The sequence below is a fragment of the Megalobrama amblycephala genome, linkage group LG14 (genome assembly GCF_018812025.1).
Source record: "Megalobrama amblycephala isolate DHTTF-2021 linkage group LG14, ASM1881202v1, whole genome shotgun sequence".
Classification (NCBI taxonomy): Eukaryota; Metazoa; Chordata; class Actinopteri; order Cypriniformes; family Xenocyprididae; genus Megalobrama; species Megalobrama amblycephala.
This window is the reverse complement of record NC_063057.1, coordinates 36,030,265-36,318,622: the sequence shown is the minus strand read 5'-3', so window position 1 is coordinate 36,318,622 and position 288,358 is coordinate 36,030,265. Positions and strand designations below refer to the sequence as shown.

General features: G+C 36.7%; 11 protein-coding genes, 1 long non-coding RNA gene and 1 other non-coding gene across 20 annotated transcripts; 3 read left to right on the top strand and 10 right to left on the bottom strand.

Moving 5' to 3' along the window:
- The first annotated feature begins 25,321 nt into the window (after nt 1-25,321).
- LOC125245033 lies at nt 25,322-31,469 on the top strand. The gene is made up of 4 exons (XR_007179423.1): nt 25,322-25,893; nt 26,055-26,120; nt 26,289-26,375; nt 30,849-31,469. It is a non-coding gene; the product is annotated as an uncharacterized LOC125245033 (long non-coding RNA).
- Nucleotides 31,470-37,490: 6,021 nt separating this feature from the next.
- trnam-cau lies at nt 37,491-37,562 on the bottom strand. The gene has a single exon. It is a non-coding gene; the product is annotated as a tRNA-Met (tRNA).
- Nucleotides 37,563-39,244: 1,682 nt separating this feature from the next.
- fbxw12 (F-box and WD repeat domain containing 12) lies at nt 39,245-57,330 on the top strand. Its single transcript, XM_048155403.1, has 10 exons — nt 39,245-39,397; nt 41,160-41,197; nt 44,482-44,651; nt 45,214-45,335; nt 46,958-47,164; nt 47,262-47,426; nt 56,200-56,410; nt 56,562-56,740; nt 56,822-56,952; nt 57,052-57,330. The coding sequence occupies exons 1-10, from the start codon at nt 39,302-39,304 to the stop codon at nt 57,149-57,151; spliced, it is 1,419 nt and encodes a 472-aa protein (XP_048011360.1). The 5' UTR covers nt 39,245-39,301; the 3' UTR covers nt 57,152-57,330.
- Nucleotides 57,331-57,344: 14 nt separating this feature from the next.
- Nucleotides 57,345-62,935, bottom strand: ptpdc1b (protein tyrosine phosphatase domain containing 1b). Its single transcript, XM_048155395.1, is given in 10 exon segments — nt 57,345-57,892; nt 57,967-58,077; nt 58,160-58,342; nt 59,412-60,454; nt 61,217-61,354; nt 61,533-61,651; nt 61,749-61,782; nt 61,785-61,828; nt 62,189-62,363; nt 62,711-62,935. Coding segments are annotated over 10 exon segments (1,965 nt in total). The 5' UTR covers nt 62,721-62,935; the 3' UTR covers nt 57,345-57,784.
- Nucleotides 62,936-67,193: 4,258 nt separating this feature from the next.
- On the bottom strand, nt 67,194-73,003 carry adtrp1 (androgen dependent TFPI regulating protein 1). Its single transcript, XM_048155451.1, has 6 exons — nt 72,795-73,003; nt 72,557-72,706; nt 71,398-71,499; nt 70,593-70,708; nt 70,322-70,482; nt 67,194-67,734 (listed from the first exon to the last, which is right to left on the bottom strand). The coding sequence occupies exons 1-6, from the start codon at nt 72,966-72,968 to the stop codon at nt 67,709-67,711; spliced, it is 729 nt and encodes a 242-aa protein (XP_048011408.1). The 5' UTR covers nt 72,969-73,003; the 3' UTR covers nt 67,194-67,708.
- A 9,890-nt stretch (nt 73,004-82,893) lies between these two features.
- Nucleotides 82,894-133,396, bottom strand: mybl2a (v-myb avian myeloblastosis viral oncogene homolog-like 2a). 2 transcript variants are annotated; one of them, XM_048155391.1, is made up of 8 exons: nt 133,150-133,396; nt 131,004-131,075; nt 118,895-119,000; nt 113,393-113,464; nt 113,184-113,276; nt 112,654-112,874; nt 112,305-112,452; nt 82,894-85,930 (listed from the first exon to the last, which is right to left on the bottom strand). In XM_048155391.1, exons 3-8 carry the CDS (start codon nt 118,994-118,996, stop codon nt 84,167-84,169), a joined length of 2,400 nt encoding a protein of 799 aa, XP_048011348.1. In that variant the 5' UTR covers nt 118,997-119,000; nt 131,004-131,075; nt 133,150-133,396; the 3' UTR covers nt 82,894-84,166. The 2 variants fall into 2 exon arrangements, with proteins under 2 accessions (XP_048011348.1, XP_048011347.1); XM_048155390.1 differs by lacking the exon at nt 131,004-131,075.
- Nucleotides 133,397-134,620: 1,224 nt separating this feature from the next.
- Nucleotides 134,621-148,370, bottom strand: sgk2a (serum/glucocorticoid regulated kinase 2a). Of its 2 annotated transcripts, none has more exons than XM_048155428.1 (13): nt 148,222-148,370; nt 147,580-147,809; nt 147,425-147,477; nt 147,211-147,268; nt 146,911-146,994; nt 146,332-146,463; nt 145,197-145,309; nt 145,075-145,111; nt 144,905-144,991; nt 136,047-136,142; nt 135,781-135,936; nt 135,601-135,690; nt 134,621-135,449 (listed from the first exon to the last, which is right to left on the bottom strand). In XM_048155428.1, exons 2-13 carry the CDS (start codon nt 147,595-147,597, stop codon nt 135,288-135,290), a joined length of 1,086 nt encoding a protein of 361 aa, XP_048011385.1. In that variant the 5' UTR covers nt 147,598-147,809; nt 148,222-148,370; the 3' UTR covers nt 134,621-135,287. The 2 variants fall into 2 exon arrangements, with proteins under 2 accessions (XP_048011385.1, XP_048011386.1); XM_048155429.1 differs by having other exon boundaries at nt 147,580-147,822; nt 148,222-148,362.
- Nucleotides 148,371-150,728: 2,358 nt separating this feature from the next.
- Nucleotides 150,729-199,348, bottom strand: l3mbtl1 (L3MBTL histone methyl-lysine binding protein 1). Of its 3 annotated transcripts, none has more exons than XM_048155388.1 (22): nt 199,264-199,348; nt 198,102-198,280; nt 197,670-197,836; nt 178,372-178,498; nt 170,631-170,787; nt 170,364-170,487; nt 170,217-170,265; nt 169,381-169,463; nt 169,038-169,142; nt 168,800-168,935; nt 168,248-168,339; nt 168,006-168,157; nt 167,808-167,884; nt 167,366-167,451; nt 165,041-165,151; nt 162,652-162,790; nt 162,453-162,552; nt 162,096-162,290; nt 161,930-161,979; nt 160,638-160,795; nt 154,603-154,665; nt 150,729-150,982 (listed from the first exon to the last, which is right to left on the bottom strand). In XM_048155388.1, exons 1-22 carry the CDS (start codon nt 199,311-199,313, stop codon nt 150,974-150,976), a joined length of 2,409 nt encoding a protein of 802 aa, XP_048011345.1. In that variant the 5' UTR covers nt 199,314-199,348; the 3' UTR covers nt 150,729-150,973. The 3 variants fall into 3 exon arrangements, with proteins under 3 accessions (XP_048011345.1, XP_048011344.1, XP_048011346.1); XM_048155387.1 differs by lacking the exon at nt 150,729-150,982 and adding an exon at nt 152,570-153,462 and having other exon boundaries at nt 199,264-199,347; XM_048155389.1 differs by lacking the exon at nt 150,729-150,982 and adding an exon at nt 153,332-153,505.
- Nucleotides 199,349-201,704: 2,356 nt separating this feature from the next.
- On the bottom strand, nt 201,705-206,821 carry si:ch211-10d23.5 (uncharacterized protein LOC556599 homolog). 3 transcript variants are annotated; one of them, XM_048155424.1, is made up of 6 exons: nt 206,183-206,821; nt 205,916-205,941; nt 205,447-205,599; nt 205,223-205,345; nt 204,726-204,752; nt 201,705-202,613 (listed from the first exon to the last, which is right to left on the bottom strand). In XM_048155424.1, the coding sequence occupies exons 2-6, from the start codon at nt 205,920-205,922 to the stop codon at nt 201,781-201,783; spliced, it is 1,143 nt and encodes a 380-aa protein (XP_048011381.1). In that variant the 5' UTR covers nt 205,923-205,941; nt 206,183-206,821; the 3' UTR covers nt 201,705-201,780. The 3 variants fall into 3 exon arrangements, with proteins under 3 accessions (XP_048011381.1, XP_048011383.1, XP_048011382.1); XM_048155426.1 differs by having other exon boundaries at nt 205,447-205,526; nt 206,183-206,820; XM_048155425.1 differs by lacking the exon at nt 206,183-206,821 and adding an exon at nt 206,042-206,148.
- Nucleotides 206,822-217,664: 10,843 nt separating this feature from the next.
- Nucleotides 217,665-235,149, bottom strand: srsf6a (serine and arginine rich splicing factor 6a). The gene is given in 7 exon segments (XM_048155421.1): nt 217,665-218,541; nt 218,627-218,704; nt 219,464-219,666; nt 229,755-229,870; nt 232,403-232,629; nt 234,973-235,025; nt 235,027-235,149. Coding segments are annotated over 7 exon segments (1,179 nt in total). The 5' UTR covers nt 235,081-235,149; the 3' UTR covers nt 217,665-218,093.
- Nucleotides 235,150-239,503: 4,354 nt separating this feature from the next.
- Nucleotides 239,504-252,145, bottom strand: arl6ip5b (ADP-ribosylation factor-like 6 interacting protein 5b). The gene is made up of 4 exons (XM_048155454.1): nt 251,879-252,145; nt 248,685-248,902; nt 245,075-245,322; nt 239,504-240,173 (listed from the first exon to the last, which is right to left on the bottom strand). The coding sequence occupies exons 1-3, from the start codon at nt 252,055-252,057 to the stop codon at nt 245,147-245,149; spliced, it is 573 nt and encodes a 190-aa protein (XP_048011411.1). The 5' UTR covers nt 252,058-252,145; the 3' UTR covers nt 239,504-240,173; nt 245,075-245,146.
- Nucleotides 252,146-255,381: 3,236 nt separating this feature from the next.
- On the bottom strand, nt 255,382-282,044 carry zgc:113278 (Translocating chain-associated membrane protein 1-like 1-like). Of its 2 annotated transcripts, XM_048155435.1 has the most exons (12): nt 281,761-282,044; nt 279,074-279,135; nt 274,078-274,082; nt 273,206-273,330; nt 271,025-271,141; nt 270,883-270,941; nt 268,757-268,841; nt 268,579-268,649; nt 264,607-264,711; nt 264,270-264,413; nt 263,511-263,668; nt 255,382-258,147 (listed from the first exon to the last, which is right to left on the bottom strand). In XM_048155435.1, exons 1-12 carry the CDS (start codon nt 281,878-281,880, stop codon nt 258,074-258,076), a joined length of 1,125 nt encoding a protein of 374 aa, XP_048011392.1. In that variant the 5' UTR covers nt 281,881-282,044; the 3' UTR covers nt 255,382-258,073. The 2 variants fall into 2 exon arrangements, with proteins under 2 accessions (XP_048011392.1, XP_048011391.1); XM_048155434.1 differs by lacking the exon at nt 274,078-274,082 and having other exon boundaries at nt 279,068-279,135; nt 281,761-282,042.
- A 2,004-nt stretch (nt 282,045-284,048) lies between these two features.
- aar2 (AAR2 splicing factor) lies at nt 284,049-287,929 on the top strand. Its single transcript, XM_048155423.1, is given in 4 exon segments — nt 284,049-284,084; nt 284,086-284,806; nt 286,106-286,335; nt 287,527-287,929. Coding segments are annotated over 4 exon segments (1,155 nt in total). The 3' UTR covers nt 287,695-287,929.
- Nucleotides 287,930-288,358: the final 429 nt, after the last annotated feature.

Here is a 288,358-nt window from a genome sequence, read left to right as displayed (position 1 = left end):
GAGGGTGTAGATGAAGAAGACTGGAGTTATTTTAAATCAGTTTTGTTAAACAAGATAACTTTGTGATTTGTATTTTGGAAAATGTATTATTTAATTTAATTTAATAAGCTAGACACCTTTTACAGACCTTCATGTAAAGGTAATGTTTCACCATTTAATTTTCATATGCAATAAACCTAGATTAATTTGCAAACTTGACATGACTTATTCCATTTAAATCAGAAGACTTAATTCCTTTAAATTTTAAGAGCTCACATTATATGGTTTTATTTAAAAAATACTGACAGCTAACATCTGGCCACATTGTAAAGATATAAAAAAAAATTCACAAATGATCATATTGTAAAGGTTTATAGAAATAACAATTTACAGATAGATAACATATGGTCATATTGTAAAGGTTTATAAAAATAATTTACAGATAGGTAACATCTGGTCACACTGTAAAAGTTTATAAAAATAACTGATAGGTAACACATGGGGACATTGTAAAGGTTTATAAAATTAACTACATACACTATTTACACCGATTAGTTAAAGCAAAACCACAGCACAGACAAACATACCTACACATCAACATTCATCCTCTACATCAGAAATTATGTTGCTTAGAAGGTTACACAGGGCAAATTCTCCACATTATTATCAATTTTAGGGGTGAGGTTAATTGGAACTGTTGTAAGAAAGGATTTTGAAGGTTTTCAGTCATATGACCTGCTCAACATGGTACAGTAGCTATGCGCCTGGTGTTGTTGGTGTCTTCTTCGGAGAGTTGCATGCCTCTTTTGCTGAATGCTGGAATGACAAGTTTCACCTTCCTTTGATATTCAACAGTGTTTTGATCTACCTGCATTGACAACATTGTAGGCAAACTGAACTTAGCTGGATGATGACATCACTGTTTACTCCAGTACTGATAAATTAACTTAATTAATAACTATTGATTTTTACATCGCAATGAATCAATACTGAATTTACTTAAGATGGATACTGACACCATTTTCTTTAAGAGCTGCTGTGCAGCCAAAATTATATGCCAGTTATCACTGTAAAGCTGTTTTGACACTATCTGCATTGTAAAAAGCGCTATATAAATAAAGGTGACTTGACTTGACATAGAGGAGATCAGTAATGGTGAAGCCTCTGTCTGCCGTTACTTCATCGCCTGCACGAAGGTATTCCAGGAACCCTGAATTTGCAGTTATGAATTGATCACAACACCAGGTTTAGAAACACTAAAACTTTCAGCAAGATCACCCTGGAATAAATTAAGACGCAGCTTCATCAGAATCATCAAGAGCTGATCCCAAGTGTGTAGCTGGAAGCTGTTGGTGTATGTATTGGTAAGATGCTCGGCAGCTGAACGAATGGTGGTTGTTTCTCAGCAGAGTAGTGTACACTGGCGCTGGCTCAACGCATTGCATTCTCATATCAGATGTAGGTGGCTTTAGTTTGAGTTGTGATTTTGAAGTGTAGTTGTGGTCAGTGACAGATGGATCCTCCTATTGTGTTTCTGCATCACAGTTCAGGGTATGTGGATGTGATCATCCTCACAGTTGTCCACTGCATCACTGACGCTCATCAATGCATCTGTGGAAAATGGAAATAATATAACCATAAACATATTTTTACATCTGTAATAATACATCATGAGAATTAATATATGATTGCACCCATACTTTAACAGAACAGTGTGAGAGAGATGCATTAAAAACGAGACAGTATATACACAATCTCTAACTCTAGTGTTAATAGTTAGGTCAATATCAATATGAGAGATGTAGCTAGCTGGCCTGCTATCATCTGCAATCTCTGTAATTTAACGTTACAGGAATTATGTAAGCTATTGTTAGACTATAATGTACCATAATCCTATCGTAAATATGTACCATTGTACTATTTTACATATGAAATATATAGGTGGCAATTGTAATAATGCAAGATTCGTTGTATTTTGTGAACTGCTCATTACTGATCTCAAATGTATTTATAGAATGGACTTCACGAATCTAACGTTAGGCTAACATGCACATGGCTAGTTAGCTTACCTGAATCTGACAACCTGTTCAGCACCTGGTGTGACTTCTTTACTGGAACATCGTAGCCGAGCCATTTCTCGGGGTAAAGTATTCGTCAGTCAGCTTCCCGTCCATGAAATGGTACGAACACACATAAGGGCACTTGGGTGGGCACTTCAAGTTTAGCGCCTTCAGTCAGTGCCTCAGGTGCTCCTCGTCTTAAGGTGGTGGGTGTACATTGTAAAATGCACCGCGACACTCAGACCGCTTCACATTGTATTCGTAACATCGTTGATGCTGTTTCAACTGTTCTCTCTTCTTAATCTAATTGTTATGACAGCCCCTAACTAGTGATGGCCGATTTCGAAACACTGCTTCATGAAGCTCCGAAGCTTCATGAATCTTTTTGTTTCGAATCAGTGATTCGGAGCGTGTATCAAACTGCCAAAGTCACGTGATTTTAGTAAACGAGGCTTCATTACGTCATCACTGTTTCGAAACAGTTCGAAATTTCAGTGGTTCACCGATAGAGGGCGATGATAAAGTGAGCCCATGAATCATGCAGATTTACTGAGAACTATTGAACAAGTGTCTAGGGCTTTACCCTATGGTTTTACCTGATCTCCGATCAGTTTTATACAGTTGTAGATGTTTTAATTATACATTAGAATAATTAAAATGAATAATGGTAGTTATTAATCTCTTATTGGCCTGTTTAGCTTGAGCCATGGAACAGATAAACAAGCCTTTAAAATTGATAAAAGAACACAAATTATACAGACACTCTATATTTAATCTTATTAGATGATTAGTTAATTCCATTTAATTGATTTTACTTTAAATAAAACTTTTGAAATACATTTGTTAAAGTGTATTTTTAATGCATGTTTGGCCTGAGTTTTGTTGCATTTGCACTGCTCTGACCACTAGGGGTCACCGTGGAGACGGGTGTCAGATTGTTCCGAAGCCTCGAATCATTACGGCACATTTGATTCAGCTGCTTCAGTGTTTCATGAAGCCTCGATCTGCCCATCACTACCCCTAACTGAGCATATAATACTCATCTACCGTTACACCTATAGGATTACCGCTAGCGACTACTAGTTACAAGTAAGATGACAAAATGAACGTAATGGCGCCACCCTTGTTGTCGCGGAAAATAAGGTGAATAAGCACAGCTGATTTGTGTACAGCGGTTACCAAGGAAACGGCTTTATTTCTGCTGTTTCAGTGCCACCTACTGTCAGAGAGTCGATTAGGCAAGGCAAGGCAATTTTATTTATTTCGTACACAATGGTAATTCAAAGTACTTTACATAAAAAGGAAACAAATACATAAAAATAAAAATGGAATGCATAAAAAATAAAAATAACAATAAAAACAGAATACTACTATCTGGATGGAAGAGTCACATTTACATTTTCATTCAGCCTGTTGCTGTTTTTCTGCAGACCAATGTGAAAATCACCATGTTCTTTTCTGTTCTTTTCTTATTACATAAATAGCCTACATGATTAACACACACCTTACATCAATTTGGGAATAGTAAGAGTAAAGAAAAAGACAACTGAAGGGTTAGGGTTAGAGTTAGGGTTATGCCTTTTCGTCTGAAGCCTTTTGGTCTGAGGCTGTTTAGTTCGATACCTAATTTAACGAGACCTGACACCTGATGTTGTTTTTCCTGAGACCTGAAGCCTTTTAGTCTGAGGCGCAATGCCATTTTGTCCGATGACTGAAGCCTTTTAGTCTGAGGCATGAGTCTTTTCGTTGTATGACTGAGGTGTGAGGAAGTCCTAATATGAACACCGTACTCCCGATATATTCAGTCATTAGTCACCTTTATTTATATAGCGCTTTTTACAATGCAGATTGTGTCAAAGCAGCTTTACATTGATAACTGGTACATAATTTTTGCTGCACAGCAGCTCTTCAAGAATAATGTCAATGCAGGCAGATCAAAGCACTGTTGAATAAATGTCAAGAATACTGTTGAATATCAAATGTCAAGTCAAATGTCAAGTGTCCCCAACTAAGCAAGCCAAAGGCGACAGCGGCAAGGAACCCAAACTCCAACAGGTGACATCAGGTGGCAAACAAGTGGCAAATAGGTGTTAAAATGGAGAAAAAAAAAACCTTGGGAGAAACCAGGCTTAGTTGGGGGGCCACTCTGGCGAACAGTGCTTTGTTACGAATCGGGTTGCTATCATAAGTCTGATAGGATCGCAACAATCAAAGTATTTATTTCAGTTCCATCCAGTTGAGGATTGTATTCATCACGCCGGTATGGATGGTTTGTTGAGGAACTGTGCTACTGGCTGTCGTGTCGATGAGGCCTTCACAATGGATGATCTAGTTGACTCGATCTCTGCTGATACTTCAGGGCTGCGTTGTGGTCGTGTCCAGTTGAGGATCGTATTCATCACGCTGGTATGGATGGTTTGTTGAGAAACTGTGCTACTGGCTGTCGTGTCGATGAGGCCTTCACAATGGATGATCTAGTTGACTCGATCTCTGCTGATACTTCAGGGCTGCGTTGTGGTCGTGTCCAATTGAGGATCGTATTCATCACGCCGATATGGTCGGTTTGTTGAGGAACTGTGGCACTGGCTGTCGTGTTGATGATATCTTCACAATGGATAATCTAGTCGACTCGATCTCTGCTGATACTTCAGGGCTGCGTTGTGGTCGTGTCAAGGCGCAGGTCCTTGGTCTCAGCTGGATACGGCCCGGATCCGGTTGACTACGGTAAACCTCGGGATAAACAGAAAGACTAGTATTAGCGTAGATGCCATTCTTTTTCTGATGTAACGAGTACATCTGGTGTTATAGGAAGTGTTCCCGGTTCCGGCTGACCTAATTTATGCAGCCTAATAATCCTTTAACGGATTTGAAAATATAAATTGATAATGTGTTATGTGTATGCCAGGTTAAAGAGATGTGTTTTTAGTCTAGATTTAAACTGACAGAGTGTGTCTGCATCCCGAACAATGCTAGGAAAATTATTCCAGAGTTTAAGTGCCAAATAGGAGAAGGATCTACCGCCTGCGGTTGATTTTGATATTCTAGGTATTATCAGCTGGCCTGAATTCTGAGATCGCAACAGACGTGAAGGACTATAATGCTTTAAGAGCTCGCTCAGGTAATGGGGAGCTAAACCATTCAGTGCTTTTTAAGTAATTAGCAAGATTTTAAAATCTATACAACGTTTAACAGGGAGCCAATGCAGTGTTGACAGAACTGGGCTAATATGGTCATACTTATTAGTTCTAGTAAGAACTCTAGCTGCTGCATTTTGTACGAGCTGTAGTTTATTTATCAGGTGAGCAGAACAACCGCCCAGTAAAGCGTTACAGTAATCTAGCCTTGAGGTCATGAACGCATGAACTAACTGTTCTGCATTTTTCATTGAGAGCATATGTTGTAGTTTAGATATATTTTTAAGATGGAAGAATGTGGTTTTACAGATGCTAGAAACATGGCCTTCAAATGAAAGATTGGTATCAAAGAGCACACCCAGGTTCCTAACTGATGACAAAGACTTAACAGAGCAGCCATCAAGTGTTAGACAGTATTCTAGGTTATTATGTGAAGAAGTTTTTGGTCCAAAAATTAGAATCTCTGTTTTTTCTGAATTTAGTAGTAGGAAATTACTGGTCATCCAATTTTTTATATAGGCTATGTATTTCGTTAATTTTGTGAATTGGTAAGTTTCATCAGGGTGCGAAGAAATATAGAGCTGAGTATCATCAGCGTAACAGTGAAAACTAACGCCATGCTTCCTAATGATATCTCCCAAGCTGATAACGGTCAGATAAATATGATTTGAACCATGACAATGCAATTCCACTAATGCCAACATAATTTTCGAGTCTATTTAAAAGAACATTGTGATCAATAGTGTCAAATGCAGCACTAAGATCCAGTAACACTAATAGAGAGATACAACCACGATCTGATGATAAGAGCAAATCATTAGTAAGTCTCAGCAGTCTCAGTATTATGGTATGGTCTAAATCCTGACTGGAAATCCTCACAGATACTATTTCTTTCTAAAAAGGAACATAGTTGTGATGATACTGCCTTTTCAAGTATTTTTGACAGAAAAGTGAGATTTGAGATCGGCCTGTAATTGACTAATTCTCTAGGATTGTAACAGACACGCCAGGCTCCAGCATCCACCAATCACAACGAGCACCTTCCCCTGAGTACTAATCACCGCCACCTGCACCTCATCAGCACGATCATCACCAGCACTACAAGAGACACTCACACACACAGCCACATTGTCTGGTCTCATTCGCATTACAGGAACTTACCTCTATGCTTACCTCAAGGACTCCAGTTGTTACCTACCTGTCTTCAGTGTCTCCGTGTTCCCTCCTGTGTTCCAAGTCTGTGTGTGAGTGTGATCCTCCAGCGTCATCTCCAGCCAGCTTCAGTGATCTTCCTGCAAACACAAAGGACAGTATTATCATCTACTTCCTCTACTATCACTTCTACCTTTGCAATTCACTTACCTGTCATCTGGTTTACCTCTGCTTGTGTCCAATAAACACCTTAAACTTTTACCTGCTGTCTTCGTCTGGCATATATTGCAACAGAAGACCGGACCATAACAGCGGGACGCAAGCATGAGCTCGACTGATCCATTCTAGGATTTAGTGGATGCCTTTCGTCGCACTTTCCAGTTACAACCAACGCCGGCACCAGTACAGTCACCCGCTCCAGCACCAGCCATCACTTTCGCATCCACCGCCACTAATTCTTCACCGCCAGTTTACGCCAGTCCCATGGCCAAACCGGCGCCCTACTCTGGTTCGGCGGAGGATTGCAACGGATTCCTCCTACAATGCTCACTGACCCTGGAGATGCAACCGCACTTGTTCCCAACGGAACATTCCAAGGTAGCGTTTCTGATTTCTCAACTTTCAGGAAAAGCTCTCCAGTGGGCCGATTCCATTTGGTCACAAACTCCAGTCACACAGAAATACAAAGAATTTCAAAGAAGTATTCGGAAAACCTTCCTGGGATTCATCCATCGGTGAGAGACTTTATCATTTAAAACAAGGAAAAATGTCTGTTAACGAATATGTTCTTCAATTCAGAACCCTTTCTGCCAGTAGTGGATGAAATGAACAATCGTTACTCACAACTTATCGTCAGGGATTGGATCCTCGTGTGCGGTTGCATCTCGCTGCATACGAGGACACCATGCAGTCATGTCTCGAAGAGCACCAGGGGTAGTTGCAGCTCACCGATGTCCTCTGCCGGCCAGAATCCGTCAGCACCCCAGAACCAGCCAACGAACCCATGCAAGTGGATTTTACACGGCTCTCACCCGCTGAACGGCAGAGGAGGATGACCCAACACTTGTGTTATGTTTATACTGCGGATCTCCTGGGCATGTACTCTCCTCATGCCCAACCCGTCCACCACATTCCTTGGTGAGTGTCTTCGTCTCTAGCCACCCTACCTGTAAACCACTCACCACTAATGTAACACTTACTGCTGCTGATGTTTCCATTCCAGCGTCCACCCTCCTTGATTCTGGTTAAGCGAGAAACTTTATCTCCGGCGCCCTCTGCTGTCAGCTTGGACTCAAAACCAAGACCACGCCGTCAACCTTCCAGATCCACTCAATAATCAGGAAACCTGTGAGTAGAAGACATGTCAGCCGTAAGACTGAATTACTGCAACTTCAAGTTAGCCCGTGGTTAGAGCAGCATGATCCCATCCTCTCATGGAAGACTGGAGAAGTCCTGAAGTGGGGCGACACCTGTTTTCCTCAATGTTTCTCTACGTTACCTGTTCCAAGGTCCTCAAGTTCCAAGTCTCTTCCTGTCTGTGCCACTTCCATTGAAAGCCCCTTAGAGAAACGCTCCATGGATATCCCACAATATTACGCCCCCTTCAGTGACGTCTTCTGCCCCAAGAGAGCCTCCAAGCTGCCACCACACCGGCCATGGGATTGTGCCATCGACCTGCTTCCGGGTGCGTCAGTGCCAAGGGGAAAGATCTATCCCCTTTCCATCCCGGAGGAGAAGGCCATGGTGGAGTACATCGAGGAGGCTTTGGTCAAGGATACATCAGACCTTCTACTTCCCCTGCTGCTTCCAGCTTCTTTTTTGTGGCAAAGAAGGATGGAGGCTTGCGACCATGTATTGATTATAGAGCTCTCAACTCCGTCACTGTCAAGTTCAGGTACCCCCTTCCTCTCGTCCCAGCGGCCCTGGAACATCTCCGTGGTGCCACTGTGTTCACCAAGTTGGAACTCCGCAGCGCGTACAACCTCATCCGGATACGCGAGGGGGACGAGTGGAAGACCGCCTTCGTCACGCCCACCGGCCACTATGAATATCTCGTGATGCCGTATGGCCTGGTCAACGCCCCCTCTGTATTCCAGGATTTCATCCATGAGGTGCTCCGGGAATTTCTCCACAAGTTTGTGCTGGTCTACATCGACGACATCTTGATCTACTCCCGGAGCATGGCCGACCATCACCGTCACGTTGCGGAGGTCCTGCAACGCCTGAGAGACTTCCAGCTCTACCTCAAAGCCGAGAAATGTTCCTTCCATCAAGCCTCAGTGCAGTTCCTTGGATATCACATCGATCACAGTGGCATCCGGATAGACGAGGGGAAGGTGGCAGCCATCAGAGACTGGCCAACACCCTGAACAGTGAAGGAACTCCAAAGATTCCTCGGCTTTGCCAATTTCTATCGACGTTTCATCCAGAACTACAGTGCCATTACCTGCCCTCTAACAAGCCTCCTCCGAAACAAACCGAAGTCGCTATCCTGGATGCCTGCTGCCACAGAAGTTTTCAACTCACTCAAGACTGCCTTCACCACCGCTCCACTCCTGGTTCACCCTGACCCCGAGAAGCCGTTTATCGTAGAGGTGGACGCTTCCACAACCGGAGTTTGAGTGGTCCTGTCACAGCAGCAGGGGAATCCTAGCCGACTCCATCCATGGATGTACCTGCATACTTGTCGTAGTAGACAGATTCTCCAAATCCTGTCGTCTCATCCCTCTGAAAGGACTTCCCACAGCTATGGAAACAGCTGAAATAATGTTCAACAATGTGTTTCGATACTACGGTATCCCCGAAAATGTTGTATCTGACAGAGGTCCACAGTTCATCTCCCGTGTGTGGAAAGCCTTCTTCTCGCTCCTAGGTGTGACCGTCAGCCTATCGTCGGGATACCATCCGCAGTCGAACGGCCAGACGGAATGGAAGATCCAGGAGATCGGTCGCTTCCTCCTTACCTTCTGTCACGGCCACCAGGACTCTTGGAACCAGTACTTGGGTTGGGCAGAGTACGCGCAAAACTCGCTGCGTCAACCAACCACTGGACTCACACCCTTCCAGTGCGTACTCGGCTACCAACCCCCACTGTTCCCCTGGACCGGGGAACCATCTGACGTACCATCGGTGGATTACTGGTTCTGAGAGAGCGAGAGGGTCTGGGACTCAGCCCACCATCAGCTACAACATGCTCTTCGGAGGCGCAGGATTACTGCAGACCATCGTCGCTCCGAAGCTCCCGTCTACCAGCCAGGACAGAAGGTTTGGCTGTCCACCAGAGATATCAGCATGCGCCTCCCATGCCATAAACTGAGTCCCAGGTTCATTGGCCCATTCACCATCCTCGAGCTGGAGGATGGAGCTGCCTACGAGGTGCGAGAGATCTTGGACTCCCGGTGCCGTGGTGGTCAGCTCGAATATCTCGTGGACTGGGAGGGCTATGGTCCTGAGGAACATTCCTGGGTTCCACGTAACAACATTCTCAATCCCAACCTGCTAGACACAATCCACGCTGCTCATCCCAACAAACCTGCCCCAGGAGCGGGCCGTGGAGGGGGGGGTACTGTAACAGACACGGCAGGCTCCAGCATCCATCAATCACAACGAGCACCTTCCCCTGAGTACTAATCACCGCCCACCTGCACCTCATCAGCACGATCATCACCAGCACTACAAGAGACACTCACACACAGCCACATTGTCCAGTCTCGTTCGCATTACAGGAACTTACCTCTATGCTTACCTCAAGGACTCCAGTCATTACCTACCTGTCTTCAGTGTCTCCGTGTTCCCTCCTGTGTTCCAAGTCTATGTGTGAGTGTCATCCTCCAGCATCATCTCCAGCCAGCTTCAGTGATCTTCCTGCAAACACAAAGGACAGTATTATCATCTACTCCCTCTACTATCACTTCTATCTTTGCAATTCACTTACCTGTCATCTGATTTACCTCTGCTTGTGTCCAATAAACACCTTAAACTTTTACCTGCTGTCTCTATCTGGCAAATATATTGTAACAAGGATCAAGTTGTGTTTTTTTTTTTTTTTAATAAGAGGTTTAATAATAGCCAGCTTAAAAGTTTTTGGTTCGTATTCTAGTGATAAAGATGAATTGATATTAACTCTCTGAGGTCTGAAAACGCGCCGGCGCGTTTTGCAGGTTTTTTTTCACATTGCAGCAAAACAGACTTAAAATACTCCGTCATTTTTTTTGTCATAGAGACATAAGTAATATATCAATTGAAACTATAGAATATCTTCTTTTATTTGTATACACTCAGAGTAAAAACAAAATGTTGTGCTTTTTGTAAAATAAAGAAAACTAACATGATGCGTGATTTCTCCTCTCCCTCTGAACGAAGTCCAATCTGATAGTTCTCAGAAAATGAACTGTAACTTAGTGAATACTAATCACAGAAAAATTACACTTATGTCTAAAAAAACGTTAAGATGTCAGGTTTTAAATCATGTAAGTCAAATCGAAAACAAACCTTCTGTGTTTATGTAATCTGTATGAAAAGAGAGCCATGTCAGAAGTCCGTGATTCAGCTCATTATCCGCTAATGCGGCCACGCCCACGGAGCGAGCGCTATTCAGAGGCATTTCAGCTCATTACTATGCAATTCTTTTGTCTTCTCAGGTGAGAATGGCCCATTATTCAGTGGTGATTCACGCCTCCACGCATAGTCAAGTCAAGTCAAATTTATTTATATAGCGCTTTTACAATTGGTAATTGTTTCAAAGCAGCTTTACATATTAGAAGCACAGAAAAAAAGGGAAGTTGGTTAAAAATAAGCTGTACAAACAAGCGTGGTAATATGTAACATATACAAGATGGTGCTACATTAAGCCAATGTCGGCTGACTCCCAGGGGTGGAAAAAACCCCCTAGGAGAAAAACCCAGCGTGTTAACACTGGGGAAAAAAGTCCTAGGAGGGAAAAAACCCCTTGGAAGATATATATAATATATGTAAATGGATATGGAGATCAAAATCTGAATTATACATTTTTATTATAGAGATTAAAAATAGATTATATATAAATATATGTAAGCGGATACGGGGATTAAAAATCTGAATTATAGATGCAGCCAGAACTGGATCTGTAGGCCCATTGTCTCCTGGGCTACGTTGTAGTCAGGTCCAGACACAGGTTCTCCATCTGATCTGGATACGGCCTGGATCCAGCACCCGGAAAACCTCAGGATAAGCAGAGAGACAGATATTAGCGTAGATGCCATTCTTATTCTGATGTACAGGTATATCTAGTGTTATAGGAAATGTTCTCGGTTCCGGCCGACCTAATTATTGCAGCGTAACAATCCTTTAACGGATTTGAAAAATGTTAATGTATTGATAATGTGTTATGTGTATGCAAGAGCAAAGAGATGTGTTTTTAGTCTAGATTTAAACTGACAGAGTGTGTCTGCTTCCCGAACAATGCTAGGAAGATTGTTCCAGAGTTTAGGTGCTAAATAGGAAAAGGATCTGCCGCCTTCAGTTGATTTTGATATTCTGGGTATTATCAACTGGCCTGAATTCTGAGATCGCAATAAACGTGAAGGACTATAATGCATTAAGAGCTCACTTAGGTACTGGGGAGCTAAACCATTTAGAGCTTTATAAGTAAGTAGCAAGATTTTAAAATCTATACGATGTTTAATAGGGAGCCAATGTAATGTTGACAGAACTGGGCTAATATGGTCATACTTTCTGGTTCTAGTAAGAACTCTAGCTGCCGCATTTTGGACCAACTGTAGTCTGTTTAAAAGCCGAGCAGAACAACCACCCAGTAGAGCGTTACAATAATCTAGTCTTGAGGTCATGAATGCATGAACCAACTGTTCCGCATTTGTCATTGAGAGCATATGTCGTAATTTAGATATATTTTTTAGATGGAAGAAGGCGGTTTTACAGATACTAGAAACATGACTTTCAAATGAAAGATTGGTATCGAAGAGCACACCCAAGTTCTTAACTGAGGACGAAGGTTTAATGGAGCACCCGTCAAGTGTTAGAGAGTATTCAAGGTTTTTTCGTGAGGAAGTTTTTGGTCCAAAGATTAGGATATCAGTTTTTTCTGAATTTAATAATAAGAAATTTCTTGTCATCCAGTTTTTAATGTCAGCTATGCATTCTGTTAGTTTTGTGAATTTGTAGGTTTCGTCAGGGCGCGAGGAAATATAGAGCTGAGTATCGTCAGCGTAGCAGTGAAAACTAACACCATGCTTCCTAATTATCTCTCCTAAGGGCAGCATGTACAGAGTGAAAAGCAACGGTCCTAGTACTGAGCCTTGTGGTACTCCATATTGAACCTGTGATCGATACGACATCTCTTCATTAACTACTACAGACTGATAACGGTCAGATAAGTACGATTTGAACCATGCCAAAGCAATTCCACTAATGCCAATATAGTTTTCAAGTCTTTTTAAAAGAATGTTGTGATCGATAGTGTCAAAAGCAGCACTGAGATCTAATAACACTAATAGAGAAATACAGCCACGATCGGATGATAGGAGTAGATCGTTTGTAACTCTAACGAGAGCAGTCTCAGTACTATGGTATGGTCTAAATCCTGACTGGAAATCCTCACAGATTCCATTTCTTTCTAAAAAGGAGCACAGTTGTGTTGAAACTGCCTTTTCTAGTATCTTTGACAGAAAAGGTAGATTCGAGATTGGCCTGTAATTTACTAAATCTCTCGGATCTAGTTGAGGTTTTTTAATAAGAGGTTTAATAATAGCCTGCTTAAAGGTTTTTGGCACGTATCCTAGTGTTAAGGATGAATTAATTATATCAAGAAGTGGACCTACGACCTCTGGAAGCATTTCTTTCAGTAGTTTAGTCGGCATTGGGTCTAACATACATGTCGTTGATTTTGATGATTTGATAAGTTTAGATAATTCTTCCTCTCCTATAGCGGCGAATGATTCTAGTTTTACCTCAGGGACACTACAGTGCACTGTCTGAAGCGAAACTGTAGACGGTTGCATGTTTTTAATTTTCTCTCTAATATTATCAATCTTGCAAGTAAAGAAGTTCATAAAGTCATTACTGCTGTGCTCTATGGAAACGTCAGCAGTTGAATCTCTGTTTCTAGTTAATTTAGCCACTGTGTCAAATAAATACCTAGGATTATGTTTGTTTTCTATTAAGAGATTTGAAAAATAAGTAGATCTAGCATTTCTTATAGCCGTTCTGTACTCAATCATTTTTTCTTTCCACGAAAGGCGAAAAACTTCTAGTTTTGTTTTCTTCCAACTACGTTCAGCTTTTCTAACAGCTCGTTTTAGAGCCCGAGTGTGCTCATCATACCACGGCGTTGGATTAGTTTCCTTAATCTTCTTTAGACGTAAAGGAGCGACTGCATCTAATGTGCTGGAAAAGAGAGAGCCAATAGTTTCTGTTGCAGCATCGAGTTCTTCTAAGTTGTCAGGTATACTAAGGCGATGAAACTGCTCGGGGAGATTATTTATAAAGCAATCTTTAGTGGTAGACGTGATGGTTCTACAATATTTATGGCTGGGTGGATGGTTTTGTAGCCTTGGCTAATTGTATTATACACGAGACTAAATAATGATCTGATATATCATCGCTCTGCTGTAGAATTTCAACAGCATCAATATCAATTCCATGCGACAGTATTAGATCTAGGGTATGATTACGACAATGAGTGGGTCCTGACACGTGTTGTCTAACTCCAATAGAGTTTAAAATGTCTGCAAATGCCAATCCAAATGCGTCTTTATTATTATCTACATGGATATTAAAATCACCAACAACAAGGACTTTATCCGCAGCCAGTACTAACTCTGATATAAAATCAGCAAATTCTTTGATAAAGTCATTATGGTGCCCTGGTGGCCTGTATACAGTAGCCAGCACAAATGTCAACTTACATAATGTTACATAAAGCACCATCACTTCAAAGGAATTATATTTGAAATTCTTTTGAATGATTCTGAATATATTACTATAAATTACAGCAACACCTCCCCCTTTGCCTTTCTGTCGAGGATTGTGTCGATAATCATAACCTTGAGGACTAGATTCATTTAAAGTAATGTAATCGTCTGGTTTTAGCCAGGTTTCTGTCAAACACAGCAAGTCTAGTTTATTGTCTGTGATAATTTCATTTACAATAAGTGCTTTTGAAGAAATAGATCTAATATTCAGTAACCCAAGCTTTATCATTTGTTTATCTGATTTATCTGTGATTTTCATTTTTTGAACATCAATTAAATTTTTACCCTTAAAAGGTTTCGGAAGTTTTTTGTATTTACTAGTTCGAGGTACAGACACAGTCTCTATGTGATAATATCTAGGTGAAAGAGTTTCTATGTGCTGTGAATTATTTGAGTTCTGTGACGCATACTGTGTTTCTTGGCAAAAAGTGTCTTACAAAAACTAAATGAATATATTGTTTTATATGAAGGAGTAGGCAGCATAATTTTTACATAATTTTGAAGCAAAAACTCTAGTCTACAACCTCCAATACCCTAAAGTATTGTAAACACAGATTTACTATACTTTTTTTGGCCTTATTTCAGTGACTTAAGTTTTTTGTTTTTTCAATAACCACGCATAAATGTTATTCCTTCAAAAACACAAACATGTACATACATGTTCCTCACATATTATTGTAGCCTAGTTTGTGCTGAATACAGTGTAATGACACTTTTTCCATTAATATGTTTATGAACAACTGAAAAAAGCACAAATGTCAGGGCATGTCAAAACTTCTCCAGGCCCCTTAACCCTCAGACTCCAGAGGGTTAAGAAGAGGATCTATGACCTCTGGAAGCATCTCTTTCAATAGTTTAGTCGATATAGGGTCTAACATACATCTTTACAACCATACAAACAAATTTAGACAATTCTTCCTCCCCTAAAGCAGTAAATGAATTGATTTTTTTCTTCAGGGACACTGCAATGCACTGTCGTGATACTGTAGTAGACGGTTGCATGGTTATAATTTTTTCTCTAATATTATCAATCTTGCAAATAAGTTCATAAAGTCATTACTGCTGTGCTCTTTGGAAACATCAGAAGTTGAAGCTTTATTTCTTGTTAACTTAGCCACTGTATCAAATAAATATCTAGGGTTTATTTTCTTCTAAATGTTTTGAAAAAATAGGCCAATCTAGCAGATTTTAAGGCCTTTCTGTACTCAATCATTCTTTTTGTCCACGAAATGCTTCTAGTTTTGTTTTCTTCCAGCTGCGCTCCATTTTTCTGGCTGCTACCTTTAGGGCCCGAGTGTGCTCATTGAACCATGGCGTTGGATTAATTTCCTTCATCTTTTTTAAATGCAAAGGAGGAACTGAGTCTAATGTGCTGGAAAAGACAGAAGCGATAGTTTCTGTTGCAACATCGAGGTCTTCTAAGCTGTCTGGTAATGCTAAGGCGATGAAACTGATCAGGAAGATTATTTATAAAGTGATCTTTAGTGGTAGAAGTGATGGTTCTACCATATTTATGGCAGGGAGGCCGTTTAGCTGCCTTGACTAAATGTAGTATACACTAGACTAAATAATGATCTGAGATGTCGTCACTCTGCTGCAGAATTTCAACAGCATCAATATCGATTCCATGTGACAATATTAGATCTAAAGTATGATTACGACAATGTCAAGTCAAATTTATTTATATAGCGCTTTTACAATTGGTAATTGTTTCAAAGCAGCTTTACATATTAGAAGCACAGAAAAAAGGGAAGTGGTTAAAAATGAGCTGTACAAACAAGCGTGGTAATATGTAACATATACAAGATGGTGCTACATTAAGCCAATGTCGGCTGACTCCCAGGGGTGGAAAAAACCCCCTAGGAGAAAAACCCAGCGTGCTAACACTGGGAAAAAAGTCCTAGGAGGGAAAAAACCCCTTGGAAGATATATATAATATATGTAAATGGATATGGAGATCAAAATCTGAATTATACATTTTTATTATAGAGATTAAAAATAGATTATATATAAATATATGTAAGCGGATACAGGGATTAAAAATCTGAATTATAGATGCAGCCAGAACTGGATCTGTAGGCCCATTGTCTCCTGGGCTACGTTGTAGTCAGGTCCAGACACAGGTTCTCCATCTGATCTGGATACGGCCTGGATCCAGCACCCGGAAAACCTCAGGATAAGCAGAGAGACAGATATTAGCGTAGATGCCATTCTTATTCTGATGTACAGGTATATCTAGTGTTATAGGAAATGTTCTCGGTTCCGGCCGACCTAATTATTGCAGCGTAACAATCCTTTAACGGATTTGAAAAATGTAAATGTATTGATAATGTGTTATGTGTATGCAAGAGCAAAGAGATGTGTTTTTAGTCTAGATTTAAACTGACAGAGTGTGTCTGCTTCCCGAACAATGCTAGGAAGATTGTTCCAGAGTTTAGGTGCTAAACAGGAAAAGGATCTGCCGCCTTCAGTTGATTTGATATTCTGGGTATTATCAACTGGCCTGAATTCTGAGATCGCAATAGACGTGAAGGACTATAATGCATTAAGAGCTCACTTAGGTACTGGGAGCTAAACCATTTAGAGCTTTATAAGTAAGTAGCAAGATTTTTAAATCTATACGATGTTTAATAGGGAGCCAATGTAATGTTGACAGAACTGGGCTAATATGGTCATACTTTCTGGTTCTAGTAAGAACTCTAGCTGCCGCATTTTGGACCAACTGTAGTCTGTTTAAAAGCCGAGCAGAACAACCACCCAGTAGAGCGTTACAATAATCTAGTCTTGAGGTCATGAATGCATGAACCAACTGTTCCGCATTTGTCATTGAGAGCATATGTCGTAATTTAGATATATTTTTTAGATGGAAGAAGGCGGTTTTACAGATACTAGAAACATGACTTTCAAATGAAAGATTGGTATCGAAGAGCACACCCAAGTTCTTAACTGAGGACGAAGGTTTTAATGGAGCACCCGTCAAGTGTTAGAGAGTATTCAAGGTTTTTTCGTGAGGAAGGTTTTGGTCCAAAGATTAGGATATCAGTTTTTTCTGAATTTAATAATAAGAAATTTCTTGTCATCCAGTTTTTAATGTCAGCTATGCATTCTGTTAGTTTTGTGAATTTGTAGGTTTCGTCAGGGCGCGAGGAAATATAGAGCTGAGTATCGTCAGCGTAGCAGTGAAAACTAACACCATGCTTCCTAATTATCTCTCCTAAGGGCAGCATGTACAGAGTGAAAAGCAACGGTCCTAGTACTGAGCCTTGTGGTACTCCATATTGAACCTGTGATCGATACGACATCTCTTCATTAACTACTACAGACTGATAACGGTCAGATAAGTACGATTTGAACCATGCCAAAGCAATTCCACTAATGCCAATATAGTTTTCAAGTCTTTTTAAAAGAATGTTGTGATCGATAGTGTCAAAAGCAGCACTGAGATCTAATAACACTAATAGAGAAATACAGCCACGATCGGATGATAGGAGTAGATCGTTTGTAACTCTAACGAGAGCAGTCTCAGTACTATGGTATGGTCTAAATCCTGACTGGAAATCCTCACAGATTCCATTTCTTTCTAAAAAGGAGCACAGTTGTGTTGAAACTGCCTTTTCTAGTATCTTTGACAGAAAAGGTAGATTCGAGATTGGCCTGTAATTTACTAAATCTCTCGGATCTAGTTGAGGTTTTTTAATAAGAGGTTTAATAATAGCCTGCTTAAAGGTTTTTGGCACGTATCCTAGTGTTAAAGATGAATTAATTATATCAAGAAGTGGACCTACGACCTCTGGAAGCATTTCTTTCAGTAGTTTAGTCGGCATTGGGTCTAACATACATGTCGTTGATTTTGATGATTTGATAAGTTTAGATAATTCTTCCTCTCCTATAGCGGCGAATGATTCTAGTTTTACCTCAGGGACACTACAGTGCACTGTCTGAAGCGAAACTGTAGACGGTTGCATGTTTTTAATTTTCTCTCTAATATTATCAATCTTGCAAGTAAAGAAGTTCATAAAGTCATTACTGCTGTGCTCTATGGAAACGTCAGCAGTTGAATCTCTGTTTCTAGTTAATTTAGCCACTGTGTCAAATAAATACCTAGGATTATGTTTGTTTTCTATTAAGAGATTTGAAAAATAAGTAGATCTAGCATTTCTTATAGCCGTTCTGTACTCAATCATTTTTTCTTTCCACGAAAGGCGAAAAACTTCTAGTTTTGTTTTCTTCCAACTACATTCAGCTTTTCTCACAGCTCGTTTTAGAGCCCGAGTGTGCTCATCATACCACGGCGTTGGATTAGTTTCCTTAATCTTCTTTAGACGTAAAGGAGCGACTGCATCTAATGTGCTGGAAAAGAGAGAGCCAATAGTTTCTGTTGCAGCATCGAGTTCTTCTAAGTTGTCAGGTATACTAAGGCGATGAAACTGCTCGGGGAGATTATTTATAAAGCAATCTTTAGTGCTAGACGTGATGGTTCTACAATATTTATGGCTGGGTGGTGGTTTTGTAGCCTTGGCTAATTGTATTATACACGAGACTAAATAATGATATCTTGATCATCGCTCTGCTGTAAAGTTTCAACAGCATCAATATCAATTCCATGCGACAGTATTAGTGGGACCTGACCTGACATGTGTTGTCTAACACCAATAGAGTTTAGAATGTCTGCAAATGCCAATCCCAATGAGTCTTTTTTATTATCTACATGGATATTAATTCTTTGATAAAGTCTGTATGGTGTCCTGGTGGCCTGTATACAGTAGCCAGCACAAATGTCAACTTACATAATGTCACGTAAAGTACCATCACTGCGAAGGAATTATATTTGAAAGACTTTTGAAAGACCTTTGAAATACCTTTTTAACCCATAAGAACCCGGACCAATTTCCCCTTATAGGAAAATCATGGGGCATATAAAACAGACTAAATGGACCACTTAAAACATGTTTCTGCAGTGTTTTTTTTAATACAACCACTCCTTGTCAAAGATCTGTAATGTTACATATATGTGATATTGGGCGTTTATGATAAATTTTTAATGTTACATATTTGTCACATTGGGCTTTTATTTCTCATTTGAAAAAAATAACATTTTGTCAGTTTTCTTGCTAAATAACATTTTTTTCTATTTATTTTCTTTTCCACAACATTTTCAAAATTATAACTTTTCTGGGAAGATAAATAAAAAAAAACTTTTTCAGAAGTAATACAGTTTTTGCATTTTATTTACTTTGCCACATATTTCAAAACCACATAACTGTGACCATTCAATTTTATAACAACTTTTTTGTAACTTATCAAAATTCTACCTTTTCAGGTATACGGTTTAACCAGAAATAAAGTTTTAGAATATTTTTTCACAACTCGAAAATGTGCAAACTGAATAAAAATAAATAACTACCTCACACTGGAGGTCAACATGTTGAACATGCATGTAGTGCAATAACATTGCAAAATTTTACCTTTTCAGGTATACGGTTTAACCAGAAATACATTTTTAGATTATTTTTTCACAACTCGAAAATGTGCAAACTGAATAAAAATAAATAACTACCTCACACTGGAGGTAAACATGTTGAACATGCATGTAGTGCAATAACATTGCAAAAATGTGTATATTGTGCAATAAAAAATAACAATGTTATTAATTTTACATTTATTTTGTTTACATATGTTAAAATATGCGTTTAATTGAGCAGCAGAATATATATAACACTAAAATGATTGAATCAGCTAAATTATTTGAGCAGCTCATTACCATTTTTCTTAATGTGACACATACGTCACATCAAAATTCCACCTACTGTTTTAAGGTTAACAGCCCGATGTGACACATATGTCACCACAACATTTTCATAACTTGTTTTATATCAATTTGTACAAGACATGTTTTAAAATCAGGTCAAGTGTAATCTAGGATATGTTATTAAAACATTAGAATTGTTGCATGGGTTGAAACATACCTTTAGTAACAAAAACAAGCATTTTTAAAAATTGCTGACACTGCAACATGTGCACACCAGGCAGGCCACCATTTTGGAAATGTTACCATGGCAACAAAAATGCACAGATTGTCACATGACTGAACCTGGATGTTCCTTAAATGTCACTTAGGGACTTCCTGGGTTGAAAGTAAGGGATAATGCTTTAAAAAGACCTTTCCAGATAATCACCAGTGTTTGTGACACCCACGTCACCACGGGTTCTTATGGGTTAATACTGTAAATATTACTATAAATTACAGCAACACCTCCCCCTTTTCCTTTCTGACAAGGATTGTGTCAATGATCATAACCTTGAGGGCTAGTCTCATTTAAAGTAATGTAATCGTCTGGTTTTAGCTCAAACACAGCACATCTAGATTATTGTCTGTGATAATATAATTTACAATAAGTGATTTTGAAGAAAGGGATCTAATATTTAACAACCCAAGTTTTATCATTTGTTTATCATTATTATCTCTATTTTTTATTTGTTGAACATCAATTAAATTTTTACTATTAAATGGGTTTGGAAGTTTTTTGTTTTTACTAATTCGGGGTACAGACACAGTCTCTATGTGATAATATCTAGGTGTAAGAGTTTCTATTTGTTGGGAATTATCTGACTTCTGTAACGTGAGGCAGCTAGCAGATGGTCGGTTTAGCCAGTCTGTCTGCTTCCTAACTTGGGCCCCAGTTTGTCATGTTTCAGTTCTAAGATTATGTGCCATATTACTAGAGAGAAGAACAGCACCATCCCGAGAGGGATGAATACCATCTCTTTTCAACAGGTCAGGTCTGCCCCAAAAACTTTTCCAATTGTCTATGAAACCTATATTATTTTGCGGACACCACTTAGACAGCCAGCCATTGAGTGATGATAATCTGCTAACTATCTCATCACTATGACGAACAGGAAGGGGACCAGAGCAAATTACTTCTCCTGACATTGTACGAGTTCACACACCTCTTTAATGTTAATTTTAGTGATCTCCGACTGGCGAAGACGAACATCATTAGTGCCAACATGAATAATAATTTTACAGTATTTATGATTAGCATTAGCCAGCACTTTTAAATATGCTTTGATGTCAGGTGCTCTGGCTCCCGGCAAACATGTGACTATGGTGGCTGGTGTCTCTATTTTCACGTTCCGTGTAATACCGTGTAATAGAATCACCAATAACTAGGGCACTTTCAACAGGATTCTCAGTGGGTGCGTCACTGAGTGGGAGAACCTGTTTGATGTTCTTATTGGAACTGAATGGTGTTTTCCACGGCTAGGCCGCCTCACCGTTACCCAAGTGCACTGCGCGGGCTCTACAGTCGGAACCGAACAATGTACAGAGTTCACTAAGCTAGTCGCATCAAAAACAGTATCTGAAGCCCTTGCATTCTATCCTTGATTAAAGTTTGGATGCGTGTCTCTAATTCTGAGATTCTCTCTGTCAGCCTGACTATTTCCCTACATTTATGACATGTAAATCCCTCGTCGCTGACAGAGAGAGCTATGCTGAACACGTGGCAAAAGGAACAGGACACCCCAGCTAGCAGGGAACGTTCTCAGAACTTTGGCTAACATTCTGTAAAGGTTTTTTAATGTTTTAAAGAAAACATTTGAATGTAATGTTCCAAAAATGTTTTAAGAATGTTTTTAAATTCAGAAAATGTTCCTATAATGTTAAGTGCAAACAAATCTAGAACATTTTCCCTGCAACATTTTGAGGATGTTTTGAGGATGTTGTTGAGGTAACATTATATAATGTTGTCAATAAAACATTCGCACAATGTTTCAATAAAACAAAGGAAGAACATTCTCTCAGCAACATTAGGAGAACGCTATAAGAACATCACTGTGGTTTGAGGTGATGAAATGTTCTGTGTAAAATGTTCTTCTAATGTGACGTATTAACCATGATAGAACATTTTACCTAAACATTTTGAGGATGTTGTTGAGGTAACATATTATATAATGTTGTAAATATAACATTCGCACAATGTTTCAATAAAACAAAGGAAGAACATTCTCTCAGCAACATTAGGAGAACGCTATAAGAACATCATTAATGTTTGAGGTGATGAAATGTTTTGTATAAAATGTTCTTCTAATGTGACGTATTAACAAATCTAGAACATTTCACCTGCAACATTTTGAGGATGTTTTGAGGATGTTATTGAGGTAACATTATATAATGTTGTCAATAAAACATTCGCACAATGTTTCAATAAAACAAAGGAAGAACATTCTCTCAGCAACATAAGGAAAACACTATAAGAACATGATTGAGGTTTGAGGTGATGACATGTTCTGTGTAAAATGTTCTTCTAATGTGACGTATTAACAAATCTAGAACATTTAACCTGCAACATTTTGAGGATGTTATTGAGGTAACATATTATATAATGTTGTAAATATAACATTCGCACAATGTTTCAATAAAACAAATGAAGAACATTCTCTCAGCAACATTAGGAGAATGCTATAAGAACTTCACTGAGGTTTGAGGTGATAAAATGTTCTGTATAAAATGTTCTTCTAATGTGACGTATTAACCACGATAGAACATTTTACCTGAACATTTTGAGGATGTTTTGAGGATGTTGTTGAGGTAACATTATATAATGTTGTAAATATAACATTCACACAATGTTTCAATAAAACAAAGGAAGAACATTCTCTCAGCAACATTAGGAAAACGCTATAAGAACATGATTAATGTTTGAGGTGATGAAATGTTCTGTGTAAAATGTTCTTCTAATGTGACGTATAAACAAATCTAGAACATTTTCCCTGCAACATTTTGAGGATGTTATTGAGGTAACATATTATATAATGTTGTAAATATAACATTCGCACAATGTTTCAATAAAACACATGAAGAACATTCTCTCAGCAACATTAGAAAAACACTATAAGAACATCACTGAGGTTTGAGGTGATGAAATGTTCTGTATAAAATGTTCTTCTAATGTGACGTATTAACCACGATAGAACATTTAACCTGAACATTTTGAGGATGTTTTGAGGATGTTATTGAGGTAACATTATATAATGTTGTAAATATAACATTCGCACAATGTTTAAATAAAACAAATGAAGAACATTTTCTCAGCAACATTAGGAAAACGCTATAAGAACATCACTGTGGTTTGAGGTGATGAAATGTTCTGGGTAAAATGTTCTTCTAATGTGACATATTAACCATGATAGAACATTTTACCTAAACATTTTGAGGATGTTGTTGAGGTAACATATTATATAATGTTGTCAATAAAACATTTGCACAATGTTTCAATAAAACAAAGGAAGAACATTCTCTCAGCAACATTAGGAAAACGCTATAAGAACATCATTAATGTTTGAGGTGATGAAATGTTCTGTGTAAAATGTTCTTCTAATGTGACGTATTAACCAAGATAGAACATTTCACCTGCAACATTTTGAGGATGTTTTGAGGATGTTATTGAGGTAATATATTATATAATGTTGTTAATAAAACATTCGCACAATGTTTCAATAAAACAAAGGAAGAACATTCTCTCAGCAACATTAGGAAAATGCTATAAGAACATCACTGAGGTTTGAGGTGATGAAATGTTCTGTATAAAATGTTCTTCTAATGTGACGTATTAACAAATCTAGAACATTTCACCTGCAACATTTTGAGGATGTTTTGAGGATGTTATTGAGGTAACAGATTATTCAAAGTTGTAAATATTCACTAATTTTTTATAAATATTCACTATTATTCATTCCTTAAATTGAACAATCCCAGAACTAACATTATATTGTATTATTAAACTTGAGTTCTCAATGTACTATTAAAATTAATTTCTGCACAATTTAATGTTTTCTTTTTTTCTACAATTGAAGAGTTCAGATGCAAAAGCCTGTGCAAGTGACATCTGAAATTTTCTTCTTAAATTAGCATTTTTGTCAAGCTTGTATGTTTAGGTTCAGTAAATTTCACTTTAATGGCAATTAATAGGTCCTTTTCATTGCCATTAAAGTGAAATAACTGAACATAAACATATAAGCTTGATAAAACATGCTTCATTTTAGAAGAAAATTTCAAGATGGCACTTAAGAGGCTTTTGCATCTGAAGTCTTCAATTATTATTGTACATAACTGATATAGCATTGTATTAGCAACAATTTCCTTCACTGTTTTGTTTCTTTACGCTTTATTAAAAGAAAAAAAAAAAAGAAAGAAAGAAACTTCCCCCCAATGTTCAAGACATGGTTAGCTTGGTTTATGTAAGAATGGAGAATATACAATATTGCCACAATGTTCCATAATAAAGGAGTAACATTATCAAAACAACATTTGTAAAATGTGGATATTATTCCAGATTGTGATGAAGTTTGGGCCAGATCATCATTACATCTGGCACTTCTGTTTTGGTTCTGGGTCTGGCTGGCATCATGTTTTTAACACCATTGTGTGAAACAGCATTGGGCTGAACTCAAAAGAAACAACATATAATAAGATACAAAATATAATAAGAAACAAAAGATGAAATGCATTATTTTAGCTGAACACTGGCTTGACTGCAAAAGTGAGATGAATTCTGGGGGAAGGGAAAGTCTCGTATTTGGCTGAATTGTTGCGCGAACGTGTTTACCATAGGGCAGGGATGGACAACTTTGATATTGACGAGGGCCAACATTTTTTCTCCTTGATACCTGGGGACCAGATTACTAATCCACACTCGCACCTTTTACACTATCTTACTCAATTTACTTTTTACTAAGGGAAATTTATGTGTAATTAATGTCATTTGTTTTAAAAAGATTGTATTAACTGTAGCCTAAATGGGGAAACTTTGTTTTCAGTTGGCAAGCAATATTAAAGGGATAGTTCACCCAAAAAAAATTAAATTCTGTCATCATTTACCTACCCTCGAGTTTCTGTTGAACAAAGAAGATATTTTGAGGAATGTTTGTAACCAAGGTTGCTTTGGGTCTAATACTATGGAAGTCAATGGTGCCCCAGAACTGTTCAGTTTCCCACATTCTTCAGAATATCTTCTTTTGTGTTGAACAGAACAAATACATTTATACAGGTTTGGAACAACTTGAGGGTGTGTAAATAATGACATTTTTATTTTTGGGTGAATTATCCCTTTAATATCTTTATTAACAATATTAACATCTCAATGGCATTTTCTGTAAATTTGCAACAAACAAATGTAGCTACAGTTTATATTTGATTACAAGGTTAGAGAACATTTTCAACTCAGCCTCGTTAAAAAGTGCTTATTTTAAAATATGGCAATCTACTGGGTGTTTACAGGAGACGAGAGGCGCTGATTGGGCCATGGTAGATCGACGCGTAAATCCACCAATCACAGCGTGCTTTTCTCGTGACGTAGGAACATTTGAAATTGACGAACAGCGCGAATGGTAGTTGAAGAAATTGGCGCAAAATGTCCCTGGTCTGATTGTCTTTTTGACGGAAAAAGCGAGTACGGACTCGTTCACAAACAGAGTCGCGGCAGATACAGAGTTGTGATGGAGGATGTTTTACCCGCTGGCCTGGGACAGTTTGTGGCCCAAACAACAGAACTGTCTTCTGGTCAACGGAACTCTACCCTCAACAATAAATACTGGAATGTAAGTTTTTAAATGTCTTTTTCAGTTTACATCTTTCGTTTATCCTTTACGTATACACTAAAATCCGTTAGATCTTTCTTAGAATGACATGACAATTACATTAATTGTGGGTGTATACTGCTTTAGAATAACAGCTAACTTTTAGATTTGTTTTCATCCAGAATCCAAACGGCCTACTTAAATATGGACACTGATGATGCAACAAAAAGTCTTAATTTACAACAAAGGTACTTTAATCCGTCGTTATGCGATATTGTGTTCTATATGAATACGGATACTGTGCATTTGCTACTTAAAAGTGTTAATCTGATTATTTCTTTTGAACTTAAATAATAATATTTAAGTAATTCATAAAGATATGTTGAAATGGGAAAGATATGTTTTAATTTTTTTAGGTAGCCTACTTTGGGGCTGACAGACAGCCATTGTGAAGGACACAATCTGGCAAAAATTTACCTGCAGAAGTGAATGGGAGGATATGGGTAAGTGGTTTTGTAAGTTTTGTTGTTAATCTTAATAAAATGTCTTTTAGAAACAGTTTGTAGTAATTATTTACTAATATTTTCAAGAACAAAATTATGTTGGTTTAAGAAATGCAACATATTGTTAACCTATTTGAACATTATTATTATTATTAATAATAATAATAATAATTATTATTATTATTATTAATAATAATAATAATAATATTATTATTATGTTTTCCTCCGAGACTAAATTTTTTAACCCTTAAGGATTAGTTCACTTTCAAATTAAAATTAGCCCAAGCTTAAAGGCCTTTGCACACTGAGTCCAAAATTTGCATGTGAAACTTAAAATAAAAAAATTAATTCGACCTCACGTTATGTCAATTGCGTTTGCACACTGCCTCCGAAACGTTCGTCCGTCAAAAAAATATTCGGATCAGGTTCGATTTTCTGCGTTTTTCGCATCCGTGGCATGCGTTTTAAGAGACGTTTTGACAATTCAGACCCACCGTACGCGAACGCAAAAATCCAGAATGCCATCTGACAAGTTGATCCACGTCTTCTACAGCACAAAACAGCAGCACTTAAAGGGCATATTGCAGGTTAGAGCATCAGTGATTCAATGTATAGAAAAATAATGTATTAAATAGATTTTCTTGAAAAAACACATATAAATACGCTACATAGGCTTCTGGAGTCGTTTTTTGTGAGAGAATTTTACTTCCGCATCTGAAAAATGCCAAATCGGAAGTGACGTAACTCAAGGGAGTGCGATCAATATAAACAATAGGAAAACAATGGATCGCAATGACAGTTCGGATGCTGAGGAAATTGTAAATTTTTATTCATACTCGTATCACAAACCACAGCCATACAATTAGCCTGCTATGTGTTTAAGAGAGCAGGGACAGACCAGGATTAGACAAAATAACGGTCAAAATAGACAAATTGAGCTGTTGTGTGAGGAGAAGCAGTGGAGAACAGGGCAGCGACCGATGTTAGCTTAGCTAACGATATGTGCTCAGATCACAATATTGTACAGATTATTATCATGATTCAGGCAATAGCAAAGCTATTGGTCATCTAGGAGTAACGTTATTGATTACTAATAACAGAATCTAATAAACCTTGATCAGGCCTATGTCACACGCGTTAATATCCGTCCACACTAAAGTTACGTGATATAGCCGTTTCTCATCACGACTGATTTGGTAGTTAGCAAATTAAATAATAAAATAATAATAATAATAATAATAATAATAAAGATTTACGGTGCACAATTCATGTGTTCATCAAGCTGCATCTCTGACGGATCCGTGATCATGTCTCCTGCCGGCGGCCGAACGTAGTTTATGTGTTTAATGTAATGTTATCCTTTATTCATTAATTCTGTGTTATGAGTTTATTCCGTGCCCATTCACTGATAGTGTGAGGATGTATATGACGCCATGATTATGTAGTTGTGTGAACTTGAATGTATATACGTTTACAGTATATACATGGCATGAATGAAATTGGAGTATTTACATTACCAGCACATAATTCAAAACTGTTTTGTGTGAGTGTGAGACTGTATGTATGTGTACATAATTTGTATTCATCAGTGTTGAAATTGATTCAAGTAAAAATGGTGAAGAAGCATTGCGTGTGTAAGTTTATTCATTTAATATCATTATTTACAGTAGTATTACAATGTTGAACTCCATCATATCGCCAGAATGATAATCCTTCGGTCTATAATGAACACGTTTTTTCGACGCAGATGCAGAAGTGAAGTCCCGTATCTTCACCTGCACAAAACACACCCCGGCACGGAAGATAGCAGCGTCCTTTTTCTTGTTATTAAACCTCTGGACTCGATGTCCTGACAGGCTGGAGTTTGTGCAACCTCCACAAACACAATAATTTACCATGACGCTGATAAATAGAATACAAAAACTACAGAAAACACACTAATTCACGACCGCTGTCACTGCATACCAGCCTACTCTGCACTGAATCAACACAGAGCTCGGCGATCGACTCCCTTGAGTGACGTAATATGACGCGACGCTGAAAAAAAAAGCGTTTTTTACAGAGACTGTCACTTTATCTACTAAATTCATGCCCTTATGTCCTGCAAAACATGTTTAAACCCTGCAGTACCCTTTTATATGGTATTTTTGTACAAGGTTATATATTCATCTCGAAAAAAATGTTAAATAAAATCTGTAAAATTTTAAAGCTCAAAGTTCAATGCCAAGCGAGATATTTTATTTAACAGAAGTCGCCTACATCGAACGGCCAGTTTGGACTACATCCCTCTACTTCCTTCTTTAATGACGTCACTAAAACAGTTTTTTTGACTAACCTCCGCCCACAGGAATACACAAGAGTTGTGTTTGTAGAGTGTGTTTGTCGCCATGTCATCGAAACGCTGTTATTTTCATCCCGCAGTCCAATCACCGGGTCTGATTCCGGCTCAAATTGATAGGGTAAAATTAAAGACATGTTTACAATAACACTGAGTGCATGCATCTCCACGTTATGGTAAGAGGCGTGACTTTTCCGGGCAAGGAGCGCTAAGCTGCTGTCGAATCACAACACAGGAACCGCTGGCACAATCAGAACTCGTTACGTATTTCTGAAGGAGGGACTTCATAGAACAAGGAAGTCATCAGCCTGTTTTTATGACAGTGGAAACAGCGGTATACAGATAAGTAAATTATGTGAAAAATACTGTGTTTTTTTACACGCGAAACATGAACATGTCATATTGCACACTATAAACACAATCAAAGCTTCAAAAAACCACGAAAAACGGGACCTTTAATGACAAACAACGTGCGGTTAATGAAGGCCTTCTGAAGTGTGAAGCGATGCATTTGTGTAAGAAAAATATCCATATTTAACAAGTTATGAAGTAAAATATCTAGTGGTCTGGCCAAAGCTAGATATTTTACTTCATATACACCTAGGATGGCTTGGGTGAATAAAGCTTGGTGTCATTTTCAAGCACCAAACACAGACCTTAAGACTGTTCTGAAGTTCAGTGCTATCATTTGTAACTGATCAGACTTAATAGTTGTCATATACAGTGTTAAGTTGGGCAACCCTTTGCAGAATCTGTGAAAATGTGAATAATTTTAACAGAATAAGAGCGATCATACAAATTGCATGTTATTTTTTATTTAGTACTGTCCTGAGTAAGATATTTTACATAAAAGATGTTTACATATAGTCCACAAGAAAATAAATAGCTGAATTTATGAAAATAACCCTGTTCAAAATTTTGGGAACCTTTGGTTCTTAATACTGTGTCGTTACCCGGATGTTTTTTTTTTTTTTTTTTGGTGATGATTGTTCATGAGTCCCTTGTTTAACAGTTTTAACAGTTAAAACTGCCCAATATTCCCAGACCCCTGACTCTTAATGCGTCGTGTTTCCTTCTGGAGCATCAGTGAATGTTTGAACCTTTTTTAATAGTTGAGTTTAAGTACCTTAGTTGTTCTCAGTGTGAAAAGATGAATCTCAAAATCATACAGTCACTGCTGGAAAGGGTTCAAATATGCAGAAGATGCTGAAAAACTGAAGAATCTGCAGGAGCTGGAGGATTTTTCTGAAGAACAGAGTTCAGTTTAACTGCTCAGGACAAACAAGAGACTCATGAACAACCATCACAAAACACACAAACAGTCGTGGATCATCAGGTAGTGACACAGTATTGAGAACTTGCAGTTGCAACTTTTTATCTCACAATTCTGAGAAAAGTCAGCCAAAAAAAAGCAATTGTGAGAAAAAAAAACATTGCACAATGACATTGACATTTTAACTCCCAATTGCGAGAAAATGTCAGCAGTTTATGTTTTTTCTTATTCCATAGTGGAAACAAGCGTCCATGCGCACAAACTGTAGCTCATATATAATGTGCAGATTGCAAACGGAAAACTCCAGGAGCACAGAAACTTGTCAACTGTCCTATAACTTAAAAATAACAAAACAGTGTAGAAACTGAAAGTTATGGCATATATTTTTCTTTCTGCTTTTAAAGTAACTAAAACCTACAACTTCACTATTAGCAAAGAGATGCTACACTGGTAGGATTAATTCACACACACAGTTGCTCTCGCTGATGCATTCAAATACAGTGCTACTTTATCTGTATCTAAATGAAAAGAAAAGCAGAAATCTGTAAGAGATGTAACGATCCATAGACAAAATAACTGATGAAAACTAGCTATGATGTAGCAATAGAATTGTTGGCAGCGTTCTGCTGCAGCTCTGCACAAGTTGACTCGAGTTCGAGTCTCGGTTCGAGGTTCATGCTTTTCAAGCCAACATCAAAGTTTGTAGTTGTGTTATTAACATAATGGATTAAGTAGATGTGTTTTAAATAGCAAACAGAGTAGATACTTAAAGTATTATATCTATTGAATATCAATATTGTTTGTGATCTTAAAATGTAATATGTATTTTGTGTTTACACTGTTGTATGCTCCTCTGTTATAGGCTCTGAGAAAAAACTCTACACACAGACGCTCTACACCAGGGCCGTGCACAGACCTTTTGAGGGGCATGTGCCGAAACTAAAAAAGGGCACCCCCCCCCCCAACCCCAATAAATAACACAAAATAATAGTATCAAAAGCTTTATATTTATTCACTATTGATGACAGTTATATAGATTATATATGTATGTGTGTCTATATAGCATATATATATATATATATATATATATATATATTTTTACACACACACACAGGGTTTCAGGGCTTCTTTAAAACTAATTACTACAGCAATCTTCTGTGAGCCATGTGCTTGAAGATGTTTATGACTTCAATGTGATCCACTGGGATGTCCCTCTCAACACACATTAATACACACACTACATTCTGCATGATAAAATATAAGCACAGTGCTGATTCTGTAATATTTTTTAGCTACTACAACATTACTGTAGTAAAACCATGTTTTACTATGTTTATATATGTGAAGACGAGCGGGGAGTAGTATACAATAGATTCAAAAAAATTTCTAGCGAGCAAATACATATTAACATCGTAAACATTAACCATACTGTGTGACCATATATAATATGATTAAATGTTAATGAATTAAGTGTATCAGCAGATAGCCATCATAAATCAAATAAGAAATTTCTTAGAAATAGCCTATATTTTACCTAGCTGACGAGGATCACTCTCTTTGTGTCAAACCCAAATGCAGTTACGCCGGGTTTTTGACCAGCGAATATGTGCAAATGTGCAATGTGCAAAAACATCATCACATTAGGCTACGTCATCATCAATAGGTTATGGGCTCTCAGTTTTTCCTGTTGTAAAATACGTTTGGCCAAAATCTCAATTTATAAAAGATGTAATACTACTGTATGCACAGGCTATTTAAGGCTATTTGTAAGCTTTTGACTATGACTAACTTAGATGTAGGCCCGGATTAACACAGTGTAGTGCCCTAGGGTGACCACATTTGAAGTGCTCTAAGGTGACACGAGTAGTGTCCATAGACTGTAAAAAAAAATATGGACGTAGCGTCTGTGACGTCACCCATAGAGTTCTGAACAGCAGTTTTGACGCGTAAATGAGGCCGCGGCCATCTTAGCTGCGCATCACCGCACGTCACTCCCGGATAACTGAAAATGGGCAAAGAGGCGGGGAGGTGGTTTGAGCTGATATGACTGGTTGCTGAAACCACGCCCGCCTAGCTCGACGTGACCATGTTAGCAAGCAAAGGAGCTATCTATCTATCTTAGATACGATCTAACATATTAATGAAGATAAGTTTTATCATCAGAACGTTCTAAAGGTTTACTGTCAATCTACGGTATTTTTTAAGATATAGATCCTCCAACACCAGTAGTGTTGGTTGTGCAAATAACAACATGGAAAATCAAATGGGACTTCATACCTTTATAATAGAGATCGCGAGATGAATCCAATCCGTGGCACTTGGGTAAAATATGAGTGTCCATTGCAAAACAAAAAAACATTTCACATTTCTTCTGAATGATCTGCTCTCTGTCATCGTTCTTCAAGAAAGGATGCAATCTGAGCAGCGTTTATGTTGTAAAACTGTATACGATCGTATCTAACAAACAAATGAGCCTGGTATATTTTTTTCAAAATAGTGCAGCAGTTTTAGTTATAATATCCAAGCAGTGCTGTCGGATTTTGATATCCTCCCGCCATTTGTCATTGTAGTAAATCTCACAACCAAAACTTTCAGCCAATGCCACGATCCAACAACGTGTGTTCTGTGTCTCTTCCCCATGCATGCACATCTACACAGACACACATCAGTCTCGAATATTATGCAGCAAGCCATATTTTATAATTGTATAAAATAATCGAGCACAAATACGGCTGAGATGCCAAATTCAGCAGCAGCTGAGGTAACATGACGGCTCACAGACAGCAGCGCAATCTACCTGTCACTCAAGTGACCACGCCCTTAATTATGCAGAACTTTAAGGCTTAATATAATTTAAACGGATAAGTTATAAAAAAATTCACCCCCCCTCAGAGTTGTCATGAAGGGCAAAAATAGCAGTATAGACCAAAACCACAATTTGAACCAACTTGTAAACATGTTTTTTTCTGCTATAAACTTGGCCAATTTAACATGGGACTCTATGAGATTCTGCTCTCTTTTGGAGCCTGTCCCTAGCGGCCAGTCGATGAATCGCAGTTTAAGTTACTTCCGTATTGGCTTCACGAGAGAAAGGGGGAGGTTGCCGCTTGGTAGTGTCTCACCGCCCGCGCCCATCAAATCTCGTCCCGCGCCGCACTCTGTTGCGTTGGGTCCCGCGGATCTCTACCGCGATGCGACCGCAAACTGGGTACTTTCACTTTCGCGATCAAAGGGGCAGGGCTCTTTATATTCTCTCTGTATTAACTGTTAATTTTTTATCCGTATCTTTTAAGCTAAATATACAAAACATGATTTAAAAAAAAAATCATTATCTTAATCACTTGGTGCCCCCCATTGGCTGGTGCCCCAGGGCACTCGCCCAATCCCGTCTATGGATAATCCGGCCCTGCTTAGATGGCAAATGCTAGCCCCCTCCCTCTCTCTCCGCCGCCGGTCTCAGGCCTCAAATGCATAAAATATGAAACTTTATAGACATACTAGTGTTTCTTTCGTAAAGACAACGTTGTAGCCTACTTATTCAAACAACAAGATATTTATTTACCGTTGCAAGACGTTCAGCTGCTCTGCTGTGGAACTTCAGTTCGCAGCACTCAGGGGGCGGAGTTAAGAGGTTTGACTGACAGTTTGAGCGGATCCAAAACGATTTTGTCACAAGCTCTTTTTAATACCTTTTATTAGGCTAAATATATTTGTAAATCAGTCAGACATGCTTAAAGGGTGACCAATATCATTGATTTATTGAAGAAAATGAATAAATTAAATAAAACACCTCCAAAAAAAGGGCACTTCGGAGTGTAAGGACAAAAAGGGCATGTGATCTGCACAGGTTGAGCCCTACCTGTGCACGTGCCTGCTCTACACACATAGACGGCTCAATGCTGCTAACTGGCAGAGCAGCTGGAAAACTAAAAGACAAGAAAAGAAGAACATTAATACGGACGACTGTATTATTTTTCTTCAAGGACCAGGTCAAGCAAAGACAGTGATGAGCACTCAGAGCAAACACAGCAGTCAGACGCAGGATTACACACTGGACTTTAGAGTTCTTCAACATGTGATGTTGGACATTTACTGTTTCTAAAGCCAATAATTTATGTGGATGCCATTTATAGACCTGTTAGATTTTGTTTTATTTTTGAGATTAATAAAATTGTATGTTTTAACAATGTTATAGCTAAGCTTTTTCTTTCTTTCTTTTTTCTTTTTTGAATATTTAGGAGAACATTCTGGGAACAAAAATAAAACTTCCTGTTAAATAACTATAAGAATGTTAGGGGATAATGTTCTAATGTTATGACTAAACATTTATAGAAGGTCATCGCAAAACGTTTTTAGAGTGTTTTGTAGAGAATGTTATCTTACCTTTTTAGAAGAACATTCTAAGAACAAAAATAAAATTTCCCACTACAAACTTTATAAAAACATTGGGAAATAATGTTCTAACAATGTTATGACTAAACAGTTTTAGAATGTTTTAGAGAATGTTATCCTACCTTTAAGGAGAACATTCAGGGAACTAAAATAAAACTACCCGCTAAAAACATTATAAGAATGTTAGGGAATAATGTTCTAAGAATGTTATCGCTAAACATTTGTAGAATGTTTTTTAGAGAATGTTATCCTAACATTTAGAAGAACATTCTGGGAACTAAAATAAAACTACCTGCTGAAAACATTATAAGAACGTTAGGGAATAATGTTCTAACAATGTTATCGCTAAACATTTGTAGAATGTTCTTTAGAGAATGTTATCCTAACATTTAGAAGAACATTCTGGGAACTAAAATAAAACTACCCGCTGAAAACATTATAAGAACGTTAGGGAATAATGTTCTAACAATGTTATCGCTAAACATTTGTAGAATGTTCTTTAGAGAATGTTATCCTAACATTTAGAAGAACATTCTGGGAACTAAAATAAAACTACCCGCTGAAAACATTATAAGAACGTTAGGGAATAATGTTCTAACAATGTTATCGCTAAACATTTGTAGAATGTTTTTTAGAGAATGTTATCCTAACATTTAGAAGAACATTCTGGGAACTAAAATAAAACTACCCGCTGAAAACATTATAAGAACGTTAGGGAATAATGTTCTAACAATGTTATTGCTAAACATTTTTAGAATGTTTTTTAAAGAATGTTATCCTAACTTATAGAAGTACATTATGGGAACTAAAATAAAACTACCCGCTAAAAACATTATAAGAACAATACATGATAATGTTCTCAGAACATTTTTAGAACAAAAAAATTCCAGCTGGGACAACGCTGGGAAAGGATGACATGACTCACCGTGTTTGTAGACTGATCCGAGTTACCACAGCTGTTTGATGAACACGTTGAAAAAGGAGCAATTTATTAGGAGCAAATCAAAAAGGAGCAAATCTATTAACAAGCTAGCAAGATGCAAACGCACTGTAACAGCGATTTAGATTCAAAGATTACAAGCTAGCGACGTCAGATTAATGTGGTAGGCAATATTATATACAAGGTAATAATAATATAAGCAACAATGAATAAAAGTAAGAGATTCAAAACAAAGCTATACGGAGTTACAGATGCAAACCACTCTGGGGTGCGTTTCCCGAAAGCATCGTTGGTGAACCATGGTCATAAGTCCCATTGAACTCTATTGGTAACGACGGAACTTGCGACCATAGTTCGCTTTGGGAAACGCACCCCTGAGCAGCGAGGCAGACAGGAGCAATCGAGCACAGAACATAGGCCTATGTAAACATAAATATGAAACTACGTTTTCTTTAATGGCTACAACACGTATACAGAGAAATTTCATGTCGTGAGCAAGAGTGTATCATGAGTTAGGAGTCGGATCAAGAATTATTTATTTTTAGACTATAATATTGGGGGCATCCAAGTTATTTGACGTATTTGATTTTTTAAAAGTAACGTAATAGTTACTTTCCCTGGTAATTAGTTACTTTTATAATGATGTAACTCAGTTACTTACAAAGTTACTATTTGTGAGAAGTAACTATAACCAAAGTCCCTTTAAGACAAGTCATTTCACTCGGCGGCCATCTTTGAAACGCCTCTCGGGCATCCTGGGCATGGCATCATGCAGCTCCAAAGCTGTTTGCCAAGCTTTCGATTAAATTTCATATTTGAAATCACCAATGAAATCTGACAACAACTGTCTCATAATTTTTTTTCTAAACGCTGGAATCATGACAAAAAAAAAACTATTTTTATGCTGGATCAAGCTAATGCGCGTGCGCAGACCTAAATGCGCGTCTCTTGTGCCTCATTTCGGAGGCGCGCGTCTGACTGTTTCTATAGAAACCGGTGCTTCTAACGGCCGCTGCAGTGACGTGATGACTTTACCAGTCAGCGATTGGCTCTTATTTAGAAGGCGGGACTTATTCCACCATATTGCTCGTTACACTTTCTCCCATTCAAAACAATACGAGTGACATGTCTTGTGTTATTCTATAGTCTTTGCTATACTATAACTAATTAATTTTTTTATATAGCAATAACATAAAGAACATTGCTAAGCGATTACATAAATAGCCTACATGAATACCATCAATAGATAGATTCTAGTTAACATGTACGCGCACACACACACCTTACATCAATTTGGGAATAATTACAGATAAATATAAAAAGGAGGGAGTCCATTTCATCCGATGCCTTTTCGTCTGATGCCTTTTATTCTGAGGTAGTTTAGTGTGATGCCTAATTGTACGAGACCTGACGTCATTTTTCCTGAGACCTGAAGCCTTTCAGTCTGAGGCGCGATGCCGGTTTTTCCAGTGAAGCCTTTTAGTCTGAGGCATGACGCCTTTTCGTTGTATCATGACTGAGGTGTGAGGATGTCCTAATATGTATGCTTGTCTATTTTAATGCCTTGAGCACGGCTCATATAAGAGGCATTTCACCTCACAAATAAAACAGGCTTTTTGACTTTTACTTATTTCGCCCCGTACAATGAGCCTATCTGTCCGTGATGAAATAAAACAGGCTTTTTGACTTTTACTTATTTCGCCCCGTACAATGTGCCCATCTGTCCGTGATGAAAAGCAGTGCGCGCTGGCTGTGGTGGATTAGCGCTTTACACACGATCATTCAACTCACTGTTTCAGTCCTCGTTTCATTCGGCAATACCTGCTCCAGCCGGTAGGTGGGACTGTTGTCAGTCAAATCAATTTTTAAAAAAAATTTCAATTCAATGTAACGTACTTTCGTAGCATGAGTGTGTTTACATACAAAATTGTCAAAGCATTATACACAGGTAAGACAAAAAAAATAACAACAATAAAACAGTCTTAAAATAAGGTTCTAGGCTAATGTATACGCACTCTTAATGCAAAAAAAAAAAAAATTAAAACTTAAATTTACAAATAATTTTCCTATCGATTTGCTCTTTGAGAGACTTTATCAACAACTAGGACCGGGGGATTTTCACTGTCGTCGTACATTATACACACACACACGTTTAAAGGTTAAAATAAATTCTAGCAGAGGATGGTTTCGATCCATCGACCTCTGGGTTATGGGCCCAGCACGCTTCCGCTGCGCCACTCTGCTACTGGAAGAATAGCTGAATCTACTGATACAATTACTCTGATGTAATACATATCTCAGCACAACAGTGTTTTACATTTAACATAGCCTTTAAAGCTGATGAAAAAACAATAAAGCAAAAAGAACGCTTTTAACGATTTGAATGAGTTGATTTAATTAGTGAAACATTTTAAGGAGCGAGGAAATAAAATGACTTTTGTCCACAACCCCATTTTTTTCTTAAGCATATGTGCAGCGCAAACTGTGCAGGCATAATAAAGAGAAAAAATAACTGGAGGTATAACGACTACTAATGTAATAATAATAATAATTATATAATTGTAACAAACAGCTATTAGCTATATAAATAAAATAATAAATATGCAATGGAAAAAAAAATGTAAACACGTAGACTGTATCAGGCTACGTTTATGTTCATGCTCACAATAATATCTGCAGTTGCAATCAAAATGATTAAACCCCCTGGACGACCTGCAATACTACTGCAACTATGGCATCAGAAAACCATCTAGAAATTTATTTGAGTGATTCTGAGAACGTAAAGTTGACTTACTGAGTTTAAATGGAAACAAAATCTAATTAGATCTGTACATTCACATCCAAAATTATTAAACCCCCAAAAGTCAAATTTTGTAGATAATATTTATAACCTCAAATAAACTTTGCCTATAGCCTATATTATTTGTCTTCTGACATTCTCCACTGGAAGATCAAATATTGTATTCTCCTTAATGAAACTGGTCCCACTTTATATTTTGTGGCCTTAACTACTTTGCACTTACATTTAAATTAATCATTTGATACAATGCACTTATTGTGTACATACATGTGTACTTATATTTTAAAAAAATACCTGCATGTAATTACACATTAGTTAATTTCTGTAATTATTATTATAATTACACAGTTGACCCATCCCTTACACCTTAACCCACCCTTAAACCTACCCATACCACCAAACCTATCCCTAACCTTACCTGTATCCCACCTCAATAGCAGCATAAGTGTTTTGCGATACAATATGAACACAATAAGTACATTGTACTTATTTTTTGATGCAAGTAGTTGAATCCACAATAAGTACATTGTACTTATTTTTTGATGCATACTAGTTGAATCCACCTAATATAAAGTGGGACCATGAAACTGCTTTTTCTTCAATGCCCTGGCATGTTTGCAATGGTATCATACATTTTAAATTTACAAACGATGCTGCTAACTGTGTCTCTAGGAACGTTTAGTGTGTTGGAAATGGTCTTGTAGTCATAGTCTTTTTGATGTAATAAAACACAGTTTTTGTGAGAGCTCTTTTGTCTTGGCTATATTTGCTATTCAACTTCAGCACATGCATATAGGCTAAATTTATGCATATGCCACAACTAAAGGTAATTAAGTGTCGATATAGAGTTCCCAAAGGCTTAATTCTTTTTTCTTTTTTTTTTTTTACCACAATTTTGTACCCTACCATAAGTGATTTGAAAACGGCATGTTGAATAGGGGTTGACTAATTCTGAATAGCTGTACTAGGCTATAAAAAAATCCAGATTTTTTTTCTTTAGAAAACCTTACATTTGTATATGTTACAGTCTCTGTGGAGTTGAAAAATATTGATTGCAATTGTATGTTTACAGTCAACGTAATGTGTGTCCTTGAGGTTATTCCGTAGAATACATCCTCATGACGTCATCACGAAACTGAAAGTAACAGGCAGTGGCAGTTCTGCTGTGATAATAACTGTAGAAATGGAGATTTGGCAAAGTTTACCGCTGGACTGTCTGATCAGTATTTTCTCTCTTCTTCAAGATGAAGATTTAATCAGAGCATCCACAGTTTGTAAGGTAAGCGATAACAACATTTGATGATAGGGCCTAATGTCAGCCCCCATTCTGAACCAGTCGCGTATCCTAGGCTAGGTCTAGAGTAATGGTGCGTTCAAGTCATGTCGGAAAGATCGTATTTACGAGCAGAACCGACATGAACGCCACCACAATGTCGTAAATACCAGTGGGAAGCTCGTAATTTTCTTTAAGCTCCGATCTATACGAGTTGGGGGCGTGTCAGTCAGAAACATAGCGAAATACCACAATACTTGCAGGTATTTAGCAGTGACATTGTCAGGCTTTTCTATGTACAACGAAGTAAGCTGATTCCAAGCAAAAATACGATAGCATCACAATATAAAAATGTAATATGTAACAATACATTTTACAATGGCTTCATAAATTAATTAAAAACATAAAAAAGCAACATACAACTAATGCACATTCTTTGCTCTACATTTTCTAGAAGCAGAAGTGTTGTTATTTTGTGTAATTAATTTAGAGAAGGCACACCGCCATCTTACTCCGACGAAAGTGACTTGAACGCACCTACTGTTGTACACACGACTTCCCACCTCGTACGAACTTCCCAGGAAGACTTGAACGCACCATAAGTGCAGACCTCCTGATACGGATGAAGTAGCTTATGAGAGGCTCGTTAACGGAGTCTGGACACTCCTTCCTTTTGTTTCCATTGGAAAGAAAATAATTGACGTAGTCAATCACGCTGAGATGTCATCCCTATAGCATACTTTACAGTTGAAGTAACCTGGGTTGATTGCTTGCGATTGGAACTGTACGTTCTTTTTTTTCATTTTCATACACAAGCACACATTAATTGCCGCATGAATACTGACACTGACAAATAGTTTACATTGAATTGAAAGCACACAATGAAATATTACACTATGATAATTAGTTAGAAGCAGGGACGTGCACAGGGGGGTTGCTCAGGTTGCCCGGGCAACTGCCCATATGCCCTTCTCGACTCACTTTGCCCTTCCGAGGTGGAAAAAAAATAAATAAAAAAATCGTACAATGGATGCAGAATTTCACGTAGGCCTAGATAAAAAAATAAAAATAAAAAAAAAAATCGCAAAGCCTCATTCACTTCCATATTCGGGCATCCGTCCTAAAGTGAAAGTAAGTAGGGGAAGGGCAAACTCTGTTTGCGTGGCTGCAGCGCTGCACGCGACCGGCACCTGAGCTGAGCCTGCATGAGCGGCACTAGAAGGAGATTGTCGCGGTTGTCGGATGAGACGACTTAACGTTGTCGGAAAGGTGAGTAAGGTTATAATCGTTAACGAAAACGAACGAAAAAACGAAAAAAATTAGAAAAATAATGCACACCTGAGGTGGTGATTCGGTCACGACTCGAAGCGGAGTCAATTATTCTGCTTATACCACGGTTATTCTCAGTCCTGCAACCCTGGTTAGAAGAATGCCAGGCCATAGCGTTCAGATTGCTTCAATGTCTCCTGATTAAAGAATACATGAATAAGAAAACTCACGCACGTTACATTTACAGTAGCCTACACTTTTTACTTATCTACATAGCCTACTATATACACTGTGGTCTAAAAGTCTCAGATCACACTGAAACCTGGAATCCTGAAAAAATTGAAGATTTTAGGGATGTGAATTTTTTTTTTTTTTTCTAGGAAACTAGTCAAATAAGCAAATGTGTGACATTGAGCATGTGATTTCGTATAATAGAAACATTTTCACTAGTGGACCTCACTGTATATTATTTTCATGCAAATTTAAACTGTTTGTGTAGGAATGGTACTATGCTGCAGAGACACCATGGTTGTGGAGGTAAGTCACTAAAGATTATATGTCGTTAAACATTGCTTAAACAGTAAAATTACAATAATTATCTGTACTGTTTGGGGGCCATTCATTCCTGGGATTCCAAGGGTCATTCCTGGGATTTGGTGCCTTTTGTGTCCACAGTAAAGATCATGATTTTACTACCTTAAAATGTTGAACAATATCCATTTTAAAGCTTTCTTAGTTATAAATAACACCATTTGAACTCTAAGGATATTGAAGTTGATTAAAAAAATAATTTGAGAAATTTTACAACATTTTGACCATATATCACTATTTTTCCTATGTCCTCAGGCTTGCGTATCCTATTTTCATGATAAATACAACACTTACTATACAAGATTTTTTGCAAAATTTTTACATTGTTGGGTATATCAGTAATGATTCTCTCTAATGTAACGAATGTAGCGGTTCGTACAGTTATTAATTAATTTATGGATGAAATATGAATATAATAATTCATAAGGTTATGAATAAATTATGATTCATATATCAACCCAACGGGGAATTAAACATATATTGTGAATCAATTACAACGAATTATAATCAATTACATATATGATTAGTTCTGGTTTAATAATTATCTAGAGAAACTGTTCGTTTGTCCAGCAAACTAAGTCCCTCACAGAATATTATAAACAGAGTTATTTTCTGGCCATGAAAATAACTAAAGCATAAAGCGATCGAAAAACGTTAAAGTGACTTGGTCTTCAGTTGAAAGAACAACAGAACAATCGAGCATGAATTATGTGTTTAATATATGCAGCTACGGCTACCGAGATTATACGTCAAAAATATATACAGAAGTATACACATATATATACACGAGTGAGAATGAAGAAAAGACATGGAAAGAAAGATGATCAAAGGATGGCAAATTACACAGTTAACATAAACCCTTTTGAGAGAGAGAGAGCCAGCACAGAAATCAGTTTAGACAAATTCAGATAAATGATAATACTTGCTTATTGGTTCAAGTCCGTGTGTAGCAGTTTCAATGCGCCTGGCTGGGTTGGTCCTTTCAGAGAGGGTTTCTCCGGCGGGGTTTTCAAAAGAGGTTTAAGCTTAAGTAACTTAGCCGAAGAGAGAGAGAGAGTCTAAAGAAGTGGTCCTCCCGAACTGCGCGCGTGGTTGGGAAGCGCGGTCACCTGAGGCGTCCGTGCACGAGGTGCTCGTGAGTCAGTCGGGAGACAAAGGAGAAGAAGAAGAGCAGCGCGAAGAGACAAGAGAGTGAGCGAAGGTGTGTGTCGTTGTCTTTATGGAAACCCAAGCTAACACACCTCCTGAATTGTAGCAGCCAATAGAGGCGCAGCACTATTTGGCGGGCAAAGTTGCTTTGTTTGGTCTCCTAGCTGAATTTGCATACTTAATGGCTATCAGATCGGATTTCGAGATGGGGTGTGTTCTTCACAGGATCATTAAACACATAGAAAAATGCATTTGTCCGTTTTGTGACATGTCTCAATGAATAGCTCAAGTCCGGAGCTTTGAAACGAGATCAAACTCGATAGGTCAGAAAGGCATAGAAACCAAGTTATGGTTTACAGACAAAATTATATCGTTAAAATGCACACTAGCACAAATACACTCATTTAAACACTAGGAAACATGCATAGGCTCTAAAATATATCATATATATATTCCAGCATAGTGGTAGTTCACATATACAGTTAAAAATGTATGATTGTGTGTTTCTGTGTGGGGTGTTGGAATGTGGATCTGGTCAGTCTCTGGGGGGGGGTGCTCCTTTTGAAGTCACCAAAGAGAGGAAGTTGGACTTTACTGTTTACCATCGCAGGTCCACAAAAGTGTCAAGTGGGCTCATCTTATGGCAGACTATTCGGAGCCGAGATGGTTTTACAACCCAGTCCAGCATGCTAAAAGCGTTCTGAACATTCCCAAGTTTATTGATTATCCTGATACGTGTGCATATGCTACACTAATGTATAGAGTTTTTAAATTATTACATTTAACAATTATAATAAAGGTTTTTGGCATGTCCCTCAAGTTATTTTTGACTACTATCCCTTCGAATGAAAGTTGGAAAGTTAAATGGCACCATATCATAAAGCAGTCATCACTTCTTTGGAGGCAAAACAACTTGGGCAAGTTTGTGAGATCTTCTATTATTTTAACTGTAAATTTGACAAATTTTATCTTTCAAATTTGATGTGGTCATTCAACCTCTACACATCTACTCTGTTAAGGGAAATATAAAAAAAATTTAGTAGATTTTTTTTTTATTTTTATTTTTTTTATTACAGTGTAAATGAAAAACCTTTACAGTGTAAACCTTCTGTTAGCTTTTTGTTGCACAGACATGGTGCAGTGGCTGATTTTAGGTCAGAATGTCCACTCTGCTAGTGTCCACCCTGTTAAATCTGAAGACCTAACAGAGTGGACACTGAGAGTGTACATAGTGATTGTCAAAGTAATTTATGTTTAAAGTTGAACAAGTAGTGTATTTAAAGTTCTTTGGTAATGTTTTACAATTTGTTTCCTATCAGCTAATATGGTGTTAAATCATGAATAAATAATAAATAAATCATAATCCAGCAACAAAAGTAATATTGTAACTGGTTGTATGTGAGAGATAGGAAATCATCCATCCATCCATTTTTATACCACTTGTCCACCCTATTAAGCTATTTATTTATTTATTTATTTTTACAATAATTTCATTAAAATAGCAAAACAACAACAACAGCAACAACGAAACAATTCAGTGAAAATTTATTGGAAAATATCAATAATGTACTTTAAAACGTTAAACAAAACTTAGTTTTTTGTTACATTTTGTATCTGAAAATGAAAAATGTCAAACGATGTATTTGTGAGAGAGAACACTTCAGACATAATATAGCCTAAATATTTTCTGGTAATTTAATAACTGATATTATTTTAAAAGAACTAAGGGACATAAGTTGTCTAAGAAAATGTACACAATAAATACCCATAAATTAGAAGTATTTAAAAAAAGTTAATTTGTCACCAACAGGGTGGGCATTTTTGATCTAGCATTTCATTAATTTTGTTTAATAAATGGTTACATTTATCTACCTGAGCTTGACCAAATTTTTCAAATGTTTTACATTACTGTATCATGATTACACAAAAAATATTTTAAAAACTGGGTTTGATTTTGATGATGTCCAAAAGGCACAGAATACCAGGAATGACCCATAAATAGCATTTATCTTAGGATGTTGGAGGGCTGATATCACTGTATATCTTTCTGATGAGACACTTAAGAACAAATCCTTGTGTAGGAGAATGTATCTGCAGAGATGGAGTTTCTGCAATGTTTCCCAGCTTCTCTCAGACACGGAGACACACTCATGGAAAGCTTATTACCTGCGTCGTTCTCACCTAGAGATGAAAATGGAAACCGGCAGGTCATGTGCAGACTACACGTGCAAAAGCCTACGAGGCCATAAAGGCAAGTGATCTCATCCAAGAGCTCAGCAAACATATAGCTATAATGCCAATACAAATCACATCAAGGGCTATTTTTAATTCTCTTTAGCTGATTTTATGTGACACGTTAGCTACATTGACATGCAACCAAATAATCTGTAAGTTTACCAGATTGGAAGGGGTGGTGTAGACCTGAAATAATAATAACTATAAATGTTGAATCCAAGTGTTGAATTCTTGATTGGATTCAAAAATACCTCATGCACATGCACAGTGCCATGATGTGTATGTTTATATGAGTTTTACGTCGTTTCTTTTCGTCATTCGTCTTATGAACTGTTCAGTGGAGGAGACTAAATATTTACTAAATGTTTGCTAAAACAACAATTACACTCACTGTACCACCGATGAGATTTTCTCTGGTTCTGAATGCAGCGACTAGGCAGTTTTTATTTTCCACAATACATGTACTGCACATGTAAATAAATATGTGAATGTGAATATGTAAATAAATCTGAAATCAGATTGGGCTTCATTTGGATTGACGAAAATCAGTGCATGTGAGTCATTCTCTGATTCCATAGGCAGGATTGTTGGTTTTGCATACCTGGCTGGAAACGATGGCTGCTCAGATGTTTGGAATTGCACTCCGGTTGTTTGCAGTGCATCGACAGATGGCACAGTCAAAGCGTGGGACATTCACAAGGTATTACATGCTTTCTTGTTCATATAAATGTGAGTAGATATTAAGCTGGATCTCAAAAAATGTCTGGGATAAATTTCACCTCCAAATCAAAAGAGAAAAAACAAAGCAGCTTTATGCAAACAGAGTTCAGTTCTGCTGTAAAGCAGATCTAAAAAGACAATAGTGTCATTGTTCAGTTCCATTCAATAACTGTGTAAAATTAATCAATTATGGAATGAGTTCAATTCATCTATAAAGCAGCTCTGTAGAAAACAGTGATGTCATCACATCTGCTCAGTTCTCATCCAATAATGTCAGTGCAGTCAAATTAAAGGGATAGTTCACCCAAAAATGAAAATTTGATGTTTATCTGCTTATGGTTTGAATGGCTTATGATGGTTTTTTTGCCCTCTGTCAGCCGTATAACGCAAGTCAATGGTCACACAATCTATGAAACCCTGCGGCTCGTGAGACAATAAACTTGCGAGAAACCGAACAGTATTTATATAATTTTTTACCTCTAAAACACCACAGACTGCATTCAGCATTCGCTTGGTGAGGTCTGATCGCGCTCTGACAGCGGCAGTGATGTCTAGCACTCGTTGAAGTATATGCGCGAGACATCACTGCCGCTGTCAGAGCGCGATCAGACCTCACCAAGCGATTGCTGAAGGCTCTTGGACATAGTGGTGTATTAGAGGTAAAAAATTATATAAATACTGTTCGGTTTCTCGCAAAAAAACGATTGTTTCGTGTCTTAGGACATCAATATGTCGTCACGAGCCGCAGGGTTTAATTTGGATTTGTTTGTGCATGTTTATTGACTCTTATAAATTGTGTGACCATTGACTTGCATTATTTGACTGACAGACATCAACGGTTGGAGTTAAAAATCATCATTTGTGTTCTACTGAAGAAACAAAGTCACCTACATCTTAGATGCCCTGGGGGTAAGCAGATAAACATCACATTTTCATTTTTGGGTGAACTATCCCTTTAATAATATTGCTGAATATTAAGAGTTCCCAACTAAACAAGAACCCAAACCCAAAATCCATCAGGTGAAAGAAAAGGAGAAAAAACCTTGGGAGAGTACCCTAATTCTGATTGGATTTTTTTTTTTTTTTATATATTTCACCATTGTACATGGCAGGGTGACTGTATGGTTTCTCATATTTATTGTAAAGAAACTGAAGCCTATTGTAATAACTATTTTTATGACATTTTGTGCTATGACATTTTTTAATACGGAAAGCGGTCTGGCGGAAGCTAGTTATTTTACTTTATAACATGTTAAATATGGATTTTGTTTTTCACAAATGCATCGCTTCACTTCAGAAGGCCTTTATTAACCCCCCGGAGCCATGTGGATTACTTTTATGATGGATGGATGCACTTTTTTGAGCTTCAAACAGGTGGTTTCTGTGTACTGCCTTTATAAAGCTTGGGAGCAACAGGGTGATTATTAATATAAATCTGATTGTATTTGTTTGAAAGAAAAAGTCATATACATCTAGGATGGCTTGAGGGTGAGTAAGTAATGGGGTAATTTTCATTTTAAAGTGAAACAATCCTTTAAGCAAATCCAAAATCAAGACTGACAGTTTTTGATTCACCTATAATGTAATACTTGTTTCATGCAGGGTGTTAATCTATGGTCAAGTCCTGCCCAAAGCCCCATGCAGGACATCACAGTTGATCCGGTGCAGTCTGTCGTTGTCACGTCTGACAGCACAGGAACAATCAAAACTTGGAAGGGTGCAACTGGAGAGGAGGTGGCCTCCTTTATGTCTGGATTCTCTGAGACCACACTACTTTCATTCAACAACAAAGACAGCTCTTTTCTCTTGGTAGGCTATAATTTATAGACTTCTTTGTTAAATGTGTAGCTACACAATGAATATGTAGTATGTACTGTAGACTTACATTAAAATCTTTCATTTTTAGGTGGGAACTATTTTAGGTTCTCTGCTCGTCCTGTCTTGCCCTGTACTGTGTGAAGTCTCAAGGCACATGGTGTGTGACTCCTTCAGGCTAAACCTCCTCCTCTCATCGCCAGATAGAAAATGGATACTTGCTGGCTCCAAAGAAAAATTTGACTCGAGCCCAAAGGTAAACCAAGCACCATAAATTAATTTCAGCCCATTTCATCATTGGAATAGGTATATATTTTTAATATAACATATAAACCTTTCAAGACTACCATCTAATCAATACTTCTGCAGAAACCACAAGTGTAATTTGAGCTTCATTTGTAAAAATTCCAAGTTTAATAGTCAAATTGTTAGTAAAAAAAATAGATTATAGCAATATCAGTCACCCTGTCCCATAAAGCCCTGTGATTGAGATAATACATTGCCTCCTCTCTAACCTCTTACATATTTGGATATATGTATGGAATCTTTTGTGATAATCTTCAAGTATAGGGATTTAATGTATATTTGAGTTTGTAAATTCTACTGTAATTTTTATGGGCCCTATAATACACCCGGCGCAATGCGACGCAAGGCGCAGCGCAAGTGTGTTTGCTAGTTTGCGTCCGGCGCCGTTCGCGTTTTCCCGTTCAGCGCCACGTCCTTAAATTAGTAAATGCATTTGCACCAGTTGGTGCGCCCATGGGCGTGCTGGTCTAAAAAAGAGGTCTGTTCAGGCGCATTGCCGGCGCATTGCTATTTTAAGGAGCTGAAAATAGACTGCGCCATAGACCAACTCAAACCTGGTCTAAAGTCTAAAGTCAATGGCGCAATATTTTTTTGTTAGAGCGCGTTGGCCCTTTCACACAGGACGCGGTAAGCGCTGCGCTCGCCGCTGGGTTCAGCGCAGCTCTTCAGATACAAAGCGATTTGCGCTGCGCTGGCCGGAGCACATTAGTTGGAGTTTTCCAAACTTGTATCGGGACGGGAGTTCTAATCATCTAATCATTTGATTGTTGTTCCACCTTTCGGTCAGCAGCAAAGTATATGTCCAGTGCTAAGAAGTGTCTGTCATGTCATCATGACACAGCTTTTCTCCCGATGTCTCTATACGACCAGCAAACTTGTATTGTATAGCTCTGGAAATTCCAACACAGTAAATAGCTGTTCATCCATTTTGCTTTCCTATTGTTTGGATGCCCCGTTGCTATTGGTCGCGCGGGTAATCGTCACAGAGCGCAGCGGCAAAAGTTGAACCATTTTGAACTTTGACCGCGGCAGCGCGCAAGCTGCGCTCCGCTGCGTCTGCGCTTTGGTCAACGCAGTCCTCGCGCGGCGCAAACCATTGAAACAAATGGGTTTCATAGCACAGCGCAGCGCTTACCGCGTCCTGTGTGAAAGGGCCTTCTGGGCGCGTCCACAGTGCGCGTTGACTTTGCTTATTACACACAGGGATGCGCATCACACAAACATGCCAAATATTAAAAACAAAAGGATTACAGTGTAAAAGAATATTATTGTGTAGGCTACATAAATATAAAAATGTAATGATGAATAGTCATTGCGTGTATTAGAATTAGGCTACCTATTTTCAATTCAGCCTATTACTACTTATAATGATGAACGAAATTAGCTAATTAATTGAACAATCGTGCTAATACACACACATATATATTAACTGACTCATCGCGCGGAGCTATTTGAAAGCCTGCATCCAACGCAGACGACTGAAAGATTGACTGGCCACTTAACAGGTAATTTCAGCAAAACATATGATGCCAGAAGACGAGGACACAATCACTGCTAATTCATCCTACGCCTTCTTTACCTCGGGAAGCTTTGGTGGATTCCTGCTTGCAGCTTGTCCCGTAGATGATCTGCTCGCGCGCTTTAACTTCGCGCACGAGCAGATCGGTTTCTTCGCTTGAAAAGCGTTCAGCTTTTCCGCCAACAAATTCCGCCATGTAAATAGCAATCCGCCATGGCGCGAGCGCATCTCGCTCTTAAAGGGAATGGGAGATGACACTCTGATTGGTTTATTGAACGTTACGCCCATTACTCATTAAGAGAATAGGGACGACCCATTTCAAAAATGCGCCCCGGCGCACGGACCGTTTTTCCGTCGTTAAAATAGCAAAAGTGGATTTGGACACGCCCTGAGTGCACCTGCGCCGTGCGCTTTACACTTTGCGTTTAGATCGTTAAAATAGGGCCCTATATGATTGTCATTCCCAGTGCTTCATGGAATAAACAATTCATGGCCCATTAAAAGGTGCCAAGTATTCAATTTTGTACCTTTGGTCTTTCTCAAATTTTTACAACTTATTTTGCATCAAATCAAATGTTTTACTGTAGTATATCATGTTGGAGTTCATCGTTTTGGTTCAAGGGTTAAAACTGACAGTTGCCGAAAGTCTGCATCACACTTGACAAAATATCCAATAGGATTTTTCCATTAAATTTTGGATTACTGAAGAAAATATGTCCTGTGAACAACAAAAGTTTGTGATTCTTATAAATTTTGTTCATCATAATAATCTTCACAAACGAACACATGAATTTTTAAGCCTAAATACAATTGGAAGAAGTAAAAACATAAGCTATAAACAAACTGCACTACGGTCACATGACTTCAACATCACCATCAAGCTTCTGACAACTCTTTCAGTCTTTATTCAGTCTTAAAAACATTTTCCCCTAAAGTTTGAGTTTGTATAGTTTTCAAGAGAGCGATTACTGATTATAAACACACAGAGGCTTTGAAAGTAGACTAGTGAGTATATGAGTTTACCAGTTCGGTGTGATGATGTTTAATGTCCCCGAGAACATCTGTAGTCCCATTACTGATGTATTTTATGTCATAGAATAAATTTTGAAAATATCTTGAGCTTGTGTTCACCACAAGGTGGCATTTAACAAAAAAAAAAAAAAAAAAAAGGACTTTAGGACAATGGAACCGGAAGTGATAAAATGACACTTGTTTTCATGTTTTGGCCTACAAAAATACATTATTCCTGCAGCACTATATTATCTATAACCATAACAACATTATAGACATCCCATTTGAAAAGTATGTGAACAGGGTTCCCACACGCCTTGAAAGTACTTGGATTTCAGACACATGAATTCAAGGCCTGGAAAGTACTTGAAAACAAATATTGGTCCTTGAAAGTGCTTGAATTAAATTTGAAATAAATTTTGTGTGAACTTATTATAAGAAGTCCCTCTTAGTCCTAACTATATTTGTTTTGGAATATTATTTTACAATCAGTTTATGAGTGTTTTCTATTGCAGTACTTCCCCTTGCTTGTTATTAGGCGGGGATTGGACATTTGAGCTGTGACACTTGCTGTGTCCAAAATGAACATTGGACATTACAACGTGGACGATTAAAAGGTCTCCATGATCTGCTTTTTAAGAAATAGTGTTGTTTTGTGCTATATTGCTTTCTGTTAGTTGCAGTCCTGGCGCCTCCGTCTCAGCAAACTGTGTAGTACAAAGCGACATACATTCACATCATGTGTTAACACAGCGGTAGAGTTATACTCACGGAACACTGCAGTTATTCACAATCACAAAAGTTTATTATTTGCATGCATTTTAAAGCCTTACCGGTTAAACTATTTATCTGCATGCTCGCCTAACACAAGCTTTTCTGAGGCGAAGCACGCACACTCTAAAATCCTGTCAAACACTGCATTTGCTGGACAAAGTTATCATTCTCATCTTACTCTGTTAATGCTGTCAAATACACACAAGGTTTACACCATTGTTTAAGTTTAAAGTTAAACAGTTGAGAGAAAATTGAATCCGTGTCAATATATTAAATGTGCGCAAGAGCCTTAAAGGGATAGACAACAAATGCTGTGACTTGTCCTTAAAGGGATAGTTCAACCAAAAATGAAAATTCTGTCACTCTAAAGTTGATCCAAACCTGTATTTTGTCTTGTGCTGAACACAAAAGAACATATTTTGAAGAACGTGGGTAACCAAACATTTGACATAGTATTTTCTTTCCTACTATGGAACTCACTGGGGACCAGCCGTTTGGTTACCCACTTTCTTAAAAAAAAAAAAAAAACTTGTATGTTCAACAAAAGAAATGTATTCGGGTTTTAAACAACTCATACGGTGAGTAAATAAAAACAGAATTTCCTTTTTTTTTTCAATTTAATACAGTAGCTTTAACAAGAAACTCATAAGAATTGTGATATATAAACTTCAGTTCAGATTTTTTTTTCTCAGAACTGCTTATTTATATCTCTTGATTCTGACTTTCTTTTCTCAGAATTGCAAGCTTATATATGATGTTTTATTAACAAAGTTTGAGAGGAGTAAATTCAGATAATTAACCTAATTAGCACAGGTGGAGAGCATTCAGTTAATCAACTCAACCAATAACAAGAGGTATAAATACAGCAGCCTTACCCTTATCTCTGTTCATCTGAGAGTTTATCAGCATCCCTGCTCAGAGGTGTAAAGTACTTGAGTAATTTTACTTGATTACTGTACTTAAGTATTATTTTTGGGTATTTTTACTTTACTTGAGTACATTTAAAAATCAATACTTTTACTTTTACTTGATTACATTTTTTGAGAAAAAAAGAGTACTTTTTACTCCTTACAATTTTATTTACAGTCAAAAAGTACTTATTTTTTGGAGATCACTTCATTTTCCTTTGCTATTTTCCTTCGCTATTACCAAACCAATTGAATTGCGCTGATGACCAGTTTAATTTAAAGGTTATTTATTCAATGAGATTCATTTCCACATTCCATGAAATTGGTCAGACATGTTCATTGGTCCTTTGGAAGTGACGTCATGTCACATCAATTACCACAATGCACAGCACCTTGACCTCAAAGAATATACACTAACAAGAAGCGACACTCAACAGAATGTTCCATTGCAACACCTGCGCCAGCAGCGGCCTTGCATTTCCACCATTTTGGGGTGAAGGCGACTTGGCAGTCCACTAGTTTCTATGGCAATATCAGCTGCTTTGTTAAAAAAAAAACTTTTTCACAAAACCTTTTTGCTCTCAGTCAGTTTGGGTTAAAACTCTTTAAAAGATCTAGTATTAGTATTAGACTTATAAACACTGAATTAATACCAACATATGAAATTAAATTATGACATGCATCAGAAAAACTGGGAATGTTGGACAATAAATATATGAATATAACAGCCTGATTTTGCAGTGTTGTCTAATGTCCATTGAAGCAAAAGTGTCCAAATGTGGGAATTATGCAATAACGGACACAGCAATGCATCATGTATTATAAGATCATTATGTTTTTAGCGTGATCCATTAAAACGTACAATATAGCTTATTTCAATTCAGACTTAGATATTATTACTATTACTCCACTAGGTCTGAAATATACTGATCGCTGTAAATATGATGATCCTAAATATATTAATTATTAATTTACTATTAATAAATGTGTAAAGTTTCATAAAATGGAAATACTCAATAAAGTAGGCTAACTACGTTACCTCAGATGGTTGAATGGTTGGATTCCACAACTGGTAAAATAAAATATATAAAAGACAATACAACATTTACTGTAGTATCATACAATTTACTGGTGACTTAATTTAAAAAACTGTTCTACTGCGCTTCTGATTTGGCAGTGAAATTCGCCGATTTTGGCTGCGTAAGATGTGAAGGATTCAATGCTTCAGTTAGTATTTTCACCCCATAATGGCAGCCGCGCTACCGGAGCGCCATCTAGTGACTGTTGCCTAAAAAGTATCAGAGTGTCGCCTCTTGGGTTCTATACTCTTTGGCCCTGTCCCAAATGGCACACTCCGGACTTGTGGACTTCCTCAGAGTCCACACTTTGGTGACGTCATGTAGTGCAGATCTATAGGGCCCTTGGCAGGAGTCCACGAGGGCGCATAGAGAGGTATTTTTGGGACAGACTCGACCGTCAGGCCGGAAATAACGGTCTGGTTGTTTTTTGACAGGAGCTGCAGGTTCGGGGAATATGCTGCCTATTGTTGTTGTTGTTGTTTTTACCATTGTGTTTGCGTGATGGCTTGCCATGCAGAGAAATCATATTTTTGCGCTCCGACGTCGTAGTAGAATACGAGATTATTTTTCGTGCATACAAATGCTGATGTTATGCATGGAGGAAAGGTTAAAGAAATAAAAGTTATTGACTTTGTAGCTAAACGTTATAACTTGTCAAATCAAGTAAATAATACACATAATAAACATGTGCGTGAGTTTCAGATGAATTTACAGGTTTAAATATAAATACTAGTGACTTTACATATGACTCAGTAAAGCCCTGACATTCGGTTCTATTTATTTAATGAATCATAATGCGATCATATTATTCAACGCGCTATTATTATGTTTGAGATATCAACCACTGGTCGATGACCATAATGTTTGTTTAAACTGTAGGTAAACAACTGGTAAAATGTACACCTAGGTCATAAAAACCGTAATGATACCTACACTTAAATATTTTTTTCTCAGCCATGTCATCAATTGCTCTTGAGCGAAATCTCCTCCCATCCGTTGTCTGATTGGCATTTCGCAAGGAATCCTGGTTAGTTAAAGTGTGCGGAGCCTGCATCTATGCGGGCTTCACGGAAGACCGATTCAAGGGTACAAAGGGGGCGCTGCTGAGCACACTTCAGAGCGTTAAAGGTGCCCTAGAACTTTTTTTTAAAAGATGTAATATAAGTCTAAGGTGTCCCCTGAATGTGTCTGTGAAGTTTCAGCTCAAAATACCCCATAGATTTTTTTTAATTCATTTTTTTAACTGCCTATTTTGGGGCATCATTATAAATGAGCCGATTCAGGGCTGCTGGCCCTTTAATTGCTCGTGTTCTCTGCCCACGGAGCTCGCGCTTGCCTTAAACAACATAAAAAAAGTTCACACAGCTAATATAACCCTCAAAATGGATCTTTACAAAGTGTTCGTCATGCAGCATGTCTAGTCGCGTAAGTACAGTGTTTATTTGAATGTTTACATTTGGTTATGAATGAGTTTGATAGTGCTCCGTGGCTAAAGCTAACATTACACACTGTTGGAGAGATTTATAAAGAATGAAGATGTTTATGAATTATACAGACGGCATGTGTTTAATAATGAAAATAACGACGGCTCTTGTCTCCGTGAATACAGTAAGAAACGATGATAACTTTAACCACATTTAACAGTACATTAGCAACATGCTAACGAAACATTTAGAAAGACAATTTACAAATATCACTAAAAATATCATGGATCATGTCAGTTATTATTGCTCCATCTGCCATTTTTCGCTGTTGTTATTGCTTGCTTACCTAGTCTGATGATTCGGCTGTGCTGCTCCAGACGTTAATGCCTACCCTTGTCTAATGCCTTTCATAATGTTGGGAACATGGGCTGGCATATGCAAATATTGGGGGCGTACATATTAATGATCCTGACTGTTACGTAACAGTTGGTGTTATGTTGAGATTTGCCTGTTCTTCGGAGGTCTTTTAAACAAATGAGATTTACATAAGAAGGAGGAAACAATGGAGTTTGAGACTCACTGTATGTCTTTTCCATGTACTGAACTCTTGTTATTCAACTATGCCAAGGTAAATTCAATTTTTGAATCAAGGGCACCTTTAAAATGCTGAATGGGACGGCCTACGGACTCGTAGACTCGGCGAGCACGCGCAATTTAAGTCCACGAGACCGAAAGTCCACATGAAGTGCGCCATTTGGGACAGGGCCTTTGTTGACCTGGAAATCATAACAGTCAGTGGAAGAAAATGGAGGAAGTCAAAAATCAGCCACAGAATCAAGAGCACCCGTGGCCAACAGTTCATCTGATGATGAAGATTTTTTCGCTTCTTTGAAACAGACAACACATGAAGCCAGCAAAGAGTTGGATGGATATCTGGCCTGTGTTTCAGGCACTGCAGGATTGATTTTAGCCCCAAAAGAGCTAGGCCTGACACTCACAATTTTGAAAATCAGCTTCTGCTTAAGTTAAATCTTTGAGTAGCATATTGCATACTGGCATTAGGTAGTAGTCTTATAGTTTGATAATTAAATACAATTAAACACAAACAGTTCTAAAGGAGGATAAAACTTTTTATGTGGTTCATTCACTTCATGTTTTTAGACATTAAAAGCTTAAACAAGAATCTCTAGTTTTCATTCTTGCTGTTACTTTTACTTTTTTAATACTCAAGTACAATTTTAATGTAGTACTTTTTTACTTTTACTCAAGTATGATTCTGGCCAGATACTTTTACTTTTAATTGAGTAAAAATTTCACTCAGTACTTGTACTTTCACTTGAGTAACATTTTTGAGTACTTTTTACACCTCTGTCCCTGCTCCACCCCATCTCCTCATTTTTAGTTCTATCTACTTTTACCACACCGGGGGGGGAGTACTCTGGGTTTGGGCTAAAATTTCGAGCTCGGAGCCCTCTCCCCGGACAGCACACCAAATACACATAACTTTACTCTATTTAATTATATGGATATGTGAACTCGTGTACTGCAATATATTGTATATATTCTGACTTTAAGCCACAATTACAATCCATATAATCCTTTTAATTCACTCAATTGCAAAATGTATTTTTATAATATTCACTCTATATTATAATGTTTTTACTCAAGTAATATTCATAAAAAATGAAAACCAAAACTAGAATGGAATAATTGTTAACATTAGGGATAAGAAAACTGCAAACAGTTTTAATATTTTTCCAAAATTAATGTACAAATAATTCTGTTCCTCTTCCGGGTTAAAATGGATGCAAATGCAATAGGATGATTAAAATGTTAAGTACAGTAAGAGGTCTTTCATGACGCTCCATATGTAATGTGAATTTGATAGGTGTTTGACATAAATTAAACGGTGCTTGAAAAAGTCCTTGAATCTGGTGTTCATGAAAGAGTGGGAACCCTGGTGAAAGTTTGTTGGGAAATGAATGACATCTGGTGTGTATTTGCGGAGGTATTCTACAGTGAGAGTGTGTGCTGCCCTGCTGAAGATGAGGACAGTCTGTGTCATAGTCTGCCAGTCACTGGCTGTTGTGCCGCTGTCTTCCTCCCGTCTCAACCGGCACGGCTCGCAGTGATCCAATCTGATGGCCTCTTCAGCCACAAAACAATCTCAGTCTTTGACCTGACCTTAAAGGAATCCAAGTACAAAAAGGAACCACAAGGTTGGCCTTAGAAATATATTGTTTTTCTTGCCGTAGGTTTAATGAATACTCTATTTTTGTTTAAAATCTTCATATACCTACAAATTACAATTGAAAGTATTATAATGCAATGATATTCACTGATACAGTATGTCATTAATTCCCACTTTAGCTCAGCAAGTCACATCTTTTCGGGTAGAACTGAGCCATCGTTCAGATGTCGTTCTTGAGGCAAGAGGGAGCAGCACTCTTCTGGTTGCAGACGGAAAACATCTGAAGGTCTACACATTTAAAGGAGAACTTGTAGCTAGTTTTGAAGACCATTTACAGCCAATCACTTCTCTTTGTGTGGTAAGCTGTTTGAACATTCATATCAAAACTTTCCCTGTGAGTGGTCTCACTTATAAAACATGAATTGTGCTGATCTTGCAGGACAGTTTTAGGGTGGTGACAGCATCTCGTGACCTGTCTCTCAGAGTCTTGACCTGGAGAAATGATCCAGAACACGGGCTTACCCTTGCGAGCCAGTATCATTTGCTCGGAGGCTCCCTCACAAGGTCCAGGTACAGCATTATCACCCACACTGGCAAGTGATGTTTACTTGCACCGTGTTTTGACAGCTATTTTGCAAATGGACTTTTTTCTTTTAAATGTATTTTCAGAGGATTCACCAGAGTTGCCTGTGATTATTCGAGTATTGTGGCCTCGGTGGATTCATTGGATGGGAAGGATGTTTTGAAGGCTTATACCTTTGATTTCTGACCTCGAAACCACCAAATGTATTCAGATCTTTTGCACTCACTGACCAGATTCATGTTTAGCATGATAGTGCAAAAGATACTCTTACATAAAGCATAACTTTTCTTTTTTGTAATAAGCTAATCTTCAGTTAGCCAACACGCATTCACCTCTACATGTAAAATAAAGACTGTTTTCATTCATTTCTAGTTTGCATACAATCTACTTATTTTATTACAAATAACTGTACAAACATGGTACAAAAATGAGAGGTTTCATTTGCAATGCTTTTCAAGTATTAAAACCATGGCACATAATAATATACAGTGTACGATTTTTTTTACAGCAAAACAATTAAGCATACAAGATGCATTTTTCAGCTTTTACAAATGGGAACAATATCATGTAGTCTATCTGTGGACTAAATTACAGTGTGCATGACATCATGTATTCTTCATATAAAACCAAGACCCGAGGAACAACCAAAGATTTTAATAATGATTCTCCCATGACACTGCTTTTCAGTCCTATACCAATCTTCACCGGTTACTGAGAAACTGCAAAAGCAGATGTGTAGAGTTTTTCTTTGACGATGGACAAAGATGTAAACAAATTCTCTTTTTAGTTAAGGTGTTTAGTTAGGTATTGTTACCTGTGTTACACCTCAAACTCATTCATGGCAGCTGACCTCAAATGATGCAGAACAAGCTTCAAGACCTTTTTCATGATTTCGTGGACACTCTTCCCATCATCTGTGTTTTTCATCTGAAAATTGCACCAAAGTGAATACAAGTATGCATGTAAGCATTTAGGCACATCTTTAGAATGACAGACAGTACCTTTGTGAAAGCTTTTGTTGCTCGCTCCAGAAAAGCGCTCTCGACTTCCTCAGGTATTGTGAATAAATGAGCAAAACAGTCCAGAATAATCATAACTGTTTCTCTTGAAGCCTGGTAATAAGAATGGATTCAGATCAAGGAGCAAAATTAGTTTCATTTAGAATTATGCATGGAGTGTCTCTTGTTATCTTACCCTATCTAGGCTGTTGAGGACAGTCTTGGGGTCTTCAATGGTCTCTTCTAGCGTGTGAACATCATGGGCTGAGATGATTGGTTCTTTGAGCTGCTCCAGCCAGGACCACAAGATTCCAGACAGAATAAATGGGTCTTTTTCCAAACAAAGTCGCTCCCAAGCACCCTGGCGATTAAGATCGCTCTGCAGAGAAGAATAAACATATGTACTAATCTTGCATTCAGAAAACTAAGGTCATATTTTCTATATGGTGTGAAATAGATTGTTGTTTAGCCAGATAAGACAACAACTAGGTCCTGCATGCAGAGCTGCCTTTTCTTCAGTAGGACAGTGAGGATGGATGGGAGGTAGGCAGACTAAGGGGCCGCTCACACAGAACATGTTCCTATTCCAAGGCACTACTTTACCATTGTTTTTCTATGTAAACGCGCTAAACAGACGTGTATGACTGTTGCGCTTGTGTTTTTTGCAGTCTCGCGCATGACACAGCATTCTAAAAACGCAGCGCTCATGTTAAAATCAGTTCAACTTTTAAATAAACACGTCTTGCATTCCACTGCCAAACGTTCTGTGTGAATGAGCAATTGAAAGGACTGGGATGCAGAGTTTTCAACACCTGGCTACATAAACCCCTGACCTGTTGGTTCAAGAACTAGGCTAGGCATTTTAATGAACTGAAAAAAAAGATGCAGATTTTTTTGCAGCATTCATTTCACAAATTCACACGTTCATTTATTAAAGAGGAGGTATACATATTTTGGCCTGCTTGACCTGAGCCTTAAGTGTCCCCCTAGGACTTACTTTTCTGGTTTTAGTGGTGGTTTATATACACCTGCTTAGGCGCTGATTGGTCAGATTTAATGAACATGTTTCTCATGAACTTTTGTCAAACTATTTAAAACAATGAACTAAGAAAAAACTAAGAGGCCATTCAGCCATGCAGCCTCTAAAATGGTGAAGACACAGTGGGCAAGATCATTTTTGCCTTTAGTAGAACAGAAAAAAACTGGTCTTGCCTGAGACCATAAGCCAAATCCTAGATTCAGATCAAGACCTAGATCACAAGAGCAACACTTCAAATCTGATGGGAGATTATAAATTCAATTGTGGAGCAGTTCCCTCTTAAACTGAGCACAGGTTTCCCAAAAACCAGCAACCGAAGACTCATGTCTGGTGTTGTGCTTGTTCTGAAGCTCCTAACCCACACCATAGACTTTTATGCTTCTTAGTTCATCAGTACATGCACCTATACCTGCCAAGCAGCCACTTTCTGAATTTGTTCCTTTTCTCCATCGTTCTCAAGGTCTACTGCGAGGGACTGAGCCACCAGGAGTCGCCGTGACTCCAGAGACAACTCAGACTGGACAGTGATGAAGGGCACCTCCGAATGGTCTTTTCCATTAACTTTTTTAGTCTCGTCAGAGTCAGAACTTTGCTTACAGTCTTTCTTCCAGAAAGACAGTATCCTGGCAATGCTTGTGGTGTTTTTCTCATCCGAAATGCCTAGAGATTGGCTTCGCTGCAGGACAGACTGTCTCCTGTTTTTGAGCAGTGGAGATCCTTCTGACTGGTCCATAAGTGTTTTCAGCTCCCATATATTGCTGGTTGAGCTGTAGATGGGATTGTTCTTACAAGCCCCCAGAGAAGGAGGGACACAGTTCTGGGAAACTCCCAGCTGATTGCTGCTGGTGGATGAGTGGATGCTGGCTAAAACACAGAGAGGGCTATCTGAGAGGTTTAAAGACGCTGCTAACCTCCGGAGGTCAGACTCGCTGTAGCTAAGGCTCTTACGGACATAGTAAAGAGGTTGTGAGTTGTCTCGATTGGCTCTGGGTAGACCTGGAAGACGTGGCCTGATGATAGTCATCCCATTTCCCATGATCTCTCTGTTTAACTGATATATTGAGTTTTCATTAAACGTTTTCTCTGCCAAAGGTGTGATGTCTGGAACTTCAACAATGTCCTCCTCAATAACCTGACGATTCTCTGCAATGTCCAGTAGAAGCCTGCAGATGAGGGTGACGAGCTTTGGCATGTATCTCAGCTGCCGTGCCTCGTGTCCGTGCAGTATATTTTTCTGCCGGATCAAATATTGTGAAAGAGTGACAGGTGGCACTCTCGGCTCAGCGTTAGCAAACAAGTTCCTTAGGGGAACTAGGAACTGAGCAAACTGCCTGACGCACTGGAGCTGTCCTCTAGTCTGGATCGAATTTGGTCGTTTGTCTCGAACTAACAGAATGGCTTGATCTGCTGTCATCTGTGTAGTGAACAACAAGAAACAGGCCAGCAACACACCTATGACAAAAATTTGTTAAAAGAGTTAGTATCCAGCTAGCGTACATATAACACTGCATTTTGATTGAGGCTAGGTTGTTGAAGTACCACATTTATTTTTATTTTTTTTACTTTCTAGGAACCACACCTAAATTAAACAAAATATTGTAACCAAAACATGACATGCAGTTAACGTATTTTATTACCAAAAATGATCAGTATTGGGAAAGGACTACAAGCCAGGACTCGAACTCAGGTTGCCTGAAGTGCTGTTGCGCTACATGTTGGAGTACTGTTCAATAAGCCCTGAGACCTTTTAAAAACATTTGGTTACACTTTATTTTAATGTAAGGTAATTGTCCATTTAAGTACTAAGTGATATTTATTAACTACATGTAGTGATATTTATTAGGGGTTGGGTTAGGTGTAGATATAGGGTTAGGTGTAGAGTGAGTTGCATGCAATTATGCATAATTTATAGTTATTACTATTGTAATTACATGTAACGTGTAACAAGAACACTATAAAATGAAATATTTTGTGCTCACCGAGTAGTGCTTACGCAGATGCTTTTATCTAAAGTGACTTACGCTAGCATTATTACTGAGACAATCCCTCTGGAGTAACCTGAGGTTTAGTGTCTTGCTTGAGGACACAATAATGATAGCTTATGGCTGCCATCAACCTTACAGTGCTTAAGCCTATAAGCCACATCACCCAAAAAAAGGTTTCCACCACTGCTCCACTTTCATTAAAACATATTGTAAACATACAGAACTATACCTGTTCTGCCAAGCCCCGCATGACAGTGAACAGCGATTTTGCCTTCTTGAATGGCAAAAGACATGACTTTCACCATATCCAAGACTGATGTGAGAGACGCCACACCATAGTCATTCCATCTAAAGTTGTAGAAATATACTAAAACAGAGCAACAAGAGTACCTTTATAACCTGAAGACATAAGAACAACCACAGCTACTATGTTATTACTTAATTACTTTAAGAGGATTCTTTATATCTTTAACCTCTTTATGTCACATTACACAGGAAAGCGCATTTTGACATCTAAAAGTTTGGCAGAATTAAATGTTACTCACTGCCAGCCTGCATGAATGTCTCCGGTCGGTAAGTAAAGCCACTCTCGGGATCTAGCGGGTTACCACAGCTGGCATGTTCGCCAGGGCATTGGAGGTTAATGACGGTCTTCAAACCACATCTAAACATGATGAAACGTTGAATTATAAGAGTGTACCAAACACATGCCCCAGAACCAGTTTTATAAAGGCACTTTTAGTTAAGATAATCAGTTTTACCTCAAAAACTGATCTATGATGTTGAATTTTTCAAAATTTCAGTGGAAGGACGGGCCATGGCGAGCAGATCATCAGTGATCCTAGAAAAAGAGGAAAACAGGAACCACGAATTAACAATAAATCTATTACTATGGGCTATTATCGCATCAAATTTTAAACTTGAATTTTTATTGAGGTAATATCTTAAAGCTGAAATCTTTGGTATGTAAAATGAAATACAAGTAAGAATTTAATTATAGGTTGACTTTCTGAAAAGGAATCCATTTTTTTGCAATTCTGTTTGGCATATAATAAGAAAAAAATCAACAATACTTTGACATGCTGAGAGATCTCAGCACAACATATAGAGAAGGTTCATAGACTGCAAAAGGCTTAACCTTTATATCTGAAGACCACTAAATTCCCTTGTTTAAGTGTACAGGTAAGTGCATGCAGTGTACCAAGACGAGTAGATTCCTCTGATGGCCTGCTTGTCCTCGGTCCAGTGTGAGGGGTCCTCGTACTTGCAGGCCTGCCCTCCACATCCCATGGAGCACTGCATATGGCAGGGAATAACATAACGCAGTGCCTCTCCTACCATTGTGTATTTTGCTCTGGGAACCCTGGAACCCGTCACTTTAAAAAGACAATCATAATTTAGAGTATAATCACTTTCAAACTTGTATTATTGAAAGACTGTCTGAAATAAATTTCTATAAGAGTCTACTCAGGTGAGCAAAACCATTCGCCAAATGATGAGATTTGCTCAGTTCTGTAATACAGTTGTCTAGAAGATGCAGAAATCCTTGTTGCTTTACTGATTACAGCAAGAAATCAAAATGCCTTTAAAAAGGCAAGATGAAGGCAAGTTCTTGTAAAGACGGACTCTAGAAGAACACAGTGTAACATTGTTCTGATGGTTATTATTTGTCTATAAAAATAGTATATTTACACTGTGGCTGTAACTTTTTGCCATTGCTTACCAAAGTCCATGATACTGCCTCCTCCATGGCAATATCTGTTTGGGCACAGGAAAAATGAATTAGCACTACAGATTTCAAAGAGGTCATTTCAGGACCTAGGCTAAATAAATAAATTAAATTAAAAATAAATAAACATTTTTTTTGAAAGAAGTCTCTTCTGCTCACCAAGGCTGCATTTATTATATCAAAAATACAGTAATATTGTGAAATGTTTTTACAATTTAAAATCACTGTTTTCTATTTGAATATTTGTAAAATGCTATTTATTCCTGTGATAGCAACAGCATCATTACTCTAGTCTTCAGTGTCACATCCTTCAGAAATCATTCTTATATGCTGATTTGCTGCTCAAGAAACATTATCATCAATGTTGAAAACAGCTGTTGCTTTAATTTTTTGTGGAAACCCTGATACTTTCCCCCCAGAGCATGCTTTAACATAAAGTTAAAAAAATAATTATTTGAAAATTAAATCTTTTGTATTATTGTCTTTACTATCACTTGTGACCAATTTAATTTCCTTGCTGAATAAAAGTATTAATTTCTTACTTAAAAAAATAACTGACCCCAAAATTTTGAACAGTCGAGTACCTCAGTTTGATTTTAGATTATGGCCTCCCCAAATCACAGGTAAAAAAAAAAAGTTCTCATTAATTTAACATGAAAACAATGAATTCACTGACATTCAAGAAACTAACACCTTTGTGACCATCATGTGAATTTTTTCTAAAGAATGAGTTGTGATTACTCACCCAAACACAGCTAGAAAAAATGAACTGTACTTTCTCTTTGATCCATTGAATCCACAGCTGATTTGATAACTTGATGTTAAGAGTAAAAAGCAAATGTCACTTTATCATTTGTTTTGTCTTCCTTTTATCTTCTTCACTGCAAAACGTATTGATCCATCCAGATACACTGTACATCCTGGTCATTTTCAAACTGCAAGTGTTTGAGTGAAGGTAAAGTTAATCCTGCTGTTCTCTTGCCATGCAAGCGGTCACATCAAGCCAAAGAGTGAATAAAGCAGCTATTTCAGACTCCCAAAGCTTTACCAACTAATCCACTTACTCCTGAAATAGCCCATTTCTCTGGCCACTGACCTTAGAGACACACACTGGCTCTGTCTGTATTCTAGCTGTTTGAACTCTTATTTTTGTGCATTTATTCCAGAAAGAAAATGAGGGGAAAACAATTTCCTTCTACAATCGCCCAGAATTTCAGCAAAGGTGTAAAATAATTTCTCATTTTTTCAAAATTGGCGTACATAAACACTGGATTTAGCAAGCCCCCCATCATCCTGCAGATATTGAGTTTCTTTTTGTTTACGGCTATTAATTCAACTATTAAAAAGGTCAATACAGATCGTACTGAACCCAGTAACTGAAAATGACAATAAGGTAAGGTTCTCAAAGATTTGCAAACTGATTGATTTACAGCAAATCTGATTAAAGGAGAGTCTCCTAAGCAGGAAGTTAAACAGCTGACGCACTGCTCCACTTTTAATTAATCAGCACCAAATACAACTGAGCCAAACTGATAATGGCTGTGATACAGGGAGACAATACATATTTAAAGGCAAAAGCCACTTTAAATGAATAAAATAATAGCTCTAGAGTTTTTATTGTTTATGAATAAAGGACATAGATGACAAATAATCATACATTGTGCACACCTGTAATGGTAACTCTGACTGGCCCTCTAAAGTGTCACTGATGACATCTTAACCCTAAAATGTCAACGTATCCCCTGAGATACAATAACATTTGGAGTCCCCTCCAAATATTGTAAATATGTGAAATATATCAACTTTTATCTGAAGGCGAGTAGATTTCCCACTACAGGTAGTCATGTTGTTTTTAAATGCTGCTCATGAGCTAAACAAATAATGTATGAACAAAGTCACCAGATCTAAATATTCACAACAAACACCCTTTCAACATGAAACCAAGAAATGAGACCTACACTTTCCCTGCCTCTCCCCACAGCCTCTCAAATGTTTGTATCCCCTGGGATACAAAAACCTTTTCAGGGTTAAATGTCAGTGTGTCATCACACATTTTCCACAAGTGCCATAACCATCCATATCAGTGAATGAATCATATTTGCTGTTGGTCTCACAGCTGCACTTACAGTGAGCTTGTAAACATCAGACAATTAAAAAAACATTTTCAGATTCCACGAAATAGGAAATTAGTGATTGATAGGGCTCAAAATGATGATGATGATGATAATGATGTTACTGAAACAGGGTTCCCTCTTTTTCAGTGATCATTTTCCAGGACATTTTCAATGTTACTATGGCAGGAATAAAAGACAGGGATCACACCCTAAAGTGATATATTGCTCTCCAATTCTTTAAAAGGCATACAATTTATTGCCATGACTTAACTATAAAATCAGTTTTAATATGAGCTCTTAATCATACATTATGACTACGGAAGCTTGTTTCCGCCACAGAATGAAAAAAAAAAAAAGTCGCAATTACCTTTTTTGTATCTCACTATTCTTTTTTTCTTGCAATTGCAAATTTATATCACAGTTATGCAATTTATAATTCTGACTTTATAACACAATTGTGAGTTGAAAAAAAGTTGCAATTACCTTTTTTATTCAGCAGCAGACACTTCCATAGTTTATTGCCATGACTTAATTATAAGATCAGTTTTTAATTTGAGCTCTTAATCATACATTTTGACAAACTGTTCTTGTTACCAGTGTCCATATCATAGCAAAAAATATTGGAACTATTTTAATGTCTCATTTAACTATTTGAAAATAAAAATATTAGTCAAAGACAAAGTTGATGAACAACAAAGAAACCCATAACGCGTAATAGAATATGTGGCAGGTCTATTAGTTATTTCTGTCCCGTCCAATGCTGGTTATCATCATGTCAATCAATATAATTTTGGATTCAATCCCGGATTTAAATAAGTTAGTCATTCCCAAAACTTTGCAGTGTGTATACTTAGCAGCATGAAAAATGTTCAAATTGCGAATGGGTTATATACAGATTTTCCTTTTTTAATCACTGCAGCTGTCAATCACTTCAGTGCAAACTCACAAAGTTCTGCACTGTTGTGAAAAGTCCTGTTATAATCAATGAAGTTGGCTACACTGCACAATGAATCCCTTATTGACCTTATATTGCATAAAAATTATTAGGCCGGGTTCACACCGCACGTGTCAGCGGCGCGTGAGCGTGAACTGCAGCTACAGAGACGCGCAAGTATTCACACTGGAAGCATTTGTATAGCGTCACAGCAGCAGCTCGAAGCTACATATAAAGTGAGCATTTCTTTACAAAGACGCTATAAATTTGTTTTTATAAGTTGGTCATTTATAAACTTGATAGTCTTAAAAGTTTGTTAACATGCAAGGTGTACAACACTCGCATATAAACACAAAATAAATTAAAAAAAAAAAGCCTTGTGTCATCCATTGCTGCACACAAATGAGGTAAGCTTTGTGTTTTACATCATCTGTTGCATGAACATGTTTACAACACAGCAAACTCGGGTTTGATTTGGGTATGCAAGAGCCTATATAGCTGTCTGTCTAATAATTAAAATAATGTTTATATATCTTATTTTCTGGCTAGTTTAGTTTAGTTTTTATAATATACCATACTTTAGCCCAAACTGAATAATTAAAAACAAGTTTAAATGAGTAAATCTTCTGTAAATATTTTTTAATATTTCTTAACAATTCTTGTTAAAACACACTAGATATGTTTATTCTGTGCATTTTGAGCACTTTTTGTGTGAAATCATATTTATTTTGTCCATCAAAGGTGTACTTTCACTTTAATTGAGTGTTAGCAGCTTAGCAAAAATAGACCCAGCGCCGAAACGATCGCGGCACTGCTGCTTCTGCTATGCTCCTGCTACGCGCTGCCACGCAGCCTCTGCGTGTGGTGTGAATGCTCTCATCTGTTAACATGGGCGCCGAAAAAATACGCGCTGCTTACGCTCTGCTGACGTGTGCAGTGTGAACCCGGCCTTAGTTAGCAAGTTACTGAATTAGGTAGCTGCTTACTAATTAACATTTTCTGCATACAGTTGAGCAGTTGATGGCATTAGCTAACTGCTGCAAGTGGCAACACAATAAACTTTTTGTTCTCGACTAAAGAAAAACCTAAGAACTTTTTAAAAAATAATTTTAAAAAGGACAACAACAAGATTTTCCAGGACATTTTTTCATTTTCTCTAATTTTCCATGCGTTTTCCAGGACTGGAAAGTTTGTCATCAATTTTTCAGGTCATTTGCAGAGCCATTTCTCTGGATGAGAATGAAATGTACCTTTACAGTGAGGAGACAGCTCTGGTGTACTTATTTCCAATAAAGTCCATCATCAAACTCTTGGTAAAGCCGGAAAATCACATTAAGGGCTTCACTGGTGAGATAACCTGAGTTCACGCAGGTTGAAGTGGGTCATTCAAGAAGCCCTCAAACTCAGCTCATGGCTCTCATCAAGTTCATTCAATGGATAAAAAGCATTTTAATGCTTTCATTAGATGATATTGCACAGTTTGACATTAACTGCCATAAACTACAAAGAAATTAAATGTAATATTATCAGGAAAATTGGTTACCAGCTCCGGCTTTTTAAAAATAACTATTATGAATCTGAAAGGGAAAAGTGCTCAGTTAACTATCCCTTAACCACTGAACAACACAGCATTCTGGGATATTACAGTGTCTTGAATTCTAAAATAAGGAAAATTATATTTAAAAAAAAAATACAGCATTTTATTTTGTAAGTGCAACTGATTTTCATTAGCATCAAAAATTAGGTCAAAAGAAAAAACTAAAACTGAAAACTATTAGTGTGTACATACCTTTTGTACAGTATGTTTACATTTATGTGTCCTAGTTTCTTTCTGTATGTATGCTAGGGAGAATTAAGCCTAAGCTGTTACATCGTTCCCTGTAAAAAATGTTTTGTTTGGCTGGTATTGAGATCCGCATGGTTCATGTGGATTCCAGTAGACATTTACTTCTTTTTCTTCTTCTGATTCCCTTATAGAGAAAAAAATAAAGTCAGTATGGATCATAATAAGAACATACAAGTCTTCCACACTCTCATGACAAAAAATATAGAGCTAGCTGAATATTCAGGTTAAAGGTATAGTTCACCCCAAAAATGAAAATTTCCTGATTATTTACTTACCCCGGGCCATCCAATATTTACACAACTTACTTTCTTTAGCTGAAGAGAAAATAAGATTTTTGAGGAAAACACTTTTCTCTATCTAATGCAGGTGAATGAGGATCACCAGAGTCTTTTTTTAATGGTTCAAAATCTATATTTAGGAAGCTTCAAAGGGCTCCACACGACTCCAGCAGACAAGTAAGGGTATTTTCTTGAATAATAATAATAATAATAATAATAATAATAATAAAATTATTATACTTTAACTACAAATGTTCTCCTTGGCCCAGATCTGGGATGTGTGTCCACGAGACAGTTGAGTTCACCACCTCAAACATGACCTTCCCAACATGCATACAGTATGTCATAAGGCAAGAACCACCCCATTGTTTATGTGGAGGAACAGAACTGTCCAAAAGTTGAATGGTCGTTGCTGTATATTAATATTTGTGTCAGTTTATTGTTTAAGCCTCTGGGCATGATCACTTGCATTTTTTTCCTGATAACAGCAGAAAGAACTTAAAATACTCCAGCATTTTTGGTTGTAAAATGTAGGGCTGCACGATATATCGCATGAGATTGTCACGCGCATTTCGTCAGTAAAGCCGGTTCCCTGATTACCACTAAATCGCCATCACCTGCTTTCAAATGTAGCGGCATTTAATAGACAGAACCGTAGATCACTGAAAAGCCACGCAATATCGCGTTCATATCGCAGATGAATCGCCTTCGATAATGAACGCGATATTGCGTGGCTTTTCAGTGATCTACGGTTCTGTCTATTAAATGCCGCTACATTTGAAAGCAGGTGATGGCGATTTAGCGGTAATCAGGGAACCGGCTTTACTGATGAAATGCGCGTGACAATCTCATGCGATATATCGTGCAGCCCTAGTAAAATGAGTGTATAAGTGAGATAAGAGTGAGACATCATTTGAAATTGTAAAGGGTCTACCTTTATCTGCATACTCACAATAACAAAATGTTGTGCTTTTGTAAAATAAAGAAAACAAAAAGGATGCTCTTTAAACGCGTCTCTTGTAAACTATCTGGCGCGCGTCACAAAAATGAACCGAAACTCAATTTATAATTGACACGCAGACATAAGAATATGTCTATAGAAAGCTTGAAGTGTCTACCTTTAAACAAAGTCATATCTAAAACAAATATTCTCTGATGAAATAATCTGTATGAAAACAATGAGAAGTAATTTCTTCCCCGTCTGACCTCATTAGTTTTTTGGTCACACCCATGTGCAGCGCAGGCCATTCATACGGTAGTCCCCCTTATTCATCAGCTGGAGTCATTTGGAACCCTTTAAAGCTCCTTTTGGACCGTCAAAAATGAACTACGGTGATCCCCGTTTACTTGCATTAAATGGATATAAATCCTGGAATGTTTTCCTCTAAAATCTTAATTTCTCTTCAGCTGAAGAAAGAAATTCATGTACATATTGGATAGCCTGGGGGAGAATAAATAATCCGGAAATTTTCATTTTTTGGGTGAATAATTCCTTTAAGCACAGCAGTAACTTTTAAAACGGTTCCAGTTACTGTTAAAGTCCTCCTGTAGTCAATATTTTCATCCCTTAAAACTCATCTTTGATAACCAAAATTACATATTTAAACGTTTTATCCTGTAAAAAAAAAAATCCTAATGCCTTAAAATATCTAGAATGTAACTCTACACCCTTGCCTCATATACACAGATCTATGAATATGATAATTAGCCCCGCCTCCACTCACTCGCACGAACTCAGACGAGAACCAGTCGGTGAACTTACTGAGGTAAACGCTGCACAATGTTATCGCTTTTTACAACGTCGGACACATAACAGTAATTAATATGATTAGCGTTTTGCTTGGCTACATTATTAAACAGCTAATAATGTGTTGCTAATGTTACATAAACCATGTTCACATTCACGAGTGAGGCAGCTGTCTTCTAACAATCAGTATCCTTAGAAACGCTTTAAACAACTCAGAACTTCAGTGGAGAAAGGCATATTGTTTATCATAACATTGTAATATGCATCATACACCCGTATATTGCAAAATCTTACTCGATTTTTCATATCAACAGAAAAATATACCAGCATGACCTTCTTTTGAGACGCCCTTGCGCGGTCAGTTAATGATATGCTAAAGCCCACTAGCAAGTTGACGCGATTGGTTAAAAGGTAGTTTGTGATGTCACAAACACCAGCAATTTCAAACCACGGGTTTGAGACTGCTTTGGTTTACTGCAGTTTTAAAAGAGAAAATAGTCTGCAATGGTGTTGACTTATGAATTTGCATGTGGTTCGTCTTAAAAGCATGTTAAAAACACCAGGTAGACATATGAACAACATTAAAAACTTGATTTTCACCACAGGGGGACTTTAAATCTCATAGCTTTTTAAAAGACAGCTCAATCTAATGGCCTTTGGTCAGTTTTTCCAGTGTGGTTTCTAACCTGTGGTGCTCCACATCATGAGGTTGAGCTTCTCTCCTAACAGGTAAAGAGGAGCCATGGTGAGGGACGCACCACCCAGGAAAAGACACAATCCCACGGGACTTAAATGAGCCATGATAGGGTACACCCAAATCCCTGAAGCTTGGTGCACCCACAACACCCTTATGAGTGACAAAAGCATAAAAAGACATGAATGGTGGTAATAAGAAACATAAAAATTACAATTACTTTGATTAGATCCATGTGAGCAAAGCAAGCAGAACGAGATTACCATGACAAATACAGGACAGCAAATAAAGCCAGAGCGGAAATCCCTTTTGTGCGACTGGGATATTTGTGATTCTGCAGGAACATCTGAACCAGCAGCAAAGGCATGATCACTGTGTGCTGGAGGAAAACACAAATCATCCGTGAACATGATGCAGCATGTGTCTGCTGAAAACCAATTCTGAAAAACTGCATATGCTATACTGCATTAAATGAGATGTAAACGAAAGGGTTAGTTCACCCAAAAATGAAAATTCTGTTATTAATCACTCATCAATTACTCATCAATTACTCACCTTCATGTCGTTCCAAAGCTGCAACACTTTCCTTCATCTTCTGAACACAAATTAAGATCTTTTTGAAATCTCAGAGCTTTCTGAGCGGTTTAGTCCAAATTTCTGAAGAGACTTGAAAACTTTATATGATGAACAGATTGAATTTAGGCTTTTATTCATATGTAATGTTCACATGATTGAGTCTCTTCAGAAAATTTGGACTAAACTGCTCAATTCATATGGATTATTTTACAATCTCTTTATGAACTTTTTGAGGCGCCAAGTTACATAGCCATCTATGGAGGGACAGAAAGCTCTCAGATTTCATCAAAAAGATATTCATTTTTGTTCCGAAGATGAACGAAAGTCTTACAGGTTTGGAACGACATGAGGGAGAGTAATTAATGACAGAATTTTCATTTTTGGGTGAACTAACCATTTAAGGGTGTATATTCAGTGTACACATATCCCTAATCAAGGGTCAATAAAGTCAATTAATATTGCGCAATATATAATGTTAAATAATGCTCTCACCATTGCATGATTCAGCCAGATAGGAATGATTTCATCTAAAAATTTGGGATACACCAGCTCTCGGTTGTAAGTGTAGAGAGTCCAGAAAGAAGCAAACACAAACTGCAAAGCAAGAAGATCAATAAATTCAAAGTTCACATTAGCAGTTGACCAATAAAGTTTTTTTTTTTTTTTTTTTTTTTTTAAATGGACGTTGATAATACCAATATCTAAGCAGCATTATCCAATATAAATGATCCAAATGAGATCAAATAATTGACATTTATTTTTACACCAATTAATATTCACTATAAAAAATAAAAAAAGACAATATACATTGAATCATATATTGTCCTGCTTGGCAGGCATGCACGCTTCACACTATACTAAACTATTTCAAACAACAATTTTCTACTTCTTCTATTACTAATGTTATTTTGAGAGCTCATATTGAGGCTTTTATTGAGACGGCATGAAATATTTGTACTATGCATGAAATACTGTTTTAAAAATACATTCCATTGGACTATTGGTGAAAAATCTGAAATGGCAACCAGTTGCACCATCTTATATACACTCTCCAATACATCCAAATAAATTTGAACCAACATAAAAAGTCTTTGTCAGGCATTCGCATACTATAAAAACACTTTCAAAATGACAAAAACTGAACCTAAAACAGGGAAATACTATACATTCTTTAAAAAAAAGTTTTAAAATTCATATAAACACCCAATAAATGTTTTTTTTTTTTTTTTAATCATTATTATTTTAATATTAACTATATGTATTTGGTCTTTCCAAAAATATAGGGACATCATTTGAACATCTAGTCATACTCAAATGTCACTGCATTATTTAACAATTGAATAAATTAACCAAAAATGAAAAATAATGAAATTAAATTTACTCAAAGAAATAGCCTGGATACGCTCTTCCACATAATTAAAATGAAAAAGAACTGAAACTTTCATTGAATTTTTAGTGAATAACGACTACAGCTACAGTATGACTAAGATCAAATACTTGACAACCCCAGTTCTTTTTTTTTTTTTAATTATCCTGAAAAGAGAGGCCAGGTATGCTTAAAAAAATAATCTTCTGTGGAATAAAGTCTATCATAAAGGTTTGATACAACATGACGGTGGGAGCATCTTAAAGGAACTTTGATGCTACTCACAGTCCCGACAGGAAACGCTAGAACAGTGAAGTAAAAGTCTCTGGCTTTAGTGAGCGTCAGAGGAGTCCCGCTCCGAGTCTGTTTCACCGGCACTACGATGTGTATTACATCCACTAACACACACAATCCAAAAAACACCGCCTGCATTACCTACCACAAACAAAAACAAAAAATACAGATGTGACATGAACACGCGGTCATAGCTGACAGCAGTGAGAACTGTGAGAACTGTTCCTACCAGATTAATAAACGTCAAATATTTCCAGCGCCCTCCGTATGACCGCACACCAGGGTGTTTGTCTGAGGTTTGCAGAGAGCAGTTGCTCCAGATAGTGAATAAATACCAGCTAAAAATAAGCAGGTGAACCAGTAGGGACACCTTTGGTCCTATTCTTGTGGCGGTGGTAGCCATGGTCTCCTTCTTCTTTGGATTTTAACGGTAGCGTGCATCCTGAAATTTGCACTACTGCCATCTTCTGGAGTTAAAGGATTAGTTCACTTTCAAATTAAAATTTCCTGATAATTTACTCACCCCCATGTCATCCAAGATGTTCATGTCTTTCTTTCCTCAGTCGAAAAGAAATTAAGGATTTTGATGAAAACATTCCAGGATTTTTGTCCATATAGTGGACTTCAATGGAGCCCAAACGGTTGAAAGTCATAATTACAGTTTCATTGCAGCATCAAAATGTTCTACACGATCCCAGACGAGGAATAAGGGTCTTATCCAGAGAAAGTATCACTCATTTTCTAAAAAAAAAAAAAAAGTTTTAACAATAAATGCTCATCTTGAACTAGCTCTCTTCTTCTTCTCTATTTGAATTTCGGCAGTGTAGACACTTCTAAGTGTGTTACTGCCCTCCACAGGTCAAAGTTTGAACTAATTGTTATATACTTGCAGTAGCATATTGTATATGGCAATTAAGTTCAATCTTTGACCTCTGGAGGGCAGTAATACACTTAGTGTCTACACTGCTGGAATTCAAATAGAGAAGAAGAAGAGAGCTAGTTTAAGATGAGCATTTATGGTTAAAACGTATAAAATTTAAAAAAAAAATTAGAAAATGAGCGATGGTTTCTCTAGATAAGACCCTTATTTATGTTCTGGGATCGCTGTAAACTGTAATTTAAGTCCACTATATGGACAAAAATCCTTGGAAGGTTTTCATCAAAAATCTTAATTTCTTTTGGACTGAAGAAAGAAAGACATGAACATCTTGGATGACATGGGGGTGAGTAAATTATCAGGAAATTTTAATTTGAAAGTGAACTAATCCTTTAATTAACTCATACACAAAGCAGCATGCCATATTCTCACCATTAATCCTGTTTTTATTAGGAAGCAGTTTGGGTATCTTCTGCCTTGTCTGCTCCTTCTGAATTCCAATCTGTTCATTACTACACATCCTGTTATTCCTATTTTTTTTTTTTTTTCATTTCTTTCATCATGTCCTTTCTCTGCTTTTCATATTTCCTGTAAATAAACAAGCAGATGTACTGTTTCTGATATTTGACAATAGTGACAAAAGTGAGTTGGATGCTTCCCTATAAAGTGTACCATTCAGTGATGTCCTAATCTCATGATTGTTTCCTCTTTCCTGGTTTATTCCTTACTTTCTACAATGCCAACTCAATTTATATTTTTGAAATATATTTTATATTTTAATTCCCTTTCTCACTGTTGTTACCACTCTTTAATTCCTTCTTATATACAATGCTCCTTTCTTCTGATCTTGTCTAAGTTTTCTTTTTTTAAAGCTTGTTTGGCTATTTTACCTGCCTCTTTCAGTAATGCCTATATGAGCAGGTTCCAAATTAATACAATCTCAGTACCTTGTTTCTTTATTCTTGAGTGTATTGTCATTATTCCATAAAATAACTCCTATTTCTGGTCATACCCGTTTTGAAACTACACAAGACAGAGGGTTGTGGGTTTCTCCCTCCTTTCACTTGCGCAAAATCTTGTGCACGCCACCAGTTTTCCTTGTGTACCGGCATTTCCGACACGTATGGAATGCACGTGTATGTTGTGGAATGTATGTTGCACGTATGGAAGCCTGCTGTGCACTCCCTTCAGGAAGTCAAGTCAAGTCAAGTCACCTTTATTTATATAGCGCTTTTAACAATGCAGTGTCAAAGCAGCTTTACAGTGAACACTGGTATATAATTTTGGCTGCACAGCAGCTCTTAAAGTAAATGGTGTCATTATCCATCTAAAGTGAATTCAGTATTGATTCATTCCTTTGTAAGAATCAATAGTTATTAATTTAGTTAATTTATCTATATCAGCACTGGAGTAAACAGTGATGTCATCATCCAGCTCAGTTCAGTTCACATACAATGGTGTCAATGCAGGCAGATCAAAACACTGTTGAATATCAAATGTCAAGTGTCCCCAACTAAGCATGCCAAAGGCGACAGCAGCAAGGTGACATCAGGTGGCAAACAGGTGTTAAAATGGAGAAAAAAAACCTTGGGAGAAACCAGGCTCAGTCGGGGGGCCAGTTCTCCTCTGGCCAACAGCGAACAGTGATCTATTATGATTCAGGCAGCTATCATAAGTCTGATGGGATGGCAACAGTCAAAGTATTTATTCCATCCAGTTGAGGATCGTATTCATCACGCCGGTATGGACAGTTTGTTGAGGAACTCTGCCACTGGCTTTCGAGTCGATAAGGCATTCACAGTGGATGATCTAGTTGACTTTATCTTTGTTGACTTCAGGGCTGCGTTGTGGTCGTGTCAAGGCGCAGGTCCTCAATCTCACCTGGATGCAGCCCGATTTTTGAACCGAGCTTCAGGAGTACCGGCACTTTTATTTTTCCACTTCAAGCATTAGTAATGCTTTCCACTTCAAGCTGGTAATGTGTTTAGTAGTTTATTGTTGCAATATATACCTTTCCATTTAAAAACTGTCATAATTATTTTCAATGTATTTTTAAATAATAAAAGTATTTTTATGACAATGTACACATATTTGTAGGTTGTCCTGTCACTTCTGTTCACAACTTGACTATTCATGTGAATATTTTTCTTTTTTAAATAAACTTTATTTGCATTAGTACAAGGTATACAACAAAACATGTAAGGACCATAATGTAAGGACCATAACTTACAAATAAGTTTTTTTTTTTTTCTTTTTCAGAACCAACATAAAGGACCAATGGTTTTTATTCCCATATTTTTCTGCTGTTGCTCTGTCTAATGTCACACCTCAGAAATATGAATGTAGGATTGATTCATACACCTTCGGTCAGCAAGTTCTTCCTAACAAGTTCTGACTACCTTCCATCTTTGATTCTAACAGACTGCAGCCATTGGTTCATTTGGTATTGCTGCTGTCCTTAATCGGAACCATAATCATATAATAGCTTTTTCGGCACTAGTTTAGTCTGTCCTCGAGGCAAATACAACTACTGTGTCCAGTTCAATTATGGCTAAACCAACCACAACACACTTTGCACCTTTTCTTCTCTCAATGTGACATACGTGAGAAAAACGACCGGATGAGAAATTTTTTTGAGAGTGCGCAAGTTTGTAGTCAGTTGTGGATTGAAACTTTATTAGCTAATTTACATTATCAGAGAACAGATGGTGAGTCACAGACTAATACAATATAGTAAAGAAACAAGAATGTGTATGTGTGGAGAACAGTCTGCTTAAAAGTATTTAAACATTTGGTATCAATATTTATTTGAGGATTAAAGGGTTAATTCACCCAAAAATGAAATTTCTGTTATTAAGTACTCACCCTTGTGTCATTCCAAAACTCTAAGACCTTCATTCATCTTTGGAACACAAATTAAGATATTTTTGATGAAATCTGAGAACACTCTAACCCCTCCATAGACAGTAAATTAATTACCACTTTCAAGGCCCAGAAAGGTAAAGAAATCGTTAAGGAGGAGCTGGCCAATAATAAGCCTGTATTCTCATTGCTTTATAACATTAAGGCTTAACCACTGTAGTCACATGGACTAGCAACGAGAATACCGGCTCATTATTGGCCAGCTCCTGCGCTACACACGCGTTGTGGTGCTCACGTGTACAGCGTCAGCCAATACTGAGCCGGCATTCTGATGTAGAACCTGGAAGTGCTGCACTGTGCCAACAGCGTAGGAGACTGACAGGGAAGAGAAAAAATTGTTGAATAAAGTTGTGTTTATTTTTGTTTTGTTTTTGCACACAAAAAGTATTTTCATTGCTACAGTGGTTCAACATTAAGGTTGAACCATTGTAGTCACATAAACTAGTTTAACAACTACCTTTCTGGGCCTTGAAAGGTGCCATGACATTGCTGCCTATGTGTTGTTCAGAAACCTCTTGGATTTCATCAAAAAGATCTTAATTTGTGTTCCGAAGATGAACGAAGGTCTTACAGGTTTGGAACAACATGAGGGCAATTAATGACATTATTAATGATGTTATTAATGACAGAAATTTTCATTTTTGGGTGAACCATTTAAAGGTTCAGTAGGAGATTTCTGAGAAACGCTGTTGAAAGTGGATTGGACCGAGCAGCACAACACACTTGTAGCCAGGGCTGGAAATGTCTGAGATTCACTGGGCAGACTCTATATGAGAAGGATTTTTTTTTTTTTTTTTTTTTTTTTTTTACTTTCAATGACTTTTCAGATATATTTAAATATAAAATATTATACAATTATATAATATGCTAACATTAAACAGGCCTATTTCATGTTTCCTCCAAACAATATTTTCTTAATTATCAAGCAAGCACATTGAAAGGTCAATGAACAATGTTTATGAATTGTGTGTGGCACAAACATGTTAATTTAATAGAATCTTTGCTTGGAGAAAATAACCTGTTTGATTTTGGCCAAATTAAAGATACATTGTCTAGGAATTTGCATATGTGGTGCAGACTGAATTGAACAGGTCACAAACATTTTAAATACATTTGTCTTCGGGTTAAAGAAAACTGAATGTTTTGGATGGCTACCTCTCAGTTTAGTATAGTTTGAAAATCAACAATTACACATTTAAAAGGGAAATCCAGTTTTAATGCAAAATGAAGCCGATGTGGCTTCATTCTAAAAAGTAAAATAATTTGGATAATAATGTAAATATAATAATATTCACTCATCCCTTTTCTTAAATAATGGTTAAAAGGGTTGAAAGGTGATGTTTATCATTTTATAAAACTTTTTGAGGATGTTACCATATATGGAGTTTTTTTTAAAAACAAAAACAAAAAAACATTGCTACTTGAACATGCAGCTTTATTCTAATATTCGCTGAAATAATTCCAACTGCTGATTTTTACTCAATAAGCTGCAAGATTCTGGAAATTAAGAATCACATTTTTTTAAATACTGATTTTGACATCATGTTAGTTGCTGCAGTCCATTTACAAAAAACATTAATTATTTTGAATGAATTATTATTTTATAAAAATCGGTTTGAATAAATGATTCAATTACTCAATTATAAAGATGTCACTTGTTTCATAGATGAATCAACATGTTTGAACAATTCTTTGTAATGAATGAATGAATGACAAATACATTTTTAACAATCATTTGTCGCCACCTACTGGTGTAACAATGTAATTGATGCAATCTTTATTTGAAGTATCAAGTTACTTTCAAAGGGTAATTCACTCTATTTTGTTCACTTCCATTTGGGATGGGGGACTGGTTGTCTTCCTTGGTTGTGAGTTTTGGGTTTGGGTTTGCTCCCTTGTGAGGTTTATTTATTTGTTTGTTGCTTTATTTTTGCAAAATGGTCCACACATGCAAAGTTGGTTGATAACACAACTGCAATAAAGTAACAGCCTATAGTTAACAATTACTTGTTTACAAAGTGCCATAGGAAGTCAAACTATCTACTTAAAATGTTCTTATACCGAACATGTTGATTCTTGGAATACAGCCAGGTTGTATGGGCATAATGGGCATATCTGTCATATTAGCAGAACACATTTTACACATGAGGAAAACTAAAGTTTAGTCAATAATTCAAGAAGATCCATGATTCTAACTTGTACTTGGCCTTATGAAAATGTAGTTCTTGTAATTGTTACAATAAGGATATAATTAAAGCTAGATCACTGATGGCTCCTCATTGCATGCTTAGGTCAATGCTAACCAGAGGTGTAAAAAGTACTCAAAAATGTTACTCAAGTGAAAGTACAAGTACTGAGTGAAAATTTTACTCAATTAAAAGTAAAAGTATCTGTCCAGAATCATACTCGAGTAAAAGTAAAAAAGTACTACATTAAAATTGTACTTGAGTATTAAAGGTCCCGTTTTTCGTGTTTTTTTGAAGCTTTGATTGTGTTTATAGTGTGCAATATAACATGTGTTCATGTTTCGCGTGTAAAAAAACACAGTATTTTTCACATAATTTACTTATCTGTATACCGCTGTTTCCACTGTCATAAAACCGGGCTGATGACTTCCTTGTTCTATGAAGTCCCTCCTTCAGAAATACGTAACGAGTTCTGATTGTGCCAGCGGTTCCTGTGTTGTGATTCGACAGCAGCTTAGCGGACCTTGCCCGGAAAGGTCACGCCTCTTACCATAACGTGGAGATGCACGCGCTCAGTGTTATTGTAAACATGTCTTTAATTTTACCCTATCAATTTGAGCCGGAATCAGACCCGGTGATTGGAATGCGGGATGAAAATAACAGCGTTTCGACGACATGGCGACAAACACACTCTACAAACGCAACTCTTGTGTATTCCTGTGGGCGGAGGTTAGTCAAAAAACTGTTTTAGTGACGTCATTAAAGAAGGAAGTAGAGGGATGTAGTCCAAACTGGCCGTTCGATGTAGGCGACTTCTGTTAAATAAAATATCTCGCTTGGCATTGAACTTTGAGCTTTAAAATTTTACAGATTTTATTTATACTCTAACAACAACATTACACACTAACTAAAGTTTGAAACATGGGATCACAAAGAACGGGACCTTTAAAAAAGTAAAAGTAACAGCAAGAATGAAAACTAGAGATTCTTGTTTAAGCTTTTAATGTCTAAAAACATGAAGTGAATGAACCACATACAAAGTTTTATCCTCCTTTAGAACTGTTTGTGTTTTATTGTATTTAATTATCAAACTATAAGACTACTACCTAATGCCAGTATGCAACATGCTACTCAAAGTTGCAAAACCTCAGATTTAACTTAAGCAGAAGCTGATTTTCAAAATTGTGAGTGTCAAGCCTAGCTCTTTTGGGGCTAAAAATCAATCCTGCAGTGCCTGAAACACTGGTGTCTGAAACACAGGCCAGATATCCATCCAACTCTTTGCTGGCTTCATGTGTTGTCTGTTTCAAAGAAGCGAAAAAATCTTCATCATCAGATGAACTATTGGCCATGGGTGCTCTTGATTCTGTGGCTGATTTTTGACTTCCTCCATTTTCTTCCACTGACTGTTATACAGTGGGTACGGAAAGTATTCAGAACCCCCTTAAATTTTTCACTCTTTGTTATATTGCATCCATTTGCTAAAATCATTTTTTCATTTTTTTCCTCATTAATGTACACACAGCACCCCATATTGACAGTAAAACACAGAATTGTTGACATTTTTGCAGATTTATTAAAAAAGAAAAACTGAAATATCACATGGTCCTAAGTATTCAGACCCTTTGCTCAGTATTTAGTAGAAGCACCCTTTTGGTTTAAGTCAGGGCTCTGGCTGGGCCATTCAAGAACAGTCACAGAGTTGTTGTGAAGCCACTCCTTCGTTATTTTAGCTGTGTGCTTAAGGTCATTGTCTTGTTGGAAGGCAAACCTTCGGCCCAGTCTGAGGTCCTGAGCACTCTGGAGAAGGTTTTCGTCCAGGATATCCCTGTACTTGGCCGCATTCATCTTTCCCTCGATTGCAACCAGTCGTCCCGTCCCTGTCCTGTCCCGTCCTGAAAAACACCCCCACAGCATGATGCTGCCACCACCATGCTTCACTGTTGGGACTGTATTGGACAGGTGATGAGCAGTGCCTGTTTTTCTCCACACATACCGCTTAGAATTAAGGCCAAAAAGTTCCTTTGACCTCATGATTCTCATTTGCTCTGACATGCACTGTGAGCTGTAAGGTCTTATATAGACAGGTGTGTGGCTTTCCTAATCAAGTCCAATCAGTATAATCAAACAGAGCTGGACTCAAATGAAGGTGTAGAACCATCTCAAGGATGATCAGAAGAAATGGACAGCACCTGAGTTAAATATATGAGTGTCACAGCAAAGAGTCTGAATAGTTAGGACCATGTGATATTTCAGTTTTTCTTTTTTAATAAATCTGCAAAAATGTCAACAATTCTGTGTTTTTCTGTCAATATGGGGTGCTGTGTACATTAATGAGGAAAAAAATAACAAATGATTTTAGCAAATGGCTGCAATACAACAAAGAGTGAAAAATTTAAGGGGGTCTGAATACTTTCCGTACCCACTGTAATTTCCAGGTCAACAAAGAGCTTAGAACCCAAGAGGCGACACTCTGATACTTTTTAGGCAACAGTCACTAGATGGCGCTCCGGTAGCGCGGCCACCATTATGGGGTGAAAATACTAACTGGACCATTGAATCCTTCACATCTTATGCACCCAAAATTGGTGAATTTCACTGCCAAATCAGAAGCACAGTAGAACAGTTTTTTAAATTAAGTCACCAGTAAATTGTATGGCTCCTACAGTAAATGTTGTATTGTCTTATATATGTTTTATTTTACCAGTTGTGGAATCCAACCATTCATCCATCTGAGGTAATGTTAGCCTACTTTATTGAGCATTTTCATTTTATGAAACTTTACACATTTATTAATAGTAAATTAATAATTAATTAATTTAAGATCATCATGTTTGCAGCAAACAATATATTTCAGACCTAGTGGAGTAATAATAATAATATCTAGATCTGAACTGAAATAAGCTATATTGTACGTTTTAATGGATCACGCTACAAACATAATGATCTTATGATCTGCTGTGTCCATTATTGCATAATTCCCACTTTTGGACACTTTTGCTTCAATGGACATTAGACAACACTGCAAAATCAAGCTGTTATATTCATATATTTATTGTCCAACATTCCCAATTTTTCTGATGCATGTCATGATTTAATTTCATATGTCGGTATTAATTCAGTGTTTATAAGTCTAATACTAATACTAGACCTTTTAAAGAGTTTTAACCCAAACTGACTGAGAGCAAAAAGTTTTTGTGAAAAAGTTTTTTTTTTTTTTTTTTTTAAACAAAGCAGCTGATATTGCCATAGAAACTAGTGGACTGCCAAGTCACCTTCACCCCAAAATGGCGGAAATACAAGGCCGCTGCTGGCGCAGATGTTGCAATGGAACATTCTGTTGAGTGTCGCTTCTTGTTAGTGTATATTCTTTGAGGTCAAGGTACTGTGCATTATGGTAATTGATGCAACATGACGTCACTTCCAAAGGACCAATGAACATGTCTGACCAATTTCATGGAATGTGAAAATGAATCTCATTGAATAAATAACCATTTTAAACTGGTCATCAGTGCAATTCTATTGGTTTGGTAATAGCAAAGGAAAATAGAATGAAGTGATCTCCAAAAAATAAGTACTTTTTGACTGTAAATAAAATTGTAAGGAGTAAAAAGTACTCTTTTTTTCTCAAAAAATGTAATCAAGTAAAAGTATTGATTTTTAAATGTACTCAAGTAAAGTAAAAATCCCCAAAAATAATACTTAAGTACAGTAATCAAGTAAAATTACTCAAGTACTTTACACCTCTGATGCTAACTTTTTTCTCTCTTTTTTAAATCTATTGCCTTAATAGATTATATATTATAAATTCTTGAACAAGTTAGTTAAAATGTACAACAATAAATACAATAGAACGTGATAAATTCTAGGAAAGGTGGTCATGAGAAGTTTAAAAAGCTTGCAAGATCATCATCATGTTTTCCCCTCTTTTCATCAGTCTTTTTTTACTGGCTGTTTATAAATCATGATGAATTTCTCCATAAAGTTTTACTACATTCTGAATAGAATTCAAATGAAACCCATTTGAATTCTATTGAGAACGTTCTATTTTATCATAGGAACGGCTCGCGCAAATCTTATCACACTTTTGGAGCACGCTGGTGAACGCGCCTGCGGTGATTCGCGTGTGGTGCACCACTCATGCTTATAAAAGCTCCGAACGCGCGATTTATACAATTAATTAACATCCTGATTCTATGTTTCGGTGTGGTGGTTAGATCAAGTACCGGCAACATGTGATAAGTGCCGGTATGCAAGACAAAGCGTGGGTATGCTACAGATTAAAGTGCCGGTGCGTTCGAGCACTGAGTAAGATCGCGTGGGTGTTTGAATTCAGATTGCGATTTTTTTTATGAATAATCATGCAATTTTATTGCTCTATGTTTTTGCGCTGAATCGGTTTCGTTTTCGTAGGCTATTGAGTGAATAAATACAGAAATCCCTTCATTTCTATAAAAAAATCGAACCAATTTGAACTGGAACGCCGCCCCCCCTTGAAATTCACTCCGGGGACGCCGTCCCCCCGCGTTACCCCCCATTTCCACCCCTGCTTGTAGCCAATCAGCAGTAGGGTCGTGTCCACTCATGATGGGAGAGGAGAGAGAGTGAGCAAGAGGGAGAATGGAAAGACTGTAGAAAGAGAGATGGCTGCTAGACATTACAAAAGAGAATATTACTGGAAAACGGAGGTTTCTGATAAGGCAAGAGCTTTAGGACCTGCGTTAATATTAGAAAAGCTTCCCAGCGTTGGAGAGACCCAAGCGGGAAGGCCTGAAAACAGATGCTGAGGTTGCGTTGTTTCTGTTCCATATGTGAGTAACAGTGGTTTTGCTGTTTCACAGAACCAAAGATATGCTGTTGCTGTAGTGATAGGTATAGTAACAGGACAGTTTTGAGTGTCATTGTTTGACCAACTCCAACCAACTCCTGCTTGTACAAACTCTAGTGTACTGTATGTTCATTTTTTTGTTTTTCCTTGACTTTTGTTCATTATCTTCGCTTTATTTTTCGCCAAGCATTATTTTGCTTTGCTTCACCTATGATAGACACATCTACTGCATTGCATGTTTGTGCATTTTGTGAGCGGAGCAATAAAGGGAAGGGTGTGTTTGTTTGGCTCGATTTCAAATATTAATAGTGTTTCTAAGAAATTGCTCACTGCAACTTTAACTAAATGTTCACACTTATTTCTGCACATTGAGTGTCTTATGACACTCACGTTACTGACAGAATCATAACTGTATAGCCAGACGAAGCTTGCAATGCACAAGCATCATATGTGGGTCTCACACATCATGCCCATTGGTCCCCCAAAAAGAAGGATGCAGAGGTGAAAGTGTTAGCAGATACATTTGAGTCTGATAGGCAGGTAAAAAAGCAGATTATCCTTCATTCAGAATTATGTGAAACTACAATTTGAGAAACCAGCGGCAACAATTTGACAACCAATGTAGTTTCAAGATTATTCAAGTTTCAGGTTTATTGTCCATGACATGCTCATGAAAAGTTACTAAAAAAAAAAAAAAAAAAAAAAAACACTGCAAAAAACATACATACATACATGCACATTATATCTGCATATCTTTCCCAGGTCCTTTAAGGCAAAAATCTCAGTATTTATTCCATTGCATTTTTGCTATCCTTCTTCAGATACTCTCGGTACAGCAGAAGTCGTTCTGTCGTGTGCTGCGGTAGCCTGCTTCTTCGGGCCCGTACAATACAGGATGCTAAAGGAAATAGTCTTTTAAATCCCCCTGAAGATGCTGGGACAGCCAAAAATTTGCGGCATATGCTTTGTAGGCAAGGGAAGCGGGTAGCTTCTTTCCAGAAGGTTTGAACGGAAACATCTTCCTCAGACAAGAGCTCTGATAAATACTGATTCAGCTCAGTGGACTGCCTATCAGCATGTTCTGGTTTATCACCTCTCATTTCTGTTGCAGTTTCACTCAATGCTGATTCTACAACTTTAGAGGCACGGTATTTGGAAGGTGTAAACAGTGTGCTACTCTTGAATTTCTCTTTTCCATTGTCAAAGGGTTGAAGCTTGATTCGTGGGTCCAGAACTGTGGCTAGTATCAAATCTCTTCGCAAAATAATAGGTTGGAAGTAGGAACGGAGACCAGAACGGAGGACTGAGCAGAAAAGGCTGAACTTTGTGGCCTTGGTCTCAAGTGTTTTATCAAGTCCAATGATAGTTGGAATGATGAGGGACAAGGTGATACCGTCTTCCTGAAGTACCTGGACCACCTCTTCAAAAGGCTCCATTAAGCCAACAAAGTCCACTACTTGATCACGTGTTACATGAACCACCGGTGGACAAACGTGGCAGCTTTCTGCCTCTGTGCGGGCTTGATTCAAAAGAGTCATCATCAAGTCCCATACTGATTCTTGCATTATTTCACGGATGATGGTAATTGTGGAGTTCCAGGTATACCTGCTTGTGTCGTAAGTACCAGATAGTGAGAGCTTGCATTTCTTTGCAAGAACCTCAAGCCAGTAGGTGCTGCGGCGAAAAAAAGACACCACACTTTGTACCTCAAATAGTATACCCTCAACAACTCTGGACTTCTTCAATGCCTCCTTAATTACGCAATGCAGTAGGGTAGTAATACAATCCAGATGTTTGCTGGATGAAATTTCAGCTATAGAGAAATCATCTATGGTGACCTGATCATCAAGAAAACTCAATAATTCATCTTCATCTGGATCATTCTTCTGTGCAGAATACATGATCTTGTAGTCACAGAAAATATCATGTGTAGCAATAGTGTTCTTGGCCTCATGGATGATACTGTAACCAATGTTATGGGGGAAAAGCCCATAGCTTAGAAGAACTGATTCAATTTCTGCTCCAATCTTTGTTGTAAACTGATTACACTGCAAATGGCGAAAAGCCACAGTCGGCCTGTGAACATTCCAGTCTTCATCAAGAAAGTGCATCTGAATGGCAAGAAGTGGCTCTACATGTTCACTAGCCCAAATATCAGCAGTGATGTGAATAACATTATGGCCTCCAACCAAAGATACACAGTTCCTGAGCTGTTGGATCAGCTGTGGCTTGATGGTTTTCTCCACAGCATTATATAGTTGTGAAGCTATCGTGTGCTGTGAGAGCTGTGGGTATTGAGGACCCATTGAAGTCATGAACTTACGAAACCCAGAACCTTCAGTAAAGTTGAGTGGTAGCATGTCCTCGGCAATCATTTGCAAAACATCATCTACAAATGCTTTATGTTGCGACTCAACAATGAAGGGACTTCTGGAGATAGAGGGTGAAGCTGAACATGGATAGAGGGGTGGACTGTTGGCCTTCAGGTTTTTTTCTAAAGCTGTCCTCTTCATCTCTTTCACCTTGGGCAATGGCTCCACTGTACTTTTTGACTGTGAATTAAAATTAAACATTAAAATGACAAGGGCAAACACATTCATTTCTAACTTATTCCAATTACAATAGCCACTTTTCCACAGTCGGGCCAAACTTTGCCTTGCCTTGGTAATGCAAGAGTTTACATTTTATTATTAATTTGTGTTTATGTCGCTCAAATAGAGCTTTTAGCCAACTACAGAGAAATTGGTAGCCAGGCAACCGACGAGCGAGCAATCCTGACTGGCGACATCACTGCATTCTACTAGCAAGGTTCGGCACAGTTAGCCAAATGTGCTGAGAAGTCCGGGCCGAGAATGGTTTCTAATCGTGCTGTGCTGAAACAAGCTCAAGTAGAAATACAACTGGAACTGTTCCTTACCGTTCTTAGAACCATTTGGCCCGAAGGTGGAAAAGTGGCCAAGCAGTTAAGTAGATTGATCCTACATTTGTCCTAAATATTATTATATGGCATGTGCATCATGGGTGACTTTTCCAGGGCAGTTTTCAGAGTCTGAGCTGATCTAAATCTCCTCAGGTTATCCACTATAAAGAGCAGATGGGTTAGTGATTAACATAAAATTAGATATGAGGTAACTTTGTTGCCATCTAAATCAATATCTAAACTAGGGGTGTGCACAAATAGTAGAATATTCGAATATTCAACCTGTAATTAATATTCGAAAAATAAAAATACTATTCGAATTTTACTATGTTGCTTTGCTGGCCATAAACGCAGTGAATCCATGATAAATCCTAAGCACTAAAACTCGCAGTTATAACTAAATGCACCGGGTGGCGCTGTGGAGCGTGTTTAACAAGTTTATTGAATTTGATCGTCACATAATGTTGTCATCTGCCTCGCAAAGTTTGGAATTACTTGGATGAAATTGATCTGACACAATGAATTACTTTTGATCAAATGAATTAATGAAACAGGGTTATCATAATATCACCACCATAATGAGAAAGCACATGAAATGAGGAAACACAGCTGTCCATCACTGCATTCGCGACAGGTAGGCTAAGCGCAGCTATACCCAAAGTGAGCCGAGAAGATAACTCATCTGATAGCAAAATGATTTTGAGACATATGCTTCCTTTAAATTTCTTCGAGGGAGACATATTTACGAACAGAAAACACAAACTGCTACTGTTAGAAACGTAGCTTAGCATGCCGTTATGTATTATCATTATCTTGTTTCTGCAACGTCTGTCAATGCGGCTCGTTTTCTTACCCGAGCATGTGGATAATATTATTGTTTTTCTCAACATGAACATGTGAAACAATATGAAAACGATAACCATATAGGCTACTGTCTCGAGTGTATTATGTACGTTTTGTACGATAACTGGCACTGTCTGCTTTATTAGCGTTTTTCTAGTTTGCTCAAATTGTTTAATGCTTTAACCTGTTAGCCAGCACCCCCGCTTTTGGAAAATTCGAAGAAATGACATACCCAAACTAAAACAGATACAGTTAGGTCTAAGTAAGGTCTCATTTGAAAGCAGACGCTTTGCAGTTTATGGTAAATAATTAATTAATTATTGTCACAATGAAGAAAATAGTTAAAAATAGCTTCAAAGTTTTGAAAAGTTATAAGAAATTTATTTTTATGAAATATATTTATGAAAATAAAAGTGAAGTTGGCCTTGTGGCAATCTAGAAATGCACTGCAGCTAAAGCCACGTCTGACCATGTTATATTTCAAATATGAAGATGATAAGTTTAAAATTCTGAGTTTTATTACATGTTTTTCAAGACCATGTCATGAGGCTTTATTTAGAAAGGACCCTAAAATGTTAACTGATGTTTATTGTCATCTATTCATCTATTGTGTTTGTTCAAGTGTATTGAACACATTCCACCTCTCCAGCCTGCTTTGCTCTAATTATTCTTTTCTTTTGTCTCTATTATAATTACTGTGTTCTATTCAATATGATTTAATCCCTCATTTCATTCACCAAACTTCTCACTTCACCTTCTTTCAAACTGTATCTAATGCCCTTCGAGCTTTACGATTCAAAATGATTTATTTACATTAGCTCAGAACAGGTCATCTCTGGGGCCTGTTTCGTAGTCGCTTATTCATCCGAGATCAAATGACAATCCAAGATGATACATCGTCACATGACCTATTTGGGTTCTCAAACACACCTGTTGTGTACGATTAGTATCGCTGGATTGAGTTATCTGAGATAATTGCTTATGTGTTGGCTTAAAAGGGGATATGTATCGATAGTAGAAACATTGATCAGCAATGCAGCGATTGGCTGGAGTCAAGACGGCAACGTAATGACATCATAGAATGAGAAAAGACACCTGACGAAAAACTTGACGAATTTCTAGACATTATAAGGAAACAGCCAAGCGAATAAATGACAGAAGAACGACATAAATGTTAGATAAATGAAATGTGCACTATTTTTTTTTTACATGATTACCCAATTATTTAGGCTATATTCACAATTTCTATATTTGTACATTCAATTTTTTATTTCAATTTAATAGCAACTAATTACCTTTGAAGCATTTGACAGCATTAATTAAAAGTTTCTTAAGGGTCAAGATCAAGTTATCTGCTTCTCACTTCTCAAGCCACTCCCATAATATATGTCGCGGTTCAAATGCACAAATCATGTTGCATAGACATCTGTAACATGTGTGTATCTAAAAAAATACGTAATTATTCCCTCACGAATGAATCTCTCACAGAGTAAAACTGTCGGTGTCTGTAAAAAACGGCATTAAGTGTTATTTGCAAATTTATTTTTAAATCATTATTATTGTCCCTGGTTTACATTAGGGTACTCTTGTGGAAAGTAGCAGAGGCTGGGACAGACTTTAAACATCACCTCCGCTTAAAAAGATGCAATCTAATCCTGTTTCATGAAATAAGCCTGCTCCCGAGAGGTTTGAGCTTACAGACCTGTTGCTATGACAGCAAGTCTAGGATGAGCTTCGAAGAACCAAACGATCCAAGATCATGCCAAATCGTCAACAATCAAATCCAGCTAACTGAGTTAGCGACGTACGAAGAACGGGCCCCTGGGCTCGTTAGCATGTTAGCTTAGCACACCAACAAAACACGACAATTTATAAGATTAAAACCACGTTTTTGCTCCAAACTTACTAGTCGGTTGTTTTAAAGGATTACTTCACTTTTAAATAAACTTTTGCTGATAATTTACTCACCCCTATGTCATCCAAGATGTCCATGTCTTTCTTTCTTCAGTCGAAAAGAAATTAAGGTTTTTGATGTAAACATTCTAGGATTTTTCCCCATATCATTCATTTCAATGGGCACCAAACAGTTGAAGGTCCAAATGGCAGTTTCAGTGCAGCTTCAAAGGGCTTTAAACGACACCAGACGATACCAGACGATGAATAAGGGTCTTATCTAGCGAAACGATTGGTCATTTAAAAAAAAAAAAAAAAAAGTTTAAGTTTTATAAGCACAAACGCTGGCCTTGCTCTTTTCTCGGATGCGCGTTCGTGACATCACGTAATACGCAATTACGTTGAAAAGGTCACGGTTGACGTAGGCGGAAGTATCGAGTCAGTGTTTACATTACAAATGTGCGGAAGGAGGATCGTATACACATATTCAAATGTCTTTGTGTCAGTTTATTATTTAAGCCTTTGAGCAGTACGTTCCCACATATGGGATGTTTATTTCTGTGCCCCTGGGCGTACGGTTCCACATATGGGATTTAGAATGTTCAGCGACGTCACATAACTGCTAGATTCAAACTGTGCTTTCGCGCTCTGGCTGCGAGACGGACGCGCGCTCTCTTGTCATCACAGCTATGCAGTGTTTTCAGCCACATAATGTTTCTTTTAAGGTTTCAGACATTTAAATATGCATAAGCACCATTAAACAATATATTTGGAGTTTATAAAATATACACTGATGTCAGACGTCAGTGGAAGCATAAATAAACAGTGAATTCAAATATAATTTGCCGACATTTATTCATATCAGACACACATAAAGGGTCTAAGTAACTATAAAGTTTACTCTCTTAATCTTCCAGTTCACCAGCCACTTACGTGCATATATTTCAGAAGAAACTGATGTATTCTTCACCTGCTGTAAATCAGACTGACAGAACTCTGTGAACTGCAGTGCAAACTAAGATGGCAGCACCCATCTCGCATTATAGATCAAGATAAAGATCATTTATAAAGGTTTTTAAACAACAAAACACACTCACTCACACATATTTGAGAATCGGAATATCATATAGTTGAAGACATGTAAGCAAGTTTGCGAATATTTTAAATAAAAAAGGAAAAACAAAATAATAGTGATCCATCTCTCATACAGTGTTATTGTGGCTACGTTCAGCGCTCGTGACACGCACGCATCGCCATGGAAACAATAAGGGCAAACGTTCTAAAATAAGGGTCGCCTGGCGGTCAGTTAGAATATTTTAAACTCACACTTGAAAGGTATGCGTATCCTGGGTGTTTTAATATTAGAAAGCCTAAAAGAAAATTTTTGTCAGGACAGAAATTTGTGACTTTTCATAGATTTCCTATACACAATCCTGAGCGAATGAAACTGTGGTTGCTACGCCTACATCAACCGTGACCTTTTCAACGTAATTGCGTATTGCGTGACGTCACGAATGCGCATCGGAGAAAAGAGCAAAGCCAGCATTTGTGCTTATAAAACGTATACTTTTTAATTTTTTTTTTAAATGACAGATCGTTTCGCTAGATAAGACCCTTATTCATCGTCTGGTATCGTCTGGTGTCGTTTAAAGTACAGGTTAACAGGTTAAACTAAAAGAAAAAGCTTAAGATATAACGTAAGCTTGTGTATATTGCCAAATCGTAAGCTTGTTCAGAAATGGTTACAAACTCTTGATGAATTAAAAAAATAAATAAAGTCCTTCTTGTTTAAGGTAATTTAAATAAACGAATATTCAAATATTTATTTTTTACGAGACCAAAATATTCAAATACAATATTTTGGAAAAATGCCCATCCCTAATCTTAACCAGGGGTGTCAAATCCAAACTCAGCAAGGGCCATGCCGAGGGTTGTGAATAAAATCAGGGGCCAGACAAAGTGGAAAAAGTGCTTGCTCCCTTCCTGATTTTTTTTTTAATTTTTTTGCATGTTTGTCACACTTTAATGTTTCAGATCATCAAACAAATTTAAATATGAATCAAAGATAACACAAGTAAACACAACATGCAGTTTTTAAATGAAGTTTTTTATTATGAAGGGATAACAAAATCCAAACCCACATGGCCCTGTGTGAAAAAGTGCTTGCTCCCCACTGTTAAAACATAACTGTGGTTTATCACACCTGAGTTCAGTTTCTCTAGCCACACCCAGGCCTGACTACTGCCACACCTGTTCGCAATCAAGAAATTACTTAAATAGGACCTGCCTGTCAAAGTGAAGTAGACCAAAAGATCCTCAAAAGCTACACATCATGTTGAGATCCAAAGAAATTCAGGAACAAATGAGAAAGAAAGTAATTGAGATCTATCAGTCTCGAAAAGGTTATAAAGTCATTTCTAAAGCTTTGGGACTCCAGCGAACCACAGTGAGAGCCATTATCCACAAATGGCAAAAACATGGAACAGTGGTGAACCTTCCCAGGAGTGGCCAGCTGACCAAAATTACCCCAAGAGCGACGACTCATCCAAGAGGTCACAAAAGACCCCACAACAACATCCAAAAAACTGCAGGCCTCACTTGCCTCAGTTAAGGTCAGTGTTCATGACTCCACCATAAGAAAGAGACTGTGCAAAAATGGCCTGCATGGCAGAGTTCCAAGACGAAAACCGCTGCTGAGCAAAAAGAACATAAAGGCTCATCTCAGTTTTGCCAGAAAACATCTTGATGATCCCCAAGACTTTTGGGAAAATACTCTGTGGACTGACCAGACAAAAGTTGAACTTTTTGGAAGGTGTGTGTCCCATTACGTCTGGTGTAAATGTAATGCAGAATTTCAGAAAAAGAACATCATACCAACAGTAAAATATGGTGGTGGTAGTGTGATGGTCTGGGGCTGTTTTGCTGCTTTAGGACCTGGAAGACTTGCTGTGATGAATGGAACCATGAATTCTGCTGTCTACCAAAAAATCCTGAAGGACATGCCCGGCCATCTGTTTGTGACCTCAAGCTGAAGCGAACTTGGGTTCTGCAGCAGGACAATGATCCAAAACACACCAGCAAGTCCACCTCTGAATGGCTGAAGAAAAACAAAATGAAGACTTTGGAGTGGCCTAGTCAAAGTCCTGACCTCAATCCTATTGATGTAGTGGCATGACCTTAAAAAGGCGGTTCATGCTCGAAAACCCTCCACTGTGGCTGAATTACAGCAATTCTGCAAAGATGAGTGGGCCAAAATTCCTCACAGCGCTTTAACAGACTCATTGCAAGTTATCGCAAACGCTTGATTGCAGTTGTTGCTGCTAAGGGTGGCCCAACCAGTTATTAGGTTTAGGGGGCAAGCACTTTTTCACACAGGGCCATGTGGGTTTGGATTTTGTTTTCCCTTCATAATAAAAACTGCATGTTGTGTTCAAGCATGTGAAATTGCGTCATAACTAGGGCAGGAATCTTTGGATATACAGTGATTCAATTAGATTAACGATTCATAGGTGTTCAATTCGATTCAAGAACGATTTTTGAAAATTCAGAACGATTCGAAACGATATTAAAATTTGGTGCGATTCGATTATGCATTTTAATATGCATTCATAGGGTTATTGAAATGCTTCCCTCAATGTGTCTTAGTCAGGGTAAGATTTACACAGTGGCCTTCAGGAGGTCAGAGAGTAAGGGCAACAAACAAACAAACAACAACAACAAAAAACTTTTGTCCATTGTTAATGTTAGTTCATGTTAGTTCTTAATGATGCTACATAACTTTATTTTAATAGCCTATACAAATTGGCATTTGTGGAAATTTACATTAGCCAAAACTTTAAAAAAGCTTTAAAAGTATTGTTAGGCCTAGTTCATATATAGTTAACTAGTGGAGGATAGTGTTAAAGGCTACACAACCTTATTAAAGTTCCAGGTACATTAAACATACTAATGCTTACATGGAGAGACTACCCTAGAATATCATGCATTTTCCCAAATTATCCTAAACTAACTTTTCTTCACGGAATAGTAAGAAAAGCCCTCTTTGTTCTCTTTATATGGATCATTTTCCTTATGATGATTCTGAAAGAAAATATGCTGGATTTCTACTGTTGCTATAGTAACGAACACAACTTTAACGCGCATCTGATTGATAAACTGCACACTCTTTTGTCAGTGTTGTTAAAGGGTTAGCTCACCCAAAAATGTCATTTATTACTCACCCTCGTGTCGTTCTACACCCGTAAGACAGAACACAAATTAAGATATTTTTGATTAAATCTGATGGCTTAGTGAGGCCTGCATTCAAAGCAATGACATTTTCTCTCTCAAGATCCATAAAGGTACTAACATATTTAAACAGTTCATGCGAGTTCAGTAGTTCTAACTTAATATTATAAAGCGATGAGAATATTTTTGTCTGCCAAAAAATACAAAATAATGACTTTTCAACAATATAGTGATGGGCCAATTTCAAAACACTGCTTCAGAGCTTTGCGAATCGAATCAGTGACTCGGATCTCGGATAATTTGTGTTCCAAAGATGAACAAAAGTCTTACGGGTGTCGAACAACATGAGGGTGAGTAATAAATGACATTATTTTAATTTTTGGGTGACCTAACCCTTTAATGTTGTAGTTACTTCAGCAGTTTCCTTCGTACATTCAGTTTAACAACATTAAGTTTATCATTTCATTTATCATTCATTGAACTGTGAGTATGCATTTAGACACTTACATTAAGTGCTTGCTCCATCCATGCAATAAATGCGTGCCTTGAAATTGCTCAGGTAATGTCAATGACCCATTTCCTTAAAACTTCAGTATTTTATCTTATCGAAAATAACGGCAACGTTTCCAAGCAGTAAAAACATTTTATTTCAACAGTAGTGACCACGCAATGACTTGGCAGCTTTATCAATGGCTTGAACTATTGCTGTCTTAATAGAGAGCTGTCATCTGCTCATGTGAATAGCAGTGGCCGTCCTGAGGAGAGCTCAAATGTGAGCTATGGACGGAGCACGAGCACAATCCAGAGAGAGCCGGTAAAGAGTGCAGCCGCGCGTGTCTATGAATGAGAGCTGTGAGGGAGGGCGCAAATTACAGAGCACGTCTCCATCAATTCGCACATGAAGTAATTTAATGTTTCTATATTTTAAAGTACTGAAGTCGCTATAGAATCACGATTAATCCGATTCTTAGCATTTCACATCGATTATCGGCCTAAATTAATGATTCACGATTCAAAAAATATGTGACGAGTGAATCATTACACCCCTAGTCATAATGTAATTTACGTCACGCAGTTAGATGCTCTTAAAAGTCCAGGCTGATTATATCAGAGATGGCAGAAAGAATTATTCATTCCAGTGTCTGTTTCGCTTTAAAACATTATTCTGTCATTGTATCTGAAGAGCGTGAGCCCTCCTGCATTGCGCTGTTTCTGTCTGAATGGAACGTCGAAACATCCCACCACTGTATGGCCAGATGATATGAAAACTGTTTTTCGGTTGGATAAAGCAAACCAGATTCTTGATATGAAAGTTTTGATGGATGAGGATTGCAATCAAAGTACAGACGGTGACGTAATGGAGTCGTACATTAAGCATGCGTGAGTCTGTTATATTGATGGACAAACAAATCATGCAGCACTGAAGCACTGATCGCATTGTATTTATGCACAGACACATTTCAGTACATTCACATTGTTTTCACACACATTCAGGATAATGTTTGGATTTGTCCTGTGTATGCTGCTGTTAGGGATGGAACCGTTCAGTTCTCCACCCACAGTTCGGCACGCGCTTGCACCGCGGTTCATCCCAAATCTGATGAAGCATCTATAATATGGTTTGTTGAAAACAATGTGCAAAACAGACAGACGGATTCGGCTAATGTATGTTTCAGTCGATGGATGTGCATTCTGGTTTCCCAATACGTTACAACAACGATGATCAAAAGAACATGGACAAAACAGTCACTGCAACAAATGTTCAAAGCGTGCCGAAAGCTCTATGACCAGCCATTTAAGCTGTCATCACCCGGGTGTTGATAGCGCGTGAGTGCAGGTGAGACCTGAACATTTCACGTTGCTATCTTTGTTTAAACTAAACTCATTTAAACCTTGCCAATTTAAACATTCATCCGTAAGACGCGAAAGAGAACTTGCGTGCGCAAATACTCTCGCGCAAATTCTCTTTCAAGTCTTGCACCTAAATGGACAAATTCACACAAAAATTATGTCAACATGCCCATCTTAGCAAGTATCCTAACAAACATAGTAGGTTATGTCTTAACCACGCATGTGTATCAGTATCAGTGTACTGAATCTTTGAACTGTCTTAAAGGGACAACAGTCTAATATTCCTGCTCTTTTTTAATGTTAATCAAAAGACAAAAGACGAAGAAATCACTCTTGACTGAATAGCTTTTGTAATGTTTCATCTTTATTTAATTATTCAAAGAAGTTTATATGCAGTTATTTTACATTTGATTACTTTGTTCAGTTTCTGTACCTGAAAACTATTGTTAAATTGTTGATTTTTTTGTTATGGGTGCTTTGGTGTACATAAATGTATGAATTATATTAAATATCATTTGGTTATTTGGTGTCCTTTTTTGGAAAGACATCTAAATTTACCTTGAAAAAAGCTGAAAAATACAGTTTTGTCAAAATCACACTTCAATCTGATGGTTTACTTTGCTGGATAGAGGCAATGATGGCAAAACGGACGTGTTAAACAAGATAAATGGTGTATGCTTAAATTCATGATAAGTGTGCGATTAATCGCATTTTGTACATTTTAAATTTAAATGCATAAATCTGGTGCATTTTGAGTGCAAAATTAAGTGACTACATCAATGAAGAAATTTGTTCTCTTGTAAACAATTTTGTGCGGTAGTAGTAATTTTTTAATTCTTAATTTATTGGTTGCATAGACATGAATGGTGATGGTAGGGCATATTAATCACATTAACAACATATAGTGAATGATAGTTCATAAATGGTCAAACATGTAAAGTATACATTTGAACCATCAAAAATATATAGTAAAAGAAATTACCTTTGTTGAATTAATTTATTTCTAGAATAATAAGTGGGGGCCATTAATACATATTTATTGTGTACAGTTATTATTATTATGTACATATTTACTAGGGGTGTAACGGTTCAGATTACTTACGGTTCGGTTTTTATTACAGTTTTAGGGTCACAGTTTCGGTACGGTTCGTATGTGATATTCAGGGGAAAAAAGGACTACTGTCAAATAAAAATAAAGAAAATAAGAACAAAATATAGCTGCAAGCAGCGATGACGGGGCCCAAGCCTGGTGGCTACAGAGCAACTGTGCACGGCGGGCAATGGGCATTTAAAACGGTTAAACATAAAAGGTCTATGTCAATTTCAGACCACATTTACTGCAGCAGCTGGTGCCCATCACAAACCACAACAGCCACATCCATTAGATTTAAATCCATGTTTAAATTTAGATGAATAACATGTCATAGAATGTCATAGGTCAGTTTCAAATAATTGCAGATTATCATCCTAATCTGCCATGTCTGTGTTTTTCTCAGACAACCTCTATAAAAATTCCAGAGCAAATTACATACTGTTATTTGCGCAAATTCAACAGTGCTCTTAGAAGTCTAATCCAATCTAATGCGAATGTCTGTGATTGCTGGTGTTGTATTATCCTAACACTTCTCTTCATGTGTTTTTTGACCTCCCTGAGCCAGAGATGTTCACGAGTCTTTAAGCTGGAGTCCGAGTCAAGTCTGAAGTCTTTAAGGTGGAGTCCGAGTCAAGTCTGAAGTCTTTATCACTGGAGTCTGAGTCAAGTCTGGAGTCTTTTGTCATGAGTCCGAGTCGAGTCTCGAGTCATTAACCCTCAGGGGTCTGAGGATTTTTGGGGCCCTGGAGAAGTTTTGACATGCCCTGACATTTGTGCTTTTTTCAGTTGTTCATAAACATATTAATGACAAAAGTGTCATTACACTGTATTCAGCACAAACTAGGCTACAATAATATGTGAGGAACATGTATGTACATGTTTGTGTTTTTGAAGGAATAACGTTTATGCGTGGTTATTGAAAAAACAAAAAACTTAAGTCACTGAAATAAGGCCAAAAAAATATATTAAAACTGTGTTCACAAGGATTCTGGGTATTGGAGGTTGTAGACTAGAGTTTTTGCTTCAGAATGAAGTAAAAATTATCCTTCCTACTCCTTCATATAAAACAATAGAGAGATTTAAATTTTCTAAGACACTTTTGGTCAAGAAACACAGTATGCATGGAGGCGTGAATCCTCATGTATAATGGGTGATTCTCACCTGAGAAGACAAAAGAATTGAATAATAATGACCTGAAATGACTTGCATATTAATGAGGCCTTTCAGTCAGGTAGGCTGTGAAAAAACCCTCTGTGATCATGCTGATAACAGGATTAAAGTCCACTCAGGACAAAAAAAAAAAAACATGATTTTTGTGATCTCATGCATGCACGTATTATTGCACATGATATGAAGAAAATTTTGTATAGGCCTATGTTAAATTACACTACCAGTCAAAAGATTGAACACATTGCCATTACAATGTTTTTAAAAGAAGTCTCAAGTCTCTAAACAAATAATGGTTTTCTATTTTAATATACTTTAAAATATAATGTATTTCTGTGATGCAACGCGTCTGAACATTCCTACCTCTAGGGCATTTCATATAGGCTACTATATTTGTTATATTATAGAGCCTAAATTTTGATGTGCAGTTGACAAACTATACATCATTAAAAAGATCTAAGACTCAAGTTTCACATTTTGACTCTTAAAATCTTATATTGACCATAATTTCTTAATATGCTTAAAAGCATACACATTTGGAGAAATATTGATGGATTCTCATATGTTTATATAAATTTTCTATACAGAGGAGTAATATTTATTATTTTATATTTATTGTCATCATTATGAGCGCTGGATGCTGTGTTTTTAATTCATACTTGAGCCGGAGGGCGCTCTGCCCCTTTTGTCCACAAATGCCTCAGTAAAAGAAGAGGCATATCATGTGACAATCAAGGAACTAACAGAGGCAAGAGATCGCTAAATATGGCTATTCAAAACACTTTTGAAGACAATAAATACACGATTGAGATGACGAATGCATGTATTGACTGAATTTGCGTCTGAATAGCACTCGCTCTGTGGGCGTGGCCGCATTAGCGGATAATGAGCTGAATCACAGACTTCTGACATGGCTCTCTTTTCATACAGATTACATAAACACAGAAGGTTTGTTTTCGATTTGACTTATATGTTTTAAAACCTGACATCTTAACGTTTTTTAGACATAAGTGTAATTTTTTTGTCATTAGTATTCACTAAGTTACAGTTCATTTTCTAAGAACTATCAGATTGGAGTTCGTTCAGAGGGAGACGAGAGATCACGCATCATGTTAGTTTTCTTTATTTTACAAAAAGCACAACATTTTGTTTTTACTCTGAGTGTACACAAATGAAAGAAGATATTCCACAGATTAAAATGGTGTATAACTCTTAATTGTATGTGCAACATTGACGGAGTATTTTGAGTCTCTTTCACACTGATAAGAAAAAAACCACGGTGGTATCGCCGGCGATACCCTCAGACCTCAGAGTGTTAAAAAAAAAAAAAAAAAATTCTCATAATCAAATCCTAGTTGTATTATATAGACAAAATAATAAGGTCATATGATGTAAGGGATAACGTACATCCAGTTTGTTATTTTATAATCCATTACAATGTACAAAACAGTCGTCCTGGCAACACGAGGAGTCATTTTCAATACAGTCGCTAAGCGGACACAAGATGGCGCCAGTGAGTCACGGTTTGTTATACAGCAGTTTGGTATACAGCTTCGTTATTGGTGACGACAGTCATTATCAGAAAATATCAAACTTCGGAATGTTTAAGAATGTCAATAGAAAACTCTACACATGCTGATTGTGATACGTTAAAATATGAGCTTTAAGTAATAAATGGATTAACATCTCTTTCTATCTCTCTCTCTTATGGACACATTAAGAATAGAAAAGCTGCAAATAATACGAAAAGATTGATTAAATGTAGTGCTAGGTTTAAAGTTTAGATTTTTTTTTTTTTTTCATATTTTAACAAGCTGGCAATTCGAATGAGCCATGCAGCTACACCACAGTATAATAGCTAGTTGTGTGAGTTTACCTTTAAATGACTAACCTTTGTGGATGCGATGTCTCATAAAAATTGATGATGTTGTTCTGGTGTCTTTAACTGTTTTCCCACATTCTGTGCATCTAGTCAATCTGACTTGATAATAAACCCAAACGAAAGAACATATGGCACAGTGGCTCCCGTCATGTTGCATGGGACTCTTATTATGACATTTCGGAGTTTACGCGCACAGACATACGTAATCAATTTCTATGACAAGAGTCAGATCTACCACGACACGTAACGGAAATATATGTGACGCAGATAATATGCAACCATTTAAACACAATACGAATTCTTTATTTATTATATCAGTAGTTCAGGGTAAAAGACTTGAGTCGATTTTAAAATATTCCGAATCTTTTGTGCCGAGTCAAATCTGAAGTTATTTCAGGTCGAGTCCAAGTCTGAGGTCTGTTAAAATGCGACTCGAGTGCGACTCGAGTCCGAGTCTCTAACTCGAGTGCCCATCTCTGCCCTGAGCTATTGTTTGTGCACCAATCCTATGCACCAAAAGCATGCTTTCATTTAATTTCAATATGTGTGGTATACAATGAAAAAATAAAATTATAAAATTAATTAATAGAGCTAAATCACAGAACCTGCAAAGACAATTTTAATATCAGTCTCAGGTAATAGTAAGGTCTAGATTTTTCTGCTCACTTGTGCAAGTTTATTGTAAACAGCCACTTTTATAAAATCATGTGAAATGTACTTAAATAGGGTTTTTTAATAAATTTGAATTATATCAATAAATAATTAATTTAAAGACATATGCATCATACATTATATTTTCATTAAACACAGCACATGACCTTCTCTAATGGCCATGTCTAGAAAACACACTCTCCTTCTGTTTAAAAAAAAAAAAAAAGATGTAAGAGATGTTAGTCTTGTATGAATCAATACATGAAATCACAGGTGTCAGGTAATAATAACTGTAACTCAAACAACTTTTAGAAATCTAGTCCTTTCCAAATACTGATATAGTGTCATGGCTCAATTTCAAATGCGTGTGGAGTTATCATTTGCAGTTCAAAATTTTTATAAGTTCATCAATAAATGGGTAATCAGTAAAAGGGTTAAGGCTGGAACACACCAAGCCGACGCAGACGAACTAGTGGTGATGAAAGCAGACTGCGGGGTTGGCTCACGTTGGCAGCGTCTGTGTCCAAAGTTGGCCTGACACACCAAACCGACACTCAACAGCCGACGGCCAAGTAGCACGTCCATTCTACGCCTGCGTGAGATGAAATGCCTTTCCGAACCAGCAGGTGTCAGTATCTGAACAGCCAATCAGAATGATCAGATGGCCCGATGGATCGACAAGCTCCGACGCCGATTCAACATTTCGAATAGGCCGAAAAAAAGGCGACGAGGACCAACTTCATCTGACGGTGCGGAACACACTGAGAAAACTTAGTCGGCCGACGAACAAAAACTGCCAGACGGCCGACCGTCGGCTTGGTGTGTTCCTGCCTTTAAAGACCACTAATCAAGATTGTAACACACACACACACACACACACACACACACACACACACACACACACACACACACACACACACACACACACACACACACACACACACACACACAGAGACTGAAGAAGTGAGGGGGAGAGGAGGGGAGGGAAGGGGAGAGGAGGAGGGAAGGGAGAGGAGGAGGGAGGGGGTAGGGGGTTAGGACAGAGAGAGAGAGAGAGAGAGTCTACATCTGTGTGTGTGTGTGTGTGTGTGTGTGTGAGACCTCCTCCCTGCCTACGGTTTTGCCCATATCTACTGGTTGACATCTCTGACGTTTGTATCGAGTTTCATGCAATTTGAAGCAAGCCAAGTGTCTCAAAAACATCCAAAACAAAAATTAAAGTTTGATGTGTTGCCATGGCAACAGTGTTTGAGATATCACGATTCTTTTCACAGGTCTATATCTGCTGTGTATTGACATTACACTGATGAAGTTTGAAACAAATCGGGTAAAAAAAAAAAAGAGGGTGATCTCAAAGCATTTTGACACTTCCTGCTGCCAATTGGTTGCGCTATAACTTTGACTCACAATAGTCACATCCATGTGATCAGCATCCCATAACGAACACACAGGTGAAGTTTCATAAAAAGCAATCAAGTGTATGCAGACGTTATATATTTCCTGTTTCCCTTTTCTCGCCATAAATTTGTTGCTTCGCCACGGCCAAAACCGTTCGAGATATCACAAATCCGCTCACAATTTAGAATCCTTAGTGTGTTGACTTCAAGCTGACCGAGTTTGGTGGTGATCGGATTAATCGCCTAGGAGGAGTCTATCAAATTCCTAGAGCATGTGTTTTCCAAACAACCCATAATAGCTGACTTCCTGTTGAGGTGACGTATAACTTAGAGCATGAAAGTTGTTGGGCCCGTTGAGGTCTATATGTGTACCGAGTTTCATACAAATACGTGCAAGTGTGTTTGATATATGGACCAAGTTTTTAGACACCGTTCAAGAGGGCGCTGTCGAGACCTGCTGCCACGCACGGGTACCAGCTTCTGCCCGGCCCTGATGGCTGACAATTTGGATGTGTGTGCAAAGTTTCAAGAGTTTTTGAGCATGTTAAGGGCCCCAAAAATGCCCAAATAGTCGAAAAAAAAATTATCCTGAAGAAAACAATAGGGCCTTCGCCTTGGGCCCTAATAATCAAACTGTAAGCAACAGCACATATAAATTAGGGATGCACCGATCCGATACTCAGATCGGGTATCGGACCCTGATACTGCCATTTTTGCCGGATTGAGTATCAGCCGGATGGGACCGATCCAAATCCGATATTGTGTGTGTACTATTCTGTTCTGAAGCCATTCCATAGTTTAATTTGAGGTACAGATGAATATTTAAGTCGTTAAATTGAAGTTCACGTAAATGCCTCCCTCCGCTGCAGCTGCCAGTCATTCTCCATTCAGCATTCAAACTGTGTGATGCGTTCGGTTACGACAGTCAACACAATGAAACTCTCTCCAAGATGAATCAATGTTTCTATTATTATACTTCATCTGTAGACAACGATACCGGTAATACAATACGCATCAATATATCTTCACTTTGTGCTTTGAACTTTTCAATGCAGAGCACTGTCGCTGCGCATTGTGAGTCCATGATGCTTCAAGCGCATCATTCTGCACATGGGATGCACATAAGCACTTTGTGTCGCTCTGTGGTGCGTTTTGCAAGTTCCGCCATTAATAATAGAGTTCAATGGGACTTATGATCAAAGTTGACTAACAATGGTTTCGGGAAACACACTCCTGTGTGGGAGCCATTCATATTGTAATACTTTTGAGCAATAAAAGATTGTTAATAGCATTTTTTGTTCTTTCCCATCTATCATATGTTGCTGCCTTATTAAAAAAACTAAAAGAAATGTCTTTTAATTTTATAGTAAAGCCTATATTTATATATAAATATATTTAGTTTATGTCATGAATGACTCAAACATTCATGAAAAACAAGCCATGAGTCATGGATGAAGGAGTCAGCTGGACTGTTTATTTTGAAGGTCTACCAAGTGAAGCTATTGGTTTATTTACAGTTGTTGCACTAATGCACAATTATTTAATAAATAATTCACTATATTTGTGTCTGTTTGTTATTTTGTTTTACGAAGTTAGGAAAGTAATGTTTAAGTCATGCCTGATACCTTGCACAAAAGAATGATCCCAGTTTCTTCCACACAGTGAGGCATACAGGTTATTAGGTAATTTAGCACTTTTATTTAGGGCTGTGTATCACCAACAATGTCACGATACGATACGCATCACGATACTAAAGCCACGATACGATACGTATCACGATATGGTTCAATTTAGAATTTAAATTTATTTTGAGCAGAGTTTAGTAACAGTAATATGTGTTTATTGAATAACCAGTGTTATAACAGTCGTGATAACTGAAAAACTATTTTGTTTTTGTCATTAAAAAAAACCAATGATTTAAATTAAATATAAAAAAATTGTCACAAAAAAGCTTCTTTTAAAAGCTTGCTTTTAAAGTCACTCCCTCAGTAACTGAATTGACAATTATAGTGACACTGAAGCATATCAACAAAGCTCAATGACTAATTTCACTTGCAACAGTAAGTTGACTGTTAGAAAACTAAGTTGGTTAATTATATTGGCTATAATATTATAATAATGTCTATACTGCCTGTTTTTTTTTTCCATCTGTAAAAATGATTTTTTTTGGATATCAACTCAAAATATGTTCTAGAACAACATTTTTTTTATTAACGTGGTCTACAAAATATGGGCTACATGAGTTTACAATACACACTTAACAATAAGGTTCATTTATTAAACATCAGATAATGTATTAACATGAACTAACCATGAGCAATACATACTGTATTAGTTCATCTTTGTTAATGTTAGTTATTAAAAAATACAGTTGTTGATTGTTTGTTCATGTTGGTTTACAGTGCATTAACTAATGTTAACAAGATTTAAATGATGCGATGTGACCGCAAAGGGCACTTTCACTTTCACGATCAAAGTGCACGCCACTTATAAGCATTGTAATGCAGTATTACAGTATACACATACCAATTAAATGCGCAGGTCTCCTCTCGTGCGTCCTCCCCATGGACGAGGCCAATATCACTTTCGTTTCACTTTCAGATATCTCTATTATATATGTCATCACTGCTTTTACCTTTCTAGATGTAATTACCGAAATCAAAACAGTCCATAAACTATATCCTCACGAAAACTTAAGTCAAGCCAGCTCGCGCGTCAACCTGAGAGATCGGCCTCCAAATTTCTCGGTTTCTAAATGGACGGTTTGGCTTGATTGACAAACGCTAACGTTCGGGCATGATTTATATACCATCGACCTGTCCTAAAACGTTAGCACGCTTTGATCGATGACTTGGAGATCGCGTGTTTCTCCGTTCGAGAGCGCATTTCCTGTTCACATTCGCGATAAAACAGCTGATTATTTACGAATGAAAGCTCACAGAAACGTGAATGTCTGCTTGCATTGCTTGCTAGCGTCAATTGACATCACGTGATTGGCTAGATTTAAATGCAAGACAGACTCGATACGGCAGCTGCTGTATCGATACGCGCATCGTCAGGAGTTCATGACGATGTATCGTTGTATCGATATTCTGAGCACAGCCCTACTTTTATTATTACTTGAATATCGGATCGGTATCGGCCCTGACCAGGGAGTCAACCATTTTAAGGGCTGTCTCAATCACAGAATCCTTCCAGGGCACTGAAACGTTCGCTCCCTAAAAAGTCCCATAATGCACCGTGAAAACAAGGGAGCATCGATGCTCACTATACTCCCTTAACGAAAGTTCTGAAGCGCGAAACTTGAATCACGTGAGCCAACTCACTACACATAACAATACGCAATTGATGTTTTTAAAAATTATATTTTATTTATTTATTTATTTTATTTATTATTTAAATGTATTATATTTCAGCATAAACACACATTCGCTAGACAGGTAATGAACAATCTAGCTAACATTTATAATTTATTCACGGCTGAAATGTTGCACGCATATGTAACAAGCAAATAATTTATCATAATGGACTTTAAATAACATTACAAGTAATGTCAGAAAATATCAGCTCTGTTGTTGTTCATAAATACCAGTAGTGATGTTGTACAATGAGGACATTGTCACGTCGCCGGAAATAGAGTCATAAGAGTCCCAATGTGTTGTGAACCAGCATCTTTTACTGTCCTTACCAGTGCCCGAATTCGTGTACACGATATACTGATTCACGAGCTTGGGAGCTAGGGAACTGATTGAGACACACCCTATAATTAGATTAACCACATATGCGTCTGCAGGACTTTTGTCTTCAGAGCCCATTCTTTGAAGCATGTGTGACAAGCTCTTCAAGCTCTTTCTTTCTCTTTGTTAGGAGTTAGATTTGGCAGGCAGTGCGCAGAAACTTTCTCTCTCATTCCTTTTTCATCTCTGTCACACAAGTGAAAAAGCGATCCTATATATATATATATTAGGGGTGTGACGAGATCTCGTGCGAGACTAATATGTGACGAGATTTCTCGTCGAGGTCGAAAAGTCTCGTGATGTTGTTGCCATGACAGTGTTAGGATGATTAGGAAAGAATATTCCACCGCTACGTTTACATTACGCCTCCACTGTCGTTTTCCTTTGTATTTAAATAAAAAACATTTAATTCAGTTGGATAACGGTCGCCGCCGCTCCATATTTACAGAGTTACGCGCGATCGTGAAAGTAAACGCGAGCGCGCATTCAAACGCGATTTCAATACCGCGCATTTTGAAAGCGGCTCCCTGATGAATGCAAATATCTCTCAATATGAAAGCTATTTTAGGCTGGGCAGTGTAGTTGTAACCATCTCTTAGCTCTGTATCAAAGAAAAATTTGGTCTTATTTGCACTTTGAATATTGAGAGAGTGTGATTATGGTTACTGTAATGTGTTACCATAAAAACGAATAACAGTTTCTCTTAATCTTATTAAGCACAAACAATAAGGTTTCATTTGTTAACATTAGTTAATGCACTGTGAACTATCATGAACTAACAATGAATGACAATTTTTATTAACTAACATAAACAAAGATTAATAAATACTGTAGCAAAGTTATTGCTCATTGTTAGTTGATGTTGGTTAATACATTAATGTTAATAAATGAAACCTTATTGTAAAGTGTTAACATTTTTATTTATACTGTTTTCATTTCTATGATCAGTTTGTGGAAAGGAGTTCAGTTAGGAGGTCAAAGGTTGTAGAAGCTCATAAATCATGTACAGTAAGGTCTGAAGAGACTGAAATCATACAGAAGAGAAGTCAGTCAGTTGAGTTTGTGGCAAAACCTTTTACAGTACTTGAGTATTGTTGTCTTTTACTGCATATGATAATTCATACTAAGAAAGTAGAACTGAAATGACATTCATTACGAGATGATTAGTTAAAACATTTCAAATACACCTGCAGAATATTTTTTCTAGTCATGTATTTCGTCATTGAGGATTTCTTAAAAATAGTGTGTAAAAATCTTGTCTCGTCTCGTGAACTCAATCTCGAGTCTCGTCTCGTCTCGTCTCGTGAGATACCCGTCTCGTCACACCCCTAATATATATATATAAAGAGATTGGTTCCAAAATTCTTTTTAAAAATTCAGTTTTCGCCAAAATCAGTATTGTATCTGGTCGGCATTGAAAAGTCATTTATTAATTTTGCACAAAATGCGCTATACGTCATGTTATTCTGTCAATGTTTTCTCCCTTTCTTTCCAAACCGCGAAAAACGCCAGTCTCCCTTCTCTGCAGAATGTATATCCACTGAACCAATCACAGCGCACCATTCCACGCACAGTAAACAGCAATGGCGGCGCTCTGAATACACCAGGTATCCTAGTTTTCCTTATCTACTTTGTACTTTGTGATCAACAAAAACAGAAAAATTGAATAATTTTGATGGCATTGATGAACCTGTGGTGGTTTCTGCGGTGGGAAAGAAAAGTAAGTCATCGAAATGTAATCATTTACTCTTTACTCTTCATATCATATCATATCATATATATATATATATATATATATATATATATATATATATATATATATATATATATATTATATTATATTATATATGTATCAGGGCTGGGCGATATGGCTGAAAACTGTATCACGATATCAGTGTTTCATATCGGTCGATAACGATAATTATTGATATTTTTATGACCCATTTAAAATAAGGACCAGGAGAAAAATATATTACATTTAAACATTTTTATTTTAAACTTAACCTTCCTCTGATCATAATCCCCTCAGTTATTAAGACAGAAATGTCAACAACCATGGAAAACGCAAATAATTAAAATGTAAACATAAGTCTAAAGTAGGGTGACCACCCCGTCCCGCATTTTGCGGGACAGTCCCGAAATTGGGAGCTTTGTCCCGCATTTCAATTATGTCTGTAATTTTTTTTTTCATCCCTGAAATTACAATACCACAAGTAAGAAATATAATAAAAACTGTGAGCATTTAAAAATCTATTTAAAATCTAATCATATTCTACCTGTGAAAATAACCAACCAGCGCAATCATAGAGAGAGGTTTTCCCGCTGATGACAACTGAGTGGACAGCGCAAAGAGCAGGCCTCATCAAAGTCAGTAAACACAACTACACCAGCAAGGATTTCATCTTCCATACTGGATAAGAACCTCAAGTGCTGCTCAAAGCTGCCCAAATCGATGATTTAAAGCAGGGGTCATCAACTATATTTGTCCAAGGGCCAGAATTTTTCTCTGCAGACACTGTAAGGGCCAGATACTCGTAATATAAAATAAAATTCGAATTGTATCCTAATATGTTATTATTTGATATACTAATTCTAATTCCAAATGTATTTTATTTTTTACATATTACCTGTACTGCAGCAAGCCACCAGGGGCGATAGCGATATTTTAGGCTTCATATTTGTGAGGCTGTCAAGCTGTCCATCACTGTCACGCAATTGTGCGCTAATCCCAAGCAAGGAAAATTTTGACATTTGTGAAAAAATGAGCACGTGAAACAATAAAAGATGTTCAATGAGAGCAACGCGTTTATCGTCATTCTTGACTGAAGGCAGGCTATGGCACAAGCTACTTTTCAGAAGGGTTTTTTTTTTTCTCGTTAGATTTAAAAATAAATAAATATGGAACGGACCCGAATATTCAAATATTCGTTCGGTGGGTTGGTATTCGATTTGAAAATTTGACATTCGAATATTTTTTTATTTTTATTTTTTGCACACCTGGGATCCCCCGCGAAACGATTCTCATTCCCCCTTGAATAAGGCCGGCGACACACTGGCTGCGTGAGCGTCTCAGCTGCGTGGCGTGTCCGTTTTTATTTCGGCTCCCATATTTAACAGGTTGGAGTTTGCACACTGAGACACGCGTCTCAGGCGCGCTCGAGCCACGCGGAAAACGCGTGCATGCTAGAAATAGAACCGACGCGTGTTCCAGCAACGGGAGTGTTCAGAACAGCGGAGTTTGTATGGACCGAAGTGCATGTCTGAGCTTGTGTTTTGTTGCTTTGACACTGTGGAAAATACAATAATAGAAACAAAATGTATTAGCATTTTTACCCGTTATTATCAATCTAAATTAATCTCGTTTTTAATTTAACTTAATTTCGTTTTTCTTTATTTAAATTTCATTTTTCTTTATTTAAATTTCGTTTTTTCTTTATTTAAATTTCGTTTTTGTTTATATAAATTTAGTTTTTTCTTTATTTAAATTTCGTTTTTTCTTTATTTAAATTTCTACCCTTACTGTGCCAATTTGTTAGTCAGAAAAATATTAGACTACCTTAAAAGTATTGCTTAATTTAACAGACCTGTGTGTGTGCGTTTTATATCACTAGTGCAGTGTCCGTTCTCGGAGCATAAGCCCTGCCCGCATGAGGTGCGCCGCTTCCCGCTCGCGCTGTTCTGACTGTAGTTTACTAAAAGTTTATTAATTCTGAATGTGTCGCGTCTCGCGTGTCCATCTATATTGCACCAAATGCGACACTGCACTGCCTTGTGAAGTCGATTGGATGAACGGTTCTCGAAATAATAAAAATGCAAACGGACATACAGACACAGATTCCTGCCTTTATTAGAGAGAAAAATATGTTCAGCCCCTCTCTCCGAAGAGTCGATGTTCATTACTACCGAAGCTTCGAAGCTCAAAAAATGGTATTCGGACCAGCCCTAAACTTTTTTCCTCTTACAAGGCTATTCCTGAATTCAGTATTATTCTGGGGGCCGGATGGAAATCTCTGGCGGGCCGGATTTGGCCCGCGGGCCGCCAGTTGACGTTGCATGATTTAAAGCATGTAATCATCCATCCTGATGTTAAATATTTCCAACGAACAGCGGTGATCAAGCGCCACACACGGAAATGGTCGAGCACCTACAGAAAAACGAGATATTCTCCATTTGTTTTAACCAATAGATAAATGCGAAATTCAGACACGACTTTCTTCTCATGTTAATATTTCATTTAATGCGGGTTCTATGGCATTATTATATTGAAAAATGTAGAGAGCGCATCAAATGCGCGAACAATCTCTCCACTCACGGGCGGATTCACTTGCACAAAACTGGACGCGTACGCGCTCTCGCTCAGATATTACATCTGCGCGCTCAAACTATTGTCCTCCTGCATGTGCAGCCATGAATCTAGAATTGTCTTCTCTCCAGGATTTAATGTTGCCATAAGTGCAACATTATAGTGTGGGCACCCACCGGCAGAAACATTAAATCGGCGCATATGCCAAGTTTGCCAACAAATGTAAATCAATATTTACATAGTGTAATAGTTGTAAATTTTCTGTCTCATGTGTCCCGCATTGTCCCGCAAAATCACATCTACTGTCCTGCAACAGATCAATAGTCAGGTGATCACCCTAGTCTAAAGTCACAATGAACACTTTTCCTCTTTTATTTACAATTTCTTCGCTCGCTGCGGCACTCATTTTCTGCTTATCAGTCGCCGGTTACTGAAGAGGAATCCAGCAGACCAGCACGAGACATTTGGCTGTTAGCGTGTCACTCCCTACGTTGCTAGGTTACCAGAGAGCAAGTGCCTTTGTTAATGCAACCAAATTTGCTTCGCAACCTCTGTTTTCTTCCGATGAAGAATAAAAAATATCAAACGTTTTATTGAACACATGTCTATCGCGATACATATCGTTATTGTTTTATCGCCCAGCCCTAGTATGTATGTATGAAGAGAAAGTATGAGCGATCAAAGCAAACGGTGTGTGCCTCCGTGTTCGCGTCCCATCTCACACATCAGTATTGCTTTGTTTAGGGGAAGAGCAAGCTGCCCTTGCGTTGGAACAGGGCGAGTGCGAGCATTGTGAGCTGTTCACAGTTAAAATGCTCCGTGCTCGTCTGGCGTACTTCCAAGGGCCAGCACCCACAGTACGATCGTGGAGCTCGAGAATGGATTTAGCTGACAAGCAGGAGAAGGGTCCTGACCTATTTTCCGCTTTATCACCTGATACATGCATCCACTCGTGTGATCGCCCAGGATGCGCCTGAATGCCTTTCCTCCAGTTTCTCTGCTCCCAGGAGTTCTAGGCAGAGTTCGCCAACAAGGCATTCGCCTCTTACTGATAGTGCCACGTTGGCTGAACAGAATATGGTTCTCGGAGATAATATCTCTCCTCGATGGCTCGCCATGGGTGATACCGAAGAGGAGGAACCTTCTGTCTCAGGCGCAGGGGACAATATTTCATCCCTGGCCGGAGTTGTGGTACCTTCATGTTTGGCTCCTGAGGGGAACCAACTGAGGGACACAGGGCTTTCACCTGATGTTATTGAGACCATTTTAAGTGCTAGGGCTCCCTCCACTAGATCAAGTTATGCCAACAAATAAGGTGTCTTTGAAAGGTGGTGTACTGCACATAATGCAGATCCAGTTAACTGACAGATTGCTACAGTTCTGGACTTTCTGCAAGAGAAATTATCAACAGGGACATGCCCCGCCACTCTCAGGGTTTATGTGGCCGCTCTTTCAGCTTGCCACGCTCTGATTGATGGGGTTCCCTTGCTGAAGCATGTCCTGCTCACACACTTCGTTCGTGGAGCTAGGCGGCTGAGGCCTCCTTCTAGAACCAGGATCCCTTCATGGGACCTAGCTATAGTCCTAGAGGGCCTGGTTGAGACCTCCTTTGAACCGTTAGAGTCAGTTTCTGTCAAGCTGTTAACTCTGAAAATGTTTTTTTCTTATTGCTATAACAATAATTCATGTTACTCTGGGCTCTCGCATCTAGTGTCTGAGACTCTCTCTGTTAATGTGACTTACACTTCACAGCCTGGGGGTCCGGACACACAGTGAGGCAGCATGGGTATTCTTGTTCCCATAGCGCTTAATAAAGCGCAGCTCGAGTGTAGCCTTTGAAAGGGAATGCCCCGGGTTACTTGACTGTAACCCATTCCCTGAAAAGGTGGGAACAAGAAGCTGCACTTCATTGCTGCACTGAGATGTCCCAGGACTGCTCTTCAGACAAAATATCCTGCAGTTGCACCTGTGGCTCATCTAATTATAGCCTCTGACCCGGCACATTCTGATGATGTCAGGATCAAGGCTATCGAAAATCTAGGTCAATTTCATTGACGTTTTATACACATATTCACAGCTGGTCACCGCTAAAAACGTTTCCCATAGCACTGAATAAAGCGCAGCTTCTCGTTCCCGCTTTTTCAGGGAACAGGGTTACAGTCGAGTAATCCGGGGTGTTTTAAAGGGTAAAAACAATCATCAAGGTCGCTGGTGCCCTCTGCAGGCATTTATTATATTACATAAAGAACATTAGTTGTACAATTCAATACATGATGTATTTTGACAGTTTTGTTCAATAAAACCGTCTAATTATAATGGAAAGGATTATTATTGCAGCTTCCTTGGACATCAGTGTATATTTTACAAACTCTAAATGTATTGTTACTAATATTTATGTGTATTTAAATATCTGAAACCTAAAATAAACATTATGTGGTTGAAAACACTGAATAGTTGTAATAAATGCCAAGCACTGAGTGCATCCGTCTCTGTCTCAACGCCCGCACCCAGAGGGGGAGGGACATTCAATTACATCTGATGTTATTGAGACCATTTTTCGAGTAATTGTCAGAATAATCGAACGATTACTTGATTACCAAAATAAACGTTAGTGACAGCCCTAGTATGGTTATGGTAACTACAGGGCTTCGTAAAATATATTTGGCAACTTCCTAGGTTTTTCATTTGTCATTCTTTTTCTGACAATAATCAATCTGTCAATAATCTGATCGGCCACATCAACATCGGCCACTTGTGAAATATCGTTGATATACGATAATATCGTCAGATCGCCTAGCCCTACTGACCACAGTAAAAGAGCACTAGCAGACTCCATTTCATGAGCAAAACCACCAACAGTAAAGTCATAGTCAGACTAAACTAACAAAAATTAAGAATTTTACAAGATCTAGTGCTAAACAAACATATTTACACAACAGTACAAGGTAAAGATATAGAATACCTTTTCATGACTTGTGGAAGCAGATGTTTCTTTTTGTGTCAGGTAGATTCCAAGATCACTCAAATCAACATCTTCCATCTTATAGGTGCCCTTGTCCATTTTACGCTTTAGGGTTGAATACCAATGGTTCTTTATGGAATTATCAGTCCTATCAAACATTACCAAACGCTTTCTGAGTACTAAGTTCATATAACTGTATATAACAATTATAACAGTAATTACAAATAAAGATACAATAAATGACAATACTATAAGACTATTTAACACTAACCATAACAATACCGACATATATTAAAACAATACAAACAAGACTTTAAAAATCTAAACATTTCTTTAAGCTCTAAATTACCTTCCAGGGAGAAACTTTGCAATTTGTGCCCAACGAGATCCCAGAACACAATGGTATTTTATGATTAGAAGATCCTCCTCTTTTGTCCAGGGTGTCTTAATCACAGAAGGGTCAAGGTGATTATGCCACCGCTCTCTGCACTGTTTGCCCCTTCGACCTTTTAGGTGCTTTGCAATTGTGCTCCACTTCTTGTCACCATACAAAGACACCAGCTGAATGAGCTACAGAAAGAGAAGACAACAGTTAAACAGCTTTTGACAAGATGTTCCATTTTGGCACCTTCAAGATAATACTTCTTAGAAAAGAATGAGGGTATCCATGAACAGCACACTTGATATGCCCACTTCGTTACAAAGCTGCATGTGCTCCATGCATTTTGTGCAATGGTGTGGTTGTCTGATAACACAGAAGCAAATTGTGGCACTCAATTAATGCCATAAAATTAAAATATAGGGCAAGTGACACAAAACCGTGCCCTTTTGTCCAGCCCTGATACTTCAAGTCTAATAAATATACCAATTAATGCTCACCTTTTCATCTTCTTCTTTGGTCCAGGTTCCTTTAATGAGCTCTGGGTCTAAGACAACTGTGAATCTGTATTTACAGTCCTGTGCAGAGCGCCCCTGCAATAATATATAATTCCATAGTTCCCTCAATTTCTCGAATATGTACAACCACAAACATACAAATAAACACTTCAATATTTATGAATTAACACTTTAAATTAGAAATCACTCACAGGTAGGTAGCCTGCGATCAGTTCCCACTCATCTCTTCCAAACTTCCCCACGAGGGACGCAAGATTTTCATCCTAAAAGTTAGCCATAAAACAAACCACCAGAAAAAGTGTGCAGGTTACAAGGTTGAATATAAAGAAACCTATCAAGAACTTGTCATATTGTACACCAAAATTAAAAGAAGCTATTTATATGAATTTATATTTTGTTTAAAGACTACTGCGATTTTTTGCATTGTGACTTTTATTTTAACAATTAAATATCACATTTTCATATAAATACTAATTAAATAGGTTTTTTGCCATTAATCTCACCAGACACACACAAAAAAAAAATCTCACCAGACACACACAAAAAAAATCATTTTCAGTGTTGGGAGTAACACATTACGAGTAACGCAAGTTGCGTAATCACATTACTTTTCCCAAGTAAGTAATGCATTACTTTTAAACTACAACAAAATATCTGAGTTACTTTTTTAAATAAGCAAAGTTACTTTGTTTTTCCATTTATTGACTGACAGCTCTCCTGTCCCCATGTTAAGAGAAATCAGGAGTGAATGCAGAGTTGTTGTGTGCGCTGTGTGAATGTGATGGTTATTACAGTTCTAGACTAAATGTGAAAATGCATTTACTCATCTCAGATTCAGTATTCCTCAAATAAAATAAAAACTAAAGTGAAATGCAAACTCAGAATATTACGCAAACATGCAATAATTAAAAATGTTAAATTACACAAATATACTTTATGTATTTAATCTCACTTTATTAATCAATGTATTTGCTGCTGACCTTCAATGATCCAATCTAACCATACAAATAAGCAAAAATTACTTTAAACATCACATTTATATTTAATTTTTTTGTTTTTAATCGCTGAAATAAGAATGTTTAACTTTCTTCCCCTGCGCCCTTTTCTTCTGCAATTCAGCATGGCAGCACTGCTGAAAGGTTTGTTTGAGCTGCACCCTCTACTGTACAGGTGTGAATCTGCATTTTTTTTTTTTTTTTTTGTTATTTAAAAAGAAACAAACAAGCAAATCCAGCCCAGATGAGAAAAGTAATGCAAAAGTAACATAACATTATTTTCCATAAAAAGTAACTAAAGCAATTACTTTTTTTGGGGGGAGTAATGCGATATTGTTGATATTGGTTTCAGAGTTTTTAACACAAAAACTATCCAATATTAATAACAGAAATTAACGTTATTTCCCCATCCATAATATATCTTGAAATTCACCCAAACTGGACTTGAAATTTACTTTCAGCTTCACTGTCTAGCATTCGTTTTCAGTTTATACTACGGGGCTGTTGAATGCTCGAATCTGATTGGTTGACCAACGTTCTAAGGTGTGCAATTATTTTCAGGGAAATGCACGGCTAAAGTAGTTCTAGGCAGGTCTTGACATCACTGCAGTTCCATATCACTTCACCAAATCTTTTCAGTTATTTCAATAGGTCCTACAAGCGCAAAAGAAACAAAACCAACAATGAGACCGACCAAGCAAATATACACCGCGTTCCAAATTATTATGCAAGTGACATATCAGTAAGATTTCAGTACAATAAACATTCAGATTTTAGTTTTTCTAAGAAAATGTTTGTTTGTTATTTATCCATGTCTTTTTTTAGATAACAGGTATCAATCTCGGACCAAATAATTTGCCAGGTCTATGGAAACCCTACTTAAAGGTTGTTCCACATTATTAAGCAAGTCACAGTTCTCATGCAATATGGGGAGGAAGAAAGATCTTTCTGAAGATGAAAAGCACTCAATGTTGTGCAAAAGGCATGAAAACAACTAATGTTGTGTATTATCAAATTATCAGATTATCAAATTATCATAAGATTTGTGAGTGATTTAGAGCACAGCAGAACTCGGTCAGATGAAGGCTTATTAATGAAAGTTCCTGTCAAAAAAATTAATTGTATTAAAAGGGCAGCTATAAAAAAAGCCAGTGTTGAGCAGCAAACAGGTATTTGAAGCTGCTGGTGTCTCTGGAGTCTCAAGAAGCTCTCCATGCAGGCTGGCAGTTGTGCGTAAAGATGCATTTTACAGGGTTCCCACTCTTTCATGAACACCAGATTCAAGGACTTTCAAGGACTTTTTCAAGCACTGTTTAATTTATGTCAAGCACTTATCAAATTCACATTACATATGGAGTGTCATGAAAGACCTATTACTGTACTTAACATTTTAATCATCCTATTGCATTTGCATCCATTTTAACCCGGAAGAGGAACAGAATCATTTGTACATTAATTTTGGAAATATATTAAAACTGTTTGCAGCTTTCTTATCCCTAATGTTAACAATTATTCCATTCAAGTTTTGGTTTTCATTTTTTATGGATATTACTCGAGTAAAAACATTATAATATAGAGTGAATATTATAAAAATACATTTTGCAATTGAGTGAATTAAAAGGATTATATGGATTGTAATTGGGGCTTAAAGTCAGAATATATACAATATATTGCAGTACATGAGTTCACATATCCATATAATTAGAGTAAAATTATGTGCATTTGGTGTGATGTCCGGGGAGAGGGCTCCGAGCTCGAAATTTTAGCCCAAACCCAGAGTCCCCCCCCGGTGTGGTAAAAGTAGATAGAACTAAAAATGAGGAGATGCTGATAAACTCTCAGATGAACAGAGGTAAGGGTAAGGCTGCTGTATTTATACCTCTTGTTATTGGTTGAGCTGATTAACTGAATGCTCTCCACCTGTGCTAATAAGGTTAATTTTTTAAAATTAAACAAAGGTTTCCCCAAACTTTGTTAATAAAACATCATATATAAGCTTGCAATTCTGAGAAAAGAAAGTGAGAATCGAGAGATATAAATAAGAGAAAAAAAATCAGAACTGAAGTTTATATATCACAATTCTTATGAGTTTCTTGTTAAAGCTACTGTATTAAATTGAAAAAAAAAAGGAAATTCTGTTATTATTTACTCACCGTAGGAGTTGTTTAAAACCCGAATAAATTTCTTTTGTTGAACATACAAGTTTTTTTTTGTTTTTGTTTTTTAAGAAAGTGGGTAACCAAACGGCTGGTCCCCAGTGAGTTCCATAGTAGGAAAGAAAATACTATGTCAAATGTTTGGTTACCCACGTTCTTCAAAATATGTTCTTTTGTGTTCAGCACAAGACAAAATACAGGTTTGGATCAACTTTAGAGTGACAGAATTTTCATTTTTTAGTTGAACTATCCCTTTAAGGACAAGTCACAGCATTTGTTGTCTGTCCCTTTAAGGCTCTTGCGCACATTTAATATATTGACACGGATTCGATTTTCTCTCAACTGTTTAACTTTAAACTTAAACTATGGTGTAAATAGGGCTGGACGATTATGGCCTAAAATCAAAACCTCGATTAATTGAACATTTTACCTCGATTACGATTAATGAACGATTATTTTATTTCTGATTTATTTATTTTTTTTGCCCTCATAGTTCACTGACAAGGTTTGTACTGTAAATAGCCTATGATTGACTATTAAGGTGGGATATTTTTTTTCCTGTTGAAAGAGTGATCTGACATCATAGCTCACTATCAGCAGTTATTTTATCTATGGTTTGTAACATTTCTTACAGGTTTCTGCTCGTTGTAAATCAGATAAAGATAAATTAGCACAGTACCAGTAGTGATTGCGTGTGTGAATTAGTCATACCGTCTCTCTATTAATTGTGAAGCTGTGGGTTGTAAATAGTTCCTTCAAAAGTAGAAAAAATAGATGCTATAACTTTTGAGTTTCTAAGCTATTTTAGTGATAAATCACAGGACAGCGCTGACAACAAGTTTCTGCGTTCCTCTGTGCGCGCGATCTTCACGTTTTGCGCAGCTGTTTGTGTGAGTGTTTGTGCCACATGCAGCTGCGCGAGCGCGGCATAGATATAATTATGTATATATCTATGCGAGCGCGGTAGCTCGATATAATCATACACATCCGATCGTCTAATCGCTTGAATGTCCAAACCATAAAACAAATACAACTGACAAAGTTTAGTGAAGACGCAAGGCTCACCGCTCGCGCGCCATCACTATGTGTTGAACCGGCGTTCACCTCCGTGTTTCGCTTTTATGCCACTGACTGGACGGGGCGGAGTCACGTGGCTACACACGCAGTTATGTTTTTAAGGGGGAAGTATTAACAGGATTAAAAAACCGAAATAACGACATGGGAAAATTACGTCGGTTAGAGGTTCTGAATTTCGGTTTCGATTACTTTTCGATCAATCGTCCAGCCCTAGGTGTAAACCTTGTGTGTATTTGACAGCATTAACAGAGTAAGATGCGCATGATAACTTTGTCCAGCAAATGCAGTGTTTGACAGGGTTTAGTGTGTGCGTGCAGATAAATAGTTTAACCGGTAAGGCTTTAAAATGCATTCAAATAATAAACTTTTGTGAAAGAAACACGTGATGTGAATCTATGTCGCTTTGTACTACACAGTTTGTTGAGACGGAGGCGCCAGGACTGCAACTAACAGAAAGCGATATAGCACAAAACAACACTATTTCTTAAAAAGCAGATCATGGAGACCTTTTAATAGTCCACGATCAAAATCGCACACACCTATAAGAATGTTAATTTTGGACACAGCAAGTGTCACAGCTCAAATGTCCAATCCCCGCCTAATAACAAGCAAGGGGAAGTACTGCAATGGAAAACACTCTGATTGTAAAATAATATTCCAAAACAAATATAGTTAGGACTAAGAGGGACTTCTTATAATAAGTTCACACAAAATGTATTTCAAATTTAATTCAAGCACTTTCAAGGACCAATATTTGTTTTCAAGTACTTTCCAGGCCTTGAATTCATGTGTCTGAAATCCAAGTACTTTCAAGGCGCATGGGAACCCTGGTGTACACACCTCACGCACCTCTTGCGCGTGCACGGGCTCAAGGCAGTTGGACATTATAGTAGAGTACATTGTATTAGAGGTAAAAAATGATATACTGTTCGGTTTCTCACACAAACCGAACGATCGATTCGTGTCTTAGGACATCAATGTGTCGTCACAAGCCGCAGGGTTTAATTTGGATTTGTCTGTGCATGTTTTTTTTTACTCTTATAGATTGTGTTGCCATTGACATGCATTATACGACTGACAGACTGCAACGGTTACTCCTCCGTTACTAGTTCTGAAATGACGTTTTGGAATTAGCAACGGAGGCTTGGGATGAGATGCATAAGAAATTAGTCCCACACAAATGTCTTGAAATACAACATCAGAACAGTGTCTTGAGGTCAGGTAACCATAGTATAAGTGGAATAATTGACTCTGGGTTGTTGAATTCTTAGGAAATAATGCACTCCGCTTTACGTCTGGGCCGCATTACCACCTCGGGTGTGCATTATTTTTTAAGAATTCAACAGCCCGTCGTCAATTATTCCTAACATATCAAATACATGAAATTCAAGAAAGTGATGTATTATCTTATTATTGATGTATTATCTTATTAATGATTAAAATGCACCTCAGGGCTTTAGCTCACCTCTTTCGAAGTCCATCTGCTCTTCAGTCGCTCAATATCTTCATCAACATCAGACTCAAGATCAGTCACACACGTAGGGTTAAGACTTACCATAGCTTCCATTACACTACAAATACAGAGATGAGAATCAGCACACCAAATAATTGCTTCTGCTTCCAGCTGTATTTTTGTTGGAATGTTTGAATTTGTCCAGTTCAGTTGCTTAGCACTGGCACTGGCATGTATTATTTAAGCCAAGTGCAGAGTTGAACTCCAACCCTAAACTGGAGCTGAGCACTGCTATACAATTCTATTAGGGATGTGACGGTGAGGAAATTTTCACACTGTTTAATCGACGTGTGACAACACTGGTAATACCAGTATCCGTGGGACGCTGGGGTTTTTCCCTCTTTCCCTCGCTTTTAAATCATTTATGGTGCGTGTCCACTGGCGCAGAGCAGAGGGAGCATTTTCAAGTTAATTCCTATGGACTGAAAACACTCACTCCATGCCAGTGGACATGCACTATTATGAATGGCCATTAGGGCTGCATGATTTATTGCGATAAAATCGCATGCGATATGGCAAAGGCTGCGATTATTTAATGTGTGGCTTGTCAGAGCTTTACGGCTCTGTGATCAGTAGTAAATGCTTCTCCATCTGAAAGCTAGAGGGTGCTCGTGCAGAAAATCAAAATATGCCCTGCAGCAGAAGAATGATAACGCACTGTAGCTGAATAAACAGAAGATTGAAATGCTTTGATTAATTAAACATGACTAATAAACACACGACTGCCTTATTCTGTGTAAGAAGCCACATCATCTCACAGAAGGACGCTCAACTGTCATTATGAAGTGAGGTTGGAGTAAAAACATGTTATTAAATGTTGTCTTTTGTTGGACAAGATGTTTGCTTCTCATGTCTGAAAAGAAGTTTGATGCGTGTTGCTTTTTTTCAAATGTACATTATAAGCGACTCAAACTCGCAGTGCTTTCAGATGGATAAGCATTTGGAGCCATAGTTCATTGACAAACTGTGCAAAAAATAAATAAATAAATAAATAAATAATCGCAGCCTTTGCGATTTCATAATCTCATTAAGAATCGCGTTTAAGAGATAATCGCGTTCAAGTTCAATGTTATTTTTCGTATCGTGCGATATATCGTGCAGCCCTAATGGCCATGCTCATTTTCCTTTCACTTTCGAATTAGTGGTGGCAATTGATGTGGCTTGAATGATGGGTTCACTATTATTCTTAATGAAAAACACAACAACAAACTCACTTAAATAGGCGCTTTTACATTTTGCCTTGAAACCAAATTTTCTGCCATCATCTTGTCAGTCAGGAGTGAGGCGAAATGGGCGAAGTGAGGTGAAATCTGACTCCTGCTGCTGATCTGTGCTGCATTCCTCATTGCTCTTGTTCTTGAATTGAGCAGACGCATTCGGTTTTTAACTGTAGCGTCTGTTCTCTAACTGAACTAAATGATTTTTATTACTATAATAGAATAAAAACAACGGTGGGGGCAGTGCCGCGGTGGGCAAGTGATATAACCGGTGTTGCGGCTGAACACGAATTATGAAAAATGAATTAACGGTGCTGCGAGGGTGTTTCTAATACAACAGCTGAGTGACGGCAGATTTAACATCTTTTCTCTCCTCTGTCCAACGTAATCAATAGGGATGTAATAGGGTTGGGCGATGTCCCCTAAATTGGCAGTTGAAACATTGCGATGGACGATGATATCATCGGGCAGGTGTGGGGAGATTATTTTAATTTTTCATTATTATATAATTATTAGGGGTGTGACGAGACGGGTATCTCACAAGACGAGATGAGACTCAAACTCAACTGACTTCTCTTCTGTATGATTTCAGTCTCTTCAGACCTTACTGTACATGATTTATGAGCTTCAACAACTTTTGACCTCCTAACTGAACTCCTTTCCACAAACTGATCATAGAAATAAAAAAACAGTATAAATAAAAATGGTAACACTTTACAATAAGGTCTCATTTATTAACATTAATGTTAATATATTAACCAACATCAACTAACAATGAGCAATATATTTGCTACAGTATTTATTAATCTTTGTTTATGTTAGTTAATAAAAATAGTCATTCATTGTTAGTTCATGATAGTTCACAGTGCATTAACTAATGTTAACAAATGAAACTAATGTTATCATAATATCACCACCATAATGAGAAAGCACATGAAATGAGGAAACACAGCTGTCCATCACTGCATTCACGACAGGTAGGCTAAGCGCAGCTATACCCAAAGTGAGCCGAGAAGATAACTTATCTGATGGCAAAATGATTTTGAGACATAAGCTTCCTTTAAATTTCGTCGAGGGAGACATATTTACGAACAGAAAACACAAAGTGCTACTGTTAGAAACGTAGCTTAGCATGCCGTTATGTATTATCATTATCTTGTTTCTGCAACGTCTGTCAACGCGGCTCGTTTTCTTACCCGAGCATGTGGTTAATATTATTGTTTTTCTCAACATGAACATGTGAAACAATATGAAAACGATAACCATATAGGCTACTGTCTCGAGTGTATTATGTACGTTTTGTACGATAACTGGCACTGTCTGCTTTATTAGCGTTTTTCTAGTTTGCGCTGCTTGAGCTTAAATGTTTTTGTAATTTACATTTTTTTTGTTTGTTTGCACAAATTGTTTAATGCTTTAAACTAAAAGAAAAAGCTTAAGATATAACGTGAGCTTGTTGTGTATATTGCCTAATTGTAAGCATGTTCAGAAATGGTTACAAACTCTTGATGAATTAAAAAAAAAAATAAAGTCATTTTTGTTTAAGGTAATTTAAATAAACGAATATTCGAATATTCGTTTTTTACGAGCCCAAATATTCGAATACAATATTTTGGAAAAATGCCCATCCCTAAAAATAATTGCACCAGCTGGACCTTGACAAAGGTAACATCTATTATTTTTTCTAACATTCTCAAGAGTTGTATTTGTTAACATTAGTTAATGCACTGTGAAGTAAAATGAACAAACTAAGAACAGCTGTATTTTTACTATCATTAACAAAGATTAAAAAATACAGTAACAAATATATTGCTCATGGTTAGTTCATGTTAGTTAATACATTATCTAATGTTAACAAATGAACCTTATTGTAAAGTGTTACCACAAATTCAACAAAAATAAGATGCTTCAACACAAGATCCAGACAGGTGAAACAATAGTTTTTAAGTTGGATTCATAAGGACTTCATTTGTCTCTAGACAGACATTTTTAACTGTAATTTGTTGCCACCTAGTGGCGTAACAATGCAATCAATACAGTGGTTATTAGAAGCACTTTCAAAGGTGATTTATTCTATTTTGATCGGTAAAGTAGACATCACCCTAGTGAAAAAAAGTATACTTTATTGTATTTTAAATATATTCCGTTTTTCTATAGTACACTGCAAATATACTAACAAAAAATGTACTATCATTAAATATATAAAAAGTATATTAGTATCATATTTTCACAATGCAACTTTTAACACACTTTAAAATAATTGTACTTTAGTATATTTTCTAAAAAATGTATTTTAGAAAAATATACTTGAAGTGTAAGTTCAGTTTATTTTTTAAAAGTGTATTTATTTGCACTTTATAAAAATATAGTTGAGGTATATTTTAACAGTGTGCTGAAAATGATCATTGTAACAATGCACTGAAAGTATATTTAAAAAATACATTATTTAATATCCTGAAGTTGTAGTGTATCTAATATTAAATTTGAGTATATTTTTTAAGTTTACTTCTTCATCCTTGGAATTCATTATATTACTTGTGCTATTTATTTCAGTATGAATGCATTACAAGCCCATTTAGTATATGCAGTGTAGCCTATACAATTTCCAAATATGTGTAAATGTTTATTAAGGTTACACTGGCAGAATCATTTTACAATCGTACACACAAATCTATATTAAACAACACACCAGCAGCACAAGTAATGTTACATGCGAAAAAATATGTTGAGTGGTTAAACTTATAGGAATTCAAATGTCTCTTCAACTTGGTCTGTGACCAATCAGATTTTGTTGCTCACTGCCTTCAGCCAATCAGAGCTGCTGACGTCACGGTCATCGTCTGAATCCCCTCGCTCAGTCACTCAGGTGAAGTATAATGTCGCAATGTATAATTTATTTAATAAAACACTGAAAGCGCAATACGTCACTCAATCTTGGGATTCTGACCAGTTCAATCAAGTGACATCGCAGACTGACCGTGATGGCGACGACAACCAGCTAATCTAATGGCCTACGCGATCCTGAAAGAACCGGAGAAAAGTGTTGCTATTGGGAGGTGAGTTGTAGTCTACCAGTTAACAAACTTTATTTTATTTTCTTTAACAAACGGAGAGCGATATTTCGGCTTAACATCTCTTTTTTGAGTTTTTGTGTGGTGTTTTATGGCACATGTTTGTATGCAGCACCAAAACATTCATATGATTGGTCAAATCGGCCCGTATTCTGTACGATATTAATTCATAAAGTGTTTTATGCTTGACTATGAACCGAAAACAATATCGACATGCCATTCTGATACAGTTCCCTGCTGCTAATCCTCATTTACTGTTCAAAAATAGTATTGGTTCAATGTAGGATTTAGTCAGACTATTGTAAACGTGAATAAAGAGTTGAACATGCTGTCTTATATCTGTGGTATATTCTGTCCACAGATGCTGTTCTTCATGAGTCTCTGCGGTCATCATTGTGCCATCAGACACAATGAGAAGCTCATCAGAAAATGGAATATAATGTGTAATTTGTATTTGTGTATAGAGGGTCACCATGGTCCAATATTTTTTTTTTTCTTTAATGAAAAACATGGTAAGTTTTGCTGAATCTATATTAAGTTTAAATAAAAACCATTGGATTTGTCAATGAAATATGTCTCTTCATTAGTGATGTTCTTATATTTTATTTAATTTAGTGGCCTTGAAAACAAATGCATTCAACTTTGGGAAAATGTGTTAAACTGTATTTAAATAGTAGCACAACTGTATTGTGTGAGATTATGTAATTCAAAGTACAGTAGTCAACATTTGAAGTGGATCAAAAAAGTTAGGACAACTTTGATTAAAGGTTTTGATCCGCTTCAAATGTTGACTATATTATACTAGTGTTGTCAAAAGTACCGGTACTTCGGTACCAAGTCGGTACTGAAATTTTGAAAATGTGACGATACCAGCATTTCTGTAGTACCGGTAGTACCGAGAATCCGGGTATTAGGGATGTCCAGATCCGATCACGTGATCGGAAATCGGGCCCGATCATGTGGTTTCAGACTCGATCGGAATCGGACGTTACCTCCCGATAAGGACTCGGATATATATGTATATAAATTTTCTCATTATTTTTAACACATCTATAGTGATGCGGTGGCACAGAGTTAGGCCTGTTTCACACTGCAAGCGTAAGCGGCGCGTGAGTAGCGCATATTTTTTTCAGCGTGCATGTCAACCAACGGATGCATTCACACAGGCAGCAGGAGCAGCTCGTAAAGCGTCAGGCAGGAGCATCGCGTAAGCAGCAGTGCCGCGATCGTCTCGGCACCGAGTCTATCCCTGTGTCTCAATCAGCTCCCTAGCTCCCTAGGTCGTGAATCAGTATATAATGAAAGTGAATGTGGCTGATACCCTGATCAGTGCCCTGACTACTGAACTAGGGAGCTGATTGAGACACACGCTGCGCTGCTGACGCGTAATTAAAGTAAAAGCACACTTTTGATGGACAAAATAAATATAATTTCACACAAAAAGTGTTCAAAATGCACACAATACGCATGTCTAATGTGTTTTAACAAGAATTTGAGTATGACAGAAAAGAAAATTAAGAATCAAAAATAATAATAGAAGATTTACCCATGTAAACTTGTTTTTTATTATTCAGTTTGGGTTAAAGTATGGTGTATTATAAAAAACTAAAGTAAACTAGCCAGAAAATATGATATATATAAACATTATTTTAGTTATAAAACAGACTGCAGCATACCCAAATCAAAACCAAATATATTTGTTTTTATATTAGCCTTTTTTATATTTACTGTTGCACTAAAGTGAAGTGAAGTGAACAATTTATGTTATTTATTACTTGATTGTTCAAGCTACCTCACAGAAGTGCTCTGTTTGTAATTAAATAAAAAATAAGGAACGTCCTGGATCTGTTTTTTTTTTTCGCTCTTCTTTATTCTTTTTTTGATGTATTATAGAAGTATCGGATCGGGACTCGGTATCGGCAGATACTCAAAATCAAATGACTCGGACTCGAGGGCAAAAACATCGTTATGGTTACCTACCGGGTATATTCGGTACCCACTGATAGGACTGTGGCAGTATTTTACGTGAATATGACACGAGTGAAGCACAAAAGCTTTGTTTAGAAATAATAGGTTAGAAATTAAATGTGACATTGCAGCCATGGAAACATTTTGGTTCATGCCGAATGAGAGAGAGACGTGAGTCCATAAGCTTTGTATTGTGTTTTGCGAATCGCGATCTGGTCACCCGATTAGCAGAGAATTTAACAATATTCCATTAGTTATTCCACTGAACATGGAATCTGTTTCTTTTCCCAAATCTTCACTCATGCAGGGGATTAAACATTTTTTTCGTTCGTTCGCATTTAGGCCTATTAGGCTATTCGCATTCTCTACTGTGGTAAAGTTGAAAAAACACCGTAAGGCAGAAACCTTTTTGCTTGCACGTCAATTTCTATTTAACACAGTTTGCGCTTGTTATTAGACTTTATAAGGCGCGTTAAGTTTATTTGTATAGCGCGATTCACACACGCCGGTGATTTTTACTTTCGCTTTGTCTGGCAGCGCTAAATCAAACATAGCCTGAATGTCTGAAGATAAAACTCGCTCTTCAGACCTTTTACAACAAGTGTCAGTTGCTTGTAACATCAGGAGATAACGAAGATATTATTAAAGAGAAATGGTCTCTTTCCTGCTCGTGTCCCTATCCCTCTCAAAGCGTAGAGTGGTAGGTTATATCAAAGACTATACTAACGGGACTTTGGCTACATGACGCATCATTGTGTGGAAATAAAAAAACGAATGCTTTTTGAAATAATATTTAGCTTTCTTATTATTTAGGTTACCATTATTTACCTATATTTATTTCAGTTTTACAGGCTGTAGTGTGTTGTTTCACTGACGAAATAGCTAAAATAAACACGTACGTCTGTTACCCCTGTTGAAAAAACGAGCATATGCTGGTAAAGTAGGTTTTGAAGCTGGTATGCTGGTTTGAGCTGGTTTATGCTGGTCCAGGACCAGCTTAGGACTAGCATGGACCAGCAGGACCAGTTTAGGACCAGCACTTGACCAGCATACAGCTTCAAAACCTACCTTACCAGCATATGCTGGTTTTTTCAACAGTACAAAATGGATGTTTGAGCATTTTTTTTTTTTTTTTTTTATATTTCAAAATTTATTTAATTGAGGTAGCCTATATATACACACACAAACACACACACTCCAAATCATATTTAATGTTTTTAAAATAGGCTATATAAAATAGTAAAATAGTTCCAACAGATTTTGCTGTGGTACCGAAATTGGTACCGAGAACCGTAAAATTTTCATGGTATCGGTACTGGAATTTTGGTACCGTGACAACACTATATTATACAAAGTATAAGTAATAACAAAGTGTATTGTTATTGACTGCAAAGTGTGTAATGTTTAATATTTGGAATAAGCCAAAGGTACTGAGCATACAGTATATACTATTACCTGTAAAATAATATATTCAGTGTATATTGCTTGTGTTTTCTGAAGACACTCGTAATTATTTTGTAATGTACTTAAATCACAAATAAAGTGTACTTATAACACAAAGTGTACTCATAACAGAAATAAAGTATACTTATAACACAAATAAAAGTATACTTATAACAGAAATAAAGTATACTTATAATACAACGTATATTATAACAAAAAATATACTTTTAACACAAATAAAGTATACTTATAACACTAAGTACACTTTAATATCACTAATCAAGCATGTAATTAGTTCCTACACAGACATATACTTAAAGTGTACTAAGTATACTTGAAGTTGTTCCAATTTAGCACACATAAGTATACTAAATATACTTAAAGTTGTATTTTAATACTACTTAATTTCAACTTAAATATACTTAGTACAAAATTAGTTGTTTCAAAATAGCACACTTTAAATGAACTAATCATTAACACACTTGAAATATACTAATAATTAGTCTTGCTGCAAGTATACTTAGTATACTTTTTTTTCACTAGGGCAGCGTACCTGAATTATACACTTTTGTACAGTTCTGTGATAATAGACCCTTTTCACATTTCCGGGTTTCTCAGAAGTGGAAGTCGTCATAGTTGGGTAAATAAATATAGTTGGACAAATAAATATAATTTTTTGTGTTTCCATTTGCTCAAATAGCAAAAAAAATAACTCCACAATTGTGTTTTCACAAGTTTCAAAAAGAGGAAAAAAATAGAGAGCGATTGATAATGGCAGTCAGAAGAGAGAAAGATGTAATTTTTACTGTCACTCCCATAGCCGCTGTATTAGAAACACCCTCACAGCAGCGTTAACTAGTTTTTTGTAATTTGATGCAAAGGTAATATATTACTAAGAATAGTGTTATAAATGTACATACGTTTTTAAAAAAAAAAATCAAAATATAACTTAAAAAAAATAAATAAATAAATAAAGTTATTGATGGGGAAAAACGATATTGATGACCGTTACAATGCGTCATCACAGTCTGTGAAAAGGGTCTATTGGAATATTTGTGAATATTGGAATATATGAATATATGGAATATTGGAATATATGGAATATTTGAATATACTGTGTATTTGACAAGATTGTTTGTGAAGCTGATTATATCTAAACATGACAACTCTCTTTAGATCAACGGCAGGGGGAATGCAGATTTGAATGGGCAAATCGTTATCATTTAGGAATTAGATCATGTGGGTGATGAAATCAAGAATGCGATCTCTTAAAGATTAATAATCGTGCAGCTTGATTTTGTGCACCTCTCTTGCGAGCGCTCTCGCTCTCTGCATTGATATCTGACGTATATGAGTAGCGCGAGCCGCGAGGGCTTTTCAGTACATTCATTGGTATAATGTTCGTGAGGTGAGATGTCTCTATTAAAGCAGTTTCTCAACCCTAGTGGTCCATGATGTAATGCCAGGGGGTCCCTGAATATGAATATTTGTATATTTTGACATTTGACATGTTCCCATAAAAGAAGAAGATAATACATATAATATAACTGACAATGTTACTGAATATTGGACAAGTCAACTAACGTAATAGTAAATTATACATTATTGCATTTGGTTGTCACAAAGACACTAATGATACCAATGAGCCAATATTATTCTGGGGCAATGTTCCCTCTAAGCTGCGCGCGCGCAGCCGCGCACTTCTGATGCCGCGGCCTGAGCAGAAAGAATAATTGCCGTGCAGAGGATATCAGACATGAAATCATGTGTGGGGAAATCCATTTGATTTTAGTTTAAATGAAAAATAATTGCAGTGCTCTGGTCAACCGCTATAGAGTTATTGTCGCTATAGAGTTAGAACCGGTTAATGCGGTTTACAGGTTTCATAGAAAGAGAACGATTGAGCGCGTGTGAGCTGGCTGGCGTTGAGCCAAATCAGTCGCGGTAAGAATACTGTCATGTTTGCGGACTAAATAGAGTACCTCTGGGATGACGCATTTTTGTAGGCCAACCCCGGAAGTTAGTGGCGCACGGGTTCCCTCGGTTGAAAGTCTATTCATTTTTCCCATAGACTTTTAGAAAATCGCAGAAAATAAGCTCTGTGTTTAACAAAGGGTTATGACACTTACACGTTTTGTCTATCAAGATAATCTTTACAAGTTAAAACAACATAAATACATTTTGAAGCCTAAATAAAGTGGTCAGATATGAAAGGCTAACAGTAGGCTATAAACGGACTACAGCACACCATGGTCGCAGATCAACGTCGTCACCACCAAGCTTCCTCAAACTGTATTTAAAAAACAACATTATTTAAAAACATGCTCGCTGATTATGATCTGTGCTGTTATGAATACTTATCCACTTTTTCATGAGAAATGCTGTCCAAATGTGCCGTTTTTAATGATGACGTCTAAATTCCCCGCCAAAGGAAGTAGTCCCTTTTAGCAATTTGTTAGCAACCGCCAATTTTAAGACACAGTAAAAGTTTAAAAAAATCACAAGCGGGTTATAACTGGTGTGTTTTATGTCATAGATCAAAACGTGAAAGTATTTAGAGGCTTTGTTAACCACAGACCTTATTTCAGGCGATTTAGCAAAAACCCATTCAAAAAACCCATAGACTTTACGGCGTTGGAACCAGAAGTCCTAAAATGCTAACTCGCTTCCGGGTTTTGCCTACAAAAATGCGTCATCCCTGGGGTACCCTATAACTCAATACGAGAGGCAACGCAAAACGAAAAGAAGTATAAAATAAAACGTCATATTTTAATGAAAAGTTGCAGAAATAATGGATGATGGGCAAAGAATGCTAACAAAACTCTGAGACATTTACAATCACACACCCACCACACCACAGGTGTGGCTTGCAAACTCAAAATACATCAGTTAGCCTATATACCTCAGTTTAAATAGATTATTGTGTGTGGTGGTGGTGTGGAATGTTTAGATAACTATATAAGAGTTAACATGTTCACTTTTCTATTAATATTTAGCTGTCAGATCTGTTTAAATGCTTCAGTTTGTTTTCATATTATAATATATTAAAACAAAATGAAGCATTTAAACTGATAAAATACTGTATATCAGTTTAAATCCTTCAGGATATTATATTTTATTATATTATATTATAATTTAAGCCTAATAAAAAAATGATCTCAAGGGGATTGTTTATGGCTCCTTGCCACTAAAAATCTTGAAACTTCCTGGTATAGAAAATCTGGGAAATTCATAAGCAATAAACCTGTAATTTTGATGGTTTAACACTGTCTGTTGCTAATAATTTACGGTACAAAAACACATTATGGTTGTCCTAAACCATCAGTATAACTGCTCATATTATTATAAAGAATAACTGTCCTGCTGGAGATTTTTAAATTATTTTTAATAGAATTTCTCGGTAAAGACTGGTACAGTTAATACAGCAATATGAAAAAATCTCAAGTAACCTAAAATGTGCTTAATTTAGTGACTGAACTGCTTGTTTTCAAAAATATGATTTAATATATCATCAAGAGTCAAATAAAATAGAAATGGCACATTAAAGTTAAAAGTTACAGTTGCATGATAAAACTTTTTTTTTTTTTTTTTGCGTGTTTACATACACTGTACAGGTCTGATATAAAGAGTGTTTTTGTTCAGGTGGCCAAAATGTGCGCTCAACAGAGAAAAGTTTTGCTCAGCGAGAAAAAAAATTAGAGGGAACATTGTTCTGGGGTCCTTGAGGATGGTTCCAAAAAATAACAGGGGTCCATTACTCAAAAAAGGTTGAGATTCACTGTATTAAAGGATACGTTTCACGCAATTTGCCCACCCATCACACCAGAACCATTTTCAGAACCGAGCTAAAAAAAAAAAAAAACTACACTTTTTGCCCGGAAGACTTATCATTTCATGCAGTCATGTGACCATGATAATATCAAGACAATTTTGCTATCGCAATACCACGATATTGATAATACCATTACATCCGTAGTAATCAATCTCTCTATATTCTTTCCCTCTTTTGGAAAGTCAATGAAAATCAATCACTGATTTTTTCTTTTGCTTTTGGAGCAATTGGAAATACAAAAATTATATTATTTTTTTATATAATTGCTGTCGTCTCCCATTCACCACTATAGAAGTTTACCCAACTATGACGACTTCCGCTTCAAAGAACCCCGGAAAACTGCACAAACTGCTCCAATGAGAAGCTAGGTACAGAAAACTGAGTGATAGTGATAGGAATTGTGTTTTTGCAAAATTTAATGAAATGAGGTTGATAACACATGCTCACTTATTAGTGTAAAGATACAGAAAGAAACATAATTACGTCAAAAGAGGTAGAAGTTAAACAAACAAAGAAAACATACAACATACCTTACTTTCCCTTTTAAATAGCTGAGCTTTTAAAGGATGACTCAAATGAATTGCCAGATAAGTATACTAAACCTGAAATTTTGAAAGAATCACTTTAGTACAATAAATAAAACTTTCCATCACTCATTTAAAACTAGATTTATTTTTCTTGCATAGCTAACGTTACACATAACTGTAACTTTTAACGGTGGTTGTGATTTCTGTGTGTTCAACTAAAGACTGGAATACACAACACTTTTAAAATCTGAATCGATTTTAAAACACTCATACATTTGCCGACTTTGTTTGACAGGGAAAAGCTGGGAATTAATGCCTGAGGATCACACACTACCAGACTTCTTGTTCCAAACACAACAAACTCACACAAAAACATGTGCTTTGAGATGCATGACAAATGCAAACAAAATACGTTCTAAAACTGTCGCAAAACAAAAAATATTTTGAAGCTAAAAAATCTAGCTAAAACGCTTTCGAATATAGACAAAAAAATTCAATATCACTGCATCCAAGAGCACTAATACCCTACCATTTATTGTAGATATAATTTATTTTGGTGAAATTAAATAATAATACTAAAAAATAATGACAATAATGTCAATTTATACCCAGAAGGCTAATTCACTGTGAGGTTTCTCTGGGGGTTTAGAGTAGAGTTGTTAGTAGTTGCTGTACTTTGAATCACCAGGGGCCAGTTGCACCAGCTGTGCGCAAGTTACAACGTAGACTAGTTTTGACGTAAATGGGCACTAAGTTACAACTTACGCACTACTAAATATTTTTGTGTTGCACCATTAAACTTAGTTGAAGCGTAACTCTACGTATACACTAAATATTTACGGAAGCCTCCTATCAGGAGGAACGGTTGGAATAAAATAGCAGACTGACTGAACTGCATCAATAAGCTCTTGTTTTACCTGACAGACTTCATTCTTTACACATATATGATGCTGCTGACATTTACACTCTCTTACATTTTAAGAGAGAGAACATCATGTGAAAAGATTACTTTGTTAGACACTCTTCAACACGAACCCGTTAAACAGCGCGCTGCTGTGTGCATCGGTCCTATCACTCCGTGTTGTGCATGTCAAATAAAATCAGTCATAATCAATAAATGTCATTTCTTATGTTTTTTGTTGTTGTTGTTGTTGTTGTTTCAGTATTTATTTATTGATCCTTATTCATTTCGTTTCAAATACAGTTTCTGAATGTTATTTACATATAAAAACATTTATGATTAAGTAGCAGGCTATTATATTTAATGGGAACTTATTTTTACTGTTAGCTACGTGAGGCAAAATAAGTCCGAATAAAGGATAAACTGAAATTCACGGAATTTCAACAACTTCTGCTCCTGTATTTGAAGGATCACTGAGGGTAAACGTCATATTATGCGACTACGCGGAGACCTTACGAGCTACTAGCTACGTTCTGCCTTAAGAACAAATGGTGCAACCGAATAAAGTACAGAGTTAGTTACAAACTAGTTAGTAGTTACTAAGCCACTAGTGTGGACTTTACGTTCCAATTTAAGAAAGAATTTACGAACGGCTGGTGCAACCCTACCCAGTTCTGTTCTTCTCGCCGCATTGCATTATGGGCACAACTACGACCGTTGGTGAACATATTGCATATTATACATAAAAAGATGAGTAGTTGATAAAAGGCAAAGTGTATGGGAAAGAAAATTCTTCTAGGACAACACTACAAAACACATTGTTCACTACATTTGGGGAGAGTGAGCGATTTCCGACGGTGAAACTTCACAATTAGCATTTCTGGCTAGTTCAGAGGCAAACTAATGTTAACCACCAACTCCTCTGGAAAAACGTTACCCTTAAACCTGCGCGGTAGTAGATGTTTTCGTTTATAATAACGAATAATTTAGTATCAGTCTACTAACAAGACCTCTCCTCTATAAAACTGAAGCTGTTCTTGTATATTTCAGACACCAAAATAATACGAGAAAAATTCGACAGTTGGCTCAACGGCTACTAACACGTTACTTTTGCTGACAGACTAGTTGATTTGAGCATCAGTTTGTTGACAGAGATACGTTACTTGATTTTCATTAGTTGTGATACCATTGAGAACATTTCCAGCAATTTTAAAGGAACACTTTTAAACTGTTGTTTTTCATTCTTACCCACACGCTTGCCTGGACATATCTTCGCTGTTTTGCAGTTTCCGATAATTCAATAGGTAGCACACTATTATAAGTGGAAAATATGTGTTATTGTTATGAATAATCGTCTGCAGACTATGTTTGTGTCGTTTTGTATGCCGGCTCACGGGCGCCTATAACCTCCAACTGCTGCCTGCTGACTGAGCTGAGCCCGCGCGCACGGCTTCTGTGTTGTACTGCGTCATGTCTGCGCTCACGTTTGCGCAGTATACCCACACTTGGGTTTTAATCCCACTGCAGCCACATGTCTCTGCAGAAATACGGCTTCGTTCACGAACGTTAACAGTCGTTGCAAAGTTGGTATTTGTACACGTGTTTATACATTCATTCAAATAATTTATTGTCATCTTCTGTGTCCCGACAAAATTCTGTTGGAGCCTATAATTAGTATTATTCTGATTCTAGGTCACTATATATGGGGTGAGAAAAATAGAGATGTTTTTTTTTTTTATCTAATTTAAATCAAACGTGTTCCTAACCCTCTCGCTGTGTTATAATTTTTGGCAATGGATCCGTAGTACAGCAACAGTTTGGATCTGCCCTCCCGTTTCATTATTTTGAACCACATGTGTAAAATACTATTATTTCCCATATTCATCAATAATTATTACTAATATTATTATAATTACCAAAAACTTTAGAAAACACATGTAAAACGATTTTTTTTTATCGAAAATATGTATTTCCTAGTCTAAAATAAACTCACAATGAAGCCTTGGCAGCATGTGACCTAACGTGCTCATGTCTCCTTCATGTCCTTGTTGCCAAAAATGTAAAGCATGGCACATAGATTTTAATTTTATTGGATGAAGGGGATGTCATATGATAATACATATGACATCAAATGATAATTTTTTGGTTGAATATTACTATTGTGTTTTAAATGCGATTTTCTCTGTCATTTATTAATGACGAAGCACCATAGAGAGTTAAATTGACAAGTTTAATATGCAAAAATAAGGCTATGTAATGTTTTCTTTATCAGGAGATGAGTTCTGTATGCATACTGTGTTAGGATTGTTACCAGAGTAATTTTTTGTTGAAATAAATTTTTTTGGTCTACTTCTCATCTACTAGGTCACAGGAATGCTAAACCATTATTCGTTAATAAGTACAGGACTTGTGACAAGAGATCAAAATACACACTGCTATTCTGCCTTATATGAGCCCCTAAACTGTAAGCCATAAATGACCAGATTTTCATCCTACAACAAACTCACAATGTACATTTATGTGACCACATGCTTAATAGTGTCCTTTGTGGCATTGGATCTCAAATGTTTGACTTAAGGCCTGTCAGACCCTCCCACAAAATGAGTTTTGAGCCTGAATTCATTGCTGCTTTGTCATATGGAAAAAAGTGCCACATCAGAGGAAGGTAAAGTTACATATATCTGTACTTTTTCCACAGTGAATTCTGACATCACACAGATTAAGGGAACCTTTAGAAAAGATTTTATTAAACTTTAAACAAAAACATGTAACAATATTAGCAGTATATCTGTATAGCCACAATGAGAAAAAATATATCCTGTATATTTGTCAGTGGTGTTACATTTCTCAAGACATGTTAAGCATTAATACATGATTTCATAAAGCACAGTCACATAATGTTCACATTTATGGATCATACATAATATAGATTTGATTATGTGACATTTTTAATAACAGCAGAAGAACATTGCAATACAGGAATGTTTGCACAAAATGTTACAAAGCAAAGCATTTTTTTCCATGCTCGTTTCAGTTATCAGATAAAGAATATTAGACGAGGATGTTGCCAAAGATCCACAATCCCTAAGAGACGAGCAAGATCAGAAATCTAGACTTTTACAGATTTTGCAACTAGCTGCTTTTCTAGTGGTGCAATCAACATCTCCTGCAATGTCCTTACACAACGAACATGAGTGCAATGCATACTGATGAAATATTCCATTTTTATTATAAATGCAAAATGAGCAAAACTCATCATCCAACAGCTGCGTTTCCTGCTTTGCAGCTTTTACCCTGATTACAGTCCAGTGTTTTTCCATTGTCCAGAAATGCCTTGCGCTCTCACTGACCTGAAGGTGAGTAAAGCCTTAATCCATCAGCATGCCTCAGAGGAAGCCATCTTCTCCAGAGATATATGAGAAGCCATTGAAGGCATTGGAGCTGCTGGTGGCCAGGCTAGGCGTGGGCTCTGGCGTGCGGCCCACAGAGTTGGGCACCATCTCTCTGGTGAACTCTGGGTCAATATGCTGAAGGTCTGCAGGGCCTCTCTGGAGAAACATGCCACAAGCCTTTTTACACAAATCGCCTTTAGTGCCAGATGGAACAGAACTGAATACCTACATAAAGTGAAATGGTACACTAATAATCTTTGGTACCCAACAAAGACCAAAGGCCCAGAGGAAGTTTGTAAGAACCTACCACATTGGGGTTATATGGAGGCGTTATTCGCTTGTGGTAGAGGTCATCCCAGTTTATGGGGGCAAAGAACACATGATTTTTAATCTCCAACTGCAAAACCACAACAGTTGACACATTAACTGTGACACTTAGCCTGATAAACAGTTTCACAATGACAAAGACCTCCAGATGGTCACTCACAAAATCAGCAATAGCTCCAATTCGTCGACGCTGATCTTTCTGTAGGAGTCCGTAGAGCAGGTGACAGGTGGCCTCAGACTTTCCAGGTGGCAGGTGAAGTGGTTTATGCAAGATTGCATCGTACATCTCAGATACATCCCGGCTGTAGAATGGAGGCTGTTTGTCGCAATCATCCAAAAAAAATGTGATTATATTCCATTAAGTTTGGGCTAAGCTAAATAAAATATATATAATAAAATATAATAAAATATAGTAGGCAAACTTACTAAGCTGTAAAGCATCTCATAGAGCACAGCTCCAAGACACCACCAGTCCACCGTGCGGTCATAGGGCTCTTTTCGTAGGACCTCAGGTGCCAGATACTAAGAGTGAGAGAATATCACGTGATTTTGGGTCACATTAAAGGTGCCATAGAATCAAAAATTGAATTTACCTTGGAATAGTTGATTAACAAGAGTTCAGTACATGGAAATGACATACAGTGAGTCTCAAACACCATTGTTTCCTCCTTCTTATGTAAATCTCATTTGTTTAAAAGACCTCCGAAGAACAGGTGAATCTCAACATAACACCAACTGTTATGTAACAGTCGGGATCATTAATATGTACGCCCCCCAATATTTGCATATACCAGCTCATGTTCAAGGCATTAGAAAAGGGCAGGACGTCTGGATGTGCACAGCAGAATCATCAGACTAGGTAAGCAAGCAAGGACAATAGCGAAAAATGGCAGATGAAGCAATAATAACTGACATGATCCATGATAACATGATATTTTTAGTGATATTTGTAAATTGTCTTTCTAAATGTTTCGTTAGCATGTTGCTAATGTACTGTTAAATGTGGTTAAAGTTACCATCGTTTATTACTGTATTCACGGAGACAAGAGCCCTCGTTATTTTCATTTTTAAACACTTGCAGTCTGTATAATTCATAAACACATTTTCATTCTTTATAAATCTCTCTAACAGTGTGTAATGTTAGCATTAACCACGGAGCACGGCCTCAAATATAAACATCCAAATAAATACTATACTCACATGATCCGATGTATGCATGCAGCATGCATGACGCACATTTTGTAAAGATCCATTTTGAGGGTTATATTAGCTGTGTGAACTTTGTTTATGCTGTTTAAGGCAGTCGCGAGCTCGGGGGTGGGGAGCGCGAGGATTTAAAGGGGCAGCAGCCTGAATCGGCGCATTTATAATTATGCCCCAAAATAGGCAGTTAAAAAAATTAATTCAAAAAAATCTATGGGGTATTTTGAGCTGAAACTTCACAGACACATTCAGGGGACACCTAAGACTTATATTACATCTTGTGAAAAAACGTTCTAGGGCACCTTTAAAGTCCCTGTAAAGCAAATAATTTTACTTGGCGGCCATCTTTAAAACGCCTCTCAGGCATCTATTTCAGTCATGCAAGTGCAGCTCCTATCTCTTTGAATGGGGAAACATCAAATTCTCCAAAGCTGTTAACCAAGCTTATGATTACATTTCATATTTGAAATCACTAATGAAATCTGTTTAAAAAAAATGTTTCATAAATTTTGTTTCTAAATGCTCAAATCATGGCAAAAAACTGCATTTTTCAGACTGGACCAGTCAATGCGCATGTGCAACCATAACTGCGTGTTTAACTAAAAGTTGGATATGTAGTACATCCTACTTTATATCAATTTTTCTTTCAAAACATGTTTTTGTCTTACCGTGATTCACTATGGTAAGCTTATTATGGTAAGTGTTTATATTTTAGACCTAGTTTTCATGGGAAATTCTATACGTTACTCGCCCGTGTGTGTATTATCATATCCATAAATAGAGAAAAGTTGCTCCGGCTACTTTGACACGTGTGTGGTGTGGCAATGGCATATGTTAGTTGTAACAAAGGTTAACATGGAGCAGCTAAGGCCCTGTCCACACGAACACGGGTATTTTCAAAACCGCAGGTTTTTCTATGCAGTTTGGCCATTCATCCACACGCAAATGCAGTAAACGGTAACTGAAACTGAACTTTTTTGAAAACTCCGACCAGGGTGAAGATTTTTAGAAACTCTGGTTATGGCGTAGTCATGTAGACGGTGAAACCTGAAATTTTGGCCAGTGACATCGGAGTTATCTCCTTTGTTTGATGTCAGATTGTGTCTCCTTTGTTTATGTGTGGCAAGTTTATGTAATGAAGGACATAGCCAAAATATTTTTTTTAAATAACGGTTTTCTATGTGAGGACAACACTTAACGTGTAATTAAACACATTGCGTTCATATTCTGGGCTCATCTGCTTTACTGTATGGTTTATTAGTATGATGTTTACTGAGTACTGGTCTTTTAATATCACTGTCTTAGTAGCCTACATTAAAGGTGCTAAAGAGGATCTTTTCGTCGACTGAGAAACCAAAGACTGTTAGTGAGTTTTTGAAATGAGCGCATACGTAAGAACAACCCCCCCTCCTTCACAGCTCATTTCGAGGGAACTCCTCCCAAAACTTGTGCACGAGTACTGGAACACAAGTGTTTACCACCGGCATTCGCTGTGTCGTGTTCAGTGGTGTATAAAGTACTCGAAAACCATACTTGAGTAAAAGTATAGATATCTTACCAGAAAATGACTTTGGTAGAAGTTAAAGTTGCTGTTTAGAATGTTACTTGAGTAAAAGTTTTAAAGTATGTGATATTTTTTGTACTTAAGTACGAAAAGTATTTTTTTGATATTAAAAGTACTTAAGTATTGAAAGTAAAAGTACAAGTAAATGTAAAATACAAAAGGAGCAAAAAAATATTAAAAATTGTTCTATACACAGTTTGAGCAGCAAGATTGTGTTCAGTTTTAACTCTCTTACATTTTGTTTCTTTAAATTAAAAAAATGGCTAAATGTTTATTGTAATTTTTATACATAAAAAATACTAATATATTAATTATACATTGACCGTTCATGTTAATTCATAGTGCATTATAACTAATGTAAGAGACAACTTTAAAATGTTAAAATGTAAATGTTGAAATTAAAAATGAACAATACTTTTATTAACCTTATTTAATGTTACAAATGTACTCTTATTGTAAAATGTTACTATTTCATATAATGAAATATGAAAATGTTACTATTTCATATCTTTACACACAAAGGCATAGCATGGGTCTATTATATGTATACTTTCACACATTATTTGGCTCTATTTTAGGAAAATTGATGATAATCTAATCAAAATATTTGTTACAGTGCCGATAAAAACTGAAATTGAATAGGCTACATTTCTGATTTGTTATGCTTCTGTCACTGTATGATGAGAATACAGTTTAAATATGCAACTTTGCCGGATAATGAATGCATAACAGCGAACAAATAGATATAAACTAATGCAAATGAATGATAACAATCGTGGCATACAGTTGTTGTTGTTGTTTTTTTTTTTTTGTCACATTGTTTTAACCGCTTGAGGTACTACTAATGTTAGCATCCTCAGCCTCGACGGCAAACATACTGTTCTCCACTAATGCAGCATCTAGTCAACAAACTAATTACTTTATAGTGATATGAAAACGTACTGTAGTGTACACTGTATAACATACCGTTTTGTTGTCCGTTTTAAATCGTTTTTGAAGTGACCCGCTCTGTGCAGCGCGCAGCCTCACATCACGTGTCAAAACAAACTATACCAAAGTCCCTTTAAGACAAGTCATTTCACTCGGCGGCCATCTTTGAAACGCCTCTCGGGCATCCTGGGCATCATGCAATCTCTTTGAATGGGGAAACATCAAATTCTCCAAAACTGTTCGCCAACCTTAAGATTAAATTTCATATTTGAAATCACCAATGAAATCTAACAACAACCGGCTCATAAATTTTGTTTCTAAACGCTCGAATCAAAAAAGCTGTATTTTTCAGGCTGGATCAAGCTAATGCGCATGCGCAGACCTAAATGCGCGTCTCTTCGGAGGCGCTCGTCTGACTGTTTCTATAGAAACCAGTGATTCTAACTGCAGCTGGAGTGACGCGATGACTTTACCGTCATCGATTAGGCTTGTTCGAGATGCATCGGCGCTGCGCAGACCGATCGGTGTATGACATCAAAGTACCGCGAGAGCGATTCAAAAGCATAAGGAGTCGTCTGGTCTCTAATTGCTCTCGCGGTACTTTGATGTCATTCGCCGAATGGTCTGCGCAGCGCCGATGCATCTCGAACAAGCCTATCCATGGGTTTCAAAGACGTCACTTCCGCTATGCCTGCCGCCATATTTGTGACCGGTCAGAGCTGTGCGCTCTGTTTAAGTCTATGGTGACAGCAGCTACAACTACCAGAGGAAGGCCAATGAAACACTCTCAGAAGGTTCACAACAAATTTACAATATGTCTGGGATATGTGGTGCTGTTAGCCGTTTCAGCAGTCGTCAGAACTACAAATTTATTTGATCCCAAAGGAGTTAGATCGGCGGAATTATTGGCTTCATTCAGAAAGGACCACACCACTGGCAGCCAAAAAGCAATGCACAACATTAATAACTGCTGGGACTGTCATTTACATAACATTATATTTGTATACAATATTGTATTAAAATATTGTGAATTCTAGTTGCTGTGTTTCGGCGTGTTATTACAGGATGAACAAATTAACGACACGAGCTGACTACATTACTTAGTTCAAGTACATGCGTGCATGATTTTGTGCAAATATAAGTTGTAATATTATTTTTATTTTGTATTAATATCTGGATTATTTTATATAGGATGTGTTCCGTTGAGTTAATTAACTTTGTTTACGGGTTTTTATTCTCTTCAGCTTCAGCGTGCGCAGCTCAAACAGCAGTGATTAAGTCATTAAAATGTTTACAGTAATATTAAAACTTTCATATTTTTTTAAAAAAAATGATGCATTATTTTTAATAACTAGCTCTTATATTGTTCTCGTATTATATTCAGCAACACGTGGTTTGATTAATAAGGATCACGAACAATAACAGATTTTTTTTCTCAAATCATCTCATTTTGATAGTATTATTTGAGCTGCACGCGCTGAATGAACATCCGTAAAATGAAGCGCTTTAAGTTAATTAACTCAACGGAACACATCCTATATAGGGTAATTCATATATATTTATACAAGATAGACATAAAATTACAACTTATATTTGCACAAAATCATGCACGCATGTACTTGAACTAAGTAATGTAGTCAGCTCGCGTCGTGAATTTGTTCATCCTGTAATAACACGCCGAAACACAGCAACTAGAATTCACAATATTTTAATACAATATTGTATACAATTATAATGTTATGTAAATGACAGTCCCAGCAGTTATTAATGTTGTGCATTGCTGTTTGGCTGCCAGTGGTATGGTCCTTTCTGAATGAAGCCAATAATTCCGCCGATCTAACTCCTTTGGGATCAAATAAATTTGCAGTTCTGACGACTGCTGAAACGGCTAACAGCACCACATATCCCAGACATATTGTAAATTTGTTGTGAACCTTCTGAGAGCTTTTCGTTGGCCTTCCTCTGGTAGTTGTAGCTGCTGTCACCATAGACTTAAACAGAGCGCGCAGCTGTGACCTGACACAAATATGGCGGCGATAGAATACACTGACGTCACATGAAACCCATGGATTGGCTCTTAGAAGGCGGGACTTATTCCGCCATATTGCGCGTTACACTTTATCCCATTCAAAACAATACGAGTGACACGTCTTGTGTAATTCTATAGTCTTTGACTATACGAGGCATCAGTGATAGTTTTTATTTTGCCTCTAGAGGCCGCTCTCGTAATGTCTCGTAATGACAGCGCACTCTTCTCATCCGCTCCAGCAACGGACGCAACCCGGAAAATGAAATCAACCGCGGTTGTGCGAGCACTTGTTTGCACATGCTTGCTTGCAGTCTGTGTTCTTCCGACTTTATTTTGTAGTAAGTAACGAAAATGCTTTGGGAAAATGTATCGGAGTAAAAGTATACAATTTATTTAGGAGATGTAGTGGAGTAAAAGTAAAAGTTGACAGAAATATAAAAACTCAAGTAAAGTACAGATTCTCCCAAAAAATACTTAAGTACTGTAACGAAGTATTATTACTTCGTTACATTACACCACTGGTCGTGTTAGTGGAATTATTATGTCGGACTCACCGCAGGTAACTCATAATCTGCAGTTGTTACTCTTGTCTCCTGACAAAAACATTGCATGCGGCGCCTGTAGAGTATGGAAAGTTACTGGAGCGCGCAGCCGCGCACGTCTCTCACAAGGAACGTCATGGCAGTGATTGATGATCGTAAACGATTGGCTGATGTTTTTAAGGCCCTACCTCGTGCACAGATGATGTATATTAATATTATTCCTTTCAGTGCACCTAATAAATAGTCTTTTATCAGTTAGTAAAGACAGTTTCAAGTAATATTGCAAAAATGTATAAAACAAAACATCCTCTTTAGCACCTTTAAGCCACGTTAAATGTTTTAGAATGTCCCAGTCTCGGCTTATGACAATGTATGTTTGTTTGCTTTTTCTTTGAATGAATATGTCGCATTGTATTTTCTGGTTTATAGAATTAATAATAATAATAATAATAATATTAATAAAATGCTTAATAAAATGACAATGTTATAACCTACCGGAACCAGTAATGAACTTTTTTCTAGGCTTCTGATTGGCCAACATGGCTTTTGACAGCACTTCATAGCTTCACGTGTTTTTGCATTTTCATGTGGATGTAGATTTTTTTTAAACCCGTGCTTGTGTGGACGTGATTTTTTTTTTTAAAAACGTAGGAGGAAAAACTCAGTTTATAAAAATACCTGTGTACGTGTGGACTAGGCCTAAATCTCGAACCTTCGGGGAATCATCCAAACAAACCCTGTTTTAAACAAACGCCGAACATAGGAGAGTCTTCTGGCAAAAAGAGAACACGACATAACTTGTAATAAAACAAGGATCAACATTGGCTGGGCTTTTCAGAGATGGCGAGAACGGAGGAATTTGAAATGTTGTACGTCAGGTCAGAGGTCACTCTTCCGCCAGAACTCGACTCGCGTACAGCCATTACCGGAAGAGAGAGATTATAATTTATAAAGTTTTAAATATGGATATTTTTCTTACAAAACCCATCACTTCACTTCAAAGGACCTTTATTAACCCCCTGGAGCCGTGGATTACTTTTATGATGTATGGATGCTTTTTTTGGAACTTCAAAAACTCGGGGGCCATTCAATCCCATTACAAAGCTGGGAAGAGACAGGATATTTTCTAATATAATTCTTAATATGTGTTCAGCTGAAAGAAGAAAGTCATATACACCTCAGATGGCTTGAGGGTGAGTAAATTAAGGGATCATTTTCATTTTGGGTGAACTAACCCTTTAACTCGGGATGAATAGGTCAGAACTACAGTGCTCAGCGTAAATGAGTACACTTCCTTTGAAAAGTAACATTTTAAACAATATCTCAATGAACACAAAAACAATTTCCAAAATGTTGACAAGACTAAGTTTTATATAACATCTGTTTAACTTATAACATGAAAGTAAAGGTTAATTATATAACTTAGAGAACAAAATTTTCAGTTTTACTCAAATTAGGGTGATGCAAAAATGAGTACACCCCACTGAAAGTCTCTGGAGCAAAGCTAAATTTTAGACTACAAATGTCTAATTTAATAAGAATTCAACCACAGGTGAGCCTAATTATTCATTACACAGATGTCCAGCAGACAGTTGACTATAAAAGAGTGTTAAAACCCCTTCCCATTTCATTTTGTCAGCAATGGCACCACATGGAAGAGAAATGTCACAAGACCTGAGAACGAAAATAATTTCTTTACACCAGAAAGGTGAAGGCTATAAGAAGATCAGCAAAGCTTTATTTATCAGTCAGAATACTGTAGCAAAAGTGGTACAAATATGTAAAAAAGATGGAACTGAAACCATCTCACAGAGACGTCCAGGTCGTCCATGGAAGTTAACACCTTGACAGGAGCCTCTTCTGATAAGAAGGGTTGAAGAAAATCGGCATGCAAGTTCACTGCAGTTATCTAAAGAAGTAGAAAGCCAAACTGGGGTCACTATTTCCCGTGATACAATACGGTGTACACTGCAGAGGAATGGCATGCATGGGTGCTGTCCACGAAAGAAGCCTCTCCTAAAGCCCAGGCGCAAAAAAGCCTAGGGAGTTTGCCAGGGCCCATGCTGACAAAGATGAAGACTACTGGGACTCTATACTCTGGAGTGATGAGACCAAGATAAAAGTTTTTGGAACTGATGGCTTCAAAACTATATGGCGTCAGAAAGGTGAGGAATACAAAGAAAAATGTATGGTGCCTACAGTCAAGGGCGTAGATTTGGTTTCAGCTTTGGGGGGGTTGAACGTTGGTATGGATGTATTGTATTGGGGGGGTTGTAATTGATGGCTTTGAATATTGGGGGGGTTACCTCCCCCCCATCCCCTCCACAAACAACGCCCCTGCCTACAGTGAAACGTGGTGGCAGTGTCCTTATGTGGGGCTGCATGAGTGCTGCTGGTGTCGGGGAGCTGCATTTCACTGATGGCATCATGAATTCAGAGATGTACTGCTCTATACTGAAAGAGAAGGTGCTACAATCACTCCGTGACCTTGGTCGTCGTGCACTTTTTCAACATGACAATGATCCTAAACACACAGGCCACTTTTGGATTTCTGAAGAAGAACAGGGTGAAAGTGATTCAATCAAACACCTATGGGGAATTCTGAAGGGACAAGTTGAGCATCACTCTCCAGTCTCTAAAAGAGGTCATTCTTGAAGAATGGGAAAAGATAGGTGTTGCAAAATGTTGCCAACTTGTTCATTCCATGCCTAGAAGACTTGGTGCTGTCATTAAAAATCATGGAGGCCATACAAAGTAATAGATGTAGTAGTTTTTGTTGTGGGGTGTACTCATTTTTGCATCAAACTAATTTGAATAAAACTGAAAAATGTGTAATCTAAGTTATATTATTAACCTTACTTTCATGTTATAAGTTAAACAGATGTTATATTAAACATAGTCTTGTCAACAATTTGGAAATAGTTTTTGTGTTCATTGAGATATTGCTCAAAATGTTACTTTTCAAAGGGGGTGTACTCAGTTATGCTGAGCATTGTATTTGCATCTTGATTCATACCTCTGGAGTGCCGCAAAAGGTTGTGGTGGTTCCTTCTGGTTCTATTCCCTCTTTACACAAGCCAAAATCTGTTAACACCACATGGCCCTGAAAGAGATGAGAAACAAAGGTTACAAAATGTATTTATTATTGTTCATATTATGTGAATTCTAAATTCAAATTTGTTTTACCTGGTAGTCTAATAGAATGTTTTCTGGCTTGAGATCTCTAGATGGGAACATGAAAATATGAAAGTGAGGTCAGGCCAACTGTAAATGGGATTATAATGTGCTAAAGCATCCCAATTACTGACCTGTAAACTATATTGAGAGAGTGAAGGTAGCCAATGGCACTGGCCACCTCAGCTGTGTAGAAGCGAGCTCGTGCCTCTGAGAAACATCGCTCTCTTTGCAGGTGATAAAACAGCTGGAGGGCGACAAGAGAGGACCACTTAGACCTTCTTTTAATACATTCAGTCGAAATATTGTCATTAATAATGTTGTGCCAAATCCTACCCTCTGTCAAAATCCTGCCTCCCTTGGACCCCAAATGGTAGCTGTTTGTAATTCCTGATTAAAAATCCTTTAGCATTATTCTGTTGTATTAGATCATCTCAATACAGTCTACAGTTACGTTAAACAGTTCTTCAGTCTGAGTAATATATTATTAAGTAGTCTTATTTATCTAGTGACAAATATACTACCATTTAAACGTTTGGGGTTGGTAAGATTTTTTTAAATTTTTGAAAGAGGTCTGTTAGGCTCACCTTTTTTTTTATCAAAAATACAATACTGTGAAATATTATACTATAATATTATACTGTGTTCTATTGTAAAATGGAATTTATTCTTGTGATCAAAGCTGAATTTTCAGCATCATTACTCCAGCCTTCAGTGTCACATGATCCTGATTTCATTCTAATATGCTGATTTGCTGCTCAAGAAACATTTCTGATTATTATCAATGTTGAAAGCAGTGTGTATTTTTGTGGAAACTGTGACGTGATACTTTTTTTTTTTCTTTTCATTTTCAAAAGTTTTCAGCATTTATTTGAAATTGAAATCTTTTGTAACATTAGAATATAGAATATCTTTACTGTGATCAATTAATTGCGTCTTTTTTGAATAAAATTAATTTTTACTTTAAAAAAAGAAAGAAAAAAAAAGATCTTACCCCAAACTTTTAAATGATAGTGTATCATGGTTTCCACAAGAATATGAAGCAGCACAACTGTTTTCAACATTTATAATAATAATAAATGCTTCTTGAGCATCAAATCAGCATATTAGAATGATTTCTGAATGATCACATGACACTGAAGACTGGAATAATGATGCTGAAAATTCAGATTTATCCATCACAGGAATAAATTACATTTTTACAATATATTCACATAGAAAAACAGTGCAAATTTTAAAATCACTATCAGTCATGCTTTCTTCCCATACCTCTCCACCATTGACATAATCCAGGACAAAATAAAGCTTCTCAGAGGTCTGAAAGGAGTAGTGCAGCCCGACCAGAAAAGGGTGTTTCAGACTCTTGAGTAGCACATTCCTCTCTGCCATTATATTCTTTTGCTGTTGTACACAACGCAACATTGACAGAGGTAAACAAGAGAATACAGATATGAGCTGACACCATCTAGAAGACAAGTGACAAGGCTACAGCCTGGAACAGTTTCAAGATGAGCTTTTCAATAACAATACAATGATATTCTGCAAGCAACTTTAACAGTGCTTGCGTTACATACCAGTATCATTTTTATTAATTATATTCCAACATCAAAACATGTGATAAATAGTTACTGCTACTGCAGTAAATAAAAAGCCCATCTTTTGGCCAGCAAGTAGCGTAATATATTGCAATGGTGCAAAGGACAGAGTAAAAGTTAGATTAGATTAGATTCTATCATTATCAGAGCAATGAGGTGTTTTGATCTTTCATATGTAACACTAAAGTCTCTCAAGGGCTGGTTATATGGAAAAACAAGATGCATGGTAAAAAACAACCAAACAAATACAAACCTCTTTTTTCTTCAATATAACCTTCTTTTGCAAAACTTTCACTGCATAGAACTTTCCATCTGCTTTCAGTTTTGCTAAGAGCACCTGCAACCCACATGATATCTCAGATATTGTTTTGGATAAAATAGCATTTCTGTAATAATTTTTTTTTTTGAAGGTCACTTATGCCTTTAAAACAATCCCAATGGAAAACAAACAAAAAAACAAAAACTTTCATCAAGGTAACCTTAGTAGACTTCCCTTTGAAGCGTTAATCATTTCTGAAGTCATAAGGTACAATGTTAATCAGATCTGCCTCACCTTCCCAAATGTTCCTTTACCAATCACAGCCAGGAAGTCAAAGTCAGTGGGTTTGGCACTGAAACAATAAATGTCAACAGTCTAGCACAAATTATTATGATACTGCATCACAATCTCTATCTATGCACATAAATCTATTTCTGTGTTCATTTGCGCATATGAAAGGTTTACAGGATTCTTTTGACAAATAACTAATAAAACAGTGGCATCTTACTGAGGATTGACAGACACACCCAGATTGACCTCGTCTGATGGTGAAGATAATGGCTGAAGGGACATTTAAATATGTTAAAAATATAAGTCCAAACAAAGACTGCATGGCTGATCTAAAACCTGAAGATGTTAGAGTGAAGAATAAATAGTTCTTACTGGATTATAATGAGCCATCTTCTGTTCCCCTTGTGTGTCTCACAGCAGTTACAGTCCTGAATGTAAAGATTTGATGTGTCCACCAGCACTGAGCTCTTATGCTGGTCCGACTGTAGATGTGCCACTGAGAAACTGGATGTTCAGGTTTTGGTGACACATCAGACCCATGAAGGACGTTTGGTAACTCAGCATGAATGAGTTTACACGGTAAATACAGCTTTGCAATTCTCCTGCAAATTAGGACTATGAATAAACACAATGTTCCAAAAGGTCATCTCTAGTTAGCGTACAGGATTGACTAAATGTGTTGTTTGTTTGATAGACACAATGTAGTAAAACAAAAAGATCACTTTGTAAGTGACAGTCATAATCATTAAGTTATTCATGTTTTTATTCCTCTTATTCAACACCATCTGTTTATTGGATGGTCAATTATGACCTTTAATAATAATAATAATAATAATAGCATAATAATAAATCTGGAAGTATATTAGTATATACACTGACAAGCTGTTTAAATTCTAGTTTCTAATAAAATAAAAATAAAAACAGAGTTTAAACATGATGTCATAATAGATGCAGACAAAAACATGCATTTAAAATAATTTGTTAAAAATTAAACAGTTCTGAGAAACAACTTACCTGTCTGTTTGGAGTAAGCGTTAAATATATAGTTTATGAAGTTTTGCAGATAAAGTGTTGTTGAAGTGCATCATTTTCTGCCCATGTCTCAGAACTGTCTCGCTATGCAGCTGGTTTGGCTGAAGGCCCGGGTGAATGATCAACCCATGTGTGCATGACACTAGATATGAGAGCCTGTGTTTGTGTGAGCCAGAAAGACGTACTGTACACGCAGGAAAGCAGTGTGTGTGTGTGGAATTTGTTATGCTCTGGAGACAAATATGTCTCCAGAAATAAGTTAAATCTGATAAAACTTCCATCTGGGGACATTCTCATTTGTAAAAAACAATAAATAAAGTAGGCTTAAATAATCTTTTGTTTTCGAAAATGTAGAACTGTTAGGGTGTGGCTTTGGGTTAGTCAGTATTTATTAGCTGCATATAAAAACAATAGAGGTCTATGTCCTCATTTAGATAACGTGTGTGTACAGGTTTAGCTATATTATGAGGGCCGAATGTCCTCACAAGTGAAATATCATGACAACCAACATTATATTATAATGATAATCAACAGTGATTTGAAAACAGATTTTCTTCAAAATTGCAAAGTGCAAGTTTTCGTTATCATCTCCATTCCATGTAAACTACAAAAATGCAAATTTGTGAAGACAGTGACGTCATGCGCATGTGTATTACGTGTTCAGTCTGTAGGCATGTAGTGTTTCTTTTCAAAGTGATATCTCCAACTACTAGCCTGGCATGCATAATACATATATTAAAAAAGGGGGGTAGGAGGGGTCTCTTCCTTCCACTAATAAACCGAGATCTCTTGGTCGTTTTCATATCGTTTTCGTGTCAACTGGATCATTTTGACAATGTTGTTGCCTGTGTGCTAAAAAAGCAGAGGAAAAACTTTGTTTTTAGTACATTGTTATCATATAAACATACCCTCAGTTTGGTTTTGTTCTGTTCCTGTTTGCCTGTGCTCTTAATCCCTGTTTGTTTCTATAGTTGCTGTTCATGCCTTAGTTTGTTTCCATAGTTACTGATTAGTTTCACCTGCATTTGTTTGCCCTGTGTATTTATACCCTGTGTTTTAGTTACTCCTGGTTGGTTCTTATTAATGTATGGTGTCATTATTGTTCCTGAGTTTATTCTAGTGTTTGTTCTGAGTTTGTAAATTTTAATAAAGACTGTTATTGTTATCTCCTTTGTCTTCATCGTGCACTACTACCACACAATACGTGACAGAAGAACTGACCCAAACTAAATGGATTTACCAGTAGTTCGCCTGTGATCCTTTGAGGACCACACACTTTCTGGATTTAGCATTTCATACTCACTACCACAACAGTGCACTCATTTCATTTTATTGGACTGGACTCAGTTATGGTGGTAAAGACCATAATCCCATATCCCAGTGATGGTCCTCAAGGGAAATTCATGGATTATGTTGAGCAGGTGCTCGTAGCATATCCTCTTTCACTGTGGTGGAGACAGATGAAGAGACAGACGGAAGACTATTAAAGACTGTTATTGTTATCTCCTTCATCTTTATCGTGTGCTGCTACCACACACAGTTGGTGAAAGGAAGATAATTTGATTGGCAGTCTGGAAACAGTAAAATCACATCTCAGTAGGAAATCCATTCCACCCAATTTTCTAAATCTCTGGGAATGCAAAATCAAAAAAAAAAAAAAAAATAGTTTAATTAGTTTTTAAAATTATTATTATTATTATTATTTAAAAATTTACCATTTGTACAATAAAAATCAAAGGCTTGTAATCCACCGTTTTCATAATCTTGTATAAATTCTGCTCTTTTAATATAGTGCACACGTTTTCTCCATATAAAATTGAAATTAGATTGGTTAATAGTCTTAATTAATAGCTCTATTAAATGGAGAGACAAGATGCAGGATAGATACACCTAGCAAAATTTTCCATTTCCTTCCAAATCCTTTCCAAAAATAGACAAATCCCTTTGCACCCACATATCGGGACTACCTTTGCATTCATGTACAGTATGGTAATAATATCACATTTGCCAATATTAAGTTTTAAGCCTGAAAATTTGGAAAAATAATTACCTATCTCAGTTACTTTTTAAAAAAAAAATGTTGTATGGTCTGCCCATTGACTTCACAATTTCACAATTTCATGTCCAAACACATTTAATCTTTCAATATTTGAATCTCTGTAGCCAGAATAAATAACGAAGGCGAGATGGGTCAACCTTGTTTAACCACCCTATTGATAGCAAATCTGGATGAAGTACCTGTTGTCCAAAACCACTCGAATATTATTATGTATAGATAAGCCTCTTATGAATCCAATTTGTCTCCCCAATAATTTTGAATAAACCAAGTTTCAAGCAATTATTATATGTGGGTTAATAATTTATAGTCATTGTCCCCAATGTTATCAACAGCATTTCTCAAAAATCGCTTAATGCACCTTTAATGAAACAATTGAAATAATTGATGATACAGAAATGTTTTCATATATCAAAAATGTTTATTTGTCCACTTTCCTTGCATTACAAAAGATGAAATTATTCTTTTTAAAATGCGTTTGTACTTTTTCTACAAACTCTAAACTAATGTAGATCTACAGTAAAGTCTGAACCTTGACTCCACACATTTCTCACAGACCACGTGAAAATGATCTTTTCAGACAGAGAAAGAATATTTAATTTATTATTTGCACCTTTCTAAGTGTCTGGGCAGAAATCGCACCTCTTCCTTTGTTTCCTGTGGCCTTTCTCTACTCATCTACTGCATCTGAAATCACATGTTGTTGCATAGTTGGGGACACTTAATATTCAGTAATATTACTGATACACTGACACTAGTGGATGAGAATTGAACTGAGGTGATGATGACATTACTGTTTACTGCAGAGCTGCTGTATAGATAAAATGAACAAATTTAATAACTGATGAACTTTACAATGGAACTGAATCAACACTGAACTGACTTTAGCTGAACAATGACACTAGAGCTGCTGTACAGCCGAAATGAATTCTGTTTGCATCATTAAATCATTATTTTCCTGTTATCACTGTAAAGCTGCTTTGAAACAATCTGTATTGTATAAAGAGCAATAGATATAAAGGTGACTTGACTCGACTTGACATATACTGATTGAGTAGGTTCTACATTTGATAACTTCATGACTGTTAAAGGGATAGTTCACCCAAAAATGAAAATTTGATATTTATCTGCTTACCCCCAGTGCATCCAAGATGTAGGTGACTTGTTTCTTCAGTCGAACGCAAATTATGATTTTTAACTGCAACCGCTGCTGTCTGTCAGTCAAATAATAGCAGTAGATGGGAACTTCAACTATAACAGTAAATAAAACTTGCTTAGACAAATCAAAATTAAAACCTGCGGCTCGTGACGACACATTAATGTCCTAAGACACGAAACGATAGTTTTGTGCGAGAAACCGAACATTATTTATATAATTTTTACCTCTAATACACCACTATGTCCAACTTCGTTCAGCTTCCTGTTAGTGAGGTCAAAAAACGCGTTCTGGTGACGGAAGTGATGTCTCGCCCATATACTTCAATGAGCGCGAGACATCACTTCCGTTGTCAGAGCGCGATCAGACCTCACATAGTGGTGTATTAGAGGTAAAAATTATATAAATACTGTTCGGTTTCTCGCACAAACCGATCGTTTCGTGTCTTAGGACATCAATGTGCCGTCACGAGCCGCAGGGTTTAATTTGGATTTGTCTATGGAAGTTTTTTCGACTCTTATTGTTCAAGTTCCCAATCACTGCTATTATTTGACTGACAGACGGCAGCGGTTGCAGTTAAAAATCATAATTTGCGTTCGACTGAAGAAAAAAAGTCATCTACATCTTGGATGCCCTGGGGGTAAGCAGATAAACATCAAATTTTCATTTTTGGGTGAACTATCCCTTTAAGTATCATCAAGCATGCATGTTGGTAGTATGAATATTATCAAGCATGAATGTGTGTATAAATACAGTCTTGAGTGTAGACTGCGGGTCAATTTGACCCCAGTTATGCATTCTTGGGTTGAGGTAGTGATACAAAAATTATCAAGAAATCCGAAAATGACATTAGTATTTTTGAAGAATTTATGGAAAATCAAATAAATGCTTTCACTGATAAAATATTTTAAAAAACCACAGCCTGACCCCCTTTATGAATTGGGACCCCTGCTTTAAATAGACACTCCGTTTAGAAATAGCACAACTCTTCAACAAGCAGCAAGATTTTAGGTATCATTCATGTCCATAGCACAAATGTTTAAACACAGGTTTATGTATTTGGAGTTAGGGGTTTTTCAAACACCCCTAAACACAAGCAGAAACCAGACTACAGGTACTTGAATTAAACATTTATTCATGTTGATGAACTGAACGACATAGTTACTTAACTGTACATTATTAAAATTTCCCATCAGAGAGAGAAACATAGATCACCTAAAAACCTGCCTTGGTTACAATTTACCCCTCTGGATTTTCCATTCATACAAAAATAACAACACTGACATGACAATCCAAACTCGGTAAAATAGCTCATTTGAAACTATAATCTCATTTAACACCACAATGTCAGTAGCACTTTGTTACTGAGGGCAAATATTGTTAAAGGTCCCCTAAACAATGGATTTAGTTGGCTCAGATTGCTCATTGTCTAAAGGTCAGCTCCCTCTAGTGGCTACTCCTGTAAAGTGCATAAACAACATCAGGGTTCTAAAAAAGGGGACAGTAGCACCAATCAACTGAAATCTGCCCTGATATTTCTCTGCACCAATTTCACTTGTGTCACCACAACACACTGAGAACAATTGTAGATTTCAGTTAACACTCCAAATACAAAAAAAAAAAAAAACCTATCTGAAAAATTCTGCATGGTGGTTTCAGATCAAGTTGTTCTTCATCAGAACGTGTCATTTCGCTTTTGAAATAAAGCAGCATCAAAGCTCAGCTAGGCTGTACTCTCATGTATAGTTCATCCTGCTCTTGAGTCAAGGTTTCCTCTCTCTCTCTCTGGTGGGTTCAGACGTTAAACACCAAACAAGTGATAGATGTCGGATTCTGAATGGATCGTTACGGCATGAGGAGCTTGAAGAATAATTGTTCACTTCAGGCCTTCATCTGTGCTCTTAAACATTAAAATGGCGTTGTGAATCTTCAGCGCTGGTCCTAGCTTTATATTCATGATCTTCACAATATCATTTTGAGTCAGAAGGAGGAAGGCCTCTCCATCGATCATCTGCAGAGAAAAGCGATGCTGTATCAATGACCAGCCTTCACTGCTGTAACAAGAAATGTAACACAACACCACTCAATCATATATTTGAATTAAGTTCATAGTTTGGATTTTATTTAGAAAAGTGCCTGAAATATCATAATAAAATTTTTTTAAGAAAATGTGAGTGGTGTGTACCCATTTTTAAAACTCACCAGCAAAGTGTTAGCAATGCCAGGGCATTGCTAAACAGTTGCTATGCTATCCAGAAAGTTGTGTCATCTTGCTAGGGTTGTTGCTAGGCTATTCTGGATGGTTGTAAGGCCATTTTATTTAACATCAAGTAAAATTTAATTGAAATTAAATTAACAAAAACAAAAATCTCACATATCATTGACTTTTTGTTATGAATTTAGTATTTATAAGCTTTAATGACATTCCAAGTATGTTTAAACTTTTTAGTTAAAATAAATACAATTTACATGATATAATAAAGCTAAGATGATGATTAATGTATTTGATTAGAATAATGATATGATTATTAAAATATTTCATATGAGATAGATGTTGGTATATTACTGATCTTTATATTTTATGTGAATGGAATTTTTTATGTAAATTTATTCATAACCAACTGAACACTGTTGCTGTCATTTTATTTTTTAAATATATAATTTCAATATACATTACATATTTGGATTTCTGATCGTCATCTTTCTAATACCGTTTAAAAATAATATCTTTCTTATGCTAACATTCAGCTGCTTAAAAGTACTTAGCATTTAAAATGCAGTGTCGTTATGTTAATGTGTTCATGGGGCATTGAGGCACTCAGCTGGTGGCGCCCTAGTCTGCCTATACCTAGAAATGGCCCCGGCACAAACAAACTTTTACGAGCAAAACAAGGTCCATTGTCAGTAGTGTAGTGATGTATAATGCACCGCACACACTTCCAAACCAAGCATATACTATTCTATTGATTCTATATTCTATTGAGACGCCTGCATTTCACCTGTGGAAATTCACTGTGAAAAGTTAAATGTGATTGTGCCTTCATATATACATGTAGAAGGCTTTAATAAAAACTACTACTTAAAAACTTATTATGACTCCATTTAACCCAGTTTCATTAATAAGTGGAATTAAATTAAGCTAATTACTTACTTCATCTTTAAAAATTCGGGCCTGCTCCTCACAACCAATAAGATTATTAACAAATCCAAACACCTGCAAATCAAACAGAGATATAAATTAATACAGCCATCATTCAAGCTGCTGTTGGTTTGTTGCGTCCAGGGGCAGATTAATGCATAGGCTAACCTAGGAAACCTATCTGTCACCTAGGAAACCTATCTGTCACAGTGCTCGTGACAGATTTTAGAGGCAGTTCTCATGTTGCGTCTAAAATCATGTGGAAAACCCCGGCCATGCTGCTTTCTCTTTCTTTTCAAAGTTGTAAGCAACCATGAGCTGTGCTCTCCATGATGACAAGCAAGTTTCAGCAAAGGATAAATGAGAGCTGTCAATCACTGCCTTATTCGATGCCCATTGTTGCCTGTAAATTTGACAATGCTCAACACAATTGGATCTGTCAATGCTTTGGCAATGTAAAGCCTTTTTACCATGCCAATACCTTTATCAATCACTGATCGATTTGCTGAGTTTTTCAAACAGGAGGAGAGAGCGCAGACCAGATCTCGCACATAGTCAATATTCTGATTACTTTCATGTAAATGATCAAGCTATTAGCTAGTATAAGTAACAAAATGCTTCCTCTGTGTCCAGATTTGACTGCAATAATAATCCAAAAACTGACACTTCAAATGAACTTAACACATTGACAAATCTCAACAATCTCAAAAAAAAAAAAAAACTTTGACAAAAAGAAGTCTCTAATAATGTCTAAATATAGGCTATATCCAAATACAAAACCTAATACAATTCTGAAAGCAATATACACAGCCTTGTTTATATATTTATATAGGTACAGCCATCTAGCGGTTATACCTTGGTATTACATGTGATAAATGGTTAAAAGTTCCCTAGAATGCTTTTTCACAAGATGTAATATAAGTCTAAGGTGTCCACTGAATGTGTCTGTGAAGTTTCAGCTCAAAATACCCCATAGATTTTTTTTTTAATTAATTTTTGTAACTGCCTATTTTGCCAGTTATTATTGCTCCATCTGCCATTTTTCGCTATTGTCCTTGCTTGCTTACCTAGTCTGATGATTCAGCTGTGCACAGATCCATACGTTGATACTGGCTTGTGTAATGCCTTGAACATGAGCTGGCATATGCAAATATTGGGGGCGTACATATTAATGATCCCGACTGTTACATAACAGTCGGTGTTATGTTGAGATTTGCCTGTTCTTTGGAGGTCTTTTAAATAAATTAGATTTACATAAGAAGGAGGAAACAATGGTGTTTGAGACTGACTGTATGCCATTTCCATGTACTGAACTCTTGTTATTCAACTAAGCCAAGGTAAATTCAATTTTCAATTCTATGGCACCTTTAATAATTTAGAGGTAAATATTAGTAAAAATCCCCTTATATAGCTAGTACTTATTTCTGTTTTCCTCTATTAAAAACCAGAGATTGAATCACCTCACTTGAATAGCCATTAGCCTATTAGTGATATTTATTTTATCACTAATATTTATGATGATTATTAGTGATACATTCATACAGTCATGTGAAAAAGTTAGGACGTCCTATTGAATTTCATGGTTTTCTGTATCAGGACATAATAAAAAATCATCTGGTCCTTGGCAGGTCTTAAAATTTGGAAAATAAAACCTCAGATGAACAACAATACATGCCATATCACACCATGTCATTATTTGTTTAGCAAAAACAAAGCCAAAATGGAAAAGCCATGAATGACAAACTTAGGACACCCTTACTGTTAACATAGGAATTAAGAGGGTAAGTGGCAGTCAGGCACTGCTAATCAAATGTATTTGATTAATCACCAGCAAGTGTGATCTCCTCTATAAAAGCTGAAGTTTTGTCAGTTTGCTTAACACAATGCAAAGGAGGAGAGACATCAGCAATGGTCTTAGAAAAGCAAGTGTTGCTGCCATTAATCTGGGAACAGTTACAAGGCTATTTAAAAACAATTTGAATCCATCATTTACAGTAAGGAAGATTATTCACAAGTGGAAAACACTCAAAACAGACACCAATCTTCCCATGAGTGGACGTCCCAGCAAATTCACCCCAAGATCAGACCGTGTAATGCTCAGAGAAATTGCAGGCAGCCCAAGAACTACAGGTGCATCTCAATAAATTAGAATCTAGTGGAAAAATTCATTTATTTCAGTAATTCAACTCAAATTGTGGAACTCGTGTATTAAATAAATTCAATGCACACGGACTGAAGTACTTTAAGTCTTTGGTTCTTTTAATTGTGATGATTTTGGCTTACATTTAACAAAAACCCACCAATTCACTATCTCAATAAATCAGAATACTTCATAAGATCAATAAAAAGAGGATATTTTAAACAGAAATGTCAGGCTTCTGAAAAGTATGTTCATTTCTATGCACTCAATACTTGGTTGGGCCTCCTTTTGCATTAATTATTGCATCAATGTGGCGTGGCATGGAGGCAATCAGCCTGTGGCACTGTTCAGGTGTAATGGAAGCCCAGGTTGCTTTAATAGCAGCCTTCAGTTCATTTGTATTGTTGGGTCTGGTGCCTTTCATCTTCCTCTTGACAATACCTCATAGATTCTCTATGGGGTTCAGGTCAGGCAAGTTTGCTGGCCAATCAAGCACAGTAACACCATGGTCATTGAACCAGCTTTTGGTACCTTTGGCAGTGTGGAGAGGTGCCAAATCCTGCTGGAAAATGAAATCAGCATCTCCATAAAGGAAGCATGAAGTGCTCTAAAATTTCCTGGTAGATGGCTGTGTTGACTGTGGACTTCAGAAAACAAAGTGGACCAACAACCAGCAGATGACCTGGCAGCTCAAATCATCACTGGAAACTTCACACTGGACTTCAAGCAACATGGTTTCTGTGCCTCTCCACTCCAGACTCTGGGACCTTGATTTCCAAATGAAATGCAAAATTTACTTTCATCTGAAAAGAAGACTTTGGACCACTAAGCAACAGTCCAGTCCTTTTTCTCCTTAGCCCAGGTAAGACGCTTCTGATGTTGTCTTTGGTTCAGAAGTGGCTTGGTACGTGGAATGTGACAGTTGTAGCCCATTTCCTGAAGACGTCTGTGTGCGGTGGCTCTTGATGCACTGACTCCAGCTTCAGTCCACTCCTTTTGAAGCTCTCCTAAGTTCTTAAATTGGCTTTGCCTGACAATCTTCTCAAGCCTGTGGTCATTCCTTTCACTTGTACACCTTTTCCTACCATACTTTTCCCTTCCAGTCAACTTTCCATGAATATGCTTTGACACAGCACTCTGCGAACAGCCAGCTCTTTCAGCAATGACCCTCTGTGGCTTACCCTCATTGTAGAGGGTCCTGATGATCGTCTTCTGGACAACTGTCAAGTCAGCAGACTTCCCCATGACTGCTGTTGAGATTACTGACCTAAAGGTTTTGGTTAATGTTACCTGCACCTCTGAGCACTTTCTCTGGTTTTGTTTTCTTGTTTCTTGTGGACTGTTTTTCATGGATTTTGATCCTTTGCTGGCATTGTACTAGTGATGGGAAACCGAGGCTTTCTGAAGCGTTTGAGGCTTTCATCAAATTGTGCCGAAAAATGGTTCATTAGTCGAAGCTTTTAACACCGTGCACATTAGCGACATCTGGTGGTCAGACTTGTTTTCTCCACCATTTCTAACAAATCAGGGAGCAGATCTACGGTTTGAAAAAGCACGTGACCAGACAAAGCTTAGGAAGTCCGTGACATACGGAATCACTTTTGCCTTGGATCAGTACAGTTCTATCTGATCTAAACTAATCTCATCTAAATTAATTTGTGACAATGAGACCACAACTCCTGTCATGTGTAGCCTATTCAATGGATTCACCTATTGATCAATAATATAAAATATACAATGATGTGATCATAGTTGATAATTTTGGATGAGATGTTTAACCCTTATATTCTGTTCGGGGTCTCTGAGACCCCAGCAATAAAACATGATTAAATGCATTTTCCTTTTATGCATCAGGTGAAGCGCCAATTTTTTCAAACCAGCTGTCCCAATTTTCCGATACATACTGCATGACGTTTGAAGCTTCAAACATCATCAATCACGTGGTATTGTCATTTCGATACAAGCATCGGTACAGTGTGTGATACAATAGTGCTTTGAAAACTGCGCCGGAGCATCAGAGCCCCGGTATCAACCGTCTCATCACTACATTGTACTACTCTTTGGTTATTCCTAAATAAAAGCTGCAATTGGATCTTACTTTCAAGTCTCAGAGCACCATGACAAAAACCTTGATCATGTTTAGATCCAGCAGCAGGAGAATCCAGCCATCTGCTGGTGCTTGGAAAGTCAGACCGGTCCCCAAGATCTGACTTCACTTCGTCAGAGAGGTATGGAGGTGCGGGCTTTCACCCAGAAGTTTTGGTCACGGGCAGAGAGGTTGAATCACCCTGATGCGGTCCTCAAAGACATTTTCAATCATTGTTTGGATGACCCTCTGCTGCAGTGGGAGATGGATTGGAGATGGATTGGGTAAAGACTTTAAATTTTTGGAATTTTTCCAATTACCTGTACCTCCGCAAGAATGGGAAGGTTCGGATACCTCCAGCGCCAGCTCCAGCCTGTCGGTCCGCTTCAACCCGTGAGCCCGTTCCAGCCCTTGAGTCTGCTCCAGAGTCTACTCTAACCAAGTATCTGCTTCTGTCCAAGACTCCACTTCAGAGCCTACTCTAGGCAATGAGCCCGCTCCAGCCAGTGAGTCAGTTCCAGACCCCCGAGATGGCTGCCACGCCTGAGCTTTTAGAAATTGCAATTAATGCAATTAGAAATGAATGTCATGATCACCAGTTTGGAGTGCCCTGGGTAGAGTTTCCCAAAAGCATCGTAAGCCTAAGTTGATCGTAGCTCCACTGGTTTCAATGGAGCTACAATCAACTTAAGCTTACGATGCTTTTGGGAAACTTTGCCCTGGTTAGCCACTAGAAGGCACTCCACCATGGACTATTTTATCACTCTTAGACTCCATCTCCCATAACCCTTTGTTCCGGACTCATCACTGATCATTGCACACAGCTGACTTCACTTATGTCACTAGTTTCTGCCTATTTATACCTGGTTGGTTTCTGTCAGTTTCATCAAGGTTTTGGTTAATGTTACCTGCACGTCTGAGCACATTCTCTGGTCTTGTTTCTTGTGGACTGTTTTTCATGGATTTTGATCATTTGCCTGGCATTGTACTACTCTTTGGTTATCCCTAAATAAAAGCTGCAATTGGATCTTACTCTCAAGTCTCAGAGCACCATGACACAGCAAGCTGTAATCATCAAAATGAAAACAAAAAAGTCTGGAAATATTTTACTTTGTCTAATAAATCTAGAATATATTTAAGTTTTACTTTTTGAATTAAATTACAGAATTTTTCATGATATTCTAATTTATTGAAATGCACCTGTACACCTCATACTCTACAGGCCTCAGTTAAAATGTTAAATTATAAAGTTCAAGACAGTACAATTAGGAAAAAGATGGGTCAAGTATGCTTGGAAGGGTTGCCAAGAGAAAGCCTCTTCTCTCTTAAAAAAAAAAAAAAAAACATGGCGGCACAGCTTAGGTTTGCAAAGTTGCTTCTGAACAAACCACAAGACTTCTGGAATTCAATTCATTCAATAGCATTCGTGCGCCGAAAGTGAAAATGATGTAGTTGAGCGTGGCAAAAAAAGAGCTGAGTGTCTCCACAAAATCTAAAAGCAAGTGGTCACAGAAGAAGCATTTGAAATGCGTGATAATACCATGTGTCCACAGATCACCAAAAACGCATCCAGATGGAAACAGGCTTTCTCTCTTGCTCACTCAATTTCCTGGATATTGTATATAATTTGAGGGGTATGGGGCCTAGAAATCCCTGAGCCTAGGGACCTGTGTAGACCTTAATCTGCCCCTGGCTGCATCCTGAGATCATTTTAATATCCGTAAGTTCAGAGCTGTGCTGCTGTATTCTTGAGTTTTCAGCTCATTGTATTATTTGATTTGTTCAGTGTTTTATTTCCACACAGTTGAATGAAGTGATTACCTCCTCTATAGTCCAGGTAGCTACTTGACTTGCATGAATTCCTGCAACACCAGGCAGTAGTTTGCAGTGCTGCTCCCAGCAGAGAGAGAGGGTTCGATCGGAGTTTGCAGTAAACGCTGTCATGAAGAGAGAAGGGTACATTCCTTCCACTGTCATATCTGAAACACATACACAGTGACAACATTTACAAACACAAGCATTATGTTGTTATAAATTATGTTTTGATTAAGGTCCATATTCTGATGAGAGGTTTACAAAACTTTTATTCTGAAAAGAGGTTTACATACTCAACAGCAACTGAAATACTCCTTTTTAAGAAGATGCTATGTTTCAATCCACCTAATGTACATTTTGGGATATCGCATAAAAACAAGCTGGATGGAAATGCCAAGATGTGCATAAATTCTAAAATTGTGCATAAAAAACTTTTGGTCAACTCAGATGAGGCAGATACATTTTTTATCCGATAAGAAAACATGCGGAGAAACTACGATGGAAACACATTTACTGAAAAAATTCTTTGCGCAACAAAAAAGTTGTGTGACTTTGCAATATGAGATGGTATAACTGGACAAACCAGCAGATTGATCTTGTTGCACAGCATCTGCAATGCTGTTTTGGTCATTCTGAAAAACCTTATCCTGGTATAATTACCTCCCAGAATTGTCTTACATGACTGCATTCACAAACACAAGGCATCTGAAAGCAAGATAACATGACCACGTTGATTGCTTTTCTTCGGCGTGCTCTGAGGCGCAAGTCATTTGTTATATACTTTATGAAAAAAGACCCACAGTGGCTTCTCCAACTGCAGCAAATTACATTTATCTTAGTGATATTTGGTGTCAGATTATCAAAAAGTTACGATTTTGTTGTCTTTGTCTCGCTGGATGGAAATGGTGCTTTATTCTCAATTGTTTTATGCAATATTCTAATTTTGCACATTAGTTAAATTTGCAACATTGGATGGAAACATAGCTATTGACTATATGCTGTAATCATTGTGCTTCTGCACAATAATTGACTGTATATATCATTTAATTTGGATATTCTGAGTAAGTGTTTTCATGAGCCAAAAATGAGTACAGACACGCGTATCTGTCAGATTATTAGTAAAGAGAATATTGCATTAGTGGATTATGGCAATCTGGTTAACATGTTAACATGATACACACATAAGCAGAATATGACTACATAAATGAAAAATTCCTTTGAAATTAAACAGTATTGGATAATTTTTTTTGGCAATTTTCAACTTTCAAATATAGTAAATGTAGGAAAGTAAAACTCACTCTGACAATTTCTTTGCTGACTTTTACGATATTTAGGGGGGCGACCAATCCTGGCAACAGCAAAGAAAGGTGATTTTTAATTTATTGTTTACACAACCGCAACATCATTAATATACAAATATGCAGTTATACTTGATTAACACAACAAATGTGAATATTGTCTTACCTGCCATGATATCGTGACTTTTTTGCTCTCTGGCCAAAGACCAGCAGGTTACGTCTGGATCCTTCTGTATCAGAGAAATCCGCCTTAAGCCGGCCCTGGTTCCTCTCAGCCAACGGACAGCCAGATAAACAGTGATGTGCCGTAAAACGGCCAGTCACGTGACCTGACCCGTCACATCCCGGAGTAGGGCACTTTCTGTTTGACAAACAACAGGTCTGTTCTCAAATCTGCAGTAATTTGTTTTCAGTAAACTGTTCGTCAACTGCAAGACAATTTAATCAGAAGACAAAAGACACATTGAAAATTTCAGTATTTTTAAAATTTCCACTCTATACTAAAGGCATATGAAAGAATGACCTGTGATGAAAGCTGTATTTGGAGGTGTTACGTGGCTGAGGCAGACTTTTACAAGACATGGAGAAGTTGGGCTGTCGGGCTGTCAGGTTCTCCCTGGGACCTAAAAGACACATATTACTCTGAATTGACAGAGTATTTGGTACATGAGAATATAAGAGTCAGATGAAAGAGGAATGAGATTGATCTGGAGGAATCTCACCAGGTTTCTGGGCAGTGGGTTGGCAGGGTGGAGGTTTGAGCGGGTGTCCTGTGCTTTCACACCAGCCTGCAGGGTGGATGTCCGGATGGTCTGAATCCATCCACTCATCATACAAGTGGCTCCAACCATCAAAATGAATCTAAGGACAATAGATGAGGCTAACACACCCTCACAAAAAATGTCACTCTACCACATTCATCCATGCACCACTGAAATGCTCTGGTAACAGTATGTCTCACAACAGGGGATTCTGTGAGCCTGTTTTTCTCTTGATGTCTTTGCCGGTTGTGTTTTTTTCATGTGATTTAGTGTGTTTTTTTCTCTCTTTTCGTGTCAATTTCAAACTAATAAAGTTAGTGTAAATTACCGTTTGTCATGTGGTTTCATGTAAGTTAGCATTCTTTTCGGAGGGCTGTTAATTCGACAACCACTCTAACCATGAGCCAAATTTACTTGAAAAGCATACTTGTGTAACATGTTTTTAAAGAATAATATACACATTATATTTACTTTTCTTACAAATCTTGTCATTTGGGTAAGAGAAATAAGCTTAATAATATCCACCTTTTTCCAAATGAACCTACTGCGGTCTTCGAGCCGTCCGGTTTAGGGAAGTTCCTTTAAAAAAAACTGAAACAAATCATTTCACATCATAAGGTTGAGCTATAAATAAACCTTATCATCAGTTTGACAGAATGAGCTGTAAAATTTCCTTCATGTTCTCATATTCAGACTTCAAGAGAATAATGTAAGACTTATTTTAACGTGACGTGGTATAACAAGAATATTTTTGGCAAGAGCTCTTTCCAGTCGCTTATTGTTTTCTTTTTTTCTTTTGTATTCTGCTGTAACAGTATGAAAAAAGACAATATACTTCGCATTTGTGGTCTGCTCTCCTGATTTAATTTACAATTTATCCCATTAATAATTCTCTGGAATGCACAGAATCTCTTGTTTTTCTCTATAATTCCTCACGTCTCTTTCCTTGTTTGTTTTCACAAGGATGCTTTAAAATGTGATTGTCTCCCCTTTTCGCATTTAATCCCTATTAGCATTGTTTACTGGAACGTTTCTACAGCAGGTAAATACAATATTTATCGTCTGTCACAATGACGGAAATCACTTTGAACTATTATCACATAATGTCCAGTTAATAAGTATCTTTGATCAAGTCAACGTGTTACATAATACAGACATATGTTACTACAGTGATGTTTAACACATCTGTAATATTAGAAATAATTTATATTACTGTGAAAATAATCAGGGGTTATTCATGGTCCGTTGAAAGTACCTTGTTGATGCTTTTACACTTTTTAATGTCCTTTTAACATTCGATGGTTGAAGGATGAATAGAATAATCTCATTGTACCCAGTTTTTGAAAATGCTTATTATTGCATTCAAAGAGCGAACCTTTAACGGAAGTTACTCCCATGATTCGTGCAAAGTGTCATGGAGAATAGGAAAAAGGTGGATATATTCTCTGGAAACATTTCCTACTATTGTACATAATTTTGCTTCTCAAATATCTTGTACAGATTATGTGTAATATTTCTGATGGAAAACAAGGCAACCATAAAGATATTTTGCAGTGTGATTCAGTGAGTGAGTGAGCTGTTAGCTTGAGTACCACTATAAATGAATATCATGTGGCATCACAGACACAAACATTTGTTGGGCTGCAGATACTGATAATGCTTCAGCAAAAGTTATTTACTATTTTATTGTAACTTATATTTTTCATACTTTAAATAGCAATTTGCTTTACATACATTACCATTTAAAAGTTTAGGTTCAATAAGATTTTTTTGGAAACAAATTACTACTTTTATTCAGTAAGGATGCATTTTATTTGATTCAACAATAACAGTAAAGACATTTATAATTTTACAAATGATTTCCTTTTAAAATAAATGATGTTCTTTTGAACTTTCTATTCATCAAAGAATCCTGAAAATAAGATCACGGTTTCCACAAGAATATGAAGCAGCACAATTGTTTTCAACATTGATGATAATAAGAAATGTTTCTTGAACAGCAAATCAGCATATTATGATGATTTCTAAAGGATCATGTGATACTGAAGACTGGAGTAATGATGCTGAAAATTCAGCTTTGCATCACAGGAATAAATTGATTTTACACATATTCACATAGAAAACAGTTATTTTAAATTGTAAAATTATTTCACTGCTTTTGTTGTATGATCAAATAAATGCAGCTTTGGTGAACAAAAAGACCCCAAACTTCTGAATGGGAGTATATGTTTCTACTGGGATTTTATGGGCCATTAAAAGAAATAAAGATAATGTACTAACTTTTATTTCTATTTTATTTCATTAAAGCACCATAGCTGTAAGCTGGCATTACAGAAGCAGTCTTTCACACCTTTATTCTGTAAATGTCCACCTCCTGCACCGTAGCCACACGGATCAGCCCCGGACACCTCTTATCCACGGCCTCCAACTTCATCTGCACCTGGAAACTATGGGAAGGACGCTATGGAAACATACAAGAGGAGTCAGCTTTCCAATGTAATCTTGAACCTGGCTTTATTTTGCTGAAGGAAAAGTGATTATAATGGGTTCTATTATAATGACGCTCACAATCCAGTGTAGGCAAATGTCAGCCGTTAAAAGTGCAGTAAGCGATTTCTGAGAAACACTGTTGAAAGTGGATTGGACCGAACAGCAGAACACATTTGTAGCCAATCAGCAATAGGGGGCGTGTCCACTCATGCTGGGGGAGGAGAGAGAGTGAGCAAGAGGGAGAATGGAAAGACTGTAGAAAGAGAGATGGCTGATAAACATTACAAAAGAGAAAAGCTCAGAGGAATATAACTGGAAAAAGAAAGGTTATGATTATTAAAGTTTATGAGCTTAAGGACCCGTGTTAATATTGGAAAAGCTTTCTAGCACTGGAGAGACTTTGGAGAGAGTGAAGGCCTGAAAACAGACACAGAATTTGCATTGCATTGCCAATTTAGTGTTACCAATTTAAAGGTAAAATTATGCGCCCCATGTCAAAGCAATATAGGATGCAATTTATCCCATATTTTGCATAGGCCTATACATAGCTGAATAAACACATAAGGATTTTGCAGTGTGGACAATACTAATAGCAAATATAAAGAAATAATTTTTACAAGAAGTAGTAGAGAAGCTCATTTGCGCATGATTGCATGTGCCGTAAACCTGCACAATTTTTTTTAAACATGTCGAGCTCAAGTCCAATTGGTCCCACTTTATATTAAGTGGCCTTAACTACTATGTACTTACATCAAAAAATAAGTACAGTGTACTTATTGGGTTCATATTGAATTGCAAAACACTTTTGCTGCTATTGAGGTGGGATATGGGTAAGGTTAGGGACAGGTTTGGTGGTATGGGTAGGTTTAAGGGTAGGGGTAAGGTGTAAGAGATGGGTCAACAGTGTAATTATAAATGTAATTACAGAAATTAATTACAGATGTAATTGCATGCAGGTGTTTTTAAAATATAAGTACAATGTAAAAACATGTATGTACACAATAAGTGCATTGTATCAAATGATTAATTAAAATGTAAGTACATAGCAGTTAAGGCCACTTAATATAAAGTGGGACCGTCCAATTAAACGCAGGAGGCTATCTAAATTTAGGGCTGAATGGGAAAGAAGTTATCAGTGTCCAGCAACTAAAGATGAATATAAGGCGAATGGCAGTATTTTCAGTTGCTCTCGGTAGAATATCTGATTTAAAGGGTAAGTTCACCCTAAAGTCATCATTTACTCACCCTGGTGTTGTTCTAATGCCGTATGCCCTTCTTTCTTTTTCAGACCACACAAGGAGAATTAAAAAAAAAAATGTCCCACTTGCACTCAGCCATATACTGTAATGGCAGTGTATAGCGACCTGCATCAAGCTTTAAAAAAAGATGCAAAAGTATCAGAGAATGATCCCATGACACCCGTGTCATATATTCCACATGTTCTGGGGGTATACAATAAGGTCTGGTAAAAAACAAAACAAAATGTAATGTATTATTTAATGGAAATCCTGACCTTGGGTCCTTGAGTGTCCCTTATTTTGCAACACTGAAGGTGGCAAACCTAGTTGTTTCTGCTCCATATGTGAGTAACATTGGTTTTGCTTTGTTTCACAGAAGCAAGATATGCTGTTGTTGTAATGTTAGCTATAGTAACAGGATGGTTTTAAGTGTCATTGAAGCATTATTTTGCTTCGCTTCAGTTATGATAAAGAGGCATCCACTCTTGCATTGCATGTTTGTGCATTTTAGGGCTAGAGCAATGAAGGTAGGGGTGTGTTTGTTTGGCTTGATTTCAAATATCAACAGTGTTTCTCAGAAACCGCTTACTGCACCTTTAAGTGACTGAATGCCAGTGGGCGGGGCCAATGGTGTGATGATGTATAACTATTTGTCTTGCTCTGGAGGCAGTCACATGCAAACGTATCTGCCTGTGTGACATCACAGATCAAGCAATATAGCTGTTTTTGGAGCTTGATTAAATAAATGCTTTGATTATAATGAGGACATTTTAAGCTTTGAAACTTGAAGGATGTTTTAAAGGTACAAAGACCTCTTATATGTCAAAAGAGCAAATTTGATTTCTCATGTCATGACCCCTTTAATGGTTTATTTACTGACAGAGATGTAAATCAAAGATCACATAATACTCTGTCTGTCTGTTAAATGATTGAGAGATTTAACTCACCACTCTGAATGCTTCAGCAGCGACTGCCGTTGAGCCCGTCTCTTCCAAATATCTCTCCCATGAGAACCTGTCAGGGTCAGGATAATCTATCGGGAGAAGAACACATTGAGCCAGTGTTATATAAAAAGTAGGCTAACAAAATAGGTAGACTTGAGTATTACAGGTACACGTACAGGTACTCTACTTATCTCTTATCTGTTGTATCTTATGCTTATCAAGGCTGCATTTATTTGATCAAACATCCCTAACACTAAGCCATTTATGCAGCTTACATAAATTTCTGCCTTTTTGTAACAAAGTAAAGTTATTAATTTCCCCTCAGAAATAATTACAATTGGCTTAAGAATCAATTTTCCAGAAATCGACTTAATTGGAGTCACAAAGTGTTTCTCCTTTGCCTGTAGGGGCAAACAGACTCAGCATGACTGGCTCTGTCAGTTACCCTGCGGAGGCGTCAGGGGGAGGCCCCTCTCTTGACACCAGCCAGTGGGATGAATGTATGGGCTGCTGGCATCACACCTACGATGAAGAGGAAACTCAAAACATTACAACTTTATTTTGAATGACAAACCTGTTAATTTCAGGACTTGAGAAATATATACAGTATCATATAAAGACTTGAGGAGTCGCTGTAACTCACCAGTAGTCATACGTGTCATCCCAGTTATCAAAATGAACCAGAAAACGGTTGCCCACTTTGTCTGTTACTGTGGCAACACAGATGAGAGAGGGATTCATGCGGTCGACAGCCTCCAACTTCATCCCCACCTCAAACCCACAGTCTGTCTCAGACTGTACAATGAGAAAACAAGGTCTTTGTTCAGACAGAATCCTTTTGTAAGAAATTGCAATAAAGATTCAGTCTGTGGTTTTATGACTTACTTTGATTGAGCTAGAAAACAACTCTTTCGGTGCCGCTTGTGATCTGGTGATTTTTAGGTAGTTGGACCAAGAAAACTCTTCTTCTTTACATCCTGAAAGGGAAGAGTGTTGAATGGTAGTAAAGTTAAAAAAAACTTTACACAAACTAGGACTAGATAGCAATTGAGATACATCATAGATCTTAATTTTTTAAAGGTTTTTGAATTATCATGTTAAAGCAATAAGCCATAATATGTCATGTGTTACAGTGATCTTCCCACATTTTTTAAGGGATTTTCTGAAGTCCCCTTACCATGGTAAAATCACTGTACTCTGGCAAAAGACAGCAATATTCAATAAATAATTATTAGTATTATTCACAGAAACCTTTCATACCAAGTAATATAGTTCATTAGCCAACTGTAGGTGATACTGTAGAAAAGTAACTTGTGATATTATTATATAATATATAAATATATAATTCAATGCAGAATTTGGTCACTTGTGTGTGAGTATGTATCACCTATTTGACCAAGTTTTCTCATCTGAACAGATTTCAGACTTATAATTCACCTTTTGGAGTGTACAGCTTGTGTCCTGTGCTCTCACACCATCCAGCTGGGTGAATATCAGGGCAGTTGGCATTGACCCAGAAGTCATGGCAGTCAGAATAGCCATCAAAATGAAGGCGTAATCTGAAGCCACACACCTAGAGACAAGCATTTCAAGAGAGTGAGCACTCAGAATCACTTTTCTCCATGTTGAAATTAGTCTGTCAGAAAGTCAAATGTGAAGAGCTGTCATGATTTACCTCAGCCACCGTCAGGACGAAATACATAGAGGGATGCTGGGGATCAATGCCTTCTAACTTCATACCCTGTCGGAAGTTGTTCTTAATCATGGGTACCCTTTGGGTCTAGAGCAGTTACATGGATAAACATTAATATTGAAAAAGAAGAAGAAAAATCCACAATTGAACTATGAACTGTTTGTAATCTCTACTTTGTATTGAAGTAAATCAAATGAATGGCCTGTGCGATAACACATCACATCACAGCTGCATCATAAAATGTCATTGAAGGAAGGTGTTTTAGATTAAAATCACTAGCAAAGTGGCATTATTCACTTCCTGTCATGAATTAAAGAAATCAAACCTCCTGGAAGAGTCCAACTGGAGCAGCCACAGCTTTCTGTTGCTCTAGGTACTGTGGCCAAGACCACAACTCCAGTTTAGTCTCTGTTGTACCCACAGAGAGGTGTTACACATTACTATATGCAAAGCACACTGTTTTGATGTAATCTCATTATGTGTTGTTATGTCTATGTAAAGTATGAGTAGTTCAAACACACAATATATAATATATATATATATATATATATATATATATATATATATATATATATATAGACATAGATAGATTTATATATTAATAGACACTGATACAAACAATATCAATATGCATGTACATTTTTTTCATATATGTCTCACTTACATGAGACATATTCATCTCTTCAAATCCTCTGTTTAGGTTCATAGTGAATGTGGTCCATTTTGGCATAGAAAATATTTTGGATTCATACCATAGTTTTTCATCCTAAACAATGTTCTTTCATGGTTTAGTTTTAGTTTCAGTTGACTCTAATAACCCTGGTTTATACAAACATTTCACAACCATAATAATTATACCACATTTAAAATTTATACATCTCTAATGTTGTATACATATGTAAAGGGCTTACATTTTGGAAGCTGTCCATGCATTGGTATCGTTCATATCAGTGTCTATCACTTTACATTTGAATACCTGCAAATATTAATGAGATTGCATTGGTTAGGAATACAAAACCTGCATTTCTGCAGTTTGAGCAACATCATTGAAGCAGTGATTGACATCTGTGTGAATGCAGAGTGCAGAAAATCTAACTTTAGATTTCTTTAGTGATGATTGTGTAAACAAATTCTGCGTTTTCAAGAAGTGTGATGAAGTACCTGCTTTGTTGTGTCTGCCATCAATTTTTAAAGCTTCAACTTTTTCCTCCTTTAATGACAAAAGCGCATTTCATTGCATTAGAACTCCATAAGAAATACAAAAATACACATCAAACACAGCAATTTAATAAACTCAAAGAACTGCACCATTGGTTCAGCATCAGACTCCTCTTCTGATGGGCTGTTGTATTCCCTCCTCTTCCTCTTCTTCATGGGCTTTAACATTTCATGCTCATGATAGTCATCCTGTGCTTCTGCAATCCCTGCAGGACTAAAGCATCCATACAGAAAATGCAGCAAGTACATGACTTTTCAGAATACAAGAAATACAAGAATCTCACACATAACACATACTGTATTTACAGTATATATTGCATGAGTAGAATAGATGTGTATGTCTACTAGTTTATTTACTTTTTAGACATTGGCTCTCCATGTAGGTAAGTCTGTTTAGTCGATGTCTCACTGCACTTGCTATGAACTGGATTGTCTTGAGCTTCCATATGTCCTCTCTGAAGTCTGTCAGCCTCCACAAAGGCAGCCGGCCTGCCATTCCCACCTGCTGAGATGCCTGGAATAAAAAATTACTGTTTGTGATGGTGCCATTGGAAAGGCAATTGCTAACAACTTTCAATATTCAATATATGTTAGATATATACTGATTACAGGGTCCAGAATTAGCTTTTTCCACACCTACCAATTAAAAAATGTCACTGGTCACAAAATAATTCTTGGATGTCACTGAACTTTTCATTGGACTACTGTCCTTCCAGCTTGAGTAATCAAGTGTAATCTGTAACTCAGGTTTATATCCACTTTTTGCACTATTCTGTTATCAACAAAGTGTAAAAAATAATGGTAAATTACTTTGACTATTTGCAGACTCCAGCCTGTTTCCATCTATTGTAATTGGCCTTTCACTGATAAAAAAAATATATATATTTTTGTGTATATACTCTAAACCCAGCACTTTTAAAAGTGCCAGGTTATGGATGTAACCATGGTTCCCTGAGAAGGGGAATGAGATGCTGGGTTCCCTAGAGCAGTGGTTCTCAATCCTGTCCTGGGGACCCCCTACCACTGCACATTTTGCATGTCACCCTCATCTAACACACCTGATTCAAGTCATCAGCTAATTAGTAGAGATTGCAAGAGTTGAATTGGGTGTGTTAGATGAGGGAGACATGCAAAATGTGCAGTGGTGGGGGGTCCCCAGGACAGGTTTGAGAACCACTGCCTTAGACGGCACTATAGGGCACTATATCGTCATATGCCTCAGTATGACGATTCTCTAAATCGAGAGATCTAACAAAGCCCCCACCAAGGACATCTTGCAAGGAGGCTCATATAGAGCCTACAACTTGCAATTGCTATCCTAGTGGAGCTCTCGGGAGTGAATGAATTGGAATGAATTAAAAATGCTCGCTCTCCTCCGCACCAGTGGACACGCATCTTTAATGTGGCACACGTCTGGAGAAAGAGAGAACGCGCACGGAGCTGGAAGAGCTTGAATGAAGCGCGTTTGGCTTTAGATAAAACTACTAGAGGGTATACACTGAAATATTATTCGTCATGCCGGCTCAACATCATGATGTCTATCAGCATTGGCGATGGCATCATCTATTGGTCCAATCCTAAACTACATCCAACTTCAGTCAGGGAGGCCTCATAGAAGGCCAAGCAACTTGACACTAACATAGCAGATGGAGCTCAGGGGAGCAACCCAGGTGCACCAGAGGAGGCTCAAGAAAAGAGCCTATAACTTAGTGCTACTGCTGAATTCTTATTACCTGTCTCTTGTAGTCAGTCTCATGAATGCATTATACCTAGTGCATCCAGCTTGCTCAAAGAGAAGACAGCATTCCGCACAAATGCGCAACCCACATCCCTCAAGAGTAGGGACGGTGCGAACAGAGCTTTTAATTGAGAAATCCTTTCAGTGTGCGCATTCTGCTCCCTCAAGGACGCATGTCTTCCTAACTCATGTGCAAACAAATGGTCTCCTGAAGACAAAAAAAGAGGATGACATATTTCACAGGTGCCCTTTTATACTCATGGTCCCACAAGTAGTGATGTCATAGGCTGCTGCCTGCCGAATGTCAAGTTCAATGTCGTGTTTAGACTCATGCTTCAGACACCGGTCATGCCGGAGGAATTCCTCATAGTCCCCTCTAGGGGATGCATTCGGGGTTCCATTCAAAAGGGAACTACAGACCGTTATCTCTTTTTTCATTCATTGCAAAAGCACTTGAGCAAACCAAGTCTTTGCTTTTCTCACACAGAACAACCTCCTAGACAGGAACCAGTCTGGCTTCAAAAGCGGCCACTCAACTGAGACTGCCCTGCTCTTGGTTACTGAAGCTCTGAGACTGGCAAGAGCTGCTTCCAAATTATTAGTACTCAACTTGCTGGATCTGTCTGCTGCTTTTGACACAGTTACCCACTAGATCCTCCTGTCAACCCTCATGACAATGACAATCTCAGGAACTGCACTCCAGTGGTTCAAGTCTTATCTCTCAGGTAGGTCCTTCAAGGTATCTTGGAGGGGTGAGGTGTCTAAGTCGCAACATCTAGCTACTGGGGTGCCTCAGGGCTCAGTGCTTGGACCACTTCTCTTCTCCATCTACATGTCATTACCAGGATCTGTCAATCAGAAACATGGCTTTTCCTGTCACTGCTATGCTGATGACACACAACTCTACCTCTCATTCCAGCCGGATAATCTGAGGGTAGCTGCTTGCATCTCAGCCTGCCTAAAAGCCGTTTCTTGCTAGATGAAGGACCATCACCTTCGAATCAACCTTGCCAGGACAGAACTGCTAATGGTTTCAGCCAAACCAACACTTCATCACAACTTCTCCATTCAGCTAGGCTCATCAACCATAACTCCCTCCAGGAAAGCCAAGAACCTTGAAGTTGTGATTGATGATCAGCCAAACTTTACAGACTACATTGCTAGAACTGCCCAGTCCTGCAGATTTGCTTTATACAACATTAGGAAGATCAGGCCCTTCCTATCGGAGCATGCTACACAACATATTGTCCACTTGTTCTATCCAGGCTGGACCAGGCCCGTATTTAGAACACATAGGGCCCTGGGGCTATAGCAAACCCAAGGGCCCCCTTCATAGTAGAGGGGGCCCATAGTTCAAGGGCCCCCTTCATATATATACATATATATATATGTGACCAGTCACGGAAAGTAGGGACACAAGTCGGTTCTGGGGCATTTTGAGTTATTCATAGATTCTGAAAGCTTTCCAACCGATGTGTAACACATGGAAATCTGATAATATTTGGAGAAGTTGTGGCCATTTGAAGGTAGGCACTCAAAAAAGCTCAAGAGGGAGAAAAACCCCTTTGAAGTTTCTGCAGTTCTCACCTATTCTCACCTGCTGGGAGTGACAATAGGGCTCATTTACATCTCATTTAGATAAGCCATACCCCCTGTAAAGCTTCCCTCTGTAAAGCTGCATGGACCGCATACTATTAATAATAAAGGATAATGTGCATTGTAAATGTCAGTAATTTATCTTTTTTGACTTTTATAAAAATGATTTAGAGGCTGAAAATGATTTGGAGATAACATGTTGCAAGACACTCCTTTAAAATCTGGCCATCATTTTTAATGTTATTATTTTAATGTTTATGTAAAGAAAAAGTACATGCTGATTTTATTTGTTATTTGCTGGTTTTCTACATAAAACTTGGTGAATTGATTTCATTGTGTAGCATTCCCTGATAGCACACGTACATCTCGGAGACGTCTATTTGATGTGCGTGTTTACGTCTGGAAGACGTATTATTTAGGGTGTTTGCTCATCTGGAATACGTCTATAGGACGTATCCTGTCAGATGTCAAATAGACGTTTAGAAGACGTCTTTAAGATGTTTATGATTTAGAATGTATGTAAAACTGACATCTTAAAGACGTCTATTAGATGTTTGTAAACAGCAGATGCTTTCCAGATGAAGTGATCTTTAACAGACGTCTTGCAGACGTACGTGTGCTATCTGGGTTAGGACTTTTTGAACAGGATTCTGTGATAACCGTGATCATTTTGCTCACTATAATCATGAAATTAAATTTTCTCACCTGAGAAGACAAAAGAATCACAAAATAATGACCTGAAATGACTTGCATAATAATGAGGCCTTTCAGTCAGGTAGGCTGTGAAAAAACCCTCTGTGATGGTGTATATCAAACATACAGAAAAAACAGCAATACTGTGAAATATTATTACAATTTCAAATAATGGTATTATATACTTTAAAATATAGCCTAATGTATTTCTGTGATGCAAAGCGTCATTGCGTCATGAACAATTATGTTACCTCGATGGCATTTCATATAGGCTTTTAGCTTAAAAGCATGCACATTTGGAGAAATATTGATGGATTCTCATATGTTCATGTAAATTTTCTATACTGAGAAGTAATATTTATTGTCATCATTATGAGTGCTGGATTCTGTGTTTTCAATTCATACTTGCAGCCGGAGGGCGCTCTGTACACCTTTAGGCCACAAATTAATCTAAAGAAGAACAGGAACCAGGAACTAACAGCATGTCTTCTAGAGGTTGCAAACCATGGCTTTAATATCCAGATAAACACTTTTCAAGACAATAAAAACACGATTGAGACGATGTATACATGTATTGCCTCAGAATTTGCCTCTGAATAGCGCTGGCTCCGTGGGCGTGGCCGCATTAGCGGATAATGAGCTGAATCACGGACTTCTGACATGGCTCTCTTTTCATACAGATTACATAAACACAGAATGTTTGTTTTCGATTTGACTTACACGATTTAAAACCTGACATTTCAATGTGTCTTTAGACATAAGTGTATTTTTTTGTGATTAGTATTCACTAAGTTACAGTTCATTTTCTGAGAACTATCAGATTGGACTTCGTTCAGAGGGAGACGAGAGATCACGCATCATGTTAGTTTTCTTTATTTTACAAAAAGCACAACATTTTGTATTTACTCTGAGTGTACACAAGTAAAAGAAGACATTCTATAGTTTCAATTGATATATTACTTATGTCTTTATGACAAAAAATGACGGAGTATTTTAAGTCTGTTTTGCTGCAATGTGCACAATAAGTAGCCACGCTTCCCTTGGAGGGCGGTGGACAATAACAAAAGAAACAAAAGCCGGCTACGCCCCTACTGCGTGCTAGAATCTCCGAAAAACAAGCCGATTTCAACCTCAAAATGTACGCTTTTAAATATACCAAAACTGCTATCTCAAACATGGAGAAGCTTCTTCGTGATCTCAACTAACAGATTCTGCAAAAAAACAAAAATCACCAATTTTGGAAAAAAAAGCTTCTTTCTCATTTTGCTCGATAGTTGTGCTGCCGACTTGTGTCCCTGGTTTCCGTGACGGGTCATATATATATATATATATATATATATATATATATATATATATATATATATATAGTATATATATATTTTTTTTTTTTTTAAGTCAAGTGACTTGTGCTGGTTATCACTTCAATAGAGCCACGCTCACGCTCTGTGAGTACTGGATGCACATGCGATTTAATCAGGCAGCTGTTTCATCACTTTGCTTTTGTTCTTTGTTTCCCAGGTGCTCCACTAAAAATAACAGTGCTTAATATGTGGGGGTGTGGTGGGGTTTTGGCGATCGGCCCACCGGGAAAAGTTCAGTTGCTCCCAATGGCCAGTCATTTTACTCCACAGCCAATTATGGGCCCCCTCCATGCTCAAGCCCTGGAGCTTAGCCCCGCCTAGCCCTATTGTTGCAGCATAGTCTAGTCAAAGTTTAGGGGTAATGTTAAATAGCCATTATAATACAGGAAGAGCTGTATCAGTAGTGAGATATCAAAACCAGCCTTGAAATAACACAGAGATGGCATACTACATTTGCCATGTTGTCCTTATCAAATGACCTACCAGCATCAGTTGCACTGCCATTCACAAATCCTCTCCCGAGGCCTCGTGGGATATTAAAGTGTCCACTGTATGCACACTTCAGAACCTTGCCTTGAAGAAGTAGGTCATACTAGGTACTTTTTGCCTACTCTTTTATGAATACTGTGAATTCGGACATACTTCTTTTGTCACATACTGTTTTTCATCTACTATATAGTGGGGAAGTGTGTGATTTTGATTGCAGCCACTGCAGGGCTGGCCCGAGGCATAAGCGAACTAAGCGGCTGCTTGGGGCCCCCTGGCCAATAGGGCCCCCTATTGGCCAGGGGGCCCCAATCAGCTGTTTTTTTTTGTTTTTTTTTTTACAATTAAATAACTTAAACAAGTGATATAAATGAATGAATGAATGAATACGAATGAATAAATAAATAATTCGAGACAAGAAAATTCTGATTTGCCGACAACTGCTGCTGTGTCTGCTAGCGTTTGAGTCATGCGCAATTGCGCATAGAGACCTCGCGTGCATTGACAATTCGCGCCGGCGCGCAAGTGCACGTCACTGTAATAAATGTTATAAATGATAAGCCATGTCACAAAAAAGGATGTATCCCTCTGGTGCCGAAAAAAGAAAGAAGAAAAAGACAGAGGAGGAGAAAAAAGAGCAAGATAAAGGTATGTTTGCATAATTATTTACAGAATGTTTTGTGCAGCAGCACAAATTGTGCTCATGTCACTTGAGGTAGCAGCTAGTCATGACTCATGATCTTATATAAGCCATCATCAGAGCTAACGTTAAATCGCATTATTAATATACATTTATCTAGGTGTATTTCACGTATTGATTATAGATATCAGTTTAAGTTGAAAGGGATGCCATATTTCTTTATTTCTTTATTATTTATTTATTAATATGGTGGCGAGTGATGTAGCAGTGCTATCCTCGGTAACACTTTAGAATAATGGTCCGTCATTAATAAGTAACTATGCAGGAAGTAATGCAGGACTAATGAGTAGATCTACATTGAACACTTGAGCTACTACTATTAACTAATATAGAAACAAGCTTAACTAATCAGTAAGTAATATCAAATTTAGGACAAAGATAGTTCCTTATTAGCTAATCAATAATTAGAGAATGACATTGGCATCAATAATAACTAATAAGGTAACTATGAGAAATTATAAAGAATTACTAATTAATTACTAATCACAACATTAAAGTGTTTGAGATGTGAGCAAGTTGTCTTTTTTTACTCTCAGTGTGGTCATAAAATGCATCATTAATTACTCAAGTGTTACCTAGTCACTATGCAGGAACTACTAGTGATCAGGACCATTATTTTAAAGTGAAAAACATGTTTTTCATTTAAAATAATGGTGCAGACCACTAGTAGTTAATCTCAACATCGTCATAAAATGCATCGCTAATTAATCAAGTACCTAGTCATTTTCTTCAAGAACTACTAGTGATCAGGACCATTATTTTAAAGTGAAAAACATGTTTTTCACTTTAAAATAATGGTTCGTGATCAGTAGTAGTTCCTGCATAGTGACTAGCTAACACTTGAGTAATTAATGATGCATTTTATGATTATATTCAAAGTAAAAATTATGACTGATTACATCTCAGACACATGCTAATGTTCTTTACAATTTGTCCATTAGTTAATAGTTATTAATGATGGTAATATCATTAGGTAATTACTGATTAGTTAATAAGGAACTATCTTCTAAATTTGATATTACTTACTGATTAGTTAAACTTGATTCTATAGTAGTTAACAGTAGTAGCTGAAGTGTTAATGTAGATCTACTCATTAGTCCTGCATTACTTCCTGCATAGTTACTTATTAATGACGGACCATTATTCTAAAGTGTTACCCTATCCTCACATTTATAGGCTGCAGTAGATCACCATGTTAAGTTTTCATCATACTGAAATTATGCCTCATTTGCCAATAGAATATGAATTGTTAGGTGTGGTCACTGGTGTGGAATTGCTTGTTGTGTAAGTAATGATGACAAAACAAACTCATTCTGCTCGATCAATTATGCAATCCTATTTTTTTTTTCAGGAACACTGTTGAAGTACTTTGGAGCACAACCAACTCTACCCGCCCCTGATGTTTCAAGTGTCAGTGCCTCCACAGCTGATGAAAAAATATATAAATTGACAGCCAGACTTCAAAACATCATAAAGCCATGAGCTAAAGATGTAATAATCCAGAGGCATCTAATGAAAAATTACCTGATTTTTCACCCTGTTTGAGCTCCAAATCAGCTGATTTTGTCTGAGCTCCTCCGGTGGTCAGGTTAGCAGAGCCTATTTTCCCTTCACTGATGACTTCCAGCGAACCAGTATCACTAACACATAGCTGCAAAGAGTAGAATAGTGTTACTGTTATTCAGTAATAAAAAGTATATACAGTGCCTTCAGGAAGTATTCGCCACACTAAATGAGTATGTGTATATAAAATTGATATTTTTTCCACTCTAGTGATAAAAACACAGGTAACACTTTACAATAAGGTTCATTAGTTAAACATTAGTTAATGCAGGGGTAGGCAAGTTCGGTCCTAGAGAGCCGCTGTCCTGCTGAGTTTAGCTCCAACCTTAATCAAACACACCTGAACAAGCTAATCAAGCTCTTCAGGATTACTGAGGCTACAGGCAGCTGAAGGTTTTTTTTTCAGGGTTGGAGCTATACTCTGCAGGTCAGCGGCTCTCTAGGACCGAACTTGAGTTAATGTATTAACTAACATGAACTAACCATGGGAATTACATTTGTTACTGTATTTACTAATCTTCGTTAATGTTAGTTTATGAAAATACAGTTGTTCATTGTTTGTTCCTGTTAGTTCACGGTGTATTAACTAATGTTAACAAGATTTTAATAATGTATTAGTAAATGTCAAAATTAACATTAACAAAGATTAATAAATGCTGTAGAAATGCAGTTCATTATTAGTTCATGTTAACTAATGAACCTTATTGTAAAGTGTTACCAAAACACCTTTAACAGTGACTAGTCATGACTGAAATTATTCGACTGGTGAGACAGCAACCTCCAGGTTATCTCTTATTATTCTTCTGGATCTGTCTGCAGCTTTCGACATTTTAAATCACAAGATCTATCCTCTCAGGGGCCGTTCATACAGAACGCATTTTTCTATTCCAATGCGCTACTTATGCCGCTCGCTTTGTGTCATTTCTTTCCTAACCAAGCTAAAAGACGCGTTAACGTGCGTGTGGAGAACGTCTGAACGTCTGCCCGTCTGAACGCAATACTTAACCTGCCTTGGCTAATTTAAAAATAGCGCTCGTACTTTTATGCAGCTACTTGTATGATGGATTAATAAATGACTAACTAACTAACTAACTAACTGTATTTTTATATGTAGGCTACATTTCTGAAATGCATTTTCTGTAAAGCTGCTTTGAAACAATATGTATTGTGAAAAGCGCTATAGCCTACAACTAAATTTGAATTGAATTGAATTGAATGGACTTGTCTTTTTTGAGACACTGTTCGAACAGTAATTTAAGCTATTATTAAATTAGATTAAGTAATTTTCAGCAGAGAAAATCACATTAATAGCTATAGGCTACACAGGCCTAGCTTTTAACATCCTCGAAGGATATTAAGAAAATACTAGGTTTGGATACATTAAAAAAGTAAAACGCTTTGAATGTATTTTGAAATATCAATTATGCACGCGCCTGCATGAGAATAGGAAATAGGCTATCTAGGCTCCAATAATAATTAAAAAAAAGCTAGTAGAGTGGATGCATTACTTAATTATATACTGAATTTCTATGTTACAAAAAATCGTTCTATGAACTTCTAGCAAGCTCATTTAAACCGAGTTGTAAATGCTGAAATGAAAGGAGGCTAAATAAATATTATACTACTAAATATCAAAATAAAATTGCCAGTAGATGGCGCCAAGGCCCTGTTCTATTGAGATTACTGGTTGATGTTCAACCTATTCTTTCGAAAACACAAATATATATTTAACACCCACACAACTACTTCTTTCAGACAATTGCAGTTGTTCTGCTGTGGCGCTGTTTGGAACTGTATTTTCATTGACTATTGTGTGAAATGCCAGTCATTAATATATTGTTTATTTACAGGCATTCTGATTTTCTAAAAACTGTTCATTACAGAAACATTCAAACACATATGTATAAATTTGTGTTTTACTTGGTATTTTTCCTCAACTTGTCTCAGTTGGCAATTAATTTTCATTATATTTAAAAATATATATTATATATATATTTCTGTTACTCAGAAGTGAAACATTATGTGAATTAGTGGCTGTTACAAATGAATTAGCCTAAATGTGCTGTTGTGTTCCTATGCTGCTATTTTAACGTTTTAATTTTTACAAATAGAAATGGGTATAGCCTAAATGTATGCATCTCATGAAGCTTCATTTGACAAGCATATATTGACAGAGCAGAACTTGTCACACATTTAGATAATGGAAGAACAACACAGAAACAAACAGTGTCAACAGCCCTGAAGAAGAGGAGTAACATGACAACTCAACACATTTTAAACAACGACAATGGACTTTACGGGTTACTTCCTGGTTTTTCATCGGGCACTTCGGTGAACTAGCTGTTCATGAAGGACACAAAACCATCTATGGTTGACTTTTTAATGTTGTATTTATATTTTAATGCAGTTATTACATTTACCTAATTTGCCAATAAACCAGTTTTATTGATTGCAATAAATCAACTATTGGGACTGTTTAAAAATGCCGTGTCTGTAATTAGACACAAACACACACATTTTTTCCCCAGCACTCAAATGTTATTTTTAATGCGATGACCACAGTAAAATATAACATAATTTGTTCATCCTTCTGAGATTGTCCCGCATTGTAAAACCGAACGTTTAAAAATGTAGGAAATTTAACATTTGATAAAAACACTTATTTAAAAATAAAAAAGCAGTAATTAGCATTTAACCAGAGGTGGCGGCAAAGTAGCATATTTGCGTATTCAGCCATTTCCTCAAAGTTTTTCACTTCGTTTTTGACTAAATATTAAACATTATAAAATCAGGTTTGAAAAAACATTTTGTCAATGTGAAGTATGAAATACACATTTATGAAAAACAATACTTTTATGAATTAATTACACAGAAGAACCGCGCTCTCCCTTTGTAACACAGAAACAAAGCGCAGATCAATGTCAACACTTGTGAAAACACACATTTTATTCAATTAATCTAACTAAAGTGCACAATAAATATTTAATTTTTGAAGCTTTTTTTTTCACATAAAAGTGAAAACTAAGTAACGAGGAGGAACATGTCTTTATTTATTTACAGCTGTTTTACGTTTAATCTAAATTAATGCTATGCCACATTAAGTCTATATTCTGATTATAAACTGTATTACACTCATCAACACACCAGCAAAAACACGGAAGTTATACTTATATTAATGCTAAGACGCTCCGTGCAATTATCCAAGTAAAACATATTGTTTCAGAGTTTTGTCCCCCATAGAAATCCCCCATAGAAAAAAAAAATGCATGATGCATTAAAGACAGTTAAATTAAAAGACCAAATTCGAAATTAAAAGATTAATTCAGAGTGCAAGCTATGGCCTATTATCAAACACTTTAATCATGTATTTTAATATAAATTATAATATTGTAAGCTATAGCCTATATACCGGAAAAAATAAATACACATGCAGAACAAACTGTCATATTAGTTAAGACAGCATATTAGGATAAATAAAAATAATTATTCTTGGGATAAGCATTTCTCATATGTCAATGTACAGTAAAACTATATTGTCAGAACATGGTTAAAGAAATTTAATGGTTATAGTTCAAAGGTATGGAAACAGATAAGCTTAAAAATAAGGAAAATAAGCTTAAAATATTCCTTATCCTGTGGCTCCCTCTATTGGACAACATTTTCAGGCGAACCTCTTTCAGATGAAATGCTGATCGTTAAGAAATTGCTGTTAGCTTCCCGAGCATCAATAACTGTATTTGGCTTCGATGAGTCTGAAACTCCCGGCCTGAGATTGTGTCCCAGACGGCAATAAATAGTTTGTGAATTTGTAAATATTCATGGCTTAAACAGCTGGAAAATTGACTGTACTGCAGTTGTGGATGTTTTTCCCAGGCAGGGTTATTATAGTTAACTAAGAAAAAATAAAACTAGCTATTAAAACATTTATGATAATCGAAATAAACCTGAATATAAGAAAAAAAAAAAAAATATTAGTTAAAAAAAAAACTTAAACTAAACGAAAACTAAATGTTGCCTTGTCAATGCCATTTCGTTTCCCCCCCTGACTTTCAACCGACGAGATCATTATCTTTTTATTAACCAACAAGGTAAAATAAAATTAGAATTAAACAAAATTACAATGGATACGTGTCTGTGACCCATTAATAAAATCCCTGGGGTTTAATTAGTTTTAGCCTACATGAACAATAGCAGAATAAACAACAGAACATGAGGATTCATCATCATCATCATCATCATCGGGCAGCAGCGCTTCTGAATGGAGAAAAACAGGATTATATCCTATAAAAGGAATAAATAACCTATGCGCAAAATTTATTTCACCTAAATAATAAACATATTAACAAAATGAAAGGAACAAACTGCGACAAGTAACTAAGTTATATATGATGAGTTTCGGTTAATTTTGAGAAGTCCACAGAAAGGAAATTCTTTTTGTTTTCTTTATTTTACAGGCAATTTTTTCTTTTTATTGTGAGTGTACAGAAATAATAGGCCTATTTAACCCTTCACAGATTCAAAATGTGTTACATAAATGTGACCATAAATGTCTGAGTATTTAAAATTTTTTCCCGCTTTTATAAGAAAATGTAAGTGATCGTGCCGGCGCCTCACACGCACACACACAACATTAGGCCTATTTCTTTTTTTTATGACTGAGCACTGTTCTTAATTCACTTACCCAGCAACATCACCTAAAATATAACTAAAGCTTAAATATAATAATTCAATTTATTGCATTAGACAAATCAAATGCAAGCACATGAGAACAAATAAAAAAGTCTAGGCCTACTAATAATAATTAATGCAACACATCTCAAACGAGCGTGCATAACCATGCAATAGGCTATATTTGTTTATTTCGTTGTGCTAACCTTAAGGTTAGGTCAGCACTTTTACACTATTTTTCTAAGTAAATATGCGCTTAAAAACAAAAAAAAAACAAAAACATGTTTGACCGTTGAGCTTGTCTCTGTTGTTTTATTTGTTTAGCTGCTTCAAGCCAAGCTGCACTTGCAGTGTTACCATGGCCACTTATATGCATTTTTGGGCTTGTTATTTCATTATTATTATTATTAGCCTATTATTATTATTATTTTCCATATTAAGAGGTGAAAGCCTTAGTTCAGATGGAATGGCCGGTGTGTCCTTTAAACGGAGAAAAGTCAGCAGTTTATGCTGTGCTTGCGCAACAGAGGTGGCCGGAGGAATGGCCAAGCTTCAATCAGGGAGACGGATTTGTAATGCTTCCTCCAAGTTATGAACATTTACACCTTAATTAAAGCTTCCTTTGGACAAAATAGGAATAAAGCTAAAATATTATTATCAGTGTTATCCACACATACATTATCCAGACGTTAGTCCACCCGTACGTTATCCGGGCGTTTATCCACACGTACATTATCCAGACGCATATGGCGCTCGAAATGTTTCATTCTATGGCGCGGACTCCGTGCCAAAATCAAGCTTCCGAACGGCCGACCGATCGATCGAACGTCTATCCGAACGTCTTGTACTTTGAGCGTCTAACTGAGCGTGTCGACCCACATGACGACCTGACGTGACGCCAGCGTCTTGAAATTAACTGGTTTTTAACCATGTAAGGTGCCAAGCTGATGTGTAAAAACTATAAATGGACATTACAGGCATGAAAGTATGTGTTTTACTAGCATGTAACTGTAAAAACATCCTAGTCTTAATTTGATCCGTACAATCATGTTAACTGTTAGCATTCTGTAGATTTCCTGGGAAGTAGGATAAAGAGGTCTGATAGCCTATACCAGTCCATCAGACCTCTTTATCCTACTTCCCAGGAAATCTACAGAATACCAATCAGGTGATGTGCTCTAGGAGAGCCTTTAGTGTGGGCTGTTAAACTAAACTCTGCTGGTCGTGTCCCTGCAGGAACTAAATTGTATAGCCTTGCTTTATACACCTTTTTCCACCAGTTACTTTAAAAAAATAATAATTAGTTATAGTAGTTACTTCTCACAAATAGTAGCTGAGTTAGTAACTAAGTTAATTCATTCTCAATTACCAGGGAAAGAAACTATTGGGTTACTTTTTAATTTTCTTTTTTCAAATATGTCAAATAACTTGGATGCCCTAATATTAAATATGTTAAATGAATGAAATGGACACTAAATAGAATAAAATATTTTTTATAAAACATACAAACAAACATGTACCTAATCTACACTATTTTAATGTTGCTGTGGGGCAACGTGAGAGACAACTATCAAATTCAATATATTATTGTAAATAGTATCATTACTATGGAACAATAAAACACAATAGATGGTTTAGAACTTTTAATATTTATTGCACAGGCCACAACTGGCCAACAAATAAGTCTAAAAATAAATTATGCTTGATCCTTCTTGACTTATGATCCGCTCTTACTCACGACATGAAATTTATCTGTACTGTAGGTTACTGTTGGTAGCCATTAAAGAAAACGTATTTAGTTTCATATTTATGTTTAAATAGGCCTACTATAATGTTATTTTTTAATTTCATCTATTTGATAATGAAAAGCGAACAGTATCAAAGTCCCTTTAAGACAAGTCATTTCACTCGGCGGCCATCTTTGAAACACCTCTTGGGCATCCTGGGCATCATGTCCTATCTCTTTGAATGGGGAAACATCAAATTCTCCAAAACTGTTCGCCAACCTTACGATTACATTTCATATTTGAAATCACCAATGAAATCTGACAACAGCTGTCTTATAAATGTTTTATCCAAACGCTCGAATCATGACAAAAAAATTTATTTTTTTAGGCTGGATCAAGCTAATGCGCATGCGCAGACCTAAATGCGCATCTCTTCTGCCATGTTTCTGAGGCGCGCGTCTGACTGTTTCTATAGAAACCGGTGCTTCTAAGGGCTGCTGCAGTGACGCGATGACTTTACCAGTCGGCGATTGGCTCTTATTTAGAAGGCGGGACTTATTCCGCCATATTGCGCGTTACACTTTCTCCCATTCAAAACAATACGAGTGACACGTCTTGTGTTATTCTATAGTCTTTGACAGCATGAGTAAGATGCATCATAAGATGCCAATATATCGGGAGACATGGAGTGGGTCAGACATGATTTTGACCACTTCATTAAGTTTTCCTGAGCCTTTCTTAAAGTGAATTTCGTTTTGTAAAAAATGTATCTTAATTTAAATCAATGTTTCATCAACCAATTGCCTAGATTTAATAAATAAGAAGCAAATAAAGTAGACAATATAATCCTGGCAGGCGCGGGCGCGATCACTGGCACGTGAACTGGAGCGCGACTTATAGGCTATATGAACCGAGACTCAGTATAGTCTGCTTGACTCACAGACATGAGAAATATATCTATAGAAAGCTTGACATGTCTACTTTTATGTAGTCAAATTGGTGTGGTTCTAAAAACAAAGTATGGTCACATCAAATAGGCCTATTGATTAAAAAAAAAAGAAAGAAGAAATTGTTGTTGTTGCAGGGGCAGTATTTTATAATTAATTTATAATTGTTTTATGTAGCCTAATTATAAATAGGGTTAGGGTCTCAATAATTTGATAATAAGCATTAAGGAATCTTGCAGCTATTCTATTTCTATAAGTTAAATAATATGATCAATTCATTGCTCTGTAACAAATTAGAATGAAAAAAATAAATTGTAAAAGTTTTTGGCCAATCAAATCAAACTTTAGTGTTTACAAAAGACGAGGCCGAATTCCGATGTGTGTAGATGTAAGAAGTAGATGTAAGTATATGTCTGATTTAAATGGTCAGGATATTTTATGCAATATATCAATAGCTTATTTAATTTAGGCGTAGCTTATAAAAAGCAGATAGGCTATTTAGGTTGCAGATTTCGCTAGTTTTGGTAAAGCATATTTCTCATTTGAAACATTCCGAAATTAGAAGTCTGTTCCTGAAACCTTTAATGGGAGATGGAGAAAATGTTCGTGGAATGTCTCGTTCTTTTCCAAATTAGCCGTCCAAGCATGTGGAAAAGTATACAATTGAATCATGAGTTAAATTAAGGTAAGAAAAACACAAACGTGTTACAACGTGTCTTTACACGTAAACAACACGTTGGGAAGACGATCGGTTACTCGCACCTCCGACCGGTCGCCATAGGAACGCGTTAACAAGCACGTGTAGGAACGTGTTACATGAAATAAATATATGATGTTATTTCGCTAAGTTAATTTTAAAAAGTGACTGTCTATCGTGTTCTGATCTAGCCCCTTACATTTCCCTTCATTTGTAAAATTCAAAATTCACCTCTGCAATTCTTCAATTCATGACACATTAGTCTAATAGAAATGTATAGAAAATATGCTTGACACTTGACAGTTTATGGCAACTAGTTCAACCATTTTGCATTAAATGACTTAAATGCAAGGAACTAATGTTTTGAGGGGTAAAACTATTCATCAGGGAAAAAATATCATATTTAATCTACATGACAATTGATGAATTAGGAAACAGCAGACACACAATCAATTGCATGAGTGTACCAAAGCATTTTCAATTTTTTTTCAAGAGAATGAGAAATTGCTTTTATGATGTAGCCTACACAAGACTAGTATGTATTTTTCATGTCTGATAATAAAATAAAAACACAGCAACACACTTCTACAGAATGTAAAGTATAAGTTATATAGACAATATATTTTCTAAAAGGCATGCCTCAATATTGACTTTTGAGCTCGGGTAGGCTACATATAACCTACCTTTAATCAACCAAATCAATCCTAGTTTTTATTTGTGTGTGTAGACAGATAATTTTACAGATAATTAAAGATAATTTTGTCACCAAATCTCATTCAACTGAGATGAAGGAAAGAGGGTAAGAGCAACTGTCCACTAAAGGAATTGTAATGTTAAACTTTCATTCAAAAACATTTTAAAGGCTCTCCTGAGGCTTCACATGATATCACCTGAATATTCTGTTGATGTCATGGGAAAAAGGATAAAGAGACTCTGATGATATACTATAGGCAATTACAATAATTAACAATTTATTAATTTAGAGTGTCTTGCATGGACTGTGAACATTGTACAGCAGGCAATAAAATTAACAATAAAAACAAGTTAGAATGATAATATAGGTCAAATTAAGAATATAGAATGTCTGTATGGACAGTCTGCTTTTTGAAAGTAAAACAATGGAGGAGCACATGGATTCAGGAAAGAAATATGTTTTTGTTAGTGTTGTTTGTGTATTGCTTGTAACTGTCCAGGATTTAGTATTTAGGTATAAAATATCTTTATTTAGTGCCTATAATGTCCATTTATAGTCTTTACACATCAGCTTGGCACCTTACATGGTTAAAAACCAGTTAATTTCAGGAAAGAAATATGTTTTTGTTAGTGTTGTTTTAGATGTGTATTGCTTGTAATGTCCAGGATTTAGTATTTAGGTATAAAATATCTTTATTTAGTGCCTATAATGTCCATTTATAGTCTTTACACATCAGCTTGGCACCTTACATGGTTAAAAACCAGTTAATTTCAAGACGCTGGCGTCACGTCAGGTCGTCACGTGGGTCGACACGCTCAGTTAGACGCTCAAAGTACAAGACGTTCGAATAGACGTTCGGTTTGACGTTCGATCGATCAGTCGGTCGTTCGGAAGCTTGATTTTGGCACGGAGTCCGCGCCATATTTGGCACGGACTCCGCGCCATAACACACTGCACTGAGCCGTGTGATGACCGTGTTCTGATAACGTGTTAGCGGAAAAATAAATAAATAACTTTACTGCTACACGTGAATCACGCGTGAACGTCTCACTCGACACTTCACTGCCACACGTGATTTACGTGACGTCTGCGTGACGTCTACGCCTTGTCTGCGTCTTAAAATGAATGGATTTAACAGAAAAAATTAAGACGTCAGTGAGACGTTCAGTGAGACGAGTGCATGTTGCAACGTCATATTAATGAGCTCGTCCGAACGCCATATTGGTTAGGAAAGAAATGACACAAAGGGAGCGCCATAAAGCGAGCGCCATGACAAAGCGAGCGCCATAGACGCAAAGTAAAAAATATACATTCTGAACTACGTCGCCGCCATCGCCGCCGCGCACTTTGAGCGCAGCTCCAACACGTCTAACGTCTCATATCTGACGTCTGATGCCTGAATACCAGAGATTGTATATAGAGGGTATGCACGTGACATCACCGCCGACCGTTAGGACTGCGGTCACGCCCACTGAGTGGCAAAAGACTGAATGGCAGCATTGGTTTTCAGCGTGAATGTCGCGAAAAACACTCAAAACACTCAAAACACTTCCAAAACGGGAAAGAGCTTTGTGATTGACTGTACAAATAGCTTTGACACATAACCTGAGGTATATTTTAAAGACTGCCGAAAGCTACAGAAAAAAAAAAGCAAATGGATCACTATGGAAGGCCGTTTCAGCATAAAAACGTTCCAGCGTTACTCGTCATAATTATATTTTTACTAGTAACAATTAAATTAAAGAGCTCTATAATTTAATTTGTACTAGTAACAATTACAATTACAGAGCTCTATAATTCATTTATTACTAGTCATATGTCTACATAACATTTATAATTTATGGAAGGCCGTTTCAGCATAAAAACGTTCCAGCGTTACTCGTCGTAATTATATTTTTACTAGTAACAATTAAATTAAAGAGCTCTCTAATTCAGTTTTTACTAGTAACAATTACAATTAGAGAGCTCTATAATTCATTTTTTACTAGTAACAATTATGATTGTAGAGCTCTCTAATTGAATTATAGAGCTCTGCAATTGTATTCTTACTAGTAACAACTGAATTGTAGAGCTCTATAATTCAGTTTTTACTAGTAACAATTCCAATTAGAGAGCTCTGCAATTCATTTATTACTAGTAAGAATTCAATTGCAGAGCTCTGTAATTCAATTGTTACTAGTAATAATCCAATTGCAGAGCTCTACAATTCCACTAGAGAGCTCTCTAATTCAGTTGTTACTAGTAAAAACTGAATTATAGAGCTCTCTAATTGTAATTGTTACTAGTAAAAACTGAATTAGAGAGCTCTTTAATTCAATTCTTACTAGTAACAATTCTAATTACAGAGCTCTATAATTGTATTATTACTAGTAAAAACTCCTATTCATGAGATGCAAAACAGATTGCAGATTTCCCGCCTACAAAAGTGAGTTTCAAAATAAAAGCCCTGTAGCGTGGTTCTAAAGTATCCTGAAATATTTTACAGACTTAGGTAACATATTAATCATGTTCACATTAAAGCAAAATTAAGATGATGCCTGAGATGAAAGCCTATATTTAGTCGTTATATTCATTCACCTTTGTATATTGGTAAAGCTAAGAGCCAAGAACACTCCATATCACTGGACATAATATAGGGTGAAATGCCACCCAAAGTGTTTTGACAAACTTGATATTAAGGAGTATAAATTCATTTTAAATATTTACAGTGTTTAGTATTGTTATGCAATAATAGAATGATTATCGCGGATATCTAATACAAAATAAACACCTCTATTGAATTGATTATCAAATTGTGTTAATAATAGGCGATTTGGCGCTGGGGTATGTTGTTTTTGAAATTATGTTGTTGTTGAGTGCTCGTTGTTATCAGAAGCGCGTGCAACAGGGTTCACAGCGCTCGTGCACACGGATTAGCACTTCAATCTATCGCTTTTGCGGAGACTCTCTATTCCATACGTTGAAATCACAAAAAACAAAATACATATAAACGTGTCACTGCTCTTGATATACAATCACTGATGAAAATCTTTGGTTTTAATGAGAAAAAAAAAAAAAATTCACTTGGTTGGATTAGAACCGGGAACCTCTTCCATCCTAATCGGAGAAACTGCCACTAGTCCATCAGGACATTCAATTATGAAAGGCGGATCGTCGTATTTATTAACTAATGTACATACTCTCGAGACTAACGACATTGTATTATAGCAGATGTAGGAAAACTATCATATTTGAACACATTTATAATTTTAATATCATATCATTATTATTGTAATAATAATACAACATTACCCCCCCCCCATACACATTCTTGTCCCACCCACTTTGTAAAACAAAGTTACGCCACTGACCCCAGTTGAATATGCATAAGGCACGATTAGCATAATGATATGTCGCCGAATACAGAGCTCTGTAATGCAATTGTTACTAGTAAGAATTGCTATTGTAGTATGGAAGGCCGTTTCAGCATAAAAACGTTCCAGCGTTACTCGTCATAATTATATTTTTACTAGTAACAATTAAATTAAAGAGCTCTATAATTTAATTTATACTAGTAACAATTACAATTAGAGAGCTCTATAATTCAATTTTTACTAGTAACAATTATAATTGTAGAGCTCTCTAATTCGGTTTTTTGCTAGTAACAATAACAATTATAGAGCTCTACAATTAAATTTTTACTAGTAACAATTACAATTACAGAGCTCTATAATTCAAGTTTTTACTAGTAACAATTATGATTATAGAGCTCTCTAATTCAATTGTTACTAGTAACAATTCCAATTAGAGAGCTCTACAATTCATTTATTACTAGTCATATGTCTCCATTGACTTCCATTCATTTTTAATTATAGAGCTCTGTAATTCAATTGTTACTAGTAACAATTGGGATTATAGAGCTCTCTAATTGAATTCTTACTAGTAACAATTACAATTATAGAGCTCTCTAATTCAATTTTTACTAGTAACAATTACAATTATAGAGCTCTCTAATTGAATTCTTACTAGTAACAATTACAATTATAGAGCTCTCTAATTTAATTCTTACTAGTAACAATTACAATTATAGAGCTCTCTAATTGAATTCTTACTAGTAACAATTACAATTATAGAGCTCTCTAACTGAATTCTTACTAGTAACAATTGAATTACAGAGCTCTTCAATTGATTTATTACTAGTAAAAATACACATTAAAGATATGTGTAATTGCAGAGCTCTATAATTCAATTACAGAGCTCTCTAATTCAATTGTTACTAGTAACAATTGAATTAGAGAGCTCTCTAATCGTAATTGTTACTAGTAACAATTGAATTACAGAGCTCTCTAATCATAATTGTTACTAGTAACAATTGAATTAGAGAGCTCTGTAATTCAATTAGAGAGCTCTATAATCAAATTGTTACTAGTAAGAATTCAATTGTAGAGCTCTCTAATTGCAATTCTTACTAGTAATAATTAAATTATAGAGCTCTCTAATTCAATTGTTACTAGTAACAATTGAATTAGAGAGCTCTATAATTGAATTACAGAGCTCTCTAATTGAATTGTTACTAGTAAGAATTAAGTTACAGAGCTCTATAATTCAGTTCTTACTAGTAACAATTAGAATTAGAGAGCTCTGTAATTGCAATCTTACTAGTACAAATTGAATTACAGAGCTCTACAATAGCAATTCTTACTAGTAACAATTGCATTACAGAGCTCTGTATTCGGCGACATATCATTATGCTAATCGTGCCTTATGCATATTCAACTGGGGTCAGTGGCGTAACTTTGTTTTACAAAGTGGGTGGGACAAGAATGTGTATGGGTGGTTGTATTATTATTACAATAATAATGATATGATATTAAAATTATAAATGTGTTCAAATATGATAGTTTTCCTACATCTACTATAATACAATGTCGTTAGTCTCGAGAGTATGTACATTAGTTAATAAATACGACGATCCGCCTTTGATGATTGAATGTCCTGATGGACTAGTGGCAGTTTCTCCGATTAGGATGTAAGAGATTCCCGGTTCTAATCCAACGAAGTGAATTTTATTTTTTTTTCTTATTAAAACCAAAGATTTTCATCAGTGATTGTATATCAAGAGCAGTGACACGTTTATATGTATTTTGTTTTTTGTGATTTCAACGTATGGAATAGAGAGTCTCCGCAACAGCGATAGATTGAAGTGCTAATCCGTGTGCACGAGCGCTGTGAACCCTGTTGCACGCGCCTCTGATAACAACGAGCACTCCACAACAACATAATTTCAAAAACAACATACCCCAGCGCCAAATCGCCTATTATTAACACAATTTGATAATCAATTCAATAGAGGTGTTTATTTTGTATTAGATATCCGCGATAATCATTCTATTATTGCATAACAATACTAAACACTGTAAATATTTAAAATGAATTTATACTCCTTAATATCAAGTTTGTCAAAACACTTTGGGTGGCTTAGGGCATTTCACCCTATATTATGTCCAGTGATATGGAGTGTTCTTGGCTCTTAGCTTTACCAATATACAAAGGTGAATGAATATAACGACTAAATATAGGCTTTTATCTCAGGCATCATCTTAATTTTGCTTTAATGTGAACATGATTAATATGTTACCTAAGTCTGTAAAATATTTCAGGATACTTTAGAACCACGCTACAGGGCTTTTATTTTGAAACGCACTTTTGTAGGCGGGAAATCTGCAATCTGTTTTGCATCTCATGAATAGGAGTTTTTACTAGTAATAATACAATTATAGAGCTCTGTAATTAGAATTGCTACTAGTAAGAATTGAATTAAAGAGCTCTCTAATTCAGTTTTTACTAGTAACAATTATAATTAGAGAGCTCTATAATTCAGTTTTTACTAGTAACAATTGAATTAGAGAGCTCTCTAGTGGAATTGTAGAGCTCTGCAATTGGATTATTACTAGTAACAATTGAATTACAGAGCTCTGCAATTGAATTCTTACTAGTAATAAATGAATTGCAGAGCTCTCTAATTGGAATTGTTACTAGTAAAAACTGAATTATAGAGCTCTACAATTCAGTTGTTACTAGTAAGAATACAATTGCAGAGCTCTATAATTCAATTAGAGAGCTCTACAATCATAATTTTTACTAGTAAAAAATGAATTATAGAGCTCTCTAATTGTAATTGTTACTAGTAAAAACTGAATTAGAGAGCTCTTTAATTTAATTGTTACTAGTAAAAATATAATTACGACGAGTAACGCTGGAACGTTTTTATGCTGAAACGGCCTTCCATACTCTAGTGTTACTAGAATTGAATTAGAGAGCTCTGCAATTAGAGGATTATTACTAGTAACAATTGAATTACAGAGCTCTGCAATTGAATTCTTACTAGTAATAAATGAATTGTAGAGCTCTCTAATTGGAATTGTTACTAGTAAAAACTGAATTATAGAGCTCTACAATTCAGTTGTTACTAGTAAGAATACAATTGCAGAGCTCTATAATTCAATTAGAGAGCTCTACAATCATAATTGTTACTAGTAAAAATTGAATTATAGAGCTCTATAATTGTAATTGTTACTAGTACAAATTAAATTATAGAGCTCTTTAATTTAATTGTTACTAGTAAAAATATAATTACGACGAGTAACGCTGGAACGTTTTTATGCTGAAACGGCCTTCCATAGATCTCCGAAGTTCACAGAAACAGCTGGACTCCAGCAGAGAAACATGTATTTGCAGTTACAATTTTGTGTCAAATTGTTGGATTTTGAGGTAAAATCATACCGTATATATTGTATTGTTATATATTATGTTGACAACTCATCAATTAAATATTTTCCATCTTATATTCTGCATGATTGGGTGTTTTTAAATAAACAACACTGACAAAAACTATACTATAAAACTATATGTTTTAGGGCTGGACAATATGACATAACATTGATAAAAGTGATTATTGGATTTAAACCTACCTATATTGTAGTTATATAAAATATTCACAGGCAGATTTGCTTTATGTATTTCCCCGCCGTCGAAATCAGGCATATATAAATGCTCTCAGGAAACACGACTCCTGGCTGCATGTCAATATCCATGGATTAGGTTTATTTGACGTGTCATAAGGAACATTTTCGAGCCCAACCTTTAGAGTAATCATTTGTTTTACTCGTGTTTTCGCAGTTTCTCCTATTAAATCCAGTCACGCAGCAGGTTCTTTTGCCACTCAGTCCAGCTGAGGGAGCGCGTTCCGGCGGGAAAGTGACGTCGATGCATACCCTCTATAATGGGGAGATAAGAGCAGAGATCATATATAATGGGGAGATAAGAGGTTCTGTATCTCTTACCATTGGAGAAAGCGTAACGGCTAACTTAATCACGTGTGGCACCTCTCAGCCTATCATGTAATGGCAGTGACATTAGTCGCAACTTTCCCTAGTCTGCCTTCTCTTTAAAAAATACATTTTTATCATACTAAAATCTACATATAGTTCCCAAAGAAAGTATGGTTTAGTGTAAAACATTCTGAAGATTAGCAAACAGGCTGTCCATTAATTAAATGAATAGCTATTTCCCCACAAAGGTGTTTAATCAGCATAGTGAAGCCTCTCATCCATTGACTTCCATTCAAAAAACAGCCTCCGGTCTCCCTCCCTGCGTACTGCGGCGGGCGGAGCGTTAGCTTTAGCCATTACGCTTTTTTGGCTAAAGGTTGCAGGCTTGCCTTCCAGTGGCTTTGTGAAAACTATGGGATTTTGGCCAAACGGCTGGCGTGCGTATACACGTTAGTTCTCCTCTCAGTTTGCTTAGCAATCATCACATTTTGTTGAAGTCACCCCTCATAACTTTCCCATTGTTTTACTATGTAAACGCGCGCTTGACGGACGCTGCATGACAGTTACGCTTGCGTCTCGCATCTTTTGCAGCGGCCTCACACATGAGCGCCACGTTTTTAAGACGCCGTGTCAAGTTAAAAGAATTTCAACTTTTACACGCAGCGCCGCTCATCAATGTCAGTTCCAAAACAGTGGACCAATCAGAAGAACTTGGAGGCGGGGCAAGCATTGCGAGTTGGCATGACAACTGTTTTATATAATGGCAACATGGCGGAGGAGGCGCTCATTATTATCTTATTTTCTTTTTTTCCATGTCAAAACTTGTATCTGTAAATTCTGCAGTTTGCCTATTTCTATTATTTCCGTTATTGTCGTTATTGCATCACGTCTCAAAGGCGCGTCTCGAGACTCTCGTGTTCTATGCTGCGCTTTTTTAAAACCACTCCTGAGCACTGCATCTCGCGTTTTTAGACGCAAAGACACGTTTTGTGTGAACGGCCCCTAACGTCTCATATCTTACGTCTGACGCCCGAATACTATGGGATTTTGGCCATTCAGCTGGCGTGCGTATACACGTTAGTTCTCCTCTCAGTTTGCTTAGCAACCATCACATTTTGTTGAAATCACCCCTCATAGCATTCTACGCTGCGCTTTTTTAAAAAACACTCCTTTTTAGACGCAAAGACGCGTTCTGTGTGAACGGCCCCTCAGACTGCTCACCATGGGAACGGCAGATCCTTCAGGGTTTCTTGGAGACGAACAGTGTCTAAATCACATTGGCTAACCTATGGGGTGCTTCAGGGTTTGGTGTTTGGCCCCCTTCCTTTTCTCAATATACTCAATATTACCATCCATTTTAGAAAAGAACTTTTTTCAGTCAAGCATATTTTTTAAAATTTGTGTGCTTCATAATCTTTAATCAAAATAACTTCCCCTCCCTCTCGCAGTGACATCTCTTCTCTAATGACGTGTTTACTAGCACAAGAACTGGATAGAATACACTCAAAAAAAATATATATATATATTTATTGATGCTTTCCGCTTTATTTAAATAATTCATTTTGATTTACCATCATTGTATCAGGTTTCTTGTTCAAACATGATTGCAACATGTTAAACTGACTTAAAACAGTTACTCCTTGGCTTAACTCAATGTTTTCATGTTGAAAGAATGTTTCAATCAAGTAGCTTGATCAAATAATAGAAAAAGGATTTCCACTTCCCATCATGTTTTGCACAGGGCTGGATGGGGGAGTACATGTTGAAATAAAGTGTTATTTTATGTATTTTTTTTGCAAGATGAGAAAACAGGGAGACTTGTTCATATTAATTGTTTGTATTTAAAAGAGTTTTCTGTTATAGCTAATTATAGCTATAAAAAGCTATATTTTTCACATTTGATTGATTAATTTAGTATCAGATTTTAATAATTTAGGAGGTCATTTCATGTGCAGGATGGGCATTTGATTTATCATTAGAATTATGTTAGTAAAAAAAACATTCCATATTAATGCATTTTTAGCATGAAATGCTCACTTTGGGGCATTTCTCATTTGCAAGTTGCTTTGCATAAAATCATCAGCTAAATGAATTGATGTATTTAGACATCTTTTAAATGCTATTAAAGAAATTAAAAAGCTAAAAAATAGTGAATTGATATGTATTCACTCTGAGTTTTCAACTCTGTTAATTTGATGAAGTTTCACAATAATCTTCAGCAATCACACTGAATATGTAAACATGGTTAAATCTTCATTTCAAATAAATATCATTGATTTTGTCACATGTGGAGAAAATGTTGTAATCTGATCAGACTAGTGCTTCCTTCTGACAATAATGTTTATTAGCACAATAAAATACAAACCAGCACCCAAGTACTGTAACATCACCTCTTCCATTAAAGGGATAGTTCACACTAAAATGACGTAGAACACGGAAGCGCTACACTGTAATTACAATGTCAACTGCGTAGGAGACTGACATGGAAGAGAAGAAATTGTTGAATAAAGTTGTTATTTTTGTTTTGTTTTGTTTTGTTTTGTTATGGTGCACAAAAGTATTCTTGTCACATCATAACATTAAGGTTGAACCACTGTAGTCATGTGGACTATTTTAACAATGTCCTTAGTACCCTTTTGGGCCTTGACAGTGGTAATTAAATTGCTGTCTATGGAGGAGTCAGAGAGCTCTCAGATTTCATCAAAAATATCTTAATTTGTGTTCCGAAGATGAACGAAGGTCTTACAGGTTTGGAACGACATGAAGGTGAGTAATTAATGACAGAATTTTCATTTTTGGGTGAACTAGCTCTTTAAGCTCAAAGTTGGCTGCTTTGTGCTTAATGGCTGTTCTTTTGAACATGAAGAACTCAAAAGCTTGTTGCCATCAAGATCAATATGGATGGATTTCTCTCCAAGCTTAATTAAATTTTGTGTACTAGCATTACACTTGTTGTCCTAGGAAAGGCTACTTAGAAAGGCCCTACAAGACCACTTATGAGATGACTTCACACACTGTGGTACTAGAAGATCCTCCAAGATGCTGATCAGCATGTCACTTCAAACCCATGACTTTCAAGTAATGTTGACTGCAGACAGCTTTTCTACCCATAAATTGCTTTATGACAGCTTGAAACACTCTTTCCAGATTGGACATTCAAATATTAGGGTAATTAGTTAATGAAATACAGTAGAACAAATGGTATGTCTTGCCCACCTTCAGATTGCTTCCAGGGAGGATTGCCATTCCCTCCTTCCAGCCCAGAACATGGACAATAGTCCCTCCAACCTGAGCAGGAAGTGATGCAGCCTCCAGTTCACTGCCTTTAATCGCCTTGATTGCATTTTGAGGCAGCTCCACTTTTGGCAATGAGTGAGCAGAAGCTATGAGAAAATACAAGCTTTTTGACTCTGCTCTAAGAGTAGGCCAAAATACTGAGATTTCATGGTCATGCCAGCTTTTAACTCTTTTATTTGGAGTTCTAAACAATAGTTTTGCAAGGTTTAATTCTGTCAATCAAACTGCAAGAAAATTTAAAATTGGTTTACCTTTTTAGTCATGTTTTAAAAGAGAAAAAATATTCAATACAATATGTGAAAAAAATGTTTTAGATGATCATAAATAATTTTTCCTATTCAATATAAGTACCTGGAAAAATTATTGTGGTAGTATCCTGGGGTTTCAGCCGATGAGAGGAACTGTCATTGGAAGCGTGAGAGACGCTGCTTTCAGATGGGACATCTGCATCATGTGGTAGGACATCTGCATCATGTGGTAGGACATCCAGGTCTGCTTTGGCACTCATAGCAAGACTCTGCTCAGTATCACTAACCAAAGAGAAATTAAGGACATAATGATATTATTTTGTTATTTAGCAATAGTGTATATGGAATGCAGTGTTGGGTAAGTTACTCTAAAAAATGTAATTATCTTCAAAAGTGTAATTAGATTACTGTACTAATTACTCTTTCTAAAAAAATATTGCATTACTATACTAATTACTTCTTAAATCCCACATTAACCTCAAGGATATACATGAAATGGCTATTTAGGAGAATATTTCTATCATTTCTCCACAAAAGTAAAACAGAAACAAGATGATAACAAAGATGAAGCACAAATGATGATTAGACCATTAACTGATGGTGATTATGATGGAGATGCATAATCCATAATCTGACGGTGTTGATCATGCATAATCCATAAACTGATGGTGGTGGTGATGACGATGATGAAGCATAAGTGATGGTGTTGATGCTCAACCCATAAACCGATGGAGGTGGTGGTGATGATTATGCATAATGCATAAACTGACGGTGCTGATGCTCAAACCATAAAGAGACAGTGGTAAGGATGTGAAGGAAACATCAGTTTCATCAATTCCAATTCAAAAAGCATAATTTCCAGCGCATACTCTCTGCCCCCAAAATATTCTTTACCAATGCAAAATGGCGCTGTGGTCAGTAAACTAAAGTAGGCGAACCATTCATTATTTAATTTCGCTCTTAAAGACTGCTTTATGAGGAGCATCCGATTCCGATGCATTTAGAAGGAAAAAAACAGATGCGCTCTGTTAGGATGATCGATATTAATACATATGTTTTATTTTCATGGCAACCTCAGCTTAATTGCTAATTATAAGGGTTTATTTAATAATTTTATAAAAGGAAAAAATACGATAAAACGCGCGTCATCATAAGTGCCCAGAAATGAATGTAAAGTCAAATCTATATATAGCTATCGTGTCTTAATAGCATGACATGAATTGTGCGTAATGCGAAGACGATAAGATAAATGAATTTATTCTCACCAGTGCTGGTCTTGCTCGGGAGGAATATGATCTGCGCATGCGCGCATCATAAGCGCACAATCCTTTGATGTTTGAAAGTGTTGCATTCTCCAACACTTCACATGCGATAGTGTGCAGTGTATGAAACATCTCTAGTACTGATATAAGGATTGTTGTATATAACTATGGAGTCAAATTAATGCCTTAAAGTTTTGCACAAAAATAAAGTTTTGCAAAACACAAAAAAGAATTGAGCAATAAAAAAATGTTTTGCAAACAAAAATAAAGAATTGCAAAGGAAAAATAAAGTATTGAGCGGAAAAAAATAAGTTTTGCAAACAAAAATAATAAATTGCAAAATAAAATAAAGTAGTGCAAAAATAAAAATATAATCAATTACAAAAATCAATGACAGCTGTAATCCTATTTTATCTTTGCCACATATTTTCCATGCTCAAACCTACTAAATCATTTGCAACGCTCATTTTATTCTGCGTTTCAGTCAAGCGTGCGCTCACGATACCGGTTTTCTTTTGCGCTGCACTTTTCTGTGCGGATCTCTTTATGGCACTGGTTTGACGTGGGGGTGGAGTCAAGAAACGGGGGCACACCCCCGCGAAATGCATTGGAGGGGAACGTAATCGGCGACAGGTGAAATAATTCTTTGACATGGTTAAAAATAATGAATGGTTTGTTTTTGTTGGTTTGTTTAGCATATGTTGTCGCCGATTACGACCCCCTCCAATGCATTTCTTATAGTAATATGACCCGTTTCGCTCTGTCTCACTGCCTGTATCCACATTTGTGTCCTTAAACATTCGTTTTTGGGGTCGACAGCTTATAAAAACTTATTTCTGGGTTTTTTAGCTTGTTAGCTGTACACCTTGACACACAGCACCTTTTAGGCATTGTTCTGTTTTTTGTAATGAGTCAGAAAAGACAAGAAGGCAGCCTGGAGACAGTTGGATTGTTCAATAAATGCACTCTGCCTGCGTCTCAATGTGCATACTATCCATCCTAAATAGTATGTGACACTAGTAATATTCAATACTATTTAGGGTGGATAGGGTGGATAGTATGCACATTGGGATGCAGGGTCTGTCTCTATGCTTGATCTGTTCTGTTGCGATCTGCGTCTCCTGCCGATGACGTGTTTCGCGGGGCGTGCCCCCGTTTCTTGACTCCACCCCCACGTCAAACCAGTGCCATAAAGAGAACCGCACAGAAAAGTGCAGCGCAAAAGAAAACCGGTATCGTGAGCGCACGCTTGACTGAAACGCAGAATAAAATGAGCGTTGCAAATGATTTAGTAGGTTTGAGCATGAAAAATATGTGGCAAAGATAAAATAGGATTACAGCTGTCATTGATTTTTGTAATTGATTATATTTTTATTTTTGCACTACGTTATTTTATTTTGCAATTTATTATTTTTGTTTGCAAAACTTACTTTTTTCTGCTCAATACTTTATTTTTCCTTTGCAATTCTTTATTTTTGTTTGCAAAACATTTTTTTATTGCTCAATTCTTTTTTATGTTTTGCAAAACTTTATTTTTGTGCAAAACTTTAAGGCATTAATTTGACTCCATATATAACATTAATCTAAAAACATCTTTAAAACATTTTACCTTTTAGTAAAGGATGTTTTCAAAGTTTTCCAAAAAAAAAAAAAAAAAAAAAAAAATTGCCGTAAATATGCTTAATGCATAATGAAAGCCAGACTTTGCTCCAATTGAGTAAATTCCTAAATACAAATGAAAGAAAATATACTTCTATGTCACTGTGACTGGATTACCATATAACAGTCATAATGATCAACTGTATTAATTAATTGATTGATTGTTACCTGAAAGTGCAAAAGTCAAATTTAAAAACATCATGAGTTTTGAATGAGAATCAAAGTTGAATTGACAACTTCAATTTTCTCTTAGTGGAAGTTGATTCTTAATCCATTCTTCATCCTGATTTTGAACCATCTATGTGGAAGTGAACCAGAAAAATATACTGCATAAAACTTGAGCATCCACTGAGCCTATATTCCTTTAATGTATTTATTATAGACTTTACTGTTCAAATATAGATAAATATGCCAATAAAATATCTTAATACTGAACATAATTCACATATGGTAGTGTAAACTCTGGCTAAAACAACCAAACTCAACTTCATAAAGTATAAATCGCTCTAGTGTTGTTAGACCTGTTGCATGAAATGATGTCACCTAACTCTCAGCATTTACAGTGCAATACAAGGCCTAGATCTGTAATTTATTTAAATTGCTATTGGACTTGGCCTTGAAAGTATGATCACACATTTTACTTTAAATTGTGTGTAATCAGATTTAAATCTCATTAGGGTATAATCTATTTTTCACCACAAATATAACATATATATTAGGAAAAATAGTGTAGCAACAGCACAAGAGTTTTTGCAAACCAACCGTTAACAAATTATGAGCCAATATAAAGGGTATGGCCAGTGTTTTATTGACTGAAGACACAGAAAATGAGAGTGTAGTTTTGATGGATGAGACCAGTTGCTAGCAGAGGTCATCACCCCCCGGAGACATTTGAACCACATCCTCAGCATCCAGGACCACTTCCTCCAGCACGTCGACACTCTCAGTGTTGATATCTAGGGCATTTTGCAACAATTCAGGACGCTCCTGGAACAACCACCACATAGATAAATACTTGTGGACACAATGGTTTCTTTTGTGTTCACATAGACACTTCCAGTTGCCAGACTTGGTATCAAAAGAGACACGTGTCCTCCCAAACTGACACCATTTGTCCTTAAGGTCGGTGTACACAGAAAAGTAGATGCATCTCTCTGAAAGTTCATGCTCCTCCCAAAAAATAGGGTACACACAATCGACTCCCTCTAAACATGCCCTTGAGTTCATTTCCTGGCACTCCTGTTTCTCCGATTTGGACAGGAGGTGTTTGTCAGTCATTTCCTCCAGAGAGTTGACACACAGTGGTGGAGGGGGAACGTAGTGTCGTGCGTGATTAGTTCTCACGAGGTGCCGGCATTCTTTACCAGGATTTCCTCTCTGGGCCTGCGCTTTCATGAAATCCCAGCATTCTTCCAATTCACAAAGCAGAATCTGTAAGGCAAAGGATTTACGGATATGAATGGGCACTCTAGGTCCATGCAGATCCTTGGGTGTAACATAGATTGCATTTTTGGCATCTATGCATAACATGGGCTGTTGGTCATGGCCGTGCTGTAGTCTCTCGTGGCGTCTCAAATTTGATGTGGTAGTAAAGTGGATTCCACACTTTTGGCATGCTGACTTATTGCCTGCTGTCCTGTCTTCATTGTCTGTTTGCAGAGTCTCCAACAGGACTGTTGTAGGTTGTAGCTCAACTGGAAGGGGGAAAACAATTTAGATGAATTGCAATTTGGGAATGGCTGTGTCTGAAACCAGAGTAATGCTAGATGATCAGGTATGTGGAGGTAGGATCGAGACATGTCTAAATCAAACATCCTCTCCGCCATGATGCCTCCATCTGGTCTGTCAACTTCTGTTTTACCCCCCAAATTACAAATACATTTATTCAGAAATAAGCATCATAGTGAGTAAGGCACAGTATGTAAGTTTCGCCCCTAGAGGTCGCTTTTTATTATGCTTATATGCCTCTCCTTTTGTTTTGTTGCTTATGTTTATTTTAAGATTAAAGTTACATTTAATGTTCGCTTCCTTCTTCCCTGAACTTGAACTTTATTAGAGTTAAGTTTGATCACTTAAAATCACATTATTTTATTTCATTCTAATGAAACAGCCACAAGTGCTGAATTACTACTCATACAAGTCACTTTATCTAACTAATTAAAATTGTGGGGTAACACAACGCTGTTTTACTTGGTCAAAACAATCATACTAAAACTGCATTTGAGTGTGTTGAATGTTATTATAACATTACTCTGTGTGTTTGCTTGGTGGCTGGTATAAGATTGTTGCAGTAAGCTAGATCGATATTAGAATATCATATTAATAATAGCTGGATGACTTGTGTTGCTAAATGGCATGCAATTCATTTTAAAACACTGTATGGGTGGAGAAAATGCTGTATTACAGTTAGTACAAATAAAGCTTTCTGATTATTCTACAGTATGTTAGCCACTTGAACACCACTGAGGAGCTGCAAACGTGACTCGCGATAAATCAAGAAAACGAGAGATTCAAACAATAAGACTAACCGTGTTGAGCTATATAACATTGATTTGTTTATCTGTCGATAAAAGTATCCAAACAGTTGCTCACCTGTCTAATAAAACACATAATAAAGCGTCTTTGGTGTTTCCATGATTTCTACGGAAGTAAAAGTTCAAAACCCGAAATCGAGGGTAACGTGGATATGATGTCATTGACAAGCGACGCAATGACACGGGCCATCATGCATGCATCAGATCATGTGAGTATAGTATTTATTTGGATGTTTACATTTGATTCTGAATGAGTTTCATAGTGCTCCGTGGCTAACGGGGCTAATGCTACACTGTTGGAGAGATTTATAAAGAATGAAGTTGTGTTTATGAATTATACAGACTGCAAGTGTTTAATAATGAAAATAACGACGGCTCTTGTCTCCGTGAATACAGTAAGAAACGATGGTAACTTGAACCACATTTAACAGTACATTAGCAACATGCTAACTAAACATTTAGAAAGACAATTTACAAATATCACTAAAAATATCATATCATCATGGATCATGTCAGTTATTATTGCTCCATCTGCCATTTTTCACTGTTGTCCTTGCTTGCTTACCTGCATAAAGTCTGTTGATTCGGCTGTGCTGCTCCAGACGTTAATACTGGCTTGTCTAATGCCTTGAACATGGGCTGGCATTTGCAAAAGTTGGGGGCGTACATATTAATGATCCCGACTGTTGCGTCACAGTCGGTGTTATGTTGAGATTCGCCTGTTCTTCAGAGGTCTTTTGCACAAATCAAATTTACATAAAAAGGAGGAAACAATGGTGTTTGAGACTCACTGTGTGTCGTTTCCATGTACAGAACTCTAATTATTTACCTATGCTGAGGTAAATTCAATTTTAAATTCTAGGGCACCTTTAAGTCACTAATGAACGACTGGGCGGTTTCTGTGGTTTCAGACACAGCCAATAAACTTTGGTAAAGTTGGTTTTATATTCGCACATTCGGACTTCTGATAAATTCAGACTTTTCAATAAATGTGCAATAAATTAATGTTTGCGAATTTTAAGCAGCGACATGATATTGACAACCAACGATTGTCAACTTACAGCATTTTTCACAGTCGATCAAAATAGGCAAGTATTGTTTTAATGGCATATTTACTTGTGAATGTCCACTGAATGTCCAATGTAGTGTGATTAACAAGGCTATTGAATACGGATGTCCGAATGTGCGAATATAAAACCAACTTTACTGAAGTAGCCAATAATTCAATCAATGGATAAACATCATTGAAAATGATTAAATTCCATTTCTCACCTGTTGATTTGTCTGTCATCTCAACACCTGCATGAAACAGATCAGAATTGAAGGATATTTATAACTGCAGGCTTATTACCCAGAAGAAAAGAATGACAAAAACAAAGCAGTCACAAACAAGGGAGTTATAGTTATACATATAGTGAAGGAAACATTTCTTTCCAGCATACATTGAACTCCTTCAATAATGTTTCAAAACATCCCAGAATGCAATGATAGAAAGAGTGCACAGAGTTGGAATCTAGACAAAGATGCCCAGTTTAGTTGATAAACTTAAATCTTAAAAAGTTAGCTTTTATTCTATAATGTGGACAACACCAATAATGATAAACGACTAGGTCCAAACTTATGCAAACAATAAATAAACATTTGTATACAATATAATAAAGCTTTGATATTCTTTTTATCTTAAATTATACAATATAATGAGTGGAAGGGCAGTACAGTCCAATCCTCTAAGATAATTCAATAGGAAATGTATTTAAATAAACACAAACCATGGTTGGTAATATGGATTTTGTAATCCTTTGTCCTTTGCAATATTTTTGTGCACATTGGGCAGTGCCAGTGGCTCCTGCCATGGCCTCCATCAGCACAATAACAGGGGATAGAAAACTTCCCTGTCACAAAGAACAGACAGCGTTAGAGCTGAGAATGGGTGTAAAATATTATCTCTGTGCAAGACAACTGTTGTAGAAGTGTTTTTTGTTTGTTTATTTACCAATGCCAGAATCTTTATAATATATGGCGAATCTGAGATGTCTCTTTTTGAGGTGATGTTTAGATGCCGTAACTGGATTCCTACAGTAGAGACAGTCAAGGTCCTTCATCAAATTAAAAAGCTCCTCTTCATCAACAAACACAAATATTCTCTCTGAAAAAAAGTGTGACAAAATTATATGAAATGCAAGCTTTATAGAACCCTTTACACTGCATATGGATCACTTCAGATAATGGTAGGGTGACTATATACTAACGTTATATGCTTTCCTGAACTGCTAATGAAATATATTATGATAATTGTTCATTGGTTGGTGTAGCTGATCGGTTAATGATCATGGCTGTTAATGGCTGTTAACCCAAGAGTTACAGGATTGAACCCAGCCTATCATGATTCCGATTATAATTTCAATGGATCTTGTGAACAATCATCTTAATTTAGAAGTTTTTATTAAATGCATTACACTCACCTGTCATGACTATTTACTTCCTGAGCCTAAAAAAAAATATAAAATAGAATTAATTACATGTAGCAAGTACCAAAGACTATCCAATAATAATTTAATAAGAACAGAAAGATTTTGAAAGCTTCTTACAGCTTCATCTCAAATTAATACATTGATTTTACAGTAGTAACATTTACACTGGCATTTCAGTGTAAACTATGGTTACCATGGTGATATGGTAAGGTAATAAACCCTTTACTAGAACCAATAAACAAAGACATATCTACTGACCTCCCACAAACAGATGCTGTGGATGTAACGCAGTCAAATGTTTGTCAGTTCTCTCGATACAGACTACAGTCTTTAAATATGATATCACACCTTCAAGCGTATCAATCAATCGATCGCAGTTTAAACATAGTTTAAAAAGCTTTTTATTAATAAATGAAAACAAAAAAATGGCTGAGCTGTTTGCTTTGCGCACATGTATGACGCACGCCAGATCACGTTGACTGTCGCGTTTCGAAAGACGTAAAGCTGTCAACGCTGCGGCTGCTGTAAACTGCACCATCTGCTGACTATGACAGAGGCATTGTTTTTGTTTTGGATTTATTTAAAAATGATGCTATTATACTGGAATATGAAGAATTTATGACTTTGTATAATTTTCCTCTGCCAGCTAGAACTTTCAATTCTGTCATCAAAGCTTTGTCTCCAAGCTTTAACTCCAACTCCAACATTTATTTAAAACATACCTTTGCTTTAACGAGAGAAAAACAATTATGCCCAAACTTTTATTGGATGGTAGGCTATTTGTCTTCTCGCAAAGGGCACTTTCACTTTCGCGATTAAAGGGGCAGTGGCTCAAGCACCCTCGGTCGGTGCTTATAGAGGCTTGAATATTTTACCAAGTTCTGGATTAAGTTTGAGGATGATTCTCGCAAAACTGTTTTCTGCAGGCTTTTATCAAGGTGAATGAAAAATATATATGTGTGTGTGTGTGTGTGTGTGTGTTGATCTTTAATTCATAAAATTAGCAAAAATCTATTGAATCTATTCCTTCATTGAAGGAATTGAAAGTGGGGGGGGAAATCACATTATGAAATAAATGTTTTTCTCCAAAACACGTTGGCCACAATTATTGGAACTCCTAGAGTAAAATATCTCTGAAATATATCCCCATTCATATTTACATTTTTTTAGCACACCAAGGGTGATCATGAACATGCAATTGTGCAGCCATGACTTCCTGTTCCACAGGAGTATAAAAATGAGGAAACACAACACAAAGGCCAAATTCCCTTAATCATTCATTACGATGAGTAAAACCAAAGAATATAGTTCTGATGCTTCACAAAATAGAAAGTGGCTGTAAGAACATAGATAAAGCACTGAAAATCCCAATTTCCACTATCAGGGCAATAATTAAGAAGTTCCAATCAACTAAAAATGTTACAAATCTGCCTGGAAGAGGACATGCGTCCAAATCGTCCTAATGCGAGGAGCAAAGTTTGAGTGGCCAAAGACTCTCCAAGGATCACAACTGGAGAATTGCAGAGATTAGTTGAGTCTTGAGTCTCAGAAAGCCTAAAAAAATTATCAAACAGCACCTACATCCCCACAAGTTGTTCGGGAGGGTTTCAAGAAATATCCTCTGCTCTCATCCAGAAACAATATCCAGCACATTCAGTTGTCAGACAAGACTGGAACTTCAAACGGGACAGGCTTCTTTGGTCAGATGAAACTAAAAAAAGAGCTAAGAAGTTAAGAACTTTATTAATCCCACAAGGGCAATTCTAGTAGGGTAGTAGCATCATATAGCAGACACAAAGTACAGAAAATAAGTAAATAAAGAAGTAAAAAACATAACCCAACATGCTTCAGAAATAAATTCATAAAACAAACAAACAAAAAAAAAACACTAATTAAAGGTCCCGTTCTTCGTGATCCCATGTTTCAAACTTTAGTTAGTGTGTAATGTTGTTGTTAGAGTATAAATAAAATCTGTAAAATTTTAAAGCTCAAAGTTCAATGCCAAGCGAGATATTTTATTTAACAGAAGTCGCTTACATCGAACGGCCAGTTTGGACTACATCCCTCTACTTCCTTCTTTAATGACGTAACTAAAACAGTTTTTTGACTAACCTCCGCCCACAGGAATACACAAGAGTTGCGTTTGTAGAGTGTGTTTGTCGCCATGTCGTCGAAACGCTGTTATTTTCATCCCGCAGCCCAATCACCGGGTCTGATTCCGGCTCAAATTGATAGGGTAAAATTAAAGACATGTTTACAATAACACTGAGCGCGTGCATCTCCACAACACAGGAACCGCTGGCACAATCAGAACTCGTTACGTATTTCTGAAGGAGGGACTTCATAGAACAAGGAAGTCATCAGCCCGTTTTTATGACAGTGGAAACAGCGGTATACAGATAAGTAAATTATGTGAAAAATACTGTGTTTTTTTACACGCGAAACATGAACACGTTATATTGCACACTATAAACACAATCAAAGCTTCAAAAAACCACGAAAAACGGGACCTTTAAAACTTTAAATTGCAGAGGCGAATAGCCTCTGGAACAAAAGTAAATTTATATCTATTAGATGAACATTTAATGCTTCTAAATCTTCTTCCAGAGGGCAGTGCTTCAAAATAAACCGTCAAGGGATGAGAGTCATCTCCCGTGATACTTTGAGTTTTCTTTAACTTTTGTTGCTCATGGAATGAGAAAATGGAGAGACTTTTTAATGTTTACTGTTCTATTATGTTGGTATTTAGAAGTTTCTGTTATGTTAATAGTTTTTTAAAAATTGTGTGGAACCTGTTGACATAAAAAAATTAAGTAAATCCAACGTATCAATTTTTTTGAGTTTAGTATCAAAAGATAGTTACAAGATACTTATACTCATGTACCCTTTCATCTTCTGTTCCGTAAAAAGTACACAGGTTTCACCTTCGAGGCATTTTTCCTGAAATCAATTACCATCTCTTTCGTTTTTACTAATGCTCAGTTGTAATTCAGCTTTTTTACACCACTCAAAAAACTCATTGTGATCCTTACTGTCATCACATTCTGCACTAGTTAACAAGGATAGAAAAACTGTGTCATCAGCATATTTAACTACATGACAGTTATTCTTAGTGCTGCAACATTCATTTGTATAGAGAATAAAGAAAATGGAAGACAGTACACATCCCTGAGGAGATCCAATTGACGTAACAAGCATATCTGACAGCACTCCATTCAACATGACTCTTTGCTGTCTACATGTCAAATCTAAGATCCATAAAACCAAACCATGACTTACTTCAAATTCACATACAAGTTTATTTGCTAAAATGACAGGATTCATTGTGTTGAACGCAGAGGAGAAATCAACAAACAACATTCTAGCAAATGTGCCTCCCTTCTCTAGATATTGGTGTATGGTATTTAGGAGAAAAAGCTTTGCATCATCCACACCTCTTTTAGTGCGATAGGATCTAGCTTATGACCCGTTACTGTGATAAGTTGTGACTTGAGTTCCCTCTCTAAGGCTTTCATGGCTAAAGAAGTTAATGCAATGCACTTCTGTTAGAAATCAAATAATGGGCCGTGGTTGGATCTTCCATCAGGACAATGATCCAAAACAAACATCAAAACCAACACAAAAATGTATCACTGAGCACAAAATGAAGCTTCTGCCATGGCCATCCCAGTCCCCTGACCTGAACCCTAAAGAAAATGAGAGGAGTGAACTGAAGAGAAGCACCAACATGGAGCTGGGAATCTGAAGAATCTGTAGAGATTCTGGATGAAGGAATGATCTCTGATCTCTTGTCAGGTGTTCTTCAAACTCATCAGGCATTATAGAAGAAGACTCAGAGCTGTTATCTTGGCAAAAGGAGGTTCCAAAAAGTATTGAATAAAAGGGTGCCAATAATTGTGGCCAAAGTGTTTTGGAGAAAAACATTTATTTCATAATGTGATTTCTCCCCTACTTTCAATTCTTTTCCTTCAATGAAAGGTTAGATTTTTGCTAATTTTATGAATCAAAGTTCAAAAGGATAAACAATGCAATTTATTTTTACAGTCATCTTTGATCATATTTATCAAGGGTGCCAATAATTCTGACCACTATATATATATATATATATATATATATATATAAATAAAACTACAAGTCAATGTGCAATACCAAACAGCAAGACCTGAATTATTTGCAAATAATTCAGGTCTTGCTGTTTGGTATTGCACATTGGCTTAATTTGATGTCATATATCTTGAATGTTTATATCATGAATCAGCAACTGGCTAAACTGCTACATAGACCCGTCTCCTGTGGGCGATTTCTCTTTCGCCCCAGAGCTGAACTTGAGACATGCGGACAGGCAGAGAGGACTTAAACATATATTTTACCCAAATTATCTGTATATATCTGTATATATATATATATATATATATATATATATATATATATATATATATATATATATATATATATATATAACGTATATAATTTCATATTAATAATAACATGAACAATAATAATAATAATAATTATTATTATTATTATTATTCAACCCCTAAGTCAAATTTCGTTCAGAATCTTTTATTCTTTATAACCTCCAATAAACACTGCCTTTAAGTGCTTAGAAGCCTTGCCAAAATGGCTTGATACTTCAAAGAATTCATGATGTTCTTCATACAGTCAAGATTTCCACTTCCACTTCCTGCAACAGCAAAGCACCCACATAAGACTTGGAGCACCTCCATGTTTGACCATGGAGATGGTGTTCTTCTGCTCATAATGTAAGCTTTTCCTTTTTTGCCATGTGTCCAAAAATTTCCAGTTTGGTCACATCACTCCATAAAACTTTCTTCCAGAACTCCACATGTCTATCCAAATTAATTTTAGCATATTCAAGTCGGCCTTTTATGTTCTTCTTGGTTTAAGAGTGGCATTCGGCAAGATGTCCCAACATGAAGGCCATGCTTGTCTAGTGTCCTTTTTCATACTCTGCATTGAAATGCACCCCCCCCCCCCCAACTTTCATCAGGTCATCAAGTCTTTGGCAGTAAATGAGGGTTTTTCTCAGTTGCTCTGATCAAACATTTTATTCCCCTTAATGATATTGTGCTTTTTCTTCAACACCCTCAAAGGTTTTCTGGGTACAACAATTTTTAAACTTATAAGGCTTGCCAGCTGTGTCTCTAGGATCTTTTAGTGTTTTGAAAATCTTTTGTAGTCATAGACTTTCTAATGTAATAAAACAATTTGTTGTCTATAGCTTTTGTGAGAGCTCTACTGACTTGGCCATATTTGCTATTCATCTATAGCACATGCATGGTCACAAGACAAAAAAGGGGAAAAAATAAAAATGAAAAATAAATAAATAGATAAATAAAAAATTTTTTTTTAAAAATGTCAACAGGACGGGTAACATTATTAATAGTGTGAGACCTCACTAAAAAAGAGAATCCATCCGGTCTAATGAAGTATCATCCTATATAATTGAAAAAAGGTTGCCAAATTTTATATAATACTTTACTTTTATTTCTTAAGCGGTATGTTAGCTTTTTTTTTTTTTTTTAGATCAGTATCAGATTCAGATTTTCACTTCATTGCAATGCACTTCTTGCCAATTATTAGCAACATTTCCTGATAGTTTTATAGTGTAGTTTTGCCTAAGACAAATTTCCTTTGTCAGCCCATATTTTAAAGTGTTTATCCTGGAAACATTTTGAGAGCAATTTGTTGCTCCATAATGCCATCTAGGGGAGAGAACCCCTTTCTGTCCAAATGTCTGTTGCAACCTTCACCCACAACCAGACTGTATGAGCTATCATTGGATTTTTTATTTTTATTTTATCAATTTCTCATCCTATTTATATAAAATATCTCTGGGGTCATTCTCCTTTAGTTCATAGAGTTCTATTTTAAGCCATGAGGGGACGAAGTGACTTCCAAACATCTGAGACAGGTGTCTAGAGTGTGTTGCCGTCCAGTACACTTTAAGACCCCCGATTATGCTCTTAAGGTCAGGTTGTCAATATTTATTCTGGGTGTTTTACCACACCATATAAAACATCTGATCATTGAGGTAGGAAAAAAGGGTGAAATATGGATCAGGAGAGACTGAAAAATCTATAGGAATTTAGGTAAGATATTAAACTTGATAACATTACAGTTTTTCTTGATTGATTAAACACTATAACCAGGCTTTTGAACTAAAATTTTAAAACCATAACCATTTATCAAAAACCACACCCATTTCTCTAAACTCTAAACACTATTCCCGTTTTGACACGAGTCAGATTTGTTGAACTGTCACTGCAAAACTCTACACACACATCCCTTCATTTCTCATTGCCTACATCATGTTGTCATTTAGAAAGCACTAGCAATCAATATTGTTCACTCAAGTCAGCATAGCTTGAGCTCAATTAGCACAGTTACCCACGTGGAAACACTAAAAGTCAAAATTTATCACACACAAATCAGAACCTTCAATAGATAGATAAAAGAGCCTGAGTCAATTCATTCAGTTTTGGAACAATGGATACAGAGAGACGTGATTGAAAAGGTCAAAGATACCAGAGAGGAGGAGGAGGAGGAAGAGGATGAGCAAGAGCAGTAAGGAGTGAAGGAAGAGGTGAAGGAAGAGGAGGATGAGGGGCAGACAAGGAGTCTCAGATGAAATTCGTGCCACTAGCTGACCATGTCCTTGTCCATGGTATAACTATGAGGGAGGCTGGGCAATGAGTTCAGCTAAACTTAAGTTCCTTCACCATTGCCTCGATCATAAGAACCTTCAGGAAGGAAAACAGGTAGGTGTACCTCAGTATACTGTAACTTTTGAGTGCTGTACTCTGTTACAACACATGCATCAAATTTACTTATACAGAGTTTCTGTCTGCTTCCATTTTGTAAAAAGGATGTTACAGTAATTAGTACTTCTATTTTTGTAGGACACAGAGATGATGGAATGTAAGAAGCCTGACTAGACATTCCAGTTGATGCGTGCCAGAGGTGGATCAGGCATGCAAGAGGATTTTACCCCCGCTGCCTGGCTAGGGCCAGTATAGCCTGTTGATGAGATTCTCTGGCCTGTCCCAGACCAAAGATGTGATGCTGGGGTAGAATATGTTTTGTTGTTGTTTGGTGTATTGTACTGTACAGTACATTAAGGAATAAAAAAATGTGCAAGTGTATACACGTGTTCATCATGTGAAAAGTTCCTTGAGGGGGAGAACCACATACAACACAACTTATAACTGGTTTTTGTTTTTTTGTAGTATTGTTTTGAATTTATCTCACCAGTGTGTAAGACTATGTTGTAGTGTGTGTTTTTGAGGGCTTGTATGTGATGTCTGAGGGCAAAGTTTGGTTTTTCAGCAAGAGTTTTGATTTTGATTTTTGGTTTTGAGTGTAGAGCTTCATTTTGACCTGAAAATAGGATGTTTGGGGTACTGGGTGAGACATTATGGATTTGTGTTTACTGTTTTCAGTATATGAGGCATAGTTTCAAGAAATGTGTTTAAGCAATCGAGAAAAACTATAATTTTCCCCAATAATGTACAGTGGCAAGAAAAAGTATGTGAACTACTTGCAGAATCTGTGAAAATGTGAATAATTTTAACAAAATGAGATCATACAAAATGAGTGTTTTTTTTTTTTTTATTAGTACTGTCCTAAATAAGATATTTTACATAAGATGTTTACAAATAGTCCACAAGACACACACAAAAAAAAAAAAAAAAAAAAAACACCTTAATTTAAAAAAATGACCCAACTCAAGAGTTTATGAAATCTTGATTCTTAATACTCTGTCATTACCTGGATGATGTTTTTGTTTTTGTTGTTGTTGTGTTGTTTTGTGATGGTTGTTCATCAGTCCCTTGTTTGTCCAGAGCAATTAACCTGAGCTTTGTTTCTTCAGAAAAATCCTCCAAGTACTGAAAACGCTTCCATTTTCCAGCATCTTTTGCATATTTGAACCCTTTCCAGCAGTGAATGTATGATTTTGAGATCCATCTTTTTACATTGAGGACAACTGAGGGACTCAAACACAACTATTAAAAAAAAAAAAAAAAAAAAAAAAAGTTTCAAACGTTCACTGATGCTCCAGAAGGAAACAAACAACAACAACAACAACAGCAGCAGCAGACTCTAGATGCTTGTGTTCATGCTGCATACTGAGCCAAAATAAAGCAGCATTTCTAAGCTTTACTAAGGTTTGTATACAGCGTGCAAGGTTTATGTGCATGCTCCAAGTCTTATTCGTCATTTTATTAAGTGTATCTCTGTGGCAGAATTACAGCACCACATACTGGTCTGGCATGTATACTACATAGTTTTGAGTCTTTTCAGAGGTTTCGTGTACACAGATATTTGAGACGAGGGAAAAAAAAAAAGAAAAAAAAAAAAAAAAAAGATAGGATAGGGTAAGCTCTGGCTTCGTGTGGATGTAGCCTAAGTAAAGCCCAAAAAGTCAAAGTACTGACTTCAGCTCAATGAGATCTATATGTGTACTGAGTTTCATACATATAAGTGCTACTATGTAACCAACATTTCAGACTGCGTTCAAGGGGGCACTTGAGTCACAGTCAAGTTACTAATGGCTGGGGAAAAGACTTGCATGAAAAGCTTAAGCACTTTTTATTTTATTGTTTATGCTTTAAAAAAAAAAAAAAAAAAAAAAAAAAATTAAATTATATATATATATATATATATATATATATATATATATATATATATATATATATATATATATATATATAGTATTAACCATTCACTTGTCTTCAATAAATGAGGACTTTTTTCTTTGCATATGTAGATGGACATTTTTAATGTTTTTTAATGTTTTAATGCTTAGTTTTAATAGCCTAGTTCTCATTAGTTTTAATTTTAAAGTCATATTAAATAATAGTACTTTGATATGTGACCTTGAAGGAATCCAAAAGTAATCAGATTACATTACTTTCATATTGTGGTGCTTGGATTACGTTACTGAATACTTCATTTATGAAGTCATTTGTAACTGTAACGGAATACATTTGAAAAGTAACCCTCCCAAACCTGCTTATATATGGTTTTGGTCATATTGCCCACTCAATCATGTTAAATAATTGTGATTACAGTATTGACCAAAATAATCTTGAGCACAATTTTATCTCAATCAAGCAGACGTACTCTTAAAACGGATAGTTCACCCAAAAATGAAAATTTGATGTTTATCCGCTTACCCCCAGCACATCCAAGGTGTAGGTGACTTTGTTTCTTCAGTAGTTTCTTTGTTTCTGCATTCATCACTCGATTCGTTTGGTCTGATCGCGCTCTGACAGCGGCAGTGATGTCTCGCGCATATACTTCAATGAAAGCGAGACATCACTGCCGCTGTCAGAGCGCGATCAGACCTTACTAACGAGTGCTGCACGCAGTTGGACATAGTGGTGTATTAGAGTTAAAAAAATGATATAAATACTGTTCGGTTTATCGCACAAAGCGATCGTTTCGTGTCTTAGGACATCAATGTGTCGTCACGAGCCGCAGGGTTTAATTTGGACTTGTCTATGCAAGTTTTATTTACTCTTATATTAGAAGTTCCCATCCACTAGCATTATTTGACTGACAGACGGCAACGGTTGGAGTTAAAAATCATCATTTGTGTTCTACTGAGGAAACAAAGTCACCTACATCTTGGATGCGCTGGGGGTAAGCAGATAAACATCAAAATTTCACTTTTGGGTGAACTATCCCTTTAAGATTGTTGTTTGCTTGCTTTTATCACTTCTGTTTTTATTCTCACAGACTGAACAGCCAATCAGAGTGACTGGGTTCCACGAACTGGGGACCAACTAGTGCACCACAAAAACTTGGCAGACAGATCAGGCTGCAGCAATGAAGAGGGACGCTAGCTGCCATGTTCTACCCTGAACACCAAGAGCTGTAATCAAGTTACCCTTGCCTTCAGTTGCACTGCCAATGGGTCTTCATGGAGGATTCTATTTATTGCAAACTATAGAACAGTAAACTCCAACACCTAAGGGCCATTCACACCAAGTGTAACTACATTAGCATCTACTACACCAATGCCTGATAACACTGTCTCGTATAAGTGCACTCTGCAGTTTTGTCATCTAGCTCTTTAAAGCCTATACTGGATTCTGATAGGCTGTCAATGGTTTTATCATTCATCAGCTCAAAAAAAAAAAAAAAAAAAAAAAATTCTTAAAGCTATATAGCTATATTGTTCATCTATCATTATAATAGACCCTTTTCACAGTGACGTCAGTTAACTTCCGCCTATCCGCAAAGCAGTGTATCAGTTGTTCCGTCTTACCTTCGCGCCGGCGACTTCTCGGGAAAATGCTTTAATAACTTTAAATGCAAACTGTTTATCTCAAGGATTTACACAGTCGGGTTCTTCTGGTAATGATATTTATTATTTCCTTTCTGTAACTGCCTTGGTTGGGGTTTCCACGAGCAGAAACTTTAGCAATGTTGTGTCCTTGAATTGCTGTCAGAGTTTTATCACAACGATTGTGTGTCCACACAAATCTGTTAGCCTATTTGGAATAACAAGAACATTGTCTTTAAAAAGAAATCTTTGTTTTTAGAAATTGGTAGGCTATAATAATGGATATTGTTCTTGTGAGATTTATTTACGAGTAATGGACACCTGGAAGTAACACATCCACATATAATACTCCGAAGAATTAATGGTGTGAAGATTTGAGATCATTTTACATCATACCAGTTTAAACTGAACTGCTGCAATATATTAAGATTGTATAATCTGTAAGGAGTGTATTGAAAATACAAAACGGAAGTAGCCTATGTGTTCATTTAATGTTATTCCCTGGAGAAATAATTTGATTTCGTTCATTTAATGCTGCTATAACAATGAGTACTATTGTAAATCCTCTGTATATTTTTTTGTATGCGACGATCTTGTTCTGCAATAAAGAGATGAATTATGACAATGGTTTTTTTTTTTACTATGGTAAAAATGCCATGTAACGTTACATGAGTCAGTTTTTACAACATTACAGTCTTCATGTAGAAATAGTATTACATTAAACACAATTTGTATTATTATGTATGTCATATTTATCGAAATAAAAGTATAAAAATAGACTTTGATATTTAAAAAGAATAAGCTTATGTTGATCTTCATTGTACATAGGCCTGTAGGCACTGAAATAAGTAGTACATTAAGCTTTGAATGATTAGTTTTTTACTGCACGTAAATGTTGGAAACATGCGTTTATTTCACAAATCTATATAAACAGCTTCATCTGCAATAAAGACAGCAAAGTTTGCAAGATACGGGCAGGAAAGTGCATGTATGGCTTCAGTACGTATTCAACTCCTCCGACTTCAAGCAGCAAATCGCGCCGATTGGTAAGTTTGTTTGAGATCTGCGGCTGCCAAATACCTCACCTTGAATTTACATGAAATTAGGCGACTACAATCATCCTTTAACTACATTTGTGGCATATGTACAACTATTGAGTGCACTTCATTCGAGTCGCGCTAGTATTCCACTATGCTGACGGAAGTGAGGATACACTGCTTCGAGTCCTAACGGAAGCTGTGTGACGTCATGTGAAAAGGGTCTATTGTAGTTGTGAACTTCCATTTTCACACAGAATTAGAACTATTATTTAACCTTTATTATCATGTTATCCTTGGTATGAATGAGCCTTAAGTGCTGCTTTTATCTGCCAATGAAAAAATATAGCCAGTTTTGGCAAAAAAGGAATTAAAAACAACAGAGAAATAGATTGTGAATTTTAATAAAACAAAATCAGACAGTTTTCAATTAACTAATTATTACATGAAGAAAAAGAAGCCTTGATTTTTCAGATAATAGTTAGCATTTTATAAGCCACAAGACGCAGTGGCCAGTCGTTTCACTGCCAAGAGGCCTTTTTCCAGCCACACAGCACAGAGGATCATAGTTTATAAAAAGATTGACATGCAGCACACTAAATTAAATCAATTCTTTTAATGTCATTGGTATGTATATAAAATATCGAAGCTATGATTCTCTCTATTGAAGATGGGTAAATTAAAACTAATGCAATGCCTTGGAATTGGATCCCATCATTACCATTAGAAAACTATCCTGGTCTGGACAACTGGACTCCTAAGGAGGTAGGAGGTGGGGTGGGGAAAAAAGTAAAGAAAAAAAAGATTGCACTTAATACTAGTCTTGGGACTTAGATCTGGAACGGGAGCGGGATTTTGAGCGTGAGCCAGACTTTGAGCGAGAACGTGAATGCCTGTCTGGGGACTTTTCAGCCTGAGGTGATGGAGAGCGAGAAGCAGACTTGGCATGCCCCCCATCGCCATTCTCCATAGGCGAAGCAGATCTGCTTCTGGATTTCTTGCTGACCGACTTCTCCTTGGAGCGGCCACGGTCTGACTTTACTTTAGAAGTGCTCTTAGACCGGGACTTGCGCTCGTCTGAGCGGGAGCGAGATTTGCGACTAGTTGATCGACTGCGAGATTTGTGTGTACGGGACCGAGAATGAGATTTACGGTTGTGCGAGTGAGACTTGCTCGATGGAGATTTGGAGCGAGACTTGTGTCCTGACTTGGAACGAGACCTGCGGCCTGACCTGGAACGGGAGCGGCGTCGGCGAGAGCGAGACCTACAAAAGACAATCGGAAGCTGAAAGAAAAAAGGTACAAACAGCCGTATTCACATTCAAATCGATCGTCATTATTTTTCTGTACCTTGAGCGAGATCTTGTGTTGCTCCTAGAATGACTGCTACGGCGACTCCTACTATGAGAACGACGCCGACTACGAGACCTGCGGGGGAGAGAAGTATAATTGTGTGTTAACATGCTGTACTTACTCCTATCCCAGCATTATATGCAGTATAACCAAGTGTAAATACTGTGGTTCTTTATCGAAACCGAACAGTTTGTCCAGTGAATATAAGGTGGGAGAGAAAACCTGTTTGAAAAAAAAGAATACTGTCAAGTGTATATATTAGATCTGTGTATTAAAGTAAGAGCAGCATAATATACAGTACCTGCTGCTGTCTAAGCTGAATGTAAATAAAAACAAACAACAAAAAAAAAGTCACACTGCACTTGACCATACATTTAGTAGCTTTAATAAGAATCAATTGTGCTGCTGTTAAATGCTCTGTCAGACTGTGTACAGCTTACTCAGGGGAGGAGCTAAGCTACTAGGGCCGATTCCATTGCCAGTTGTGGGCAGGGCCTGTTCTACTGTGACATAACAATGAATGCATTCCTGAATGGCTCAATAAGAGATACTTCCTGGTTTGAGGAAAGTAACAAATGAAGTGGATGGATTTTTACCATAATATGGTGGTTGTGTACACACTGGACACAATTAAGTTCAAAAACAATTAATTTATCATAATAGGTCCCCTTTAAAAGAATAACCAGCAATAAAATATTGCCCAAGCTAGAACCTTGTGGTACACCAGAGATGAAAAGTGCCCAGCAAGATGACGTCCCAATCCTAACAAAGTTTCTTTAATATTAAAATCAAAACAAGCCAATTGGTGATTAAATTTATAAAGTTAGCACTCACCGAGAGCGGCTCCCAGAGTAGGAGCGACGACGTCGCGGCTTGTCTTCAACCAGACGAATCTTCCTGCCATTGATATCTGTTCCATCCAGTTTTTCCAGAGCTCTCCTCATATCAGAGTAAGAACGGAACTCAATGACTCCCTCGTTGGCACGCTCCTTATGGGCATCTGCATAGGTTACCTCACCTGCCTGGCGCATGAAATCCTGCAAAGGAAACCCAACCTTTACCTCTCTGCACAACATAGCTTGTGATTGGAAAGTACATAGTTGAGTATAAAGAAAGTAGTGATGCACCGAAATTAGTTTGAACCGAGTTGTACATGTAAGGCAGGGATAGGCAACTTCGGTCCTGGAGGGCCACTGTGCTGCAGAGTTTAGCTCCAACCCTGATAAGAAAACTCACCTGCCTGTAGCTTTCTAATAATCCTAAAGACACTGATTAAGCTTGTTCATGTGTGTTTGATTAGGGTTGGAGCTAAACCCTGCAGGACAGTGGCCCACCAGGACTGAAGTTGCCCATCTCTGTTGTAAGGGATAATCCACGACTAGCTGTTCATTAAACAATTTTAATGCACGTCGTAGAGACCACCTGACGAGAAGCAGAGGTAGATTCAAGTTGTTTAATGCACAGTTAGCCATGGATTATCCTTCTTATACCATGGTCATTTACCAGCATTGACAACTGATGTTTGCAGCACAATATTTGATTGAAAGGATAAAAACTAATTTTCGCCAGTTACGGCTCTTTAGATCTAGCATTCTGCCCGCTTTGAAAGACAGATGGTGTGCTATGATTACATTTATTTGAATGAATGAATTAGAATTATCAAGAGAAAGAGAGAGATGCATGTCCATTACCTGCATCTGTGCAGTCTCTCTTTACTTAACAATGAAGTTGTGAGTTTAATTACTTCAAAAACAGCAATGTTACCCACTCATTGCTGAGGAATATAATGTAGCAATTCAGAAGAATTCAGCCATTTTATTAATAAAAACATTAAGTTTCTGTACTCCTGAATTTTTCTGTGTGCACAGTGTGGTCTCCGATCTGTGTGTGCACGAGTGGTATGTGTGTTTCAATTAGAGAAGCGCATTATTATAGAACAGCGATTAAATTGACTGGAACTACCTTTGTATTAAATGGTTTAATGCACATCTTCCAGCCAATCAGAATCCAGTATTCAGACAGACCATGGTATAAAAGCATTTAAATAGCATGATAGTAAATAGTATAGTAGTTATACTAACTTTTAAAATGATAAATTATCAACTCCAATTTTGTGTTGAAATATAAATAAACGGTGGCTTTAATAACTTGTTTCCATTAGGGATGGGCATTCTTCCAAAATATTGTATTCGAATATTTGGGCTCATAAAAAAAACGAATATTCGAATATTTATTTAAATTACCTTAAACAAGAAGGACTTTTTTTTTTTTTTAAATTCATCAAGAGTTTGTAACCATTTCTGAACAAGCTTACGATTAGGCAATATACACAAGCTTACGTTATATCTTAAGCTTTTTCTTTTAGTTTAAAGCATTAAACAATTTGTGCAAAAAAAAAAAAAAAAGTAAATTACAAAAGCATTTAAAAGGTGCTAAGGAGGATGTTTTGTTTTATACATTTTTGCAATATTACTTGAAACTGTCTTTACTAACTGATAAAAGACTATTTATTAGGTGCACTGAAAGGAATAATATTAATATACATCATCTGTGCACGAGGTAGGGCCTTAAAAACATCAGCCAATCGTTTACGCGATCATCGCGTAAATGATTGGCCCTCTGGCTTGTCAATCACTGCCGTGATGTTCCTTGTGAGAGACATGCGCGGATTGGCCCTCTGGCTTGTCAATCACTGCCATGACGTTCCTTGTGAGAGACGAGCGCGGCTGCGCGCTCCAGTAACTTTCCACACTCCACAGGCACCGCATGCAATGTTTTTGTCAGGAGACAGGAGTAATAACTGCAGATTATGAGTTACATGAGTTAATCCACTAACACGACACAGCGAATGCCGGTGGTAAACACTCGTGTTCCAATACTCCTGCACGAGTTTTGGGAGGCGTTCCCTCGAAATTCTTACGCATGCGCTCATTTCAAAAACTCAGTAACAGTCTTTGGTTTCTCAGTCGACGAAAAGATCCTCTTTAGCACCTTTAAGCTCAAGTAGCGCAAACTAGAAAAACGCTAATAAAGCAGACAGTGCCAGTTATCATACAAAACGTACATAATACACTCGAGACAGTAGCCTATATGGTTATCATTTTCATATCGTTTCACATGTTCATGTTGAGAAAACCAATAATATTATCCACATGCTCGGGTAAGAAAACAAGCCACGCTGACGGACGTTGCAGAAACAAGATAATGATAATACATTACGGTATGCTACGCTACGTTTCTAACAGTAGCACTGTGTGTTTTCTGTTCGTAAATGTCTCCCTCGACGAAATTTAAAAGGAAGCATATGTCTCAAAATCATTTTGCTATCAGATAAGTTATCTTCTCAGCTCACTTTGGGTATAGCTGCGCTTAGCCTACCTGTCGTGAATGCAGTGATGGACAGCTGTGTTTCCTCATTTCATGTGCTTTCTCATTATGGTGGTGATATTATGATAACTCTGTTTCATTAATTAATTTGATCAAAAGTAATTCCATTTCAGATCATTTTCATCCAAGTAATTCCAAACTTCGCAAGGCAGACGACAACATTATGTGACAATCAAATTCAATAAACTTGTTAAACACGCTCCACAGCGCCACCCGGTACATTTAGTTATAACTGTGAGTTTTAGTGCTTAGGATTTTATCATGGATTCACTGCATTTATGGCCAGCAAAGCAACATGGTAAAATTTGAACAGTATTTTTATTTTTCGAATATTAATTACAGGTCGAATATTCGAATATTCAACTATTTGTGCACACCCCTAGTTTCCATGAAAGATTTATTCAAGCAATAATGAAATTTATTAATTGATAATTGATATTAGATGATAATAAAGACATCACTAACAGGTTAAGTAAAAATGAATGTAACAGTGCATATATTTAGCAAAAAGCTCCTCCCTAGAAATATTGGTTTCTTGTTGACTAATAATCTAGAGACACTGAATGGCTTTGCTGAGGTAAATGTAACCATATGTGAGATTTTTACACAAGATATTTTGACATCCTTCCATTGTTGAAATGCTGATTGAGCGATTACATGAAACATGACAAGTTTCATTAAGTTGTAGAGAAAGAGATGACTGGTTCATGTGAGCTCTGTGCTGCCACTTGAACTGAGGTGGCTACAATCATACAGTTGTGATCAGAATTATTGGCACCCTTGGTAAATATGATCAAAGATGGCTGTAAAAATAAATCTGCATTGTTTATCCTTTTGATCTTTAATTCATAAACTTAGCAAAAAATCTAACCTTTCATTGAAGAAAAAGAATTGAAAGTAGGGGGAAAGTCACATTATAAAATAAATGTTTATATCCAAAACACGTTGACCACAATTATTGGCACCCTTTTATTCAATAGTTTTTGCAACCTCCTTTTGCCAAGAAAACAGTTCCGAGTCGTCTTCTATAATGCCTGATGAGTTTGGAGAACACCTGACAAGAGATCAGAGACCATTACTTCATGCAGAATCTCTCCAGGGGTCTCATTTATAAAGTGTGCAATCAATCACTTTTGTCTCCAGAATGTGCGTACGCACAGCTCAAAGTTTGCTTAAAGGTGCGCACATTCTCCCGTCAAGTTTGTTTTTATAGATCACAACCTTTGCGTGGGAACTGGCGTACGCACGTTTCCAGCCCCGTTTTGTGCGTACGCCAGTTCCCACGCAAAGGTTGTGATCTATAAAAACAAACTTGACGGGAGAATGTGCGCATCTTTAAGCAAACTTTGAGCTGTGCGTATGCACATTCTGGAGACAAAAGTGATTGAGATAGTAGATGTGCTACTTTCGATCACTTTTCCAGTGACCCGCTGTTTTAATGACAGCGAGGAGCGCTGGAAGCACAATAATTCCTCTTTAAACTAAACTGCAGATGTTATGACAAAATATTTTTTTGAGAATGACGATCAGTGATGCACACTTAACTTCGATATTATGGAAGACACTGCTGGATTCGGTGGTCGAACGGTCCGTTGTCAAGTTTGAATAGGTCCAATAATATCTGTACAACCACATCTGCAGGAGGTGTTGATGTCGTGTGAAGGATCTTCAAACAATTACCATTTGAAGGATATCATTTGAGGAAAACGGTAAGATTTGCATGTTTTCTTTTTAAAATACTTTGTCAGTGACGCGCCGTTTCGGACAATTGTATTTACACTGCAATAAATTAGGCCGATCCGTTTCCACTAAAAATAGCCTATAAACTTCCTAAAAGATATGTTCACCTTATCAGCAAAACTGCATAAATTTAATTTGAATTGTTTAAAACCATTCAAATACTATCTGGCCAGTGAAAATGAATGAATCAACTCTATTCTAAAACCTTTATCTGAAGTATTTTATACAAATTTTGTTTTTATGGATATTTTGATATATTTATTCTAAAACATAAAGAGGATATTAGATTATCTTTATCAACATAATGTGTGGCACAAATTGCATTTATAGTCCATATCTAATATTTTCTTGTACCTTTAACAGTGTTAACCGTGGATGTCACGTGGATGGGAACATGTATGGAAATGATATGCAGATGAGATTATGCATAGTAAAACTAGGCGTCGTAAGCTCCATATATGGTGATTTCGGGGAGGAGACAGGGTGGAGATGCACGTATGCACAATCTTCCGCTGACTGGGATTTATAAAGGGATTTGTGCGCAGGTTCTGGCGTACACATGGTTTTATAAATCTGATTTTTTTTGTGCGTACGCAGAATCTAGCTTTTGCGCGTACGTACACTAAAATAGTAGGGATCCTACGCACAGTTTTATAAATGAGGCCCCAGAACCTTCAGATTCCCAGCTCCATGTTGGTGCTTCTTCTCTTCAGTTCACTCCACTCATTTTCTTTAGGGTTCAGGTCAGGGAACTGGGAAGACCACGGCAGAAGCTTCATTTTGTGCTCAGTGACACATTGTTGTGTTGGTTTTGATGTTTGTTTAGGATCACTGTCCTGATGGAAGATCCAACCATGGCTCATTATAGGATTTCTAGCAGAAGCGGTCAGGTTTTGATTTTTTATCTGTTGATATTTGGTAGAATCCATGATACCATATATTTGAACAAGATGTCCAGGACTTCCAGCAGAAAAATAGGCCCACAACATTAAAGATCCAGCAGTATATTTAACCGTGGGCATGGGGTACTTTTTATCCATGTGTGCACCAAACCCATCTGGTGGGCTTGCTGCCAAAAAGCTCTTTTTTAAGTTTCATCTGACCATAGAAGCCGGTCCCGTTTGAAGTTCGAGTCTTGTCTGACAACTGAATATACTGGAGATTGTTTCTGGATGAGAGCAGAGGATTTTTCTTGAAAACCTCCCGAACAACTTGTGGGGATGTAGATGCTGTTTGATATTTTTTTTTTATGCTTTCTGAGACTCAAGGCTCAACTAATCTCTGCAATTCTCCAACTGTGATCCTTGGAGAGTCTTTGGCCACTCAAACTCTCCTCCTCACCACTCAGGACGATTTAGACACACGTCCTCTTCCAGGCAGATTTGTAACATCTTTAGTTGATTGGAACTTCTTAATTATAGCCCTGATAGTGGAAATGGGGATTTTCAATGCTTTAGCTATTTTCTTACAGCTACTTTCTATTTTGTGAAGCTCAACAATCTTTTGCTGCACATCAGAACTATATTCTTTGGTTTTTCCATTGTGAAGAATGATTAAGGGAATTTGGCCTTTGTGTTTCCTCATGTTTATACTCCTGTGGAACAGGAAGTCATGGCTGGACAATTTCATGTTTATGATCACCCTGGTGTGCTAAAAAAAAAAAAAAAAAAAAAAAAAAAAGTAAATATGGATGGGAATATACTTCAGAGATATTTTACTAATAAGAATTTCTAGGGGTGCCAATAATTGTGGCCAACATGTATTGGAGAAAAACATTTATTTCATAATGTGATTTTCCCCCCCACTTTCAATTCTTTTCCTTCAATGAAAGATTTGATTTTTGCTAATATTATGAATTAAAGATCAAAAGGATAAACAATGCAGATTTATTTTTATAGTCATCTTTGATCATATTTACCAAGGGTGCCAATAATTCTGATCACCACTGTAGATATGGCTACAACGATCTGTCAATTTATTGTTTGAATTTTGTGATAAAATTTGAAAGCTGAGACAAAGCACAAAGCTTATTGTGATTATTGGGTGGTAGGCTTGCACAGGGTTCCAGACAAAAAAAAAATAATTCACCAAGGAGCCATTGGCTCCTGTACGGGAAAAAACAGGCGCCAAATAAATTTAAGAGCCACACAACAATGAACTTAATGAGTCATTGTGTTGTGTTTATATATCTCCCCCTTTACAGTTTCAGCATTTACATCTTGTGACTTTTCTGGGAAATTATTGTTACTATTTTCACTTAAAGGTGCTCTAAGTGATCCTGGGCGGATGTAACTTCCTGTTGATGTTAGAAGTGTTGTCAAACAAAACAGAGGCTAGCTAGACCCTCCCTCCTCCTCCTTCCTGAAACAGTCATGAACGCGCATTTAAAATCATTCTTGTCGGTTATTGGCTGGAGCATGTTTATTATGTTTTGTGGTCCAGGCTGCACCAGTTTGTTTTTATTGCCGTTTTCAGAGCAAATTTGGTTTGTGTAACCAAACAACAAACAGGGGAAATTGATATACATTCTACTCGACTTTGATTAATGAACAGGCCGAAACACAGCAGGACTCTTATTTTGAAATGCATGTGGTTTACTTTTGCTGCTCATTCAAGTTCAGATTTGTTCAGAAAAACGTTGTTACAACCGTTTACAACACATAATATAAATAATATAAAGTAAACTTTGTGATAATTGATCAGCATTAGTTTGTAAGCAATCGACTGACAAATGTGCGCTAATCATTGATTGTGAGCTGCTGTGAAGCACTTTTGCAAGAGCCTGAAGAACGCGCAACGGCGACATCTTTTGACTTTAAAACATGCAGCACTCACGTTTTTTTTTTAAAATGAAATAATCACATTAGGGAGTATCACGATTTGTTTTTGCATTCACAAAATAAAAGACGCCTTAAAATGATCATTTATACTCTTGTTATACCATTTAAGGCACTGAAGACTTTTAATGACCTTAAATTTATGAGCGGAGTGGAATAATGAAAGTGATTAGCATGATTGATATTCAAACGGTAAGCACGCGCTGCATTGTGTGTGTATCTGCAGTCTGTAGAGCCGGTTTCCCCTTTTGAATGACGAATATAGACGAATTTATATGAAGAAATAGAAATACAGTTGTCTTCTTTATGATGGAGCAGAATGGTGTGTTCAAATGCAGCTGTTTTGCACCAACGCAGACGACAAATCACTCGCAAATTAACCCTCTGGAGTCTGAGGCTGATTTGGGGCTTGGAGAAGTTTTGACATGCCCTGACATTTGTGCTTTTTTCAGTTGTTAATAAACACAGAAGTGACAAAAGTGTCATTACACTGTATTCAGCACAAACTAGGCTACAATAATATGTGAGGAACATGTATGTACATGTTTGTATTTTTGAAGGAATAATGTTTATACGTGGTTATTGAAAAAACAAAAAAACTTAAGTCACTGAAATAAGGCCAAAAAAAGTATATTAAATCTGTGTTCACAAGACTTTTGGGTATTGGAGGTTGTAGACTAGAGTTTTTGCTTCAGAATTATGTAAAAATTATGCTGCCTACTCCTTCATATAAAACAATATATTGATTTAGTTTTTGTAAGACACTTTTTCTTGTCAAGAAACACAGTATGTGTGGAGGCGTGAATCTGCATGAATAATGGGCCATTTACACCTGAGAAGACAAAAGAATCACATAATAGTGACCTGAAATGACTTGCATATTAATGAGGCCTTTCAGTCAGGTAGGCTGTGAAAAAAACCCTCTGTAATAATGTCTCAGCTCATCATAAACAGCAATACTGTGAAATATTATTACAATTTAAAATAATGGTATTCTATTATATTCTTTAAAATATAATGCATTTCTGTGATGCAAAGTGTCTGAACAATTATGTTACCTCTATGGCATTTCATATAGGCTTTTAGCTTAAAAGCATGCACATTTGGAGAAATATTGATGGATTCTTATATATTTATGTCAATTTTCTATACTGAGAAGTAATATTTATTGTCATCACTATGAGTGCTGGATACTGTTTTTTCAATTCATACTTGCAGCCGGAGGGCGCTCTCTGTACACCTTTAGTCCACAAATTATTCTAAAGAAGAAGAGGACATTTCAGGAATGGTGTTTTTAATTCATACTTGCAGCCGGAGGGTGCTCTCTGTACACCTTTAGTCCACAAATTCATATAAAGAAGAAAAGGAACTAGGAACTAACTGCATGTCTTCTAGAGATCGCTAACCATTGCTTTAACATCCAAATAAACACTTTTCAAGACAATAAATACACGATTGAGACGATGAATGCATGTATTGCCTCTGAATTTGCGTCTGAATAGCGCTGGCTCCGTGGGCGTGGCCGCATTAGCGGATAATGAGCTGAATCACAGACTTCTGACATGGCTCTCTTTTCATACAGATTACATAAACACAGAATGTTTGTTTTCGATTTGACTTGCACGATTTAAAACCTGACATTTCAACGTTTCTTTAGACGTAAGTGTCATTTTTTTTGTCATTAGTATTCATAAGTTACAGTTCATTTTCTGAGAACTATCAGATTGGACTTCGTTCAGAGGGAGAGGAGAGATCACGCATCATGTTAGTTTTCTTTATTTTACAAAAAGCACAACATTGTGTTTTTACTCTGAGTGTACACAAATAAAAGAAGACATTCTATAGTTTCAATTGATATATTACTTATGTCTCTATGACAAGAAATGACGGAGTATTTTAAGTCTGTTTTGCTGCAATGTGAAAAAAATCCTGCAAAACGCACCGGCGCGTTTTCAGACCTCAGGGAGTTAATATTTTTAGTCGCAAATGTGACGTTTTAGGCACAGTCTGGAGCCCTGTAACATTTGGTGAAGTTTCGTTGACACCAGAAAACAAGCACAGACTAAAAGATCAATCTTGGGATTTAAGAATCTATATTGGTTCATTAAAATGAAGATTCATTTAAAATGAAAATCAAGTAATCTATATTGTCAACTGGGGTGACTCGATATACTGGGTATTGACGATAATCATGATATTTAAAAAGTGATTCATTGGGTTAATTAGGGGTATCGCAATATAACCGTAATATTTAAAATTATTAGTACAAATATGATAATGACGTAAATAATCCAACGCCAGTATCTGGTTGACATCCCAACGTACAGTAGGTGGCGGTATTGCACATTAAAGGGGTCATGAATCAGTGTGCAGAAATTAAGCTGCAATGACAAGATCACTGCTTTCATGCACTCAACAACATGTCTGTGATTTTCTACAATGTTCATCACTGCAACCTTTCATGCCACAATCTAAATATATTGCCATAGATTTAGGTGTAATGCTATAATCAACACTTTTCACAATTAGATAAACTTGACAGCTATAACAATAAAAAAAGTTTTTGAGAGTGTAATACTTAGCTATTTCCATATGCAAAGTTGTTAGCCAATCCCTGCAGTGGGTGTTTACACTGAAGTTGCACAGCAGACACACCCTTTAAACATTCAGAGCATTCAAATAAGAGGGCTAAAATCAGGGTAGGAAAAATGCCTTTTATTTCTAAATTATGACCATTTTTGAAGTAAAAAGCACACTAACATAAGTGCACCCCAGGAAACATATATATATATATATATATATATATATATATATATATATATATATATATATATATATATATATATATATATATATATATATATATATATATATATATATATATATATAAAAAAAAAAAAAAAAAAAAATGCAGTTCATGACCCCTTTAACGCTGGTTGCCACCTGTCAAAGCACAGACAGAGCACAGCTGCTACTGTCTCGTAAAAGCATGTCGTCAGATATGACAGACGAGACGTTCTACTACCCACACTCCAGTTTGCTCAACAGTGTGGAAGTTTTTTGAATTCTGAGAAAATTATTTAAGCGTTAATGTGTATAGAATCAAAAACATTCAAACTGGAATTCAGTCTGTGTTAATGTGAGTATATTACCACATTTACCTTGAGGTCTTGCCAACTGCAGCGACTAGACAGATTTTCCACAATGAGCCGGTACTCAGTGCGAACAGGAGGACCATACTTGTCCCTACCGGTACGACTTCTGCTGCTGTAACCACCTTCAGAAGAAAAGGGAAGGGAACATAAAGAGATCCTTTTATGACAGAGAAATCAGGGAAAGACGGACGCCACTGAATTAACATTAGAACCTAAGAGAGGATACAAGTCATATTTGCCCTCTGTTGCTTATTGCCAACCTGTTCAGACTCAAGAGCAGTTTGTTGCCTCCCAGAAAAGGCATTACTATTTGGATAAAAGAGAAACTGAAAAGACACACATAAGGCTGACAAGATAATCATTCCCGGGTCTTTCAAGGCAAAAAGTGATATTTTGTTAGGCAGTATGATACATTTATGTTTAATATTTAGGCTCACTAATCCTCGCATGAACATCTTGATTTGCCCGTACAGAAATGCTAGTGTAACCCAATGTCTCCATTTCAATTACATTTTGGCTAGAGGCTTCCATATGGACAACATAGCAATAACTAGTGGCATTCCTCACCATCACCCCTGGTCTATTGGCAAAAGGCTGCTGTCATCTTGGCTTCCGGTTAGGTCAGCCAAAGCATCAAGGGGCAAAGGTCACACACACATTGTAAGGTGAAGAGGCCAAGGCCAAACCGGTCAGGTAGTCATCTTAGCCACAACGACACTTGGACTCAGCCTCAGCCCCCACTGGACTCTTTCAAATTGAAACATCAAGGACTTTGTTATTGTGAAAATCAAATTGGAAATAAAATTAAACTTATACATGGACGTTGATGGTTACTTTCCACTGGGCTAGAATACAAGCTTAATTGCAAGAATAAAAGAAATGGTATATGGGGAAAAAAAAAAAAAAAAAAAAAAAAAAACACCATTGTATAAAATGGTGCTTCTTGAGCCTGTCCTGGGACCCCCCACCACTGCACATTTTGGACGTCTCCCTCATCTAACACACCTGACTCCACTCAACAACTCATTAGTAGAGACTGCAAGACTTGAATTGGGTTTGACTGATGAGGGAGGCATGCAAAAATGTGCAGTGGTGGGGGGTCCCAAGACAGGTTTGAAGAAGCACTAGTATAAAACACTTTTGAAAAACTTTTCAAAAGAACTGCATGTAAAACATATAAAGCTGTTTTGAAAAGAGCAACGTTTCATATAACTAGTATCTGAACTCAAAATAATTAAATCAAATTACAATCTTTGCGAAAGAATGGCAATGACTTTCCCTAATGTGAAAGGACTAATGGCTTAATGTTCACAAATAACATTTCATTAGCATTACATCAACATAATAATGAGAACAAATAAATCCAGAAAGCTGTGTGAAGCTGGTTCACACAGGCTGCTTTACTAAAAATTAGGGCTGGGCGGTATATCGAGCTTGTACAATATATATTGTTATATTTTATATATCGGCAAAACGGTTTATAACGATATAGAGTAATTTGAAATTATGAGCACATCTGAAAAGTAGCGGAGGATACAGAGTGAGCTGCTGCAGGGAAACTGCATAATCCAATTTGTCCTAAACATGAGACATGCTTTATATAAAGGGTTTCAAAATAACTCGTAAGATATATTTAACATGTATAGTTTAATGCGACTTGACCCATCAGATGTGCTGACAGAAGATACTTGCACTGAGGCCCCCCTAGTTGAAAACCCCTGGCCTTGATGGTTGCATTCCAACACTATGGACACAGTGAAGCTCGAGTTGCCATTGGCTAGTAAATTTTTAATTTTACTCGCCAGACTATTTAAAATATAATTTTCTAACACTATTAAAGTAACAGTCTGTAATAAAATAAGAACAAATAATAAAACTACAAACAATGGCACAAAAAAACAACAGAATAAACAATAGATGAATTAAATAAACTGTGCTTTTCAGGTTTTTCAGGTAGATCTAACAGTAGTTAGATACATATTAGGTAGATTATGTAAGATACAGAAACTGAATAATCAAATATAAAATAATGTATAGTCTTGACTGAATAAATTAGATATAAAGTAATTCTTATTAAAGTTACAAAAGTTCAGTCAGGAGCAGTGCATGACTTTTTTTTTTATTAACATTTTGTTTGATTAACAGACAGCAGCGAGAATATTAGCCTGCTGTAACTTTAAGACAATGCACGGATACTGATACACGTGCATTTTCTTTTTTAACTGTTGTTTATGTTCATTTAAGATAACCAACTACGCTCACTAGGATACCCACCAAGATGTGAACATTTTTTAGTCGCCTAACATGAAATTTGCTCGCCCAGCCCTACTAAAAATGTACAGGAGGGGAAACAAAACATCTTAACTCAATAATCGCATTTTCAGAAGCACAAACTGATATTGACAGCATGTTGTTTGATATAAATACTAATACAGAAATTAATAATTACTTGTTCATTTAACCGCAAGAACCGCAAAAACAACAACAACAACAGCAAAAACTTGCATGCAGCATAAAGGTGGCAAGTTTTCTGTTAAATTCTTGCTTATACTTAATGTCCTCGCTTGCACTTAATAATCCTCTTAGAAGCATCTGGTTTCCAGAAATTTAAAAACCCAAGTACTTAATTACATAAGTGATGTTATAGTACTTACTGCGTCCTCCACCTCCTCCTCCTCCTCCTCCTCCTCCTCCTCCTCCACCACCACCACCACCGCCGCCGCCACCACCACCATAATAACCCCCTCCATAGCTGTCGCGGTCTCGGCGAGGACCTCTGGCGTGCTCCACCATGACCCGCTCTCCACACAGCTCTTTGCCGTTCAGCTCATAGACGGCATCATCTGCATCACGGGTGTCTTCAAACTCAACAAAGCCATACCTATGAAGACAACTCTGATTAGGCCCAGGGTTTAAAAGCAATGTATGGACTACAGTTTGATTTGACTGATTTTCATGGAGGTAGTGGTTAAATCTATGACTTGATTAATGGGGGCTTGGGCCAAAAATGCACCTGCACATTTAACTAAATCTAGTAAAGCTCATGTTGCATCATACTTTTTACACATTTTACAGCATTGCACACTAGAGTTGTCAAAAGTACCGACTTCAGTACCTAGTCAGTCCTGAAATTTTAAAAATGTGACGCTTTGAGTGCTGTTGAGCAGATTCGTAAACACCTCTGACTGGCCATTGTGTTCATGGCTCATTAGATATGACTGTGATTGGCTTCAATGATCAACGCTGTAAAAACATTGTAAATAATCATCAATGAAGCTCTTCACCAATCGCTTGCATAGATACACATGGGAGCGTTTCAAAGCAGGCGTCTGTCGTGGACCAGTCCACCAATTTTGCTCTTGAGAGCATCGAAACTAATATAAATAGTTTTTCCTATTTACGACGTATTTTTGAAGCGTTAAGCACTGTAGCCAATCACAAACATGTCTGATGATTTTTTTGAACACAATGGCCAATCAGACATGTTTAATGTAGAATCCCCTCACAACTCAAAACGTCTGAGTTTTTGCCCAGTACTGAGCTCTGCACACTCAAATCCTTTTCGTTATAATTTAACTTGTAACAAAAAGTGTAGACAGCATGTACGTCAAATAAGATATTAATTGTACAGTCAGCTTAATCGATTAGCATAACTTTGTGAGATTGTGATGAATTAAGATGAGTGACAGCTTAGTGATTATATAAAAAAAAAGGAAAAAACACATGAGAATGCTTTTATGCATTTTATTCCAGATGATAATCCATTCAGAATTTGAAGAAAACGTGTTTACTGCAATAGGCAAGGCAATTGTTAGGCTATTTATTATTCAAACTGGCTGGCATGCCAAATCACCCATACGCTTGCCTGTTCAAATAGTGGTTTGTCAACATAGCTACTTTAATAAGAACGAAATCTTATGCTGGGATGTTTAGGTTATTGATAGGCAACGCGCCCAACTATTTAATGACATTCTATTTAAAAGTTTTAAGGAGTAATCACATCTAGCCAAACCCTAGAGTTGGTTCACTCTCCGCCAATGAGCAGTGTGAAATATGAAGCAAGATAACCCAGGATAGGTAATCCAGGGTTTAGAATGACTCAGGATTAACCATTTCAAGTGTGAAAAGCCCTTCTGAATGTTGTTGAACCCAATGGAAAATAATCACCATCTTGATCACAGCTACTACAAACAACCTCACTACATTAATACTGACATACAAATTCAGTGCAAGAAACTACCTTATTGAATCTACCTTACCAATCAAATGTGTTTGACAATAATTACAACCAGACCAGCTCTGAAGCTAACTACTTAAAAAGGTTCGTCAAGAAAGATTGGCGTTGGCTTGAGAAAACCTGGCTAGAAAGTTTTAAGTAATTTAAAAACATTGAAATTAAGGTTTCCAGTTTAAAGTAGTTTTATAAGCTATAAGTTTAGGTAGGTTAAGGCCATGCAGTCTATCAGACAGACTGACTTTGCAGTTTCTAGGGCTTTCTGGGTGGTTAATAGGATGTTATCAATTAGCTAGCATGTCCAAAGCTAGTTGGTAGGCATTGCTAAAAGATGGGCAGCCAGACAAGCGCTATAAGATTGACAGACTCGGAAATTTTACCCAGAAGATTCAGAAGTCAAAGAACATGGCTTGAGAAAGCCATTATCAGTCGCAATTTTATAGCGCTTATCTGGCTGTAAAGAGCGTGTATGTGTCTGTGAGTAAGAGAGAGCATTTTACACGCAATAAAATAAAAACGTGAATGAAATGTGAATTAAAAACGCATATGTTGCTTTGTCGTACTTGCAGGCCGTCGCGCTCCTCCTATTTCAATGATTGTGTCGCGCTCATTTCAGTTCTACCAACTGCATCTATTTCTAGGCCGAGAAAATGGAGGCGCTTGCACAGTGTAAACGTGGCGAGACTATCAGCCGAACACTTCTGCAACAATTGACCTGCTTAAACTCTGGACAAAACATTTCCCGCCAAACATCGTTCAATATTATCGCATAATCGACGACTGCAAATAAACTCGTTTTCGTTTCATAAAGTGGCCATTCAGTTTAACTCTCCTGCTCTATGTAACAACTCGACGTTTAGACCTTAAACTTAATACTAAACTGATAGTTGCAGCTGAAAACTAACCAGACGTTTGGCATTATGGATTTATTTAATATCACTGCATGCTGATTCTACCTTCCTCGTGTCGCGTACAGATGAATTAACTCACCCGTTTTTCAGATCCACCTCCAGCAGCTTTCCATAGCCACTGAAAAACCTCTGGAATATCTTTCTCGCGGACATGATAACTCAGTCTGCCGATATAAACCCGGGGCATGTCGATTTCGTTTGTGCTCAACAGCCGTAACGCCAATAATCTCCAACAAATGAAAACAGCCACAACAGGCTTTTTGTTCTGATGTCAACCGGAAGCTCTTCGACATGGAGAACACCTTCTAAAATAAGAGTGTTTTCAGTTTAAAAGTTTTATGTCAAAAAAAGGCTCCTTTTTCCTCGCACGAAGCTAAATTAAAAGTTATTATATGGTATCTGGTGATGAATCGGTAATATTGATTTTATTCACATTTAAAAACCGTATTCTGTACCTAGTGCAGGACAGACAGATAGATGCAGTACAACTGAACAACTGAAACAAAAACATTTTCTTTTGATAATAACCCTAAAAAAAAAAAAAAAAAAAGAATATTGAACTAAAAAACAACAACAACAAAACAATCTCTACACATAATTAACATCCATAAACAGAACTCTTTTGTCAAGTTGGGTTTTTAAGGTATGACTCCATTAACCCATTGGTACTGTTTCTCAAAAAGCCCACCAAGGTAACTTTAGCCTATGACCACACACACACACACACACACACACACAGCAGATATAATAAGTATTGAATATGTTAACTTTTTTTATTATACAAAGTTCCGATGCAAGTTCTGAAGCAATTCACATAAAATTTTGAACTCCCTAAGAAAAAGCAGTACACTAAGCAAGGCAAGTCAAGAAAGCAACAGATTTCAGTAGTTCTACCTCCTACCTGTGCATATTAGAAACATTTGGGTTAGTGCATGTTATTAGGTTAGAACAAGGCTTACCCACCTCTGAATGCAAGTATTAGACATCTTATGATTGTAGAGCTCTCCCAAGAATTTCACAACAAGATTTTTGCCATACAGTACTGGTTACAAAAGGATTTTCAAACTCCTAAATGTTCCTGTGCACCATTGGTGCCATTTTCCACAACTGAAAGGAACATCATTCCACCATCAACTGGCCATGCAAATTAACTCCTCGCAAGTTTTCTGATCAGGGAGTCAGAAGGTTAGTCTGAAAAGTAGCCCAAGAACCAAGGACCACTCGGAAAGAGGTCCAGAAAGACTTGGAGGCAGCAGGTACAGTTGTCCCAGAGAAAACAATAGGAAATGCTCTCCACCACCACAGCCTCTATCCATGCTCACCACAGAAAGCTCCATTATTGAAGAAAAGGCATGTTGAAGCTCATTTGAAGTTTTCTACACAACATTTGGAAAGGTCTAAACTACTGGGTGAATTTAGTGTGGTCCAATGAGACAAAAATCTAACTTTTGGCAACAATACCACATGCCATGTTTGGAGGAGAAATGGTTTTGCATATGACCCTAAAATACCACACCAACATTGATGTTTCTGAGGTGGAATATCATGGTATGGGACGGTTTCTCTTCTCATGGTACTGGCAGAATCAATATTATTGAAGGGAAGATGAATGGGGCCATGTACTGGGAATTCTTGAGATGAATTTGTTGCCATCCACCAGAATGATGAAGATGAGACTTTGGTGGACCTTCCACCAAGACAACAGCCTAAAACACACTGCAACGGAGAGTTTGAATTGGTTCCAGAAGAAGAAAATAAAGTTGTTAGAATGTCCCAGGAAAATCACCAGACTTAACCCAACAGAGCATTTGTGGAAGGAACTGAAGATCAAAATTCACAAGAGAGACCAGAATATTCAAGATTTAAAGTTTGGTTATACAGGATGCACTTTGAAGCTGTCATTGCAAAAAAGACACACACACACACACACACACACACACACACACACACACACACACACACACACACACACACACACACACACACACACACACACACATATATATATATATATATATATATATATATATATATATATATAAAGTGAATTCATTGTGCACATTCTTTTATTTCATGAACTTTATCCACTCACATTATTTTAATTTTGGGGACTGATTATACAGAGAGGGAAAATAAGGACTTAATAAATCTCACAAGCTTGCTGCAACCCAGATAACAAATTTTTGTTCTAAGAACTTTTTCCAACCATTAAGTTTTGGATATGGAAACATTTACCCTTGCACACCTGCAGCTAATGGATATGTGCGTAGGAGAAAAGACCAAAGAAGTTGTTGATACTTTTGTAAGCATTGATAGTATGTGGGACTTTCTTTTGTTTTTGGATTATGGAAAAATGTCCAGTTTTCTTAATGTTAGATGAATGTTTTTTAAAAGGTTATTATGATGTTCCTGAAACATTCTTTCAACTTAATTTTTATTAACAACTCAACATTCTAGGAATCATTCTAGGATTTGTAGCACATTCTAGGATTTGTAGCATTCCAAGAAAATAAAAATGTCCAGTTTCCTTAATGTTAATAGAACATAATTTACAGGTTAGTATGATGCTCCAGAAACATTCAAACACCTGCTGTTAACAAGCAGAATCACTGAAGGAAAGAGAAACAACAAGAACAGAAACTACAACTAACTTCCAGCCTTGAAATGAAATCAACTGAGGATAAAAGAAGATATTAAATCGCTCAAGATCTCAGCAGAGGATGATTAAACAACTAACAGCATTACATCTTCACTTATTAGTCCAGTTTGTCTTTATTTCTTTCAAACATGTACAAAAGTTCTTGAGATTAACTGTTAATTGTTGATGTTTGGTTGAAAATGTTTCTTTGAGGTCACGTCATAGTGATCAGTGTTTGCTTTAGTTAGGCTCTTGAACCTTGACTTTGTTCGTTTATTTCTCTTTCAGCAATTGCAGGTGTTTTCAGAAAATAATTCTGCATTGATAAAGAAAGAGATGATGAAAAGCTCAACAGGTCTGTTTAATAGCAGTCAAATCACTGCATTAAAGTGGTTTAAACTACTTTTTCTGTACTTTCATGACTGACTTAAAAAATCTGGAGTTGAAGTTTTAATGAAAAAGTAGTAAACAAATTCAGCAGTTGACAATCGTTTCTGTAATAGTTGGGACACACTTCATCAACATCAACACTCCTTATCAACATCAACACTCATCATACAAACCTCAACAATGGTTACAATTAAAAAAAATAAATAAATAAAGTGAACTAATCCTTTAATTAATCCCCTGGAGCCGTACGGATTACTTGATTATGATGGATGGATGTGCTTTTTTAGGCTTCAAAATCTTGGGTACCATTCACTTCCATTATAATGCTTAGAAGAGACAGGATATTTTTTGATATAACTCTGATTGTGTTTGGCTGAGGGTGAGTAAATTACAGGATTATTTTTTATTTTGTGTCAACTAACCCTTTAATGAATGGCTCACTGAATCATGACTCACCCAATTCTTTCAAAAATGGTGTAAGTTCTTGCTGTTACTACATCAATTATAAGGTAAATGTTAGTTTGTAACAGTATGTTTGGATTACAGGTAAGAAACTTAACTAGTGAAATCATCTTTAGCCCATTACATTAATGCTACACAATAATACAAGTAGTAATATTAGAAGTTGTTGAAATTATTCAAGTTAGCATGAGGACTTGAGAACAGTTGTCTGTGTTGTAAAGTATGTAAACTTTCATCCTTTTTGTAGTAGTATTCCTTATGTAGAAACATTTCAGCTGAAAAGGCAAGTCATTTCAGAGGTGGGGCAAGTTATATTGTGATGAAAGATTACTAAGTCAAACATGCTTTGGGATAATGTGCATTGATATTTTTCAAACTTTAAACAAAATATTTTTAATCAACACACACACACGTTTGTTTTTGTGAATTGTGGGGACATTCCATAATGGTTTTTATACTGTATACAAACCGTATTTTCTATCGCCCTACACCATCACAGAAAACTGTGCACATTTTTACTTTCTCAAAAAAACTCATTCTGTATGATTTATAAGCCTTTTGAAAAATGGGGACATGGGGTAATGTCCTTATAAGTCACACTCTCCTTGTAATACCTATGTAATGTCATTATACAAATTTGTGTCCTAATATGTCACAAAAATGCGCGCAAACACACACACACACCAGTTTGTTTTAAGCACAATAAATGAAAAGGACATTCCTGTGAAAAATAACTTTATTCAAAACTAGCACTAAGCTAAACATCTTAAATTGCTCTGCAGCCTGAGATTGCATGCTTGTGTAGAAAACAAAATGAATCTTAGCAATTCACACTCCAAAGATATTATCTAAGCGACCACGCTTGATCATGCATTATCTACTCTCAAATATATGATCTAACTAGAGGCCATCTATAAGGTTTAACTGCATAATAGGGAAGGTTATTCGCAAAGAATATAATCTGCATGGATGTCACAAAAAATTGTCCAGAAGGGAATAACTCTTTTAAGCACTTCAAATATCCTGGATATTAATGTGTAACAATCTTAATCCCAAACATACTGTACCTCAATTAAACCATGCACTACTTTAGAAGAAAAGACTGCTGCCTGAAATCTGATTTCTGCAAAAGCTGTTGTTTAATTGTACTCACGCGTATCATGCCCAAAATTTTCCACATTCCACATTTATTAAATCTCTTCAAACCATTAAGCAAACAGTACTTGTACATTAATATGATATCAGAAGCATTTAAAGTTTTATTCACTGCTGAGGTTGTTAGCCAAAAAATAAACAAAACATGCAAAACTGTATTCAGCAATAAATACACACTTCTCCTTCAGATATCTTATCAACTCATGTGAAAAGTTCATTTCAATGTGCAACAGATGACTGACGATTGCTTTTGACAGAGTGGAAACAAGGTATAACCAAACCTATAATTTCTATGATGATAAATATTTCAAAGTGCCTTCAGTGACTCTGTTTATAGAAATCTATTAATGCTTAAGAAAGCATACACTTTTTTAATGCAAATTGCAACGGTATAAAAACAAAAACATGCTAAATGTCAATGGAAGCTGCATATACAAAGGGAATGAGTTTATGATGTCTAGCTAAGACAACAGTTTGATAGACAGTCTTAGCACTAAAAACTTAGAACTAAAAACAGCATTTGAAATAGTTCTAATCATACTTTTTGGTGATGTGACAAACATATGCTTTTGGAATTTTGTCATACTTTGGTATTTAAAAGATATTTCCATTTTGGAATTTGGTTCTCAAACCAAGGGCCCGTTCTTTGTACGTCGCTAACTCAGTTAGCTGGATTTGATTGTTGACGATTTGGCATGATCTTGGATCGTTTGGTTCTTCGAAGCTCATCCTAGACTTGCTGTCATAGCAACAGGTCCGTAAGCTCAAACCTGCTCGGGAGCAGGCTTATTTCATGTAAATAGGATTAGATTGCATCTTTTTAAGCGGAGGTGATGTTTAAAGTCTGTCCCAGCCTCTGCTACTTTCCCACAAGAGTACCCTAATGTAAACCAGGGACAATAATAATGATTTAAAAATAAATTTGCAAATAACACTATAATGCCGTGTAGTGTCATAATATAGACACCGACAGTTTTACTCTGTGAGAGATTCATTCGTGAGGGAATAATTACGCAATATTTTTTATTGGAGTTTTACACACATGATGTACAGATGTCTATGCCATACATGCATTTGTGCATTTGAACCGCGACATATATTATGGGAGTGGCTTGATGAAGCGCAGGAGATGCAGATAACTTGATCTTGACCCTTAAGAAACTTTAATTAATGCTGTCAAATATGCTTCAAAGGTAAATTAGTTGCTAATTACAACATTGAAATAAAAAATTTAATGTACAAATAATAGAAATTGTGAATATTATGGAAGTAAATTAATGCCAAATGTTTTTGAAATAAAAAGCTTGTTGAATTGCTCTAACTGAAAAAAAATATGCATTACATTAGCTGTACTTGCATTTAGATGCACTGTATTTTTAAGGCTTGCATTTTTATGGGATGAAATTTAACACAGTCGTATATTTAAGCTGTGAATATTTCAATTAAAAATATTTCACACACATTTTCATTATTAAAAATTAAATAATTCATATTCAGATTTCAAATTTCACTTCCAAGATATTTATTCTGTTTAAAAATACAACCTATAAAATTCGACTAGCAATTTTCAGTCCATTTTATTTCACTTTACAAATTCGCTTCCACAAATTCAGTGGCTCAAATTCGGCAGAAAATTCAACATTTCACATCCGGGAACTGCAGGAAGAGCAGTAGAGTGCCGATGCATCATCTCTATCTGCTGTTAGTCTTCTTCACCAGCAGGTGCCGCTAGCGGCTGTTTAGGAAGACCAAAGCAACGCTAGTAAGTCATTCATTCATAAAAACGGATTTACAGAATTAGAACAAGCGGTAAGTGAATGTGTGATGATTATCAGGGCCAGTATAAATGCAGAAAAGCTGATAAAGACACAAAAGCTGCATTTATGTTTAATTCAGTGTCTTTACGCTTACTTTCCCTGTGTAGCTACAGCTTTCTCTACAGTGAACAAGATAACGTTATTGCCCGATGCTGGTGTATAGATCAAACGTTAAATCTGAGATAGACATATATTTCTCTCTGTTGTTTAGTTTCCTTAACTTTGTATCGCAGCGCTGTGTTGTAATACTAGGGCTTCCCTCATCCGTCATAGCTGCCATCAGGACATATAAACTCTTAACACAGCTTAATGGACTCGTACAGTGATATAAAAGACCAAACTCGCACCTCATTTGTGATGTAGGTTAGACTATATAGGCTCCAAGAAAGCAGATACTGGCATAAAGTTGATTTGACGCTGAACGTTTGATTATGATATTCGCAAATTTAGGGACTGTCTCTAAAGTTACGACATTCTGTATTCACGTTTCTACCTTCTACCAAACTCTTGTAGACACACATGCACATATACATATTCAAACACACCTCACTCAAAGTACATGCATATATACTATTTCTTTTCTTTTTTTTTTTTTTTACACGTTCATCACACAATTTTTTTTACTTTGTTCATTTTTTATTTTACCTGATCATAGATTATCCTGCTTATACAAATTTTAAATAAAATTTAGAAATAAAATTAACTAAGTAGAACTAATTGTGTGATGAATGTGTAAAAAAAAGAAAAAGTATATGTGCATGTACTTTGAGTTGAGTGTGTTTGAATATGTGTGTGTGTGTGTGTGTGTGTGTGTGTGTGTGTGTGTGAGTGAGAGAGAGAGAGAGAGAGAGAGAGAGAGAGAGAGAGAAGGGTGCATCACTCTTCGACCTGGCACCTATAGATGAACACTTCACAGGTAGTTTTGGTGATTGTAAATCATTCTCATCAAATGCTATTGAGCTTTAAATTATGGCATTTTTTTGTATGATCCAATACAGTAGTGAAATACATAGCAATCTTTACATATTACTTGACAGTTTAGTTGGAAACACTTTACAGTAAGGTTCATAATGTATTAACTAATGTGAACTATCCATGAGCAACACATTTGTTGTTGTATTTGTTAATCTTTGTTAACGTTAATAAAAATACAGCAGTTCATTGTTCATGTTACTTCACTGTGCATTAACTAAAGTTGACAAATACAACTCTTGATTTTAATAATGTATTAGTAAATGCTGGAATTAACATTAACAAAGATTAGTAAGTGCTGTAGAAGTGCAGTTCATTGTTCGTTCATATCAACTATTTAATATAAAGTGTTACCTTTTATTTTAATAAACATCAAAAATCTAAAAGGTTTGCATTATACCTGACACCTAGATGAACAATTTACAGTTGGTTTTGTGACTAAGTCATTCTCTTTAAATGCTATTGAAGGTAGAAACGTGAATACAGAATGTTGTAACTTTAGAGACAGTCCCTAAATTTGCGAATATCATAATCAAACGTTCAGCGTCAAATCAACTTAATGCCAGTATCTGCTTTCTTGGAGCCTATATAGTCTAACCTACATCACAAATGAGGTGCGAGTTTGGTCTTTTATATCACTGTACGAGTCCATTAAGCTGTGTTAAGAGTTTATATGACCTGATGGCAGCTATGACGGATGAGGGAAGCATAGGCGCCGATCCCGTGGGTGCTCGGGGGCTGGAGCACCCACGGAAATGGTCGAGCACCCACGGAAATATACGAGATATTCTCCATTGATTTTAACCAATAGAAAATCAATTGGAGCTTTCAGACACTATCCAAACCCTTTTTTATAGTTTAATAAGACCGTTTATATGGGAATATTTTAATGGCAAACGTCGAGAGCGCATCCAAGTGATGCGCGAGCACAAATGGCTCTTCTCTCGATCAGATACATGAGCGCGCTCAAACACTCCTTGCATCAGATATCAGCGAGAGCATGACTCGCGACAACGCTCGTGAAAAGAATGTGCTTTTTGGGTCGAAATTGTCATATTGCTGCACAGATATAATGCAAATAAAACATCAAGTTGACGTTGATTTGAGTTAAATAAGAAGCGAACTAGCGCTGAAACGTGTTGTTTTTGAAATCATGCGTGGCTCGCTCGTGTAAGTTAGTCTTCTGACATACGCGTCAATCTATCGCTTGACTCTTCTTTCCAGGGAAATCATTAACAAAATGCACACAGACATGTCCCTGCTCTTGATATACAAACATTAATTAACTTCTTTGAACTTTATGAGAGAAAAAAAAAACGATATGAGGGTAGATTCGAACCACTGATAATTAGAGCACGGCTGGACCTCTGACTGTATTAACAACATTTCTACCACTACACTATTAGGGAACACGAAAAGTAAGTGTGGATTTATCTGTAATATAATATGAATGTAATGGAGGGGCACTGGGCACCCACCGGCAGAAACATAAATCGGCGCCTATGGAGGGAAGCCCTAGTATTACAACACAGCGCTGCCATATAAAGTTAAGGACTAAACAACAGAGAGAAATAATGTCTATCTCAGATTTAACGTTTGATCTATACACCAGCATCGGGCAATAACGTTATCTTGTTCACTGGAGAGAAAGCTGTAGCTACACTGGGAAAGTAAGCGTAAATACACTGAATTAAACATAAATGCAGCTTTTGTGTCTTTATCAGCTTTTCTGCATTTATACTGGCCCTGATAATCATCACACATTCACTTACCGCTTGCTCTAATTCTGTAAATCCGTTTTTATGAATGAATGATGACTTACTAACGTTGCTTTGGTCTTCCTAAACAGCCGCTAGCGGCACCTGCTGGTGAAGAAGACTAACAGCAGATAGAGATGATGCATCGGCACTCTACTGCTCTTCCTGCAGTTCCCGGATGTGAAATGTTGAATTTTCTGCCGAATTTGAGCCACTGAATTTGTGGAAGCGAATTTGTAAAGCGAAATAAAATGGACTGAGAATTGCTAGTCGAATTTTATAGGTTGTATTTTTAAACAGAATGAATATTTTGGAAGTGAAATCTAAAAGGTGAATATGAATTATTGAATTTTTAATAATGAAAATGTGTGTGAAATATTTTTAATTGAAATATTCACAGCCTAAATATACGACCATGTTGAATTTCAGCCCATAAAAATGCAAGCCTTAAAAATACAGTGCATCTAAATGCAAGTACAGCTAATGTAATGCATATTTTTTTCAAATAGTGCAATTCAACAAGCTTTTTATTTCAAAAACATTTGGCATTATTTTACTTCCATAGAATATAGCCTAAATAATTGGGTAATCATGTAAAAAAAAAAAAATAGTGCACATTTCATTTATCTAACATTTATGTCGTTCTTCTGTCATTTATTCGCTTGGCTGTTTCCTTATAAATGTCTAGAAATTCGTCAAGTTTTTCATCAGGTGTCTTTTCTCATTCTATGATGTCATTACGTTGCCGTCTTGACTCCAGCCAACCGCTGTATTGCTGATCAATGTTTCTACTATCGATACATATCCCCTTTTAAGCCAACACATGAACGCGCAATTATCTCAGATAACGCAATCCAGCGATACTAATCATACACAACAGGTGTGTTCGAAGAACCCAATTAGCTGGATCATGATTAGCACGATGATATCATCTTGGATGTGTCATTTGATCTCGGATGTAATAAGCGACGTACGAAGAACGGGCCCCAGGACCAAAACAAACAAAAAACAACTCAAGAAGAAACAGTGGCTGAATATAATTGACACTGATGTGTTTCACACTCAATCTTTCAGCTTGCTCTCCAAGAAATCTTGGATTTTGTTGATTTTTTCTTCTTGTTGATCCAGGAGATCCAGTATGACTCCCATGGGCGTCTTCTTTAGGCCAACACCCTCAATCTTGTTCTCCAACTTGTTCTTCATGCTGCGAAGTCTCAGAGAAGCATGGATAAGGATCACTGTGGGGTGAAACACAAGACTTCTACTGAGTCTTCAGCAACAAAACCTCTCTTGATGAAGAGAAGACTGAACACATGGTAATATTTTACATGAGACTGTACACTCAAAAAAGCCATCAGAGAAAGACGACTACTCTGTACTAAGCTCTTATTCTCCCTGTAGTCTGTAGTCTTTCCCAGGGTCTTTATAGGGCCACTGGATATATTGCAATCTTTCCTTTTTTTATTATTTTACTTTATTAAAATTTGCTTTTAAATACATATACAACACATTATCCCCCAGTTTCACAGACAAGGCTTAAAGGGATAGTTCACCCAAAAAATTAAAATTCTGTCATTAATTACTCACCCTCATGTCGTTCCAAACCAGTAAGACTCATCTTTGGAACACAAACAAACATCTTTTTGTGAAATCTGAGAAATTTCTGTCCCTCCATAGACAGCTATATGCAACTGACACTTTGACGCTTCAAAAAGTTTATAAAGAGATTGTCAAACTAATCCATACGAACTGAGCGGTTTTGTCCAAATTTTCTGAAGAGACTTTTTATGATGAACAGATAGAACTTAGCTTTTATTCACATAAAAACATTCATGGTAACACTTTACAATAAGGTTCACTGGTTAACATTAGTTAACTACATTAGTTAACATGCACTAATAATGAACTGCACTTATACACCATTTATTAATTGGTTTAATGTTAATTTCAGCATTTACTAATACATTATTAAAATCTTGTTAACATTAGTTAATACACTGTGAACTAACATGAACAAACAATGAACTGTATTTTCATTAACTAACATTAACGAAGATTAGTAAATACAGTAACAAATGTATTGCTCATGATTAGTTCATGTTAGTTAATACATTAACTAATGTTAACAAATGAACTTTAATGTAAAGAGTTAGCACATTCATCAACTCACACATCAGTTGTGGTAAACGGAAGCTCAAGCATGTTCACTTGACATGTGAGAACCAATGAGGTTCATTCTCGTGTGTTACGCAGTACGTTTGAGCTTCAGCAAGAGGTTTGTTCTTGCCCATCAAGCAGTTTTGGTTGAGCATCTGTTTATGTTCGCTAATCAGTGTTTATATGTGAATAAAAGCCTAAATTCAATCTGTTCATCATATAAAGCAATCGAGTCTCTTCAGAGAATTCAGTTCATATGTATGGATGTTTTACAGTCTCTTTATAAAGTGTCAGTTGCATAGCTGTCTATGGAGGAAAAGTATAAGCTCTCAGATTTGATCAAAAATATCTTCATTTGTGTTCTGAAGATGAACGAAAGTCTTACAGGTTTGGAACGACATGAGAGTGAGTAATTAATGACAGAATTTTCATTTTTGGGTGAACTGACCCTTTAAGCCTATAGTCCCAGTCTAAAATGCATGTTTGAGCTGTTTTAACTAAAAAACTTGCAGTGATATATCTTAAAATACGTCAGTGCCATTGTTTTGTCTCAAGATGCACACCAGTAAAGTTTTTTTCCAAGGCATGTTTATAAAGGCTACTTAAATATTCCAATTGAACTAAGGCGTAATCCTGGCTTAATCTAAGCCCGGTCTGTGAAACCAGGCCATGTAGTGATAAAGTGGAAGCTGCTTAATTCGCAAGACATTTGGTTGATTTTTTTTTTTTTTTGTCTTTATTTTGTGCAGAGCTATTTTTAAGATCCCATTACATTTTAGTAGTAGCGGCAGACTGCTGTAAAAGGCTCCTGCAGTGATTTTAGGCAGGGATGTTGCCAAGAATCTGATCTGCAACTGTCAGCAAGTGCTAAAATGGAATATACTGTAATAAGGTAATGATGTCTTGTGTTGTCTTGGTTACATACAAAACACTCTACTAGATCTCTGCCTGCTTTCCCCAGTAACACAAAATACTCATGCAGCATGAGTCTATCCTGAGTAAATAATAATCATGTTATAATCATCAAAGAACTGAGGAAAGGTCTGTTATTATGTCACTCACTGAGGCTCACACTGATATAGTAGCACAGATCCTCCAACATTACAGGGATAGTTAACAGAAATAATTACAATTCTGTCATCATTTACTCTCTATCCTATTGTTTCAAACCTATAAAACTTCCTTCTGTGGAACACAAAAGATGTTTTGAAAAAAAGTCTCAGTGTTCAATTTTCCCTTGTGCAGTTTTCTTCAAAATAAATTCCTTTATTCACCAAGAATGTTAACTATAACGATAACTACAGTATATTAGCATTCACACCAGCGGACGATATTGTTCTGCTTTTTCTAAGCGCACTGCAGGTTTGTCATCTGCCACTTTAAATGCTTGAGCTCTTTAAAACGATTGGCTGTCAATAGTTTTATCATTCATCAGCTGGAAAAAAAAATCGCTCTGAAAGTGATTCCAATGATATCATTAGTTGTGGTGTGGACTCTGCTATTCTTTTATATTTAGAATGATTTTTAGAACAATATCTTTATCGTTTTCATTATAGTTACCGTCCTTGTGTGAACGGGCCTTTAGATTGATGTGGGTGAGTAAATGATGATGACAGAATTTTCAGTTTTGGGTGAAAAACTGAAACCATTTTCTTTTTTTTAATAGTATAATTGCTAGTTGTAAAACATAATGAGATGCCAACAGTCATTACTGGTGTAGAAAAGAGCTGTATTATTCTACACAAATACCACTCATTTTTGGGTAACCTTTAACACTTTAGTTTGCAAAATGAACAAATTCTTCATTCTTAAAAATAAAGGTGCTTTATTGGTATTGATGGGTCCAGGAAGAACCTTTAACATCCATGGAACCTTTCCATTGCCGAAAAAGGTTCTTTATAAGAATAAAGTTTTTACTCTAAGAAAAAATGGTTCTTTCAAGAACTGTACACTGTTCTCTGGAGAACTTAAGTGGCATCGCTGCGGTTCTCTTTTGGAACCTTTTTTTAATCTTTTTAAAGGCCAATTTACACCACACAGACAAACGCCAACAAACATGTTTGTGTTTTACACCTGTAGGCGTTGGTCGGGGTTTGTTTCACCCAACTGAACATGTTCAATCAGCGTTTGTAAGGGTGTGTTGGGAAAGTGCTAACATGACATTTATTTTTCATAAAATTATAAATCCAGGCAGCTAACTTGTTTTTTGGTGTTTGTCTGTGCGGTGTGAATTGGCCTTAAGAGTGTGCGTGACAAATATGTACAGATTATTCCTACAATGGCACTGATGACAGAATTATTGTTTTGGGGGTGATGCTGCATCCACACTGGTAAGTGTCAGTATAAAGTCCAAGGGAAGCTCCAAGCAAAACATAAACAGAAATGACAAAGTGCACCTGTAATAAAGCAGTGCAAATCCAGAAGATCTAATGCTAGTACTCACAGAGCATAGGGAATGTGATGCCAAAGACAAACACCATCACTCCTCCACACAAGGACAACAGGAAGTAGCTGATTCCCATGACAACCACAACAAACAGGGTGGGATTTTTCTTCTTGAAGTTCTTGATCATGGCTTTATTCTCTCCAGCCCATACAGAGACCATGAAGACCAGAGCCACAACTGCCCCTCCAAGAAACATTCCCAATGGGTTCATAAAACTGAAAAATCCACATTAAAAGTCATTTAATGCACAGCAATGACATTAATTACTCAATATTATTACTATTATAACATTGTGTTAAAGGTGCTGTATGTAATCTTTTTTTACTGTACTGTCTTTTTCCTCCAACCAAATCAACGAGTAACATGACGAGTAAAGCTGCATTCACACTAGCAACGACAAAGCAAACATGATCCCATTCATTTCAATGGAGACACATTTTCAATCTGGCGACACGAGCGACAATGACCGTTGGTGACCTGATGGGGCATGTCCAGTGATGTGACAAATTTGAGATATTTTCAACTTTATGCAAATACCGAGTGACTTTAGGGAACCAGTGGAGTGCACGTGAACTGTTGCTCTTCAGTGTCAAGGCAAAAGTGAAGAAGCTCATTTTATCGGTCAGCAACTGTCCTATAATTTAAGATGTCTCCGTGTACATACGGTGGTATTCGCCTGTGCTGACACTGAGCCTGAAAGGTTTTGTGAGCCCAGATAGACAGGCATTTGCCCTTTTGCTGCAGATAAATAACCATGATGGCAAAGAGCACTCACTGTTTCTCGTTCATCTTTAATATTAGGCTTTTTATGTACTGATTCCATTTATATTTAGACTTTTCTTTCCAAAAGATTTGTTTGTAGCGGCAAGAAAACTGATTTGATATGCTCTTGATCTTGATATTCAACAATGTTTTTGATCTGCCTGCATTGACACCATTGTATGCAAACTTAACTGAGATGGACAATGACATCACTGTTTTCTCCAGAACCAATGTACAGATGAATTAACTAAATTAATAACTATTGATTTTTACAAAGGAATGTATAAATACTGAACTTACTTAAGCTGGACAAGTGACACCATTTTCTTCTAGAGCTGCTGTGCAGCCAAAACTATTTGCCAGTTAGCCTATCACTGTAAAGCTGCTTTGACACAATCTGCATTGTAAAAAGCACTATATAAATAAAGGATGACTTGAATTGATTTGTTGACTACAAGTTACAACATGGAGTAACATCCGTGAATGTCATTCATAAACGTTACTAGGCAACCAGTAGCAGGAACGCCCACTAGTGAACTGACCGGTGAGCTACTGGTGACATGCAGCAACAAAGTCGCTGGTAAGTGAACGCAGCTTAATACCACATTTTGTCAGCCGCTTGTTTTTACAGCCCCATCCATCCTGAAGTCTCATTGGGGCTGATGTACTACTCCTTACCTTATGTATATTAATCAGCAATTATGGACAACAAGAGACTGTATAAATATACACTGCTTGGCAAAACATGCTTAAGAGTCTTTGACTAGAACATTATTGCTGTGATTATTATGTTTCTAGCATGTTATATGTTTGGCAACAGTTCTATTAACCCTAGTTGATGGAGTGTGTAGCTTTTTTCTTTTTTTTGTAGGAAGACACATCATTGCCATATTCCAGGATGAAAATGTCAAGATTCATCAGGCTGTGAAAGAATGTGTGAAAGAATGGTTGGGAGGAAGCATGAAGAATCATTTTCACACATGAATTGACACCTCTGAGTCCAGACCTTAAATTCATTGAAAGTCTTTGGGATGTGCTGGAGGAGACTTTACAGAGTGCTCACCTCTTGCAATGTCAATACAAGATCTTGACCAAAAATTGATGCACCTTTTGATGGAAATAACATCACTTATTACATACATATCACTTACATTTATTTTTATCAAGAGGTGCATAAAATTCAATTAGGGTTAGAAGAACTGTTGCCAAACATACAAAGTGCTAGAAACAACAATCACCGCAATAATGATCCAATCATAAACTCTTAAAGGGATAGTTCACCAAAAATTGAAAATTTTATGTTTATCTGTTTACCCCCAGGGCATCCAAGATGTAGGTATGTAGGATGTACACCACTATGTCCAACTGCCTTGAGCATCCGGTGTGTGAGGTCTTAACGCGCTCTGACAACGGAAGTGATCTTTTGCACTCATTGAAGTATAAGCCTGAGAGTTCACTTTCGTCATCAGAGTGCGTTTTCAGACCTCACACACCGGATGCTCAAGGCAGTTGGACATAGTGGTGTATTAGAGGTAAAAATTATATAAATACTGCTCGGTTTCTCGCACAAACCGATTCGTTTCGTGTCTTAGGACATCAATGTGTCGTCACAAGCCGCAGTGTTTAATTTGGATTTGTCTGTGCATGTTTTTTTTTTTACTCTTAAAGACGAAGTTCCCATTGCCATGCATTAAACGACTGACAGACCACAACGGTTGGAATTAAAAATCATAATTTGTGTTCTACTGAAGAAACAAAGTCTCCTACATCTTGGATGCCCTGGGGGTAAGCAGATAAACATCAATTTTTCATTTTTGGGTGAACTCCCTTTAAGCATGTGCCTATTAAAATCCAAACAGCAACTATTTTTGGCAGACAGTGTCTGTGTGTGTGTGTGTGTGTGTGTAGTTCAAAATTTGAACCAGATACTTGTTTTAAGTATGCTTTTGAACTATATTTTGAACTTGCAGTGGTCAATCAGGATTCATTCTGAATACATTAAAAACATTTCTAGTTTGCCCCTAAATGTATGAGCGCAGCACAACGGTTCCGTTGCTCACATAGCAAGTGACTCACCGATTCCAGACAGCTGAAAAACAAAAGGCCTGTGAGGTTGACATGACAATAAACACTACCCAAAACAGGGTGGGTCAACCTTAAACACATTCCACAAACGAACAAGAAGTATTTCACACGTCTTGTTGATAACAAGCATATAATGTTTTTCTGATTCACTATTTTAAATCCTGTCTTTAACGTTCTGATTTGAACTATACTTTGCCACTGCATTAAATGGAGGATAGTTCGCTCTAGCCAAGTTGGGTTTGACATTTATGCAAGCTTTTTATATGATGTAGGCCTATACACAAATGAAATGATGTATACACTAACAAATATAAACGATTAAGATATTGAACATCTTTACCTACCCGACAATCAGAAATACGACGATGGCGGCAGCAAAGTAATTCGTCTGAAAATAAAGCAGATTGCTGATTACTCTGTTATTCCATTTGCTTAAATCAGACACATCAGGTTTGGAGAATCTGTCAACACCAGGGAAAAAATCATCCCATGGTCTCAGCGGTGCGAGTTCCATCCCTGCCATGATGCTTCTCCGATCATTGACAGCTACGATGCCAACCAAGCAAGAGCAATGACACACAGAACGGCAATTCTCATGATCCAGGGATACAAGTGGGAGGAGTTATCGCCCCGAAAATTGTCTGTGATTAGTTAAGTTAGTACGATGGATCAAAATAATAATTATCCTGTTCCCACTATATATTGTGGATTTCCAGTTCAGTAGCTGTTAACGTTATTCAGTGTCATTATTCGGGTTATTATTTATCATTTGATCGATTATTACTTTGACTCAATGCAGTAGTTTCGATGTCACGTGGTACGAATTACTTTTCTTCGCGCTGTCAAGATGGACCAATCACAAATAAAATGCTGCCTTCGTAGAAATGCGGAGGTACTGGTAGGGAGGCAACGAGGCAACAGCATGTCCATTCAATCTTCGTGTTACATCCTGTCTACTGAGATACCTCATCTGGGGTGCGTTTCCCAAAGCGAACTATGGTCGCAAGTTCCGTCGTTACCATAGAGTTGGGACTTACGATCGGGTTTTGAAGGCAGCATAGATGTATCTTTCGCCGCCCGATATCTTATTAAACTGTGCGCGACTGTTGAGCTAAAAAATAAATATGGCGTCTGAAAGCTGCAGTTGGTGGTCAGTTTGTTTAAATGTATATACAATATTCCTGAAAGAAGTTGTTAAATATCTGGGTATCAAGATTAAACTTCAATCATACCGTTAAATCATTAGAAAAGAAATTGAATTCTTGGCTGATGAGAGGCATGGTCGTGTGTTATTAGTTAAAGCTGAGGGTTTATCTAGGTTGGTTTATGCTGCTCCAGTGTTAAAGCCTCCCTCACCAATTTAAGTGATAAGACACCAAACCTTTTATATTTATTTGGAAGAACAAATCACGCTTTTTTAAAAAAAATATTTGTTGTTCAAAAATTGAAGGAGGATTGAATGTTTTGATTTCAAGACCTCTTACATATTTAAAATTAAATGTCTCCAAAATTATTTAAAAAATAAGCAAAGTATGGTATAGGCTAAAGTACCTAATTTTGTATTTCAGTACTGGGTGGTATTGAGTTTTAAAATGTGACTGACATTAATAAAATACCCATGAATCTTGCAAGTTTCCACAAACAAGCATTACTTTCATGGGCTTTCATGTTCTGGATGTAATGATATTTTCTTCTGTTACCTTCTTCAATCTAAAGGTATACTTGCTGTTACTACTGACTGGAAATCTCTATTTAAAAAAAAAACATTTTGATCTGAGTAAAATTTGGATGACATCTCATAAGTATTGCATCACAAATAAAATGATTGTAATTGCCTGTTACCAAAGTCCAATGTTTTTAAAATGCCAAATTTTGATCAATTTAATATCCAAAAGCAAAAACTTAAAACCATTGAAAACAATACAACTGTTTAATAGCTACAAGATGTTTCTGTGAAATTACTTTGTTTTTATTTGCTTAGGCTATTTACTTTTCTTTCTTCTTACCCCTGACATGTATGATTATATATACACTTGCATGTATGTTATTTTGTTCTCATTAAAATTAAATTATAAAAAAAGTCTGTGTACTATATAAGGATTTTATATAATTTGATCAAGACTATTTTTTGCTTTGTGGTCGTGTCTAGGTGCAGGTCCTCCATCTGATCTGGATACGGCCCGGATCCAGCTGACTATGGTAACTATGGTATGGTAAGGATGAGACAGACAGGCTAATATAGATGCCATTCTTCTTATGATGTAGCGTGTACATCGGGTGTTATGGGAAGTGTTCCCGGTTCCAGTTTATGCAGCCTAACAATCATTTAACTGATCTGAATAATAGAAATTGATAAAGTGTTATGTGTATGCCAGGTTAGACATGTGTTTTTGGTCTAGATTTAAACTGACAGAGTGTGTCTGCTTCCTGAACAATGCTAGGAAGACTATTCCAGAGTTTAGGTGCTAAATGGGAAAAGGATTTACCGCCTGAAGTTGATTTTGATATTCTACTTATCAACTGGCCAGAATTTTGAGACCACGATAGATGTGACTATAATGCATTAAGAGTTCGCTCAAGTAGTGAGGAAACCATTTTGTGTTTTGGAAGTAATTAGCAAGATTTTAAAAAGTATGGCAATATTTAATAGGGAGCCAATGCAGTGTTGACAGAACCGGGCTAATATGGTCATACTTCCTGGTTCTAGTCAAACTCTAGCTGGAGTTTGTTTATTAACCTGCGGGGCAACCACCCAGTAGAGCACAGTAATCTAGCCTTAAGGTAATGAACACATTAACTTTTCTGCATTTGACATGAGAGCATATTTTCGTATTTTAGATATATTTTTAAGATAGAAAAATGCGGTTTTACAGATGCTAGAAATGTGGCTTTTAAAATGAAAGATTGGTATCAAAGAGCACACCCAGATTTATAACTGACAACAAAGACTTAACAGAGCAGCCATCAAGCCTAGACAGTATTCTAAGTTATTATGTGTGTAGGTTTTTGGTCCAATAATTAGAATCTTTTTGTAATAGTTTGCCAAAAGCAGTTAGTTTGTGTGCAGTATTGAGAAAAAAAAAATGTTATTCTGTTATTCTCTGTTATTTAATGTTATTCTGAGACAACTGTACACTTTAAATGATGTATAGTCTGCTGTATTCTTCAAAACTTCATGTTGTTATGTAGACAGAAGAATGTAGTAGAAGTATACAGTCAGAAGTATATGGGGTCAAAATGATCACACTAGGGTTAAGTAAAAGGTTTAATCAAATGACAAACATACAAAAAGCATCACACAGACTTGCATAAATACATATATATTAACAACATTTTATACATTTTATATATATATATATATATATATATATATATATATATATATATATATATATATATATATATATATCTCAACATACAGGCAAGCATTAGAAAAGTAAACAGCATATATGTAAAGAGTGGTGGAAAATAATGTAGCTTCTGTGTATCTGATATTCCAGAAGGCTTTGGTGCATCTTTTAATTGGACATACATCTTAATAATTATGGTGATGATGGCTGATCACTGCAAATTGTAAAAACGTATTTTGTGAATTAGATTTTTTCCCCCATTTACATGTATATACACAGAATGAAAACAATTGAGCCACATCAAAAACAGCACAGTTATCCATTAGTGTCTCTTAGATGACAGAACAATGAAAGGGTCTGACGTTTAACTTACTTTGTGTTTTTATCCACCAGAATCCCATTACTCAAAAAGAAAACAAAATGAAGACAGATTACAGACTCTTAATAACTTTTTATACCCCAAATTAAAATCACAAAAAACAGTGACAAATCAAGGATAGTGGCAGTAAAGTTTTAATCTTTTCACAATATTTAATGTTACTAAAAGTATTTATCATTTGCAGTCCCACTGAAATGGTAGAAAGCTTCTCCCACACAGTATAAAAATAATGAACCCATAAAGCAGTAAAATATTTATATGCTCTAAATAATGTTCATCTCTCAACATTTCAAAGCTATAAAAATAGTTTAAAAATCTGACAATTATTCAGTAGTGAATTACTTTTAATTATTTTCTTTTTGTCTTTAGTTTACCAAGCATCAGTCTGCAAACAAACAAAACAAAAGTTTCCTCAGACAAATCCTGAACCACACAAGGAAGAAAAACAAAAAAGTTAGAATTTGGGGTTAGTTGGAGGTTTGGAATAGAAACATAATCAATATCCCTTCTGTTTAATCATGGGAGATTTTATTACTTTAATCAAACCTAAATGACTCCTCTATTCAGTCCTGTCCTCAAAGACAACATTTGTCAGACAAGAACCAGCACCAACTTGAATTTCAAGAATCAGCTTTGCATTACAAACAAAGCTTTACATATGTGTGAGGCGTATCCATACAGGTGTACGGAGGCGTCGGTGTTCTTTCAAAACATGCACTACGGTTACTAACAGCAATTACAGATCGCGGTTTTAAAACCCTGAATTGAGAATGACCTCTGAGCGTTACACCAAGGTCACTATACAAACGTTTCTACAAAATCTTTGCTCAAGAATGTGTCTGCTTTGAGTCTGGGCTCTTTTGGTTTTTACAAATGTACCGAACTATATGAAGCGAAACCAAGTACGATTTCTAATATGTAGTACAGACAAAATAATTGGGAGAGAGCAGCAAGTCCCTTATAATCAATTTGGCAACTGATACACACCACAGTGTGTGTATGTGAATCTGTATAATCCAATAGTATGTGTGTGAAGACAGGGTTCACACAATAAATGAAATGAACTGGCAGTTTGTGTCTTGCTTACCCACTTGGTTTAAAAAAAAAAAAAAAAAAAAAAAAAAAAAAAAGGTTTAACAGAACCACTTTTGTTTCCAGGCCTATGGTTTTATTTCTATTAGGCATTAAACGCTCTCAATGAGGCAACTCTTTCACAGATTGCAACATGCACACGTTCACGGCATTTAAACAAAGATAAAGAATATCAAAATCTCTCACACTAATAAACACATAACAGACGCAAAGAGAACTCAACAGTGCTTAAACCGAGAAAGACCACAACTTCTACTCTTGTTACCTTAAGGACACTTAAAGAATCGTATGGTTTCATATGAACTACACGTCCATGCTGACAGACACAGTCAAGCATGGATATCACAGAGTTATTAGGTGACAGATAAAAGAGAGCAAATCACTCAAACAGAAGGAAAAAGGCCACAAAGTGTTGAAAAAGTGATGTTACAACACTCTTCATATAAGAACAGAGCTTCAGGGCTTCACACATTTCTGTGTAACTCACAGAAACTCTCCATATACCTGCACATTGCAACATTTCGCGCTCTAAAAAACCTCTTACGATTTTTTAATCATTTGAAACATTTACCACAAGACTGGCTTTCATTGCGTCTAAGATAAAATCCACACTTACACAATTTCATAGTGAAGTCTTTAAATAGCATCACAACTGAAACTAAAAGTGATATCATCACCACCAATGTATTATGGATTATATCGATAACCATATATGGTAGCCATGATAAGCACCAAGGCACCAACACTTAGGCTCTTTAATTGTCCTGGGTTAGAATGTAAACCCTTCTTGGGGAAAGATCCAAAAAAGTCATCCAAGCCTGCAGGGGGAGCCATCATCCAACCACCTAAACAACTGTCCATAAAAAACCCACCAAAAACTGAAACCACACCCTCAAACCAGTTGCCTGCATCGCCCAAGCCTCCAGGGGGAGCCCTTACAAACAGCTCTACCTCAACTATTGTAGCTATAAACAATTACAGAAAGATTCTCCTTTAACGATATTCACACCCAGCCAAACACTGAAACAGGAGCCTAAAATTAGTTGTTCCTGCTCTCAGTATTTAAATGTAAAATTACACAGCTAAGGTCATTTAAAAGCTACATAAAAACATGTTGTGTGGCAGGTGACAGCAGTCCTTCGCCACCTCAGTCTCTTTATATTGGAGTTTCTTACTGAGCTTCATAGTAGCTTAAAAGGAATTAGGGGCTAAAGGATAACAATTAATGAAGGACACTTCTCAAATGCTTCTATCCACACAGTGTGTTTCATAAGAAGCACAGAAATTATGTCGAATAGGGTTTAACTGTGTTAAGATCAGGGCCATATAAACTTCTTAGCAAGACAGACAGAAATATTTCCATTGTGCAGATATTGGACTTAAATCGCACATCTCAACGAGTGAGTGAGGATGCCCACGGATTAAGCAACTGTAACGCAGTGCAACCATCTTCATGTCCATCACAAAGCATTCAGAAAACCTCTCAATCTTGCCAAAAGTCACGAGCAAATGGATATAATGAATGTTTATAAATATATAGTTCATTTTTTTTTTAGGAGACAGACAGGAAAAACATAAGAAAAATTAAACCTGAACCATGCCATACAACTTAGTTCCTTAGTTTGTGGTTTGTTTCGCACTTATCAGTCCGTTTATTTTCTAAAGTTCAGAGTGGAAACAGAGCATCACATTTCGCATCACAAGTGGTCTCTTTCCTCTTACGAGGTTTTCGATTTTCTTGCTCTTGGTGATGTCTTGTCATCTGGTTTCATGACTCCATTGACTGACCCCCCTGTCAATAGGAAATAAAAGCATTTAGGAAAGATAACCATCATTTGTATTAGAGCATTTTAAGGATTTAAACAATAACAAAGGAATTTCAACACCACTGTGCATGTCTGGACCTGAAGCATTTCCCGGTAGTGGCTTTTTGTCAAAACCAAATTATTGTGCATACTTTTTTGGGACTCTAAAATTGCTATAAAAATTCAAGCCTATATGTCTGTCCAAGTTGTGTTCCAAATTTGACATTGATATCAAAAACTGAGGATGATATCAAAAACTCCTATGAGATTTTGCTTAAGCGCTTTAGCAAAAACAGTGACCACATTTTCCTGTCACAATATCACTTACATCACAAATCAGGAACCTTGAGTCTCAGATCTTTCCAGTGATATGCGTTTTGTCAAGATTAGAAAATGATTTGATTATAAAATAGTGTAGTAAATTTTATACAAATTTTTAAAAAATGACACCATCCACTAGGGCGAGGGGCCTGCTAAAAGGCTTTAAAGTGCTGTCATAAAATAATAAATCGCAACATATGCATAAGAAATAAAAGAGAGGTTATGAAAGCATATCATAGTTCAGATGCTTATTTTTCAACTTGGTGGAATACACTGAGAGGGGCGACTTGTGTCATAAATAATTAAAACACTTTTTATAATAATATTATGATTTTTTTTTTTTTGTTCCTTGGTCTCTTTCAGTTGTATTTGAAAATCTCCAGTACCTGTTTTATGTTATTTTGTGTCATGTATTGTATATATGGAAATAATAATTAGATATTTTGGTAACACTTTATTTTAGGGTTTTTTAAACTAGTTGCTTATTAGCATGCATATTACTAGAATATTGGCTGTTTATTAGTACATATTAAGCACATATTAATGCCTTATTCTGCATGACCTTATTCTACATTCTTAATTCTACCCCAAACCTAAACTTAACAACTACCTTACTAACTATTAATAAGTAAATTGGGAGTTTATTGAGGGAAAAGACGTAGTTAATAATGAATGTGTTCCCTATACTAAAGTGTTACTGAAATTTTTTATAATCGATACTGATTATTTGCATGTTCATGTGCCCGATAAATATCTTCTCAGTATATAGGTTATTTATTGTTTTATTTCTGTTTTTGATAATTAGAACAGCACTGAACAAACTCTTTATTTAACACCTTTTTCCCAATACTGTATTTTCTGTAATTTCACTCTCTCGTTGCATACAAAACAAAACATAATTCTACATAAATAAATAGAGTCTGAAAGAGCAAAAAAATAAATAGTGCACTGTCGGTCAAAGTCTGTTAGTTTCTATTTGTAAGGACTCTCAGTTTTCATGGACTTTCAGTTTGTCATTTGTCACATGTTCCTTTGTTCAGTTTCCCGCTACTCATTTGTCTCCACAGTAACCATCATCATTAGTTCATATATGTCAGCTGTGTTCTATTAATTATCGTTGCGTCTTATCACCTGCCTTTTGGAATTATAATTACAACCTGCCTTTTGGATTTTTTATCTTCTGTGTCTGCCTTCCTGCAACCACCTGTGACACTGTCACTAAAGTGTTTTTTTTTTTAAATAAGAGTTTTGATCAGGTAAACAGGTAACAAATAAAGCATGTAAAAATAATTCTAACAAATGTTTTTTTTTTTTTTTTTAAAAAAAACAAAACATTCTAAACCACCTGAATAAAAATAACATTACTTTAGTGTATCTTTGCATCTTTTTATTTATAAAAACAGCAGTAATATTAAGAATAGGTGAGATACATTTACAAAGTCTAATGTTTTCAAATGGAAAACATAAATGACAGTGGAGTCTATCAACTTTGCATACATACAAGCATTCGTTTTAAACTACAGTTTTAAAAGGATTATGTGTTTAATAGGTGTATGTTTGTTGTTTGCATCTGGCATGTTATCATAATTATAAATAATGTTTTCGTTGGTCTAGATCAGGGGTGGGGAATGTTATATTTTGACCTTGACAAGGTCTTCAGGATTACTAAACTTACAGGCAGGTGAGTGTTTTTTTTTCAGGGTTGGAGCTAAACTCTGCAGGACAATGGCCCAACAGGATCAAGGTTCCCCACCCTGGTCTAGATTATGAAATGCCTACTGACAGAGTGCTGTTTTTATCTAAGCTTTTTTTTGCACAGGACTTTTCTCACACAGATCAGTGATTTCCACACAGCTGTATTATTAGATGTTTATTGGTGAAATAAAGGTTCTATAGTAAACTTTAATATAATTTAGGGAGTTTTAAACGAGTGGAGTTTTTCCAACATGCACTCATTCATGGCTGTTTTATTTAATTCATGCAAAGTTACATCCTTATTGGGATAGGACTTGACGGATTATGTGACTCTGATAAATCCGATATTACAAAACCGATACCTGGTTATGAAATAAATGCTTGAAATATTGGGAAAAATATTGGTAAAACCAATTATCGTTCAATCTCTAATAATAATATAATAATAATAATAATAATAATAATAATAATACACACTTTTTATAGAAATCTATCATGATTAGAGTCTTCATTTCATGCCAATGCTGCAGTTCATGTATCCGTTTTTTCAGAAAACAAAACACTTTTATTTTCATTAGTTCCAGCCACTAAACGGCATGGTCCAAATTGTAATGCTGACATTTGATGACAATCATGGTAATGTTCCTGCTACAAGTCACTATAAATGAAGCACCTGTTGTTTTAAATAAGTATCACTTCCCAAATTAAATTGGTCTACGTTAATGCAAGAATTGCGAATAGTCAGTTTAAAGTTAATTGTCTAAGGGTACATTTAAATGACAACAATGTACTAAAAACAAAGTTTTTCCTTCATGTTTTTGAAAAGCTGTGTGTACATGACAACATTGTCAAAACGATCCCCATTCACAAGGATCCGCGAAAACGACTAAAAACACTGTATTATGCATTCCAGGCTAGTAGTTTGCAATGTCACTTTGTTTTTACAGAAACACTATGTGCCTATACACCAAGGGTGGCGAACTTTGGTCCTGAAGAGCCACCGTCCTGCAGTTTTGCTCCAGCCCTGATAAAAACCAAAGCCACTGGAAGGCAATCTTGCAACAAAGAATATACACTAACTAGAAGCGAAACTCAATAGAATGTTCCATTGCAACACCGCCGCCCAGCAGCAGTCCTGCGTTTCTGCCATTTTGGTGTGAAAGCGATTCAGCAGTCCACTAGTTTCTATGGCAATATCAGCTGCTTTGTTTATAAAAAACAAAAACAACAACAAAAAAAACCCAGTACATTAAAGCTAAAATCCAACCTCAATGATGACAACACAGAATAAAATACTATCACTAGTGATCATCAAATCTTTTTAACAGTTTATTTTACAGACTTGTTTAAGCCTTCCACTTTTTTCCACAGAACCTTTGCTCTCTTGAAACCCAGTCAGTTTGGGTTAAAATTCTTTGAAGCTCAAGTATTAGCATTATAAACACTGAATTAATACCAACATATGAAATTAAATTAAGGACATGCATCAGAAAAATTGGTAATGTTGGATAATAAATATATAACAGAAAATAACATCTTGACAGTAATCTGTTTTTGCAGTGTTGTCTTATATTAATGTCCATTAAAGCAACACTATGTAAATAAAAAAAAAAAAACAGAGCCACGGTTAAAAGTGGCAAATGTTTTATAAGTTATAAGAATGTTTGTAGCTTAATCCAGGGGATTAAAACGTATTTCAGACCTAGCGGAGTAATTTACTATTACTATATTACTCCACTAGGTCTGCCTACATACATTTTAATCCCCTGGATCAAGCTACAAACATGATGATCTTAATAGTAAATGGGGCAGTCATGGCCTAATGGATAGAGAGTAGGACTTGTAACCCAAAGGTCATGGGTTCGAGTCTCAGGTCCGGCAGGGATTGTCGGTGAGGGGAGTGAATGTCCAGCGCTCTCCCCACCTTCAATACCAAGACTGAGGTGAGACCCTTGAGCAAGGCACCGTACCCCCAACTGCTCCCCGGGCGCCGCAGCAATGGCTGCCCACTGCTCCGGGTGTGTGTTCACGGTGTGTGTGCGTTCACTGCTGTGTGTGTGCACTTGGATGGGTTAAATGCAGAGCACAAATTCCGAGTATGGGTCACCATACTTGGCCACATGTCACTTCACTTCACTCTAAATATATAAAGTTGCATAAAATGGAAATACTCAAAGTAGGCTAACTACTTTACCTCGGATGTGTAATGGTTGGATTCCACAACTGAGCACATAAAACATAGGTTAAGACAATACAACATTTACTGTAGGTGTCATAAAATTTACTGAATTCGAGAAATTTTCTATTGCGTTTCTGATTTGGCTGTGAGATTTGCCAATTTCGAAAATTTGTTTTATCGGGTGTGTAAGATGTGATGGATTCATAGTCCAGTTGGCATTTTCACCCCAAAATGGCTGCTGCGCTACCGAAGCGCCACCTTGTGGCTGTTACCCAAAAAGTATCAGAGTTTCGCCTCTTGGGTTCTAAACTCTTTGCCTGCAACCTTTAGCCAAAAAAGCGTAACGGCTAGTGCTAACGCTCCGCCTCAGGTGGTACGCAGGGAAGGAGACCAGAGCCTGTTTTTTGAATGGATGTCAATGGATGAGAGGCTTCACTATGCTGATTAAACAGGTTTTGTGGGGAAATAGCTTATCATTTAATTAATCGACAGCCTCTTTGCTCATTTTCAGCATGTTTTACACTAAACAATACTTTCGTTGGGAACTATATGTAGATTTTAGCTTAATAAAAATGTATTTTTTTTAAGAGAAGGCAGACTAGGGAATGTTGTGACTGATGTCACTGCCATTACACAATAGGCTGAGAGGTGAGCACGTGATTAAGTTAGCCGTTACGCTTTCTCCAATAGTAAAAGATACAGACCCTCTCATCTCCCTATAATATACAATCTCTGTAAAAACTCACCTGCCTGTAGCTTTCTAGTAACCTCTCAGACCTTGATTACCTTGTTCAGGTGTGTTTGATTAGGGTGGAGCAAAACTCTGCAGGACTGTGGCTCTCCAGGACCGATTGTTTGCCACCCTGCTATAGACTGAACATGTAATTTAGCATCATAGTTTTCACAAATTCACGTTTTTGTATTTACATGAAGACAAAAACGTGCACTTTGAAACCCGTTTCCAAAATTTTGCCTTTTCATGTCCCTAAATCGGCATGTAAATGAACGGCCAAAATGCATAAAAAGTTTTCAGTTTTTAAGTTGAAAATGGTGTTGTATAAATGGCCCATAATTTTGAATAAAGAAAGATAAATACTAAGATTATTATAATTTATAATTATAATACATGCAAAATGACTTTCAGGAAAGACTCACCTCGAGAGTCCTTCTTGCTGGGTCTGCTTTTCGGGCTGACAGCTTTCTTCTTACTGGCCTGGATTTGAGATTGTTCTCTCCACTTCTTTAGCTGGAAGTTTATGAATTTCCACATCATCCAGGCTTGGGTCAGGCAGATGGCTGACAGGCATGTCATCCTAAAAGTGAAGAGTTCAGCATTCACAAATATTCAAATTTTGCATTTAACATCAGAATAACTAAAATTTGAACCCTTCCCTCACTGTTAAATCATTCAAGGTATCTTGGAGGACTGTCAAGTCACATCAGCCAACCCTTGGATGCCTCAGGGTTTGGCCCTCTCCTGTTCTTCAATATACACAACTATACTGAGACCAGTCATTTGGACCCCATGGCTCATGGCATCTGACTTCAAGCTGCATCTGTTGTTTAAGCCTGATGGCCATAGAATGCCAATACAATTCTTGTGGACATCTGAGTCCCTGATCAAAGAACATCACCTCCACCCCATCCCACCCATTAATTCAACACAACATCAAATTTAAACCTGACCACATTAACACAAGTCAGCCAGAAATTTTGGGGCTGATGATGACCAAACTCAAATTTGAGTCCTACCCTCACTGTTAGATGATTCAAGTCATCTTGGAGGACTGTTTAAGTCACGTCAGCTAAACCTTGGATGTCTCAGGGTTCAGTGTTTGGTCCCTCTTCTGTTCTCTCAAAAGTTAGCCAGAATCCATGGCAAATCCAGACATATAGGTAATGCAGCTGACCTACCTAACAGTGAGCACATTAAAGTTTCCATCTGCTAAGGAAAATCCCTGATTATCTGTGCGAGACAGGCCGAAACCAAACGTCAAAACAGAAACAGTGAGTGTCAGGAGGCGAGTGATGACAAACAGCAGAGCCCACAGTGTGAACCTAAGAGAGAAACACAGGTCAAGTTATTTTTCTTAACAATTCGAAGAAGGTCTCTGCAGAGTAAGCCCAAGTGTGTGGGGAAAGGAAGTAGGCATTATATAATGTTATAAGAAATTATTATAAGATTATATGACAAGAAAAATGTGGAAATAAGCAGAATGACTTGAGGGCTCAAGATAGGAAGTGAACAAACCCTTTCTGCTTGTTTTCATCACTGAAGTAGAAGAGTCGTGAGGCGTGGAACAGCAGCTCTACCAGGTAATGTGGCACCAGAAGAACTAGACCTAAACGGTGGAGACTAAGAGATGACACACAGGACCACACAAGTTAGATTCACTTTTCAAACATTCAAAAGTATAAAATCTATAAAACTTATGAATTAACCACTATTGCTGCACTCATCTACCATGTGCTGTGTTGTAAAAACAGAAAACATGTTGATCATTAATAAAACATGCAAAATCATTTTGGTTTCTTATTGTGATAATCTGAATTGGATTGGAGTCGTCCAAATAAACACAGCCTTTGTCTGGGTCCCGTTTTGATGTACAGACTCATTTTCAACATTCTAAAAGGTGATAATTCTCACCATTACAGACAATTTAGAAGACCTGGGGCCTCATGTATAAACATTGCGTACACACAAAAAAGGCACTGAAATGCACATACTCCATTTTCCACGCACATATTGGGATTTATAAAAAAATAAACTTACCGTAAATATGTGCGCATTGTACGGACATATGATATATGAAACAATATGATTTTAAACTGTTTTCCATTTGAACATTTCCATTTCCACATTTAGATTAAACATGCCACTCTCATTAATGGAGTTAAGCACTGAAATTACATGAAATCGTTATCCAGAAGTTTCAACATTTTTATATGAATTTAAATAGAAATATTTGTAGTGGATGTGCTGCTTTTGAACACTTTTCCTGCTTTGTTTTAATGTTATAAATACAGCAAGGATTGCTTGGCGCATGATAATTCCACTTTAAATTGTGTTCTAAATAGCAGAAATTTGTTTTATTTTCACGAAAATAATGATCAATGATGTGCGCTTGACTCCGTCTAAGCAGATGGCTTAGCAACATCGACGGTATAATGACAGACACTGAAGGACTTGCTTGGTGGTTGAATGGTCCATTGGCCACTTTGAGTAAGTCTGATGACACAGTACTGTGCAACCTCTGCTGCATGCAGGTGTGCTGTTGGTGTTGTGCACAGACAGAAGCGTATTGATAACCCCTTTCGTTCGGGGTTCAGACTCAATCTGCCAGTTTAAAACTAGATTAAAGACGTATCTCTTCAGCCAAGCATTCACATGATGCATCTCACAACCCTCTACTTTGGTTTATCAGATCAAATGCACATGATTATCTTTGGTTAATATTATGAACAGCAACTACGCTAACCATTTTCCATTTGCTTTTGTTTTATCTCGGAATGCCCATCCTGAGTTAACTAGAGAGTACATCAGCTCCAGTTAGATCCAGCCTCTTATGAAGACTTCAGATGACCAACACCTGTGAAGATACTGCCAAATCCTGCAAGGACTTCAGATGACTCTGGATCACCATGCACCAATGCAAATCTTTCTATATATCCTAATCATTGATAACATATATTCATTACTTCAATGAGCTCATTGTTTCTGCATTAAATGAATACATTGTTTAAATTAATACACTAATTCATTGTGCTCCGACGCTTCCTGAAGCATTGTTTTGAAATCGGCCATCACTTTATTTACGTTATTTTGTTTTTTTTTGGCACACCAAAAATATTCTTGTCACTTTATAATATTAATATTGAGCCACTGTACTCACATGAACTGATTTAAATATGTTTTTAGTACCTTTATGGATCTTGAGAGAGGAAATGTCATTGCTCCCTATGCAGGCCTCACGGAGCCATCGGATTTCAACTAAAATATCTTAATTTGTGTTCCGAAGATTAACAAAGGTCTTACGGGTGTGGAATGGCATGAGGGTAAGTAATAAATGACAGAATTTTCATTTTTGGGTGAACTAACCCTTTAAAGGTCCCGTTTTTCGTGGGTTTTTGAAGCTTTGATTGTGTTTATAGTGTGCAATATAACATGTGTTCATGTTTCGCGTGTAAAAAAACACAGTATTTTTCACATAATTTACTTATCTGTATACCGCTGTTTCCACTGTCATAAAAACGGCTGATGACTTCCTTGTTCTATGAAGTCCCTCCTTCAGAAATACGTAACGAGTTCTGATTGTGCCAGCGGTTCCTGTGTTGTGATTCGACAGCAGCTTAGCGCTCCTTGCCCGGAAAGGTCACGCCTTTGACCATAACGTGGAGATGCATGCGCTCAGTGTTATTGTAAACATGTCTTTAATTTTACCCTATCAATTTGAGCCGGAATCAGACCCGGTGATTGGACTGCGGGATGAAAATAACAGCGTTTCGACGACATGGCGACAAACACACTCTACAAATGCAACTCTTGTGTATTCCTGTGGGTGGAGGTTAGTTAAAAAACTGTTTTAGTGACGTCATTAAAGGAGGAAGTAGAGGGATGTAGTCCAAACTGGCCGTTCGATGTAGGCGACTTCTGTTAAATAAAATATCTCGCTTGGCATTGAACTTTGAGCTTTAAAATTTTACAGATTTTATTTATACTCTAACAACAACATTACACACTAACTAAAGTTTGAAACATGGGATCACGAAGAACGGGACCTTTAATAGATTGTTAGCTAACTGTGTGATTTGTACATGTACGTTTGTATATGTATAGTATTTTAGACAATTTTGATTTATATATTCTAAAATCAAGACAAGGATATAGTGAATGACTTTTAGCAATGTAATGTGATGGCACAAATGGCATTATAGTCAATTTTCTTAAAGGGGTGGTTGATTATGATTTCACTTTTTTAACTTTAGTTAGTGTCTAATGTTGCTGTTAGAGCATAAACAACATCTGCAAAGTTACAACGCTCAAAGTTCAACGCAAAGGGAGATATTTTCTTTTAAAGAATTCTCTGTTTGACTACAACAAAAGGCTAGTAGGGACTACAACAAGCTTCTTCCCAGGTTAGTGACATCACTAACCCTAAAATTTACATAAACCCTGCCCCTGGGAACACACGACAAAGGGGGCGGGGCCATGTTGGGCTGCTTTAGAGAAGAGGAAGAGTTGTTGTAGTAGAGTGTTGTTGCCATGCCGTCATTTTACGCCGGACTCCTTCACAAAGAAGGGTCAATTCAAAGCTGGATTCGCACAAAAAATTAAAATGACGGCACATGCAAGTCAATGAGTTGAATCAACTCCACAGCAACTACATAAATTTATCCACTAACCACTCAGAAATGTCCAGATGCATTCTAAAAGTAATTTTAGCTGCACGAGATTCTTCAGCTTTGTTGTTGTTGAGCAACCGAAGTGCGAGCTGTTAAAGCTCCGCCCTCTTTTGGAAAGGGGGCTGGGAGCAGCAGCTCATTTGCATTTAAAGGGACACACAGAAACGGCATGTTTTTGCTCACACCCAAATAGGGGCAAATTTGACAAGCTATAATAAATTATCTGTGGGGTATTTTGAGCTGAAACTTTACAGATACATTCTGGAAACACCAGAGACTTATATTGCATTTTGTAAAAGCGGCATTATTGGTCCCCTTTAATTTCTTGTATCGTTAAACATATCATCACGTGGATGGAACTATTAATATGGAAATTATATGCAGATGACGTTATACATAATAAAACTAGGCGTTGTAAGCTTCAAATATGGTTATTTCAGGGAGGAGACAGGGTGGAGATGCATGTACGCGCAATCTTCTTCTGACTGGGATTTATAAATGGAATTTTGTGCAGGTTCTGGCGTACGCACGCCAGATGAATTTTTTTTTTTTTTTATGAATCTGAAAACTTTTGTGCATCAAGCAAAATCTGACTCTTAGGATGAAATCTACAGAAAGCTTTATACATGAGGCCCCTGCAAAGCTGCTTAGTCTAAATGACTTCATTTAGCGGTGCAAAACGAATGCTGCAATAAATTCAGCATTTTCACTTCAAAAGGTTGATCTACAGCTGCCGTGTACTTGAACAAGTTTGGGTCTTGGGGTCTATCACCACCCTCATTATAAAAGCAAATTCACCTTGAAATAAGAAACCACTCACTTGAGGACATAGGCACCAGTGATGTGAAATATATAAAGGCAAATATAGTAGAGTTGACGTGGAATATCTTCCTAAAAACAAAAATAAACAATTTCAATTTAATTACGCATTACAAAAATCATATTTTATACAAACCTACTTTCAGCTTCAACTGCATATAGCCTGAACTAAGCCTTACCTTTCGTACTTTCTGGAAATACAGTTCAGGAAGAGCATGGAACCAGTAAGCAATCTGACAGATGTAGAAAAACTTCACTTGGAAACTAAAGGACAGAAAGAGGACTGTACATCAGCATGTGAGCCTAGATGGTGCACATAATGTGTCAAATATTTACACATTCTAAGACAAATAGACTACAATCTGAGTACTAAACTGAAATCAGAGAGCACATGTAAGACACTAATAACACTAATATGATCACCATGCCATCAGAAAACAAAGCAAAATGTTTGTCTAAATGGGATTCGAACAGTTGTTCACTGTTTTTGGATAGTTAACTTACAGGGAATTTAAGATCCTGTAATAATCTAAAATGGACAATGATGTGCACAATGTATTTAATAAACTACAAAAGCACTACAGATCTGCCAGATGTGTTTCTCTGGGCAAGTCATGCATTAAATAAAATGATCAAAGAACAAGAACAATCCTGTCATACCACAATATATCTGCACTATATCTTCTAATAAAGCTGATGAGAAATGTTTTTCTGAATTGTGTATAGGAATTAACTGAGGCTGAACATTTTAAAAGAAAACGTTGTTCACTTTAACAATTTGACATGGTGTTATGTAAGACTTGGACTTAACAGATAATAAACCACTAACATTACAGGATTGCTTAAGAAATTATCACTATTACTATTGTGCATACTTAGGGTTGGTGATTTGAATGAACACTTAACCAAAAGTACAGGTGCTGGTCATATAATTAGAATATCATCAAAAAGTTAATTTATTTCACTAATTCCATTCAAAAAGTCAAACTTGTATATTATATTCATTCATTACACACAGACTGATATATTTCAAATGTTTATTTCTTTTAATTTTGATGATTATAACTGACAACTAAGGAAAATCCCAAATTCAGTATCTCAGAAAATTAGAATATTAATTAAGACCAAAGAAAGGATTTTTAGAAATCTTGGCCAACTAAAAAGTATGAACATGAAAAGTATGAGCATGTACAGCACTCAATACTTAGTTGGGGCTCCTTTTGCCTGAATTACTGCAGCAATGTGGCGTGGCTAGGAGTTGATCAGTCTGTGGCACTGCTCAGGTGTTATGAGAGCCCAGGTTGCTGTGATAGTGGCCTTCAGCTCTTCTGCATTGTTGGGTCTGGCATATCGCATCTTCCTCTTCAAAATGCCCCATAGATTTTCTATGGGGTTAATGGTCAGGCGAGTTTGCTGGCCAATTAAGAACAGGGATACCATGGTCCTTAAACCAGGTACTGGTAGCTTTGGCACTGTGTGCAGGTGCCAAAGTCCTTGTCAACCCATGTCTTGCATACGTCTGTGCGTAGTGGTTCTTGAAGCACTGACTCCAGCTGCAGTCCACTCTTTGTGAATCTCCCCCACATTTTTGAATGGGTTTTGTTTCACAATCCTCTCCAGGGTGCAGTTATGCCCATTGCTTGTACACTTTTTTCTACCACATCTTTTCCTTCCCTTCACTTCTCTATTAATGTGCTTGGACACAGAGCTCTGTGAACAGCCAGCCTCCTTTGCAATGACCTTTTGTGTCTTGCCCTCCTTGTGCAAGGTGTCAATGGTCGTCTTTTGGACAACTGTCAAGTCAGCAGTCTTCCCCATGATTGTGTAGCCTACAGAACTAGACTGAGAGACCATTTAAAGGCCTTTGCAGGTGTTTTGAGTTAATTAGCTGATTAGAGTGTGGCACCAGGTGTCTTCAATATTGAACCTTTTCACAATATTCTAATTTTCTGAGATACTGAATTTGGGATTTTCCTTAGTTGTCAGTTATAATCATCAAAATTAAAAGAAATAAACATTTGAAATATATCAGTCTGTGTGTAATGAATGAATATAATATACAAGTTTGACTTTTTGAATGGAATTAGTGAAATAAATCAACTTTTTGATGATATTCTAATTATATGACCAGCACCTGTATCACATTTAGGCACACAACTCAAGTCCTGCACTGTCTGTATTAGATATGAATGATATCTCAAATCATGTGGCTTATTGAGGCCAGAGGAGTAATTACTTTTATAAGCAATTGGATACATTTTTTATGGCTGTTAGAATGAAGCTGTCACAATAATTCTACACTCACGCCATGTGAATATGAGGATAACCTTCCCAAAGAAAAGTTGGATTTGTCACAAATTCCTCCTGTTGACAGAAAACAACAGTCAGTTAGTCTGTGTACAAATGAGGGAAGGAGAAATTCGAGACATCATGTACAGATCTCTTACATTGGTGAGGATGCTGCAGCCCCAGACAAAGGAGAACAAGTAGAAGGTGGCCAGCTGTCCTGACTCATTGAACTTGCTATGTTTTGTTTTGGACAAGTGTAGTCGACGATTGATTTTCTATGGAAAAGAAATCAGGTTACTGCTTTGAAAGTTTGTACATATGCCATTCAAATTTGTTACAAGAATCTTTGTTGAATAAAATAAGTCTGACAAATCACTGACAAAATCACAATATTTCAGCACAGAATATATAAATGTGTACAACATTCTTTGCCTCCACGTCATGCATTAAAATTGTGTAATGCACACCTACACATGGATTATGCCTTACATATAGTACTTAGACATGTTATAATTTCACAAAAAAAAAAAAAAAAAAAAAAAAAATGTTTTTAAGCCAGATATTTATATCTTTTTATGTAGTGTCAGTGTGTCAATAGGAAATATCAGTTTACATTTCCATTTTGTCATTAATTATAATAATCCAGTGAGATTTTTGTATGAACAAGGAGTCTGACAACAGCCGTTATGCTCCACGTGGAGATCTGATCTTACTAGGGCTTGACATTAACTTTTTTGCTCAACAGCCACCGTGGCTAGTGGTTTTCCAAAGTTAATAGCCACTCAGCATTTTCACTGGCCACGATTTTGACATCAATTCCATAGGCAAAAACTGCCATATACATTTTTCTAATATTCTCTCATAATTTGGCAGCAGGTATATTAGGTTGCTGTTACTTTAAGACCTGACGCACGGATCCATTATACTGTTACACGTGTTTTCTTTCTCAACTGTTTACGTTCACTTAAAACATAACTGACTGTTTACGTGAATACTCGCCAAAACCAGCATTTTGGAAGGAGGGGCTGGACAGACTGCCCCGGATGAAACAAAGGGAAGGCACAGAGTTGCGATTTTCCAACATTCCCAAACAGCCGTTTTTGTGTGTATTTATCTAGGCGCAATAAGCAGCGAAAAATAACTAAATTTAGTACTGAGAGACGGCTTTATGTTCGCGCATTTTGGGTGTGAGCACAAAATATGCGAGAATGAGTAAAATTATGCTCAATAGGCACAATCCCTCACCGAAATTCGAGCCCTGTAACATCAACAATATTGATCAGAAGCAAATAAAACAAGTGAGTGAGGTGAGGCAGGATTGTGTGTCAACTCGCTGTTGGAGAGTGGCTAGTAGGAGTGACTACTGACTGCTGAAATCCACCCGCATTTGGCGGGTGTTAATGTCAAGCCCTGGATCTTACCACACATTGAGTCCGTCTGGGATTACAAGAAGAAAAACTAAAACAGACTAAATCCAGAAGAAATGGTGCCCACATTCTTCGTGAATAGCTTTTATTTATCAATTAACTTCTATTAACTAAATCAAATCAATATTTGGTGTGACCACCCTTTACATTTAAAAGAGCTTTTGTTCTTAGGTACATTTGTACATAGTTTTTCAGGTAGCTTTGCAGGTAGGTTTTCTTTAAGCGTCTTGGAGACGTTGCCGCAGTTCTTCTAGATTTAGTCCGTCTCAATTTTCTTCTGTTTCTTCATGTAATCACAGACAGACTTGATGATGGTGAGATCAGATCTCTGTGTGGAGCGTACCGACTGTTGTCAGACTCATTGTACATAGAAAAATCTCACTGGATTATTTCAATTATTAATATTTCCTACTGACACACTACAGCAAAAGATATAAATAATTTTTTTTTTGGTGAAAATACTAACGTGCCTAAGACATTTGCACAGTACTATACATGCATATACATAAACTACCATTCAAAAGTTTGTTTTTTTTAAAGATATTAATACTTTTATTCAGCAAGGACAGTATTTTGCATTTTTAAAAGTGAATAATTTTTTTTTTTATTAGAAATTCCATAATTAGTGCAATGTAACAATTACACTAATGAGTGAACATTTGGAATTCCGTTGAGTGAAACATAAACATGAATTTTTGGTATGTCCCCTTTACTTTGATGGACCTGACCTATAAGTGTACCATAATGGTTCAGGGTAAGACAAAAACACGGTTCGGAAAATGGATTCATGTTGTATATTCTCATTATATAATTTTTGTACATTTTTAACACAAAAAAAGTTGTGGACAGCAGCTTTAAATATTTCCCTTTTTTCACAGGCTGAAAGTACACAGAATATATGGCATTACTCACGTCGAGTATGTACTCTTGAATCAGGGCATGAAGAATTATGGCAATGAGCAGGTAAAAGAACACAGTTGCAATGTCCTTGGGACCGTACTTATAGTAGTTCACAGGTTCAGGCTTGTCCTCTGCATCTGAATAAAACCAAGAAGCCACAATTAAAGTGTGCCAATTTAAAACAATTTTAAAACTACACATCTCTGCACATTAATATGCACTCATTAGGGGTCCAACCAGTGCAGCTCATTTAGAGATGCTTTTCACTAATTGTCTCAGCTAGAAGAATTTGCAAGACCTGTGATGTCCCAGCATTTCATCTCATCACATCACACCCAACGACATTTCACAATGGATAAAGCCAATGGAGTGGCAGAAAAACATATTCACTTGACTAGAATAACTACATATCGTCTGTAGACTCACAAAATTACAAAAATCACTTTATTATACTGAGATGCATAAATTAAAGTGCCCCTATTATGCTTTTTCGAATATTCCCTTTCATGTAGTGTGTTTATAGCTGTTTGTGAATGTAAAAGTTCTGCAAAGTTTTAAAGATTAAAGTGCATGACAAATAAAGCAATTCTCACTAATGTAACATATCTACGCAGGATTTTCGCATAATGCCAGCCTACAGTCTTCATTGGCTGCCCCTGAACAATATCTACTTTGACCCTCAATCTCTGTAGTTTTAGCTGTGAGGAGTTTGGTTCATCTTGTCGACATGTTGAGATGATGCTGTTTTCTGCTGCCAAAGCGAATCCACTTTGATGAATTTCCAAAGGATGAGACTCGCGCTGGAATTGATACGGTAAAACTGACGCCATCGTTACTGTTCTATCAACTGTGTATCAAGTGCTGAGGAAGATCTGGAGCTGAACCTGTACTGTATATTATGAGAAAATTAAAAGTGTTTTTGACCCATGGATGCATGTAAACCTATTGTAGGAGACCTCCAAAAAAATAATGAACCTTTAAAATAGCATAATAAGGGTGCTTTAATTTATATAAACAAAAAAAAACAAAAAAAAAACGGCCCAATTAAGAGTCCGACCCAAAGGCAATTATACTTCAAACCCCACTGGACCCAAATGTGAAAGACGGCGACATTTGCTCAGTCTCCAGCCCTGCACGCCATTGAAGAGTGTTGACTTTTACAGCCAGGTAGACTCATGACATGGACCAAAATCAGAGACCACAAATAAGAAACACCACAGCAGGTTTTATAAAAGTTTTTAAATGGCAGGTTTTTAAAGGTCCCGTTCTTCGTGATCCCAGGTTTCAAACTTTAGTTAGTGTGTAATGTTGTTGTTAGAGTATAAATAAAATCTGTAAAATTTTAAAGCTCAAAGTTCAATGCCAAGCGAGATATTTTATTTAACAGAAGTCGCCTACATCGAACGGCCAGTTTGGACTACATCCCTCTACTTCCTTCTTTAATGACGTCACTAAAACAGTTTTTTGACTAACCTCCGCCCACAGGAATACACAAGAGTTGCGTTTGTAGAGTGTGTTTGTCGCCATGTCGTCGAAACGCTGTTATTTTCATCCCGCAGTCCAATCACCGGGTCTGATTCCGGCTCAAATTGATAGGGTAAAATTAAAGACATGTTTACAATAACACTGAGCGCGTGCATCTCCACGTTATGGTAAGAGGCGTGACCTTTCCGGGCAATGAGCGCTAAGCTGCTGTCGAATCACAACACAGGAACCGCTGGCACAATCAGAACTCGTTACGTATTTCTGAAGGAGGGACTTCATAGAACAAGGAAGTCATCAGCCCGTTTTTATGACAGTGGAAACAGCGGTATACAGATAAGTAAATTATGTGAAAAATACTGTGTTTTTTTACACGCGAAACATGAACACATGTTATATTGCACACTATAAACACAATCAAAGCTTCAAAAAAACCACGAAAAACGGGACCTTTAAAACACTTCGGGGCGGTTTCCCGGACAGAGGTTAAGCCTAGTCCTAGAATAAAATGGCCCTTTAAACCAGATTAACAGAAATCTGCTTTCTCTGTCATTGGTTTAAAATAGTCCTAGACTTAGTATAGTCCAGAGTTTAATAATCTGATTTCCTGGAGGAAGACTAGAGCTACTCCAGGACTAAATTGAGGCTTAAATTAAACCTACCAGGAGGCAGGTTTAACTTCAGATTAACGATGTGTTTCAAAGAAGACACATGTATTACTTGGATATATATCAATATTGATATACTGTGCAAAAGTCTTAGGCACGTCAGTATTTTCACCCCCCCAAAAAAGGTTTTAAGCCAGTTTTTTATATCTTTTGCTGTAGTGTGTCAATAGGAAATATCCGTTCACATTTCCAAACATTCATTTTGCCATTAATTGTAATAATCCAATGAGATTTTTGAATACACAATAAGACTGATAACAGCCGGTGCTCCACATGGAGATCAGAGCTCACCATCATCAAATCCGTCTGTGATTACATGAAGAAACATATGAAACTGAGACAAACCAAATCCAGAAGAACTGTGGCCATGTCTCCGAGAGATTTTAAGAAACCTGCCTCCAAAGCTACCTGAAAAATGATGCCCAAGTGTACCTGGACAAGAGCTGTTTTTAATGCAAAGGGTGGTCACACAAAATATTGTTTTGATTTAGTTAATATAAGTTTATTGATAAATAAAATCTATTTATAACAGTATTTTTTAAAAACATCCTCACTTTACAGCATTTTTACACAAGTGCCTAAAACTCTTCACAGTACTGCATCTTTGCAGGCAGGTTTCTTCAAGCATCTTAGAGACACGACCACAGTTCTCCTGGATTTAGTTTGTCTCAGTTTCATCTGTTTCTTCATGTAATCACAGACGGATTCGATGATGGTGAGATCAGATCACTGTGTGGAGCACCGGCTATTGTCAGACTCCTTGTGTATTCAAAAATCTCACTGGATTATTACAATTAATGCCAAATTAAATTAATGTTTGGAAATGTGAACAGATATTTCCTATTGACGCACTACAGAAAAAGATATAAATAACTGGCTTAAAACCTTTTTTGGGGGGTGAAAATACTGACGTGCCTAAGACTTTTGCACAGTATTGTATATACATATATATATATATATATATATATATATATATATATATATATATATATATATATATATATATATATATATATATATATATATATATACACATTTTTTTTTTTTTTTTTTGGTGCTGTTCACTTTATTTAAACAATTTATTTTGATTTAACACCATTGTTTCTGGTTCAAATGTGATTGCTTCATGTTAAATTGACTTGAAATGGTTACTAGAACTCACTTGATGCTTTCATTTTGAAATAACGTTTCAGTCAAGTAACCCAATCAAACAGGACTTTCACTTCCCATCATGCTTTGCACCGAAAAAGTGTTGAAAAAGGTGTTATTTTATGCATTTTTTAGAAAGATGAGAATATGGAGAGACTTCTTACTGTTTAATGTTCTATTATGTAAAAGTTTTTGTTATGTTTGTGTTTTTTGGAGATTACCATTGTGGTGAAGTGTAGACCATGTGCTTGGGTTGAGGACCTGCTAACAAGAATTTTTTTTTTTTTTTTTTTTGGTATATACAGTAATGAAGCAACTGCTATGATAGTGCTTTGGATCAAACCAGTATCATATTTAGGCTGCCACCGATTATCACAAGTGTAAATAGTTTAGTTTAGCTTGTTGCTATATAAAGGACAAAACAAAAGCATTAATAATCATATAAAATAATCATATATATTATATAGAATTCATCGATTTAAAAAGAATTCATTACAAACAGATTTCCAGGCATTTCTTTTTTTTCACAGCTGATGTATTTTGGCTTGCTTTAAAATAAATGTCTCTTGTTTAGTTAAGTTTTTATATTGGAGTCTTTTTTTCTGCCATAGTTTTCCTTGGATTTGCTTCTAGGTTCCATGCAATTTTAAGCTTTTCTTGGTTCATTCCATGTTTTACAGGCAACCTCTCTCATGCTAATTCAGATTTGCACAGTTGGTTTTAAATTAATCTGGTTTATTTTAATTCAAGTCTCCATAGTCAAGGTTTTAGTAATCTGTACTTAATCTGTGTTTCAGAAAGCCATTTTTTAAACCACGATTAACTATTCTGGATTAAGGCCTATCCTGGCTTAATTTAAACCCTGTCCGGGAAACCGCCCCTTCATGTTTTAATGTTGCCAAAAGCCAGATAATGTAGCTTGTCAAAAATGTGGGAGAATATGTTTTCTGTGGATTTTCCATAGTGTTTTGTTTGAGAAAAAGCATGAAAATATAATGTTGATGATTTCATTTTTGTTAATTTGGTTTAGTTGCCATCAACTACATTTAGATGGTATTCTGTAATCAAAATCTAGCAAAAATCGTTTATCTGCTGAGGTGAGTAATTCCAAGTAGATAAACCGCTCACGAGGTTGTTGCACCTCAAATGAAAGGAAATGTATGTTAATATAAATAAATTGTATTGAAGTTGAGCATCACGATTCATCGTTAAAAGATCTCGATCTTGATTCAAACACCCATGCAATCTCATTCCTAAATGGCATTTTTTTCACAATTACTACAAGCTGTAACAGAATGTTTGCAGGTGTGGGCAATAACGGTCAGAAATTCAGCAGGAGCGTGATTAAGAAAACAGTCCTGCACAGGGCTGTACTTCAAATAACGATCATTACATTGTTCCGCTACCAGGCGACAAGTGACTGTTAAAAAAACGTATTCGTCATTGAATCATTCATTCAAGAGATTCATTTAAAAATGATTTATCCAGTAATGAAACAAGTATTTATGAATAATTCGTTCAAACAGAATTTTTTTTTTTTTTAAATAATTCATTCTTAATTATACATAATTAAACATTTTTAAATAGACTGCAGCAATTAATACTTTGTCAGAACCTCTGGTAAGCTGCATGTTATTTTGGGTTGCACTTTATTTTACAGTAAGTGCACTTTCAATGTACTTACAGTGTACTTACCCACAAAAGTAAAAGTAAAAGTAATATAAGGAAACTACATGGGTTACGTTAAGGTTTAGGGGTAGGTTCAGAGTTAGTACCTAGTTATTACCCAGTTATAGTATGTTCACAATGGTATGATTAATAGTATGTTCATGTTAAACAGAACTGTAAAACAAAGTGCTACCTTCTTTTGTTTAGTTGTCATTTCAGAATCGTGATCTCTATTTGGGAAAAAAACAAAAAAAACAAAACACAATTCTCAATTTATCCAGAAAGAATCGTGCAGCTCTACAGTAGTGGTGCAGTATTGCAGAGCGTGGTTTATATGTGTCATGTCGCTGCTGCAAGTACCAGTGTTCAGGAGGGTTTGGAATTTATGCATTGAAGCACAGACTGACAGAGAAGAGAGAGGAAGGGGCATAATAACACTGTCATAAAATTAATTAACTTACATTTGTTTTAAATAATAAAATATTATTAAACCGAATAATGTAAAGTTGGCATATTTTAAAAGAATTCGGGTCTTTTCAGGTCCATACAGTAAAAAAAACTTATTTAAAATTACCCGAGAACCCAAAGCTACTAGCATCACACTTGACCCGTGTCCGAGTTTTGAACCTGAACCCGCTCTAGTCTAAGGTCGGACTTCGGGTTTTCAGATCAAAGTGGGCCTGTGAAGACCTCTAATCTCAGGAACTCCGAGTTGATTGATTCCTCTGAATCCTTCAGTCACACAGGAAAATTGTTCAACCACATCCATTTTATGGAAAAACAACTGAGTCTGTCACTTAAATTTGCCAATTGTTGTCACATGTATTTTAGCTTGGACCTGGATGACTGCACCTTGCAGTTAAATTTATGCTTTAGTATTAACATTATTGAAAGATCTAGGCCGTACCTGTACTCCAAGCTTTGTGTGACATTATACTGGACTGTGATGAACATGATGGCAAACTTTGCTGTCACCTGCAATAAAAAAAAAACATATATTAATACATAAACATATACACAAACATATTGCAACAAAGTTGCAAAAGCCACAACTTTAACAGCCCCATATAAAGATATTTCCTGCCATTCCAGTACAAACTACAGCAACATTAGTACAGAATCTGAGATTGGATTTTTAAATAAAGTTTTTAAAATATAGAATATTATATAATATGTTTTAATGTTGCCAGAAGCCAGATAATGTAGCTTGTCAAAAATGTGGGAGACTATGTTTTCTGTGGATTTTCCATAGTGTTTTGTTTGAGAAAAAGCATGAAAATATAATGTTATGATTTCATTTTTATTAATTTGGTTTAGTTGCCATCAACTACATTTAGATGGTATTCTATGGCAGTTAACATTGTGCCATAATTAAACAAACAAATCCAGCATTTTGGAAACAAACACAATGTGCTTTGCAAAGGAAAACTCGATTCACAAACAAACAGAAAGTGATGTGCAAATACAAAGGTCAGTTTGAACTTCTGCGTATAGAGCTGCACGATTCAACATTAAAAGATCTCGATCTTTTATTACTACTGTTATTATTATTATTGATATTACTGTTGCCGTCATCACAAAATATTATCACCATCTTTAATATTAGTATTACTATTGTTATTATTATTGATATAAATGTTATTATTATTATTCTCATCATTATTATTATTGATATTACTATTGCCGTCAACACAAAATATTATCATCATCACCACCATCTTTAGTATTACTATTGTTATTATTATCACGGTTATTACTGTTATCATTATTACTGATATTACTGTTGCCGTCATCACAAAATATTATCATCACCATCTTTAGTATTAGTATCATTATTGTTGTTGTTATTATTATTATTATTATTATTATGGTTATTAATGTTATTATTATTATTGATATTACTATTGCGTCAACACAAATTATTATCCTCACCATCTTTAGTATTACTATCGTTATTATTAGTTATTACTGTTATTATTATTATTGATATTACTGTTGCCATCATCACAAAATATTTTTATCATTATTATTATACATGCTATTACTACTTAGATACTTCTGCTACTATCCGTTTGTCATTTCTGCTTATTTTTCATTGCTGTTACTATCATTGCTGTTTTATTGTTGTTTTTGTGTTTTGTGTTCACCGTATGTTGTATGTTTTGCACTTCTAATAAAAAATTTTTTTAGCATTGAATCATTCATTCAAGAGATTCATTTAAAAATGATTCATCCAGTAAATGAAACAAGCATTTATGAATAATTCGTTCAAACAGACAAACGAATCTTCAAACAGATTCTTTTTTTTTTTTTTTAATAATTAATTCATTCAAATTAATTAAGCATTTTTAAATAGACTGCAGCAATTAATACTTTGTCAGAACCTCTGGCAAGTTGCACCTCAGCGGAAAAACGATTTTGCTAGATTTTGATTACAGAATACCATCTAAATGTAGTTGATGGCAACTAAACCAAATTAACAAATGAAATCATAACATTATATTTTCATGCTTTTTCTCAAACAAAACATCATGGAAAATCCACAGAAAACATATTCTCCCACATTTTTGACAAGCTACATTAAAACATATTATATAATATTCTAAAAACTTTCTTTAAAAATCCAATCTCTGATTCTGTACTAATATTGCTGTAGTTTGAACTGGAATGGCAGGAAATATTTGATATGGGGCTGTTAAAGTTGTGGCTTTTGCAACTTTGTTACAATATGTTTGTGTATATGTTTATATAATATAACATTTTAGAATATAGTTATGACAAGGAAGTTTAAATTGAGAGGAATTTGAGAATATTTAACACGTCATATATATATTTGTTTCTTCCATTTGAGAGTCAGACAGTATCACTGTAATGAGGAAGCACAGTTAAGAGCATGTGATCAAGCGCTTTATGCTTTCGTTATCTTAAGTATTTGATTTTAGATCATTCAGCATGTGTAGTGCTGATATTTAACTAAAATATTAAAATAACATTTGTCTTGTTGCAGCACTGGCATCCAGTGGTATGTGGACACCTACTTCTAATGAAGCAATTATATTAAGATTTGTCTTCACTGGAATTACTGAAATATCCAACCCACTAGTTAAGTTGCCCATGTAACTTATTAAAACAGATTCCACTGTTGCATATTTAGATAACATCATATGATGATCATGTTATTATACAAGTATAACATTTCAACAGCATTATCATGATATGATATATCATAAAGGTTTGATAAGAAATAATAACTTCGAACGTGATGACTATGTTGAGTTTAATATTATTGTACAATAAACAACCTCAAACATGCTCTTCTTAATATTATTCAACAACAACCTCAAGAATTATCATGCTGTTGTTATGAGTTTTATAGTAAATAACCTCAAAGATGATGGTCATATCATATGACATATATTTAATACTGATCAAAACAGGTTATGATATTTAAAAAATTAGCTCAGCCGTGATGATCATGTTATGATATGAGTTTAATAGGAAATGATAACCTCAAACATGTCGGTCATGATATATGATATAGATTTCATACTGACTTAATTTGAATATGTTGTGATATGAGTTTAAAAGGAAAACTATAACCTCAAACATGAGTCCCAGGAGGATGATCATGGCCACACACGACACCATATCCGCGTGATTCTGGATGACAAACTCGTGGCTCAGCACAGGCGGACTCTTGTTCTTCTTGCGGAAGCCCATTCGCTCTTCTTTCACAGAGAATAAACACTCCTGATTACTGCAGAGACTCGCAGGTGAAGCAGATCGCGGGTAAATTCACACTATTCAGTCATGAAAGACCCACCACATTCACACCCGCTTACGATGTGTGCCGGAAGCTGTGAAGTATTCGACTCGACACGAAGGTGTTGCTGTAAAAGTCTAAAACATTTTTATTTTATTTATTTATTTTTTTAAATTGAGAAAATAGCAGTTGGATACAATTTTAATACGTCGTTTATTTGGGAAAAACAAACTGTTCTGTGGGATTTTGTTAGACTTATATATGACACTTTAACAGAGCACGAGAAAAAAAACGTGTTTTGTCATAGTGTTATTAAAATGAATAACATTAATAATGTATTTCTAAATATCTAAATTCCAAACATTAAACTTGTAGGGTGACACATTTTGTCGCTATCAAAAACTGCAGATGGATGTTGTGTTCAACTGTAAAGGAGGGCTTTTATTTTGACTTAAGACTTAAGCGGAAGTTTTTTTATTGATTCACATGGCCTTTACGCAGAAATTTTGGATTTGTGTGTGACTGAGCGCGGTTGTTTTAGTAAGTTTACTATTTTGCACTTATGTTTATGACATATTCATTTTTTTAACACTCGTTTTGTTGTTGTTGGTTATTTATTTACATTATAATGGAAACAGATTGTCTAGCTTACTCATACAGTCCCTTACCTAAATATTTTATTAATGTAATGTCTTTTACATTATATTTAAAAAATTGATTACTTTTTAATGCACAACTTCATGACATAGTGATCAGGGCCGTGCACAGACCTTTTGAGGGGCATGTGCTGAAACTGAAAAAAGGGCACGATATATATATATATATATATATACACACATATATACAGGGTTGGCTTCTTTAAAAATAATTACAACAGCAATCTTCTGTGAGCCATGTGTTTGAAGATGTTTGACTTCACTGTGATCCAGGGATGTCCCTCTCAACAAATTAATACACACACATTACATTCTGCATTATAAAATATAAAGAAGCACAGTGACCTGATGATTCTGTAATGTTTTTTAGTTCCTACAACATTAGTAAAACCATGTTTTACTATGTTTATACATGTGAAGAGCGGGGAGTATACAATACTAGATTAAAATATTATCTAGCGAGCAAATACATATTAACATCGTAAACATTAACCATACTGTGTGACCATATATAATACGATTAAATGTTAATGAATTAAGTGTATGCAGATAGCCATCATAAATCAAAGAAGAAATTCCTTAGAAATATATTTTACCTAGCTGACGACGGGGATCACTCAGTCGCTTTTTTGTCAAACTCAAATGCAGTTACGCCGGGTTTTTGACCAGCGAATATGTGCAAATGTGCAATTTGTCCGTCATTAAAACGATGGCATCACATTAGGCTACGTGTTACGTCATCATCAATAGGTTATGAGCGCTCAATTTTTCCTGTTGTAAAATACGTTTGGCCACAAACTCAATTTATAAAAGATGTAATACTACTGTACTGTATGCACAGGCTATTTAAGGCTATTTGTAGGCTATTGGTATTGGCTATGACTTAGAAGGCAAATGCTAGCCCCCTCCCTCTCTCTCCGCCGCCGGTCTCAGGCCTCAAATGCATAAAATAACAAACTTTATAGACATACTAATGTTTCTTTCATAAAGACAACGTTGTAGCCTACTTATTCAAACAACAAGATATTTATTTACTGTAGCAAGACGTTCAGCTGCTCTGCTGTGGAACTTCAGTTCGCTGCACTCAGGGGGCGGAGTTAAAAGGTTTGACTGACAGTTTGAGCGGATCCAAAAAGATTTTGTCACAAGCTCTTTTAATACCTTTATTAGGCTAAATATATTTGTAAATTTATTGATTTTTTTTTTAAGAAAATTCATTGATTTATTCAAGAAAATAAATAAATAAAATAAAACACCTCCAAAAAAAAAAAGGGCACTTCGGAGTGTAAGGACAAAAAGGGCATGTGCTCTGCACAGGTTGAGCCCTACCTGTGCACGTGCCTGATAGTGATCTTTTATGACATAGACAAATGACAATATCAGAAATTGTTATTATCATTCATTGTACTGTGATTCCAGTCACATTTACTATACAGTAATATTGTTTGTGATAACTATTTTAAACAGATATGGCAGGAACAGATATGGACCCTGAGGTGGCTCGGGGGCTTATTTGAAGAAGGAGCCACGCTTGTCTTACTTGGTGTTCCTGAGGGAACAGAGTTGGGGCTTGACTACAAAACCTGGACTTTGGGCCCTCGGTTCCGTGGGGTGAAGATGATTCCTCCAGGGCTTCATTTCCTCCACTACTGCTCTGTCAGCACAAATAGAGCTTGTGGTGAAATTAGCCCCAAAATAGGCCTGTTCCTGTCCCTGAAACCTCGCGAGGTGCTTGTAGCTCATTGGAACAAGAGTGAAGATGACTTGGAGTTCTCCCAGAACCCAGAGGAGGTGGAGCGCATAAGGGCCAATCTTCGTGAACTGGACGGGTATCTGGGCCCGTATCCCTATGACACTCTCCGGAAGTGGGTTTCCCTGACCGACAGACTCAGTCAGGAGGTTGCCATCGCTCTGCAGCCCCTCAGTGGGAGGGTGTGTGCCTTTAGTGATGTTATCCCAGAACTGCAGCTGACCCATACTAAAGACCGGGCAGAGCAGAATCTGCCCCGCAATGATCAGGAATGTCAGAGTATGAAGGAGGGGCTGGACAGACTGCCCCGGATGAAACAAAGGGAAGGCACGGAGTTGCGATTTTCCAACATTCCCAAACAGGCGTACCCTCCTGGGGCAACACCTGCACAGATCACCCAGTATAGTATGGATTGGAGTTACACTCTTAACTGCGTGCTTGAGAGCCATTATAAAGAGCAACCTCTCAATGTACTAGGTGAGCACTGGTTGCTGTTCAGTTTACTAACCAAACATCATGTTAAACCTTCAGGGATGTTCATTATGTTATAAGTAACCTGTCCTGTGCTGAAAATCCTTTAACTAATTTAGTGTTCTCAGTCTTTTTAAATAGCTTGTAAATCTCGCATTCTGCTATATAATTAAAATAAATTATATATCACTAAATAAATACTGAATTCAATTTTCAATTCAATCTTTTTTTATCAACTTGTTTTCTTTCAATTAGAACAGGTTTTGTTTTTATTTTTGGAACTAATCGATCATAGGCCTAATTGATCTGAGCTTATGCACCTCAATAGCTATGTTTCCATTCAAAGTTGTAAATTTAACTTGTGCACAAAATTGGAATATCGCATAAAACATTTGCGAATAAAGCACTGTTTCCTTCTCATGTGTTCAAGAGAACAAAATATTCACTTTCTCGGAAATTGCTGCAAAATATCTGTAGTAAAAATGGAAGTTGCTGCAATAGGGGAAGAAACTGGCTCTTTTATCCTTGATTATAAGTGACTTGTGTCTCAAGACGAAAAGCAGTAAACACTGTTATGTTCTCTTGCTTTCTGATGCTGGTGTTTGGGAACTCAATCATATGAGATGCTTCTTGGAGTCAATTAACAATCATTTTGATGACAGACTTTGTGATTGGTCCACTTTTTAGTCAAGTTATCTAATCACATCATCTGTTGAGGCAAAGTCACACAAGTTTATTCAGTAAATGTGTTTCTGTAGTTTTTCTGTAGTAGTCTTCGTAGTTTATGAATGTCTTCTTATCAGATAAAAAAATGTATCCACCAGTTGAGCTCCAATTGAGCTCATACGTTTTTTATGAGCATTTTTAGAATTTATGTGCATCTTGGCATTTCCATCCAGCATTTATTTATGTGATATCCCAAAATTTGCATGAAAATAAGTGGATGGAAACATAGCCAGTGTGTTTGAGTGAAAAAGGTTCACTTAAGCTTATTTGCCTAAAAAAACTGAGGTGCATAAGCATTCAATGAGGCCTACAATCAGTCAGTTCCAAAAAGAAATACAAAACCTGTCCTAATGGAAAGGAAACAAGTTGATAAAAAGATTGAATCCAGTATTTGGCAATAACAGCATAACGAGAAATTTATAAGCAGATTTTTGTAGGCTGGTCATATTTGACTAAAAACTAGTCAAAATGACCTGAACTATATAAAAATATTAGATATTTAGATATAAAAATCTAGTTTCATATACTGTACTAAAATATTGAATCATAAAACATCATCATGTGTTGTGACCTTTGTAGGAGAGCTGCAGTTTGCATTCGTTTGTTTCCTTGTTGGGAATGTTTATGAGGCTTTTGAGCATTGGAAAAGCCTGCTGGCTCTGCTGTGCCGCTCTGAGGAGGCCATGAAGGACAGGAAGGATCTGTATCTGGGTCTCATTGCTGTACTATACCATCAGCTGGGAGAAATCCCTCCGGACTTCTTTGTGGACATTGTGTCCCAGAATAACTTTCTCACCTCCACACTTCAGGTGCAGTTCACTTGGTTTTCCTCTCTCAAATCCTAGTTTCAACTAAAACAGAAGTGGAACATGACCAAAGTCATTCAGGTCATCTTAAAGTCAACATAAATTCAAAAGAAACCACTTTTACTTAATTTTAATTAATGCACATTCGTATTGTGCAGTATGCAATATTTAGAAGAAAAAAATGAATTTCATCCACCCCTGAAACAATTTTTCATGTCACCAAAATTGTGCAAAAAGGTTGGAAATTACTAATTTCATGTTGATTTTAATATAGATTAGTCTTTTTTTTAGGGGTTTCATATAATGTTTATTCATATAATGCTTCTTAAATGTTTTCTAAGGTTTTGCAGGGGTTCATGATTGGATAAAAAGCTAATAATTAAGTTATAAACATGTAAAATTGAAATAATTTATAAAAATCCTACTCAAACATAAGCTGAAGGAAGGTTGTTTGACCAAAATGTTTCTAATAAAATTTCGTAATTATTCAAGTTTGTGTAGTATGCAGGATTTCATGGTGTACATTCTTTGTGAGTTTATATAATTGGACTCCTACAAATAATGCCCTTGTGTGAGGCACTATATTTTCTATTTAAAATAAAACAATTAAAATAATAATAAAAAAAATTAACTAAATAAATATTTTATTTGTTTACTTTCATGTCAGTGACCATTACCAACATCAGATAACTGTAAAGCTGTGAATGCTTAATTGTTAATAATTGTTAATTGCTCAGTTGTTAATGTAAAATTATTGAAAAATTACTTCTTAGGGGTATTTCAAGTAAATATTTTATGTCAAAGGGGTTCAGTTGACAAAAAAAGTTTGGGAATTGCTGGCTTGGAGCTGGACAGGTTTGGTCTCATTATCAGAGTTTGGTCTCTTTGGCTAAAAGAGCTCAACGCGCTGCAACTGAAGAAACTGTTTGGTTGCGTTGTGAGTATTTGCAGCGCGTTTCTGTATTTGGTTTCGTTGTATTTGGTTTCATTGTATTTGCAGCATGTTTTGTCAAACTGATGTTTTCTTAATTTTTTTTCTATTTGCATGTGTTTTCTTCAGTTGCTGCTCGTTGAGCTCTCTCTTGTCCACCGTACATTCAGCCAACATGTACATGATGCATTTACCAAACTGTGTGCGTTTTTTAATGTAACTAATGAGTTTTAATCCTTTTTCCTCCTATTGGTGCATTTCAGGACTTTTTCCAGTTTGCCAGCAGTCCCGGGGTCGACAGCACATTACGGAAAAGAGCTGAAAAATTTAAAGTCCATCTGACCAAAAAGTTTCGGTGGGACTTCGATGCAGATCTTGATGAATGTGCTCCAGTGGTGGTGGAGCTTCCGGAGGGAGTCGCTGTGGACTGATGCTTTTTCACGTATTGCAGCCACTTCTGTGTTGTGCTTGAAATTACATATTTAAAAAATACAGTGCAAGAAGCTGTTTGAAACTGCAGTTTTATATTGTTTTCACATGAACATAATCATGTCTTTTCAGACTGCATTCATCAGATACTACAGCATCTGGTTATTGTTCTGTCATTTCATGAATAACATTTTTTTTTGACCATTTCATTTTATTAAAGCTAATTATTTCACTTCATTGTTCTCGATTTGGGTTTTTTTGTGACCCTGAATACCATATAAAGCCACTAGAGGGCAGGCCAGTACACTTTTTTTTTTTCTTGACCCAGAACCCTGAACAGTCCTGAATTTTGTTCCTCTGCATATGTGGTCATTCATAGTGTGTTTTGCAATATCATCTGAACAAAAAACAGAGTTAAACCTGTCACTCCTTTCAAAGTCTTCCTGTTTGTTAGAGGTGTTTGTCAAGATAAACATTACTATTATTAATGCTCACATGTAGATTAAAAAAAAACCTCAAAACCCTAAGTATTAAATGTCAGCATGTAACTCGTTCCACATGTTTGTGCTAAGGACATAAATGATACCTCAACTCATGTGACGTGGAAGAGAGGTGTGCTGTTTTTTTTAAACAGTCAAACTTATGATTTGTTTCATCCAATGGGTG

Coding starts and splice junctions, on each gene's coding strand:
- fbxw12 (XM_048155403.1), top strand. CDS start 39,302: ATGGAGATTTGGCAAAGTTTACCGCTGGACTGTCTGATCAGTATTTTC. Junction 41,198..44,481: donor GAGACACCATGGTTGTGGAG/GTAAGTCACTAA, acceptor ATCCTTGTGTAG/GAGAATGTATCTGCAGAGAT. Junction 56,953..57,051: donor GGCTCCCTCACAAGGTCCAG/GTACAGCATTAT, acceptor ATGTATTTTCAG/AGGATTCACCAGAGTTGCCT.
- adtrp1 (XM_048155451.1), bottom strand. CDS start 72,968: ATGGCTACCACCGCCACAAGAATAGGACCAAAGGTGTCCCTACTGGTT. Junction 72,707..72,794: donor ATTTGACGTTTATTAATCTG/GTAGGAACAGTT, acceptor TGTTTGTGGTAG/GTAATGCAGGCGGTGTTTTT. Junction 70,483..70,592: donor GCTGTCCTGTATTTGTCATG/GTAATCTCGTTC, acceptor GTCACTCATAAG/GGTGTTGTGGGTGCACCAAG.
- mybl2a (XM_048155390.1), bottom strand. CDS start 133,169: ATGTCCAGGCAAGCGTGTGG. Junction 119,001..133,149: donor ATGTCCAGGCAAGCGTGTGG/GTAAGAATGAAA, acceptor CTGTATTTGTAG/TGTAATGGAAGCTATGGTAA. Junction 112,453..112,653: donor GCAAAGTTTCTCCCTGGAAG/GTAATTTAGAGC, acceptor AATGTTTGATAG/GACTGATAATTCCATAAAGA.
- sgk2a (XM_048155428.1), bottom strand. Junction 146,995..147,210: donor GTAAAGGAACATTTGGGAAG/GTGAGGCAGATC, acceptor TGTGGGTTGCAG/GTGCTCTTAGCAAAACTGAA. Junction 146,464..146,910: donor TTATATTGAAGAAAAAAGAG/GTTTGTATTTGT, acceptor TGTGTACAACAG/CAAAAGAATATAATGGCAGA.
- l3mbtl1 (XM_048155387.1), bottom strand. CDS start 199,313: ATGATGCGCGCATGCGCAGATCATATTCCTCCCGAGCAAGACCAGCAC. Junction 167,885..168,005: donor GATGACACGTATGACTACTG/GTGAGTTACAGC, acceptor TCTTCATCGTAG/GTGTGATGCCAGCAGCCCAT. Junction 154,666..160,637: donor CTACCTGGACTATAGAGGAG/GTAATCACTTCA, acceptor TTTGATTTGCAG/GTGTTTGGATTTGTTAATAA.
- si:ch211-10d23.5 (XM_048155424.1), bottom strand. Junction 205,346..205,446: donor TTATAAAGATTCTGGCATTG/GTAAATAAACAA, acceptor TCTTTGTGACAG/GGAAGTTTTCTATCCCCTGT. Junction 202,614..204,725: donor GATGACAGACAAATCAACAG/GTGAGAAATGGA, acceptor TCCCCCTTCCAG/TTGAGCTACAACCTACAACA.
- arl6ip5b (XM_048155454.1), bottom strand. CDS start 252,057: ATGGCAGGGATGGAACTCGCACCGCTGAGACCATGGGATGATTTTTTC. Junction 248,903..251,878: donor GTCGTATTTCTGATTGTCGG/GTAGGTAAAGAT, acceptor TGGATTTTTCAG/TTTTATGAACCCATTGGGAA. Junction 245,323..248,684: donor CATCACATTCCCTATGCTCT/GTGAGTACTAGC, acceptor TTCACCCCACAG/TGATCCTTATCCATGCTTCT.
- zgc:113278 (XM_048155435.1), bottom strand. CDS start 281,880: ATGGGCTTCCGCAAGAAGAACAAGAGTCCGCCTGTGCTGAGCCACGAG. Junction 271,142..273,205: donor TTCAAGAGTACATACTCGAC/GTGAGTAATGCC, acceptor TCTTTTCCATAG/AAAATCAATCGTCGACTACA. Junction 264,414..264,606: donor GATGAAAACAAGCAGAAAGG/GTTTGTTCACTT, acceptor TTTCTCTCTTAG/GTTCACACTGTGGGCTCTGC.